This window comes from Trichosurus vulpecula, chromosome 3 (assembly GCF_011100635.1).
Source record: "Trichosurus vulpecula isolate mTriVul1 chromosome 3, mTriVul1.pri, whole genome shotgun sequence".
In the NCBI taxonomy this organism is placed as follows: domain Eukaryota; kingdom Metazoa; phylum Chordata; class Mammalia; order Diprotodontia; family Phalangeridae; genus Trichosurus; species Trichosurus vulpecula.
The window spans coordinates 334,468,614-334,756,971 of record NC_050575.1 but is presented as its reverse complement, the minus strand read 5'-3'; the positions used below and the strand labels follow the sequence as shown (position 1 = coordinate 334,756,971).

Sequence of the window (288,358 nt, the reverse complement as noted above, 5' to 3'; positions counted from 1 at the left end):
TCCATCATGAACTCTACTTCCTCCATAACTTCAGGCAACATAGAGCTCTCCTCTTCCTGAATGGCTTTACTGTCTACACTATACATTTTGGTACCTTATTATAGTTAATCATCTTATAACAGAAAGTAATACTAATAATAGCTCACATTTGAAAAGTTCTTTATGGATAACATTGCACCATAGTCAAAGCGAGACCTGGGAAAGACCTTAGCTTAAAAAGGCCAAGGTCTCCCACTACATCCTGGGCCATCTCCAGCCATCCTGATCTATATCTAGCCACTGGACTCAGATGGCTCAGGAGGAGGAAGTGAAGTTGGTGACCTTGCACAGCCCTCCTTCATTTAAATCCAATTCACTTGCAGGTCCTTACATCACCTCCCTGAGGTCATGGTCCTCTTTGAGAATGACAGACAAACAACAGTACCTTATATAATTTAATCATTTAATCTCCATAATACTGTAAGGTAAATATAATTACCCTCATTTTACAGATGAGGAAACTAAGGTAGAGAGGATTTAAATTCAGGTCTTCCTGACTCCAGATCCAGAGCCCTATCCACTACACCACGCTGCCTATTTTTTAATATATTTCAAGTGTGTAAAATCTTATCTCCTCAAAGAACCACCTAACAGCAAGCACCCACTCCTAACCCAAACACCTAGCCACAGGGCTAAACTCCTCACAGGGGTACAAATTTATTCTCATTTTTAACACTAAAGTACTAATAGAGAAGCTAAGCAACTGGTCTTCTGCAAAATTTAATGATCAAACAAATTTGGGAATGCAAACATCTTCATCTGATGCTCGAACCATTATTTACTCCAAAATTATATAAAGATTATCATCTGACAAGAATCGGGGTATGAGGCTAGTTCCTGAGAACGGTCTGAATAACTCCAAATAATCACAAGAGTTGTCAGGTTCAAACCTGTTGTGTTTTAATGGCATGATGGATTGTGATATCCTGAAATTCCTAATTTAACTTTGTAAATATTCCCAGTGAGCTATCCAGTAGCAGTAGTGGATTATGCCTAAATAACACCACCAAGTGGTTTAAACCAGCTCTTACCAAACAGGGGTAAAGTTAATTACTTCTCCTATAGAAAGGACTAAAAATCTCTGCTATCATTTTTCCAACTCCACACAAAACTTTAAAACCAGAACTATAGCATTGTACTCCATGCATTGCAGACTGGGTTGGAAACAGATATTTTGTTAAATACTACATCCCTGCCTCTCCGAGCTCCAGTCCCATGACTGGCAACACGGCTAAATGCACCAAGAAGGTTGGAATTGTTGGTAAATATGGAACACGTTATGGTGCATCCCTCAGAAAAATGGTGAAAAAAATTGAAATTAGCCAGCATGCCAAGTATACCTGCTCCTTCTGTGGCAAGACCAAAATGAAGAGATGGGCTGTGGGGATCTGGCATTGTGGATCCTGTATGAAAACCGTAGCTGCTGGTGCATGGACCTACAACACCACCTCTGCAGTCACAGTCAAATCTGCCATCAGAAGTCTGAAGGAATTGAAAGACCAGGAAAATCTTCTTATGAAATACCTGTAGTCCATAGTCCAACAATAAATGGGTTAATTTATGGAATAAAATAAATAAATAAATAAATGCTACATCCCTGCTGAAACCAATGGAACTGTCACTTTACTTATGGCCAGGGCCTATTTACCTAGATCAGGTCTCCTGCCCAAAATTATGTTCAGGTGCCACATTAGTCTAACATTCTATCAGAAATATGTTTTTTCTCTTTTTTTTAAATACTCCTAGAAAAGCAATTTATTGTATTAAAAATGGAGAGATGTGAACTAAATGATAATACAACTGTATACACTTGATACTAGTTGAATAGCCAGACTCAAAGTTATTTGTTTGATGTCAACCTGGAAAGGGATTTGTGCTTGGGTTGATACTATTTAATATTTTTATTAATGACTTAAAAGCATACATGGCATCTTTGTCAAATTGACAGATGATACAAAGCCAAGGGTAGCTAACACATTGGATGACAGAATCAAGATCCAAAAAGATCTTGATGGAACAGAACAATGCATTAAATAAGACAAAATTTAATGAATACTGATGCAAAATCTTACACTTCAGTTCAAAAAATTAATTTAAGTACAAGATGAGGACAGTATGGATAGATAGCAGTTCATCTGAAAAAGATAACAGTTTTATTGGTCTGAAATCTTAACATGAGTCAGCAGTACGACATGACAGCTGAAAAAGCTAATTCAATCTTGGGCTGCTTTAAGAAACATAGCTTCTAGAAATAGGAAAGTAAGAGTTCCTTTGCACTCTGCCCTGGCTAGACAACAGCTGAAATCTTTTACTCAGTTTTGGACATCACATTTGAGAAAGAACATTGAGCCGGAAATTAGCTACAAGAGAGTGAGGAGTTCTAGTCCATGCTGTACGAAGTACAGATGAAGGAAGTAAGATGCTTAACATCGAATAAATGCTTATTTATTGATTGCGAAGAGGAAGCTCAGTATACTTGGAAGGTTTATCTGTGGAAGATTGAAAGATCATTCTATTAATCAATTAATAAACATTTGCTAAGTGTCTACTATGTGCCAGGTACTATGCTAAGAAATGAGGATACAAAGAAAGGTAAGTGATCATCTCTACTCTTAAGGAGCTCACAATCTAATGGGTGGGATAATGTGCAAATGACTGGACAAACAAGTGACACACAAGAAAAATTGGAAATAATTTACACAGAGAAGGGAACAGAACTAAGACATGAAAGGGCTTCCTGAAGGAGGTAGGATTTTAGCTGAGAGTTGAAGGAGAAGCTAGGAGGCAAAGATGAAGAAGGAGATCATTCCAAAGAAAAGGCCTGTAAAAATGGTGGGAGTTGGTAGATAGAATGTCTTGTTCATGGAAAAGCAAGGAGGCCAATTTCATTGGACCAGAGACTATAATGGAGTAGGGGCATATGGTAAAAAGGGAGAGCGGACTTTGAATTACAAAGGATTTTACATTTGATCCTGTTGGTGAAAGGGAGACAGTAGAGGGATGTGCTTTACGAATACTACTTTGGTGGCTGGATGACAGATAGACTGGAGTGGAAAGAATCTTGAGGCAGACAAACCCACCAGCATGCTACTGCAATAGTCCAGGTCTGAGGTGATAAGGGAAGAGTTCATGCGGTAATGGGTTCATGGGGTTCGATATAACCATCTCCATTTTGTAGTTGTGGTCCAGTGGAATAGGTCATGTGAAATGCTAAGCTGAAGAACTATGAGGTTAGGGTGTCTGAGGGAGTACCAATACATATTTTGAAATCCCCTAGTATGAAAGTAGGAGTTGTGTAGGTGAAAAAGATTATGAGCCATGCAATGAACTCATTGAAGAAGGGGTGCATCCTGGAGGTCAGTAGACAGTAGCTACCAGAATTTTGACTGAGTAGGGTAAGGGAAATAGGCATTTATAGAGAACCTACTATGTGCCAGACACTATGCTAAGCAGTTCACAAATATTATCTCATTGGTCTTCACAACAACCCTGTAAGGTGCTACTATCCCCATTTTATACGTTTGAGGAAACTAAGGCAAACAGAGGTTAAGTGACTTGCCCAGGGCCACACAATTAGTCTGAGACCAAATTTGAACTCAGGCTATCTTGGCTCCAAGGTCAGCACTCTATCCGCTTCACCACCTAGCTAGTACACATGGATTGAGTGAACCTCAGAGGAGAAAAGGTTAAGGAGTGACGATGGTAGAGAAAGAACTCCGAAATGGCAATGGGGAGTAAGCATTATTTCAATTATCCCTTCCTCAACCAGCCAGGAGAGTTGGACTGGGTGAAACTTGCAACCAGTGCTGGAAAGGGTGTCCAGAAAGGCTGTGTCACCAGGAAGGAACCAAGTGTCAGTAAGAGCCAGAAGATGGAAAAAAAATGGGAAAGAAAAAAGTTTTAAGATGGATTAGATATGTTTTGCTTGGCTATGGAAAATAGCAACAGGAACGATGGATGGAAGTTGCAAAAAAGCAAACTTAGTCTTGATGTCAAGAAAAGCATTGTAACAATCAGAGCTATGGGGTCCCTTAATTGGAGATCTTCAAGCTGGGGCTAGATGACCACTTGGACATGTTGGAAAGCGAGTCTGGTTCAGTTATGGGTCAGACTAGATTAAGAAAGCCTTACTTCGAGTAATTTTTTCAAATTTGTGTTCAATTCACAGATAACAGAGAGAGGCAGCTAGGTGTCTCATAGCATACAGTGCTAGACTTGGGGTGAGGAAGACTTCAGTTCCAATCCTGCCTCAGACACCGGAAGTCATTTTCCCCTGGGTAAGTCACTTAACCTCTCTCAGCTTAGGTTTCCTCATCTGTAAAATAAGAATGTTAGCACCCACCCTGAAGGGTTATGGTGAGGATCAAATGTAAAAAAAAAAAAAAATTCAAGTAAAGCTGCACTATGGAAACGGTGGCTATTGTTAAAAGTAACACTGTCAAAGGAAGACGGAACAGAACTGCCTTCCCTTTCCCCAGTTTTAGAAGATGGTTCTAGTGTACTGCACCCGCTATTCCGTGCTAATTTGGGAGCCTAAAACTTGGGGGTGTTACAAGAAATGATATGTTAATTCACTTTAAGGTTTTATTGAGTTATCACACTTTTTTTTAAGGGGATTCTGGAGGTCAGGGGGCAATGCGTGGACGGGGAAGAGTTGCCGGACTGGAAAAGGCACAAAATGGAGAGCGCCCAGAGATTACTGAATTTTCTGATATTTCACAACGTTACCTAAGACCCACCCAGGGGAAATCTTTGCAAGCAGGGCTCTCTTCTACCCATTCCGACCCAGCTTCCCCGGTATTCCCGGGCCTCGGGGCACGCCTCACTCGGGCGGCGACCCCTTCCTCTTTCCCTCCCGATCCCCTCCTCCTCCTCCTCCAAATTCCGTTCCTCTACTTCTTTCTCCTTCCTTCTTTCCTCTTCTTCCTCTTGCCTTCTCCTCCTCTTCCTGCTTCTCCTCACCTCAGAACGGAGGCTCCGGGCACTGATCGCCAGTAACTGAAGGCGGAAGGAGTTCGTAACCTAGGATCCCAGATTGCTTGAACTGCATCGTGGGAAGAGTAGTTCGGACTGAAGAAACCACGGAAGGAAAACTACAATTCCCAGAATGCACCTCTCTCGAGACCTCCGGCCCTGGCGAAGGTCCTTCTCCTTCTGCCGGCTGCTTCTAAACCCCGTAAGGGTCCTTAATTATGATCATAGCTTTTGGAGATGTTTTCTTGATAGAAAAATTTTTTAAAGCTACCGAGTAAGAAAGTTCAGAAGATTTAGGTTAAAAAAAAAAGTGTGTCTGTGTGTCCGGAGTGGGTTAGTAAGGCTGGGTGGAGGGAATCACATTCCAGCATTTTAATCAGGCATTTAACAGCGCCACCTATATCTGAGGGTCCTTGGCTAGAGCAGTAGGAAACCCCGTGAGTTGGCGGGGCGGTCTCTCTTTCGGATCCGCCATCAGCGGGTGAGTGCGTGCACGCTTTGCGCTCCTTTGCGGAGCGTCCTTGCCTTCCCACCCGCTGCCTTTGACCATTCCTTTTACCTGTCCTCTGCCCTCAGGTGGACCTAGTGCCACGATGCAGATCTTCGTGAAGACTTTGACGGGGAAGACCATCACCCTTGAGGTACGGACCGCCTTGGCCTGAGGGGGTGGGGGCCCAGAAGGGAGGCAAGGATTTGGAACCTCGTTTTCTGCCCTGGGTCCGGGGTCTGAGCCTTGTTCTTGGACCCGGGGGTTTGGGGCCCCTTTCTCGAGGCCCGCTGTTAAGTCTGGGAGCCAGGCTTTTTTCTCGAGGGCTGAGACCGGGAGCCCCGGGTCTGGGTCTCCGACCTCGCCCGCCGGAACTCGGCTCCCTGGGCCTGGCGCGGGGACGGATCTCTTATCATAGGGACGCCGCGGCTCCGAGCACGTGGGACCGGCCGGTTCCGATCTCTGGCCGGACTGGGGCTGCGGGCGGGCGTTTTTCATGATCGGGGTCCTTGATAACCTGACAAACAGACAGACATAGTTAATGCAGTTCGGGTCTCTGCTTGTAGTGAGTGTTCATCGCCCGGAAGACCCGGAACGTTCAGAAGAGGGTGCCTATCTCCTGCGGGAAGTGGTCTAAACTAGAAAATTATTTTGTTTTTAGGTCGAGCCGTCCGATACTATTGAAAATGTCAAGGCCAAGATACAAGATAAGGAAGGCAAGTTGTCCATCCTTTTTTTGTGTTTGCATACAAGTCATCGAGCATTTTTTTTTGAGCTCCTAGTATGTACCATCCACTGTTTAAAGCTCTGGGAATACAAAAAAGGGACACAAAAAAGCCATGCTAATTTTAAGGAGCTTACAGTCTAAGGTGGGGAGAAAGGGCATAATTATGTATTTTAGCAAGGTAAAGACGAGATAAATTAGAAATAGTCCCAGAGGAATGCAGCAGTGTTAAGAGTGGTGACTAGGAAAGGCCTCTGCATTATTTGAAGTTTTATCTGGGATCTAAGGAAAGCCAGGAGGTAGAGAATTCCAAGAGGGGTCAAGATGGGACAACCAGTAAAAATGGCAGATAAAGTACCTTGTTTGACGAATAGCAAAAAAGCCAGTGTCACTGGATCAAAGGAGGGTAGGGGGCATGGCATTGGGGAGGTTAAGGTATAAGAGGATAGGAAAATTGGAAGGGGCTAGGTGGAAAAGGACTTTAAAGGACAGATTGTTTTGCTTTGGGGAGCATGTGGATGTAGTAAAGTCTGGGAGTGATAAAGGAAGGCAACAAAATTTTTTGGGATAAAAGTGATCAAAAGGCTTTTAATTTTTGTTCAAGTTGCTTTTTTAAAACATCAAGGAAATTTCTGGGCTTTCTTTATTAGGTATTCCCCCTGATCAACAAAGATTGATTTTTGCGGGCAAGCAACTGGAAGATGGGCGTACTTTGTCTGACTATAACATTCAGAAGGTAAAAATTAACAAATACATTCAATTGAAATTTTTTTTCTAGCGCTGGAATGCTAAATTGCTGGAAATCTAGGTAATTCATGTTTGTCAACATAATTATATCCATAATTGTACTGCGCTTTAGGGTTTATAAAATGTCAGGAATACTAAAAATGATCTGTAGTGAAGATGTGGCCACTTAACTGCTAGTGTACTTGTTCTCCTAAATAGGAGTCTACCCTTCATCTTGTTCTGAGACTTCGTGGTGGTGCCAAGAAGAGAAAGAAGAAGTCTTACACCACTCCCAAAAAGAACAAGCACAAGAGAAAGAAGGTTAAGCTTGCTGTTCTGAAGTACTATAAGGTAAATAAAAAGTTTCCAACTCAAAAGTCAAGAAGAAAACTTGTATTCCTAGAGAGAGTATATGGTTCTTTTTTGGCCAAATGAGTAACGTCTGCTTTTATTTTAAAACTTTAAGCCTGCTACATAGGAACTTTTGTCTTTTAGATTGGAAGTGCTGTTGCTCTTGGCCATTCATTTTAGCCACAATTTAAGAATTGGGTTTCTGAAGTGGGAAGCAAAAAAAATAAGCTTCACCATGACAGCATGGAATTTCTGAACTTTGGGGGTGGTATTTGCTATCATACATAAGTATGATAGCATAAAATCTTGTCAAGAGGAATAACAAAGAAAATTTGAGCAAAGTGAGCACAAGATTTTTTTCTTAATGTTAAAGATTTCTTATTTTTTCTCACTTTTGTAGGTTGATGAGAATGGCAAGATTAGCCGCCTTCGACGAGAGTGCCCTTCTGATGAATGTGGTGCTGGAGTCTTTATGGCTAGCCATTTTGACAGACATTATTGTGGCAAGTGCTGTCTAACCTACTGCTTCAACAAGCCAGAAGACAAGTAAATGTATATGTGTTAATAAAAAAAGTCAACTATTTTTCGAGTCATTAGGTTTATTCCATATTTGCATGTTAAATAGGTTCCTGTTCATTTAAACCATCCTAAGCATTATGCTTATGGCTCAACAGTTTCTTTACTGCTCTTATGTGCTTCACCTTTAGGGGAGGTGGTAGTAGTACTCTAATGAATCTGGGAACATGCTAAGGATAATATCATTGGCAAAAGACAGTTCTAGGGCCACATGGAAATTCTTAGTTTATTATAAAGTGGGCTCTCAAAAATATCCTTACACAGTAAAATCATCACAAATTTAAGCAGCGCTGTCCAAAACACAGGTCATGCGCCCCCATGCAGCCTGCCTGTGTCCGCCACAAGCACAGAAATCAACAAAAATGCATTTGTCAATCTCCATGGACATCATAAACACAGGCAGGCTGCATAAAATCGTACTTTAGACAGCCCCAGCCTGTGGTATTCACAATTCTAAATAAGTCTGTTAGGTTCCTGAAAGGTGAGCTTGGACATTTTCTGTACGGGGCCAATGCTTGTTTTGCTTAACTGCATATTTGTTAAGAGTTTGGAAGAATTTATTGTAGTGGAAGAAAGGCTCTGCGTCCACAATGAATTTATTTTCCTTATATGCCAGGTTTATGGTAAAGATATTTCATCTGAGGATACCCTTCAAAGAATGAATAATTAGATGGAGGTAGCACATTTAAGTGTCTTGAGAAGTACCAGAAGTATAGCACATAATATGATAGACAGCATGAGCTTTTCAGTTCTGAGGCAATGAGGTATGGTATGAAGTAATCAAGAGAAGTGATTCTTCTGCCTTTATCATTAAATGACTACTTGTCCCAGAGCTAACTAGTCTGGGACTATCTGTAAAATAAGGAGGCTTGGACTGTTTTCAATTGTGTTGTGACTGATAACCCCATTTAGGGTTTAGAGATTGAAGAACCAAGGCCAACAACCTTAAGTGACTTGCCCAGGGTCACACAACAAATCTGAGGCCAGATTTGAACTTGGGAAGATGAATCTTCTGCCTCCAGGCCCAGGGCTCTATCCACTGCATTTACCCAGTGATTTATAATGTCCTTCCATGTAAACTATACTAGGAATCAAATTATCTTCACCTTTCCCTCCCTTAAAATAAATGAGGCAGTGGATCTTGGGGTCAGGAAGAAGTATGAGATCTGTCTGACACAGATTGTGACCCTGGCCAAGTACCTTAACCTCTCAGTGCTTCAAGCCATTGTAAAGTTGCAGAGAAAGTGCCTGAGCCAGTCCAGTTCAGAACACAACAGCAACTAACAAAAGAAAAGATTGACTTCGACTTTTTAAGTTAACTTGTGCACCAAAGGATTTCCATAATGGTGCCCTTTATATTTGTACCTAGTCTCCCAGCATGTATAGTGTATCCTTAAAATTTTACACGAAACAGTAAAGCAATGTGAGAACTTTAGATAATAGTCTGGGTTTTGTCAAATCTTTTTCACTGAACTGACTGGTTCTTTTGAAAGTTATGTTTGTCCTCTGTCTTCAAAGAGGACCATGACATCAGGAAGATGACTTGTAGTTAACTTTGATTTATCAAAGTAAGGGAGGGCTATGCAAGGTCACAAGCCTCACTTTCTCCTCCAGACTTATCTGGGTCCAGTGGCCTGATACTCCTCAGGACAACTGGAGATGGCCTGAAAGTATCCAACAAATGTTAAACTACTTACACAGTAATTTCCAGCACTTTTTTTTCCAAAAGCATTAATATACATGAAAGTGCTCTATGATAAATAAAGCAAAGTATTAATAAGTTCAGTTACATTCTTTTAATGTAACAATTTAAAATCCTGGATCCCAAGAAGTCTTCCGTAAAACTTCTTTCTCTTCAAAGCAAATAATTTCATCTCCGGTCTTAAACTCAATATTTGATTCATCCAAACTTAGACCACAGTCCATTCCAGTTTTTATGACTGACACATCATCTTTATGATGCTTGAGTGAAGTTAACAATCCTAAAAGATAAAACATGCTGGCCATTAGAATTGATTTAAAACAGAATAACTGTTTAATGTTTTTTGGTTTTGTTTCTAAGGCACAGGATTAGGTAGATTTAACAGAACATTCAAGAAATCATCTTTGAACTCAATTTCAGACTTCAGTCTAGTCCCTATCTAAATCACGAGTGCTTCCCACCCCATCCCCAACTCTGTGTTCCACTTGAGTTTCAGTGAAAGGGAACTCATTACTTTCCAAGGCAACCCATCTGTCTCACTCATGGCTAGCAATTTTTGCTTACATTAAGCTTAAATTTGTTGCTTTGCCCAGAGCTCCTAAGGCCAAGTAGGATAAGTCTAATTCCTTTTTCACGAGATTGTTAGTAAATCAACAGACATTATATGTCAGACACTGCTCGACTCTGGGGATACACAATAAGGCAAAGAACAGTCCCTGTTCTCAAGCAGGCAGTTCATGGTCTAATGGGGGAGACAACATGCAAACAACTACAAACATATACAGGAAAGACAAGATAAGACCAGGAAGAAGGTTAAGATTAAGGTTTGGGAAATACTTGAATACAGCAATCAAAGCTATCATTTCTCCATAGTTTTTTTCTAGGCTTAAGTATCTTAGACTAAACATTAAGTTCTTTTAACCTGAAAAGGTTTCAGATCCCTTTTCAGTTTATCAAAAGTTCTTTGCCATGACTGAAAAGCTTTCACCAGTCACTATAATTCCCAAGTCCTTATCCATTTATCTCTCATTCCTATGCAGTTGAGTTTCTAAACTCAAGTATAAGACTTTATTCATCCCTATTAAATTTCATTCGATTCCTCAATTTGTTCCAATTTTGGGATTTTGAGGTTGTATTGTCAATGTATTTTTGCTTAATGGGAGTTGTTTAATGAGATCTTTCCCATCCATTAATAGGCGCATGTGACCTGCTTAAGTCACATGGAAGCCTAAGTCACATGAAGCCTGTGATGGGAGGAGCTTGCTGAATGGATGGAGCAGGAAAGGTGGGGCAGAGCTGAGAGGAAGGAAGTTGGTCAGAGCAGTTAGAGCTGAGAGAGAGAGGGGAAGCAGGCAGCTAGCTGTGAGTGTTCGTTTGTGGGAAGGCCTCAGCAGGGGGAGGCTTGGGAAAGGCAGTGCCCCCTGCATTGTTATTGTGTATAGCCTTTGTTGCTGTGATGGATTTGGCTTTCTGATGTTTGAATAAATGTTTTGGTTCTATCTTCCATATAGAGTCTGATATATTTTGCAATTCAGAACTATGCCAGCATGTTAATAGCTGCCGTAGGCACTTCGAATATCGATCACTTTGGCGCTACAGGGGGATCCCAATTTTATCCACTCTATTAACCAGTCTCTTTGCTCTGTCACCTACGTACTGAATAAGCATGCCACGTATGCTTTCATCCAGTTTGTTGATAAAGATAATGGATAGAATAGGGATAAGGATAGAATCGACTGATGACATCTCCTATAGTTGATAATGATAGTTGGTATCATTTAATCATTATACCTTTTAGAAAGCTGATCTTTTCAAAAACATCCTGGAGGATATATCTATGTCTTTAAATAACTGAAGTATAATAGAAACACTCATAATATAGAAGCCAGGAGAAGAATTTTAATACCTCTCAAGCTCCTGACCTGCTGTGTGACCTTTGGAAGTCTGTCATTTAACCTCTTAACTTAAACCTCTTAACTTAGATTACTTTACTATCAAGTGAGGATGATGACAAAACCCAAACAACCTAAGTACCAGTTGTCTTCTAATGGTGACAATAAAATTAATTTTGATATCTAATGAAAAGCACATTTCATACTAGAAACAGAAATTACAAAAGAAATAACTATCACAAGAAAAACTAACAAGATTTCCAAGTCCCAGGATTATGAGATTATTTAAGGTTAAGTCGAAGACTAAATTTTATCATGACCAAAAAAAAACAAAGTCAGGACCTTGAGGAGAGTTATTATAAGATGTAATCATGAGAGTGAGAAAAATAATCTGAATCCATCTTTAACATTTGGTTCTGTACCATTTCTGTTGAATATTACAATTCATCAAGAGGAAAAACTTACATGTAGATAAGGAAACTCAATTTTTACTTACCTTTCCAAATAACACATCCATTACGAATTAATTTAAATTTCATCTTTTTTTCTAATTGTCCCTTTTGGACTCTGCAGCCAGCTACAGGAACTTGTTTTTTCCCTACTGTCACAGAGAAAGTAGCTAGTACAGATGCTTCACCTTAAGGGAAAAAAAAAATTCAATGTACCAAAATCTAAAAGGGCTGATATGTTGGGTTTATTGCATACCGTCATTCTACTTGCTAATAATGTATATGAAGAATATTAACTAGTGCAAAAAACAAATAAATCTTAAGTTCTTAGGCTTCACTGATTTTTATAATAGACTAATAATGTGAGGATTAAATGATACCAAAGGATTCCTTGGATGCTCTTGGATGAAAAAGAACCATATTAAAATTATATGGATGTTAAAAAAAATACACTTCAATTTTTGCTTAAAGTCTAAAAATTATGAGTTTCCCTTTTTAACAGTAGTACCACTATGTCTTGTAATTTCAGATATTATAATGACAATTGCTACCTAGGTTTCATGGCTTTCTCTTCATTTAAGATTATCTGCCTTTTAATTTAAAAAAAATTCTTATTTTTATGTTTTTAAAATTTTATTAATGTTTTTTGGTTTTATATCTGTCATCTGTATTTACCCCTCCCTTTATCAGTACTCCTTTCCAACAATGAGCTTTCCTTTGCAACAAAGAAAACAACTAAGTAAAACCAATTGAAACAGCTTGAAATTTATTTTATAAACACACACACACACTCCTACACCTCTCCAAAAAAAAAATAATAAATTTTCTCATGTCTTCTCGAACTAAAATTGGTCATTATAATTACAGTGTTTAAAGTTTTTTGTTTGTTAATATTATTCTTTTTATACTGTTTACTTCACTCTACATCACTTCATACAAATCTTTCCATGCATCTCTAAGTTCTCCATATTGGCCACTTCTTACAACGCAATAATATCCTATTATATTCATCCACCACAATTTTTTAAATATTCCCCAAAGACCATTACCTACTTTATTTCCAGGTTTTTGCTGCGACGAAAAAGTACTTCTATGAATAACTAGGTAAACATATGACTTTTTTCCAATCTTTGGCTTTTATACGATATAGACCCAGTAGTGGAACCTCTGGGTGAAAAATAACAGCACAGTCACTTTTACCATAGCAACCTCAGTGTTGTTTTAATTTTTATTTTTCTTATTGTTAGTAATTTAGGACAATATTTCATATGGTTGTTGATAATTTGCAATTCTTTTAAGAATTATTTGTTCATATCCTTGGATGACTTACCTGTGGGGGGATCTGTCTTTTAATTTCTAACTTTTTTACTAAACCAGAACTTAAATCAGCTTACACTATTAATATTCTAAATAAGATTTAATAACTCACGTTTCCAATTTATTTAATATGCCAATGCAGATTAATCCTAAGAACTTGTGACATCTGTGACAAATGGAAGCAGTGTGGACCCTGGCTCTGCTACTTGCTGCCTATGGGATCCTGAGCAAGTAACCTCTCCAAACCTCGTTTCCTTTGTAAAATGTGGGGGCTTGACTCTAATTATCTCTGAGGTCCTTTCCAAGTCTTATCTATGCTATTATATAGTCTACAAAAGAGGCCTCTGTATAGCCAGATTTATGAGTTCAAGTGAGGACTACCACTTATTTATGAGTAAGGTCTAGAATGAATCGGTTTTCAAATGGTCTCAGAATCACTGAAAAAAATTCTTAACATAGTGTGAGCATCAAAAGGTCCTTGCTTTGCCCCAACTGTTTCTACTTTTATTTTTACTTCTGATCTCTATGAGAGAAAGGGTGGGAGAAGTGACAAGGACTTGAGCCAAGTAAGTAGAAGGAAATTGTGTAGATGACTTGGAGGGATTCAAAGTAGTGAAGTAGATGAGAGGTTGAACTTGGGAAGGGGAGAGAGAAGGGAGGAGAAATTAAGGAAAATCTAAAGAACAATCTTGAAACCCAGAATCTCAAGACAGCTCAAGGACGATAAAGAAGAATGTGAAAGTACTAAAGAGTATTAAGGAAAATGAGTAAGTAGAACATGAAGAGGTAAAATCAAGGAAAAAGAGAAAATAGCAAAAAAACACAAGTTACATAAGAAAAGATAAATAAGCAAAATGGAGAATAAATAAAAAAGGTTTTGCACAAACAAAGCCAACGCACCCAAGATTAGAAGGGAAGCAGAAAGCTGGCAGACAATTTTTACAGCCAGTATTTCTAATAAAGGCCTCATTTCCAAAGTATATAGAGAACTGGGTCAAATTTATAAAAATACAAGTCATTCTTCAATTGATAAATGGTCAAAGGATATGAACAGGCAGTTTTCAGAGGAAGAAATTAAAGCTATCTATAGTCATGAAAAAATGCTCTAAATCCCTACTGATTAGAGAAATGTAAATCAAAACAACTCAGGTACTACATCACACCTATCAGACTGGCTAACATGAAAAAACAGGAAAATGATAAATCCTGGAGAAGATGTGGGAAAAATGGAACACTATTGTATTGTTGGTGCAGTTGTAAACCGATCCAACCACTCTGGAGAGCAATTTGGAACTATGCCCAAAGGGCTATAAAACTGTGCATACCCTTTGATCCAGCAATACTACCTCTAGGGCTGTATTCCAAAGAGATCATAAAAATGGGAAAAGGACCCACACGTACACAAATATTTATAGCCGCTCTTTTTGTGTTGGCCAAGAATTAGAAATTGAGAGGATGTCCATCAATTGGGGAATGGCTGGACAAAATGTGGTATATGAATGTAATGGAATACTATTGTTCCATAAGAAATGATGAGCAGGTGGACTTCAGAAAACCTGGAAAGACTTGAATGAACTGATGCTGAGTGGAGTGAGCAGAACCAGGAGAACACTGTACACAGTAACAGCAAACTGCAATAACAACTTTGATAGACTTAGCCCTTCTCAGCAAGGCAATGATCTAAGACAATTCCAAAAGACTCATAATGGAAAATGCTATCCACAGCCAGAGAAAAAACTATGAAGTCTGAATGCAGATCAAAGCATACTACTGTTCCTTTTTTTTTTTCTGGTTTTTTCTTTCTTGTGGTTTTTCCCTTTGGTTCTAATTCTTTTTTATAGCATGATTAATATGGAAATATGTTTAATATGACTGTACATGTATGGCCTATATCAGATTGCACACCATCTTGGGGAGGGGGGAGGAAAAGAAGGGGGAGAAAATTTAAAACTCAAAATCTTATAAAAAGTCAATGTTGAAAACTAAGAATATTTTTTTAAAAAAAAGAAAAGGTAAAAAGAAAAAGGATGAAATCAAATTGATTGGATTGGTGAATGGGCAAACAGATTGATGTTCAGTAGTTTTTTTTTCAGTCATGTCTCATTTAGGGTTTTCTAGGCAAAGATACTAGAACAGCTTGCCATTTCCTTCTCCAGCTCATTTTACAAATGAGAAAACTGAGGGAAACAGGGTTAACTGACTTGACTAGGGTCACAGATTTCTTAAGTGTCTGAGGCCAGATCTGAATTCAGGAAGATGAGTCTTCCTGACTCCAGGCCCAGCACTCTATCCACTGTGCCACCTAGCTGCCCCCATTTACTTTTTGTTAATAATATTTTATTTTTACCCTAATAACATGTTAAAACAGTTTTGAACATTTTTTAAAAGGTTTTGAGTTCCAAATTCTCTCTCTTTGACCCTTCTATCCCACCCTCTGCCCTGACATGGTAAGCAATCCAATATAGGTTATACATGTGCAATCATATAAAACATTTCCATTAGTCATTTTGTGGAAGGAAGGAAGGAAGGAAGGAAGGAAGGAAGGAAGGAAGGAAGAAAAAAATAGTATGCTTCAGTCTGTGTTCAGACAATATCAGTTCTTTCTCTGGAGGTGGATAATATGCTTCATTATGAGTCCTTTGGGATTGTCTTGGATCATCTGACTGCTAAGAATAGTTAAGTCATTCAGAGTTCTTCATCATATAATACTGCTGCTACTGTGTACAATATTCTCCTGGTTCTGCTCTCTTTACTTTGCATCAGTTCATGTACATCTTTTCAGGTTTTTCTTCAATCATCTCATTTGTCAATTCTCATAGCACAATAATATTCCAAATCAACCACATACCACAACTTGTTCAGCAATTCCCCAATTGATTAGCATTCCTTTGATTTTCAATTCTTAGCAACCACAAAAAGAACTGCTACAAATTTTTTTTGTATGAATAGGTTCTTTTCCCTTTTTTAAAATCTCTTTGGGGATACAAACCTAGTAGTGGTATTTCTGGGTCAAAGACTATACTAATATACTCCTTAGTAATTAGGAGTATATGTTGACAGAGGGTGTGGATATAATGTGACTTTGATGGGATGATACTCAAAAAAACAAAATACAGGGTTGCAAAAGGAAATGTCACTGGAAGAAGGAGCGAGGAGACTGAATGGGGTAAATTATTCTACACAAAAGAGGCATGAAAAAGCTATTATAATAGAAAGGAAGGTGGGGGTGGGGGTGGCTAGCAAAGCTTAAACCTTACTCTCATCAAAACTGGTTCAAAGAGGGAATAACATACACACTCAGTTGGGTACAGAAATCTATCTTAACTTATAAGGAAGTAAAAAGGTGATATAAGAAGGGGGGTGAGGGGGGACTGACTTAAGGGAGGGTATAGGGGAAGGCAGTGATGAGAAGTAAAACACTTGTAAGGAGGGAAAGGGTAAAGGATAAGGGGGGTGAGGATAAAGATAAAACATGGGAAAAATAGCATGGAGGGAAATACACAGTCATCATAACTATAAATGTGAATGGGATGACTCACCAATAAAAAGGAAACAGAATGGATTAAAAATCAGAATTCAATAATACATTGTTTACAAGAAACACATCTGAAGCAAAGCGATACACACGGGATAAAGGTGAGGGGCTGGAGCAGAATCTATTATGCTTCAGCTGAAGCAAAAAAAAAAGCAGGAGTAACAATCATGATCTCAGACAAAGCAAGAGCAAAAATAGAACTAATTAAAAAAGAGAAGGAAGGAAACTATGCCTTCATGAAAGGCACTATAGACAATGAAGTCATATCACTACTAAACATATATGCACCAAATGGTATAGCATTTGAATATCTGAAGAAGCTGAACGAATTACAGGAGGAAATAGACAATGCCCTACTAACATGGTCAATTTTTGTGTAGGTGCCATGTATTGCTGAGGTAAAGGTATATTCCTTTCTATTCCCATTCAGTTTTCTCCAGAGATGTGTCATATTTAACTTTTCCAGAACTCTACTGACCAACTTAACTTCTTTCTTGTTTATTTTTTGGTTAGATTTATCTAGTTCTGAGAGGGGAAAGTTATAGTCCCCCACTAGTATGGTTTTATTGTCTATTTCCTCCTGTAATTCATTCAACTTCTTCAAAAATTTGGATGCTATACCATGTGGTGTTTCAGCTGAAGCATAATAGATTCTGCTCCAGCCCCTTACCTTTACCCTGTGTGTGTCTCTGCTTCAAATGTGTTTCTTGTAAACAACATATTGTTGGATTCCGGTTTTTTAATCCATCCTGCTAACTGATCCTTTTTATGGGTGAGTTCATCCCATTCACATTTATAGTTATGATAACTAACTGTGTATTTCCTTCCATTCTATTTTGAACTTGTTTATCCCCTTACTCTTTTTCTCTCACCTTCACCCTGCCCTTCCTCACAAGTGTTTTACTTCTGATCACCACCTCCCCCAATCCACCCTCCCTTCTATCAGTCCCTGCTTCCCTTCTCTTTTTAATTCATTATAGGGTAAGTTAGATTTCTGTATCTGAGTGTATGTGTTATTCCCTCTTTGAGCCAATTCTGATGAGTAAGGTTCAAGCTTTACATGCCATTCCCCCCACCACCATCTTCCCCTTCATTATAATAGCTCTTTCACACTTCTTTTATGTGAGATAATTGACCCTATTATATTTCTCCTCCCATTCTTTTCCCGATGCAATCTTCTTTTTCACCCCTTTATTTTGTTTGGGTTTTTTTTTGGTATCATACCATCAAAGTCACCTTATCAAAGTCCTTCTTAATTGCCCTTATAGTAATAAGGTTCTTAAGAGTTATAAATATTATCTTACCATATAGGAATATAAACAAGTTAACCTTATTGAATCTTATGTTTTCTCTTTCTTGTTTCTTTTTTTTACCTTTTTATGTTTCCCTTGAGTCCTGAATTTGAAGATCAAATTTTTTTATTCAGTTCTGGTCTTTTAATTAAGAATGCTTTAAAGTTCTATATTTTGTTAAATAGCAATTTTTCCCTTGAAAGATTATACCCAGTTTTGCTGGGTAGGTGATTCTTCATTATAATCCTAACTCCTTTGCCATCTATTCTTTAAAATGGAAGCTGCCAAATCCTGTGTAATCCTGACTGTAGCACCCCAATATCTGAATTGTTTCTTTTTGGCTGCTTGCACTACTTTATTCTTGATTGGGAGCTCTGGAATTTGGCTATGATGTTTCTGGGAGTTTTCATTTTGGGATCTCTTCCAGGTATTGATAGGTGAATTCTTTCAATTTCTATTTTGTCCTCTGGTTCTTGGATATCAGAGCAGTTTTCCTTGATAATTTCTTGAAAGATGTTGTTCAGACTTTTTTTTTTAATCACAGCTTTCAGGTAGCCCAATAATTCTTAAATTATCTTTCATGGGTCTATTTTCCAGGTCAGTTGTTTTTCCAATGAGAGATTTCACTTTTTTTCAATTTTTTTATTGTTTTGATTTTGTTTTATCATATCTTGATGTTTCATACAGTACTCAGCCTCCACTTACCCAATTCTAATTTTTAAGAAATATTTTTCCAGTGAGCTTTTGTACCTCCTTTTCCATTTGGCCAATTCTATTTTTTAAAGTTTTTCTTCAGTGAATTTTTGTATATGTTTCCATTTTTTATGTTTCTTTTACCAAGCTATTGACTCTTTTTTCATGATTCTCTTGCATTACTCTCATTTCTTTTCTGAATTTTTCTTCTACTTCTCTAATTTGCTTTTTTAAATCCTCTTTATGCTCTTGTAGTTCTTTTTGGGCCTGAGACCAAACTGCAATTTTCTTTGAGGCCTTATGTGTATCCTTTTTGACACTGTTGCCTTCTTTTAAGTTTTTGCCTTGATCCTTCCTTCAACATAGTAACTTTCTATAGTCAAGATGGTTTTTTTATTTTTTTTCTCATTTTTCTTGTGTGTGATTTGGTACTTTAATGTGATAGTTGGGCTCTGTGCCTGTACTTTCCCAAATTTCTTGTGCCAGGGCTCAGGGCCTTGCTGCTGTCTTTCACTGGGTCTCAGAGCCTAACTACTGGCTTGCACTGGGGGGCAGGGCCTCCCTGTTGGCCTCCCCTGGGTGTGGAATCTTGCTGCTGGACAGCCCCAGAGGCAGGGTCTCACTACGTGTCCTCAATGGGGGCAAGGCCCCACTGATGGTCTGAACTAGGGCTGGGGACACTGGAGTGGGGCCTTACTGTGTAGCACAGACTGCTAACTTTCCACCAGGGCTGTTGCTAGCTTGCTGGGGAGTTAGGCCTCTCTGGTAGATTGCCCCAAGGCTTGGAGCCTTGCTGTAGACCTCCTGCTGTGAGGCAGGTTGTTGTGCTCCCCTTTCCTAAGACCTTTCCTGCTGATCTGGTAAACTGCTCCTCACTCCTAAATAAATTCTGAGGTAATTTTCAAGTTATTTGGAGGGGGATTTGGGAGGGTTAACAAGCTTGTGAATTTAATCCTGTAGCTGGATGCATTTGAAAGAACTTAACATTTCAAATGCCCAAATCAAGATCCAAGTTGAAGGTGATGAGTCCCTCATTTCACTGTGTGACCTTTAACAAGTTTACTTCATCCCTCTACATGTTCGTTTCCTTATTGATCACCTGGGTACGAAAATATCTTCCTTACACATTTTACAGCATTGTTGTCAGCATTTAATAGGATAATTATGTAAACAGCAATGTATTTTACAAAAATATGAAATGGTGGTTATTGTTGTGAGTTTAAACTTTGCACACAAAAAAATCTGTGCAAAGACAGATTGCTTGTCTTTCTCTGATGATTTCACTGCTAAATGCATTAAGGTAGAAGTCAAACATCACATTTTGTACGTAGTGTGGAGGAGGAGAATCTGCAGCGGAGAAGGGGATATTGTCAGAACTTTAGGGATGGCTACATCTGGAGAACAAGCCCAAGGCTAAGTGAGTTCACGCCTGAGAATGTTTTCCTTTGACATTTACTTGAGATCTAACATAGCACTTCCCAAGACTTTTTTAAAAAGACGGCAGCTCACTACTTCTGGTGATTAATATAGGCACAAAAAGATACTTCCAGAAGGAACCTAAAGAATATTGCTAATAAAATACCAGGCAAGAAAATGAAGATCAAAGATGTGTTTTCCTCCTTGTTGCCCACTGAAGGCAAGGTATACAGATGAGAAAAATGAAACTGAGAAGTGAATAATTGGCTAAGAAGGTGGTGTCTGAAAATAAGATTCGGACTTTAGAACCAAAGCTTAAAATAAAGAAATGACAGATTTCTGGCCAGAGATAAAATCAACTAGAGAAAGGCTGGTGAACTAGTATCACAATTCTAATCAAAAGGGCTTTAAACTAAAAAGGATGAGGGAGAGAGGAGACTACCTATGTATATCCCCCAAGTTAAATACCACAAAGTATAGCTACGAGTAGCTGAAACCACCCAGAGACAAAAACCCAGGGAGCCAAAAGTATGACCTCAACTGTTTATATACAAATACCCAAAGTTTAGGCAACAAACAAGAGGAATGAGATTTTTAATGCAAGCATGAAAAATTGACCTCACCATCAGTGAGACTTGGTGAGATGAAACCTAGCCCAAAAGTATAGTAGTGATGAGGGATTTCAATTAGTGATGAGTGAGTTCAATTTTTCAACCATCTGTTGGAGTTCCTTCTTCCTCTCCTCTCTTCTTCTCCCCTCCCCTCCCCTCCTCTCCTCTCTCTCTCTGCCAAAAAAGCAGAGCAGCTCGAAATCTCTTGCTAAGTACTTAGTTGTAATTTCATCCTTCAAATTCCTATTTTGGGCACAGCCAAAATGGCAGAGTGAGAGGAAATATTAGAGTCTAGTTCTCTTCTCACACTTACTCAACAAAGGTCTACAGCATGTACCAGACTGACTTAAGGGGCTAATTCAGCAACTAGGGACTGAGAAAAAGCCAAGACAGAACAGAAAGAGATCCTGGGGGATCCCGAAGCATGTGCAAGAATGGGTGTCTTCTGCTATCCAGCACCCAGTGCTGGGTCATAGATCCAGGGCAGAGAGGAGCAGTCTTAAGGGGGTTTGCTTAGCATGAAGCAAGTTCTGAGAAGAACACAGGAGCCATGTGGCTTTGATACCCAGAGCAGAACATAGCATCCCAGATCAGAGGGGATCCTGAACATCCAGAGCCTCTTAGTAAATCAAAAGTGCCTGAGTCAAGCTGCAGTATAACAAAACTCGCAACAAGAAACAAGCCAACAGGCCCAAATCTGTGTCAGGAATTTGAAGAATTCAGACAAGGAGGGTTGTGAACAGACCCTGCCCTAGATCACAACATTCTGCAGACACCGAAAGCTTTCAGGACCCCAGCTATTACACTGAAAGCAGCAAAAGAACTTAAGGGGACAGAAGTTCAAGCCATACCACCCCCCAACCCCCAGAAGTGAACAGAGCCCAGCTCTAATTCAAAGTCCAAAGTCAAGAAGTAGCCTGAAAGAATGAGCAAACAAAAAAAGAGCCCAACAATAAAGAACTATTATTGCCACAGAGAAGGAAAAGAATGATTAAAAAGATCTATAAGCAAAGCCTCAAAGACAAATGCAGCCTGTATACAAGCCCAACAAGAATTCCTTGAAGAATTAAGGAGGGAGCTATTTTTTTTTAATCAAGTGAGAGTGGTAGAGGAAAGAATGGGAAAAGAGGCATGAGCCAAGGGAAAAAGACGGAAAAAAAAATTAACAGCCTAGAAAAAGAGGTACAAAACCTTACTGAAGAAAATAACTCCTTCAAAGTTAGAATAGGCTAAATGGAAGCTAATGACTCCATTACGCATCCAGAAATAACACAAAGTGAAAAGACTGAAAAAATAGAAGAAAACGTGAAATATCTCACAAATGACCTGGAAATCAGATTGTGGAGAGATCATTTAAGAATCACTAGACTACCTGAAAGTCATGAACAACAACAACAACAAAAAAGAGCCTAGACATCATCTCAAGAAATTTTTTTTTAAAAAAATAACCAGATATCTTAGAACCAGAGGGCAAAGTAGGAAAAGAAAGAATCTACCAGTCACCTCCTGCAAGAATCACAGAATGAAAACTCTTTGTAATATTATAGACAAAACCCAGGACTCCCAGGTCAAGGAAAAAATATTAAAAACAGTCAGAAAGAAAGAATTCAAGTACCAAGGAGTCACAATCAGTATCACACAAGATTTAGCAGCCACCACCATAAACGAGCAAAGAACTTGGAAAATGGTATCCTAGAAGGCAAAGAATCTAGGCTTACAATCACAAATAGTCTAATTAAAAAAAAAAAACTGAAAAAATGGGCCTTTAACAAAATAGAAGACTTCCAAACATTCCTGATGAAAAGAATAAGGCTGAACAGAAAGGTTAACACACAAACAAAAGAGTCAAGAGAATCATAAAAAGGTAAACATGAGTGAGAAATCATGAGGGACTAAACAAGGTTAAACTGTTTATATTCTTATATAAGAAGATGATACATGTAACCCCTCAGAACTTTATCATCACCAGAGATCATAAAGGGGGTCTAATCAGAGGGGTTTGAGGTTGATTCTGATAAATTTTTATGATCTCAAAAGAATAGAAAAGGTGGAGAAGAAGAATACACTCAGAGAGGGAGGGAGAGGAATGGGGAAAATTATCTCACATAAATAGGATGTGCAGAGTTTATACAACAAGGAGAGAGGGCATTGGAGGGAGGAAGGTAATACTTTCATCTGAAGTGGTTAAAAAAATGGTAGAATACACATTCACATATGTACAGTTGTATACAGAAATACACCTTAAACAACAAGGAAACAGGAAGAAAAGGGTTTAAGGGAAGGATGTGGGGGGGCAGTGAGGTAGAAAGGTGAAAGAGGGTAGATTAAGGGAGACTTCAGTCAGAAGTAAATTCTTATTTTCCTTTTATTTTTGTCTGCCAAGAGAATGACCCTTATACTAGAGGTGATAGAATATAAATGACTAAGAGGAAATCAACATGCAAGCTAAGTCAAGACAAAGGTAAAAGGGCACCTAGTTTCCTTTGATGAATGCAAGTTAGCCAGCTCAAATAAAGTACATCCTCTAGTACTGAAAGAACTAGCAGATGTGATTGCTGAGCTACATTCAATCATACCTCAAAAATCAAGAAAAATTGGAGAGTTACCACAAGGAAGGGAAAAGCATATATCTCGATTTTTTTTAAAGGAGGAAGAAAACAGTCTATAAACTATAGGTTATTGAGTTTGACAGATTTCTAGGTAATTCTAGGTCATTAAACAGACGGCTAGAGAACCTTTAGGAAAGGAAGAGGTGATTAGAAAGAGCCAACATGGCTTCATTAAGAACAGGACATGTCAGACTAACTTTATTTCTTCTTTTTTTGACATGATCACTAAACTAACAGATAAAGGGAATGCTGTGCATGTAGTTTAGCTAGATTTTGGCAAAATTTGCAATAAAGCATTTCATTATTGTTGTTAAGAATACGGAGAGATATGGATTAAACAAAAATATAATTATATAGTTTCAGAATTGGTTGGATGGCCAGACTCAAAAAGTAATTGTTACTGGTTCAAAAATCATTACGGCAAAAAGTCTCTAGTGATAGGTAAGCATGTCTAAGTGAACAAAGGGTTGACAAAGTGCTGGGCTGGAAACCAAGACAACCTGGGTTCAAGTCCTTCCTCTGATACACACTAGTCACCTAAACTCTCTGTGTTCTAGGCAAGTCTCTAAGCCTATAAGGTAGCAGAGAAGGTGACAACCTGCATTGAGAGAAGATCTCTCCCCCAGTACTTACTTATACAAATGAAATCACAGGTCCACTCCCTATCCCTATACCTATATGAATAGATATAGATGACACATTGATTAAATCTGCAAATAATACCAAACTGAAGGGGATAAGTAACATACCAAACAAGTCAGTATTAAAATGATTTTGATGCATAAGAACACTGAGCTGAAATGACTCTAATAAGATGAAATTCAATAGGAATAGATGTAAAGTCTTACATCTCAAAAATACAATACGGAAGAGATGGTTAGACAAGTTTTGCTCAAAAAAATTTAGAGGTTTAGGTGGACTGAAAGCTCAGTAAGAGTCCAAAATGCAAAACAGCAGCCAAGAGTTAATAACATCTTGGACCGCAATGAGAAAAGCACATCTCCTAAGAATAGAGAGAGGACAGTCATACATTCTGTGCCCTGTCAGACCTCATTTGGAATACTGTGTTTAGTTCCAGGTGCCACAGTTTAAGAAGTGTATTGATAAGCTGGATAATGTCCAAGAAGGCAACCAGGATGGTAAAGGTCTTGAACCTATGTTATATGAAGATTGGTTAATGGAACTGGAGATGTTTAATACTGGAGAAGACTCAGGAAAGTCACAATAGATGTCTTCAAATATCTGAAGGTCCATCATGTGAAGAAAGGTTCAAACTTGTTCTAGTTGTACCAAAGTATGGAACCAGAGGCAACAGCTGAAAGCTGCAATGAGAACAGTTTAGGCTTGATGTCAAGAAAGACTTCTTAAAAACTAACTGTTCAAAAATGAAATAGGCTATCTAGAGAGGTGGTGGGTTCACCCTCCAAGACAGTTGGTTGACTGTTGTCCTTCATTCTTGAAGAAGACCAAAATGACATCACTATGTTGGAGTTAAGGTGCCTGTGTCTAACTATGGTTGATCAGACCAATACAAGCTTGGAAGACTGGCACAAAGAGTCGACATGAACATTTTTAGTGGAGACTTCTCTAAATTTGTGCATCACAAGTTTCTTTTAAGCTACTACAATTCTGCTTCACTCATAAAGCACACAACACCTTCTTTGATGCAGACATGCCATACTGGGTGGTCCTTTGCCAATGTCTTTCATGTCATGAGATCAATTCCAAAGTTTTTCTGAGAGACCTTGAGAGTGTCCTTGTATCACTTCTTCTGACCTCCATATGAGCACCTGCCTTGTGTGAGTTCTCTGTAAATCTTTTAGGCAAACATATGTTTGGCATTTGAACAACACGGCCAGTCCACTGGAGTTGCGCTTTCTTCAGTAGAGTTTGAATGCCTGGCAGTTTAGCTCAAGAGAGGACCTCAATGTCTGGTACCTTATCTTGCCAAGTGATCTTCAGAATTCTCCTAAGACATTTCAAATTGAAACAGTCTAGTTTCCTGGTATGTTGCTGGTACAGTCCAGGTTTCACAGGCACACAAAAATGAGATCAGCACAACAGCTCTGCATATCTTCAGTTTGGTAGGCAGTCTAATACTTTTTCCCTCCCACACTTTCTTTCAGAGTCTCCCAAACACTGAGTATCTCTGGCAATGCATGTGTCAACTTCATCATTTATGTGGATATATCTGCAAAGTACACTGCCAAGGTAAGTGAACTTATCCACAGCATTCAAAATTTCTCCATTTGCTGTAACCAATGGTTCTACATGTGGATAATGTGGTGCTGGGTATTGAAGAACCTGTGGCTTTTTTTGGTTTTTGTTTTTGGTTTTTTTTGGGGGGGGGGTGTTAAGCCAAAACTAGCACAAACGGCAGAGAATTGATCCATATTTTGTGGTATCTCAGCCTCAGGGGCTATATCTGTGAACAAAAAGTCACGTACCAACTCTCCATCCACTTTACTCCTGGCTTGTAGCCTTTTCAAGTTAAATAATTCACCATTAATGCAATAGCTGACCTTGATGCCATTTTCATCCTTGTTAAAGGCATCTGACAAAACTGCTGAAAACATCACGCTAAAGAGCATGGGAGCAAGCACACAGCCTTGCTTCACTCCACTGCACTCTCTGGGAAAGTGCAACAGCATTTTCCATGCAAGCATGCCATCATGAAACCAATGTACAAAACCGATCAACTTCTCCAGGCAACCAAATTTTGCCACCATTTTCCACAATCCCTCACAATTGACAATATCAAAGCCCTTGGTCAGATCAACAAACACTGTATGCAGACCTCTCTTCTACTCCTGGCACTTCTACTCTCCATGTAGGTCTTTAAGCAGAAGCTAGACAATCTGCATTATACTGGAAATTTTTTTAGGGTATGAGTTCAATTAGAAGTTTACTGTAATCCCTTCAAAGATAAAATGGCTTAATGAGCCGGGAGTTTTCTAAAGAGTTCAAAAGTTTCTTGAAGTTAAACATTTCCTCCATACTTTTTTCCAAAGACCATATGATTGAGGTACACATAGCTATCATTAAATAAAGCCCTCTCATTTTTAATACTACCCAAACTCTCAAATTCCAGGACTGTAATATCTTCATAAAGTCTCTGTATGGCTTTTAAACAATTTAAGCTATGTATACAATAGGAAAAAAAAATCTGTAAACATCATTTGAAAACAAATAATAATAAATGCCATGGTAGCCATTTTTCATTTATCAATAGATAAAAAAGGGAATATTTTATAGCCTATAATGTAATACAATTGACCTAAATGCTAACAAATGTGCTATTTACAGATAATACAAAGTTGTGAAAATTTTTAAATGCCCAAAGATTTCATAAAGGCTCTGTATTCATAATTTTGTAAATAGTAAGTGATTATAGTTGAGTGGCATAGCAGATAGAAGTCAGGAAAACCTGAGTTCAAATTCAGCCTCAGACACTACTAGCTTTGTGACGTTGGGCAAATCACTTAACCTTTTTCTGCCTCAGTTCCCCTATCTGCAAAATTAAGGGACCTCTCACAGTTATTGTAAGGATAAAATGAGATAACATTTATAAAGCATTTTGCAAACCTGAAAGTGCTAATAAATGCTAACTATTCTAAATACTCACCTATTACATTTTCTTCCACAGAGGGAGGGAGTTTACTGCTCAGTTCTTCCTGCAAGTCTTCAACAAGTCGGTAAATAATGTTGTGAAGTTTAATTCTGACTCTTTTTTTCACAGCTAACTGCTGGATAACTTTGCTTGCATTCACACTGAAGCCATATACAACACCTGACAGGCAGAAATAGAATTTGATGATTAGCTGGCACAGATACTGGGACATTTGTTTGCCTTTCACACAGAAAATAAACTTCTAATCATGTTCTTGACTTCATATATGAACAAAAAGATGATGTCGAGAGATGAGAAATTCTGTAAAACTCCTTTTATGATAATTATCAAGTTCTCAAGTGATTGGAGACATTGATATGGTTCTAATATAAATTCTATTTCCTAGATACCCTGCTGAAGAAGGTCACCTGAAGTACCATAATGTGGGCCGTAGGCAAAACTTTACATTTGATGCTAGGAAATTAACAGAATGAAGTACCTTAGGGAAAGAAATGAATTACAAATGTTACTGTTGTGATTTCAGAAACATTAATTAATTAATTAATTGATTGATTGATACATTAAAATCTTCCTGCCCACCCCTTTAATAAGCTCTTGAATGTAAACCTGCCATAAAATACTCAAAGATGAAATGGCTTAATGAGCCAGGAGTTTTCTAAAGAGTTCAAAAGTTTCTTGAAGTTAAACATTTCCTCCATACTTTTTTCCAAAGACCATATGATCGAGGTACACATAGCTATCATTAAATAAAGCCCTCTCATTTTTAATACCACCCAAAGCACTTGTTTGTTTATAGTGCTATAGTGTTAGTATTGTACAAAGTGGACAAGGCAACCTCAAGGTAAATTTATGATATGCAGTATAGTTAACTTAAAAGGACAGATGGTCCTTGTTCTCTTGAAGTTAAAACTGTTCACACCACAGTGGTTGGCCATGAGTGAAAGATGGGGAAGTACAGCGTAGGTCATAAGGTAAAAGGAAAACTTTTACGATAATGAAAAAAGCACAACAGGCAATTGTTAAACTCAGGCCTTAATAATCAGGCAATTTGTAGCAGTGGAAATCATGTCTTCCCCCCCACCTCACCCCCAGACACCTGTGAGTCCTGGGAAGAGCTCTCCAGTAAGGACAACAAGAGAAAGTGAAATTGAGTCATGATTCTACTGAATGGATACCTGAGACTACCTTACTGTCTAGCAAGTAAGGTCTCAAATGGCAACAGAAAGACTGCAGCTAAAAACAAAAGCTGACAAAGGCTTATATATCAATTGTATATGTAAACAATTCATTCAGTGAAATAAAGATCACTTAAAAGATAGAAACTTTACCATTAAATGTTTCAGCAAGATTAATGTCATTTTCGTTAATATCACCTACTCCAAAATGTATTAACTCCAGTTTACATTCATCTGTAGCATCATAGGTATCGATAATGTTCAAAATAGCTTCAACTGAACCATCTACATCACCTGAAGAAAAGAAAAGTTTAGGACTACTGATGTTAAAAGGCTGAAACTCAAAAGTATTTAAATCAGAATAATCTAATTCAAAAAAGACGTTAAATGCCAGTTATAACTATATTCATTTTTCTTTACCTTGACTATACATAATACCCATTCAGCCTATAAAAACATAATGAATATCTGATTAAAAGTTTAAGTGTTCACTAAGTTGTATTTCATACCACAACTATAAATATAATATTTGTACTAGGAAAATCTTCATGAAAATTAAATATCATGAATACTCTGTGCGGTAAATAATAAACACGCACAGCTTCATACAGTGCCTGGAACATAGTAAGCACATAATAAACGTTTATTGAGTGATTGAAAAAAAGAGTTCAAAAGCAAAACATATTAACAAACTAGCACCTTTAATAATTATAGGAAGAATGTTCAAATCTTCTTGTGTTTTCTCTTTAGGTTTTATATTTTGTAGTTTTTTAATTTCTTGATACTTTCTATATTCTCTCTCTTTCCAAGTCAGAGATCCTAACTTCTCCCGGGTTCTACGATGTGAATCTTGGTGTTCCTTTCGTTTTGTTTCAATCACTTTAAAATCCTCTTTCATTTTCTCCTGTTCTTCAGCATACTTCCTCCAATCAACAACTTCACGCGCTCTTTGCTTTGCAAAAAAAGGATGGTGGTGTTAATTGCCAAGGTAGAAATCAGTGGCTGCTGTCTGAAAAACTGAAATGAGCCTTTTTTCATTATGAAAAACAGAATAGTGTCCCAGAAAGAGCACGAATGTCAGAAGACCTGTGTTTGAACCTCCTAGGATCAGAGATTCAGACCCAGTAGTGACATTAGTGATCATATAGTGTGACACCCCCCCCTCCATTTTATATATTAGAAAACACAGGCCTAGAGAAGTTAAGTGACTTGACCAAGGTAACATAGGTAGTAAAAAGAACAAATGTTTGAGCCCAATTTTATTAAAATCCAGGACTCATAAGGTTGCTATGAGGAAAGCACTTTATACACTGTGAAATTATATATAATAGTAGTAAACTTTTCCTACTATGAACCATGTAAAAGCTACTTCCTAATAGATTTTATAAAAATTCCTTTATAAAATTTGAATTTCAGGGGTTTGTGCATTGATACCTCAATGGAGCTAAAGGATAAAATTGGCCACAATGTCTTATCCATGCGGACACTCCCTTCACCGCCAGAGTTACCAACCTATCCATCCCTTCTCATTCTGTGCAATTCTTGCATGTTCTTCCACAAATCCTCCAAAGAAACTCTATCCAAATCTGGGCAACTTTCTTTTCTCTCATTTTCCTAACATTATCTGGTCAGGAGTACAGGACTCAGGTTGTCCAACTATCATCCTTCATTCCTGCCCTATCATTTTTTAATACTGGTGGGAATAAAAATACTTGCATATCTACTGAACAGTTTTACTGGGAAGAAAGCAAAGTAAAGAAAGTAAAACTTAAAGTACTCTGTAAATGTGAGTAATGATGAAAAGGAGCTGCTGGTTTATGGCATTTTAGTTGAACTTCTGAAAGAAACACTTACCCTCCTTCTGCAATATCAAAAAAGGCGTATTTAGGAATTAAAGTTAATATACCTCAGATTCTACTTCAAGAATTTCATCTCCCGCAGAAGGAAGGTCCTTCCAACCTATAATTTCCACTGGCATGCTAGGACAAGCATCATTGATTGTTTTTCCATTCTCATCAAACAGCAAACGGACTTTTGCCCAACTCTTTCCGGCGACCAGAATTGCGCCTTTTCTCAAAGTTCCTCTTTTAATTATAGCTGTAGTTACTGGACTAAAAGGAGAAAAAAGTGTTTTGTAAGGAAAACTCCTGCTGTCACAATCCATACATATTATAGACAAAACATTTTATTGTATCCTAAGATGATGCCATTATGATTGTATACATTTTGTTTCCATGATCTCAAAAAGCAAATTTCAAGATGTTCAACTACCATCAAGAGTTACTTCTAAATGAGTTTAAGGTTGTACATGGAGGTCCACTATTTTAACCCTACCTTTTTCACTATATTTCAAAACTATTTCGCATAAGGAACCACATCAGAATAATAAATAAAATTCCTTTAAAACTGTTGACAATTATGATTTTTTCTTAAAAAAATAGTCCCTGTCCAATAATCCAATGTTCCAGTTGTAAGCAGCACAGAAGCGAAATATATAACATGAGCAGTTGCTGTCATAAACTTCCTTGCTGACCTTAGACACAATATTGCTACAAATCACTAGGTTTGAAACATTTTCTCTCACTACTGCTATGGATTTCACACAGGTAAGAACAGGGGAATGGAAATTTAGTTGTTACAACTTTTGAAATAATAAGTGATAATCCTGAAGTGTTTAGGACTTTCCAAGGTTTCATTCCTGAATTTTTCCACAACGACATGACTACAAACACTAGGCCCCTCTCTCCCCCTGTACCAGAAAAGGGCAATTAATGAAAACATCTTGGTGTCAGAGAATATGGGTGAAGTGACTGAAATGGTTGGGAATGGGAAGAGAATTGGATGCAGAAGGAAAATCTCCATCTTTAGGAAGTAGTATCACAGAAAACTCGTATGATCAAAGACCAGCCAAGACAGCAGAATAGAAAGAAATAGTACATCCAAGCTCTTCGCCACAACTACTCCACATAAAATCCAGAACATACCAGACCAAGTCCTGATAAGGAAATCCAAGAAAAAAATCATGAGTGTTTTTTTGAGTTGGGATTGGCATAGGGAGTCTGGCCTGGGGCGTTCCCACAGGTGGGAACAGAGGAATAGAAAGATTACTTGTTATGGCTTTCGAGAATAGTGGCAATCCCAAGGTGTGGAGGATTTTCCAAGCCTCCATTTGCAGACACCGAGGATAGGATCTAGCCAGGAGCAGCAGCACAGGACCCAGCACTGGGACTAAACTGAACAAGGGCAGAGCAAGGAAGAGTCTCAGATCCAGCACAAAGATACATGACACTATGCATGGAACAGAAACTTTCAACTCCGTCACTGACTACCAGTTCTAGGTCACAGATGTATGGGTGGACCAAGAAGGAGACCTGAACTTTAAGAATGGCATGCCACGGCAGGCACAGTGGTTAGAGCACCAGGCCTGGACTCAGGAAGATCTGAGTTCAAATCCAGCCTGAGACACTTACTAGCTGTGTGTCCCTCAGCAAGTCAATTAGCCACTGTCTGCTTCAGTTTCTTCATCTGTAAAAATGAGGACAATAATAGCACCTACCTCCCAAGGCTGTTGTCAGAATCAAAGGAAGGGGGAGGGGAACAAAGAGAATAAGCATTTATATAGTGCCTACTATGCGCAGGCACTATGCTAAGGGCTTTATGAATATTATTTCACCCCAACAGCCCTGGGAGGTTGGTGCTGTTAACCTCATTTTTGCAGATGAGGAAACTGAGGTAGACTGAGATTAAGTGACTTGCCCAGAGCCACACAGCTAAAAGTCAAGGATGTATTCCTGATTCCAGACTGATATGCTGCCCACTGTTACCCAGGTGCCTCTATCAGAGGAGATACTACTTGTAAAGCTCTCAGTACAGTGCCTGATACATAGAAGGCTCGATGATGATGACGTAGTAGTACAGAAGCAAGTAGCAGCTGTGTGACTATGACCCTGGGACTGGACCAGGACCCAAGAGGACACAAACCAGGATCTAAGCTCACCTCAGACATACCCCCCCCGCCCCACCGATATCCGCAGAGTCCAGACTTAACGTGAAGTCATAAGTCAAGAAGTAGGCCGGAAGAATGAGAAAACAAAGATAGAATCCTATCATAAAGAGCTATTATTGTGACAGAGACACTTAAGACACAAACCCTGAAGAAGGGAATGACTCCAAAACATATATACAAGCAAAGCCTCAAAGAAAAACGCATCTTGTACATAATTTCAACCAGAATTCCCAGAAGAGATGAAACAAGAATTTAAAAATAAGCTAAAAATTATTTTATAAATAAAATGAGAGTACTAAAGGAAATGATGAGAAAAGAAACAGGTGCCTCCATTTGGGGGAGGGAGGAGGAATGGAAAAGAAATGAAAGAATTAAAGGATAATCAACAGCTTAACATAAGTAGTATAAAAACCATGAGAATGGACCAAATAGAAGTTAATAATTCCATGAGATAACAAGTAGTATTAAAACAAAAGACTTAAAAAAGAAGTATAAGATATCTCTTATCAGAAACACCAGACCTAGAAAAGAAATCAAGGAAAGATAATTTTAGAATCATTGGACTACCTATGAAGGAAGATGCTATCTACCTCCAGAGAAAGAAATGATAAATAGAAGTACACATAGTATAATTTTACATGTATTTATAAATTGGTATCAAATGGTGGCCTTCTCTAGTTTGGGGTGGGGAGGGAGGGAGACAGTTCGGAACTTAAAATGTAACAAAAAAAAATTAATTTTTTTAAAAAATGTATCACTGGACTACCTGAAAACTATAACAACAACAAAAAAAGAACCTAAACATTCTATTTCAAGACATCATTAAAAAAACCTACTTAGATCTCTGAGAAGTAAGGGGAAAAGTGAAAACAAAAAGAATCTACCAGTCACTTTCTGAAAGAAATCTCAAAACGAAAACTCCCAGAAACATTATAAACAAAATCCTGAGTTTCTAGGTCAAAGAAAAAATATTGCAAGCAGACAAAAAGAAAGAATTCAAGTGCTGAGGAGAGACAGAACACACAAAATTTGGCAGCCACCATTATAAAGAAGCTGAGAGCTTAAAATACAATATTCCTGCAGTGATCACTTATACTTAGTTTTTTTCCTCTTTCAAAATCAAAAACCATATGTCATATGGGATTGGTCTGGGGGGGAGGGGAAGGGGAAAGGATACATGGGATACTATGATGATGTAAGAAATAGAAAACATCAATAAAAATTATTTAAAACAAAATACAATATTCCAGGAGGCAAAGGATATAGGTTTATAACCAAGAATAACTTACCAGCAAAACTGAGCATAATCCTACAGGAGAAAAAAGTGGATCTTTAATGAAATAGAGGACTTTCTAAACACTCTTGGTGCAAAGCCCAGAGTTGAGTAGAAACTTTGAAATACAAACACAGAATAAAGGAGTCAAGCAAAACAAAAAGGTAAATATGAGCAAGAAATCATAAGGGACTAAACAAGGAGAAAATGTTTACATTATAATATGAGGCAAAAAGTAGAAGTCCATACAAATAAGGAGAAAGGGTTCAGGTGACAACCGAACCTTAATTTCATCGGAACTGATCAAAAGATGAAGAATGCATATACACACACAGGTGTCTGGGTATATAAATGCATTTCACTCAACTGGGAAGCAGGAGGGAAAGGCTGGAAAAGGGAAAGGGAAGACAAACTCAACTCTAATCCAAAAAGTGAATTGCAAAAAGGGAAGAAAAAAGGAAAGGAGAAAGGGCAGGAGGGAAGGAAGGTCAGTAACAGATAAATCTCATGTACACCAAAATATTGATAATAGCACTTTCTGCTGTAAGAATGAATTGGAGATAAAGTAGATGCCTATTTATTGAGGAATGTCTAAACAAACTGTACAAATAAATGTAATGCACTATTACTATTGCATAAGAAATAATGAATATGAAGAATTCAAAGAAAACATGGGAAGACTTATGAATCAAGCAAAATGAAGTAAACAAAACCAGCAAAGTCATATGCCCTACCATGTAAATGAAAAGACCAACAAAAACTACAAAGAAAAAAAACACCTGAAAGTTGTGTAACAGTAATAACCAAGGTTGGCTCCAAGTGAAGGGTTAAGAATATGTACCTTTGGGGCAGCTAGGTAGCACAGTGAGTAGAGTGCCGGCCCTGGAGTCAGGAGGACCTGAGTTCAAACCCAGCCTCAGACACTTCACACAAGTACTAGCTGTGTGACCTTGGGCAAGTCACTTAACCCCAATTGCTCTAACAAAAAAAAACCAACGACAACAAAAAAAGGATATGTACCCACCCTCTTTTGCAGAGATGGGAGATTATGAGAGTGCAACATTGCATATACTATTGGAATTGATTTTGGAGTATGAGGAATTGCTTTTTTTCTCCTTTTTATTTTTTGTTACAAAGGATAATTTGGTGACACAGGGATAAATTAAAAATTGAGGTGACATAAAAACCAAAGATACCAATAAATTTTTTATAGAGTAGAAATGTTTAGCCAAAAAAGGAAAATAGCACTATAATCAAATATAGTAATAGGAAATCTAGAATAGAAAAGTAGAGTTACATAATATAATTACTACCAAGTACTGGCTTAATCAGAAAGCATAACCAATAAACAGCAACATACATATATATGCATATGTATGTGTATATATATTAGCAATCCTACCCTCTTCCTTTATCTGTTCGAGACTCTACCACTATTGCTTCCACAAGACCAGTGGGATCTCCTTTCAGCTCCAAGATCTCTGCAAGAGCAACTGTTGCCTCTGCCAAAGCCATCAGATTGTCACCCTTCAAAAGCAAAAAAAGTATTACTAAAAATTATCTGTGATGCAATTACTCACTATATACCTGTACTTAAGACAGAAAGTACACTAATCTTTAGTATCTACATTATACTCTTTCCTCTTAAAGTGTATTCAATTAACTTTTAATTAATTATAAGATCCAATTAAAAAGAAAATTTCTAGAAAGATAAGTTAGCCCAAGGTCAAAAGTTCCAAAAGGAAGCAAGCAACCCATGCCACATTAGTCACTGTTGGTAGATCTCTATAACTCACCACCATACATCCCACCTTTTATTTTTCTCTATTTTTTTATCTTCCTCTCTTTAATCCTTCTTATTCTCCTAAATCTGCCCTCATTAATCTTCTTTTTGTTTTTATATTCCTAGTGCCTAACACTAAGTATGCATTTAATAAATGTGTTGAATTGTTGAATTTTCTTCCCTCATCATTTCTCCTAATAATGTTGTTTTACATCTGTATGGAATTTTATGCATTTCAAACTGGTTTTTTTTTAATTTTTTAAGCCAACAAAAATCTATCTCTTCCACCCTCCTCCAAGCCTTTGAATAAGAAAGAAAAACAAAACCCTTGTAAGAAATATGTATGATCGAGCCAAACCAAATCTTAGCATTGGCCATGCCAAAAATATGTCTCTATCTGCTCTCTGAGTCCATCAGCTATCTGTCAGGAAATGGGCTGCACGTTTCATGGTGGGTCTTCTGGAATTTGGTCATTGTATTGATCAGGGTCCTTAAGTCTTTCAAAGTTGTCAAACTTCTCACATACTTCTCATATGAATTTCACAACAATCATATGAGTTGGTAAAGGGACTAACATTATTATATTCATTTAATATATGAGGAAACTGAGGTTCAGAGAGATTAACTGGCTTACCCAAAGTCATGAATTAATATAGAACTATATAACAGGTTTCTTAATTCCTAATCAGGTACTACAGTACCTGACCACTGTGGGCAGGTAGGTGGCACACTGGATAGCACCCTGGACCTGGAGTCAGGAAGACCTGAATTCAAATTCAGCCTCAGACACTTCCTAACTATGTGACCCTGAACAAGTCACTTCACCCTGTTTGCCTCAGTTTCCTCATCTGTCAAATGAGCTGGAGAAGGAAAGAGCAAACCACTCCAGTATCTTTACCAAGAAAACCTAAATGGGGTCACAAAGAATCAGACATGAATGAAACATCTGAGCAACAACAAAACCTGCTCACAGTATGGGGAAATGACACTCAGGACTAATGAGACTGGTTATAAAAAATAACACCTCGGGCCAGCTAGGTGACGCAGTGAGTAGAGCACCAGCCCTGCAGTCAGGAGAACCTGAGTTCAAATCCAGCCACAGACACTGAACACACTTACTGGTGTGCAAGTCACTTAACCCCAACTGCCCCGCCTTCCCCCCTCAAAAAAAAATTTAAAAAAAGATAATAACTGGACAAGAACTACAGGCAAATGAAAGGTACTGTAGAAAGGCCCAAGTCCTTGGAACCAAAAGCCTGGCCCTGCCACTCCCTAGGTACGTGTTCTTATTCCAATTACTTTTCTTCGCTGGGCCTCGTTTTCTTCACATGTGAAATAGAGAGGCCAAGCTAGATGACGTCAAAGGGCCCCCAAAAAGACACTCTGATTCTTAGGATTTGATTAACTCCCATTCGATACACGCAGTAAAGGAAATACTTCTGTAAGCAGATGGGTAACTGTTACTTTTCTTCTAAAAAAGGGGGCTCTCTGCGGCTACACGCTACGGAAAAACCAAGTCTCACGGCCAGCCCTCGCTGGAAGTCACCACCGCCATTCCCTGGGTAGCTTCATACACCTGCTAGACTTATCTAACGTTATCAGAGAAAGGAAATCTTGTCTTTCCAGCTTCCCACGGCTTCAAAGTCTCATCTCACTATCACAAGCTGGACTGTTGTGCTTCATGCAGATCTAAAATGTAAATCAGGGAATGTAAGAGAAAATTAAAAAGATATGAGAGCTTCTGGAACAGACAGATGGTTTTAATATTAATATAAGAAATTATTTCTAGACACTTGAGATCCCAGCAAATTTTGGGCAAGTAAAGACAGAATGAGAATTTAACTGTAGGAATGTAACTCTGTGTGTATGTATAGGTGTGTGTGTGTTCAATGTTAGCTGATGATCAAAAAAAAACTGTTTGCTATGGGCATGCAGAGGGTCTTAGATGTGAATGAAGGAAATAGCTAATGTTACTTAAAAGCAGTATCTGATAGATGGAGGAACTATCCTTCACTGTATTTAAGGGGCAAGAAGGGACTAACTGGTCAAGTGAAAGGAAAACTATGGCATGCTCCAAACCTAACAGCTATAGTTACTAAAAGTCAATCAATAACTGATGAAGTTTAAGTCCATTATTTTCTCTGATTTGTTTCAATCTTCCTAGAATTTCATAAAATATATTTAGTCTGTTATTTCCCTGAACCCAATTTCACATGTTTATATCCTTCACTGAGCCATCATGATAACCCCTGAACAGGAGTCAGAAGACCTGGCCTTTAATCTTAGCTCCAGAATTAAGCAGTGTGACCTCAGGTATGTCATTTAATGTTTCTGAAGCTCAGTTTCCTCATCTGCAAAATGAGAAAATAAGATCACAGGATTACAGATTTAGCGCTGGAAGGGATCTCAGTGGCGATCAAATTCAAACCTTTTAAATATGAGGAAACTAAGGTTTAGAGAGATTAAGTGACCTGCCCTGGGTTGCCCAGCATTCTATCTACTGCTCCATGCCACCTCCACAAAACAATATCCACTTTGCCTATTTTACAGACTGGTTCTGAGAATCAAACAAGATAATATCTATGAAAGCATTTTCAAGGAAGGAAACCAACGCCTACTAAGCACCTATTATGTGCTGGACATTTATAAACATCATCTCATTTGATCGTCACAACAACCCTGGGACATAGATGCTATTATTATCCCCATTTACAGCTGAGGAAACTGAGTCAAATAGAGGCGAAGTGACTTGCCCAGGATCTGACAGCTAGTAGATCAAATTTGGACTCCAGATGGAGGGCTCTATCTACTGTGCTACCTAATTGCCTTTCAAAACCTGGAAAGGCTATACAAATTTAATGTATTATCATCACCTGAATATGGTTATCTCTTAGTTACTGACAACTTACCTTAAGTGCAGAAATATGTATTGCCTGAACATCACCCCCATACTCTTCACAAACCACATCATAAGTCAACAATTCTTTCTTCACTCTTTCAGGATCAGCCTCTGGTTTGTCACACTTGTTTATAGCAAGGATGATTGGAACTTTAAAAAAAATAGGTTTCAAAAAGGTGAAATGATAAGTGAGTTCACAATACAACTTCCTTCTCTGTCACTGAAGATGATAAGTCCTTATCCATACTGATTTTCCTTTATTCAGTGGCTTTACAACAATTCACTTTGGAGTCTAATGGTGATAGTAATTATAAAAGTGAGCAACTCTTTACTAACTTTAGCTACTATTTCTGTTATATTATACACAGCAAAGATGTAAACCTAGGCCTGTGTTTTCAGTAGGAAACCTAGTGAAAAAATAAGATATACCATTTGCAGGTCACTGATTTAACTTGGTCTCTGATTACTTCCCTGGAAATTTCCAGGAAATTTTGAGTATTTAGTAAAATGGCAAAGCATGCAAATGCTCTAATAAAAATAGAAAATCACTCAATTTTAGAGCCATGAGGATACCCCTAATTTTACAGATAAATAAACTGAGGCCCAGAAAGGTGAAGCAATTTGATCAAGGTCTTTTTTTTTTTTTGAGACCGGGTCTCTCCCTCTCTCAGACAGCCTCATCCACTCCTGGGTGGGTCCCAATGCTGATAGTGATGGAAACTCTGACCTGTTCCTAAATCAGTTTTTCCTCCATAGACAGCTTGTTGGCCCTTCACTCCCAGGGGCTCACCACATTAATGAAGAACTTAGTGTGGACACCCAATGGACACTACTCCTCCTGCAGTTCAGAACTGCAGGCTCACTCAGCCTCCCCAGGGATTAGGGGCATGCACCACCATTCCCACCCAGCTTGATCAAGGTCCTAGAGCTCCTAATGGACAGTCAGGACAAAAGTTCAAGTCTCATATTTCCTGGTCCAGTATATACTTTTTACCAAATAATGTAACCTCACAATGTGAGAATGGATATAATACTGAAAAGACTAAAACAGAGGCACATTTTTGGCAATTCGTCTAAGTACAACTGAGGAATTCCTTATATGTCTTTAAAAATTATTTCATACTTCTACCACTACTGTAAGACCCAATACAGGATCAAATAAGATAATCTATGAAGAAAAAATATTGTAAACTTTAAAGATCTACTTATATGTATTATTTATCATTATCTGAGAGCCATAGGAGTAAAAAACATATAAACATAAATGTGTGTGTATATGTAAATACAAAATACACACACACAAATGAAGATAATTAAGTTCACCTAGACTGAAGAATGTAAACATTTTTAAATGTTTTAGGCAACCATAATCAGAGACCTTTAAAAAGCTTCCATGGCTCTTGGTCAATCTCATCACTCCTACTTAGACTATGGACCTAAAGTATGTTGTAACTGCCCTCAAGAATCTTAATCCCATAGATTTCAGATTAGCAGACCAAAGGAAAAGAATCCATTCCTGTTTAGTTTATCCACTGTTTCAATGTTTATTTATTTACCATCATCAGTAATACCAGCACTCATTCTCATTTACCTGGCATAATGGATTCTCAATTACATTAATGGAGGGAAGCAGAAACTAAAATAATGTAAAACTGAATAACCCAAATATCTGGTGTTGAAATGTGTCTGAGGCCTTACATTTTAATATGCCTATGTCACATGTAAATTGCATCCTACTATAAAGGTCTGACAAGTAAAACTAGGTCTGATTATGTGGGACATATTTTCTTATATAAAGTAAACGCAGGGAGCTTAGTTGTCAATAAATCTATTAAATAGACTCAGAGATAAGAGTTAGCACTATGTGCCTGAGATGTAAACAAAGTAATCCATAAATACTAGAGAAAAGACTGTCCCTAAATTTGGAAGCAAGATTTGTGACTATACGGGGGATAAATTCCATTAGGGACAAAAAAGCAAGCACTGAGAATCAACATTGCTAGAGCACCTCCTCCTGGGAAGACTCTATAATACTTTCACATAACTAACTCTTTCTCAAAAGAGAGAAGTAGGTACCATCCCAATTTTACCAAGGGAGAAGGAGGTCAAGTTACTTCCTACACTCTGCAGTTAGTAGTAAGCGTTCTTTCTGATAAGGTATGAAAATTCCTTTTTGGGATTTAGAAGAACAGATTTGTGACTGGATCTGCTTTCTTAAATTGCGCTAGGTCCACGAACACTTCTATACTTAATCAAATACTAAAGCAAAAATGGTCAGTCATACAAAGTACCTTGAGCATTTTGGGCATGTTGAATAGATTCCACAGTTTGTTTCATTACTCCATCTTCTGCTGCCACAACTAATATGATAATATCAGTGAGATGAGCACCCCTGGACCTCATTGCTGAAAAGGCAGCATGTCCTGGAGTATCAAGAAAGGTTATCTTTTCCCCAGTAGGTAGAGAAACTATAAAAGCAGAATTCCAAAGAGACAAGAAATTTAAAATGTATCATCTTTAATTTAAACAAAGTGCCATTACTAAACGTAATCTACTCTGAAATAAGTAACGATTTGATTTGTTTTAGCAAAGAATTAGAATTCAGAGTAGAGATGATAAATTCACATTAAAAAAGATGATGAAACATCAATATCATCTTTAAACTGCACATGAAGTATCTTCTGTTATGTAGCAGTCTTTAAATTTCAAGCTTACCACAAAATTCAAAAACATGCCTATGTATATTCTGAAGAAAAAACCTGAATGATCAGGGATAAGAAAAAGAAGCTATGTTTTGCAAATGTATACCACTCCATTTTAGAAAAAAGAGAACAGTAGATACATCAATTCCCTGAGCAACACTGTTAACATCTAGGAAAGAAAGTTACAAATACATGATCCAACTAGAACTATGGAATGATTTTAAATTCAAAGTTTATTATACATTTCCCTAGACTAGAAAGAGCATTAGAACACTACATTTGCCTCTTACAAAATGTACCTATTTCATGAGCAGCTAGAGAAAGGGATGTCAAATGGACAATCCAAATACTGCACTGGTATGCAAATGATGATGAGGATGATAACAACTGTTGTTATTGTTGTTAGAGCAACACTTAAATCATGAAGGATTTAAGGAAAAATTTGGACAAGAGTCACTTAACAGAAGAAGGCATTAGAACAACAGTGTTCTGCAGTGATGAAGTGGGGAGGGGTGGGTGCCCATAGCAAAGAAATCATGGATTTATTAGAGTATCTAAGCATACTTCATCCAAATCAGTGGTAGGTTTGTGCTTCGGTCTTTCCTGTCCATACTTTTAAATTGAAACACTGCATTTCACATTACTGACGTACGAAAATTATGAATGGAATTCCTAAGCACATTAAAAGATAATCTATATTCATACCAAGGAAGGCACCAATATGTTGAGTTATGCCTCCAGCTTCCATTGCTGCTACTTGAGTTTTTCGCAGTTGGTCAAGTAAAGTTGTTTTCCCGTGATCAACATGACCCATTATGGTAACAACCGGGAACCTTGGGATTAAGAAAGCTGGATCTGCATCAGGCCTACAATTAATAACAAAGAATTTTCATTCCAAAAGTTTTAGAAACACTGTATATCCTGTGTACTGGTTCTCGGTTTGCTCTTTAAGTTTATAGTGTGTCGCAGCATAATCATCACTTACATAAACATCATTATACTTCCTCTGTTCTAGATATGAAATTACTCATGACCAAAATATGTATTAAACAGTTTTATTATTCAATTCATTCATTTTTAGTTAGCATCCTTACAACTCCCAACACAGTGGTAGATACCTAATAGGTATTCAATATATATTTGCTGAACCAAAATTTTTTATTCAAGAATTATCAATCATACATGGCAAACTGAGAGACACAATTCTCATTCATTTTTAACAATCAAATACATCTTCAAAGTGACAGTTGCTTTTAAATGCTTTGGATACTTCAAATAAGAAAAAATTTGCCTCAATACACTCACAGCATTTTCAAGACATAAAACAATTCCTAAAGCCTATGTTTTAAATAACCAAGCCTAGAATGCATTACCTCATCAACTCCAATTCTTAGAATATCTAGTTTCCTTCAAAAGTCAGCTCCAAGGCCATCTCCTACATATAGCTTCTCCTGATCCTCCCTCAACTGGCTAACACTTCCCACCAGAATCACCCTGTATTTGCTTTGTATATACTCCTCTATATACATAATGTCTCCCTGGGAACATGTAAGCTCCTTGAGAGAAGCAACTTTCCCTGTATCCCCAACATCTAGCACAGAAACCGATATACAGTAAGTGCTCAATAAATCTTTGGTGATTGACTGATCGGCGTTTCCATTTTTTAAAAATATTAAACTTGAGTTTTTACCTTCTCACAGCATCTTTGTTTTCTCTGACTTTATCTTGTTTTAGTTGGACTCTTTTGTACTTCTTCCCAGATTTTTTTAAAACTTCCTTAATCCAAACATCATCTAGGGGTGACTCGGGCTCAAGTAAGTCAATGTCAAGAGCAGTGTTCAACAGGGCCTCATATACATGATCTAGTGAAAGAGATGATACAGCTTTTAAGAAGAAAAATAGAGTACTGCTATGTTCAATTTCACCAATACTCACTTTAAAAGCCCACAGACAAAGGGGCATTGGGCTAGGCACTGGGGAGGAAGCAAAGTTTAAATATGACAAGGTCCCACTCACAAGAATCTTAAGGTTCAGAAGGGAGACAAGACACAAACACAAATTACTATAATACACAGAGCTATTTGATAAAGTCCATTAGAAAGATGCCCCCCAAAATGTTGTGTCTCTAGCAATAAATATAAGTAAAGGCTTTCTGGATGAGATGGCACTTGAGATGAGCCTTAAGGGATGGGCAGAGGAATTCAACAGTCAAGAAAGGAAAAAGATGAAAATTCCAGTCTTGAGAAACAACCTGAGCAAAAACACAGAGAAAAAGCTTGGAGTGTATTCAAGAGTTAGTGAGCATTCTGGTTTGACTGGAGCACAGAGTATGAAAAGGTGACTAATTTGAAATAAGGCTGGAAATCAAGATAGTGACAGATTGTGAAGGGTCTTGAATTCCTTGACAAAGAAATATGAACTTTACTTGGTAAGTGATAGAAACCCCTGCACATTTTGGGGCAGAAATTATATAATAAGATCTATGCATAAGGAAGATTCATCGGCTATATAGAGGATGGACTAACAAGAGGAAAGAGTAAAGGCAGGAAGATCTTTAAGGATGTTACTATAATAATTTGGTTAGGTGGTAAAGTGGACCTAGCCTGGGATGATGCCAAGGGGAATAGAGAGGAGAAGACAAATTTGAATGCTGTAGAGAAAATCTTGGCAGGATTGGGTAACTATCTAGAAATAAAAAGGAAAGAGTAAAAAACAATATCAAGGTTTTGAACATTATTGACTTGGGTGAATACTGGCAAGTGACAGAAATAGTGAAGTCATTAACGAAAATATGAAAAAGTTAAGCATCAGGGTTCTTTTGAAATACCTAAAAGCATACGGTATACAACAGCTAAATGTTACTAAACTTGGGTTACTCATGCAGGCTTTCAAAAGCACACTTTAAAAAAGGGGTGGACGTTCTGGAGAACAATTTGGAACTATGCCCAAAGGGCTATAAAACTGTGCATACCCTTTGATCCAGCAATACCACTGCTAGGTCTATATCCCAAAGACATGTAAAAAAAGCAAAAATGACCCATCTATACAAAAATATTTATAGCAGCTCTTTTTGTGGTGGCTAAGAATTGGAAATCAAAGGGATGTCCATCGATTGGGGAAATGCTAAACAAGCTGTGGTATATGATTGTAATGGAATATTATTGTGCAATAAGAAATGACAAACACGATGATTTCAGAAAAACCTGGAAAGACTTACATGAACTGATACGAAAAGAACGAGGAGAACGTTGTATACAGTAATAGCAATATTGCTCCATGAAGAACTGTGAATGACTTAGCTATTCTCAGCAATACAATGATCCAAGCCAATCCCAAACGACTAATGATGAAGCACACTACCTGCCTCCAGAGAAAGAAATACAGACTGAAGCATGCTATTTTTCACTTTTTTTCTTTCATTTTTCTTTCTTTTATTCAAATCTTCTTGTACAAAATGACTACTATGGAAATGTTTTACATAATTGCATATGTATAACCTAACTCTGATTGCTTATCATCTCACAGAAGGGGGAGGTAAGGGGGGAGGGATGAAATTTGGAACTCAAAACTTTAAATAAAAATGCTCAAAAAATTGGAAAAAAAATAAAATAAACCAAGTTTGAGATGATAATGTTCCATTGGGCTTAGAGAACCTCTCAGACCTGATCTACCAATACTAATTATAGGACCACTACAGATGTAGCTTTATTACAGACCATTCTACATATTTGTTGACTCTATGCATTTGCTTTCTCCATTAATGTAAGGTTTGCATGTAAAAAATTACAAAAACACCCTCAACTAAACATCTATAAACATGTTTAAAAATGCTGATTTTCTTTGTTTTTGTTTTTTTTTGGCAGGGCAATTGGGGTTAAGTGACTTGCCCAAGGTCACACAGCTAGTACCTATGTCAAGTGTCTGAGGCCGGATTTGAACTCAGGTCCTCCTGACTCCAGGACCGGTGCTCTACTCACTGTGCCACCTAGTTGCCCCAGTTATAAACTTTTAACCAAGAATAACCTACCTAACAAAACTGAATATAATCCTATAAGGCCTTTAATGAAACAGAAAACTTCTAAGCATCCCTAATGAAAAGAGCAGAGTAGAAACTTTGACATAAAAACAAAATAGTCAAGAGAAATAACAAAAGGTAAATACAAGTGAGCAACTGGAAGGGATTAAACAGGGAAGAAGTGTTTCACATTTTAAGAGGAGATAGGATGCAACTGGCCTCCCATAACCCTAATGTCTTTAAATAAGACAGCATGCCTTAGAATGGTTTGGTTATGTTTGATGATCTTAAAGAAGAAAGGAAAAGAAGGGGGAAAGGAATACTATAGAGAAAAAATGGGAATGATGGGTGGGAGAATTTATCCCATACAATTGGAATAAACAAACAATAAACTATACAAACAAGCAGTAAGGGCTAAGAGAAGCAGGTAACACTTGGACCTCACTTTCATCCAAAATGGTCACAAAAGGCACAACACAAACACACAAATACATACACGTACATACACACACACACACACACACACAGTTAGGTGCAAAAATACATTTAACTCAATAGATACACAGAAGGAAACAAGAAAGGGGCATAAGTATGTAGACTCAGGGAAGGGTTGATCATAAGTGTAACAAACTAATTTTGATGAAAAGAAGGAAATAGCAAGTGTGGTTTCAAAGGAAGTAGGATGAGGAAGAGGAGGAGTACCATTTTATATAGTACCTACATATATAGTATATGTACATGTAATATGTAATTATAGTAGTGTGGTTATAATTATGTATTATATGCAATAATATATTATAATAATTTGATTATAATTATATATTATGGGTAATAATATATAAAACATACACATATTATATATAGTATATATTGCCTATATAACAAGGCATTGTGATAAGCCCTTTACAAATATCATCTCATTTGATCCTTAGAAAAACTCTGGGATGGTGCTATTATTATCCCCACTTTACAGGTGAGGAAACTGAGTTAGAAGTTAAGTGACTTGCCCAGAGTCACACAGCTACTAAGTATCTGAGGCTGGATTTGAACTCTAGAAGATGAGTCTTCCTGACTCATGGTCTGGCACTCTATCCGCTGTTGCCATAGATAAAGAGTAAAACTACACTTTACTGAAGGGTAACAGAGATAATGAATTAATATCAACACTTAACATGAGTGCACCAAATAGTATAGCATTTAAATACTTAAAAGCAAACAAATATTTAACTTAAAAGAAATTCTAAATGAGTTACAGGGGAAAATATAAAATAAAACCATAATAGCAGGATATCTCAATGTACTCCTTTCAGACCTAGACAAATCAAACCCAAAACCAACCAACCAATCAATAAGAAAGAAGTTAAGGATCTAAATAGAATTTCAATAAAGTTAGATATGATAGATCTCTGGAAATTTCTGAATGGGAATAAAAAGGAAAGAGGAAAAGGAAGAGAGAGATTATTTACATACAGCATAAAAACCTCTCAAACAAATGCAAAAATCCAGAAATAATAAATGTATCTTTCCTGACCACATTATAATAAGAATTTTATTAAAAAAAAAACTATTAAGGACTAGGAGCAGCTAGGTGGCACAGTGAGTAGAGCACCGGCCCTGGAGTCAGGAGGACCTGAGTTCCAATCCAACCTCAGACACTTGACACACTTACTAGCTGTGTGACCTTGGGCAAGTCACGTAACCCCAACTGCCCTGCCTTCCCCCCTCAAAAAAAAAAAAAGACTAAAGATTAATTTGAGACTAACAATCCTAAAGAATTGGTGGGTCAAAGAACAAATCATAGAAACAAAAGATAATTTCATTAAATATAATGACAACAATGGGACAATATACCAAAATTATTGGGATGCAGCCAGGGCAGTCATTAGAGGAAAATTTATATCTCTAAACACTTTCATCAACAGGAGACAGAAAGAATAGATCAATAATTTGCCCATGCAACTTAAAAAACTAGAATATCAAATCTTAAAACCCTAATTCACCACCAAAATAGAAATTATAAAAATCAAAGAAAAGATGAACAAATCCAAAAACAAACAAAAAAAGCACTGAATTAGTAAATAAAATTAAGAACTTTTTTTTAAAACCATGTGCACTGAGATATGAAGCATTTCTAGAGCAGGGAACACACAACTCCATCTCTCTGCTTATTGCAACTCTACCAATTTCACTGTTAAACAAAATATTGGCTCACATTAAACTATTTTTATTAAAAAGCTGTTGTTTTAAGGTTTAGGTTTTGTTTCTTCCTATTTCAACAACCTGCATTATGAGTCATTGTTTTTATATAAAGAATTTAAGTCAGAAACATACCAGTGAAACAATTTACAATTTTATTTCCTAACTTATTTTATCATCCCTACTGGATGATTAAAATATTTTAATGAACATAATGACAGAAGAGGAAAAATTACAAAGCAAAATTCTTAACTGGGAATCTGTTCCAATGCTGCCAGGTGAAAGTGTTATTATAAATTTGTTCTGGCATTTCTAAAAACAAATCTCTTACTGTCTTACAGAAAGAAGTGTCCTTTTACCTTTCTAATGCCTAACTCCTCTCTTATGACCTGGATTTTATCTCTTCTTGCTACTCACAGGACTTGATCCAGCAATTATCTTCTCTGTCTCACTCTTCTCTAATCACTCCCTTCCTCTGCCTACAAATATCATCAAAAACCCTTCTTTTAAAAAAGAGTGAACTTTCCTTAAACTCTGCTACCCTATCTAACTACTATCCTCTTTCCTTTCTTTCACCGAGAAATGTCTTAATAGAGTAATCATCATTTCCTGGTCCTACATCCTCACTCCTCAATCCTTCCAAACCAACTTCTGTCCCAGATCCTCTGCTGAAATGGCTTTCTTAAAGGTCAATCACCTCATAACTGCCAAAGACAATGGCCTTTTCTCAGATCTTCCTTGACCCTTCTCTCACAAAGATTTGATACTGTTTAACACTGTTTCCTTCTTTGGCTTCCACTATACTACACAGTTTAAGTTCTCTTCCTCCTTCTCGGTCTTCTTTCCTACCTCTTCATCCCTAATTCCCTAAACAAGAGTATTGCACAATGGTCTGTCCTCAGCCCTCTACTTTTTCCTTTGGTGATCTCTGCCGCTATGATTTCAAAATTATTCTCTTTCAATTGACTTCCAAATACATAGCTTCATTCCTCACCTCCTGAGCACCAAGCTGCCTTCTCTATATCTCCAACTGGCCTGTCCTGCCACCACCTAAAATTCACCATTTCTACAACTAAACTTTTTATTTTATTCCACAAGCCAGCCTTTCTCTCAACTCCCCCATTTAGAATCTCACCATTTAAAGCCAGAAAAAACCTATTATTGCAGATATCACCATATTCCTAGGCATCTAGGCTTAAAACTAGTCATCTTTGATTCTTTCCTTTCCCTCCCTGTCAATTCTACCTCTGAAATATCCCCTTATGCATCCCTTCTTTTCCACTCACAATGCCACCACACTAAGGCAAGTTGTCATCTCCTGTGGCCTAGACTCATCCTTTGTGCAGTTGACAAAGTCATCTTTCAAATATGCAGATCTGGCCAACTACCTTCCTTGTTCAAAGACCTTCATTAGTGCCCTATTCTGGTAGCTGAGTCTTCAACCATTCAAGTTTTATTTCATATGAAGCCAAAAAAGAATAACCATTCCCATCCTGCTCTCTTCCACTTTCATATATTTTTGTGAAGGTAATCCTTCTACCTACACCTACACACATTCCATCTATATATTCCACATATTGAAATCTTTTTTTCCTCACGTCCCACCTTCTCCATGAAGCCCTCTCTGATCCTCCATCACTCTCATAAAGCAGTTACCCCTCTTTCCTCAATCTCTCATCGTTGTGCTCAATGAACTCCTATTATGTACTTAACATATCCTTAACTGTATTACACAGCTATTTGTGTAGACCCCTTACCCCCATACTATTAGCAACTTGAAGGAAAAGACTATGTCACCTTTTAACTTTTTATCCCCAAGCCCTAATACAGTTTATTGTACAAAGTAGGTGCTTAATAAATGTTTATGGAATGTTAAATCAATGAAGGAAAAAAAATGTATGAGAGAAAAAGCATATGGGAATATCAAAAACAGTCTTTGGCCTCATTCCAATAATCTACATCAATTTCTGAGAAAATGAGTAAAAGTATGTTTTTATTTTGCTAAAGACAGAAAACTGTATGTGGCGATCTGTCCCAGGATTAATTATGACCCATAACCTGAAGAAGGCTAGAAAACGCTTAAACACATTATTCTTTAAATGATATTCTATTCTGCATCCTTGATTGCCTCAATCTAATGCTAAATGAAACACTAACTCTTCAGTATTCTTGGGTTTCTTTTCCCTTCAAAAACATCTGGCTCACCTATGTCTTTATTCATAGATCTGGCAAGGTCTTCAACAGTCATTCCATTCCATACTTCTACCTCCTGCTGTTCCTTTTTAGAGTTCTTCCAAGGTAATCTAGAGTTCTGTGGTCTTTCTCCCTATAAAAAAATGCATATAGGAAGAAAGAAATCTAAGTCACACAATTAGATTATTTGTGGCTAATCTCTTTTATACAATAGCTACTAACTCCTTTTCAAATATATATTCCCACAAATAATTTGATCTTCAGGCTGAAAGTGACATGTCATATTAATAATTTAGGACAATATACAGCCTAGTAGCAAAGAGTGGTGGACTTGGAATCAGAAGAAACCTCCATTCAAATCCTGTTTTTGAAAATTACTGGCTGTGTAACGATGGGAAGATTAACTTTCTGAGGCCCATTATTCTCATATGCAAAAATGGGAATAATTCTAATAAAAGGTTATTGAGGGAATCAAATGAAATAATATATAATGCTTTGTAAACTTTAAAGCACTGTATTAATGCCAATTATTATCAGTATTTCTGGCCAACTGAAATTTCTCTTCTTCCCCGCACTCCCACCAAAAAAAGATTACCTAGTATGCAGCATTTAAAAAGTATTTAAATAACAAAATATTCAAAATTAATTTCTAAGAATGGCACTGGGTACTTTTATCTTAGTATTAACAATAAAGTGACTACTAAAAAGATGTTGAGTACCTTCTTTATACTTAAAAGCCTACACTGTGATAAAGCAACATTGATGAATGGGTCTGTTTGCCAGGACTGTGGTACACACAGGGTGGTACACACAGGGTAAGCGGAGGAGGGCACAAGCTTCCATTGTACCAAACAAACTCTTCTTCGACAAAGAATATGCAGCTGCCTGTAAGCACTGGGAAACAGCATCAGATTTTCCAACTTGAGCATTACTCCTATGTTCATTTTCCTCCTACAAAAAATATTTTAAAGATCTTTAACACCGAATATTTCAACTTAAAAAAAAGATGGTCAACACAGATCTGAAATATATATTAACGTAAACAAAAGACATTTCTCATATATCAATTACAGTAGATATTTATGCAGTTTCATTTTGAAAATACATTTCTAACAAATATCTTTTAATATGATGGCTCTGCACACTAAACAGATTTATTTTGGTAATTCATTTCTTTCTAGGCCCATTCCAAAACAATCACAAGTCACTACCCTGTTTACTTATGGATTTTTTTTAACACAGCAAAAATATTAGGTTTTCAAAAACTTCCCACGTTGGCCCCAACTCAGGAAACTAGCAAGAATTATCCTCCTTAGAAATAAAGCCACTAAGATTTAGATTCATTCAGTAAATATGTGAGAATATACAAACAAGAAAGAAGAACAAAATATGAATTACAGGCAAAATAATTAGGTAAGAACTGCATATGGAGGTACCAAAGAGCTGTGGGCATTTCAGAGTGCCAAGAGTAAGACAGAAGTAGTTGAGGAAGCCTTCTCTTAAAATGGTAAGTTTTAAGACAATTCTTGAACGAAGAAATTGTCACAGATTAGCAGAGAGAAAGAAGAAGGCACCTGAAGCAGGAAAAACGATATAATCCAAAATGCAGTTAGGAACTAGAAAACTGTTCTGGAATAATAATAGCTAACATTTACATAGGCTCTTTGTGCTTTACAACTATTATCTCATTTTGCCCTCGCACTGACATGGGGAGGTAAATGCTATTACTAGCTTCATCTTACAAATAACAAAATTGGGGCACACAGTGAGAAATGGTTTGCCCGAAGTCGGTCAACTACTAAGTGTCTGAGGTTGGATTTGCATTTAGGTCTTTGGGATTTCAGGTGCAAGGCTCAATAAACATTATAACATGGCTGTCACCACAGAAATTTATTGTTTGAAAGGCACTTGAGGAATCAACTAATCCAGGGGTTCTTTTTTTTCTTTCTAAAATTTTTATATTAAATCTTTTTAATTTTTATTTTCTGTTCCAAATTCTCTCTCTTTTCACTCCCCACCCCATCCATTAAGAAGACAAAAAATATGAAACCCAATATACATCAGAAGAAACAAAAGCAAGAAAAATAAAGAAAGTAAAAAGAAATACACTTCGATCTGCCTTCAGAGTTCACCAGTTCTTTCTCTGGAGGTGGACAGCATTTTTCATCGTGAGTCCTCTGGGATTGTGTAATCCAGGGGTTCCTTAATCTGGGGTCTTCAAACTTGGTTGCTGTTGATAACTGTATTTGAAAATAACTTTTCCACCGCAATCCTATGCGTTTTATTCGTTTGTTGTTGCTTTCTTTAAGTTATCCTGAGGTGTCCGTAGCCTTCACCAGGAGGCTTTTCGCACACAACTACGTTCGTTTAAAAGATAGCAGGGCAATTTGGTTGGAAGAACAGGAGCGGCAGAGCAGCGCGGGTTAGTGCTGGCCGTGGGAGTCAGGGAGTCCAAATCACGTGTGGGCAAGTCACCGCCTCTCCCAGCCTATCTCCCCGTCTGTAAAAAGCGGACAGTAATAGCACCTACTCCCCAGGGTTGTTGTGAGGACGGAATATGAGATAACACAGGTAAAGCGCCTCGCAAACCTTAAAGCGCTATGTAAATGCTACTGTTATTACGGCTGTTATTCCTAAAAACAACAGAGACCAGATGACAGAACGTTTGGGGCTTCGGCCCGAAGCATTTTCGTCTGACCTTATAGACCATGGGGAGCCCGTGCAATTTGGGATGTGTGTGGAGCCGTGTTACTCGGCACTGACGTCCAGGTTGGATCAGGGGCCCCTACAGGGACCGGGGTGCATGGCAAGGTGACAGTGATCGTGGGATCAAGTTCTCGGAGAGGCCAACAGACACAGGGGGCAGCTCGACGTCCAGGGATCTCACGAAATGACCATGGTGTCCAGCCAGCGCGGGAGAAGCCAAGCCGACCCTAATCGCAGAAACACGGAGCAGGACGGGAAGGAAGACGCTCCAGAGACCCCCTTCCGGCGCCTGAACAGGCTGCCAGTCCGTCCTTTATTGCGTCCCCAAGCTCTCTTCCGGCGGAAGCCGGTAGCTCCACCGCCCCAAGGCGAGATGTCTTTCTTCCTTGGGCCACAGGGGGCGGGCGCCACCCTGTGCCCGGCATGCGCATGCGCATGCACCGGCTGTCAGTCCGTGCCTTCTTAACATCCTTTTCCCTCCCCTCTCCTTCACCGCCCTTCTTTGTCCTGTCAGAATCCCAGTTTCCTTATTTGTAGCGTCTTCCGCGTTTGACTCTGAGCTCCTTGAGGGCAGGGAATGTCTTTTTTCCCTTTCTTGCATCCCCAAGATTTAGCACGCGGTAGGCATTTAATAAATGCTCATTGGCCGACTCTTGCAATTTCCACCTGACTCTGCTCCTGGGGCCAAATAGAGCCTCTAGTCCCGCTTCCAAGTGACGGGTCTTCAAAAAGAAAAAAAAAAAAAAGAAAAAAGAAAAATGGCTTCTCTCCTCCAGGTTGAATATCCCCAGTTCCTGGAACCAACTTTTATAATGCGTGATCTCTAGTTGCTTTATTCTGACTACCTTCCTCATGCCTCCACTTTATCGAAACTGGGTCATGAATAAGCTGGGGGGAATCTCAGAGATCCCCTCACTTCACTGATCAGAGAAATGGGACCCAGGGCGGTTAAGTGACGTGACCAGGTTATCAATGATCTTCCTATAGTATGACACCCAAAATTGAACCGAGTGCTCCAAATGTGGACTTCAAAGAGCAGAGTACAAAGGGATTATCATTTTGCAATATAGTGCAATCCATTTGACACCACTGCTCTTAAGAAATACTTGTCTACTGATTTTGTAGTTAGTGACATCTTGTTTGTTTACTAAAAATGTCCTTCAATTTTTTTTAACATTTATATCATAAATCCAGTTAAAATTTATTATGGCATACTGTGTGAAGTATACATCCAAACCATTTTGCCATACAACTTATCCAGTTTACCTAGTAGTTTTTATTGAAGAGTGATTTCATCCCTCATTATTTTTTAAAGTATATGTTTATCAACACTAATATTTTGTATTTTAGGTTCTATTAATGATTTTTTTATTTTGTTCTATTCGTTTACTTTCTATTTATTTTTCCAGCATCAAATTTTGTAATTTCTGCTTTATAGTACCGTAGCAAGAGTTGTCCTCCACTTGTAGCATGGGAGTGTTGTTGTGAATAGACATCCCTAGCCTCTTCTCCCTCCACCCTTCTCCAAAGGGAGACTTTAATTCCTGCCAGAAGGGGAAGCAGGAGATTGGGACCAGAAACTTGACCACTTTTCTCTCTTCAGAGAGAGAGTACACTAGGTTAGAATTATAGATATCTGCTTCCTTAATATTATTAGAAAAGGACATATAGTTTTCAGGTTCAAGCTAAACTTCTGATGGCTATTTCTTAATGAGTAGAGGAATACCCAAACTTTATGTCCACTGCTTCACTCCCTTCCCACCAAATACCAGTTCCACAATGAACACACGCAGCAAACATTTTGATACCTAATGGTGTTAGATATCTTCACTTGATTTCTTTTTCTTAGTATAGTTGTTTTCTTTTGTCTGTTTTTCCACGTGAATCTTATTATGACTTTACATACATCAATGAAATAACATTTTAACTGATATTATAACAAATCTATAAGTTAGTTTGGAATTGTTGCCATTTTGCTGTATTTGCCCAATCTAATATTGAGCAGGGATATTTCTCCATTTGTTCAGTTCCTCCTTGATTTTTGTCAGAATCATTTTAAAGTTGACTTTGTAGGGGATTACTATATGTTTAGATAAGTAACCCGTGTAACATTTTATCATTCCTAACGTTAAAGGAAAATATCAATATTCTCTGTTTAAGGCACATATCTGGCAGAAACAATTTCATTTAACATTTTATATCCATACCATTTCTAGCTTGAAGAGAAATGCCCAAACGGTTTAGTTATCCTCATGACCTTTGACATGACTCTCTACCCCAAGAAGATTTTGAAGGAATTTGTAGAAATTTTGAAGAAAAGATAATATGTTAAAATGCAATTTGGGGTTAACATCCCGAAGAAAACTACTTAGCTCTTCCACCGATCATTCCGCTAAAGAGTTCTCCCAGAGTGAATAAAAGGACCTTCTTCCCAAAACCAATACCTTAATCCTTTGTCAATCTGTACTACTGCTACTCATTGTTTCCCTTTGCTTGACCTTAGGAAGATCCATGTGATTTGTCCATTCTCACCCAAAGAACTCAAGACCAGAGTGGGCAGAGAAAAGCATTTTATTACGCATCTCAAGAGAGCAGGCACAGTGCTCATAGGAACATTCACACTAACACAGCTGCAGGAGCAGGGGTAACCATTCCTTCCACTCCTGCTAGAGTTATGGTTAGTTTACAATCTTTATTTTTTACATAGTTTTCCTAGGTTATAATTTATGCAGGTAGGATAATAAGGATACAGAAGCAAAAGTGAAGTTAATTAGATTTTCTTTGTCTTAGTTTAGGATTAAACTATATTCTTTTACTTCCCCTACTTTCCCTCTTTAACATATGCAAATTATGCAAATCAGTAGGCCGGCATTCTTGACCAAGACCAGACCCTAGATAAGCTTGAACTGGTTCAAGCTGTTTGGCCTCTCTAATTTCCCTGACTGCCTTCTCAAAAAGCATGCGCATGCTTACAAGCCTCTGACCTCTCACCTGACCAATCTTGAGGCCTGGCTTCTGCTAAAGTTGGGGTGGGGGAGGAGGGTGGAAAGTACACCTCTAATTCTGTGGAAACAAAACTCCTCCTCCCATTTCTTACAATATGTTCGCCACCTACACCAAAGCTTTTCCTAAGCTGGAGAACCCTGTCTTTTATAGCCACCTTGGTGAGTCCCTTCTGAATGTAGCCCCAGGTGAAGCACTCTCCCCATGGGTGAGGTTAATGAGCCTGTCCCACGTGGTGACTTTTATAGGGTCCTGAACAAAGAAAGTTTTTCCCGCCAGAGAGGGGAGACTCACTGCTAACTGTCCCGGATGTTCTCCGCCAGAGAGGGTAGCCACTCCCCTCGGGAGGGGAAGATCCTGTCAGTCATTTTGTTTTTGAGAACTGGCTAGATCCTCAAACAGCAGCTTCAGAAATACTTCCCGTTCTTTGTTCAGGACCTATCTGTCTCCTAGTGTCAGTGTTGTACCAGAAGCGAGTGAGACGCCACAGAGTATAAGTTTTAAATGGATAATTTATTAGCCGGCGGCCATCGGGGCGCTGCAACCCAAATCAATGGCCTCATGTTGGTGTGATGGCTTGACTTATATAGGACATGTGGGGACACAGTGATTAATTATCTCCTGGAACCTACAGGCCAGGTCACAGGGTGGGGAGAACAGGAACAAAGGTCCTCGCTGATCAAAAGATTCAGTCAGGTTATGGTAAAGTGGGATAATCTCATTGACATTCCTTGGTGGAGTCACAGGGCCCCAGGGATATCTGCTAGACAGAAAGGGTCTGCCAGGTTATCCTTCAGTGGGATGGTCCTATCTATTGATTTTCCTTAGAGGAGTTGCAGGGCCCCAGGGACATCTGCTAAGTTGGAAGAAATCTGAGTCCATTCTTTCTGGGGGTGCTTGTCAGTAGCTAGGGGTTTCTCAGGGGCTCCTAATTTTTCCAGTATTACAGAAGTGTATTCTATCCTTTGTTTGGGCCTATCAGTCATTCTTATTTGGGCTTCTCAGTCTCCCAGCCAGGAAAGAATGTCTGATTCTTTATTCCAAGCTGGAGCTGGGGGTGGTGAGGTGGGGAAGGGAGAGCCAGGCTTACACTATAATATGGAGGATCTTCTATAATGATTTATCATTCAGGTGACTGGGAGGTAACAGAGGAGGGATCTAGATGGAACTAAGGAGTGGTGAAATAGCCTAGGGTAGGGCCAGGTGCAGACATGGAGGGCCACAATGAAAAGAAAGTTAAAAGGATTTTACTGGGATGGGCAGAGTGCCTTGAGGTTCTTTTAGGACAGCCCTTCCCTCACTTAAATCCAATTCACTTGCAAGGTCACCTTCCTGACACCATAGTCCTCTTCAAAACGAAGGCCAAACCAACAACCTGTAGTAAGGGTTGCCTGATTCCTCCTGTGCAACTTAGGCTAGTTTTTCTTGGCATGTTTTTTATGATCATATTTTATTGTCTTCCTTGTCATATAATTTAAGGAAAATACTGTTCTGTATTGGATTTGGGAAATATCAGCTTTTACATAAAAATTTTAGGATCCTCGGTTTCTGATCCTGTATTTAACTAGCTAGGTGATATTCAGCAAGCTACTCAACACTTCAGGGCATTAGTTTTCTTTTTCTGTAATTTAACAGGAATGAACTAGATTAACTCGAAGGTCCCTCATATTTTTTCTACCTAATAAGCATTGACACAATCCTAAAATGTTTAGTTTTAAAACATAGGTCTACCTATACTCCATTATATATGGTAAATCTTTGTGCACTATGAGACCAATTATTTACAGCAGGGTTATCCAAAATGTGGCCAGCCTGAAGTTTGATTTATGGGGCCTGCCTACAAGCATAGAAATTTACATAAATGCTTTAGTAACGGAAGCCCTACTGAGCTACAATAGAGCTCTCACTAAAATGGCAAATTAAAATATATTGCCTATTGTTTCAATAAAAAACTAAGGTTGGACAGCCCTGATTTACAGTTGCAGCTGCTATTAAACTCAGCAATAATTCTCATAATTAAAAAAAAATGTTGTAAGCTAAATTCCAGGTGTAAAACATGAGATTAGTCACCATTGACCTACTGATAAGAAATATAGTGATACTCATTAAAGATATATCTGTGTTGGATTTTCATCAGCAATTACGTATATTTGTCTCTTTAGCATCTGGAAATTACATAAAGATTTTTAATGCTTCCTCTTGAATCTCATAAAATTATGCATTACTTCCAATTTCTCTATACAAGATTATATCTAGTTTTCACAGAGTGAAATGGGCACAGAGAAAATGCTTTCTGTATGTGATTTTATTAGTAGTTTTCAATGTATAAGCAATTACATGAGTCTCCTTGGTACAACCAACCAACATTTAATTCCTGTTGTGAGATTTTTTTTCTTACAATTTTAATACTTAGCTTCATAAAATGAGTCTTTTACTTGTTAGATCCTCATTAGATTGTCCACACCAGAGGTCTGGTCTGACAGAAACATGAAATAAACACTATATGATAATGCAGATTAAACCAAATTGGAAATTGCTGCCTTACTGGCTGAGAAATCCATCTTCTTTTCATTAATGTAACTCAGAGATAATTCTCTGAACACAACAAAGACCTTCTGCCTAAACCTCAGGATTCCACAAGGTGGAAACTTGTTCTGGGAAACAGCAAGAGATTTTGTTGTAAATTTTCATATTGCTGAGCTCAACAAAAAATGTTGGTCTGTGAGCCATATGAATTATTTAAATTGCACATCTGAATAAGAATGATTTGTTGGCTTAAAGAATGAGGGGGATAAAGGCAATCAGAAAAAAGCTTAAATTCATGATTTGAAACAAACTATATCCGTAAGAAGAATTTAAACTAAATGGATGTACTTAGTAATATAATATAACAATCAGTTCTAAAGATCTTTTACGTTAAAATGCTGTACGTATTTTTTAAGTATATGTAGCACCTGTGTTGTGAATGCTGCTATTGAGTAGATACTATCTCAGATTGAACCAATTTGGTGATATCTTTTTACCTTCCCTCTCACAGCCTGTTTTTTTGAGGCTTTTTGGAGAGAAACAGTGGTAGTATATTGGATGGAAAGCAAGCTTGGAAGCCCATGATAGACCTTGTTGAGGTTTAGGGGTGCTCAGGACCCCAAAATACCAACACACCGGGTCCTGTCCAAATGAATTTGACCCAAGCCTTCTTTCAGCCAAAAAAAAAAAAAAAACAAAACCAGTCTATTAAAGATTTGCCATATTGGATAGGCTCTTAAGGAATCTGAGCATTTGCGACACTTGTATTGACAAGTGGGCCAGAACAATCTGAGCCAGATTGAATCTGAGCACCTTCATGGCAGCAAGATGGATCTTATATACAGAAAGACTGTGGGCAGGATCTAGGGGGTGGTTCTGGGGTGATGGTAGGAGGGGTTTAGGGAAGGTCTTGGGGAGGAGTCTAAGGAGGATCTTCATGGGACTGAGGTGGCTAGAGGTCAAACTCCAGGAACCAAGAGAATGGGATTAAGGGTGGGAAATAGCTGAAGGCTACCAGGAGATAACAGACAACAGAGGGCTAGGCTAGGTTTAGGGTAACAGAATTTTGGGCCTAGAGATAATGGAAGGCTTATGGCCTCAGGCAAACACCAGATGAAGTCGAAAAATTCAAGGAGAGTTCAAGGGGGTTCCCAGAGCCTATACCCCATCAGACCTGATTCCAATTCTGTTTCTGGCACATTTATGTGTGACCCTGCTCAAGTCACTTAACCTTTGCTTTCCTCGGTTTTCTTATCTGTAAAATGGGGGATAATAATAGCACCTGTTTCCTAGGATTAGTTGTGAGGATAAAATGAGATATTTTTAAAGGATTTTGCAAATCTTAAAGAGCTATAGGAATGCTAGCATGAGGAGGAGAAGGAAGAGGAGGGGGAAGATCAGGATCATGTTGATAAGGAAGAGCTGGAGAAGGATAGCAGTGATTGGAATCCCGAGGACCATTACTTAGCTGCTAGGCTGAACCACAGCAGATACCCACAGGGCATAGTATCTCAGCTGGGTGGGTGGATTTACGAGACTCCCTCTGCTGAGCTGCTCAACCACTGCCACATGGGGCTGTTCCTCTGCTGGACTTCCTCTTCCATGGCAACTATCTTCTTCACTACTTCTGCTTCAGGCTCAGCATCTGCTGGGGTAGTGTTGGGCTCCTTCAGAAAGGGAGAAACCTCTCCAGTTCTGCTCCCAACTGGCAGCTCAGTACTTCCCCCTACCCCCCTCCCCACACCAACATCCCTAGCAGCAAGTAGCAGTACAGAGGGAGAATCCTTCTTTTTTCTTTTTATGCTAATCCTCACTTGTGTGATTAACCCTGGTTTGGGTTTAGAGATCTAGGAAAAGATTCTAATTGCTATAGAGAGTTGGGAAATCTATCCCCATTTTAGCACAGTTGAGGTGAATGCTGCTCCTATATGGAAATCTCTACAGAGATCTGCCAGGGAGTCCTGGATCTAGGCCACCTGCTTCCCAGCCTTTGTCTTTGCCCCCAAATACAGGGTGCCCTGGGTGAACCCAGGTCTAGCCACCTGTCTCATCCATCTTTCCTGAGACTTCCCAGGGAGTCTGAATTGCCTGACCATATCACAACCACTTTCCTTCTAACCCCCCTCCATTCAATTAACTCCAGTGGTTCCTTATTGCCTCCAGGATTGAATATAAATTCTCTATTTGGCTTTTAAAGTCCTTCATAACCTGGCCCATTCCTACCTGGCCATTCCTTACTTTCCCTCATATCCTCCATGACCCAGTGATTCTGGTCCCCTTGCTCACTCTAAATGTTCCATCTCTTGACTCCCAGCATTTTCACTGGCTGTCCCCTCATTCCTGGAGCTCTCTCCTTCCTCGTCTCTACCTCCTAACTTCCCTGGCTTCTGTTGTATCTCAGCTAAAATCATACCTTCCACAAGAAGCCTTTCCTGATCCTCCTTAATGCTACTGCCTTCCCTGTATTGATGATCTTCAATTTATCTTGTATTTACTGTACATAGTGGTTTGTATGTTGTCTCCCCCATTAGACTGTGAGCTCCTTGGAGAGCAAGGATTGTCTTTTATCTACTTTCTTATCGCCAGGGTTTAACAGTGCTTGGCATACAGTAGGTGCTTAATAAATGCCTATTGACTGACTCGTGAGAAACAGATGGAAGGAGTTTTGTTTGTTTCTACAGGATTAAAAGCATCACCACCACCCTCCTCAGCTTTAGCCAAATGTAAGTCAGGTAACTGGTTCTAATTAGAACTGTGATCTAGCTGAAACCAGACTTCAGATCCAGTAAAAGGTTAGAGACTTGTGTGCATGCTTAATAAGTTGTTTGAGGGAAGCATGACATCGGCAGTTCAGGGGGTTGCATCTGGCCAATGAAGAGATTCAAATTGGGAGTCAATAAAAGGACTGGCATTTGTCTGAATCCTTGTACTCTCCTGTACTCTGTTCAGAGACATACCCATTTATTCAAAAAGAATAAATGTAAAATATAATTAAAACCTTCCTGGCTTTCCAACAAGCATTGTTTATTCCTAGACTAAGTATGTTTCTAACAGACTGACCTGACTTACCTTAAATTACTAGCTCCTTCCTACTGCTGAGGTCAGGGAGCCATATGTTTTTAGGGGTGTTTGAGACCCCAAAATACCCACACTCTGGGTTCTGCTTGAATGAATTCAACTCAAGCCTTCTCACAGCCAAAGAGAGACAAAGTTTATTACAGATTCGCCATAATGGATTGTCTTAAGAAATCTCACCATTTGTGATGCTCACTTGTTTTCACAAGTGTTGCAACAATCTGCTAGCAGCTGCTGTAGGGGTGTAAGACCCACCAACAACCAGCACACAGAAAGCTGCCAGCACAGGTTCTTTTGATCTGCTTTACTAAAGAAAGTAACGTTAAGGGGTTAACAATGTTACTTTAATCCAACATGCAAATATCATTCACTTAGTTCAGGGGAAAAAGTCAGCACCCTGAACTTCAGAGCAAATACAGATTACAAACATCAACAGACAGACCTTGTTTGATTGAAATCTCAATGCATAGTTACCAGGGTTTAACAAAGTCTGAACATCCGGGTTTACAAGCTGGAGGGCTCTTAACTACAACTGCCCCGAGTCTCCACATCAGTACTCTGCCAAGAGTGAGGGCCCTAAGCAAATAGCTCTGTTCTCTCTTTTTATACACTCTTTAGTCCTTATCAAACGTCATCTGAGCCACCAGAACTTAGGCTCTTACTATTGGCTCTGGTCTTAGTAACTCCCCTTAGGACCCTGAGGGCCTCACGCCCACATAGGCTTAGCACCTAGTAGATAGGGGTTGGGGCCTGGGGTTTAGCACCTAGTAAGACTCAATCAAAGACACCCAACTTAACTGATATTACAACAAATGGGCTAGATTCCATCTGAGGTAGATGGAATCTAAGCACCTTCATGGATAGCATCAAGGTTAGGAACTAGCCAGACAAAGGAAGACTAGGCTAGGTTAAGAGTAACCCAGTCTAGAGATATGGCCTAGCAATAATGAAAAGCTTATGGCCTCAGACAAATGCCTCATCTAGTGGGAAGATTCAAGGGGAGTTCAAGGAGGCTCCCACAGTCTAAACCCCATCACTACTGTGAGACCTGAAGGAGACTTCCCTTCCTGAGGGCACTGATGAGGCCACAGTAGTCCTACATCATATGTTAGCCCATATGAAGGACAAGGGGTAGGAAAATCAACCCTAAGAAAATCTAGAGTCCAGCCTGTTGTAATGGCAAGCAAAGAGGCATTTTTGCTGGATTGAATGTGCATGAATTCAGCCAATCAGATGCTGGATAGAACTTTATATAGAGAGAGCCCAGGGAGAGAGGCAGCGTTGAGAAGAGACAAGAAGAATGAGCTGGGAGGAAACCTAAAAGAGCTGGGAGGAGACCCATAGAGCAGAGAGGAGATCTCCCAGATCAAGGAGACCTTTGATGGCAGAGACTTGCTGAAGGAGCTTCCAAACTTTGAAGGCGAGTGGAGCTTGTAGGGCAGAGACCTGCCCATGGGAAGGAGGCTTAGCTTAAGCCCCTTTTGAGAGCTGTTAAAGTGAACTGAGCTGCTAACACAGAGCCTCTGGACTTTGGAGGTGAATTGAGATGGTGGTGTTGGTGGTGTGTGTTGCTGCCCTGTTAAACTTCATTTTCCCAGAAACAGAAGCTGTGGGCAGGAACTCCTGGAGCCTGCTGTTGGGCTTCTCAGCGCTAAGGCAGTCAAGTACCTTTAATTGAGTCTTGCCTTTGATTGAATCAAGAGTCTTTGATGACCTGTTTAAGTAACAAGAAAGCCTAAGTTACATGAGTTCGAGTCACATGGTTGTGACGCCCTCTATGGGCTGACCCTGAAGAAATGTATAGATATACTCTGAGGTTAGCATTTTGCTTTGGGAGCTCACTCATTGGAAGAGGGTTGTGTGGAGACTGGGTAGTTGTTAAGGAGCCCCCCAACCTTTGAAAACCCGCATGTTGGTTCCTCTCTCTCTGGTAGCTATGTATGTATAGCTTTGGTTAGACAGCTAGAAGCCTGTCTGTTGATTTGCGTTATTTGCTCTGTTTATATTTTCTTTGTTTGTAATTTCTATTTGTATTTACTCTAAAGTTCAGGGTGCTGACTTTTTCCCTTGAACTAAGTGAATGATATATGTATGTTTAATTAAAGTGAGATTGTAAACCCCTTCAAGTTGCTTTCCTTAGAAAAGCATATCAAAGTACGTGTGCTAGCCGCCCTCCTGTGTGCTGGTGTTATTGGCCTTACACAGCTACAGTAGCTGTAAGTAATATTGTTACACCTGCTCAGTCAATTTTGGGGGAATACAGTAGGCAGAAAAATCCCATGGGATTCCAGGCAGTCTGGAATAAGCTACTGAGACTTGCTTCCCCACAATCTAAGGAAGCCCAAAGACTTATTGGACTCTTTAGTTTTTGGGAAACTCACATTTTTCACCTGGATATCTTGATGGCCCCTATGTACTGAGTCACCCATGAGTCTGTATCTTTCAAGAGGGGCCCAGAACAGGCTACTGCCCCGAAGGATGTAAAGCAGGCTATTCAGCAATCTCTGCCCTTGGGCCTTATGTCCTTGCAAGGTCCATCTTTATGCAGGTCTCTGTTCATAGAGACCAGGGTATGTGGAGCCTTTAGCAAGCACCAAGGAGTGATCAGAAAAAAAGTTAGGTATATGGAGCTCTGAACTCCCCAGAATAGCTACTGACTGCACTACTTTTGAAAAGTAGGTATTTATTTCTAACTAAGCCCTAATTGCTACTGCATAGATGACACAGGGTCATATAATCACCCTTTGTTCAGAGTTGCCTATTATGTATTTTCAGACCTTCCTCTGACTTCAGACCTTCCATTTTCTTTTTTTTTCTTTCTTTTTTTGGGGGGAAGGGGGAAAGTCAGGGCAATTGGGGTTAACCGACTTGCCCAAGGTCACACAGCTAGTGTGTCAAGTGTCTGAGGCTGCATTTTAACTCAGGTCCTCCTGACTCCAGGGCCAGTGCCACCGTGCCACCTAAGTGCCCCAGACCTTCCATTTTCTACTGTGCCTTTTTCCTGAGCAAAGTGATTAGGAGTTTGGCTTAGTGACTTCATTTGCCCCAAAGCAATTCCACTCCCACCCCCACCCTCTGCAGTCTCTGACTTTCCCCTGTGCTTCTGGATCTCAAGCCTCAGGTAAAAAAAGGAAATAGATTTTCCTCTGACCTTGCTTGGCTCTTACCCTCAGGCAATTCTTTCTCTCTCTCTCTCTCTCTCTCTCTCTCTCTCTCTCTCTCTCTCTCTCTCTTCTCTCTTCTCTCTTTCTCTGTCTCTCTCTCCTCTCTCTTTCTCTCTCTCCCCCCTCCTCTCTCTCCTCTCTGTCTGTCTCTCTCTCCTCTCTCTGTCTCTGTCTCTCTCCTTTCTCTCTCTCTCTTTCCCCCCTCTCTTTTCTCTCTCTCTCCCCCCACCCCTCTCTCTTTTTCTCTCCCCCCATCTCTCTGTCTCTCTCTCCTCTCCGTCTCTCTCTCCTCTCTCTTTCTCTCTCTCCTCTCTCTTTCTCTCTCTCTCTCTCTCTCTCTCTCTCTCACACACACACACACACACACACACCTTATCCTATTCCCTCTTTTTTTAAATTTCTGACTAGGAAGCAGAGTGTACTTGTTATTGAAGCCTGGGCAGATTTCTGTCATTTGAGGTTTGGATATCCGAGGCTATGAGAGGAAGGGAATGGTAGGTCTGGGGTAGAGGCTGAAATCTCCTTCAGGTCCAGGCATTTCCCTCTGTTCTTCCATTCTCCTACTGAGATCTTTTATCGACCACTCCTCCCCCACACCTCATGCCTCGAGCTTCAGTGTAACCCTGGGGAAACTCAAAAAGACCTGGCCTCAGCACACACCAGCTAGCTCCAGCTCAGCACCAGGTGAGCAGCAGCATTATACACATAGCTTTTAGCTGACAGCCAGAGGCTGTAGCACACAAAGCCAGTAACCAGGACCCTAGCTCCTGCCACAAGAGGCATGGGACAGAGCCCGCTGTGCCCCAGAGGCAGAGACCTACTTTAAAAGCCAGGAAAAAAGGCAACCACCATGAATAAGAGATCTTTTACAACACGAAATGGTGCCAAGATGCTGGCTTTCAAGGCCTCAGCAAATCTCATCACTTTCGAGCTTGTCTCTCCATAACACTGGAAAGAGGCAAGGGCTGGCAGGCAAGACTGTGGGACTAAGTCTATGGGTCCAGGAACGAGTGCAGAGAATGGTGGGTGCTGAGTGAGTGGGAGTTAAGCATTAATTCATAGAATTTTTACCTTTTTTTTGGTTGTTGGTGTCTTGGACCAGAGGTATCAAAATGTGCCCAACTAGCTGGCCACAAAAATAGATTAAAATGTAATTGGGACATATTTGACAAAATAAAGATACAGTCCAATATAGATGATGTTCATTTGTTGTCTTCTAAGTCAATATGCAATCTTCAAGGATCCCTTTCTATTTGTGTTTGAGTACAGACTCTGGAAACCCCCTTGAACTCTCCTTGCATCTTCCCACTTGATCTGGCATTTGTCTGAGGCTATAATCCCCTCAACTGGCCTTTCCTATGCCCAAGTCTCTGCTACCCTTAACTGAGCCCCGCTCTTCATTGTCTGTTACCTCTGAATTGCCTCCTGCTACTTCCTACCCTTGATCCTATCTAAACTCCATTCTCTTGGCTCCCGGCCTTGGACCCCTAGTCACCTCAGCCTACTAGCCGGGCCCATCAAAATTCTCCCCGGACTCCTCCTCCAATCACCCCAGACTACTTGGCCAACCCTAGATCCCTCCCACACTCTTTCTGTATATAAGATCCATCTTGTTTGCATGAAAGTGCTCAGATTCAACGTGGCCCACTTACATTAGTGTTACAAATGCCCAGATTCCCTTCGAGTCTGGTCAATATGAGGGATCTTTAATAAACCTTGTTTTCCTTTGGCTAAAAGAAGGCTGCGGTCAAATTTGGACCCGCATGTTGTTCTCTTGGGGTCCCAGAACCCCTAACCTTCAACAACACCACTATACTACACCATGGAGACGACTAAAGTTGCTTTAATTTAGTGTACAATTTCTGCTTTGGAAAGGTTCAAGAGTCACGATGATCAGAGAAACTGTCTAGTCTTTCATCTTTTTGATTAAGAACCTGGGAGTCACAGTTTGGGTTAGTTTTCAAGGGTGTGTAACCTTGTCTTAGTTCTAAACCTTCAGGATGTACTTGCTCTGGTGAAGTTGTCCTCTTAGAATTCTCATTTACCAGGAGGTTCATTTATTCACTAGACTCAAATTCTGAGTAGCGATAAGAAGATTTCATGACTAGTGGAGAACAGACTAGATTTTGTGGCAGTTGCCCTATGTGTTGGTAAGCAAAATGGGCTCTTAGCACTTAGTTCAACAAGTGCCCTTGAAAAGTTAGGTTTGTTTCCTTTGAGTAATTCAGTGTATTTCACTGAGCCTTACTAGGTGCTAAGCCCCAGGCCCAAACCCCTATTAGGTGTAAAACCTATGTGGGTGTGGATTGGTAACTAGTTTACAAATGAGTTTGGGTGATAGGTTTGGGACATCAGAGGCTCTTAGACCATGTGGGTTTAAGTCACCTCTTTGTGATGATTTTAGGTCACCCTGAAAAAGATATAAAACCAGGGGTTGGTTTCCTCTTCTTTGGAGCTCTTTCCCACAGCAGTGGTGGCTCGAGTGACTCTGGGCCAGCCCACATTATGAGCTCCCGGGCTGAACCTAGATGTTGGTAACTACGAATTGTATTGGGTCTGTCTGTTGATGTTTGTAATTTGTTTAGGGCTCTCACTCTTGGTGCTGATGCAGAGACTCTGGGCAGTTGTAGCTAGGGAGCCCTCTAGCTCATAAACCCGGATGCTGAGACTTTGTTGAACTCTGGTAACTATGTATTGGGATTTGAATCAGACAAGGTCTGTCTGTTGATGTTTGTACTTTGTTTGTATTTTGTTCTGAAGTTCAGGGTACTGGCTTTTTCCTCTGAACTAAGTGAATGGTATTTGTATTCAGAATTAAAGTAAGCTTGTCAACCCCTTCACCTTGCTTTCCTTAGTTAAGCAGATCAAAAGAACCTGTGCTTTTGCAGCATGCTGGTAGCATTCTTGTTGTTGGGCTTTCACCCCCACAACAGCTGCTAGCCGAATTGTTGAAACACCATAAAACAAATAATTTACAAAGGAATAAAAAACTATGATATAGTATAATGGGCCTGAATAAAAGCTCTGAACAAGGTAGTAAAAAAAAATGAGAGGCTGTTTTTCAAAGTTTAAACAAGGGTGTGTCATAAATTCTTGTTCAAGTCAGTTTCCACTTGATTAAGAATAGTTGGCAAGTCCATTGGTTTTGCTTTCAGGTTGTTGGTTTTTTTTTTTTTGTACAAAAAAGATATATATATGGAAATGGAGTTATCAAAAGAGAGAAGGTGCTAGAATTAAGGGGGATTTGGGAATGTTTCATGTAAAAGTTAGGATTTGAGCTGAGACTTGAAGGAAGCCAGTAGGCAAAGATGAGGAGGGAGAGAATTCTAGGCATGGGGGACAGTTAGGAGTCAGGAGATGTCTTGTGTGAAGATTAACAAGGAGTCCAGGCCTTCATCCCTCTCCAGGCTATAATGTAGAGTCATCTCCATAGGACTTTCTTTATCACATATGTTGATAATTGTTAAGTTCATAATAAAAAAAAGTTGAAATAATTACTAAAAAGCTTGGATAACTGAGTAAGAGAAAGGGGGATATATTCAGAAATGAAGATGATCTGAAAAATCAAAAGTAACAATAGAATATGTTTGATAAGGAAAAAAATTAGAATCTATTAAATTAAATGTAAGAAGAGATATTATGGTACCTTGTTTTGCTCCCACAGAAGTTATTGAGAGCTAATCAATAGGGGTGGGGAAGCTCACTTACTAAAGCAATGGCCATCCTGGCATCAGGGGGACTAGAAAGGCTAGGCTGGGACAACCAGTTCAAGTTTGAGGGGTCATGCCCAGTCACTACCATACTTACGTAATCTCCATAAGAAGGGAATGTAGGGAAAGGAAGAATGCAAAATAACCCTAACTCAGACAAAGAGGGCAGAACTGGTTAATCTCACTCCTGCTTCTGTATTGGCATGGGTGTTCCTAGTGAGCACCACACCCCCTTTTTAACAAGAAGTATAATAAATGCCTTCCTCTGCCTACACTATTTCTGAGTTCTTTCTGTGTTAAGGGGCAATCACATGGATCTTCCTAAGGGCATGCAACCAGGAAAGTAATGAGCTGTGGAAGAACATGCCCAGCTTGCTTCTTGACCCTGCCTAGGGAGTCCTGTGATCCTCACAGCTGTGGTTCTTACATTAAAGATAAAGCGTCAACTTAAAAATTACTACTCCAATATAACACAGTGGAGACATATTGGAATTTTTGGTTCAAATTAGAATATCCTCATCTCCACATTTTATTTATACCAATATTTCTAGTAATATTCAAGGATCCATTATAACGACTGGGGGGATTATTGCTTCAAGGAAAATGTTTAAAATGTTAATTATAGGTTTTGTTTTTGATCATAATCATTATTCTTGTTCATGTAGGATTGTAGCTTTACAATCTAACACGTTTCAAAAGATGTTTTTATCCTGTTATTCAAATCAGAGATTTTTAAAAATAGATAATTCCTAATCAACACTGAGTAGGGAATTGACATTACATGACTTCTGGTCTCATTCTTCAATTTTGATTAGGATTAATGCAAATTTATTCCACTTGCAAGTTAATTTCATGGAGGAAAATCATTCACAATCTCTATACTTAGCTAGCAAGACTATGGCAGAAATTCCATAATAGCTCTTCTATCCTAATCTATTCAGACTAATCATTTTGAAATGGTAAAACATAAAGAAAAGTAGCAGGAAGACATGGTTGTATTTTGCTTTCAAATGCACATTAACAGATCAAAGAAATCTAATATGCCAAGTTCTTTATATGGAAGTCTATTTTCTTAGGCTATTCCAAGAGCATCCTGCTAACAAGGTTCAACATTGGACACAAAGGCTCCATTCACTAATGCTGAGGTCTGGGACTCACCAAGGCAGGGATGGTTGCTCAGCAAGAATCACAGAGTATATTGAAAAGCAGCTCAGAACAAATTGCTGTTCGTCTCATTTTGCAGGGCAGCTTGTGATTCTAGTAAAGCCTGGACAAGAACATACTGGCGGTTGCCAGCTTATGAGTCCCTCCTCCAGTCCCCTTTCATTACTCATTCATTCTATAACACACAGCATTAAGACTTACAGGGAATGAGTTTAAAAACAATTGCTCAGATCAGGAAAAAGTTCCTTTGCTGACGTTTAATTTTGCATACTTGTTTTATATGAGTTAAAAAAGCAACAACAATCGAATACCCCCAAACGATGCACCCCAAACAATTACAAAAATAAATTTTTTATTTTGCTCATTTATTTCATTAAAAGAATGAAAAAAGTTTTTTTTTCTGTGACTTCTTGGGGCAATAATATCAGATTTTATGTGTTACCCATATTTTCCTTTGAGAGAAAACCACAGTGGCACCCAAGACATAAGTTAACATATATTATGCCTCAATTTGACATCAACTCTAGTTATACGGCCAGCCTTGTTAATCTCTTAATAATTAGCTTTTTTTTTTCCTTCATTTTTACCTAATGAAAATATCAAAATACCTTCATGAGCTCCGCCTGAATTGTGGAGATTTTGTTCAGGTTTCTTCTTTAGCTGGCATTACCAAAAAAAAAAAATCCACATTGAACTAAGCCAATTATACTTCAGAAACTATTTTAAGCGAATCAAAATGTTGATTGTGTACCACATGAAAGAGACCATTTCTTGTGGGAAACAGTCTCTATTCTGGAGGTGACAAGTATTCACTGTCCAAAAAAAAAAAAAAAAAAAAAAGTAAAATTGTAGGTTCAGATCTTAATAAAAAATCTTGAAGCTTAAGCAATTTGGAAGTATGCCTGGAGAAGACAGGCTCCATTATCACCGGAAACATTTCTGGTCTCTTTTCCAATTCTGACTTGGCAAGCAGAAGAGACTTTTTTAAGCTTTTCATCTCAGCCAAAATGGACAGATGCCTGGACCTGTTTAGACATCATTCAGGCTCTCTCAGCTATCTTCCAAGGTCTGCGATTTGGGTTGAAGCAAAGAATTAAAATCCAGTAACCCAGATCTACTCTTCTCACTGCACTAAGTAGTGTTTATTAGGTACTTATGTATATTATATTATGCTAGGTGATGGCCATTGTAAAAGTCACTCTATCAGAATCATAGAATCTCGAGTTGGAAGGGACCTCAGAAGGTATCTGTTACAACCTGTACCTGAAGAAAAATTCCCTCAATAAGTCAATGGAAGTACCTCTCCTGGGACTGTCTAGGACCCTCTTCTCTTCTCCTGATATACTGTCTCACTTGGTGATCTCATCACCTCAAATAGGTTTAATTATCATCTTTATGCAGATGATTCTCAGGTCTCTATTAACCGCCTTAGTCTCTCTCCTGAGCCATAGGCCCACATCACCAGTTGCCTCTCAGACTTTTGAACTGTATTATCCCATAAGCACCTCAAGTTCAGCAAGTCTAAAATAGAACTCATAATCTTCCTCCCACCTCCCACCCCAGTCTTCCACTCTTCCCAATTTTCCTATTACTGTTTGAGGCACCATGGTTTTACCAGTTACTCAGCCTTGCAACTTGGACATCTTTGACTCCCCACCCAAATAGCTCCTCCACACATGGACCACTTCAGCCTTCTGGATGGTTGTCCTGCCTCAAATATCTCCCCACTCTACTTCATCCTCCGCCCAGGTACTAAAGGGAGGAGGTAATAGTTCTACCAAGTTCTGCCTTCATCAGATCTTATCTGGAGTATTGTATTTAGTTCTGTGCGCTGCCCTGGAAGAACACTGATAAACTGGAGACTGTCCAGAGAAGGGCAACCCGAGAATGATAAAGACAGGGGTATGCTGATAAGTGCTTAACAACTGACTTCAAAAATTGTTCCAAATGCTTTTAAGGTTGAATCTACATTACGAACATTTTTCTCCATCAGTTTCTCAAATCTAGAAAAACAACAAAACAAATCAAGCCCTAATTGATAATGTTTGCCAATTTTCAAGGTATAAAATGCTCACACTGAAAATTTAACAATCAGCTCTCAAGAGCCAGTATGAGCTGGCTCTCACACATTCCTAGAGAACATAGGTTCTTGCCCTATGACAATTGAAGGAAGAAACTGGGGATGCTTCATAAATGGAAGAAAAGACTTGGAGGGGACATGTTAATTGTTTTCAAGTATCTGAAGACTTGTCCTGTCCAAGAAAGATTAGTCTTCTCCTGTTTGGTCCTAGAGGGTAGAATCAGGAATAATGAATGAAAGTTGCAAACAGGCAAATTAAGACTTTAAACTAGAGGCAGCTAGATGGCTAAGTGGAGTCAGGGCCTGGGCCTGGAGTCAGGAAGACCTAAATTCAAATATAGCTTCAGACACTTACTAGCTTAGCTATATGACCCTGGGCAACCCTGCTGGCCTCAGTTTCCTCAGCTGTAAAACGAAGAGAAGGAAACAGCAAACCACTCCAGTATCTTTGCCAAGAAAACCCCAAATGGGGTCATGAAGAGTTGGACATGACTGAAATGACAGAACAAAAACAAAATTTCCTAACAATGTACCCTGCCCTAAAGTCTAGAGAAATGTTCTGTAAACAAGGACATATTTTTAAAGTATGTTCTAGTATGGATTATTTTGTGTTATGAGTAAGACTCGGTGGCTACTGAGATCCCTTCCAGCTCTAAATTCTGTAATTCTGAGAAATGTCTGTTGATCGATTGAACTTTAGCCCCCTACCTCTGCAGCTCTCGGTGGAAAATCTAGGGGGAGGTGGTATCACCCCAAGTGGTCTTCCCCTTCCTCCAAGTTCCTAAATGAAAGACTTTTATGGAATTCCTAGATCAGAGTGGGCTTTGTCATTGTACCCAAGGCAAACCTAAGGTCAGGCAGTTTAGTTATCTCCAAATCAAAGGAAGGACAAATCCAGGATACTTGTGAATAACTAATACATGACATCATTAATAGACTTAAAGAGGAATAGAGATAGTAATTCACTGGAGACAAAAATCTAAGCAAAGTAATCAAAAGCCAGATGATAGCTCATCAGGTATGTTTCAAAGAATCTTTTTCTTCAGGTACAAGTTCAGCTCAGTTCAATTCATCAGGCATCTAGGCCCTAAGGAAACAAAGCCAAAAATTCAGCGGTCTCTTCCCTTAAGGAGCCTACCTATGCCTGAGAGAATATAATATGTACATAGATAGTAATTACAAAGTAAGTGTTTTGTTTATTTGTTTGGAGGGAATCCCTAACAACTGAGAAAATACAGAAAAGTCTAGGAGGTAGCACCCGAAGAAAGAAGAGGGATTCCAGAAAGGTGAGATGATGAGAAATGGCATTCCGAAGAGAGAGATAGAATATCATATGTGAGGAATGCCATGTTCACCAGTGTGACAACAATGTTGCTAGCAGCTGCTGTGGAGGTGAAAGACCAACAACAAGAGCACACAGGAGGGCTGCTAGCACAGGTCCTTCCATCTGCTTTTCTAAGTAAAGCAACTTTAAGGGGTTAACAATCTCACTTTAATTAAACATACATACACCATTCACTTAGTTCAGGGGGAAAATCCAGCACCCTGAACTTCAGAGCAAACACAAACAGAAATTACAAACAGATCAACAGAGAAGCTTTTATCTGTCTGACCAAATCACAATACATACATAGTTACCAGAGAGAAGCACCAACATCTGGGTTTTCAAAGCCAGGGGTGCTGCTTCAATGGCTACCCAAAGTCTTGTCACCAGTGCTCTTTCAATGAGTATGCTCCCAAAACAAACCACCAACCTCAGATCTTATATACACATCTCAGGGCCCTGGGGCACTTGATTACCTCAGTGCTGAAAAGCACTTAAAAAAAAAAGACATAAGGGTCCCACTTTACCTGCTCCATTCAAACAAAGGCAAGACTCATTAAAGGCACTTGATCGGCTTAGCAGTCCAAAAGAAAACAGCAAGTTCCACCCTAAAACCATAACAACCAGTTTGGCTAGAACAGAGTGTGACAGTGGGAATGATGGTGTATTGAGCTTGGAAAGATAGTCTGGAAACAGACTATAAAGGGCTTTAAACTGAAAATGATGGAGTTTTTATTTTATTGTACAGTCAATTAAGAGATGTTGAAGCTTTTAGATAAGTGACATTGACCTGTGCCTAAAGAAAACCAATTTGGAAGCTGAGTGTAGAATGAATTCAGAAGGATGGCCTGGAGGAAGGAAAAATATGGTTCTTTAAAAAAAAAGTTTATGTATTTTTGTAAATTCTGTACTTAACACCAGTGAGCTGGAGCATTTTTGCATTTTAAAAAACTGAAAAAAAGGAGAGGGGAGGGATTATATGTGAAGTCACTAATCTATATTACCAGCAGCTTGTTCCTTTTAAGATAATGAGTTCTGCTTTGGAAATTAATCTGGGTGTCTACGGGACATCCCAATGGAAATGTCCAGGACACATTTGTCGATTTGGGAATGGGGAGCAGAAAAGAGATGAGGATTGCATATGTAGATGAGGTCCCTTCAGCCCAAAATGATTGCAACTAGAAAATTCAGGGGGATAAATACATAGTAACCTTATAGGCAAACTTTAGCCAAGAAGTTGTTGGCCAGATTTAGAAAGTAGGGGGAAATTCACTTCATTTCTACTTAGTCATGCAGGAAGTAGTACCTTACACAGTCTGTAGAAGAAGATGTGAGAATGGGGATAATGTTTAACTTGCAATCTAATTTAGGAGAAGAGAACAATAGACAACTTGGATAAAGCAAACGATGAGGTTGTCAACCTAGAAAGCCCATGAGAAATGGACAAGGATGTTGAGGTGGAGGTGATTGGCAGGATCAGGCAAGAGAAGCTGGCTTCCACCTTTAGCTTCCATGATCTCTGTCTAAAAGAACGGTACCTGGAAAGAAAGGTGACTGCTGTAGGCGAACACCTGTAATAACACTAAGCTTCCTTCCTTTTGAGGGGGAAGTTGCTGCTGGTACCTATTTTTTAAAGGGAATTTAGATATTCAAAAATTCCATGGATGATTGAGCCTTCATTTCCTTGCTTACCTTATAAAACATATAAAAGCTAGCCTGGCCTAACAGAGCTTTTCTCAGAGTATCTGTTAATAGTCCAGACCAGCCCAAGGATGCTTTCCAGGAAAGTCTTCCAAAATCTCTTCAGATACATGGCATTGGTACACAAGGTCTCAGTGATCTTGGGTCTTGTCAACTCAGGGCTACCCTCGTACTTACATATTTTTTTATGTCTGCATGTTCCCCAACAGAATGTAAGCTCTTTCAGGGTAGTAGAATGTTTAATGTTTGTCTTTGTACCTCTGTTACCCAACTTAGTACCTGACTCATAGTAAGTACTTAATAAATGCTTTGAGACAATCCCAAAAGGGCTTATGATGTAAAACATCTGCCTCCAGAAAAAGAACCGATGGAGGCTGAATGTACTGACAGAAGCACATTATTTTTTTCACTTTCCTCTTTTTTTTTTTTTGGAGCGGGGTTCAAGTTTTCTTCCACAAAATGACCAATGTGGAAATATGTTTTACATGATGGGAGAGGAGGAAGGGAGGGATAGTTTGGAACTTAAAGCTTTTAAAAAAACCCGAAAATATTAAAAATAAAGGTTTGCTGATTGCAGAGTTGACCCCCGCCCCTCTTTTTTTCTTTTAGGAGTGATACAGAAAACGAGTGAAGAAAAAACAGAATGACAAAGAATTTCAGTGCATTCTATTGGACACTTCCTCCTCGGGAAAGTTGGCGCCTTAACTCATCTTAAGTAGTGGCCTCTGGCAGTTCCAGGGGCCGGCCTCTACTGTCAGAGGAGGGCGCTCCGAGCTCACACGTGCAGGGGCATCTTCTGCCAAGACGAGAGGGCGCAAAGGCAATCACGTGGTGGAGTGGAGGCAGATCCGGACCTCGTGGATGGTGGGGGCTTCCCTGCGCAATGTCGAATTCCTGGGGAGTGCAGGATTCAGTCTCACAGAGAAAGAAGAGGGGCGTTCCCGCGCACAGGGTTCCTTTTCTAGTAACTCCAAGCTGTAGATTAAATGGGCACTTACTCGGTGTGTTTTTTAATACGCCGGTGGTGCGGCAGGCACTGTGGGTAACGAATGGGCGCTGGCAGAGGGGCCTCGGACAAGGCGGCGCTTGAGACGCGCCTCGAAGACGAAGGGGACAAAGGTGATGAGGAAGAGCACTCTGGGCTGGGATGAGAGCTTGTACAAAGGCCCGGAGGTGGGAGATGGAATCTCCTGGACGAGCAACACGGCAAAAGTCTAAAACGAAGCGTGAAGAGAACCTGTGACGAGTCTAGAAAGAGGCCGCAGCTGACCGAGAAGGTCTTTAAATGCGTGAGAGGCCTCGGAGAGCCACTTTTTGAGAAGGGACAAGACGGACTGGAGGGAGCGCCGCGAGACTGGAAGCGAACGAGGAAGTTCCCGCAGCCTGGGGAGGGCGGGAGGAGGGCAGCCCCGCCCCGCCCCCCGGCCCCGCCCCCGGCGGAAGGCGCCATGGCCGGGCCCGAGCTCCGTGCCGCTCTGCAGGCGCTGCTCCGCGAGCTGGCCATCCCCACCGTGAGCGTGGAGCACCCCGAGGTGAGGACGCTGCGGCGGGGGCGGGCGGGGCTGGGGGGCCCGGGCGGGGAGGCGAACCTCCCCCGGGAGAGGTGGTTGTGCGGCTGGATCTTCCCCACGGCCTACCCGTCGGGGGTCGCAGCTGCTCCACTCTTTGGAGTCGCGGAGAAGTGCGGCCGAAGGGCGGGGCCGGCATCACTTTTATGGATTATCCTTCGGGCCTTTTACCAGCAGGGCCGACTGGCCGTGACCCAGTTTGGGGTTTTCTTGGCAAAGATACCGGAGTGATCGGCCATTTCCTCCTCCAGCTCATGTTACAGATGAGGAAACTGAGGTTAAGGGACTTGCCCAGGGTCACACGGGGTCTATTTGAGCCCCGGCTCTATCCGCTGCGCCACGCGGCTGCCCTTGTGTGAACACAGCAAAAAAGAAAAGGGCCCTTGTCAGTGCGAGGCCTTCAACTGGCACTGCGGTTACTCGGAGGAGGGCTGCAGTGTCCGGAGAAGGACGCTAATAATCTGGTACTAAACTGGACCCTTAAAGCCCCGCCCGGGAGGAGTGACGTGGAAGGGGACCTCCAGCAGCGAACTTCCACAGACCTCCGTTAGGAGCCTGCCGCGCTGAAGGGCGCTGGGCTGGGTGGAGCCCCGCCTTCCAGGGCCGCTTCTCGGCTGTAACGATCTTCAAGTTCGGTCCTAAATTACTCAGATTTGGTAAGAATACACACTTGTACTGTCACTTCAGTCGAATCTGGGCGTGAGCCCTATGGGCGGCTAAGTGGTATGGTGGATAGAGTGCTAGCCAGGAGTCGGGAAGATCCGAGTTAAAATCCAGCCTCAGACATTGACTAGCCTGTGTGACCCTGGGCAAGTCGCTCAAACCTGTTTGCCTCAGTTTGTCTGTGAAGTGAGCTGGAGAAGGAAATGGCAAACCACTCCAGTATCTTTGCTAAAAAAAAATCCCAGAGAGCAGATATTATCCCATAGAGAGCAAAATTAACACAAGCTGTGAGTTCTTGGTGAGGAGGTTGTGATAGTGATGCCGAAGAAAGGGTAAGAAGTGATAAGGACTGAATATGCCACTGTTTGAACTAGGGAAGCATAAAATTCATAGCATGAAGGATTCCTGTTATTGACTGGTTCTGCCCAGTAAGTAGAATGTTTTTATTTTTTTACCGAGCATAAGAGCATAATCTTCTGGTCATGTGATCATTTTATAGGTGTTTACAGTTGAAGAAATGATGCCTCATATCCAACACCTGAAAGGGGCACACAGCAAGAACCTATTTCTTAAAGATAAAAGGAAGAAGACTTACTGGCTGGTAACAGTCCTTCATGATAGGAAGATTAACTTGAATGATCTGGCCAAGCAACTTGGTGTTGGGAGTGGAAATCTGAGGTTTGCTGATGAAATGTCTATGCTAGAAAAACTGAAAGTTGGCCAGGGCTGTGCCACACCTCTGGCTCTCTTCTGTGACCAGGGAGATGTGAAATTTGTTCTGGACTCTGCTTTTCTGGAAGGTGGATACGAAAAGGTGTACTTCCATCCAATGACAAACACAGCCACGATGGGCTTGAGCCCCGATGACTTTCTCACGTTTGTGAAGAAGACTGGGCATGATCCTATAATATTAAAATTTGATTAAACTAATGGGCCAACATTTTGGATAAAATGTAACTTTGGAAGCTGTCAAGAATGCTTAAACTTCCTTTGTTTAAAATTTATCAAAACTGTTGAAAAATGAGTAGTATCCTTAGGCCCAATCGTAAGAAATCTTTGTGGTTTTTATACAACTTTTACAAGTTCATGTGAGACTTAAGAAGGAAACCCTTTTAGTCTAGTCTACAGGCATCACAAAATCCCAGAGTTGGAAGCTCATTTGCTTTTATTCATCATCATTTATTAAGCACTTCCTACATATAAGGCTTTAAACTAAACAGTGGATATAAAGGATTCCCCAAGGAACTTTCAGTTCAGTTTGGTGGGGGGGGGAACACTCATGTACACAAAGTATAGTAACTAGGTAGCATGTGATAGGGGCAAGACCTGAAGCGCTCTAGGGGAAATCTGAGGAGAGAATGCTTTTAGCTGGAAGAGATCAGAGCATACCAAAAAGATGTGGCACCTGAGCTCACTCTTGGGCAATGAAAATGCAAACCTGAGTTTAGGATATAACTAAAGATCAACTTTACCTGGCACATAGTATGTGAAGTGAAATAATGTTAAAAAAGACAAGAAAGGCACACTAACCAGCTGAGTGCCTTAAATGCTAAGCCAAGGCTTCAGTAGTCAGGAAGACTTAATGAAAATTAATTTTTAAGAGTTGTTAGAGCAGGTTGTCCAACCCATACCTGTATAAGACCACCCCCATGTGGCAAAGTGCAATGACTAGGGACTTAGGACACACCCCACTTGAAAAAGCCTCTTCAAAACTTAGAGGAATGGAAGGGTAGGGAGTTAACACAGACACACTTCTCTGAGCCTCAATTCCCTCAAAATAAGGGGTTAATATTATCTTTGGTACCTATTTCGTAGGCTTCTTGTGAAAGTGAAAAAAGTGTAAGTGTTCATTGTCAGGCTACCATGCCTAACAAATGATCATCCAACTTCTGCTGTGTGGTGCAGTGGAGTCAGGAAGCTCCAAGTTCAAATCCAGCTTACTAGTCCTGTGAACCTAGCCAATGTCACTTAATATGTATGCCTTGATTGCCTCAACTGTAAAATGAGGATAATAACAATCCCTACTTTTAAGGTTTTGAGAATCAAATGAGATAATATTTATAAAGTGCTTGGCACAATGCTTTGCACATAAGAGGTGCTATATAAATGCTTATTCCCTTCCCTGTTTGAAAATTTGCAAAAAATTAGAAACCAATTACCTTCAAAGGCAATCCATTTCACTTTTAGATAGCTCTGTCAGGAAGTTTTCTATCAAGCCTAAATTTGCCTCTACAAATTTTTACTGCCTGGTTTTGAATTTGGCAGGCACGCTCGGGTGTGGAGTAGAGAAACGAACAAATCAAATCTTTTCTATATCCCTTAAAATTAACTTAAAGACATCTAAGAATTAGAAAATTTCAGAGTACTTTGCTCTAAATCTTCTCTAGGCTAAACAATCACAGGTTCCTGCAACCAGTTTCTCATCTAGCATCCTGTCCTTTCCTAAAATCTAGGACAGATTCCCTCTGAATATAACTTTTCATTCTTGAAAAGATTGCTCTCCAGTTTTGCTTTACATGTTAATATCACTTCTAAAATAAACCACACTTGGATTTTTTCATCTTTTAAAAAACCGACCGTATATAATCCTCCCAGCCAAAACCCCTCTGTCCCACAGTAAAGAATAGCAACGTAAAAATTCATATTGTGTTTGTATCATTTTAAGTGTTAGTTTACTAACTTACTTGATTACCTTATCAGACTATGGTACTAAAACCTAAGCCAGAAAAACATGAAATTTTGGAGGATGAGGGTAGAGGGAACAGGGAATGAACAAAAAAGTATTTATTACATGTGTGCCTATGCACTGTGCTAAGTTCTGGGGATACAGATATTAAAAAATAGTCCTACGTCCTCAAGAAACATCTGTCCTCCTATTAGACAGCACATATATAGTAGTGGAGACCAGGAAAGGGAGTTTTGGTCTGTGAAGGAGTGGGGGAAGAGATGGTACAATGTTTGATGGTTTTTTTCTGTTAAGGTGGGAGGAGAGATGGTATGATGGACTAGTCAGGTAAGTGGTTTGCATGGGACATAAAGGTGAAGCAGGGTCTGGTATCTTGAGCCAGGAGTAGAGAAAGCGTACTAAATGGGCTAGTCTTCAATATATATCCAGTCCCTAGGTTTGGGACCTAGAGCTGGAACTCCAAAAACGAATGGATTAATTTCCCCTGAACCAATGGCCCTAGAGTCTGAAGAACCTGGGGTGGAGTGCCAGGTCTTTGCTCTGCTGTGGAAGATACTGTTCCTGGTAGAGAGAGATAGGTCGGTGGGGAAAACATTACCTTTTATTTCCCTATAAAAATGAGTTTCCTAGCCTTCTGGCCCAGATTGCCCTGGTTCCACATACTTCTACTCCAGCAAAAATACTAAATTAGTGCCAGATCAAATAAAGATTAAGAAAAAACTGTGGTAGGCAATTTCTTCCATCCCAGAATTGTGTACTAAACCAAGCCAGAATCTCATGGGCAACAAGAAAGGGGGCTGTCAACAAAGCCAGTGCTGGTGCAGGCAAATAACCAGCAGCTTTCCAGCCCGCAAATATATGTAGCTTGGAGGGCTCTTTGTCCAGAGGCAGGTCAGGATAGTGAGAAAGGTGGGGACCTTGAAAGACCTAGGGAGCAGCAGGGGTCAGTGGTATGGCAGCACTTGAAGGTCCCTTTGTCCTGATCCTGAGATGCCACTGAAGGCCCTGAAGATCTAGTACTCTGAACCTCAAAGATCAAAGTGGGCTTCATCTCAGGAACCAAGGAGGGTCAACTACCCCACCCAGTAGTTTAGCAGAAGATGAAGATTAGGCATAAAGTTCAGGAACTGAAGCTGTAGAGATAAGTAAATCAAAGAAAATATCTGCTAAAAAATTAATGATTCCATAATATAGCAAGAAATATTGGAACATCAAAAGATGGAAAAAATAGAAGAAAATTTAAGATATCTGATCTAAAAAGTAACTGACCTGAAAAGTAGGTTGAAGAAAGATAATTTAAAGATTACTGAACTTTCTGAAAAGCATGATGTTTTAGACCTAAGGTTCTTTAAAAAAAAAAAAAAGTGAAGACGGAACTCACTGACCACGTGCTCTAAGAAGCTCCAAAAGTACAAGTGAGGCATGTCACAACCCAAACCCACAGCTTCCACATCAAACAAACAAAACCAAAAAACAAGTATCCAGAAAGGAGGAGTCCAAGTACCAAGTAATCAGTCAGGTTCCTACAGCAGATAGGAGCTACTATTAAAAAAAATTAATAATTAAGTATTTGAGAGAATAACTTGGAATCTAACATTCCCAAAAGGCAAAAGATACGTGCTTACAACCAAGACTAATATCGTGCAAAGTTGAGTATCATCCTACAGATTCTTTAATGGAATAGAAAACTTCCAAACATTTCTGATAAAAAGACCGGAACTATGTAGGGATTTTAAAATATAAACGTAAGTCCAGAGAAACATAAAATTTATTTTTACAATGGAAGGGACTAAATGCTGCTGTAGTGTCAACATTCTAATAGCAGAAGAAGAACCAAGCGTTCTGTCAAAACCTTAATGTTTTCAAAGGGTACTGAAACAGCAGACCTAAGGATGGATTGATTTCTTCTAAAGGTTAGTCAATGAACATTCATTAATGTTTCAGGCACTGTGCAAAGCCCTGGAGATACAAAAAAAGGCAGCCTGCTGTCTAGAGGGAGAAGATATATATTAATGTATGTATACATACAAACAAGCTATAGGATAAATAGAAAATAATGAGTGGGAAGGCACTAGAATTAAGTGTTTGGAAAGGCTTAAGATTTGAAGAAAGTCTGGGAAGCTTCGACCAGGATGTTGGGATGAAGGGGAAAAGCATTCCAAAAAAGGGGAATAGCCAGAAAAAAAATGGTGGGAGTCAAGAGATGAAGAGTCTTGTTTGTAGAACAGCCCAGAAGCCAGTGTCACTGGATCAAATGAGTACCTGGTGGGAAGAAGGTAGAAGACTGGAAAGAAGTGAGGATGGGGGAGGTAAGTTATGAGGGGTTTTGAATAATAAATAGAAGATTTTATATTTGATTCATGAGGTGACAGAAAGCCACTGGAATTTTTATTGGAGGGTGACATAGTTGGACATGCATCTTTAAAAAAATCACTTTGGTGGTTTTAAGAGAGGAAAAGCAGAGTGGCTAATAAGAGGAATACACACTAGTATAGCATGTAGGAAGAATGGGGTAGAACTTGCTATTTCCCATAGATAGGGTACGTGACAAGAGATTTATATAGTGCTTTACTATGTACCTGGCATTGTGCTAAACGCTTTACAATCATCTCGTCTGGTCCTCACAACAACACTGGAAGGTAGGTGCTATTATTATCCCTATTTTAGAGATGAGGAAACTGAGCTACAGAAGTTAAGTGACTTGCCCAGGGTCACACAACTAGTAGGTAAGTGTCTGAGACTAGATTGGAACTCAGGTCTTCCTAATTCCAGGCTCACTGTTCCTCTCACTGAGCCACCTAACTGCCCCTTAATCAGTTTTGAAAGGAAAAATATATAGAATTAGTTTATATTTTCCTCCTTTCGTGCTCAGCTATATATGTAAAAATGCTTTTTTGGGTGTTTAAATGAAAAAAAAATTACCCAAAATGATGTTCTGAGACCAAATATAAAAATCTAATATTTTAAAACAATAGTACTAATGGTTAATAATTATATGAAAAATAGGCCAAACCAAAGACTAACAGTAGAGATGAGCCTATCTTCTGTTAACAAAGGTCCTCCAACCACCATACCCCTCCCAAACATAAACTTAAAAAAGCCTAGGATTAAAACTGCAGCATCAGAAGTCTTCTAATCCAACCCCTTAGAGTTATGACTTGTTTAAGTTAGTAAGAAACAGAACAAGGATTCAAAGGGTAGACCCCTTGATTCCAAGTCTACCACACATTCTGCTACCGTACTGGGTTAAGCGTGGCTCACAAACTGCTTTCTCATACATGAATTGTTTAAGGATTTGAACACCAAGTACACATTCCAATGTTAAAACCAGTGGTCCTGTGTCCATTTCCCTTTGACTGAATAATTGTACCACTAGCTAATCCCATCCCAAAACTTAATGCCGTAATACAGGGATTGAAAGCTGCAGCCTCAGAAACTTGCTAGGATTTATTTTGGCATACAAAGAAATCAGACATACAGAGCTAGCATGTTTTGCATGTTTTGATACTTGGGAATATAGAATATAGCCCTTCTAGTACCAGAAGCAAGATGAAGTGTCAAGTCTACCAAACTTGTTCAGAAGCAGTTGGAACTTGTAGCACATACTGTACAAATCACTAACAGCTGAGATTGGTACCACCTTATTGAAGAGCTCAAAGAACTTGAAACTAGCTGTAAAGGAAGCTTGAAGACAGCTGATGTCACTTGATTTCTTATGACTCCTATTTAATCTGAACCTTAGCCTAAGTGACTGATGAAGAATTCAGGGAGAAGCAGGAGGATGGTCTTAGATGTAGATAGTGTTATTAGTTCTTGAAATCTGTGGTTTCATGTTTTCTGGTTTTGCTATTAAAATCATATTCTAAAACAAGAGGTCTCCTGAGGGAACATTTAGCCATGAATATAAGATCTTGTCCCCATCACAAGGATATGTTAGGAGATTGGATGGGATCATTAATACAACTGATAGAGAGAATAAGGAAATTAAGGAATAATGGGGAAAAGACTTCTACCCTATCAGCTTTAATTTCATCTTGTTCAAATTGTGAAACACAGTAGCCACTCCTCAGACACCATCTTTTCTGTGGTGCTCTGGTCTATTTTCCCCTGAACTTTAGTAGGGAGAGGCAGTGTGGGCTAAGTGGAGAGAGCTAGACTCAGAGACTGAAAAATCTAGTTTAAGTTCCACCTATATATTGGCTATGTGACTACAAAAAAAAAATTCAATGATCTCTCAGTGCCTCAGGCAACTCTAACATTAAATTGAAAAACACCTGCCTATCTCCACTGGCACAGGGAATTTCCATACCAATTCTCCACACCAAGGAAATCAAAGACTGTTCCACACCCATGCCAATTTGTAGTAAGGTAGGTTTTTGGTTCACAGAATCCTCGATAGATCATTGCAGCCTAAATGGGCTGTATTATTAATTGCTCTGACTGCAATGGTAAAAATCACCACAGTGATTAATCAAAAGTGTTAACTGAAAGCTTACCAAGTACCTAGGTACCATGAAAGACCTGAATGACACCATCCCTGCCTTCAAGGAGGCAGCTCAGAGCAACAAAAAGTGTGTTGGATTTGGAGTCAGAGGACCCAGGCAAATCACTTAACCTCTTTGAAACTCAGTTGTCATGTATGTAAAATGTGAAGGTTATACCAGTAATCCCTTTTAGCTATAAATGATTCCAAGCCTTTAAAAAAAGCTGATGATGTATTAGGCTAGGGCAGCTAGGTGGTGCAGTGGATATAATGCTGGGTCTGACGTCAGGAAGGTTCATCTTTCTGTCAAATCTAACCTCAGATACTTACTAGCTATGTGAATCTGGGCAAGTCACTTAACCCTGTTTGCCTCAGTTTCCTCATCTGTAAAATGAGCTGGAGAAGGAAATGGCAAACCACTCCAGTACCTTTGCCAAGAAAACCCCAAATGGGGTCAAAAAGAGTTTGACTGAAAAACAACTGAACAACATATTAGGTTAGAGAAATAATTTTATGAAGCACCATTGATTAGATGGAGTACCTCCATAGGAAGATGATCAGTATCGTGAGGTGACTCAAAATCAGGCTATATGAATATTAGCTGAAGGACCTGGCTATTTAGGCTGAAGAAGAAAAAGACTTAAGGGTTACATAGCAACTCTTTTTAAGAATCTGAAAAGCTGTCATGTAGAAGGATTAGGCTTATTTTATTTGACTCCAGAGGGTGAGACTAGGAGCAATGGGTAGGAATTACAAAGAAGCTTCTGTAGACTAAGTATGACAATTAGAGTTATCCAAAATGAAGATTCTTTATCTCTGAAGACTTCTCCAATGGAGGCTGGATGACTTTTTTCTTAGGGATGTTGTAGAAAGGATTTTGGTTTTAAGTTGGACTAAATGACTGCTAAGATCCCTTCCAAAAATGAGAACTGAATGATATTCATAAACTAGAGATGGTGGTTTCTAACATAAGAAATTTTCAAAATCTTTCTTTAATCATGTTAAAAGCTATTGTTAGGTATTGAGGGATTCAAAGGGACATTTTTGTTGTTCCAAATTGCCACACAGCTAAATTAATTTTAGTTGTTTTAATGATGATCACTAGTTATAAAAAAAATCACTTATATCGTGAGTCTATTTAGTCAATATAGATAACAGAGAACTTCAAAATTAACAATCAAATTTTAAAAGAATACTTAGGTCAAAAAGTAAAATTTCAAGAAATGAATATAAAGAAAAATAAGAAACAGAACAGCAGGATTGATTTCCATAGTGTTCAGCCATCATCAAATGATCAGCTCATTTACCACAACCTCAAATTACCAACAGTGGGTTTTAAAGGAAATGTTACAGAATGTGTATTATTTGATTTGGTATTTAATAACAATTATAAGTACAATGGCAGACATTAAAAGAGAGCCCTTGATAAAGAAAAGACAATTTTAAATAAGAAAGTTTTGTTAAAAGTTGTTATAAGTGCCATTTTACCCATAAGCATTCCTTTTAAGGCATTTCCATTATTGTCAAACTATCTAAGCATGTACAGAAAGGTTTACATTTGACAATGGCCTCCTTTTTTGAACCTGCATTATTATTATTAGTTCCAAACAAAGATTAAAGAAAAGAAAAATACAATTTGGGATTAAATGTAGCCAGAAAAGAAACATCTTTTCATAAGAAGCAACATAAAAATCCTTAAGTCATTTATTACACATGCTCCCCAATGCATTTCCAGTTTGTTTTTTTTGCAACACATTTTTCACTCCTAACAAAGTATTAGCTAACAAAGTATGGGACATGAGAAGTGGCTGCAATTCAATAATGAGCATAATAAATTTTAAAGAGGGTTTTACCATGTCCTGGCATGAAAGGTGCTACATATAAACCTGTTTCATTTAACTCTTTGGTAATTACCAACCCAAAAACTTGGACCAAAAACTTCCACATAAGTGAAACACTATCCAGCAGAATCTTCTGTGGTTACCAGAAATGAGACTATTACCATACATGTTGAATTATTTGTTTTTTATAGGGACTGAGCTGTTGATTCAGGACAAGCAGGCTAGAGGGAAAAATGTCATTTCAGATTCTAGTAGAGCAGATTTGCAAATTGGCTGAGAAAGATTGTGTATGACAAAAAGTCATTTTAGGGAAAAAATGGGAAATTTTTGTGGCTGTTACCTCCATTGAATTTCACCTCCCCTTTTCTAAAGGGAACAAAGGGAGCATCAAGTGCACCAAGTAAAACTATTTAGGGATCATCTCGATGTTTCCCCTTGGTTTCTTCCTCCCAAGCTACTCTTTTAGGTTTAACTCCCAGCCTACTTAAATAGTACTATTTGGACTGCCCTTAAGCTCTTTCCACTTCTAAGGCTTAAGTAACTTAGAAGGATCCCTCTTTTAGACTATTAATGTTGCAGGAAGGTCATGTGATTAATGGACCCCTTTGTTGGGCCACCTCCAACTTATCACATGGCAAATTTCAATGATGGCCCCAGGACATGTGCTATTTGCCAAACAGATGCAATTTGATAGAAATCTAAGTTTCTTTTAATTGAATGTATTTAACTAAAATGTAACTTTTACTTTTATTTTCAAATCTATTACTTGTAATGAAATTTATGTATTTATTACATATAAGTTTCTTGAGATTGGGCTCATTTGCTCTTTCAGTCTAAGAAGCCATTAAAGATTTTGGTCATCTAATGATGTAAAAACAATTTTTTGAAAGCCCACAGAATAGTTTTGAAACACGTCTCTTGGACAGTTTCATGTTTTAGAACAATTCTTTATGTTTACATAGCACCTTTCATCCAAGGGCATCAGAGTTGTTTTAACTTTACAATATCATATAGTAGCAAATACGTTTGTTTTAGGAATGGAAAAATCAAAACCAAGTAAAAGTGGCATTAAGGACAGACCCAAGTTACCAAACATCACGCTGTCTCTCTATATTGGAATTTGGGTTTCTCTGAGAGTAAACAGTATGTAAGTACAATATCATTAGTGGCAGTCACACAACAAAAAAGAGACTTTTCGTATGACTGCTAGATTAGAAATGAAACAAACAGTTCAAAAACCACATAAATACATCAAATACGTAAATATCTCAAAAATGTCTTTGTAGCTGATACTGAGAGCCTAAGAAGTAAACTGCTAACATTAAAAAAAACTTACTTCCCATTTGAAACTTGTATGAATGTTAAGAAACTCTCTATAAATGTAGACTGAGGTTGAATAATCAATTCCCATTAATAGACATTTTCATTTCTGTATTAAGAAAATAAAATTGATATTAATATAAAATGGGAATTACTACAAAGTCCACATATATTTCCCTGGGTTAACTAAATTTATTCTTTTGTGCTTCCTGCAGATGTTTAGGGTAACAAATGCATACAAATATTTCAAAAGTACCAATAATAGTTATCAATTTTAATATAAGGTTACAAAGGACAAAAAAGTCTTATTAATAAATGATCTCAATAATTAAATGGGTTCCTGGCAAAATGCTGATCATATGAAATTATTTACATTGTCTTTTGCCATAAGAAAACCTCTTAAGCAATAGTCAGCTCTCATGTAAAAAGAACAAAAACCAAAAACCCTCAATATCAAAGAAAGAAAATGAGTTTAAATATTTAGAGTAAGACAGCTTTATCCTGGGAATGCCATTTGCTGGGGGGAGTAAGGGTATGGGGGAGAAGGAAGGGAAACCACCTTAAAAGTTCCAGAAAATCACTCATTAACTGGCTTACATCCACATCCACGTATGTTTGCTTAGTGTTCCTTAATGATGAATGGTGAACATGGAAAGCATATGAATTTCAGTGCTAATTTTTAATAACTCCTGTTTTATTATAGAGTTCTCAGACATGTCTTCTCATAAACAATTTTTCTCGTAGTATGCACCAAAATAATTGGAAGGATTTTTAAAAGAGTAACATCATGCAGTCTGCCAACCAAAAATAGGCAGTGACATGCCAATTTTTTTTTTGTACCTGGATATATAGTACAATCCACAAAATACAATAGCATTATTTCAGATTTACAGAACTAAATATAAACGGCTAGATTTGGGCTAATTAGCAGAAGCATTAAGCAATCAATGGCTAAATTCATGAACAAATGATGAAAGTAGATTGTTCTTGGAGTAATTTCTTGAAACAATAAAACACTTGGTTCTCGGGGAGAAGAGAACTGTCCTTTATTCAGTAGATCTTAATAGTTCAAAGTGCTATAAGTCCTAAGACCTTCTAAAAATTTTGGCAGTTGATTCCGGTAGTACTCCTTGATTCAAGGAAGGAAGAAAGGAAGGTTTGCATTTCTTGCCTGCTCTACTCACGAAGGATTGTTAAAAGTTCCCTTAAAGTTTTTTTTGTTTGTTTGTTTTAAATGACTTCTACAGTTGGCTGTCTTGTTACTTCAGAAATAAAGGCTTCATACTGAGATACTGAAGGACACTTTCTCTCTCTGTTTAGTTAAAAGGTAGAAAGAAGAAAGAAAATATGAGAAAAGCTTAAAGGTTTCAAGAGATCTACAATACAGAATAGGTACTGAAGAACTAGCAGCATGCACCAGACAAATTTTTATAAGGATAAGAAAGTGACAGAATACCAGACACAATTTTTCCTAGAAGAGCTTAAAAATATCAAACCTTTGAAATATATACTACTTTACCAAAATTACCAATGTGTTCTTCCAATAATTATACTTTGTTTTTGAAAACAAATTTCCCCCTCTGGTTGAAAGAAAAAGGCACTCAATTACAACTTTTTAGATATAAATATCTTTAAATTTTCAGAAGCTGATTTTTAAAAAATATAATTTAAGCAAAAAATTCTAGAAAGTTATTATATAGAAAGACTAAATTTATGTAGAGAAAATGTTATTTTGCAGACCATTCTCCCTTTCCTCCCCATCTCCATCCAAACAAGTATTTTAAAGGAAGGCTTTTTTTTCCTCCCTGCCCAGCTGGGCAAAACAAATGAGAGCAATACAGTATGACTTTAATAGTAAAGAGAGAAAACCAATTAATTAAGCAAGCAATATTTACATCTGTTAATGCAATGTGCACTTACTCTTACACTTAATGCTGTTAGTTTTATTTTTTTTAAAAAAATAAATGAGACTAATCTCATTTACATTTTGGGCAGGAAACTCACCACTTGGCCCACATCTCATCTAGTGGGGGTAATAGAATTAGGAGCTTTGTTGCTCCCTAGACCTGCTTTTTGAATTCCTGCTTTCTTGTATAGTGTCCACATCTGCAGGAAAAAAGCATTTCATGTTATTCAATTAGCCAAGGATTAAAACATATCACAGTTCATGGAAATGATAAACTAAAAGAAAATCCCGCTGAACAGGAAAAAGAAAAAAAATATATGTAACTACCTAGCAATTTTTTTGGGCAGTGTTAATTTGAATTAAGAGCTTTTTTAAAATGAAAAAGGATATAATTATTACCAAATAAAACTTACATTTTCAACTTTTTAATGTCTAGTAGGTTTAAGTATTACATTTATTCACTTGAATGGTTGTGTTGTTTGTAAAGCAGAAAATAATTCTTGCATGCAATAGATAAAACATGCACAATGCAATATTTTTATTCTTTACTAATAAAATTAGGAGTTCAAGAAAACCTTATAAGGGAAAAGTGTATTTGCTCATAGCAAACAATTTGCCTTGGAGCAAGAATGTTTACTACAATGAATGCAAGATCCTAAAAGGCTTGTGGAAATGATTTCTTAGAATCTGGGCCTCAAATGTTTTAGATGCATTAGTTTTTTCATCTGCAGATAGAAGAGGTAGAGCTCTAAAAATGTAACGGTTCTATAAGACAGAAAAATAGAGGTACAAAATTTTTAGTATTTTGGGGCAAGTATTTGATTGTCTTTACAGGGGATGATGGTCTCTGAGGGAAGTTTTGTCTTCAATTCTCAATTATTTCAAAAGGCTAATGGATACCATTGCCATTAATTATATATAATATTTGTTTTGCATGTATATTCTGAGAATAGTACGTATATATATACATACATGTATACATATATGCACACATATGCAAAGTACATACCTACAACTGTAAAAATAGCTCTTCAGAGATCTAAATGTGAGAAGTAAAATCTTTCAGAAAAACTTCTAAATTTTCTTAGTGGTGAAATATACATGCAATAATCCAGGAGTGCTCTCATAATTCAAACCTGAGTAGGCTAGTAAAGCCCTCCTTGAAAAGATGAATATTTAAATAGTGGCAAAAGACAATAGCTTAAGTGCGATTACTTTTTAAAGTGGACTACTGTGCATATTTTGATGCTATTACTTTTGAAATAGGACATTAAAGGAATAAAAGAGGCTAGTAAATGAATGCAAATGAATAAAGTCAGATTTATTTATGGAGATGTTGATTTCTTAATAGTTTAATTTGTCATTAACATAGTATATTCTTCGTGTTTTAAGTTAATGTCTTAAAACCTTTCAAGGTAAAGATTCTGAATAGACTCATTTTATCTAAAATAATATCAATTATGATAAAGCTACCAAAAAGGACACATTATAGTGCGTTTTTCATAAATTTAGAGACATCTACATCTATACGAGCATAGTTTCTACAAGTTGCATGGGCTGAATCTGCTTTTTTAGGTTATAGTACTAATAGCAATGAACACTGAAAATACTAAGATTGTGTTATACAAGTGGCAAGGAAAAATAGACTTATTCCTCATGTAGGGAATGTGTTTGGAAGGAAGATAAGATATGAGAGGTACTGATTATCCCTCTATATTACATCTGCAGCAAGAGGCTTTTTAGGGATAACTATGAAAGAGGCCAAAAAAACATGAGTGGGGATGGTCTAGCCCTTTCAGATACTGTCCTATAAGTATAGAAAGGCTAATATCCAAAACATGCTTTATCAAGCAAATGATCTTTTGTTTTTCATTTATTTTGCTCTGATAATTTTCCACTATTTAAAAAGTCTCACTTCAAGACATATTTTTCTGGGCTCCAGGTTAAACTGCTTTTGGCCATAATCAGGTAGAGTAAGAGGTTAAAAATAATGAAGAGGCAGATGTAAAGTCCAACTTGCTTTCTGGAAAGAACTGGATCAAAGTTACAATTTTATAATTTTAATATATACACATCATTGTCCATATATACAAAAAGAGTTATGCGATTACTTTTCAAAACAGCAAAAAAAAAAAATGGACAACAGCTCATCAGCTGGGAACTGTCTATGCAACCTGTGGTATTCGAATGCAGTGAGATAGTATTGTGCCCAAGAAATAGTGAATATGCAAAATTCAGGGAAACTTGGGAAAATTTATCTCAAGTGATGCTGAGTGAAGTAAGCAGAGACAAAGGAAACAATCTAAAAGATAACTACAATAACGTAAAAGGAAACAATCCTGAAAGATATCAATGACCAAATTTGACTTCAGAGGAAGTCTGACAAAGAGATGGTAGACTATAGATGTGGATAGAGGCATAGTTTGTCAGATGTGACCAAAATGTTGATCTGTTTTTTTTTTAACCTTTACATCTTTGTTATAAGACAGCATTCTATTCTGTCTGAAAGAAGTCATTGAGAAGTGACGGACATGTTGAAAAGACCAATAAAACACTTATCTATTGAAAAACAAGAGATAAAATTTGACTGGCTTTACTTTCAAGGACGTGCTGTACCTGAGTTGCTGAACTTAACAAGTAATTTTCCTCAAAGTTTTTCTAATAAAAAAAAAACCCAATCCCACAAAAACTTGTTAACATATACTTAAACAAATATAAGAAATCATACTGTGTACAAAGAAAGTAATTTTAAAAACTCTGAATTGTAATTTTAGAGGTTTAAGCATAAATATTGAAATTTTTTTCAAAATCTTCATTTTTTGCTAACAAATATTTTATTTCAAGTAGTGATCATAGAGCTAATAAGCTCTAAAGTCTTCTTATTCTCCATTTTCTAATTTAGATGGCTTTTAATATTAGTAAAAATAAGAATTCCACCACAATATTATGACTGTTTATTATCATTATTATACTAAAAAGGGAAAGTTATTGTACTATTTGATTCTATGGAAAAATTCATCTTAAATAGAAATAATAGTATTGAGTAATTCTATATACCAGAGAGGACTGAAAGTGCATGAAGAGAATTAAGGAAAAAGTTCCTAGTTACAATTAATTTTATTGAGCACTGAAAAAACTCATTCATGTTTGAGTGTTAACAATGCCTTACATTTGAACAATGTTTATAAATATGGATTCTGTTTCATATTTGCAATGCAAACTAGCTGTTTGAATTAACTATAATTTGCACAAAAAGCAAAATGACAAGACAAATACCATAAATAACTAGTAAAAGACTTGGAAATCTCCCTACACGTTTTTCTCATTAGTACTGTACATGTGCAAGATGAAATATGTATATTCTACAATAAAAGAGAAAATGAATCTTCTGACTTAGTTGTATAAAGTGTATATAGATAATGCAACAAAAAAGGAGAAGAACACAATTTAGAAGCAATTTCTTTTGCTGAAATTTAGTTCAGAGGTTCTTTCCTCATAGCATGGCATGCAATTTCTTTAACATGCTCTAGGTAAAACAAAGGTAACAAAATATTTTTGTCATATAACAAACAAAAATGTGAAACATTAAGCTTGAGTTGTTAAGGCTGGCAAAGGCATGCAAAAATATACAGTGCAATTAATATTTCATGCAAGCTTTGGTGTGGTTACAATTTTACATTCATACACATGCTGAGCACGATACCACCATTCAAAAATAAAACGTAAACCTAACCACAAAAGGCTTTTCAGTAGAAAGCTTCCTAAATTAGGTAACAGATCACACAAAGCACATGAGATGACATACATTTCAAATTTTGTGTTTATCATACACAACCATATTCATACCAAACAGTTTGATTATCTTCAGAGACCAATAATGGGGGTTCTGTCTCACCAGGATTTAGACATGAAAGAGTAGTAATTTCACTGCTATTTAGAGAAGGCTGTGGGTTACTATTAATAGACTTCTGGTTTTCAGAAGGCTGTTCATTATCTTTCTGTACAGCTTTAAGTGATGAGACAAATGTCTGATCATTAGTTTGGATGGCTGGTCTTTGGGGCAACCCACTTATGTTACTAACTAACTCTGTATTCAGGGATAAAAATGGCTGGGTTATGTGAGTAACAGAAAAGGGTCCTGCACTTTCACTAGCTGATATTCCCCCTGTATCACTACATACATTAATGGTTGCAAAGGTTTTGTCATGAAAATTTGACCTTTCAATTCTTGAATTTCTAGTCTGAGCAGAGGTAGAAACAACATAGGCTGAATGCACAGCTGTGATTAAATCACTTTGTGAATGGGAATCTATAGTATTTGTGGAACTGTGAACTAAACCAGGGGGCTGTTGGTGTACATAGTACTCACTAGATGTTGATGGGATGTTATCACCTGTAGCTGGTGATGGATCAATTGACACAGGCTGTCTACTGTCCTTGGACAAAAAGTCATGAATGCTTGTCCTTCGTGTAGTCCCCTCGGCTGTGGAGATCACACTGCTTGCACGAGGTAAAGTAGCATAAGGGTTATTATCTTTTGATTGTCGTTGTGATATAAAAGTTTCTTTTACTAACTTGACCTTTCCTTGAGTGCTTGATGTAGATTTTCCAGGAGAACTAATGAAGTAAGAATCTTCAGTCTTTCGAGGACTAGGCCTTACAAACTGTTCAGCCTTAGTTGATCGTCCATCTGAGAAGTCAGCTGTGGTTTTTCCACTTATTGACCTAACAAGACCACAGCTAACTGCCTTTTCTCTTCCCATAAAGTCAGGAGAGACAGATAAACTTTTCATTACTTCATCTAAAAGATTTTCTTGGCTTGAAGACTTCATCTGTAATAATATAACAACAATAAAATTAATACAGATCAATAGTTAACCATGTACTACTTTCTTGATATATTATGGCATTTAATTACAAATCAACATTTTCATTGATATTTTTATGTCAAATTTGTATTTATATATAAATACAAAGTGTGTGGGTGTCTTAAGTTTTGTATTTAATGTAAAAAGCAGAGGAGTAAAAGGCAGTGACATGAATTTTTAAGATCTGACTCCGCTACACATCTCTGATACTGACTGCTGCCTATGGGCAAATCACTTCACCTATCTAAACCTTATTTTCTGCATCTGTAAAATGGGGACAATGATATGTGTACTATCTACATCACAAAGTTGTTGTGAGGAAACTTCTTAAAAGGGTAAAGCAATTGATATATGCAAGTTATTCATATGAATGGACTTCTACTGCTTTCTATGAAAATGAGACACCTCTCTTTTGGCACACCTATGATGAATGGTAACAGCTAGAATATTATTATTATAAGACAAGCTGACAAAGCTTAGATTAGAGCTCAATGTCCTTAAAATGTGTTAAAAAAGAACATAATACCTCAGATGTAACCTAATAAATCTGACCGGAATTAACATAAACTTTGAATACAAGAATTAATAAGGCCTTATGGTAGAAATGTTTGAAAATAACTTTTAACACTGGCTTAATTCAGCTGAAAAATACGTAGAATTATTGCTGTATCAATATAGATTTGCTGGAAAACTAAAAACATATGTTCGTTTCTCCAAATTTGTACATTCTCAGACAATAGAAACCTCTTTTCCCATGGCCTTGATTTGATGAAGAATATTCTTGTAGAAGTATTAAGCTCACTTTACTAATCTGCCTTTGGGAAGAGGTTTAGAGATGCTATGTTCTATGAATGTATATTGTTACTTGTGTGGCAAGAAGGAAACTGTTAAGGGTTACTTAACCCCTAGGTATGGTTGGATAGCATGAAGACAGAATGCAATGCCACATCACAAAACTGCCTTCTGGAAATCCCCTCCTACATGTCAAATAGGCATCTAAAACTAAACAAGTCCAAAGTGAGATTATCATTTCCAAAGAGAGTTTATCTTTTCTTACCAAATCTACCCCTCATCCCAATTTCTCTTCCCTGTTTTTTATCTAATCAGTAGCAAATGGCTTTCAATTCTAGGTCTACAACATCTCTCAAATCAGTCTCCTCTCCTTTTATAAAACTACCACTCAAGTTAAACTCTCACTGAGTCTCCCCTGGACTACTATAATAGCCTCCTAAATGACCTCTCTGCCTCTAGTCTCACTCCTCTCCATTCTCTCCATAACGTGGCCAATTTTGATATTCCTAAACCAAAGGTCTAGTCATATCACTCCTTTGTTCCCTATTATAAAATACAAATTTCTGTCAAGAAGAACTGGATTCAAATCTTGTCTCTGACGCACACAAGCCACTTAAGCTATAGTACCTCAGACTTCAACTTACAACTTGCAGAGGAGCTGCCAATATGTCACTTATAAACTTCACTGATAATTTCATTCATGCTAATGAAATTAGAGGGCCAAGCTTTATTAGCCTTATTAAAAGATGGTGGTTAGCCGCTTCTCAGTTTTCATTCCAGTTTTGTCACTACTTGCGCCATCATGATGTACCCTCAGGTACAGCGACATAAAATGAGCAGCATGATGCCTAAACATGTCTTATATTGACATCTTTTGCATTATGAGGTTCATATGCATTAGCATAAACCATTTTTGTTCACAATTAAACCCATACCCTCCTCACAAAAAGGTTTACATGCATATACTCATACATGAACACACAAATATGTAATATACACACATGTATATAGAATTGGCTGTGAAATTCCAAAAATTCCTTTCCACTGCTCAACTACAGAATGGAATAGAAAATCTTCAATTATAAAAACAGCTACGCCCCTTCAAAAGTAAGTTTGTTGTTTTTTTTTTTCCTATAATAACATAACAAAATTGTTAACATCCTTAAAAATTTTTTCTTTGTACCTTACCTGTATTGAGGTAAGCTTGTTGCTTTCTTCTAAAAATTGCTGTAGGGTAACCACTTCACTCCCAGGGGAACCAGTTTTCATCTTGTGATGTGCTCGGCTATCTAGTGTTTCAGGAATTTTATGCTGCAGCACAGGACTTGATCTGGTATATCGTTTCAAGTACTGGATTGGACTGCTGCTACTACTGGACCACGCCTCATGTTCTTGAAGCAGGCTAAATTCTCCACTGCTGTGGCTTTGTGGTCTGCTTTGACTATTAACTGCACCTGCTTTTAGAGCAAACGGCATTAAAAGTTCAGAAATATGGGGCAGGTAGGTGGTGCAATGGGGCAGCTAGGTGGCGCAATGAGTAGAGCACTAGCCCTGGAGTCAGGAGGACCTGAGTTCAAATCCAACCTCAGACACTTGACACATGTACTAGCTGTGTGACCTTGGGCAAGTCACTTAACTTCAATTGCCCTGCCTTCCCCCCTCCAAAAAAAAAGTTCAGAAATAAGACAGAAACCATTCAAATGTTATTTGTCTGGGTCCTCATTTTAACCAAAGCTATACTCACCCTCAAACTTTATTTCAGAAATGGTTCTGAAAACATGCTACCGACATTTTAAAGATGTCACTAGCCTCCGGTTTTATTATTTTAATAAAAATGGTTTACACAAATAATTTTAAAATAGTTCATAATTTAGCCCACACAGGAAAAATTCTAAGCTTCACTCACTAGAATTTATGAATAAATCACAGAAAAAGCATTCAGTAAGGAATTACTATGTGCAAAGCACTGTTAAGTTCTGGGGACACAAATAGAAAAGTAGGAAAAAATACTTAAAATGTTCTGAGGAATATTAGATGCCAATTCTAATTGCTGACAATTCTAGTTGCTAACATTTCATTTTCATTTTGTGCACTTAAATAAAATTCTTTTTTCTCCTATGAAAGCTGACAGGTTCATCTTTTTATTCAGTGAAGTTCTTCTGTTTATACAAACTATGTTGTTGCTCAGTCATGTCCCAGTCTTTGTGACCCTGTTTGGGATTTTTTTTTTTAGCAAAGATACTGGAGTGGTTTGCCATTTCCTTCCCCAGCTCACTTTAAAGATGAAGAAACTGAGATAAACAGGGTCAAGTGACTTGCCCAGGATCACACAGCCAACAGATGTCTGAGGCTGGATTTGAACTCAGGTATTCCTGACTCCAGGCCCAGCACTCTCCACTCTGCCATCTAGAAAATAAAAATCTAAGCAGTATATTTATAAAGCAAAATAAAATGCAGAATTGATGTCACCAATAATTAAAGAGAAAAAATCTGGGTTCTGATACCAATTTTGCCCTTTAATTAGATGTGTGACCCAGTACAAGTAACTAAGGTCTCCTGAAACTTGTTTCCTGCTATGCAAAGATGAGAATGTGGGAATAATAACATCTGCTTTATCTACTTTGTAGGGTTTTCCATATTGATATTATATGAAAATACTTTGTAGGCTATAAAATTTTATACAAATATGAAGTGGTATGAGATTTCAAAAGAAAAAAGTTTACTTTAAAAAAGTAAAAGTACTTTTAAAAATTGGCTTTTATTATAGGTAATTGATTTAGTTCTGTATTGTTGTGCAGATATTTAACTGCAATAACTGAAATGAGGTTGAGCAACCCTACAAGCTCTAAATTGTTAATCAATATGATAATTCTTAGGTCAAATACTTTTGGAAACTGTTGGTTCTTATCGGACTGCATATTTCTAAGACTGGACTAAAAAAAGTAGACACTACTTCCAAAATGGATAATGGAAAATAAATCTAGTTCAAACTGAGTAAAATCTTATATAAATTAGTTGAAAAGGTGGAGTTTTTAAAAATAGATAACCTGGGCAAATAAAGACCACTAAATACAATTCATAGAAACTCAGTTCATTTGTAAAAAAGACTTTTAAAATATTGCATAAATAACAAGGCTCATTTCATATTAGTGTGATGTACAAGCTCCAAGAAAAAAAGTTCAAGTCAGACTTTGCTAACCCTTTCTGTGAAATGAGCTGTGACTCTCAAATGAACACCAAAATTTAGGAGAAGGAAGCTTCAACATATTCTTTTTTCATGCAATATTACATTTTCATGTAATTTCACCGCAATATTATTTCATTTAAAAGTATTCATGTAATTTACACTTTTACACTTACATTTCCACATACAGACATACAATGTTCTTTCCAAATTAAAAGATATTTTACTATTTATCCATTAAAGAAAAGAGCCAAGTGTTTTGATTAACTAGTATTCTTTAGGATGTTCAAAATTTTATAATATTAAGCTATTAATTCAATTACTCAAATGTACTTTTAGAAATTACTTCATATACTTTAATAATGAGATTTTAATACACTAACAATATACACTAACCATTAAAAATCAGATGAAGACCAAGCCTAGTGTTTATCTAAAAACCTATACAAATATTTCTACTACAAACCTGACGATTCCGTGAAGATAAAAAATGGAAATTAAAATTCCAACTGACTCCCCTTTTACGTATGCCTATAAATTTTGAAAAGTCATACATTTGTAAGTGTGTAAAAAGTCATTATACATTTCTTATAACACCCAAAGTAAAAAATATTTTCAATAGAAGACTTCACACACAGCTTCGTCATTTCATCCTATCAAACATATCCCTCTAAATCCCATTCAAATAAAAGGAATAGATGGAGCACATTAATATCATTTCCCTACATCATACCTTTGACATCATGGAGTGAAGCATTATTATTGCTATTACTAGTGGATGTTCTACCACTATCAAGGCTGGCTGGCCTGGAAGCTAAATGAAAAAAAAAAATCAGGAGACAACATAAGATGTCCAATCCAGAAGATGTTCCTGAATGCTCTTAGGTAGAAATCATGCATGATTTCACAGGCTTGAGCATGCCCGAGGTAACTAAAGATCGATTCTCTCAGATTAGAAAGAGGAGGAATTTCCAAGCTATTCAAGAGTACGCACTTCAGAATAGAACAGTACTAGAAAAGTAGGATTTAAGGAAAAGGAAAATAGAAAATGCATGTTAAAAGTGAAAATGGTGAGACAGAAACCAAGTTTGCATTAGTTGAACAGAATGGCATGCAGAAAAATGCTGGTAATTATGTCACTTACAACAGATTTGACAAGGAACCCTGCACATTGTAGCGATGCCACGAACAGGAGGAGTATGAGCGTCTGCACAGTTAACGTCCAGTACTCCTATCCAATATAAGGGAAACAATTGTATTAAATGTCCTATGCTATTTTATATGAATAATGATAAATGTCTTTCAATTAATCTGATTCATAAAATGAAATTTGCCTATTCTAAAATGATTTATTTTGTAAAAAAAAAAACAGTTTCCAATAACTTTTTTGAAATAGAAACTGGAACTTTAAAAAAAATAGTAAAACATATAACTTTATCCCAATACTGGTGAAACTCGCCAAATTCCCCCACCTCCATTTTTGGATCCTGTTCAGGCACACCTCATAAATGAAGATGATTAAAAATAGAGAACATTTAGATGAAGCAATATCTTTTAGAAAGAAGTGTTAGAACTGGAGAAGTTACAAGAGCAGTCGAGAAATATTGAAGTTATATAAGCACATGCTTTCTTGAAATGCTGTCATTCACCTACATTATGCAACATTCTTAACATTCCCATTCTGCATTCACTATTCATTAACTAAAAGTCCACTTCTTACCATGAACTCTTGATCCCGTACTAGAATCATCACTAATACCTTGTGGACTTACATCTTCAAATGATGTGGTATCTACACATAAAATAGTAAAAAGGACAAAACATTTTTTATCACAAAAAAATTTCATTAGAAGTCTTCATTCACAAAGCGTGTAGAAATCCTCTTTCATTCTAGTACCTTGTTCATTATGTAAGATATTTCATTGAATAAGTTGCAGTACTATAGTGAGTTTTGTATTTTTAAAAAGGAAAAGCTAGGGCTAAGGGGAAGAAAATAGGTAGTTTTAGTGGAAATAGAATGTCTTAGGGAAAGGCCTTTAAAGTACCATGAGTATCTCCCTATGATCTTAGAAAGCAAATGTCTTGATAGTTCTATTGGCTCCTCTTGTCTGAAGTTAATGCCTCTTACTCTTCCCAAGTTGCACTGTTTCTTTCACTGACTTCCCCCACTCCTTTCGTTTCCATGTTGTTTTGGGATTTTTGCAGGTTATTAATGAAAATTGTTTTGGTACAGTTCCATACCTTATTTATTCAATGCCTTGAGCTCTCTGAAATGCTTTATACAGCTTAAAAAAATTTATCAGATAAGTTTGTAGAAATTTAGTTAGGCCAAGAAAATAGTATAAAAGAAAGCAACTAAGAATAAATTCTTGTAGCCAACAAAGTCACACCATAGTTCAAACAGACTGCCTATACCTTTATTATTAACCAATTGCTTGGATCTGAAGCCTGTAGAAGAGTTGACAGCTGCAAAGTTGATAGCTGTAGTAGAGAAGGCCATAGCTCCCAATTCTTTTCTCCTTTTACCCGTAGAAATATCATCAGGAACCTCCAAATTCTCAGAACTACCTGTCCATTGTCCTCCTGCTAGGACCATGGATTGCACCAGGTCATTCATGGCTGGGATGCAAATGAAAGCAAATGAATAAGCATGATTTAATGAATTTGTTCTTAATCCTATTTTGTATCTTAAACTGTGTGAATCAGTCTATGCATCAATGTAACTGTACATAAATGCTTTAGAACCATAAGGTCATTCACATTAAGACATGCATTCAGCTGAATGAAAAGGGTTACAGAGGCCAAAGGCTGAATTTTTAGTGAATGTATACTTTTACTTTTTAACTTTTCCTTTGGCAGTTAAGGTATTTGTTTATATACTACTGTCATGCTTTTGCTGTAATGATATGCAATAGAGTTAGAAGCCTAGGTATGTTTGTTTTGCAATGACAAAATGGAATGATTAAAGGTAAGATGGATAGAGGTTGGTTCTAATATATTAAAATTGAAAATGGTAAGGGGTCCTTGTTCATTGTAGGTTACTGAAGGAATAAATTATTTGTATATCAAACAAACATTAAATTTGGGAAGACAAACTGGAAAACAATAGTATCCAAAGCCATATACCTTCAATAAAATTAGCCAATTACCCATTTCTACTTTTTTTAGACCAAACAGAAAGTGTTAAAAAAGAAGGAATGACAAACATTTTCAAGGGTCACAGACCTTTTTATTTTTCTTGCACCAGATTATTTTAGAAAACCAATGTCTCAAGCTAATAATTTAGATACACTTTTTTTAAAAAAAAATAAAACTTGTTAAGGAATTCCCTGTGTTATATCAAATCCAGGTTTGGAGGGGTTTTCCCCTCATATTTGAATTGCACTAGAAACTTAGATAACATGTATGTACTAAACAGGTACACATATGTATATATGCATTAACAAACATGCATATAGTATAATTTCAGTGCCAGGTTGAAAAAAAAAATAATGCTCCAGCTCCTTGTATTGAAGACTGCACTTTGCAAAGTATGAAAATTAGTGCAGTCCAAGGAAAAAGGTTAGTGAAAAATTAGTAATGGAAGCCAGTATAGCCATTTGAAAGAAGCTGAACTGTCATAAAGTCTTACACATGGAGCGACGGTAGCAGGCCTTCATTTTGTCTTTATCCTTCGGTCTGTTCCTCAAAAAGGGCAGTCTTTTCAGTGCAACCACTTTAATGTCAGAGCATGAGGAAAAACGGAAACAGGGAAATGAAAGAAAAAAAGGAAGAAGAACAGATGGGAGTTAAATGTTGAAACTAAGGACAGGAATGAATATGTTTGAGTTTCAGCTACGTACACTATTCTAAATCTATTATTCTCATGCTTCTTGAGTGATAATGATCGTGAAATCTGTACCATGAAATCTAAATATACTTGGAATAGCACTGAAGACAATGGTGAGGAACATACACTTGGAGTTTGATTATTTCTATAACACAGGAATTGCTGAGAATTATATATGATAGAAATTCTCCTAGAAAAAGGCAATATACACCTGTAATTAAACACATGGTACTACTTAGTAACATATGAAACCTCACAACCTTTTCCAATTTTCTATTTTCCCTCTAATGTTTATATTAGAGCTTCAAAGATAAAACTTCATTTTGAAGGAAAGGGATAAAAATTAAAGTGGTTATCAAAGTAAGGTGTATATTTTATGAGTGTGTATCAATTTTAATTGTGGAGGTGGGTAAAATTTAAAAGAACTTCTCAAAAACATATACAAATATTTCACAATTCCCTCAAGCTATTATATAGAGAAAAGGGAATTAATTTCTCAGTTTAAATTAAATTTTAGGATAGTAATTCTCAGCATTAGCGCTATAATAATATGCTGTTCTCCTCTAGGAGAACCTTTGTTATGGAGAAACAAACAATAATATGCATAGTTTATAAAGTAGGAATTAGACATAGGAAGAGAGGAAAGAGTATTCTGATAGAAGCACTGTATTAGAATTAAGCTTTGGCAAAGATCAAAGGAAGTGGAGATATTATATATGCAAGCAGGCATAACAGGAAACATTACTCATGTATCTTAAAATCTCCACAATACTTTTTAAAAGATATTTTAGAAAGTCCAAGATCTCACTTTGCAGTAACATTTTATGGCTAAAAGGTAAATTTTTTTTATTAGAGTAGAGGAATATCTAGAGCACTGTAACTGCTGGTGTCTAGAGACGTAGGCCCTTTTCCCAACTATTTATGAGAATATGTCCCAAATATAAATTTTTGGAATGTTATATACCAAAATATTATTTTATTACTTCATTGGTATATACATCTGTTTAATTTAAGTACTTAGGAATTTTAAAAATTGTACACTATGCTTTCTTTTAAAATTTTACCTTTTCTCTTAGTTATTATCACCATATAATTATTATCCTTTTGACTAAGAACTCTTCGCTAAAATGGAGTTAAAGATGATAGTAAATTTGTGAAATTTATACTTACTGATAAGTTAGAAAGTAGGCACAATCGTGACATAGGCAAAGAGTTTATTTGAACTATTTTTTTTCTAGTTTGGCAAACATAGATATTTTCAATGACTAAAAAGAAAAGAACTAAAAGTAACGTGAAAATGGACACTGGCCAAAACAAATTTGAATGGCAGTGGCATGCATATGTGTTATTTTATCTAAAGCAAATTTATTTCAACTGTTTGCTGGCCACATTAACAAAAAAAAAAACCCAAAACATTTCTGAATTTAACAGAAAGGGAAGAATGTGATCCCTTTACTAAGATGTACTCATAAAAATATGTGGCCATTTTCCACCATGTGGCCATACTACTGGAACAAAAACATGCAAATTTTTATAGGTACTAAATTTTTTTTGGATCCTCAAATTTTAAACTGCAGAGAGTATTTCCTTTGGATCCTCATGCAAAACACTTTTAGCAGAGGCAGTAGCTCAATCAATTTCTATTAAAAGAATTGGGTCCAGAACAGATTGCACTACCTTTTCATGCACCTAGGTTCTATGTATACCCATCCATCATTAAAGTTTCTCTATCCAACATAATGAATAAAGCTTCATCTTTGTTCCTTTTCTTTAATTGCACACCTGATATTTTATATTTGAAGATCTACAAGTTTGTGTAATATCTGTTAATGGAATAATTTGATTGTCATCACCTTTCAATAACTAAGAAATTTAGTGTACATTTCGATAAAAACTAAAATTTAAGCTCTGGAAGCTTAATTAAATTCTGCAAGACTCATATAAAAATATAATACAGAATTAAATACTTTTCCCAAGACTTGCAAAATACAATATTTGAATTTAAAGACTTATTCATTAGGTTGCTACAGCTTAAATTCTACAGTACAATGTATTATTTATTCATTCTTCTTTGGCCCCAACTACTGTATCTATTTTTGAAAGAATGAGTAGTAACTTCCATAGTTTTTTTTATTTAGTAATTCCAGAACCTATTATAGGATTTAAATTTCTGGATGTACTCGTCAATTACTTGTATCTTCCTCTTAAAAAATCAGTCTTTCTAGAATTATTTTGGGTCAAGTACACGTAACTAGACATATCCCTAATGCAAAGGTACCCTAGAACTTCCAGTATTAAGTGTGCTCTAGGGTACATCAACATTTATTGCTTTGATACAGTACTTTTGCAATTATTGTTAAAAATCAATTATTTTAAAACTGGAACTTCATATCCAACATGTAAACTTTGTATATGCTTCCTTTGCTAATTATCATGTGTAAATCACAAAAATAAATTCTTTTATTTCTTAGAACCTAAAACTATCTAAAAAATATTTACGTACAGTAAAATCACCATTCATCAGATAGGCTTACAAAGAATGCCATCTAACATCTGTATAGTATTTCAGAGTGCATTCATTTTCCTTACCTCAGGTGATCCTCACAAAAAACTTCTGAGATACTAGGGCTGATATTTTATCTATTTCCCACAGGAAAGAAGCTAAGGTTCAGAATGGTTATGGAAATTGTCCATCAGTGACAGAGATGGGCCAGAACCTAGATTTAAGTCTTCAGCGTTCTCGTCATTCTACCATGAGGCTTCCATGGTCAAACTGTGTCCCCTCTATGTTCATACGAATGTTTTGCACATAATACAGAAAAATTCAATGATGTGATGATGTTAAGCTTGTATCCCAACACTGAAGTTCTATCATAATAATACTTAACAGAGAAACTATGTGGAATTTAAAAGTAAACACAGCTAATCACACCACATCACAAAGGCAGTCTACTTAGCTTAATCAAGCAAATATTATGTAAATCAATGAAGGTCACAATTTAGATACCAGAGGGAAAGAAAGATGTGAGTGAAAGAGAAAAAACTCAAGGGAGAAGAATAAAAAGGAGAAATAGATATATAAAGAATGTGTTGAAAGTAACCAGTGTGAAAGAATATTTTTTTCCTTCTACCTGATGCATGAATAGTCAATTCCTTTAACTATCTTCCATAATTCCTTTTATACTTACACTTAGGAACATGAAATATAGGGCATTTTTCTTTTATAAGTAACTTGGAAATTTGTTAACATGCCTGGAAGATACTGAGGTTAAGTCAACATTTCTAACAAAAATTAAAACTTTTAAAAGCACTCACTGCTGCTTTTCTTGGTCCCCAAGGTTTGCCCATCTTCTAGAGAATTTGAACCCACTGATGAACTATCTTGACTGTCTTGATGGGGCAGCTGAAGAAATCCTTCACTGGATTCTGAACGTGTGGGTGTTAACGTTAGAGACTTCATACGTTCCCGATTAACATCTTTCTTAGACTTTATAAGTTTCCTCATTTTTAAAGTAATCCAGTTGCCTCTCCTAATAGAATAATTGTTATTGAGAAAATAACTCATTAAAAATTAAACATGAAATATTTTAGTCTTCTATAAAATTATAAAACTTTAAGAGATTCTATAGGTACTGTTAATTTAATATTTTTGCTAATGAATGTTCATAAAATGTATGACAATACCTTCTGGGAGGTGATGGGTCATAAAATTTGTACTGATCCATAATCTTTTCTTCTAATTTTTCTTTTTGTCTTCTTAATTCATTTAATTTATCACTAAAATAAGGGGAAAATACATTTTAGAACTTTACAAAGCTATTCATAAGATTAAATTATTTTTCTTTAGAAATTTGGTCTTAATCTCCTTAGAAAAAGGAGAATAGCTAGGTTTCTCTTTTAAATTTATAACATATACTCAGTAATAAACTGAAAAACAATATTGATGGATTCAATTAAATAAAGATCAAGGCTCCCTCCATCCCTTTGGGTAGCACGCCCTACCAATCTATTACATGTCACATCGTAAAGAAACTAATAAAGGTCTCTAGAACAATGCTATTTTATGTTTTCTTTCTCCACTGTACTGCCATTCCTTTTTCTTTTTTTCAAGTGGACCTATGATTTCACTAGTGTATCAAATGAGACAGGGTTTTACAAACTTTAAAGCTCCATATAATTCTCGCAATTATAATAATAATAATTATTATTGGCAACTTCCAATGAGGAAACTTCCTCTACCAATGCAGATCAGCAATTGCTATGCAACTTAACACCTTAGAAATTTGCCCAGGGGCATGGAGAGTCACAAATCCAGAACATCAGAGGCAAAACCCCGGTTTTGCTGCCTCTATAGCTGGCTCTCTGGACTGATGCATTTACCAGTGGTATCATAGTGATCTTTAACTTTACATGAGAAAGAAATTTAATAGCAAGATTTTACTTTTTGTATTTCAATGTGGTTAGTATCCAAGATATATGTGTGTGTGTGTGTGTGTATTTGTATGATTAGTGGAGACATTTATAAAAAAAAATCATACATGAAATTGTATGACAGTATACAAATTCTTTTCTTTAAAGTTTAATTAAAATATCAAATGTGATATTCACCGTGTATTTAATCAAAAATTCACTATACAAATATTAACTGAAGACCTATAATGAACAAGACCTAGGCACTGTGGGGTACGAAATATCCTGTCCTTAAATGGCTTATAATTTCTACCTACTGGGGAGGTAACATACATACAAGAAACAAAAGACAGCAATATTATGCCTGAAAGTTAAAAAATGCAAAAGGAATTTCCCTTCAAAAAAGGAATCACTTTTAGTTGGAGAAATTCAGAGAAAACCTGATAGAAGAGATGACAAGCTAGGTCTTGAAGGATAGAGAGCATTTTAAAAGACAGACTAACAGAATAAAGAATGGCAATGCAGATGGAAAAAAATAACAAGATGTAGGAAAGTGCAGGTTATCTTGAGGGAATGGTGAAAACACAAGTTTAGCTGGAATATACACTGTATATATTAGAGAGAGATACAGTGTGTCATGACAATATGGCCAAAACTAAACTTATTATTCCCCTTACCCCTAAACCTTTAACTCTATGTCTCACTAATCTTCAATCTTCCCTAGTCTACTGGCTGCTTCCCTACAGCCTATGGACATACAACTGTGTCTTGCCCCATCCTCAAAAAACTCTTCCTTGTTCCGTCCATCCCCATTAGTTATCATCTTATCTTTCCTTCTTTTTGTGGATAAATTCCTAGAGAAGGCCATCTATAATGGGGCCCCATTTTCTTTCCTTGTACTTTGCAATTGGGGTTAAGTGACTTGCTTGGGATCACACCACAAGTGTCAAGTATCTGAGGCCACATTTGAACTCAGGTCCTCCTGACTCCAGGGCTGATGCCCTGTCCACTGATCCACTTAGTTGCATCCCATTCCCTTTTTAACCAACTCTGCAGTCTGGCTTTTGATTTCAACACATAACTGAAATCACTCTCTTCAGAGAAACCAGCGATCTCTTATTCTTGACTTTTCTGCACCCTTTAACACTATCGCTCACCCTCTTCTTGATGTTCTTGCTCTGGCTTTCCTCCTATCTGACAGCTCTTTTCAGTCTTCTTTGCTAGATTATCTTTATCTAGGTCTGGCCCACTAAAGGTGGGTGTTACCAAGGGCTCTGTTCTGGGTTCTCTTTTCTTGTCCTCCCTCTATACTATTGTGCTTGGTGAGTTCATCAGCTTCCATCGATTTAACTGTCATCTCTATGCAGATGATTCTCAGATCTATTTGTCAAACCTTAACCTCTGTCCTGGCCTCCTGTTTTACATCTCCAACTGCCAAATGGACATCTCAGAGAGGATGTCTTAGGCTAAACATGTCTAAAACTGAAGTAATTAACTTACCACCAAACCTTCTCTCCCTTCCAAACTTTTCTATTACTTTCCAGAGTACCACCACAGCCCCAGCCAGGGGTCATCCTTGACTCTCCATTCTCTTTTGCGACCCCCCATCTGTTGCCAAGGCTTATAGTTTTGACTTTTGTAATATCTCTCTTATATGCACCGTTCTCTCCTCCGACACTGCAACTACCTTGGCTTATGTCAACTTACACCTAAATTACTGCAGTAGCCTTCTGGTTGGTCTCCCTGCCTGTAGCCTCTCCCCACTCTAGTCTATCCTCTTCTCAGCTACCAAATTGATCTTCCTAAAATACATCTGACCATGTTACACACATACTGCACTCCCCCATTCCCCAATCAGTTCCAGTAGCTAAGTATTACCCTCCAGGATAAAAGATAAAATCTCTGCTTGGCTTTTAAAGCCCTTCATAACCTGGTAACTTCCTACACATTTTCAATTTTCTCATAGCTTACTCCCCCTTCAAGTAGTCTGGGAACCATTGACACTAGACCCCTTGCTTTTCCTCTGGGCATTTTCTACTGGCTGTCCCCATGCCTGGAATAAGAATCTTTCCTTCCTTAGCTCTACCTTCCGGCTTCCTTCAAGATGCAGTTAAAATACCACCTTCTGCAAGAAGCCTTTCCAGGTCTTCCATGTTAGTGCTATCCTTCTGAGTTTATCTTCAATTTATCCTATATTTGTGTTCTTTTTACATGTTTTTGCATGTTGTCTCTACCATTAAATTGTGAGCTCCTTGTGCCTGGCACATAGTAGGTGCTTAATAAATGCTTGTTGATTTGACTTGATATAGTGAATAGAAAGATTACCTCGGAGTCAGGAAAACCACAGTTAAAGTCTTATTTCTGATATACTAGAAAAGTCACTTGACCTCTCAATGCCCCAGTTAACTCTCTACAACAATAACAGCTTCTAATCTGCTTTGGTAGAGGGAGCTACCTCATCAGGATTTCTCTATACTAACGAAATAACTTTAAGGCCCCTCTCCCAAAAAGTGGGTATTAAGGCAGAAAAGACAGGCTGGGCCAGATCTTGGAGGGCCTTAAATACTGGATTGTATTTAGGGAATGCTTATTAAATAATGAGGTATCATTAAAGGAAATTACAAGATAAATGCATCAGAATATCTAGCCATGGTTTAAAAGATGCACTGGAGTAGAGAAACTAGTCAGTACGCAACAGGATGTCTGGATAAGAAATAACGGCAGCCTGAAATAAAGTAGTGTAAGTGGAAAAGGAAAAGTGACACATGAAATCTACGGTAGGGGAAGAATCAATATGACTCAAAAAATTCTTTGTATATAGGAGGAAGGAAGAAGGAAAAATGAGTAAAAAAGTGACTCTGAGATTTCAAAATGACGAGAAGAAAGACGATACCAATCACTGACATAAGGAAGGATGGGTTAGGAAGCTGTTTGCGACAAGGGGTAGAAGTTGGGAGAAAGGAGAAATGAGGGATGTAAATAAGGTGACTTTAGTTTTAGGCATGTTGAATTTGACACGCCAAAGAAATTACTTAGTAGGTGAATGGAGATGTATGGCTAGAGCTTAGAAGAAAAAGAAAGGATAAAGATACAAATATGAGAACTGTTCACATAAAAGTGACAGATGGAAGCTGTGGCACATCATATATCACAGTGGGAGAAAGGAAATAGAAACGAGGAGAAAACTGGGAAATGTCTTTATTTAAGAGGATAGGTGGAAGATAAAGTATCAAGGAATGAAAAAGAGGAAGAACTATCGGAATGATGAGGGAATCTAATCAGAGTTATAGGTACCACCGCAGGAGAGTTTTAAGAAGGGGGACCATGCTAAACGGGTAAGAGAGGTCAAGGAAGATCAGGAATGAGAAAAAGCCACTGGATTCATTAATTAGTGTTATTGGTAACCTCTGAGAAAGTAAACAGTACACAACAGTTCATAATTATTTGGTACCTACATGTACTGTCTTTGTTCAACATGAAAAAGATCCTTGCTTTCCATATTCTGTTCCAATAGTGTTCTATTTTGGAGCATTAATGTCTGAATTTGATCTAGTAGATGTCTGTTTTCTTCTTCTAAGTTTCCTTTAAGCTGGCTAAGTAACTGATAAAGAAAATGAAATTTTAAGAGAAATCAATATTCACATTATAAATAATAGAAAAAACCGATTAAATATATAAAATACTTTCCAAGTCTTTTGTAAGACCCCTAACATTTGAACAATAATGGCTTCATTCTGAACAAAAGAATTATCACTGTTTAAAAAATGCATATGGTATATACAAAATAGCAAAAATTGTCAAATTCATAAAAATCTTACTTTTTATTTTTCATGTGATTTCCTGTTTTAAATTACCATAATTTTTTTCCCTTAAAACTGCTAAATTCCACTTTCAGGGACAACATATGATTTTTAGGAAGACTATCACAGTCGATTATAGTTTTTTGGTTAGGTACTGCTTGACATGGCTTTGTCGCAAAGGAAAAAAAAAAGAGACCTCGACAGTTGTGAAAGCAGCTGTTATCTTTGCTATAATTGCTCTCATGTGTCATTTAAAATTTTCTCCTTAAGTATTCCTTATGGCTACTTTTTAAGTCTTTAAAGCTTTGGTTTTATTTTCAATTTTTTTTCAGCAAAAGTATTGTTCAAACGACCTTCCTTTATAAAGGCTGACATTAGTCATATTCCCCTACTGTGTTTAAAAGAGTTCACCGAGCATGAACCAATCTATGCCACTAGGCTAAACACGAGCAAAGAAAATTAATATATAATCATCACAAATTCAAATGACCTGGGTTTCCTACAAAGATTATTCCAACAAGAGAGATGAGAAAAGAATATCTCATCCAAGAAAAAAAAAAGACGACATAACTTCCAAGGGAAAATTTTTACAAAAGATTGATGTTTATCCTGCTCAGGAACAAAAATACATATCTGAATACATCCACAGGTAGAACTATATTAATAACCTCAAAATTTATGCACCAAAGTTCTCGAGAATAACTAATTTATCAAGAAAATGGTAAATGAGCATTCAATTCAACACAAAACAGAAATAACACTTAAACATGAACTTTTTTTGTCCTGACCTGTGATTTCCTCACTGCAGGGAATTCTAGGAGAGGATACTTTCTCTACCAATTCATATCTGCAATCTGTAGCCTGGTGCACTGAGAAGTAAAGTAACAAAGCCTAAAACTTAGACTGTTGCCTGAGTGAAACAGATTCTGTGATATTTACACATCGTCTTTCAAGTAAGACTAAAGTATAAATTACTGGACCAGTCCTGCTAATGTATAAACTAAATTTACAGGGATGAAAATCCAATTCAATAATAACGTATTTAGCATCTACTACTATATGCCAGGTTCTGTGCTAAGACTAGAAAGACAAAAGTGAAACAGTCCTTACCTGTTCTCAAGTATCTTATATTCTACTAGGGGAGAGAGGGGGAATAAAACAAAGGTTTAGGACTGGAAGGGAACTTAAAAGGCCATCTAAATTTAACACCTTCATTTTACAAAAGCGGAAACTGAGGCCTGAAGAAGTCAGCATTACACACTAAAAAGAAGGGGAATGGCATAATGAGAATATTACTAAACAATTCTGGTCAAATGACTGCTAAGATGATTCATGCCCATAGTAACAAAAATGCAAGCAACAAAAATGGTCTTTAGTAGCAATCTTCTAAAAAAGCTCCCAAGGCATTTTTAGAGCATGAAGTTATAGTTTTGTCTTTTTACTTTTTAAATATCTAATTTTTTTTTTTTTGCAGGGGGGAAGGCAGGGCAATTGGAGTTAAATGACTTGCCCAAGGTCACACAGCTAATAAGTGTGTCAAGTGTCTGAGGCCACATTTGAACCCAGGTCCTCCTGACTTCAGAGCCAGTGCTCTACTCACTGTGCCACCTAGCTGCCCCTAAATATCTAATCTTTAAATTCTGAACTTAACTGCCAAAAAGGGCATTTCTTTATACATAAAAGATAAAAAGAGTATTCTTTATAAGAGGAAGGGAAAAAGAATAAACATTTATATAGCTCCTAATATATGCAAAGCACTGTGCTTCTACAAATATTACCTCATTTGATCATCATATCAATCCTGTGATGTAGGTACTATTATGAGCCCCATTTAACAGATGGAGAAACAGAAGTAAACAGAGGTAAGCGACTTGCTCGGGGTCTTACAACTACTAAGTGGCTGAGTTCAGTTGAACAACTCAGGCCTTCCTGACTACAGGCCCAGCACTACAACCGCTGTACCACCAGTTGCCTCCAATATAAAACCACGAATTTCCATTTCATTCTGCTCATTTTTAATAAGCATATAATAACTTCTATTGCATTTTCAAAACTGTCTTGCTTGCCTGTTTCCTTTTGACTTTTCTTCTGTTCTCTTTTCTGCATTTAAAAAATATTTCAAGAGACCCCTTTTTGGCATTAGTATTGCTATCCTTCCCTCTTATATAGAAACTCCTCCCAAATTAAAAAAGGAGGGGAGGAAATCCTTGTTTATCACATATCATTAAAGTTCCTATGGATACATATTTAGTCATTGTTTTGATTAGAGCTCTTAAATCTCTCAGAATTGTTTTTCTTTATAACACTGCTATCCTTGAATGAATTTTTCACTCTGTTCTTCTCACTTTACTCTGCATTAGTACATATCACTCAAGATTCTTTGAGAACATCTCTCTTGTCATTTCTTTGGGTTCCATAACATTCCAATATGATTATATAACCACAATTTGTTCAGCATTCCCAAATCTAAGAGGCAATTTATCTTCCCTTCAGGATAGCCAAATTTTGCTTTCTTTGAAGCTGCTCTTTCCCCAGTAACATCTTCCCTTTAAGGGGCCCCAGGCCCCATCCTTATTTGTTTCCTTTTTAAAAAATTTAATGTAGTTTTTCTACCAAACTGTCAACAGTCGTTTGTGTATTTCACAGAAAAATGAGATTCATCTAATGCCTGCTCCCCTTACCTTCTTTCATGGTTGTGGAGTCTTTTTTTCACAAACCAATTTTGAGAAATATTTAAGTTCCCCTTCTTCCTTCTTTCCTTTCTACACTAGTGTATAGTCTTCATTTTAACTTCTCTTCTCTTTCTCCTCTTAAAACCCTCAGAAGAGAACCAGTCCAACCCCACGTCTAATGTTTTTCTTAACTCCTTCAATATAATTTGAAGACTTAAAGTTTCTGAAGAGATGCTTGTTTCTCCTCCTCTTATTAGAATGATACTACAATCAGTTCTGGTCTTTTCATTAGAAATGTTTGAAAGTCCTCTATTACTTGAAAAATCGATTTTTTACCCTATAGGTTAATACTCAGTTTTGTTGGGTTATTTTCTTGGTTGTAAGTCCATATCTTTCGCCTTTTGGAATACTGAATTCCAAACTCAGATTTATGGTAGAAACTGTCAGATATTGTGTAAACCGGGCTCCTGTTCCTTGGTACCTGAACTCCTTTCAGCATGCTTATAGTACTTTTTCCTTTGATGTGGGAGCTCTGGGTTTTGGCTATGATATTCCTCACTCTTTTACTTTTGGGGCTTCCTTTTGTAGGTGATAGAACATGCTTATCTGGGCCCTTTGCATTAATGATTTCTTGAAATGTAATTTTCAGGAGGTTAAAAAAAAAACCGCAACAAACCAAGGTTTTCAGAAAGTTGAATGATTTTTAAATTCTCTCTCCTTGACTTGTTTTCCTCGTCAGTTGTTTTTGGTAACAAGTATCATATATTTTTCTTCTATTTTTTCCATCTTTTGACTTTGCTCTAATACTCCTTCTTACTATCTTATGGAGTCACTAATTTGTTTCCCTGATTCTAGTTTTCATCTGTTACTTCAGTAAGGTTTACTACTTTTTCTTCGAAACTATTCTCCTTCCAATTCTTTTTTCCAGAGTTTTCATTTTTTATCACCTTCTTTTCTTCTACGTGTTTATGTAAATCTTATGGAAAACCCATTTTTTCCTTTGAGTCACTTGACTTGAAGTTATTACAGATTTTGTAACTTTGTGGCACTGTGGATAGAGTGCTAGGCCTGGAGTCATGAAGACCTGAGTTCAAATATGACCTCAGACATTTACTGGCTCTGTGACCCTGGGCAAGTCACTTAGCCTGTTTGCCTCAGTTTCCTTATCTGTAAAATGTGTGAGAGAAGGAAATGGCAAACCACTGTAATAACTCTGCCAAGAAAACCGCGAAAGGGGTCACAAAGAATCAGACATGTCTGGAAAACAACCAAACAATGACTAGCATTATACTAATTTTCTTTATACTTGGCAATATTTTCTTTGATTTACTTATCTCTCCATTTTCAGACCTTGAACTGGCGCTTTATGCCAGGGTGAGCCTCATCCCTTGTTGAATTTCTGGGTGAGGTATGGGACCCTGCTTGGTCTTAAGTAAGCTCCTACACTGACTTCCATTTCCCAGGGTTTAGCCCTTTATCTGTGAGATTCAGAGCCCTTGATCTTTAGGGGACTGCATTAAGTACTTCAGAGCCCTTAGACCTGGGTGTCTGAATGTTCCTTTGCTGCACTGCTCCCTGTTGCATGCTGTTTTCCACAGGCTCCCAAGCTTCCCTCCTTTGTGTTTCCTGACTGCTCTGGGGTTTTCTTGGGTGATCCTTCCACTCCTGAACAGAACCTTGAAGGCTGTAAGTGTCTCTAGTCACTGTGGGAGACTACTACGTTCTGAAACAGACTTTGCAAGCGGCCTCCTTTCCTGATTCTGGATCGATGTTTATATAGTTCTGGGATGAAAGAAGTTACTGCAATTTCTCATTGGATTTGTTGATTATTAATCAATATGAAATAAACATCAGTGTTTTGCTGCAGTTAGTATATGTAAACTATGTGGTATGACTCTGTGCAGGTAGCCATTTTAGTTGGAAATTTAGGATTTCTTCTTATGTGAAAAATAGGATATAGTAAATGCCCCTATTATAAAATGAGATTTTATAAATTCTTGAAGTTTAATACCTCATTTAATGATTTAGGTTTTAAAACCTAAATTCTTGCAGTTTAATAATTTAGAATGGCTTAATTTTTAAAATACTGTAAATGAATCAGATTAATACCAAAACACTAGTAATATGTGGATTTGATTTAATGAGCACTGATAGCAGGTGACTTTTTTGATTGAAGACTTTAGACAAGATGCAAAGTATAAATCTTCAAGCTTCTATCAATGTCACAAGCAACCCATTTAAAGGTTCACTGATTGCTAGTTTCTAAGAATTATCTACACGATGAGAAACTAGGCTTTAATATACACCGTAGGTCATAATTATTCAGAGGCTGATTATTTTGGACCTTAATTTTTCCTTTTCTGCTACCACTTTGGATTTGTTTACTAATAGCTCCACCATGATGCATGAACTGAAATTCATCTAATTAACTAATTCTTGGAAAACCTGAGACTACTAAAGATTTGAAAGATTTGAATGGTAAATGAGATTGAAATTGATGATAAAAATAGTCTAGGAAGTCACTTTAAAATGTCTCTGGCCTGGCCCTTATTAACACACATAAATGGTGTTAGTAGATATCAAAATAGACCCCACTTTTTCTTATTGGCAGATTCCAATTTCTTATGCCTCAACGCTCCAACTGTAATTCCAACGAGTCAGTTTTTAGTGATGGCATAGTGTTTCACCCAAAAAGAGCACTGCAGTTACGAACTTATTAATAAGAAACAAAATCATGGGAGCTTACCTCACATTGGTTATTCAGTTTAGTAGACGTAATATCCAGCTGTTGATACTGTTCCTTTAGCTTTGAAAATTCAGCTTCTAATCTTGTCTGCTCCAATTTGGAATTGTTTAATAGGCTCTTTAAATTCTTGTGGTCAGTTTGTAAAATTTCAGTCTCTCTCAGTAGTTGATTATATGTGTGACTCAACCTTTAATTAGAAAATCAGCAAAGATACATAAGATTTTCATATTGTGTAACATTTTATTTTTAATTTGTAATGCTATGCTAATGTCTAGACTCACTAAGCTAGGTATAACAGTACTGAGAAAGGCAAAGTTTTCTTGGATACAATTTTATATTAAAAAACTTAAAACAGAGAGGGATTAAATAGGATCATTACTGATTAAATTATAGACATTTCTTTTTACTTGAAAATAAACATTACCATTACACAAAATTTATATTCAACAATTTATCATAAAGTGCCATCACCTTCCTTAGAAGTGATTAAATGTAAGAAAAGTTTTAAAATACAAAATAGAAAATGAATATTCAATTTTTATTTCACATAAAATTATATGGATTTTAACATTCAGTGCAAAGTAGACAGATTGAATAAAGAAATTATATCTGTTCAACTTACTACTGAATACTAGGATAGGCAGCTTATTCTTTAATTATTGATTTGAGAATATACAGGGATGACAACTAAATGAAATCATTTATACAATTAAATTCAATATTTCTACAAACATTTACTTAAGTACCTACTCTGTGAATAAATAAATGGTCTCTTAATCTAAAAATTCTCAGTCCAGAGCTGGGATTATAGTCATGGAGAGGACTGTGACAAGCAAATTTAATTTAGAATTAAAGAAAATATAGGGCTGGATATCTTTAGTCATTACCTATCATTTTCACCTCGAAGTATCTTGTATTCTGCAGCTACAGTTTCATGTTTCTTATTTTCTTGCATCATTTTCTCTTGCTCAACTTTGAGCATTTTTTCCAATTCTTCCAACTGTCCTTTCTGTTTCAGTAACTGGTTATAGCTGGCAGGAGGGTGGGGTGGGGTGGGGAGCGAGGTAGGGGGGAGGCAGGGAGGGAAAGTTAAAGATTCAACTTAAAATGTCCTTTTAGCAATAAATAAATAAGAACAGAATTAGAAAAGATACAGTAAAATGGGGGAAAGGCTCTGCATGAAATATCACTGATTAAGGCCTGATATCGAAAACCAAAGGTAACTGATGTAAATTTATATCACCAAGAGCTATTCTCTAATAAGTAGTTAGAAAATAGGAAGTTTTATTAAAAAAACCCCATGAACTATAAATAAAAGATAAACCACATAAAAACCTGTTCCAACTCATTAAGAGAAACGTAAATTAAAACAAATGAAGTTTTACTTCACACCATGCAAACTGAAAGAGATAGTAAAAGTTGAGAAAAGCCAATGGAAGAATAGTTGGGTAGTCAAGCATACTGACACACAGCTGGTAGAACTGTTAATTGGTCTAAAAGTTAAATATTTCAATTCGGAATTATGCAAGAAAAATAACTAAATTAGGCATAATGATACTGACGATAACAAAGTATTCAATGTTGAAGATATACCCCCAAAGGAAGTTGAAGACGGAAAGAAATGGGAAAGACTTGGCAAAATATTCATAGCAACATTATTTGTAGAATTGGAAGCAAAGTGGGTACCCAGCAATTGGAGAAGAAATGAAAAAACTATGGTTTATGAACAGTGGGATAATACTGTGTCAAAAGACATTTTGAATATGAAGAATTCAGAAAAATATGTGAATACTTATGAATTACTGCAAAGCAAAATAAAAAGAACCAAGAAAATAACATACACAGTGACTACAAAAATATAAACTAAAAGTTATTAATGGAAATAAAATTCTGAGTAACTGGAAAACCAGTGAAGGTCCTGGGTTACTGGTAATGAAACACACATAGAGAGGGGTAGGACTACATAAGGACAGATTATTTTATACATTGTTAGATATGGTTTATCACATATTTTTAATTAACTGTTTTTCCTTTGTCAGAAGGAAGGGTTCAATCTGGAAGAAAAGAGGGGAAATGACTTTTGTAAAGAAGAAAGGTATCAATAAAAATATTTTTTAAATACTTAAGAGTTGAAGAAAAAGCGATTATTTTACAAAGTATTTTTTTGATGTTTACTTATTGTAGAAAATTCATTAAGCTAATTTGGAAAAACTCTTTAGATATTTTATAAATAAGAAAAAACCGAAAATTACCGATCTTCGAGGTCCTTATGTTCCACCTCAAGATTTTTGTGTATAGACTTTAGTGTTCCATGTTTGGCAATGAGTGACTCATACTCAGAAGCCTGACGTTCATGAAGATTTTCCAGTTTTTCATGGTCTTTGACCAGCGCATCATAGAGAGATTTAAGCTCTTCTCTTTCTTTGACTATAGATTCATTTTCATTTTCCAAGGCAGACTGCTGAATTAATAATTGAGCATTCTGGTTCATAAGTGAGGTATTTTGGGAGTTAAGAGTAGAGTTTTCCACCTGTAATAATATTCATAACATAATTATCAGATGATTAAAAATCTAATATTGATTTAGCAAAAAGTGAGTAAAAAGGATTTTGGAACATGATTCTCACAACAGGAATTCTTATAAACTAAGAAACCATAAATCTGTTCATACCCACTATAAACTTTTTAAAAAATTTTTTTTAAAATCAAAATTTTTGCTAGAAATAGCTAAAGTTATAGTGATAATATGTTTCTAACAACAGCCAGATAAAGAGAAGGAAACCTCATCTTTATTCCTTTCAGAGGTTTCTAGATGACATTTTTTTTTTTTTACTGTTCTTAAATGACAGACCTAACTCTTCCCTTCTCAAGCTATGGTAGGATTTAGGTTTTTGGAAGCGATTGTTTTGTTTTTTTCTTTATGCTCCCTGTGCCTTGCACATATTAGCCACTTAGATTAATGAGACCAAGAACACAGGCAAGTCTTAGAGTCCAAAAATTATTTAAAAAGTCTGACCTGTATATCTCTTTTTCTAGTAACTGACTCAAATAAAGATCTGGAAAAAGGAAACCAGGGTTCACATACTATAGCCATATATACTCTGAAACAATATCCACTACAACTTCGACTCTTTTAAAAGTTCTAAAATTTATTTTATATTTTACATTAACATACCCCATTTACTCTTATTTTGCTTATTTTTTATTTAGAAGCCTAATAATCTTGATATAAATACTCTAACCAAAGTACTATAAATATTTTAATTCATCCATGGTTAAGTTTTTAAACCAAGAAATCAGTATCAAGTATTTGGCAAGACTGGTAATTGACACCAAAGTTTTCCGTTCATAAAAGAATTTCTACTTTTGATAAAACCCTCTCACCAAAAGTTTTATATAAAAATTACCTGAAGCTTAGCATTCTGAGTCTGAAGGGTAGTATTTTGTTCCTGTAAAGAAACGGTCTGCCGCTGAAGTGCAAGAATCTGGGCCTGCAGATTACTGTTTTGTGTCTCTAGTTGCTTCAATTGAGTTTTCAACGCTTGTTTCTCTGCTTGCAGGGTAGCATTCTTAGTAAAGAAACAACATAAATTAAAAAAAAAATACAAACTCAAGCCTATGATCTATTTGCTGAATAAAACATAAGTATCTAAAATAATTACAGATTAAGACAAGGATTTTTGGAAACCTTAGTCAGAAAGTGTTTTACATGATAATTTTAAACTCAAAGGAATTAACTGTAATTTTGTCAGCCTGGCGAACTTCTATTAAGTATGTAAGTAAGTGAATCTGCAACCAGCAGATTGCCACCTATGATGCAGTAAATAAGTCCTAGGGAGATGCCTGAGGTACATTTAAGTTAAATAATTTTTCCAAAGTCAAATATTTAATAATGCCAGAGGTAGGAAATGAACCAAGATATTCCTAATTCTAAACCCAGCATTCTACATCACTGTATCACACTCACTCTTATTAAACTTAAATTTTCAGTGGAAATCCAAGGAAGAAAAGGCATTTCCAATAACAATAACAGATTTTTGCAAATTTCTTTACAATGACAAAGGACTTAACTTGTTATTTAATTCAACCCTCATCACAACCTTGTAAAGTAGGCAAAGCCTACCTGAGGTTTTATACTTATTTTTCATATGAATGGAAGGAAGGTCAAAGAGGTTAAATAACTTGCTGAATATTATCAAGAATTAATCAATAAGAGACTCAAACCCAAGTCTTCTGAAGCCAATCCAATACAATTTAATTATAACTATTGTATCGAGGTTTGATTCTATCTACTATGCAATACTAGAAAAATAGTATGCTACACTATGAACACTGGCACACAGAGCTGGAATGGAACAGCAGTAAACTTTTAGTACCTCACAAATAATGCAAACTAACGAGCAAATAAGTCAATAAGACCAATTTAAATAGTCTTTTCTGAAAACTTGGTCCATGATACTTAATGGACCTGTTCTATAATTATTTCATGTATTTACAGTATAAAATTTCACTAAAATTATATTTTGTCTGCACTTCTTAAACAAGGTACAATAGAAAAGATTTTCAATTATTACATTATGGCTTTTAACAAGACAAGTTTCAATATTATTTACTCTGAATATATCTAGAATTTTTAGTATCAGAATTTAACACCTCATAATTTATACATCTGCATCACAAAACATAGACATCATTAAAAAATAGAAGAAAATGGCAGGACCTGTCCTAAAAATATAAAATATAGGGAAAAATTAGGATTGAATTTCAATAGAATGCTCTTTACCAATCCAAATGTCAAAAATCAAGAATAACATAAGTTTTATAGGGCTTCTATGCCACATTAAAGTTTTATGGGTTGTTGTCCTTCATTCTTGAAGAGGACCAAAATGACATCACTATGCTTGAGTCAAGAAGATTCAATGTGTTTCAATGTGTTCGACTGTGGCTGATCAGGCCCATACGAGCTCGGAATGCTCCACCACGTTGGGCACAAATAGTCCGTGTGAACATTTGGGGTGGATACTCCAAACTTGCACATCCTGCATTTCCTTTAGCTGTTTCAATTCTGCCTTGCTCATAGAGCACAGCACCTTCTCTGATGTGGGAACACCATGCTGGGCCCTGTGCCAATGTCTCCCATTCAATAATGAAGTCAGCAAAATGGCTCTGTAGACCTTCAATTTGGTAGGCAGTAAACTAATATTTCTCTCCCATACTTTCCTTCGGCGCCTCCCAAACACAGAGCTAGCTCTGGCAATGCGTGCATCCACCTCATTATCAATGTGTGCATGCCTGGAAAGTACACTACCAAGGTAAGTGAACTTATCCACAGCATTCAAAACTTTTCCATTTGCTGTAACTGATAATTCCACACAGGGATGGTGTGGTGGTGGCTGATGGAGCACTTGTGTTTTCTTAGTGTTAATTGTTAGGCCAAAATTAGCGCAAGCAGCAGAGAATTGATTGTTTTATACTAAATATAAAGTTAAACATAAATATAAAATTTTATACTATATATCACTTTATACTAAGGGAACATAGTTTTTACTAGTTAAAATCTGGGTAAGTAAAATGTTAAGATGGAGTTGCTAAGAAGTTAAAATCTGGATAAGTGCTGGATAAGTAAAAATGTTATTTTAAAAATAGTATTTTACAATTGTTTGAAGCATTTTTATAAATAGCTACTTGCTTACTTTATCAGAATAAATAATTTATACTATGCATATTATTTTACTTTTATTTTGTGTGTTTTCTGTAAGGAAAAGTAAAGAACCTACACCTGAAACCATTCCTAGAACAGTGGTTCTCAAAACGTGGTCCACAGACACATAAGGGTTTCTGAGAGAGTAAACTCAGTGATTTTTAAAAGCATGAAGGGATAATTAAACAAAGAAGGTTGAGAATCACTTCCCTTAGAAGAACTTCTGCCCTGGAAACTCCCATATGCCTCCTTCATTGTTGACTGCCTCTCCTGGACCATGATTTCAGGGAAGTCCCACTCATGAGTTTCACTTCACTCCCTAATCTGAGGTCATCTTCTCCTTAGCCTAAACAACCATCTCGACGTCCCCCTCCCATCAGAGAAACTGCCAGTATTCTTGGATAGGATTTACCAATCTATTCCTGTAGGGCCCCACTCACCACTCCTATAACTTTCAGGGCCAATGGGTTGCTCTTTGGCTACCATTCCCCTGTGTGTACTGTCTTCCTCTGTTAAAATGTAAGTTTCTTTAGGGCAAGGACTCTGATTTTCTATTCTTATCTATACTCCTTTAATTCCAGCATATAACACCAGAGTACATATTTTGTAGGTAGGCTACGCTCTAACAGGCTTCTCAAGTGTAGTACCAGGACAAGCTGAGAGGGGCTCAGAGAGGCTCAGTACCACTACTGTCAGTCACACAGTAAATCAGCATTAGTGCCAAAGTATCAGAGACTAAGGAGCACTAGGGATACAAAGACAGAGCAAATAGTTTAACATGCAAACAACTGCATCCTGAAATGATTATTAATAACGAATGATTTGGGGAGATTCAGAGTTCGCCCCCTTAAAGTCCTCACGTCAAGGCTCAGCCTCAGAAAGACAGAACTGATGACAGCAGATAGTACTAACATTCTCCTCAGTCCAGGTGTTGCTACCCCAGCCAACCTTCCACGGAATTTACTCTACGATGAAACTCTCAGCCCACTGTTCTGCTCAGGTTTGGTTGGGGGATATAAATTCTTCGATTAGATTGCTCAAGGCTGGTGGGCAATTTAGAAGTAAATGACAATCAAAGTTATGTCCCTTAGTCCCTCATTAGAAGAAGTTCACCTCTCATCATAATATTGATTCTCTCATTAATTGTTAACCAATCAGAGTTGATTGTCATCCTTGGGAACACCCATTTTCCAAGGAAATATAAACTATGAGACCACCAACACGATGTCTTTGGCATCTGAGGATGCCGCTGACCCATTTTACGGGTAATATGCTAGAATTATTAATAAAATGATTAATTACCCAGAAATTATGTCTTTTTAAATACCATAGTACAAACAATATATATATACACAGGATAAATTGTGTATAGTCTCAGAGGGTGGGCACTGAGGGTAAGAAAGGGGCTGGGAAAGGGTTTTTACAAAAGATGGGGCTTTAGCTGAGACCTTGAAGAAGTCAGGAATCAGAAACGGAGCATCGTGTGTGAGGTAACAGGAGGCCAGTGTTACTAGGTCCCAAAGTACTTGGAGAGAAGTAAGGAATAAGAGGAGAGGTAAGTAAGTGTTTTAAAAATGAGATTTTGTATGTGATCCTGGAGGTGACAAAGAATGACTGCAGTTGAATGAATGGGGGGGAGGGATGCCATGGTCATGCCTGCACTTTAGGAAGCTCACTCTGGCAGCGAAGAGGAAGATATATTGGAATAGAGAAAGATTTGAGGCAAGGAGACCAACCATTATGCTACTGCAATAGTATAAGGGCCTGTACTAGGACAGTGGCAATGTAGAAGGAGAGAAGAGGGTTACAAAGGTAGAAATGGTAGGAGTTAACAAATGATTGGATGGGGAGTGAGAGAGTAAGGAGTCCAGGACCCCTAAGTTGTGAGTCAGAGGGAGTACCCTCTACAGTAATAGCAAATTTAGGAAGAGGAGAAGGGTTGGGGTAAGAACAAGTTATGTTTTAGACATGTTGAGTTTCAGATATCTACCGGACATACAGTTCAAGATGTTCAATAGGCAACTGGTGATATGAGACTAGAGGTCACCAGAAAGGTTAGGGCTTGAGAAACAGCTCAAAGAGTTATTTGCATAGGAATGATAACTACAAACAATGGGAGATGATGAGATCACTAAATGAGATAATATAAAGGGAGAAGAACCTAGGACAGAACTTCCGGAGACACCCAGGGATTAGCTGGTGTGATGTGGATGAAGATCCAGCAAAGGAAGCAAAAAAAAAACCAAAACAAAACAAAAAAAAACTATCAGACATGTAGGAAGAAAACAAGGAGAGAACGGTGTCATGAAAACCTAGAGAAAAAAGAAGTGGGTGGTAAACAGTGTCAAAGCTCTCCGAGTAGTGAAGGTTGAAGAATGGGAAAAGGCCATTAGATCTGGCAATTAAAAGATTATTAGTAACTTTGGAGAGAGCAGCTTCAGTGCAATTATAAGTTGGAAGGTAGATTTTAAAGGGTTAAGAAGAGAATGAGATTGAAACCAAGTGAAGGCCCTATTGTAGATAACCTTTTCAAGGAGTTTAGATCATTAGTAACTTTGGAGAAAGGTCAGAAGCAGATGATGAAGTAATAAAGAGAGGAAAGGAACTGGAGATGTTTACTATAAACAGCCTTCTGAAGGATTTTAAACAAAAAAGAGAGGATAGATATTAGACATAGCAGAAATAGATAGATCAAGTGAGGATTTTTGGAGGATGAGGGAGACACAGGCATGTCTATGAGGCAGTATCCAGTGGATAGGGAAATAAAGATTAGTGACAGTAGGTATGAGAGATGGGGCAATTTGTGGGAGAAGGGATGGAATGAGATCATTTAAAAGTATATCCTCTTCAATATGGAACAGGAGTGAAGGATGGCATGATGGAGGAAGTGATCTGAGATGAGGAGGAGAGAAAAGAAAGTTCTTAGTGACTGGCTTCAGTTTTTTCAGTGAAGGAAGAGTCAAGTTTCTTAAATGAGAGAATTGGAGAAGAAAAGGTATGGGATGTATGAGGAAGAAGAAAAAGATTTCAAAAAACTACTCTGGTAAATGGGAAAGTGGATCTCTCAGTGAGGTATAAAAGGATTGCATTGCCTTCCCACAATGAGAGTCTGGTTATATACCATAAACTTATAGTGGACCCAGTCAGTATAACTTCATTTAGCAACATTTGAGTAGGAACAAAGACAGGGGATGGTGGGAATAATCCAAAACTTGAGTTTTGAAGGCAAGATCTCAGACAGGATAAGAATATAACAAAGAGAAGAAAACATTGTAGATGTTTAGACCAGTAGAACACAGCATTAAAAGCTCTTTTCCAACCAAGTGTTTCCAATGAGTTTTAAGACTACAGAAGATGCCTTAAAAGAAGCAACTCCAGAGATAAACTTCTTTTAAAAATCCTAATTAACAATATGAAACCAAATAGAAAATGTTGAGACTCGGGCTCAAGTGTTTCAAATAATAAAGTAACGGAAATGTTCATAATTTTAGATCCAGAGGTTCTACACACACACACACACACACACACACACAACAATGGAGTCACTGCTAAAAAGCCCCCAAATACACCAAAATATTTATACTAGCACTTTTTGTACTACCAAACAATTGAAAACTAAATAGATGCCCATTAACTGTGTGTGTGTGGGGTGTGTGTGTGTCGCTAAACATATTTTGGTATGTGAATGTAATGGAATATTACTGTATTATAAGAAATAAAGAAAATAAATGACCACATGGAAGCATGAAAAGACTTATATTGACAGATGTAGAGTAAGGTAAGCAGACCAAGAAAACAATACACACAACGACTGCAACAATGTAAATGGAAAGATCAAACACTAAATGATGAAAAGGGAATGTTGCAAATTAAGAAAGAACAAACATGGACTCAAAGAAGAGATATACAAAAATACTCCTAACCTACTAATTTGCAGACAATAGTGGTTGGTTGGTTGTTGTCTTTTCTTCTCAAAGAGGACCAAAATGATATATATCACCATGCTAGAGCCAAGAAAGGAGGTCCATGGCTGTAGAACACTGCCCATATTTTCTGATTTCTTTGATGTACTGACAAAAAAGTTTTGGTTTTTTTTTCTTTTTTAAATTTATAGTTTTCTGCATTGATTTTCACAAAAGTTTGAACTACGAATTTTCTCCCCATTTCTACCCTCCCCCCACTCCAAGATGGCATATATTCTGGTTGCCTCATTCCCCAGTCAGCCCTCCCTTCTGTCACCCCACTCCCCTACCATCCCCTTTTCCCTTCCTTTCTTGTAGGGCAAGATAAATTTCTATGCCCCATTGCCTGTGTATCTTACTTCCTAGTTGCATGCAAAACTTTTTTTGGTGTTTTTGAACATCTGTTTTTAAAACTTTGAGTTCCAGATTATCTCCCCTCTTCCCTTCCCACCCACCCTCCCTAAGAAGGCAAGCAATTCAACATAGGCCACATGCATATCATTATATAAAACCCTTCCACAATACTCATGTTGCTCCTTCCTAACCTATCTCCCTTTATTGAATTTTCTCCCTTGACCCTGTCCCTTTTCGAAAGTGTCTGTTTTTGATTACCTCCTCCCCCATCTGCCCTCGCTTCTATCATCCCTCCCTTTTTTATCTTCTTCCTCCTCCTTTCCTGGGGGTTAAGGTACCCAATAGAGTGTGTATGGTATTCCCTCCTAAGGTCAAATCCAATGAGAGCAAGATTCACTCATTCCCCTTCCCTGCCCCCACTTCCCATCCTACAAAATTGCTTTTTCTTGCCACTTCTATGCATGATAATTTACCCCATTCTATTTCTCCCTTTCTCCCTCTCTCAATATATTCCTCTCTCATCCTTTAATTTGACATTATTTTTTTGGATATCATCCCTTCATATTCAACTCACCCTGTGCCTTCCGTCTATATATACACACATACATATATACATATATACATATATACATATATACATATACACATATATACATATTCCCTTCAGCTACCCTAATACTGAGGTCTCATGAATCATACACATCATCTTTCCATGTAGGAACATAAACAAAACAGTTCAACTTTAGGAAGTCCCTTGTGATTTCTTTTTCTCGTTTACCTTTTCATGCTTCTTTTGATTCTTGTGTTTGAAAGTCAAATTTTCTATTCAGCTCTGGTTTTTTCACTGAGAAAGCTTGAAAGTCCTCTATTTTATTGAAAGTCCATATTTTGCCTTGGAGCATGATACTCAGTTTTGCCAGGTAGGTGGTTCTTGGTTTTAATCCTAGCTCCACTGACCTCTGGAATATTGTATTCCAAGCCCTTCGATCCCTTAATGTAGAAGCTGCTAGATCTTGTGTTATTCTGATTGTATTTCCACAATACTCAAATTGTTTCTTTCTGGCTGCTTGCAGTATTTTCTCCTTGATCTGAGAGCTCTGGAATTTGGCGACAATATTCCTAAGAGTTTTCTTTTTGGGATCTTTTTGAGGAGGTGATCTGTGGATTCTTTCAATTTTTATTTTACCCTCTGGCTCTAGAATATCAGGGCAGTTCTCCTTGATAATTTCTTGAAAGATGATATCTAGGCTCTTTTTTTGATCATGGCTTTCAGGTAGTCCAATAATTTTTAAGTTATCTCTCCTGGATCTATTTTCCAGGTCAGTGGTTTTTCCAGTGAGATAGTTCACATTGTCATCCATTTTTTCATTCCTTTGATTCTGTTTTATATCATCTTGATTTCTCATAAAGTCACTAGCTTCCACTTGCTCCAATCTCATTTTTAAGGTAGTACTTTCTTCAGTGGTCTTTTGGAGCTCCTTTTCCATTTGGCTAATTCTGCCTTTCAAGGCATTCTTCTCCTCATTGGCTTTTTGGAGATCTTTTGCCATTTGAGTTGGTCTATTTTTTAAGGTGTTATTTTCTTCAGTATTTTTTTGGGTCTCCTTTAGCAAGTCATTGACTTGTTTTTCATGGTTTTCTCGCATCCTTCTCATTTCTCTTCCCAATTTTTCCTCTACTTCTCCAAATCCTTTTTGCATTCTTCCATGGCCTGAGTCCAATTCATATTTTTCTTGGAGGTTTCTGACGTAGGATCTTTGACTTTGTTGACTTCTTCTGGCTTTACGTTTTGATCTTCTTTGTCATCGAAGAAAGATTCTAGAGTCTGAGTATGAGTCTGTGTCCTTTTTCACTGCCTGGCCATGTTCCCAGCCAACTACTTGACCTTTGAGCTTTTTGTCAGGGTATGACTGCTTGTAGAGACTGCTTTGTCCCAAGCTTTAGGGGCCTTGTGCTGCTGTTTTCAGAGCTACTTCTACACAGCAAGCTCTGCCACACCAGTGCTCCTCCTCCCCCAAGAACTGCCAACCAGGACCACCACCCAGATCCAAACAGGGCAAAGCAGGCTCTGCATTCCCACTCTGATCCACCGCTTAATTCCTCACATGAGGTGGGCCTGTGACTGGAAGCAACCCCAGCTGGAGCTCTGGAAGCAGGCACAGCACTGCACCACCTCTGCTGCTCCCAAGGCTGGGGCCTACCACGCACTCCTCTCACTCCAGCAGTCTGTCCACTAACCTGCTCTGTTGTCTTTGGTGTTTGCGGGTTGAGAAGTCTGGTAACTGCCACAGCTCAACGATTCAGGGCCCTATGGCCTGTTCCACCCGGCTCCAGGTCTGGTTGGTCCTGGCATCCCACGCTGGGCTGCACTCCGCTCCCAGCACCATGCGATAGACCCCAGCGACCATCCACGCTGTCCTGGGCTGGAGCCCTGCTTCCCTCTGCTATTTCATGTGTTCTGCAGCTCTAGTATTTGTGCCGAACCATTTTTACAGGTGTTTGTGTTATGCCCTACCCCCCTTTTCAGTTTCTCCATCCCGCCTCAGCTTGTCCTACTGTTTGTGTCCCCATCTCCACGGAAATCTAATTGTGTTCTTTCCCTTTAAATACTCTTTCTCTTCCTTTGCTCAGGGCTGTTCGATCTGAGTAATTACTCCGAACAGTTGTGCGCTTCAATAAATCCACACCTAAATTTATATCCGGGTCTCGCTCGCTTTTTTTCGGCACAACATTTGGAGGGACCTGGAGAAGAGCTTAGGTGAGTCCCTGCTTTCCAGCTGCCACCTTGGCTCGGCCTCTGACAAGCTTACTTTTGTATTGGCACCTAGCACATGTGGTGCATGTTACAAAAATGTGGTCACTTGATAAATGCTTTTTGATTGATACTACAAATGATAACTTACATACAAGTAGTAGTAAAAAAAGACTTCATGTAGGAAATAGATGTGGTTAAGTTTAAGAGAAATATTGAAGGATAACAAATGCGAAGTCGCAATATAGGGCAGCTTTAAACTTGACTACCTTTAAACTACACTAAGACTTTTCTGATACTCTGTATTCTATAAAACCTAGACTAAAGCTTTGAATCAATTGGGTGGATGCTCTACGAAGGATTTATAGAAGAACATGGATACAAGTTACACAAGATAAGAAGGCATGGATAGGTGTCAAATTAGAAAATTGAGGGCCTACAACCATAAAGAGTCTTCAAAGGGCATCTTGTCTGATGAAATTATAATTCATCAAAATATAGAACTGAAATTTTCTGTATGCCTTTGCAAATCTGGTTTAAATAGGTTAAAGACAAGTTATTCAATTCTAATGTTTAATATTTATTTTTCTTTTAGACTGTATTTAATCTAAACACAGCAACTATGAACAAAAAATTCCATATTTACAAAGCAAAAGAATTTGTTCCTCACAGTGAAACTGTCAATTCCATTATTTATCATTTGTTTTAAAATATGTATATTAACTTCAACAAGACAACAAGTTCTGTTTTGTTTACTCCCCATTCTCAACATTTTGTCTATTTAAACTACATTATTTAAACTTTGAGGTAACTTCAGTTGTCAAACCTCCTCCAATATGAATTCTTCTGTAATACCTGTATGTTATCTACCTTTCACTGAGGTTATGTAACATGAACTAAAATGTATCAGTGTGATATATAAAGACATGCAAGGGTTTCCTGACTTTTAAGTGCAATGTACGGTAATCCAACTGACAAAATAGGGAAATAATTTGCTTTATAAAACCTGAAGTAACAATGTATTTTTTATATTAGAGTACATGTTATTTTATACTGTGGTGTTTACTGGCAAAGTATAATATTGTAATCCAAAACCTCTGAAACTATGTTGAAACCATTTTGTAAGCAATGGATAAGGAATTAGGTAATTTAGAATTCATGAGAATTCTATGGTTAATGTCAAAAGAGCAAAGATTTGGAAAGAATGTGGCTTGCAAGATTCATTGGTTGATGGTGAGGGGGCTTGAAGACATACTATCTGAGGTTTAGTTCGAAGAAAAACTTTAGCATAGGGACAAGAATACTCAGAAGGGACATGCAGGATACTTCTGTCTTAGAATATCTGAAAGGCTGTCACCTTGAAGATTTGTTCTGTTTTGCCCCAGGGGGAAAAACTAGGAAGAATTGATGGGAGTTGCAGAGAAGAAGATTTAGGCTTAGAGGAATAACTTCCCTACAATCAGAGCTTATAGTCAAAACATAATCAGGGCTGTTAAAAATGGAATAGAATGCCTCAGGAAATAGTACAGTTCCTTTTCATTGGAGGTTTTTAAGCAGAAGCTAGCCTCTTTGGAATTCCTGTTTAGATACAGATGAGAAAAGCTACTAAATTCTCTTCTAGTTCTTAAGATTAGGTGGTTCTGGCACTCCCATAGCTGACAACGATTATAGTTTCTCTGGCTTAGTAGTAAATGGTCTCACGAGTTGCAGTGGCTGAACAATTCATTACCTTGTGTTCAACCTGGTGACGAACTTCTCCCAAACCTTGCTTGACAAAGCCTTGGAATAAAAATATAGACTATCCATCATTGCACCCATATCCCCAATACCTCCCACACTACAATGAGTCATTAGAGTAGGGCTTTCTTGGATTTCTTTTTCAGGGAGAAAGGACTGGCAATTGGGGTTAAGTGACTTCCCAAGGTCACACAGCCAGTAAGTGTGTCAAGTGTCCGAGGCCAGATTTGAACTCAGGTCCTCCTGGGCCAGTGCTCTACTCACTGCGCCACTTAGCTGCCCCACTTTTTTGGATTTTTAATAGCACTTTTCTTTTTTAAATTTTTTTTCTTAATTTATTTTTAGTTTTGAACAGGGTATATGTACTGGAAGGTTAGAGTTTTACTTTTGGGGGCACATTCATGAAAAGGGTGACAAAACTCTGGGCAAGCAATTGAAATAACCCTCCCCCCTCCCCCAGCTTTGAAAAAACCCAGATGTTGGTGCTTCTCTGGTAACTATGTACTGAGATGTGGTACAGAAAGCTAGAAGCCTATCTACTGGTTTGTGCTATTTGATTTGTTGATATTTTCTTTTGTAATTTCTGTTTGTATTTGTCCTAAAGTTCAGGGGGCTGCTCTTTTCCCCCAAACTAAGTGAATGATATATGTATGTTTAATTAAAATGAGACTGTTAACCCCTTAAAGTTGCTTTCCTTAGAAAAGCAGATCAAAGAACCTGTGTTGGCAGCCTTCCTGTGTGCTGTTGTTATTGGTCTTACATGGCCACAGTAGCTGCTAGCAATATTGTTGTTATGTTTGGATATCATCCTGTAATGTTGAGCAGGGCAGGACTTTCTGTTTTGTTTTGTTTTTTTACTGTTTTATCTTTTGGAATGCTGAGATAATCAGGTACCTTTGATGAGTCTTGCCTTTCAAATGTAATGGCAAGCAAAGTGAGACTTTTTGCTGTTTTTTGTTTGAGTGCTTCTCAACACTGAGGTGATTTGATGAGTCTTGCCCTTGTTTCACAGTCTTGAATCAAGAGTCTTTGATGACCTGCTTAAGAAACAAGAAAGCCCCTGGGCCCACACCCTTTTGCTAAGTAGGAAGTAAGCATAAGGGCCCATATATGATCTGAGATTGGTGTTTGTTTTGGGACTCTCAGTCACTGGAAGTGTGATTTGACCAGATTAGACTCTGGGTAGCTGTCATGGAGCACCCCACCCCCCACCCCAGCTTTGAAAACACAGATGTTGATGCTCCTCTCTCTGTTAACTGTATGTATTGCTATAGTTAGATGGTTAGAAGCCTGTCTACTGGTTTGTGTTTATTTGCTCTGTTTATATAATGTATGCTTGCAATTTGTTTGTATACTCTCTAAAGTTCAGGGTGCTGGCTTTCCCCCCTGAACTAAATGAATGATATATGTATGTTTAATTACAGTATGATTGTAAACCCCTTAATGTTGCTTTCCTTAGAAAAGCAGATCAAAGAACCTGTGCTAGCAGCCCTCCTGTGTGCTGCTGTTGTTGGTCTTACACAACCATAGTAGCAGCAAGCAGCCTTGTTGTTACACAAACCTTCATATTCAACTCAGCCTGTCTATATATGTATATTCTCTCCAACTACCCTAATACTGAGAAAGGTCTCATGAGTTACAAATATCATCTTTCCATGTAGCAATGCAAACAGTTAAAATTTAACAAATCCCTTACGATTTCTCTTTCCTCTTTACCTTTTCATGCTCTCTTGATTCTTGTATTTGAAAGTGAAAATTTCTATTCAGCGCTAGTCTTTTCATCAAGAATGCTTGGAGGTCCCCTATTTCATTGAATGTCCATTTTTTTCCACTCATGGATTATACCCAGTTTTGCTAGGTATAATCTTTGCTAGGTAATTTTTCTTCTACCTCTCTTACTGATTTTCCAAATGGCCTGAGACCAATCCATATTTTTCTTGGAGGCTTCTGATGTAGAAGCTTAGTTTTGTTGTATTCTTCTGGTTGTATGTTTTGATCTTCCTTGTCACAAAAGAAAGATTTTATAGTCAGAGTTTTTTTCCTCTGTTTGCTCACTTTCCTAGTTGATCACTTGACTTTTTAACCTTTGTTAAGGTAGATCTCTGCTTCCAATGTGGAGGGTGTACTATCCCAAGATTCAGGGGTTTTGTGCAGCTGTTTTCAGAGATACTTCTAGGGACCTCTAAATTTTCAGTTCTTCCAAGTTGGAATGATCAAAGGAGAGGTGTTTACTCCTCTCCTGGCCTTTGCTCTGGTCTGAGAGTGACCACAATCACTCTTTTCCGCCTTGGAACTGTGAGTAGTCCCTCTCCACCACTGCCAGAAGCTCTGCCACACCAGAGCTCCTCCTTGCCCGAGGACCACCACCCAGATCCAAGTGTGGACAAAGCAAGAGAATCCTGCCTCAGCACCAGCAAAGAGATCCCTGCAATCCCCCTCAGATTAGCCACTTGATCCCCCCACTGTCTGTGGGCTGAGAGCTCTGGAAGCAGCCGCCACTGCCACTGCTCCAGGGCTGGGGCCAGTCCACGATCCTCTCTCACCCAAGTCCAACAGACCTTTCCTTCTGACCTTCTAAGTTGTCTTTTGCATTTGTGGTTTTAGATGTCTGGAATGCACCACAGCTGCCAGTGATTCAGTCCCCTGAGGCCTGTTCTGAGTTTGCTGGGGCCCAGTCAGTATGTGGGTTTTGCAATAGACTGTTCTACTCTCCCAGCCTGGTGCAATAGACCTTTCCTGTCAACCTTCAAGGTTGTGTTGGGCTGAAAATTTGTTTCATTTTGTCATTTTGTGGGTTCTGCTGCTCTAGAATTTGTTTAGAATCATTTTTTACAGGTATTTGGAGTGGGGAGGTGTGGGGGAGAGCTCAAGCAAGCCCCTGCTTTCACTCCACCATCCTGACTCTGCCCCAGTTTCTTTGGAAAGTTTGCACTTTTCTAATAAATGCATTGAGTGACTTGGAAGAAAAGTTAATATATGAAAATAATAACTATTGTCCTCATGAAATATGTCATTCACTTTGCTGTTTTGACAAAAAGTTTTTTTAAAGTAAATCCTTAAGAATATTGAGACTATTTGGTAAATCTTGTAATGGATATTTTAAAAATGAAGTAGTAAAGAAGAAAAATTAGGTAAACCTCCTGATTTATACTTTAAGAAATCTTTAACTTTTAAACAGCTTAATTTAATAAATTCTAATAAAATAAAAATATACTTACATTCCTCTCCACCTCAATTAACCTGTCTTTAACCTTCAAAAGTTCTCTAGTTGTCTCTTGACTCTCTCTTTCCCATTTAGTATCATCACCAGATCTTGGAGGAGAATTCTGCAGCATTCTTTCTTCCTCTTGCCTTTGTTTAAGAGCTTCGTAATTCTTCTTCACCTAAAATATCATCAAAATATTTTAAATGGAAAAAATTACCAATTATTTCCCTTATTGTTGACTCAAATGAATATATTTATCATGTACTCTGCTACAGCCAGAGGTTCCCAAAATGGGCAGTGCCACCCACTGGCAGTGCCAGAATGATCCAGGGAGGGGATAGTAGCCTTGGATGCAATCTGTGAGTCTGAATAAATATAAGGAGGCAGTGGAAGCATAAGGAAAGATAAGAAAATTCCGAAAAGCTGTGCATGTTTAATCTACTGGATAACAGAGCTAAAAGTTGTAGTTATTACATTATTTTCTAACAAACACAGAAAATGCAAGTAATCACCCATCAGTGGTCAAGCCCACCGACAGGCCTTAACAGACAGTGCTGGTAGGTGAGCATGTTGCGCATCATCGGAAAGTTCAGCATACATCGGCAAGTAAACGTGCATATAATGACTTCTTTACAATATGATACTATGTGGTTACATGACACTATTGTGTCATCAAAATTTCAATGCAGGAAAAATTCTACAAATTTATAATAAATTATTAAATTTAAGACACGTCATTAGAAAACTTTTAAAAAAATATTTTTTGGAAATGATGCAAATTTCAAAAAAGAAAAGACTTAAAAAGTTAAAGAAAGGAGATTCCTCAGGGGGCACTTAGTAATTTTTTTTTTTTAAAAGAGGGCAGTAAACTAAGTTTGGGAACCTTTGGGTTAGTTAGGTTAGTATTTATTAGGTCAGGATCTATTCAGTCTTGTCTGACTCTTCATGATACTACTTTCGGTTTTCTTGGGAGAGATACTGGACTGTTTTGTCATTTCCTTCTCTAGCTTCTTTTCCAAACGAGAAAATTGAAGCAAAGAGTTAAGTGACTTGCCCAAAGTTACACAGCTACTAAGTGTCTTAGGCTGGAACTGAACTCTGAAGATGAGTCTTCCTGACTCCAGAGCAGGCACTCTACGCATTAGCATGCCCCCAGTTGCCCTCAGGTCTGTGTAGGAGGAAAGAAAGCTATGTTGGGCTCAGATTCAGGAGGCCTACGCTCTAGTCCTAGGTCTGCTCAGTGTCTTGGATAAGTGACTCACTTCTTTGGGGCACCAGTTTTCCTCAAAGAAAGGGGCAGACTAAACCATCTCTGAGATCCTTTCCGCCTGGACCCTCCATGGCTGAGCCAACAGGAGTTTGGGAAAGAAGGCCAGTGTCTCCTTCAGGTGTCACTGAGTCCATTTTGCCTGATGAGTATTCTGAGGCCCACAGAGCTTTAAAAAGCTTTTTCCAAGGTGACTCCACAAATACAGAACAGAGTCAGTATTTGAAGTCTAAATTTGGAATTCTACCCCTGGACCACACTGCCTTCCCAAAGAGAGGTGCTGTGTGATCTTGCAGCCTAGAGAGCTGGACTTCTGGATCAGGATGACCAAGGTTCTAATCCTTCTTCATACCAGGTCAAGTTTTCTCATCTGCAAAAATAATGGTAACAACAGACCCCTAAATCACTGGGTTGTTGTGAGGATAAATGAAACACCGTATATAAAGCAATTTGTAAGACCTTAAAAGCTATACAATATTCTTTTAAATTTGAAACTGTAAGAATGCTAGTCATCATGCTAATCATCATTTGAAAGCAGTTGTGATTTCATTGCCGTAAGAAACACCTAGTGAGGGAACTCCTTTTACCAATTTAAATTAGTTCCTGCTTTGCCAATTATTGATTTAGTAGGTTCACTGAGACACTGAGAGGGTAAATTCAGCATCACTCAAGTCGGTATGAACCAGGTCTTCCTGATTCCAAAGGCAGCTCCATCCACTGTACCACACAGCCTCTCATTGCTATTACATATTGATTGTTGTTAGCGCCATAATGTACCTCTGCCCTCAATCTGACCATTGCTCTCCCCTCTATTTTATCCCTATGGATTTTTTTTTACCTCTTTCCTTTGATTACAGCATTCTATCAGCCCAGGCCAGGAGTGGGGAGCCTGTGGCCTTGAGGCCACATGTGGCCTTCTAGGTCCTTGGGTGCAGCCTTTTGACTGAGTCCAAGTTTTACAGAACAAATCCTTTTATTAAGGGAATTTGTTCTGGTGAAGTTTAGATTCAGTCAAAGCGCTGCACTCGAGGACCCAGAGAGCCACATGCGGCCCCAAGGCCACAGGCTCCCCACCCCTGGCCTAAACAATGGTGATACAAAGCTAAAACGAAAACTTTCCCGCTAACAAAATTACATCTTTAAAACTTATTTCCTACATGTACTATTCTATGTATTCTATGTATGCTTGCCTACAAGGCTATTTTATAGAGAACTCACATAGGGGAAGTGCTCACAATGTAGTCAGAAGAAGCAATACAAAGACACGTTCAAGGTCTCTCTTAAGAACTCTGGAACTGATAGTGTAACATGGGAGACACTGGCACAGGACCACCCAGCGTGTCCTCATCAGAGAAGGTACAAAGCAGAACTGAAGTAGCTCAAAAGAAATGTGAGATGGGCAGATTTAGAGAATCCACCCCAAATGTTCACATGGACTATTTGTGACCCACCTGTGGTAGAGTATTCTGAGCTTGTATTGGTCTGATTAGCCACAGTCAGACACACTGTAACTTGACTCTAGCACAGAGATGTCGTTTTGGTCTTCTTAGAGAATGAAGGACAGCAACCCCATTCTATGTATTATTCTTTCACTTGTCCAATAGATTTTTAAAAAATAATTAATTTTGTCCAATAGATTTGAATTTTTTCATTATAAAAGACATACATGTAAAATTAATTATACCGAAAGCTCTGATTTAAAATAATCCAAATCAGACTGTGCTAAAGTTGGAAACTTTCTTTTCTTGGGACCTATTGAGTACCTTGTTAATGTACTGAGTTCTAATGTATTTCAATCAATAACCATTTATTAAGTACCTACTGTGTGCTAAGCACTTGAGATACAAAAAGGCAAAAGACTGGAATCCAATGAGCTCACAATCTGATTTCCTATAATTTAAAATAATAGTTGGTAAATAACCTCACACCACCCTCCTCAAAAGTGATGTCTATCTGCTCAAATTCTTCTATAAAAAGTGCCTAATAAATATTTGCCAAAGCAATCCCTTTCATACTGCCCCAATCAACTCACTATGGCAGGTTTTCCAAACCTTTTCACCCCTTTTCAAATCTTCCATACTTTTTACCCTCTCACAGTTGAGAATCATTCCTCCTAATTCACTGAAAAAAGTGAAATCAATCCTTAAGAATTCCCACTTCTTCCCTCCTCCTCTCACATCACTTAGATGCCTTCTGCCTCTATCTCCTCCTTTATCCCTATTACATATGGAGAAGAGGCCCATTTCTTTGTCAAGGCAAACCCTTCTACTTGAACAAGTGATCATATTCCAATCTCCAGCAAATTACCCTCTTTCTCATCCCCACTATCTCATTCATCTTCAGTCTCTCCCTGTCTACTAGTTCCTGCCCTACTGTCTACAAATATGGCCATGTCTCCCCCATCCTAAAAAACCCTATTTGACTGGTCCACTCCATAACTACTGCTCTGTATCTTTTCCCTCCTTTGTGGCTAAACTCCTTGAGAAGACTGATGACAACATGTATTTCCACTTTCTTTCCTCTTCCTCTGTTAACTCTGTGTCATCCGGCTGTAGGTATCTCCTAACACTCTATCCTGAGCCTTTTTCCCCTTTCTCTCTATATTATATCATTTGATGATTTCATCACCACTCATAGATTCTTACACCCACTTATCCTGTCAGTCACTAAACATTAAGGCCTACTATGTGTCACTGTGCTAAGTGTTGTGGATACAAAGAAACACAAAAGACCACTGCTGCTCTCATGGAGCTCACAATGTAATGGAGAAGATGACATGCAAACAACTACGTACACATAACCTATACACAGGATAAACTGGAAATAATCAAGAGAAGGAAGGTGCTAGAAATAAGGAGGATGGGTAAAAGCTTTCTGAAGAAGGTAAGATTTTGGTCAGAAATTGAAGGAAGCCAGAGAAGCCTAAAGATGAGGAGGGAGAGCATTCTAGGCATTGGAGACAGCCAGTGAAAATGCATGGAATCAGGAAATAGAATGTCTTGGAGTTGGAACAAGGAAGCAAGTGTCACTGGATCACAGAATACATGTGGTGAATCTGTAAAGTGTAAGAAGACTGGAAAGGTGTATGCGTGTACGTTGAGGGGACAGCAAGAGGAGGGAGTTAAGTTATGAAGGGTTTTGAATTCCAAAAAGATTCTTATATTTGACACCAGCGTGACAAGGAACCACTAGAGTTTACATACAGGGGGCGTGTGTGTGTGTGTGTGTGTGTGTGTGTGTGTGTGTAACTTTGGTGCACAGCAGCAAGCTATTAGCCTATCTACTCCACAGGTTTGTTTCCAATGGAGTGGTTCTGCAACTGCAAAGATCTACAACAAAGAAATTAAGTGCATGTTAAACATTTAAGTGTTTACTATGTGGCAAGGCACTGTGTGATGTACTGGAGATACACAGTTAAAAAATGACACAGTCCCTGCCCTTAAGACGCTTACATTTCAATGGAGACACATGAAGATATATAAATATAAACAAGGTAAAGTGTAGTAAGAATTTGTAAATAAGAGATTAAAAGCACTCTTGGAAAACCTAAAGAAGGTTACAGTACTTTCAGTTGAGAGGGATGGAGAAAGATTTATGGAAGAACTATCACCTAAGTTGAACCCTGGAGCAAAAGTAGAATTTTAACAGAGAGAGACAATACATAGGATTATATTCCAGTGAACTATTATTTTGGTTAAATTATCAGTTTTCAACAATTTATACTTTCCTTAGAATAGCAACTATTCCAAGCACCAATAGCAATATTTAAGAATAGGGATTGTCATTTATTTCCCCAGAAAATATTTATTTCAAGTTTCTCAATGTGTGTTAAGATTTACAGGGAGCCAAGTATGAAAATGTTTAACATGTTTCAATATATAGTGCAGGATTAAAAAACAGCTTATGTAGAGTACTGTAATGAGGTGAGAAGGATGACAAAATAGAAATGGAATTTTAATATTAAACTACTAGGTTGGTGGTCTGATAGATGTTCTGAGATCCTGACTTTTCCAAATTTCTTGCTTTTATTATTAGAATGCCAAGAGAAGGCTGCCTTAATTTCCTTCCCCTTTTGGTAACTATATTTTATGGTAATTTATCCCCCAGTCTCCTAACTTTATTAGATTTGAAATGGTTTCTGTATTTCAAGAATCAAATTGTATTTGTATGTGAAAGGCAATAAATGTGTACATTCTCAGAAGAATTTTTGAGTTGGAAAAATTCATTCCTTGCTTCTTCTTTATTGATACTTTGACCATGTATCTCCTCTTCATTAGTAGCTGTCTAGCCCCTATTTCTTTTCTTACACATATTCTTAATGTCTACTGAACTTCAATAGTTTCTTTACCTTCTAATATTATGACACTGCTTTCACTTTCTTAATTGTGAGACTCTGCCTAGCATACTCTACATAAAGTTTAAAGGAATTTTTTTGGTTCCTTTTCCATAAATAGTATCAATCGTAGTCTCTGGTTTAGATGTACAATTAATACTGTAAATATTAAAGTGATTAAATTATACTCAAAAATAATGTTTTACTTCAGTCTAAATCTTCCATAATCTCATCTATTTATTTAGTTTGTTACAAAAATACTACAAAATGTACATCTCTTATTCTTAATAAAACTATTCTAGATCTTCTATTTTTCTACTTTAACAGGCTTCAGTAAAGTCAATGTTAATTTAAGTATTTTAAAAATAGTTTTAACACCTCTTCTTGGCTTTGGTAAAAGACAATTATTTAGATTTTTGTGCTTCATTTTTAAACTTATATAAAATATCCTAAGTCTAAATAAAAAACTTAAATGCTGCACTTACCGTTTTAAGTTCTTGACGCAGTTGCTGGTTAAAATTAGTTGATTCTTCTAATCGAGCTTCCAAAGCAGCAATTTTTTCTTCCTTTATTTCCAGGGATTTCTTTAGTGTGGACTCTAATTTTGACTCCAAAAGCTTGTACCTGCTATTCACAACAGAAAAACAAGTCATTTAACCAGCAGATCAGTTATCAGTCTTTCAAAATACACTAACTCCTTCTAAACTGTCATTGGGCTTGAGGTAAGAGCATAAAAAGCATGTAGTTCTACTTCAGAGTTTTTACCATCATGCTGATTTGAGAAACTGTACTCTACAAAGACAAACTTCTTAGTACACTGTTCTTTTTAGCTAGTAAGAAGAAAGTCAAAAGGGACTTTTGTGGTAAAAAGATTTAGTCCTGCACACAGTAGGTACTTAATAAATTGTTGTTTTATTTCAATATACCGCATTTGCAAAAACATGTAACAGTGGGCATGCTTATACAAGATAAACAGATACTACCTTGTATTATTATAAGTACATTAAAACATAGGCTCTCTTCTTTATTAGGGCATGCTTCTCCCAATGAACAGGTGGCGAATCAGATTACACAGGCTTAGACTGAAACTAATCCAGAGCTCAGTATTACTTGGCTTCCCTTTTAATGTGATCTATGTTTTAACTCTGGGGGAGCACAACCACACTATTAGGGACCAAAACAAACAAGCTGGAGGACACATACTTATCATTCAGGCTCCTGGCCACCTCCTCCCCAACAAAATCAAGAAGCTAACTACACAGAAATACAGACACAAAGGGAAAATACTGAGACTGAGAACATGGCCCTGGTGCCACTGAAAGAGCCTCACTGGTCTCTATTACTACACTGTAACTAAACAAAAACCTCTTAATCACCATATACTAACTAGTTTAATTACTATAACAGCACTTTCTCAAATACTATTTTCAATGAACTACATGCAAAAACTCTTGAGGCCGTCTCTAGCACTCATTCTACCTGCATATATTTCATCCCCTCGCCCCATATTCATTGCATGAACAATACTAGATTGAAATTCCTTGAAGATAGAGACTGTACCAAACCCCATGATAGCTAGCATGGCTCCTCAGATTTAGTTTGTGCTCACTGACAATTAACCTAATACTAAAAGAAAATTTATGTTAAAAAAGTAAAGTAATAAAAAGGAAGGCTTCTGCGAATAGTATAAAACGGCAAACAGTATTTAATTTTTTTAATAGGATCAATACCAAATCTATCACCAATTACTCAGATAAACAAGGACAAAAAAATTTCACCCGAAATAGCTAAATAATGGGTGCAGAAACAGTTATTTGGTTTGAAATATCTAAATTACTGCTTTAATTCATTTTACTATTATAGACTATCTAGAAAAGTATCATAAATAAGTATTCTGAGATCTTAACATATTCTAACAATGACCCAAACAAAATTCTACTGATCAAACTTTAATTCATCCCATGAATATTCATGTATTTACTAGCAATAGTACTGTGCATGTGTAATTTATGAAAATTATTTTATATTTAGCTTACTTAAAATTTTATGTTTTTTTAACAACAGCAATTTTTTGGCAAATGTGTATATACACATATATATACACACTCACACAATTCTTTTGATGTCAAAATATTTTTTTCTTACAAAACTTTCTGCTGTGGGAAGAAAAAGAGACAAGCAGGGAGTAAAGACCGTTTGTATTCCTTAATGTATACACCAGGTAATACATTGTATGGGAAGTACAATTTATAGAAACAAGGAGACCACAGTTCTAGTCCAAACGTGAGGCAATTCACTTGACTTTTGTTTCCTCATCATTTGTAAGTGAAGGGAGTGGGAACGAGATGATCTCTAGGAACCTTCTGGATCTAAAAATTACATTATTCTATGCTTCCTATCTCCAGGAAAGATATACCTTTCCCCCTCCACTCTCGACCCTCAAAGTTTTGTTAAAGTAAAGTGGCTATTTTAAATTATATTTTTGATGAAAATGTTAAATTTAACTTTTCTGTCATTATGACTCACCTGTCATCAGTACTTTGTTCATCACTCAAGAGACGTTCTTTATTTAACCCTATCTTTTCAAGTTCATGAGTGAGTTTTTCTAAATCATTATTCATTTGTTGAGTCTTCAATTTTTCACTCACCAAATCCTTATCCAAAAAGAAATTTAAAATAATTAAGTTAAAAAACAATGCAAGTAGCAAGTACACAAAATTTTGAAGCAATCAAAACCTCTATCTACTCCCACTGAAGATACCTACAAATGCTCAAAAGAAAAAAGGAAGTCTTGAAGACCTTTTTCTTCCATATCATTAGTATATATTTAATGAAAAAAAAATAGTAGTCTTAAATTGAAGTAGAAAATCTTAATTACTTTCTACCTCTCTTTTAGCAAGACATCTCTCTTTCTCTCAATGTTAAAATCAAAACTAAAGCACAAATGAGATTTGTACAATTAATCTAGGTTTGAAAATTATCACAAGAATATTTATTCACTATTCAATAACATGGCAGAAATTGTGGTTTAATCTCTGGGAATATATTACACAATTTCTTTCTAGGTAGTAGAAAAGAGGGTCTAAAAGCCATAGATCTCGACATGAGGAAAGCGGTTAACACATGCTTTGAGCATAGTAAGAAAACTCAAAGAACACCTTTGGAAATTCCAATCTCTGTAGAAGAGATGGCAAGGAACAGTCTCAGTTCTTTTTTATCAAGAAGGCTCCAAGAGAACACATCTGTAAGAAAACCTAATACAGATTTTTCAACCACTTTTTACTCTTTGGCAATAATAGTGTGCTATTTGGTGAACTGATATAGTTACTTAGTAATTTACTAAATAGGAAAAGTCAACACTAATTCCTATTACAACATTTGGAATAATCTAAAAATTCGGGCCAACACATTACTATTTTTAAATGCAGGCTATGAATTACCAATTAAGGTATAGGCAGCTATATAAAAACTTCATTAAGATTTTTATTTAGCATTTTAATGAAACTACTTTCTCAGTTTGATTTTTTAAAGCAAACAATTTGGGAAAGCTTGCTAGCAAATTCTATGAGTTTACACTTTACAGATTAATCAATATTTAAAACAATGGCTGCTTCTAAAAGTCAAAGTGTATGTATGATATTAAATTTTAAGGAATATAATAAATGCATACATGTAGCTCAACTTATATTTGCAGCTGGGAACTAAAAAGAATTACCTCACGTAAGGTAATAAGAGTTTTTTTGTCAATAGTTGCTCTTTTTACAAGTTCTTTATTTTCCTTCTCTAGCTCTTTGAGACGGATACAGGATTCTTTAAATACAGCTATTTCTTTGAAAAGACTTTTGTTCTCCTTTTCAAGATTTCCAATTTTAATATTATTTTCTTCCAACGTGATATCTTTAATTTCTGCCTGTTGTCGGAGTCTCTTATTCTCTTTTTCCAGTTGTTTTTTATCTTTTTCTAGTTGAGAAGTCTCTTGCTCTAGTAGCTTGTTTTCCTTTTCTAATTGTTCTAACCGTTTACTAGATATTTTTAACTCTTCAAGATTTTTTTGCAGTGTCTGATTCTCTGTTTCTAACTCTTGTAGTTCACTTTCTAATTGCTGAATTTTTTTATTACTATTCTCTAGAGCTTTCTGCAGTCTTTGGTTTTCAGTATCTAAACCCTGGTAGCTAACTTCTAAACGTTCTGTTTTCTTGCAAGAAGCTTTCATGAGCTCTAAACTCTTCTTAAGTTGTTCTTTTTCACTTTCCAGTTCTTTATTTTCTAACTGTAGCTGAGCCATTTTCATGCTTGCACATTTCAAAGATTCCACTGTCCTCCTTAATTCCAAGTTTTCTTCGTCTAGTTGAGAATTTTCTTTCTCCAAGGATTCTAGTTGAAAAGTAAGGTTTTTTAAGCTATCTAATGTCTTTTTCAACTTTCTGTTTTCTACTTCCAGTTCAGAATTTTCTAGCTCTAAGGTCTCAATTTTATCGCAGGTAATTTTTAAATTAGTTATCTTTTTCTGTAATGATTCATTTTCCTTTTCAAGATGATGCAACTCATTCTCAAGTTCTTCTGCTCTTTCTCCTCTTTCTTTGTAGTGTTCCAATTCTTTTTTAATTTGTCTCTTTTCAAATTCAATCTTGTTTAATTTACTGCTTGTTTCTTTAATAGATTCATGTAGGATTTTATTTTCTTTCTCAATGTCTTTCACCCTTGCTTCAGCACTTATTTGTGATCGTTGCCTTAGGGATGCTACAGTTTGATTCAAATGTTCATTTTCTTGTTCCAATATTTTAATCTAATTAAGAAAAAAATAAAAATTGTCAGTGCTACAACAACTAAGAATTAATTTTAATCCTGAATGAGTAAAAGGAGGAGTGGTAAATGTAAGGCCCCACTATGCCTTGATTTATTTAACTGATTATTTATTGAGACTATATGCACAGAGTACTAGAGGTTGTAAAAACTCATCTTTGTCCTCAAAAAGCTCACAATGTAATCAATGGAACATAAAAGAATGATATTTAATGTTTTTTTAAAAAGACTTTCAGATCTATTTATTGTTGTATATTATAAAGATCAATCAAATATATGTTGAAAATAAAAGATATATACATATATAGAGATATGCCTCACAAATATAAATTTATACAAATATATATTTGTTGGTAATTTATTTACAAATTCTTTGAGAAAGAATCCACAATAAGATTTCTAGTATGATTAAGAAAAAAATTTTATTTTTAACACTGTGCAATGCAGTTTACTGGAATGGGAGTCAGAAAACCTGAGGTCTATCTTGGCTTTGCTACTAATTAGCTTTGTGACCTAAAGCAAGCTACCAAACCTCGGTGGACTTAAGCTTCCTCATCTACAAAATAAAGACGTCAGCCTAGGCAATGGGCACCCAACCCATAGATCAACATCTACCCATCATTTCTAAGTCTAGACAGAAAACTAAGCTGATACCTGCAACAAAACTTATCTGTCCACATTCTGCCCTCCCCTTCTTCGTATTTTGTCCACAACTGAACCTTGCTCCAAAGGGCAATCTTAAGGCTTTGAGGAATAAAAAACTGCTCTTTGTCCAAATAATGTTATAAAGCCTCTGGACTAGATAATCCCTAAGATTTCTTCCCTTCACTCTTTGAAGAACTGATGTACTCCATAAAAGAACATGCATAAACTCATAACTACCCTTATAATTCTAAAGTTACTTTAAAAAATGTAACATAAAGAAATTTAATGGCTTATTAATATTTATTTCATATAGGCTTTAAAAGACTTTTCATAAGAAAGCTAAAAGTACTTAGTCTACTTAAATACTAGAAAATTGATGGACCTGTCTTTCTGAATTTTCTCGAAGTGTTTCAAGGGTCTTTTCCAGCTGTGCTTTCTCCTTCATTAGATCCTTGCTCAGATTTTGACAATTTTGAAGACTTTGCTTTTCTTGAGTAAGTTCATTCTCAAGACCTTCCAGCTAGGCAAAAAAAACCGTAAGAGAGTATTAAATATTTTCATAGTTTCTAAACTGTGATAAAAAACAACACTGTCTCAACAATAAAGTGATAAACATTTAAATATTCAAAATGAAGTTCAGAGATTGTATTAAAAACATTTATGTATGGTTATCTTCAAACCCTCTTCATGGTTAAAGATTCAATTCTAAGTATAATGGGAAAATTCAAGCTGAATGTGTGGTGGTTATATGGTAATGGATACAAAAAATCATTATCAAAGCTGAAACAATTGCCATTCTGTGTTCTTGGCTTGACATGATTTTTTGGAGTCAAGACAACATTTACATCTTAAGAAATAACAATAGAATGAAAGGAAGGAAGCAAGGGAGAAAAAAAGTGGGGAAAGACTGGAAAGAAATGGTGAAATGTGTTAAGGGTCAAAGAAGAAATAAGAATGAAGTGAAAATGGAAAATGGAAATAAGAGAAAGGGAGGAAAATGTTAGAAAAGGAAAAAAGGTTTGGATCCAATTCTAGCAAGTCTAAGTTTGGTTTCAGTCTGTTTTCAGTTACGGTTTAACATATACGTGTATATATACATATTTATCATATATTTATATGTTTAACATATATGCATATAGCAAGATATGCTAGCTCAAAGTAGGCTATATTAGAGATTTAGAGAAGTAATTTTTCTAAGTATATGCCAATCATTGAACATATTTAAGAGAGGCAAAAATTCTAATAGGTTTAAAATTATACAAATACCTCCAGTCAGTAGTAAAAAACACTAAATTTAAAAATTTATTCTTGAAGTCATTTGGGTCATCCACTTCACTTTTAATAATATTCATAATAAAAGTTTATTATACTCCAAAGGTAACAGCAGTTTCAAATCACAAATCAAATCCAATAATATGAATACAAATTTCATTTTATTTTCAGGTTGGTCCGATATTTCTTTAAAAACCTAATTAACCCAATTCTACTATTACAGTAAATATTGAAATCTATGCATAACATTTGTTAAACCAGGTGTCATTTGTTGCTGCATACTAAAAGGTTAAAACAATTTGGGAAATGGACCCAAGTAAGCAATTAAGATTAAATGTTCAAGTTTATAAGAAATAATTCTTTGAGGTTTATTTAATTAAACAGATTTCAAAGCCATTTCAAAATGATATTTGATCTGTGTGTAGACCAGACTACAATGAAATACTATTCAAAATTCTAAATGGCTCCAAAAATGACAATTTCAAGCACTTACTATATTTGAATGCAACATTAAATTTCAAAACTTGTTACCATTAATTACTTTATTAAATTTTCCAGTACTGGAATATTTCTGCATTACTCAAATCTAGTTAAAATTCAAGTCACATAAAAGGCTAAAAAGTACTGGTTTTTCTAATATCACAGTAGTATATGTACATATATGTATATGTGTACATACACACATACATATAAATGTTATTACCTTCTTACTAAGTCTTTGGTTTTCTTTTTCAATTTTCAGAATTTTGGAATTACTGCTTTCTACAGAATCCACGGCACTTCGAAGTTCTTCTATTGTCTTCACCAAACTCTGATTTTCCATTTCCAACTTTAATAACCTACTCGATGTTAATTCATTCACCTCATGGCCCAGAGATTTTTGTGGAGCTATAAAATTCAAAAATGTAACATTAGTAGGGGCCATATGTATGTATGTTTCTCTCCTTACCATTAGGTAAATGTTACTGAATTACTTGCCATAGGGTCCCTATTTTGAATCTATGGAATTTGATGAAAGCTGAATGGAGGATAAAGATGAAAAACATCTAGGAATTGTGGATTTTGTGATTTTCACATGATGATGACGATGACGATGATGATGATGATGATGTGCAATCCAGTAGAAAAGACAGAAGTCAAGAGATCTGGGTTCTAGCACAAGTCAATCTTGATGAGTCTTAGTTTTCTCATAAATAAAATGGGAATAGTAGCACATTTCCTTATCTACCTGAAAGCCCTCAAGCAAAACAATATACGTAAAAACCTCACTCGAAAAAAAATCATAACAGAAATATAGTGAAGGAAAGAAAATCAGCAATAGTATCTAATGCCACTTTGAGGAAGATTTTCAAATTCCTCAGAAGGCAAACTAAATGATTAACAGTACAATAAAAACCTCAACTTTTCAATGAATTTTGTTGTGGTGAATTTATTCTGAAGCTAATATTGTAAAAATTCATTAAGCACATATAATCAAGCTTGGCAAGTTAAGGCAGCATGGTAAAAAATGAAATGGACTTAGATGGGATTGAATGCTATTTCTCTACATGGCTAGCTAGGTGGACCACAGGTAAGCCACATTAATTTCTAAATTAAATTTCCTAAACTCTAGGATGGGAATAATGATGCCAGCAGTGGCTACTCTGGAGGGTTATCATGAAGATCAAGTGAAGTATTGCATCTAAATCAGTTTGTAAAACTTAAAAGCCACAAATAAATATTAGCTTTCATTGTTTTTTCTTTATATTCACAGCTTGGCAAAGGGTCTCTGCACATGGTAAAGTCCTTAATCGACGTCTGTTAAGAGTGGAGCCAAGATCACAGAAGTAGCAGGAAAGAGTACAGCCAAGCTCTTCCAACATAACTCCTCCACAAAAAATCTAGAAAATACACCAGAGTCCTGATTCAGAAATCTAAGAAGAAAAAATTACAGTAAGTCATTTTTTTCCCAGGCCAAAATAGCATGGAGAGGCAGAGAAAGAGGTCTGTTGACATTGGGGATGGCATCTGGGCAGGGACAAAGAGCATTGACCATTTCATGGAACTAAAAAAGGACTGAGAATATATACCATAACAAGAAGAGGTCGAAGACTCATATGGACAAGGGGCTGGGGGGCAGGAAAGAAAATGAGGAACACTGTACAGTGTGTGGCAACAACTGCCAAATGGTAGCTGTCATTCACTAAGCCAGTTCTGGGTCATACATGCAAGGCAGACCAAAGAGGGGACATGTCTGAGGTGGCATTCTGTAGTAATGTTATATAATGAGCTATGAACAAGTTCAGAAGCAAATAATAGCTCTATGGTTCTGACTTTAGCAGCTGAGTTTCAGTTTCTGCCTCTAGCCTGGACTGAAGACTGCAGTGGAATAACCAGAGCAGGAATCCCAGACCAAAGGGGAGTTCACAGTTCTATCACTTTGAACCAGGCCTCCTTGCCAGCTAACTGACAGTAGCTGAATCCAGCAGTCTACGGGAATGACCAACCAGAGACAATCCGAACAAAATCAAACCCAGGTCAGGAACTTATAAAATACAGAAAGGAGTTTACTGATTAGACTTCAGCCTGGATAACACCACTTTGGGAAGACTAAAAAGCTTGTAGGCCCCTAGCATGAGCTGATCCTGAGTTCTCAGATTATGCAGTAATCACCCAAAGAAAGCAGCAGAAGGACCCAAGAAAACAAAGACTCAGCTTGGACATTCACAAAAGTGAACCAAGCCTAACATAAAGTCTGAAGTCAAGAAGTAGGCTGAAAGAATGAACAAAGGAAAAAAAAAACATTAAGAGCCATTCGGGTGACAAAGATACATAAGATACAAACCCATTGGAAGAGAATGACTTCAAAACATCTACAAGCAAAGGCTGAAAGAAAAAACATTGCTTAGGTACAAATTCAGTTTGAATTCCTAAATGAGATATAGCAATTTTTTAAAAACTAAAAATTATTTTTATAAAACAAATGAGAGCACAAAAAAAATGGGGAAAGAAACAAGAGATATTGAAGAATAAATTAGAAAGAAAACCACTTAGTGCAGGAGGTAGAAAACTGTGCCCAAGGAAGAGACTACCTAAAAATAAGAATAGACAAACTGAATGACTCCATGAGGCAATAAAAAAATACTAAAATAAAACTGAGATTATAAAAAAAGAAAAATGTATGGTATTACATAAGAAAAAACTGACTTGGAAAACAAGTCAAGAAGGGATAACTTAAGAATCATTGCACTACCTGAAAGCCATAACTTTTTTTTTTTTTAAGAAGAGCCTCGACATATTTAAAGAAATCATAAAAGATCACCTAGAACTCTTAAAATGAAAGGGTTATTGTGAAGATTGAATGAGATGATAATTGTAAAGCATTTAGCACAGTACCTATAATGTATTAGGTGTTATATAAATGTTAGTTATTAGCTAACATTAGCTATTAATAAAGAAAAAAATACTGCAACGAGTCAGAAGAATTCAAATACTGAGGAGGTATAATCAGGATCACACATAATTTAGCAGCCACAACTATAAAGAAGCAAAAAGCCTAGAAGATAATATTTGAGAAGGCAAAAATACAGTCGTATATAACCAAGAATAGCTTATCTAGCAAAACTGAATATAATCTTATAGAGGAGAAAAGTAGACCTTTAATGAAAAAAAGACTTCCAAGTATTCACGATAAAAGCCCAGAACTAAATAAAAATTCTGAAATACAAATACTGGAGTCAAGCAAAACAAAAAGATAAACATGAGTGAGCAACCATAAGGGATTAAACAAGGAGAATTTGCTTATCTGATATGGAGAGATGATAGAACTCTATCGTCATCATGGGTCACACAGGGAATCTATTATGCAGAGGACCTGGGAATGTTTCTCTTATGTTTTGATGACCTTAAATGTAGAAAGAGAGTGGAGGAAGAAGCAGGCTGCAAATGGAGTGAGGGAAGGAGTGGAGGGTGGAGCAATTTATCTCACATAATTGTAGTATGCAAGTAGAAGGAGTAAAGGATTGTGGAGGAGTAGGTAACACTTGAACCTCATTCTCATTTGAACTGTTCAAAGGAAAAAAAGAATGCATATATCCACAGAGTTGGGTACAGAAATGGGAAGAGAAAGAGGTATATAAAAAGTGTGTGTGTATGTATGTGTGTGTGCATATGTATTTCACAGGTTTCCATGGCACCTTCACAAAAACAGATAACATATTAAGGCACAAAAAAACTCAGAAACACTGGTATAGAAAAACAAAAATAGCAAAGATCTTTTATGGGCTACAATGCATTGAAAATTAATTAAATTAAAAATTTAACCCTAAAGAATGGGTGGGTCCAAGAACAAATCACAGGAACATTTAATAAGTTCATTAAAGATGATGACACCAATGAGGCAAAATACCAAAAGTTTGGAGATGCAGCAAAATTTAATCAATACAAGGTCAATGACTTGAACATGCATTTAAAAAACCTGGAAAAAAAAATCAACAAATCCCACTCCCTTCATTAAATGCTAAAATAGTAATCCTAAAAAACCAAAGAAGAGATTAATAAATTTGAAAGGAAAAAATTCCAAATAAATCTAGGAACTTTTTTTAAAAAGCACAATAAAATAAACTAGAAGCTAATTTGATTTTAAAAAAGAAAGAGGAAAACCAAATTATCAGTATTAAAAATGAAAAAGTTAATTAATAACCAATGCAGAAATATAAAAAATTCTTAAAAACAATTTCACCCAATTAAATGCCAGCAAAATGATAATCTAAGTAAAATGGATAAAAATTTACAAAAAATCAAATACTCAGATTGAGAACAAGCAATAAATAATTTAAATAACCCATTCTTAGAAAAATAAACAAGCCATTGATGAACCCAAAGAAAAACTATAGGCCCAAATGGACTTAAAACTAAATCAAACACCTAAAGCAATTAATTCAAATACTTCATAAATGATTTTTTAAAACAGGAAAAGGGGTTATAACGAATTCCTCTTCAACTAGAAATACAGTCAATAACTATACTAGGAAGAGTGAAAAGCTATAGATCAATATGTCCAAGGAATTTAAAATAAAATATTAGGAAGGAGACTACAGCAACATATAATAAAACAATATACTATGACAAGGCTGGTTTTATACCAGGAATGCAGATCTGGATTAACATAAGAAGAATTATAAACATAACTGACAACATTAATAACCAGAAAAACAACTATCTTATCATCCTATTAGATGCAAAAAAAAAAAAAAAAGCTTCTGACAGGACATAATACTCATTTTTGTTTTTAAAAAAAAAAAAGCACTAGGGGGGCGGAGCCAAGATGTCAGCTGGTAAGCAGGGAATAGTGTGAGCTCCCTACCAAGTCTCTCCAAAAATCTAAAAAAAATGGCTCTGAACCAATTCTAGAACGGCAGAACCCACAAAACAGCAGAGGGAAGCAGGGCTCCAGCCCAGGACAGCCTGGATGGTCTCTGGGTGAGGTCTATCCCACACGGAGCTGGGAGCTGGGAACGGAGTGCAGCAGAGCCCAGCCTGAGCGGCGTGGACCAACAAGACCAGAAGCCGGGCGGAGGGGGCCCTAGCACCCTGAATCAATGAGCTGCAGCAGTTACGAGACTTCTCAACCCACAAACACCAAAGACTGCTCAGAAGGTTAGTGGGAAAAGATGCGGGAGTGGAAGGAGTTCGTGGTTCGGCTTCCAGCCCCGGGGGCAGCAGAGGTGGGGCACCTACGGCTGTTGCTGCTTCCTGCTCCAGGCCCACCTGGTGGGAGGAATTAAGTGGCGGATCAGAGCAGGGGTGCACAGCCTGCTGAAGATCTAAGCCCAGTACGGGTTGGGGGTTCTTGGGGAAGGAGCAGTGCTGGTGTGGCAGAGCTGGCACCTCCCCCCCAAACGTGGAACATAGAACTCTGTGATCTACAAGCAGTCATACCCCACTGAAAAACTCAAAGGCTGGGAATATGGCCAGGCAGCGAAAACGCACCCAGATTCAGTCTCAGACTTTGCATTCTTTCTTTGCTGACAAAGAAGACCAAAACATATAGCCTAAAGAAGTCAATAAAGTGCAAGAGCCTACACCAACAGCCTCCAAGAAAAACATGAACTGGTCCCAGGCCATGGAAGAGCTCAAAAAGGATTTGGAAAAGCAAGTTAGAGAAGTAGAGGAAAAACTGGGAAGAGAAATGAGAAGGATGCGAGAAAACCATGAAAAACAAGTCAATGACTTGCTAAAGGAGACCCAAAAAAATACTGAAAAATACACTGAAGAAAACGACACCTTAAAAAACAGACTAACTCAAATGGCAAAAGAGCTCCAAAAAGCCAATGAGGAGAAGAATGCCTTGAAAGGCAGAATTAGCCAAATGGAAAAGGAGGTCCAAAAGACCACTGAAGAAAATACTACCTTAAAAATGAGATTGGAGCAAGTGGAAGCTAGTGATTTTATGAGAAATCAAGATATTATAAAACAGAACCAAAGGAATGAAAAAATGGAAGACAATGTCAAATATCTCATTGGAAAAACCACTGACCTGGAAAATAGATCCAGGAGACATAATTTAAAAATTACTGGACTACCTGAAAGCCATGATCAAAAAAAGAGCCTAGATACCATCTTTCAAGAAATTCTCAAGGAGAACTGCCCTGATATTCTAGAGCCACAGGGCAAAATAGAAATTGAAAGAATCCATCGATCGCCTCCTCAAATAGATCCCAAAAAGAAATCTCCCAGGAATATTGTCGCCAAATTCCAGAGCTCCCAGATCAAGGAGAAAATACTGCAAGCAGCCAGAAAGAAACAACTTGAGTATTGTGGAAACCCAATCAGAATAACCCAAGATCTGGCAGCCTCTACATTAAGAGATCGAAGGGCTTGGAATACGATATTCCGGAGGTCAATGGAGCTAGGATTAAAACCTAGAATCACCTACCCAGCAAAACTGAGCATCATGCTCCAAGGCAAAATATGGATTTTCAATAAAATAGAGGACTTTCAAGCTTTCTCAGTGAAAAGACCACAACTGAATAGAAAATCTGACTTTCAAACATAAGAATCAAGACAAGCATGAAAAGGTAATCAAGAAAAAGAACAAGAAAAAGAAATTGCAAGGAACTTACTAAAGGTGAACTGTTTTGTTGACATTCCTACATGGAAAGATGACGAGTATGATTCATGAGACCTCAGTATTAGGGTAGCTGAAGGGAATATGCATACATATATGTTTATGTATATATATGGGTGAATGTGTAGGTATGTATATATCTATGTGTATATATACATATACATATATATATAGAGAGAGAGAGAGAGATAGAGAGAGAGAGAGAGAGACAGAGAGACAGAGAGAGAGAGGACACAGGGTGAGTTGAAGATGAAGGGAAGATATCTAAAAGAAATAAAATCAAATTAAGGGATGAGAGAGGAACACTTCTGAGAGAGGGAGATAAGGAGAGATAGAATGGGGTGGATTATCTCGCATAAAGGAGGCAAGAGCAAGCAGTTCTGTGGGAGGAGGGGAGAGGGCGGATGAGGGGGGGGAATGAGTGAACATTGCTCTCATCAGATTTGGCCTAAGGAGGGAATATTATACATACCCAATTGGGAATCTTACCCTACAGGAAAGAAAAGGGAAGAAGATAAAAATAAATGGGGGGGATGATGGAGGGGAGGGCTGATGGGGGTGGAGGTAGCCAAAAACAAATACTTTCAAAAGGGGACAGGGTCAAGGGAGAAAATTCAATAAAGGGTGATGGGTTGGGAAGGAGCAAAATATAGTTAGTCTTTCACAACATGAGTATAATGATACACATGTGGCCTATGTTGAATTGCTTGACTTCTTAGGGAGGGTGGGTGGGAAGGGAAGAGGGGAGAGAATTTGGAACTCAAAGTTTTAAAAACAGATGTTCAAAAACAAACAAAAATGTTTTTGCATGCAACAAGAAAATAAGATACACAGACAATGGGGTGTAGAAATTTATCTTGCCCTACAAGAAAGGAAGGGAAAAGGGGATGGGAGGGGAGTGGAGTGACAGAGGGGAGCGCTGACTGGGGAACAGGGCAACAAGAATATACGCCATCTTGGAGTGGGTGGGAGGGTAGAAATAGGGAGAAAATTTGTAATTCAAGCTATTGTGAAAATCAATGCTGAAAAATAAATATGTTAAATTTAAAAAAAAGCACTAGGAAACATAGGAATAAACAGATGACAGCTATCTCAAAACAAAGCACCAACATCATAATGGGGATAAACTAGAGTCTTTTCCAACAAGATCAGAGCAAGGATGTTCATTATCACTATTTCTATCCAATAAGACAAGAAAAAAATTTGAGAGAATAAGCACAAAGAGGAAGCAAAATTATTTGTTGCAGATGATGTGATGACTTAGAAAATCCTAAAGAATCAACTAAAAAACTAACTGAAATATATATATATATGTATATACATATATATATATATATATATATAGAGAGAGAGAGAGAGAGAGAGAAATGTTTATTGTTCATGGGTGAATGATTCAATATAATAAAAATGACACTACTAACTTAATTTACTTATTCAGTTTATACCAAACAACTAGCTAATTACTTTGTAGCACTAGGAAAAAAAATAACAAAATTCATGTGGAAGAACAAAAGGTCAAGAATTTCAAGGGAATTAATGAAGAAAATGATAATGAAGGAGAAATTGATATTCTGGAATAACTTTCAACTATCACTTGTAGGTGATTAGTAACTACAATCCTTCAGCCAATTAGTCTTACTCAAGTCTTTTTGGGGAAAAATAAGCATATATAAAAATACTTATGTGATCCCCTTAATATTTCTGTGGCTCGAAGTCCTCAATATGTATAAGCTGGTAATGTTTAGTCCAAAGAAGTAAAGACTTAATGAAAATTCGATTATATTTTTAGTTCTGAATTCTCTCTCTCTCCCTCCTCCCCACCCATTGAGAAGGCAAGAAAAACAAAATCTATTACCAATATGTACAGTCTTTCAAAACAAATTCCTGCAGTTTGTTCCTTCAGTTATAGCACAACAATAGAGTAAGGTGTACACACCTGGCCTTGGAATCAGGAAAGGCCTGGGTTCAAATTCCACCTCTGACAATTATCAGCTAAGTAAACTACACTTCTCTGGGCTGCAGTTTTTTACTTTTAATTCTTAATTATAATTTTACTTTTTTTCTTTTAAACATCACATTCATTCCTGAATAAGCCATTTCTCTTCCCCTCCTCTTGTAACAAAGATGAATCTGACTCACTGAAGGAGATAGAAACACCCTGTAGCCAATGAAAGGAGGGATGTATATTTTCTCATTTCCTCACCAGGAAATTCAGTTTCTTAGTCTGTATCATGGGGGTAATAACTGTAGTACTAACCTTACAGAACTGTTATGAGGATCAAATAATAATCTATGTGAAGCACTTTGAAAACCTTATTGTTTTTTGTGTCTGTATACCCAGCATTCTGCATAGAGATTTGTACACAGCAGGTACTAAATAAAATACTTGTTAAAATTAAGTATTTTAATTACTCATGGAAGAGAGGGATTAAACTTAGTTCCTTTTTGTCTGAAGGGAAGAATATGGGCAATGGGTTGAAGAGAGGCATATTTAAGTTTAGGATAAATTTCCTAAGAATTTTAACTATTTAAAAGTAGAATGGGTTATCACTGGATGTAGTAGGCTCCAACTCACCAGAAGCCTTCAAGAAGGATGGATAAGCTACTTATCATATATGGCGTAAAAAGTTCTTTTTCTAGGTATGGATTACACTAGATGGCCACCGAGGTCCCTTCTAAATATGAAATTCAGTGACTTAATCTGAGGAAATACACTGTATTTCATAATTACAATGTTACTACTGAACTTTGACTATATACTAGCATACCTTCTGAGAGTTCACTAGTTCTTGATATCTGTTCCAATTCCCAGCCAAGATGTAATGATTCATCCATACTTTGTTTCTGGGCCATTTCCAAACTCATATTTTCTTCCATTAGTTCTTCAATCTTTTTCCTATCCATATCACGTTCCTTGGAGAAAAGAGAATTATCCTTTAGATTAATATAAATATAAATTATCTATAAATACTAAGTTATACTAACTAGCTACTATTTCACTAGTTAAAATTTTATTTTTTCAAAAAACTATTACTTGAAATTATAAAACACAAGAAATTAACTCTACAAAAGTGTGATCTTTAAAAACGTAAGATTTTGGATACGTGTTTTTTGTTTTTATTAAATATACACTAAGCCCCCTTTAAAGGCCATCTAGGCTCAAAGCATATAGTTTAGTGATACTATATGAGATTTCTGGATAGCTTTACGAAAAGCTATACTTTTGTATCTTATCACAAAAATGTATTGATTATGGCCTTCCGAATTAGAAAATGAAACAGTAAACAACATAAAGCCTTGTATAGTATTTCCTGTTTCATTCGGGCAAAGAATATGTCAATGAATTTTTGAAGGATCCCTTAATAATTTAAGATTGATTTTTTTTAAACTATTGCTTTTGTTTTACCTTCAGGTTATAATTTCCTGTCCCATCTCTCCTACTTTAATCTGCCTAAATCTGTTCCTGCTATGATTTATAATCCCTCCATTTCTCCTTTTTCTGACAATCCAGGGATCTTGTTCTAGCCTTACCTATACCTTTCCTAGACTTTTAAATTTTTTGTTGTTAAAATGTAACCTGGATTCCAACCCATCAATGAACGGAAACTATTCCTTACAAAGATACAGCTATCTTTTTTTTCTTTTAAAAAATGTTTTTTATTATGAACTTAATCACTACCAACAAATAGAAGCATATCAATATGCGAAATGTACCAAAAAGGAGGGGATTGTATGAAACCATAAACTATAAATGTTACATGATTTATCTTTTTCCCTTACTATGTAGAGTAATAAAAATAATAAAGTGTAATTCAATTTTAATATGGCAATTCCAACATCATTACCTACTTGCTAAATGCAATAGCTTTTCTTAGTTCTCCTCATACTATGTTCTTCTTTTCAAAATCTTTTGCGGCTATTGTATGTAAAATAAAAATCAAACTTCTCATTTCAGCATTTAAAGTCTTCCATAATCTGACGCCCATTTACCTTTTCAGACTTATTAACAGTATTATTATAATTAACATTAATCTTCATATTTGTCCTTCTTGCACTTTACATTTTAAATAAACTTTCTTTCTAGCTGTTTCCCAAACTCTCTTACCTCCATGTACCTTATCCAAGTATTCCCTCAGGCCTAGAACATACTCCCTTCCCAGTTCCACCTCTACCATTCCTGACTCAGCTCAGGAGCCACTTTCCACTAAATGTCTTTTCTGATCTTTCCAGTTCGAATTATTTTGTGTTTGCTTCTATACTGCATCTTTCTTATAGAATACAAGCTCCTTGAGGAGTAGAGTCTGTTTCATTTTTGTCTTTGTATCCTCAGCACCTGGAAGAATCTGGCACATAAGTAGGTGCTTAATATTTTTTGAGATTTAATTGTTTCTCTCTCCCTTCCCCAAATCTATTTCCTCATTAATCCTCTCCTTACTTCTAGTCTCAAGGGATTAGGCAATCCTTTTTGCCAAGGCTGACCTCATGATCCCTATCTCTTCCCATTTCCACCATGAACTTGTATTTATCGGTCATCATCCTTTTCCTTGACCTATAAATAACCACAATTTAGTCTCCCTTATTCTAAAAAGCCCTCACTTGACCCTGTTACGACCTCTCAATCGATCTTGTGGTTTTTTTCCTCAAACTTTTCCACTAAAAAATCTCTAGGAAGTATACTTCATACTTTCTTACCTCCTACTTTATGCTTTTTTACCTCCTACTCACTCATCAACCTCTTGCAATCTAGCAGCCAACCCAGCATGCTGCTGAAATAGATCTTTTCCAAGGTCATTCATGACCTTTTTTCAATCATCAATACCCTCTGACTTGCCTAGCATCTGACTCTGAAGCTACCTTCCTCCTTCTTTCTACTTTTCCTAGCTTTCAAAATAATGATTACCCAACTCCCTCACTCCCTTCTGTCTTCTGATGGCTCAGGTCAGCCAGGATACCCCCTAAAGTTTGGCATTTATGCTTTTATATTCTCTCCTTCCACTTGCTCCTATGTTGAGCTAACTCACACCCAGGATTTGAATGAACACTTCTATGCAAATAGCTTGAAATTACCACATGACCAAACCTCACACTCCACGTGTCCAAAATGGAATTCATTATTTCCATCTACTTGTCTGCCTAAAATCTGCTTCTGCCCTGATTTCTTTATTATGAGTCAATGGCACCAGTTTCTTCCTGGCAATCTTTGTTTTTTCTCTTCTCCATGACTACTTCATAGAGCTAGTTGCCAAGCTTTTCCCCCTTCTTTCCATCTCCACAAGTTGCCTTCTTTCCATACCCAAACTACTGTAATACCCTCTTTTCTGGTCTTCCTGCATCTAGGTTCACCCTCCTCCAATCACACTGCATATTTTCCTACTATGTTACTTTGAATAAGCTTCCAATCAGGTAAAATTTAAACTATTTCATCTTGACACAAGGTTTTCCACAACCACACTCCAATAAAATTTACATTCTTAGACGTACTACTTCCCCTTTCAGGTACTTTACTTTCTAGTCAACCCGTACAACTTATACTCTCCTCATCTCATCCTCCATCATTCCTTCATGACTGAAATGGATTCTTTTCCCTCCCCTGCCCACTCTCATTTCAGTCCTCATCTCCTCTTTTTTAGGACCTAAATCAAGTGCCACCCCCTCCGTGAAGTCTTCTTTCCCTGATCCTTCCAATGAGTATGGCTTCTGCCTTCTTATATTTACATACTATTTCTTAAAATTTCTTTTACACTTGTCACACTATGCAATTACAAATAAGTACAAGTTCCATCCTAATAAGTCTGTAAGTTCCTTAAGAATAGAGACTACGTCTTATTTCAACTCTCTATCTCTAGTACCTACCAGAATGTCCTGAAGGTGCTTAAGAAATGTATGCTAAATTAAATTTAAAATGAACCATTCCTATACCACTCATTCCCCTTCATTGAAAAGAAATAAGTTGCTTTATATTTTCCCCCAAAACCTATATGTTCTATCAAGTTTATATTCTTACCATCTCCATATCATGTAGTTTGGCCTTCAGTTGTAAATTTTCTTTTTCTAATTCATGTAATTTATCAGAACGAGTGCGAGTTCCTTCTAGTTGGTCTTCTAACATACTTTTTGTTTCCAATAATACTTGATTGTCTTCTTTTAATTCCTACAAACATTTTAAATAAGGCTTAATCATCACAATAAATATTACTATTTGTACATGTTAAAGAATTCAAAAGAACGAAATGCTGTATTTTAGTAGTAAAACAATAAAATGAATATAATTTCTCTCCCTCTCTGAAGTAATTAGAAACTATATATGCCTTTTCAAAACTCTAATGGGTAATCAGGGTTCTTTTTTCTGAGCTCCAAGTCTATGCTTAAAAATAATAAAACCTAGATCTCAACCTCTGAGATCTCTGTGTGGTAATAGTGTCATTTAGCAGTAATCACCTATCAAAACAACCAACGGATAATAATTTTCCTGTATCACAGTAAAACAATAAAATGATTCTATACTTTGATGGATCTAAGATCTCACGAATATGAATACTGCTTTCACTGGTTCATGTTGCATGCAAATCACTGGAGGATTTCCTCAGAGATCTTTTAATAGTTTGTGGATACCAGAAAATAATCATAACACAGATCTGCACAACATCTTAAGGTATACAAAATGCTTTACAATTATATCTCATTTGCACCTCACAAGCACCTTGTGTGGTAGGCCTGTTTTCACAGATGAGGAAACTGAAGTTCAAAGATGTTAAATGACTTGTCCACAATAATAACACTAGTAAATTTTGGAATCAGGATTTGACTCTAGGTCTTCCTATCCAAGTTCAGCAATCTAACCATTACACTACAGTGAAATGTTTGAAATGTCAATATCATTCTTTACTCTGGATACATGACCTGCCTACCTTCTTTTCCAGTTAAGCCTACCCTTGATAACATCTTTCGGGCCACTTCTTGTGCACCTGAATATGTTATGGCTTACCTAAACCTGCTATGCACATCTGTCCATTAGAGTTTAGGTTCCCAGGATTTTGATTCTTCTGAGACTGTGGTACTACTTGATATTAAATGACATAAAGTATCACCAAGAAGTTGCACTTCAATACAAAGGATCTATAATTTTGTCAGTGGGAATAATTCTTTTCACCTACAAAGATCACCACAAACCTTCAAACTGGTCTTTCAAAGTTCAGTAGCCAAAAAATTTTTCTGTTCAAAGTTAGCTAGGCTGGTCCTTAAGCCACAGTTATACAGTCCCCCAATGGCACTGCACTCAAGGAAAAAAAACTGAGGTTGAAAGGATGGGTGGTTTTGGTGACAGGTATCAGTTTCATATAAGTAAAAGTACTATGTAATATTCAAATGCAAGTCTGGTTATTCTATTTCACATATTCAATTCTGGGTTCAACTCATTTTCTATTTATACTGCCTATCCAAAATATGGATTAAATCAGTGGGATGCCTAACCTGAATAACATGCATTCATCATCCACATATAAAGCTTTTTACCTAATAGAGGAAACTGACTATACAACTGTTACACAGTAAGAGTTCTTTGTTAGACTATATGTTGTTTCATTCTTTGTATTGGTATAGTTAGCCAAAAAGTATCACAAGTCCACGCAATATTATTACAAGAAAGGTGAACATGACTATGGAACCCAAAGCTAGAGCAAAGAGTTCACACTCCATACAGAAGTTTGCACATTTATGACAGTACAACAAAAGAAGGAGAAAACAGAAATTTCCTCCTAAAGGGGAGTGGTGTTAGAGGGGGAAAGGTACAGTAAAGGTGGGAAAAGGACAAAACCCCTCCCAAAGGGGAGGAACAAGGTGATGGCAAAAGTCACACTCTTTTCCCTTGGGAACTGCTAGACCATGAAGATAGGAGGATCTGCTTATCTACAAGTGTCCCAGATGCACAAGCAGTTTCTCAGTCTGGTACAGACTGACTGGTGCCTGTCTTGACTCCCAAGGACAAAGAGAAATCCAGCTTGGGCTGGAAATAACAAATTATGTCAGCTGGGGTGCGGGGGCTTCATCCATGACACATTCAGGGCCTCCTATATACTCTGGGTCCAGTGTTTCTGGAAAATATGGCAACTCAAAAAGACAACTTCAGGAGACCCCTTAACATTCTTTAATAGTATACATGGTTGGCACACACATCTGATTTGACTGTGTAGAATTACTGGCAAAGAGCAGCACTACATAGACTCTCTCTTCCATTTGGATTTTAAACAAGACATTCCCTAGGGCAGCAGTGAATATGTATGATGATACAAATCAACATTTATATGGCAAGCATGTCTGTTTTATGCCTGCTTTCATACTGATACTCGGGATCAATTTAAAAAAAAACTATCTTTGTTGCTGAATTTACAAAATAATCTTGTATGATGTCAACATACTTTTTGTGGAAGTAAAAAACTGGAAACAGAACGGGTACCCATAACGTGAGCATGGTTAAACAAATTAAAGTATATTAGCATAATGGAAAATTATTGTGCCATAAGAAACAAAAAACAACAAATGAGAAATTCAAAGAAACACAGAAAAAACTGTATTAAAAAATGCAGAGTGAAGACAAAAGGACCAACAATATACAAAATGACAACACTGTAAATAAAACCAACACGGAGACACAGAAATAAATGTACATGTATATGCAAATAACAAATGACATCAGAAGTAATACTGAATACACAATGATAAATTTTGATTCCCACCAAAAGGAGGTAAACAGTTTATGCATTGGTGGGAGAAATAGCTATACTTGCAAAATTGCAGAATTTCAAGTACTAGAAGTTCTAATGGACCTCTTCTACATGCATCCTTTCCTGATCTGCTAGTGTCTTACTCCAAAATTACCTGTTATATGCTGTATCAATCAGTCAACAATCATTTTTATGTACTTCTACTTCATTTTCTTATTTTTCCCCAGAGCCTAACAGAGTGTTGAGGACATAGAATTTAAGAGGAGGGCCAGATGTCAAAATACTGGAAAAGTTCAAATATGGTATTATCATAAAAGGCAATTTGATAAGACATCAAGTAACTGCTTATCCATATGGTACTTCCTTTGCTCTATAAAATCTTTAAATACCCTAACCAGATGTAAAGGGTATGTCTTTGATGAAAATATGAGAATAACAATAACTCCCATTAAATAATGTTTAAAGGTTTACAAAATGATTTCCTCACACCAACCCCATGAGGTAGGTAGTGCTAGTATAACTACTTCTATTTTAAAGATGAGCAAAGCAAAGCTTCAAAAAAGTCAAGTGATTTACTCATGGTCACAGAACCAGTAAGTATTTGGGACAGAATGTGAACCAAAGTCCCATGACGTTTAGTCCAATACTCTTTCCACTACAACAGGCTGCCTCACAGGCAGGCTTCTGCAGATGAATTCTCTACAGAGGACAACTTTAGTTACATAATTGCCTGAGAGGGATGGAGAATACAAGGACCCAGTGAATGTACTAGGTTGAGTATTAAAACAAAACAAAACCCAAAACATTTTACCTAACAAAATAAATTTGATTTCATAGGAAAATATATAGTTCTACACTAAGCCAAAGGCATTCACCAATAATACATAAAATCAATAACATAATTGTTTATAAATAGATTTTTAAAAGGATATTCTAAATAGCTACCTTGAAAATAATTATTACTCAAGACCTCAAATAAGGATGAGCATATACCATTATTTTAAATGAAATCATGGGCAAAAATTCAAATTATTAATGAGGATGAGGAAGTAGGATTATATCTTCTGGCTAACAGAAACAACAAATAATAAAACATGCAGAGCAGATTGCCTGAAAAGGTATTCAAAGCCTCCTCATCACTTAAGATTTTAAATTTGCAGAGAGAGACTATTAGTCATTACAGCATACTAAGTAATTACAATCAAAAACTGAACCAGGATTTCAGAAATTTATGTGATATACTTATCTCAGACTTCCATTAATATAATTTGATATATCCCAGAACATGAAATTAACCTTGGATTCTCAAAGGCAAAGTACAAGCTCTGTAAGATCCTACCAAAGATTTAGGAGCTCAAAGACATCTATATTCTAAGGACCAACCTAGACAAGTCTAGAGAGATTCATAACCAAGATAACCACAAAATAATGAAGTTTTCAACCACAGTAATTTTCAGAGACTATCTGCTGAGTCAGAGAGCAGTTCCAACTTACATCAGTGTTGAAAAAATACCTAACAGCAGCAAAATAGAATCTTCAAGTATAAGAAATTCTAAAGAGGCAGTTTCTACATAAGTGTTCTCCTAATTCCCTCAGTTGCTAGTGCCACCCTCTCCCATCTTCCTACTTACCTGGTATATCACATCTGACAGACTGTAAGCTCCCTAAGGGGAGGGACTATTTCATTTTGTCCTTGTGCCCCAGGGCAGGTTCTTATTTTTTTATTTATTTTTTATTATTAATTTACAACACTCAGTTCCACAAGTTCTTGAGTTCCAAATTTTCTCCCTCTCCATGTCCTCCTCCCTCCTCCTCAAGACAGCATGTAATCAGATATAGATTCTACATATGCCTTCACATTAAACCTATTTATACAATAGTCAAGTTGTAAAGAATAATTATAACAAGTGGAATGAATCATGAGAAAGAAGAAACCAAACCAAAAACAAAGGGGAAAAAAAAGAGATCAAATAGTTTGCCTCCACCTGCATTCAGATTGAAACTCTCTCTGGATGTGTACAGCTTTTCTCATCATGAGGCTTTTGGAGCTGTCTTAGAACCTTGCATTGCTGAGAAAAGCCAATTCTATCAAAGTTAGTCATCCGAAATACTGTGTGTCTGTAATAGTGTACAGCATCAGATCAGGTAAGTCTTTGCAGGTTATTAGGTAGTCCATCTGCTCCTCATTTGACTTTATGTTAGTATACAGTGTAAGATACTGGTCTATGCTCAGTTTCTGCCATACTGTTTTCCAGTTTTCCCAGAAGTTTTGGTGAAATAGTGAGTGCTAAACATAGAAGCTGGACACTTTGGGTTTATCCAAGAATAGACTGCTATAGTCATCAACTACTGCATCTTGTTTATCTAACCTATTCCACTGATTCACCACTCTATTTCTTAGCCAGTACCAAATAGTTTTGATGACTGATGATTTATTTTTATTTTTTTTGGAGGGGGGAAGGCAGGGCAATTGGGGTTAAGTGACTTGCCCAAGGTCACACGGCTAATAAGTGTGTCAAGTGTCTGAGGTCAGATTGGAACTCAGGTTCTCCTGACTCCAGGGCTGGTGCTCTACTCACTGTGCCACCTAGCTGCCCCTAGTCCTTTTCTTAACAGTTCTTTTTCGAATAAAATTCTTATTAAAATGCGGTCAGGAAAGATACATTTATTATTTCTGGATTTTTGCATTTGTTGGAGAGGTTTTTATGTTGCTTTATAATACAATTTAATATCTAGTATGGCTAAGCCACCTTCCCAAGCATTTCTTTTCATTAATTCCCCTGATATTCTGGACCTTTTGTTCTTCCAGATGAAGTTTGTTATTATTTTATCCAGCTCTATTAAATAATTTTTTTGGCAGTTTCACTGGTATGGCACTGAATAAGTAAACTAATTAAAGTGAAATAGTCATTTTTATTTTATTAGCTTGGCCTAACCACAAGCAACTGATGTTTTTCCATTTATTTAGATCTGACTTTATTTATGTGTTTTGTAATTGTGTTCATATAGGTACAGAACAGGTTCTTAATAAATACCTGACTAAGTATACATTTTACCTTAGCAACCCGACAAGAGTTTTAAGTTTTCAAACTTCAAATTCCCTAAAATCAAACAGATAATCATTATTTTAAATCTATCTCCATTGAAATTTGTCTACAGGCTCAATCTTCAAAAACATAAAATTTATTGGAACAAATTTAGCACCCCATGATAATACATACAAATCCACAGAGAGAAGGATAAGGCATAAGCAACAAGCAACTCTATTAGTTCATATTCCCTTAGTCTATAGTCAGGCTTAAACTAGCAGAGAAAATTGGGTAATGGAAGCAATTATTCAAATAGATAGCTTTTATCACAATTATGCTGTATTTAAAATAAAAGTGGTCATTCTGCTTAAATTACCTAAATTAACTATATTTCCCTTCCCCAATTTCACTAAACTTGGTTAAATATGACCTAAAGTAGAATATCACCAGAAGTGAAAAAGGAAGCTATTTTAATTTATAAGGCAGATTTCTTTTCAGTTGCATACAAGCATAGAATTTTGGAGTCACAAAGTATCTATAGGAGCCATCAAGTTCAGACTGCTTACTTTAACATGAGGAAAACAGTATTAGGTAATTCAAATAGAGGGTATAGAATAAGTAGTGGTAGACCGAACATCAGAACCCAATTGCCCCAAAGTACCGGTGCAGCATTTCATGTTTAGTACACCATTGGGAGTGAAGGTGGAAGGTGGGTCAGGACCTATGATTTCACTGATATAAAGAGCTTCTAGTACAGAAACTCTCTCTGCTAATGCAAATCAGTAACTCATTTGTAACTTACAGCCTTAAAGAGTGGCCATGCTGCCTATTAATGAATAAAATGACAAAAATTACAAAAAGCAGTGGGAACAAAAAATTATAAAATGACAAAAGGAAATAAGAGTAAAGTAAAAATGACAATTAATTAATGACTCAAGATCAAATATTGCCCAGGAAATTTAAAGGGATTATTAGGATTAATATCATCTCATATCTAAATAAAACTTTACACCTTAAAAAGTACTTTCCTTGAAATAGTCCTGTAAACTGGGTTTCATTAAATTCAACACACATTTAATAAGTACTCGTTATGTGAGAGGAAAAATGCTAGGGCCCACGGACACAAAGGTATAAAAATAACAGAATTCTGTGCCCTGTTAGAATGTAAGAAATGTTACACTCTACAGGGGGAGAGTAGACTATAACAAGTACATTTTTAAAAATTTAAAGTAAATACAAAATAATGTCACAGTGAGAAAAGACGCCACAAAGGGAATAAGGGTTATTACAGAATAAGGCTTCTAAAACATTTAAAGTGAGTTCTGAAGAGAGCCAGGAATTTCAACAGGCAGGAAGGCAGCTTCTGAAAAGGCATGTAGCAAGATAAGAATTATTGTATAAAGGGAAGAGGCAAACAGGTCAATGAGCAGATAAGAAAGAATAATTTAAGTCTGGAAAGATAAATCTGGAGCCAGATTGTGAAAGCTTTTAAACAGCAGAATCTATATCTATTTAATCCTAGAGGAAACATGAAGCCACTGAAGCTTCTTGAGCAGAGGAGTGACATTAACAGATTCATTTATTAGGAATATAAAGAGGTAACAGTCTCTATAAAGGTTCATTCCAAAGAGAACTCTGCCAAGTCCCCTAGGTAACACCTAGCAGAGAAAAAATAATTCCTTTCACCTGCTGAATATTAGTTGGATACAGCTATTTAAGGGGAGAGAGTTATTTAGGACAGTACAAATTTTATCCAGAAAGAAATTTTAATACAATCAGGTTAGAAATCATACACAGTATAAGGGGAATGAACATAATTTTTGAAAGCATGTATCTTCTGCCAAACAATTACCTGCACCATCCATCCAATCAATCCTACTAAATACTATTGGTCATGAAGCCCTGGTACCATATTATTTCAGCTTGATGAAAACTCAGGTCAAATCAAACTGGAACTTTTTCAAGATTTAAATGCCAGAAAATAAGCAGAAAAACTCCTCAGTTGTTTTTTTTTTTCACCTGTAAGACTTTAATGATCTGACAAGAAAATTTAAGTTCACTAATTATAGTTGAGATTGTAACTAAGGATATTCTTTTGTTTTCTCTGTGGAAGGCATGCTTGGTAACATGACAAATGCATTTATAGGTAGCAGGGGAGAATGTTATAAGATTATCACTGGGCTAAGACAGGAAATAGCTATGGTAAATGATGCCAAGAGGTCACCAAAACCATTAGTGAGAGGTGTAAGATTCTATTCCACCACTATATCATAAAATAACACTGTCACTCTAACAGGTTCCATACTATTATCAAAGGTTATAAATTATATTAAAGCATTTGTCTGTTCAATAGGATTCTAACACCTTATTGCATTTATGGGAAAAAATTAAAGTTATTAGTTCAAACACCACAAAATTTTGAAGAAAAAAAATTACCACAATCAGTTTAAGAATGACATAGCCTACCTCAACTCTTGCTTTATAAAATTCAATATCATGTAGCCTCTCTTTATATCTACTGACTTCACTTTCAAGTTTGTCAACTCTGATTGCTTTTTCTCGAAGTGCATCCAATTCATCTCGGTAAACTCTGGCTGAGCGAGCATCCGAGAGCAAATTCATATTCTAATAAAGGAGATATGTAATACATAAAGTTAGTATTTTTTCATTTTGCATTCCTAGATTCACAATTAAGATAATATCCCTAAAAGGGTAAAGGATTCTTAATAAACTATCTTTTCAAAGGAAAATAAAAAGCAAAAATTAATCATTTCTTTCTTACCAATGTTACATTTTGCAATTATAAAATCAATGTGAAACTGTTTCAATAGGAAAAATAGCAACTGTGTCATAATAATATAAATTCAATTAGAAATTTGACATAGTAGTTAGGGAAAATGCTTTGGAGTTAGGGAGACTTAGATTCAAGTCTTGCCTCTGATACTGTCTCTATATGACAGCAGTTTTGCACCAGGAGGCCCCATATACTAATGAAGTCATATATACGCTCACATATGTATGTAATAAGAACATATGTATGTGCATGCATTATATATATATATATATATATATATAATTTTTATATATGAACACTCAACTTCAAAGTACTGAGTATTACTGTTTTCATGAATAATTTATCATTTAGGGATAAGATAGGAACTTGACCTATAATTTCACAAATATAGATAGATGAGGAAACTTTCTTTACCAATTCAGGTCAGGATCTTCTCTTTAATGTTTAGCCTAAAAACTTGCATACTGTGTTAAGAGATTAAATGCCTTGCCCAGGTCATACCACTAGGATGTGTCAGATGAGATAAGCATAGAACTTGAATCCAAATCATTCCAACTCCAAGGCCAACTATATATCCACTATATTGCATTGCTTCTCATGTTATAATATACATATCTATGCAAGTATGAAGATAATCAACCAGACTAGTATGATATTAGAGGAGATTGTAAAGTAGAATGGTGGCCACAGTATAGCTAGTAGCAACATGAGTCATTAATGACAATGGCTACCATTTGGAAGGCTACACGCTGGGGCTGTGTGATAGCAAAGGTACATGGAGTGGAATAATTTTTCCTTGCCCTGGGTTCTTACACTGTACAGATACTCCATAGCACAGTATTATAAATTTCCCTGAGGTGCTCAATTAAAAAAAGAAAAAAATTACATTGTAGTTGAAATCAATTAGAGTAAACAACTTGAGAACAAAGAATAAAATAAATTGAAAGCTGGAGGGTTTTTTGTTAAAAGAAAATTACAAAGAATTTAAAAGGAACTATAGTGTGGTAAAGAAAAGGTTATGAGTTTTGCCAGAAAACAGTTCTGAATTAACTTAGGGACAAATAGAGTGAGGTTAGTAAATGATTTTACAAAAACCAAAACTATTTCAAGAATAAAAAGATAAATGGTCTTTCCCATCTAATCATTATGATAAAATTTGATGCCTAAAAGACATATCCAACATGGGTGCTTTGTAACATAACATTAATATCTTCACTTGATGAAAAATTTTAGAATTTCAGAGATTTCCTGTTTTGTAAACCAAAAACTATCTTGTGCACAAGGTGCACTCCTAATTCAATGCGTCATAGAGGTGACTTGAGGTCTCAAAGACTATGACAGTAGGATGAAATTTTGTCAGATTTATCAACATGAAAAGGATTTGTTGAAGAGCTGGCAAATGACTATGTCTATTTTGTGAGGAACAATCCAACTAAAGGTAGAGTTTTATAACCATAAGGCAGGTCACCAAGCAATACATTCTTTGATTACAGCAATCCATGAATAAATACAGCCTACTAAAGAATAGTTGGAAAGATGAAAGATGTACCTATACCTTTATTTATTTAAATTTTTTTTTTAGAGGGGGGAGGCAATCAGGATTAAATGACTTGCCCAGGGTCACACAGCTACTAAGTGTCTGAGACTGGATTTGAACTCAAGTCCTCCTGCCTCCAGAGTTGGTGCTCTACCCACTGTGTCGCATAGCTAACCCTATACCTTTAAAATATATATCCCTGAACACAGTAGATTGCCGAATATTTGTAGAGGATAACTAATGAAGAGTTAAAAAAATAACAATCCAGTTAAGTATTGAGAAGATTCTGAAAAACAGGAAATAGTATTAATGTAAAATGTTAAGCAAATGAAAGAGAATGTTAATAAATTGATGATATGAAGATTTAATAATGTTAAGTATTATTAGTGGCAAAATCAAATATCCAGGCACAAACCTCTTGTTGAAGCCTCTTTAGTTCTGTCTCCATCTGTTCAAGCTCCTGTTTACAGTCTAACAACTGTTCTGTCTTTTCCTCCCTTAAATTGAGGGGAAAAAAGCTATTCAATTTAACATTTATTGTAAAAGGCAGTGTGCAAGGCACTGAGGAAACAAAGATAAAAAACAAAACAATTCTGTCCTCAAGAAGCTTATAGTTTACTTTATAGATACAATGTATATATGAACAAGCAAAAGCAATAAAAAATTGTAAAGTGGGGGTGGGTGAGAATCTCTATTCAAGCAGGAACAATATGGCAACCTCATTTGTGTTATATTGGTTCCTAATCTCAGTACTGAATGCAGAAGATGGTAGCCAAAAGTCACTGCTATAGGAGTAATGGTAGATTTCTACATTTAAAAGTAAAATGAAGATCCAAAATATCTGAAATTCCAATTCTCCTGTCAACTTCACGGATTCTCAAAATACAGTACCAATACCTGGGGGTAGATGGAGTTCACTTTAGTTTGTGTTTTCTAAGGAGTAACAAACTTATTTCTTTAATATCTAAAATGTGCATTGGGCCTTTATTTGGTATGCTTAAAGATTGTAATGAACAACATACTAAGTATGATATTCAATCTATAATATCTACTCACCCTAATTATTGATATATTTACATGCTCTGAGAAATTTACTGACATTTTATAATGTAGATTTAGGAAATGTAATATTTTAGCAAGTGTGCCTTTTCCACTAGGCATAACATACTCAGACTGATTGTCTTAATCATTGCAAATCCATTTTGTACTACATCTTTGTTTCCTTTTTTTGAAAATATCCTGCAAAGAGAATGTTATAAATGTGCAAAAGGAATTTCACAAGAAAATGGGATACTAGTGACTAATTTGTGCTTTAAGTAATATACCTGGAATACTTTTTATCCTCAGCATAATTCTGACTCAAAAAACTTACCACCTTACATTTTTATGATTTTGATGTAATCAAACATTACACAAAATTCTCCAGGATTTTAACATACCCCTATGGTCAAGTAAAATTTACTTACAAATTAAATTTGAATGTGGTGCAAAATGTTAAACTATTCATAGTCATCATTACAGTCCTAATTGCATGCTTTATCTAAAGACTTGAGAGGACTCTACTAAATTATACAGGACATACCAGTGTTCAATGTTTAGGCTATCTATTAACTGCCAGTCAAACTAATAACTGCAATCTTTTCACAATTTTCCCAGCACAGCTGTTTGTAGAATATCCTGGGCGTGTCTAATTCAAGAGACACGTAATAATGCAGATATCCACAAATGAAAGCTGCAGCTTTCTGTTTTCTAATTTTCCTACAGACCATGATAGGATTTTCTCTGCATGATTCTACGAAATACTTAATTCAGTCAGTTTTAGACACATTAAGATAATTTGTAGACTGGTCTACAGATTTCAATTCAAGTCCCTCCAATACAAATTATAGGAGAAAAAAAAACTCAACTGTAAAATGAACAGAGCTGCAGTGGAAGAGGAGCCTTTCTCCTTTTGTGGTGCCCCTTAAAAAGCAGAATATGTTTGTGTGGTCTTTACACAAAAATCTCCAGAGTCTATACACTGTAAAGGTTTCTACTCTTTTAAGGATTTAACATACTTTGCGTATACTGAGTGAATTTTTGCCTTTTCTTCATTTATTAGTAATTATACTACTAGTCTGAATTAAAATTCAAACAATTATACAACACCTGACGATTATATAACACTTCAGGTTTTGCAAAGTGCTTTACACAAATTATCTATCTTATCCTCACAATAACCCAATAAGGTAAGTACTAGGAGTGTTATTATAAACAAACCGAGGCTTAGAAAGGGGAAGTGATGTGTCCACGTTGACAGAATCATTTAATGTCAAAAGCAAGATTTAAACTCAGGTTTCTCCTGACTCCAATTTAGCTCTCTTTTCATAACAAATACACTTCTCATTTATTAAGTCATACATACCCACATACAGAGTTCAATTTTTACAATAATAATGCCAATAAAACCTGTTAACATACTGATTTTGTAACACGAAACTATAAAATAATTGATCTATATTTCATGAACTTAAGAATTTCTAAGCCACAGAAAGGTCACTTAAAATCATTGTGAACTTACAACTCCTGCCTAAGCCTTCTTATCTTTGCCTTGGCGTCTGCCAGTTCTACTGATAAATGTTGTCTACTTTCAGTCCGTTTCATGCCTGGGGAACCACAAGGTGACTGTGCTGATGAGGCGTGAGGTAGAAAATGAATACCATCTCGCTCCTCAGAGAGTTCTATAATGGTCTAAAAAATTAAAAGAAAAGATGCATGATCATTTTTGGCATGTATACATCAGAGAATTGAAAACAAAGCCCAAATATACAACAGCCTTTAAGTCAAACATTACTAGAATATACCAAAAAGAATTCAAAATTGAATACAATCGTAATTTCCCCATTTAACAAACATTTTGAAAAGATTCTATTGAAAAATGCATAAAATATATGCTAGTAATATAACACTAATTAATGGTCTTTTAATTTTTTGTCATTCAATTATTATCCCCCCAAATTAAATATGATCCAATTAACCAATTCAAGAAGCAGCAACCATGACAGAAAGGTACTGAGGGAAAAAATACATACAAGATTACTTAAAAAAAACAAAACAAAACCAGATGCAATCGAATCACCAAGCCTCAATGATATTCATTTAAAGTTCAAAAGGTTTCAGAAGTCATCACAAATGGAAGTCATTTAAGGAAAAATACCTTCTACAAGCTCTGCCAAAAACTCACTATGCATAATTTTAGACAAGTAATTGAACTCTGTGAATCGATCAATCTACAAGTTTTTATTAAGTGCTTCCCATGTACTGTTGGTACCTAGTACCAATGCTAAGGGAGGAGAATACAAAGAAAAAGCGAAGCAGTCCCTCTCCTCAAGGACCTTATATTCTTTAGGGACAGATTAAGTGAAAATAACTAAGTACATATAAGATATATAAAGAGCAGATGCAAAGTAATCTTATTGGCGAAGGCACCAGGCATTGTGGGGATTGAAGAAAAGAAAAAAAAAACCCAATGGAAAGGTACGATTTAAGTCTTGAAGGAAGCCAAGGAAACTAAAAGACAGAATTGAGGAGAGAGAGCATTCCAGGCAAGAGGCACAACCACCGCCAAGGAAAGAAGGCAGATGCAGTGTCCTGAATGTATGGAAAGAATAGAATATAAGAAGGTTAGAAAAGTATAAAGGCAACAGCTTGTGAATAAATACCTTTAAACACAATGGCATCAGAATGATAGATAGCATTTATATAATGCTTTAAGACTGACAAATATTATCTCATTTTATCTTCACAGGTGCTTTTCTCACCATTTTATAGATGAGAAAACTGGGGTTGAGAAAGATTAAATGACTTGCCCAGAGTCACACAGCTAGTTAAGTGTCTGAAGCCAAATCTGAACTCAAGATTTTGAACTCAAGGCCAGCACTTTCTATCCACACCACCTAGCAGCCAAATGGAAGATTTTATATTTCAATCTGAAGATTCATTTTCCTTTAAAAAATTTTGGGAAGTCAAAAATAAATCACAGGTGTAAAAATACTGTGAAGAAATTAAACATAAGATGCTGTTACCTTAATATATTATCCTTGAGAACACATTAAGACCAACTAGATAATTAGCTATACCTCACACACCCTCCAGTTCTTCCATATCTCATAGTACCTCTGCACATACTCTTCTCTTAAATTACAATGCCCACGTATGCTCTCAGAATCCACTTGCTAAAATTCTGCCTATCCATTAAAAGTTAGAACATATTTCTCTATTGTTAGATGAATTCCTTAGAATCTTTGATTTCTGTCATACCTCAGGTCAACCACTACCTTCTACGAAATCTTTCCTGATGGCCACATAATTGTTAGTGCCTCCTCTCAAAATTCTACTGTATTTATATTACATAAGCACATAGTACCTCCCCTGAAAGAATATGGACTTCTTGAAGGAAGAGACTGTTTCATTTTTCTTCATACTTCCAGTAGCTAATAGTACCTTTCATACGGTAGGCATTTAGTAAATGTTTTTGAGTTCCTGTAGCAACTAGCTCAAAAAACCGGTGTGTTTGTTCTGTGTGTATAAATATACACACACACATTTAGAATTGCTTCCCCTGATTGAAGCTACTTGAGGGCAGAGATTTTTTTACCTTTGTTAAAAGCTTGACCCTAGCACAATTCCTGGCATATAATAAATGTTTAAAAATGCTTACTGATGGGTGTGTTCTTTCCGTCCTCTAACCTCCTAGAACACTCTGTACCTTTCTTATGTGGTTATGTTCCTATTTGTATCATATTTCTTTGTGCATCTGCTTTTACTAGATAATATATCCTGTGAAGGCTTGTTTATCACTGTAACTCTTCAGTGCCTAACAGAAAAGTTGTGCACATAGTGGGAACTTGATAATGAATTGCATTTATTTAAAAAGTAATTTTAAAAATTATACTATAAATTAAGATTCATTTTAATTCAATTTAAAAAACATTTATTATACACCTATAACGTGCAAGGGCAACGAGGTGAAACAGTGGATAAAATGTCAAGCTTGGATTCAGGAAAACTCATCTTCATGAATTCAAATCTGGCCCCAGACATCTCTAACTGTGTGACCCTGGGCAAGTCAATGTTTGCCTCAGTTTCCTCATCTGTAAAATAAGCTGGAAAACAGAATGGAAACCACTCCAGTATCTTTGACAAGAAAACCTCAAATGGGGTCGTCACAAAGCGTCGGACACGACTGAAAAACAACAATATAATGAACAAGGAATAGTACTTCTATAGTGCTTGTATAAATTTTATGAAGTATTATATAGTATTGTATAAATATAAATCTTAAAAGGCTGTATTATCATTGTTGGTGGGGGCAATGACAACAATAATAATGATGATAATAATGCCCTTATTATAGCTAGCGCAAGAGTCTACACGTATATACAAATTAACTTTAGTTTCTTTTTTTTAATTTATTTTTTATTTTTAGTTTACAACACTCAGTCCCACAAGTTTTTGAATTCCAAATTTTCCTTCCCTCCCTTTCCTCCCCACTCCAAAACAGCACGTAATCCAATGTATGTTCTACATATACCTCCACGTTGAACTTATTTATATAATAGTCCAGTTGTAAAGAAGGATTATAACCAATGGAATGAATCATGAGAAAGAAGAAACAAAACCAAAAAAGAAGGGGAAAAAAAAGCAAATAGTTTGCTTCAATCTGCATTCAGACTCCATAACTCTTTCTCTGGATGTGTATGGCTTTTTCCATCATGAGTCTCTTGGAGCTGTCTTTGAACCTTGCATTGATGAGAAGAGCCAAGTCTATCAAAGTTAGTCCTTACAGATACCATGTGTCTGCAATTGTGTAGAATGATCTCCTGGGTCTGCTCCCCTCACTCAGCATCAGTTCATGTAAGTCTTTTTTCCAGGTTACAACGAAATCTATCTTGCTCCTATTTCTTATAGCACAATAGTATTCCATTCCATTCATATACCACAATTTATTTAGCCATTCCCCAATTGATGGTCATCCCCTTGATTTCCAATTCTTCGCTACCACAAAAAAGAGGTATTATAAATATTTTTGTACATACTGGTCCATTTCCCACTTCTGTGATCTCTTTGGGATACAGCCCTAGAAGTGGTATCACCGGGTCAAAGGGTATGCACATTTTTATAGCCCCTTGGGCATAGTTCCAAATTGGTCTCCAGAATGGCTGGATCGGTTCACAACTCCACCAACAATGTAACAATGTTCCAATTTTCCCACCTCCTCTCTCCAGTATTTATCATTTTCCTGTTTTGTCATGTTAGCCAATCTGACAAGAGAGATGTGGTACCCAAGAGTTGCTTTGATTTGCATCTCTATTCAACAGTGATTTAGAGCATTTTTTCGTATGACTATAGATATCTTTAATTTCTTCCTCCGAGAACTGCCTGTTCATATCCTTTGACCATTTCTCAACTGGGGAGTGACTTGTATTCCTATAAATTTGACTCAGTTCCCTGTATATTTTAGAGATGAGGCCTTTATCAGAGATACTTGTTGTAAAGATTCTTTTCCAAGTTTATGCTTCCCTCCTAATCTTTGTTGCATTAACTTTGTGCAAAAACTTTTCAATTTAATATAATCAAATTTTTTTTTTTTGCATTTTATAATGCTCTCTATCCCTTGTTTGGTCATGAATTCTTCCCCTTCCCAAAAATCTGACAGGTAAACTATTCCTTACTCTCCCAAACTGCTTAGAGTATCAGCCTTTATTCCTAAGTCACAAACCCATTTTGACTTTATATTGGTATGCAGTGTAAGACACTGGTCTATGCCCAGTTTCTGTCATACTATTTTCCAGTTTTCCCAGCAGTTTTTGTCAAATAGTGAATTCTTAAACCAGAAGCTGGATTCTTTGGGTTTATCAAAGAATAGATTGCTATAGTTGTTGACTACTGTATCTTGTGTACCTAACCTATTCAACTGATCCACCACTCTGTTTCTTAGCCAGTACCAGATAGTTTTGATGACTGTTGTTTTATAGTACAGTTTAATATCTGGTATGGCTAGGCCACCTTCCCTAGCATTTCTTTTCAATTCCCCTGATATTCTGGACCTTTTGTTTTTCCAGATGAATTTTGTTATTATTTTATCCAGCTCTGTAAAATGATTTTTGGTAGTTTGATTGGTATGGCACTGAATAAGTAAATTAATTTAGGTAAAATTGTCATTTTTATTATATTAGCTCAGCCTAACCACGAGCAACTGATATTTTTCCATTTACTTAGATCAGGCTTTATTTGTGTGAAAAGTGTTTTGTAACTGTGTTCATATAGGTCCTGAGTTTGCCTTGGCAGGTAGACTCCCAAATATTTTATAGTGTCTATAGTAACTTTAAATGAAACTTCTCTTTCTATCTCTTGCTGTTGAGCTTTGTTAGTAATATGTGGGAATCCTGAGGATTTATATAGGTTTATTTTATATCCTGCAACTTTGCTAAAGTTATTTATTATTTCAAGGAGTTTGTTATTTGATTCTCTAGGATTCTTCAAGTAAATCACCTTATCATCTGCAAAGAGGGATAATTTAGTTTCTTTTTGACCTATTCTAATTCCTTCAATTTCTTTTTCTTCTCTTATTGCTAAAGTTAACATTTCCAGTACCAAATTGAATAATAAGGGGTGATAATGGACATCCTTGTTTCACCCCCGATCTTACTGGAAATGCATCTAGCTTATCCCCATTATATATAATGCTTGCTGATGGTTTTAGGTAGATACTACTTATAATTTTAAGGAGGACTCTGTTTATTCCTATGCTTTCTAGTGTTTTTAACAGGAATGGGTGTTCTACTTTGTCAAAAGCTTTTTCTTCATCTATTGAGATAATCATACGGTTTCTGCTAGTTTTGTTGTTATGATCAATTATGCTGACAGTTATCCTAATATTGAACCAGCCTGGCATTTCTGGAATAAATCCTACCTGGTTGTAATGTATCATTCTCATGATAAGTGCTGAGATCTTTTTGCTAATATTTTATTTAAAAATTTTGCTTCAAAATTCATTAAGGAAATTGGTTTATAATTTTCTTTCTCTGTTTTGACTCTCCCTGGTTAAAGTATTAGTACCATATTGTGTCATAAAAAGAATTTGCCTATTTCCCCAAATAATCTATAAAGTTTAGGAATTAATTGTTCTTTAAATGTTTGATAGAATTCACATGTAAATCCATCTGGCCCTGGAGATTTTTTCCTAGGGAGTTCACTGATGGCTTGCTCAATTTCTTTTTCTGAGATGGAGTTATTTAGGTATTTTACTTCCTCTTCTGTTGACCTCGGCAGTTTTATTTTTTGTAAATATCCATCCATCCATTTCCCTAAGATTGTCAAATTTATGGGCATACAATTGAGCAAAATAATTCCTAATTATTGTTTTAGTTTCCTCTTCATTGGAGGTGAATTCACCCTTTTCATTTTTGATACTGGTAATTTGTTTTTTTTTTAATCGAATTGACCAAAGGTTCATCAATTTTATTGGTTTTTTCATAAAAGCAGCTCTTAGTTCAATAGTTTTCTTGATTTCAATTTTACTAATCTCTCCTTTGGTTTTCAGTATTTCTAATTTGGTATTTAATTAGAGATTTTCAGTTTCTTCTTTTTCTACCTTTTTCAGTTGCATGCCCAATTCACTGATCTCCTCTTTATTTTATTCATGTAAGCATTTAGAGATATAAAGCTTCCCCTAAGAAGTGCTTTTGCTGCATCCTATAAGTTACGGTATGTTGTCTCATTATTGTCATTCTCTTGAATGAAGTTATTGTTTCTATGATTTGTTCTTTGACCCACTCATTCTTTAGGATTAGATTAGTTTCCAATTAACTTTCAGTTTATCTTTCTGTGGTCCTTTATTACAAATAATTTTTATTGCATCATGATCTGAATGCATTTCTAATGCATTTATTTAATTCAGTGAGTATTTATTGGGCAAATACTTTTTGCAATGGGTTGTGCTATGTGCTGGGAGCATGAAGTTAAAAATTAAGCAGTCTCTGCTCTCAAATAGCTTACGTTGTAGTTGGGGATGATGTACAGGCACACAAGGAAAAAAAATGTTTTATATTTTTATCTGAGTAAATACAGAACATATACAAAAAAAGATACAGCATAAATTTTAAGAGCTAGAGAACATTAATGAGAGATGGGAGATTGGAAAAGGTCATCTGTAGACTGTGGCACCTGAAGTGTGCTTTGAAGGAAGCAAGATATTCCAAGAGGCAGAGATGAAAGGGGAATATGCTCCAAAACTGATTTTCTTGTATTCCTCCCTTATTAAAATATAAGTTCTTTGAGGGCAAAGTCTGTCTTCATGTTCATACTTGTATCACCAGTGCCTAATACATAAAAGTTTTCTGACTACTTGAAATATGGCCCTCTTATCTACTATACCATACTGCCTTTTCCAGGTTCATTTATATCATTAAAACAGGCAAGTAGGCATTAAATAATTGATCTTTAATTCATTCATTTAATTCAAACATGGGGTGATCTGTGCAAAAGTATAGAGGGAAGCAATGAAGTGTTATATAAAAATCACTAGTAGGCTAGTTTGACTAGAACTAAGAAAATGTGGAAGGATGTAATAAGAAATAAGATGGAAAAGCCAGGTGATTATAGAGGACTTCAAATACCAGAATGAGAATTTTGTCTTAAGTAACTGAGAATTTCTGAATAAGGTAACATGGTCAGATTGTCTTCCAGGCATATCAACTTGGCAGCTGTGGAGAAGATGGACTGGAGATGGGAATTGGAAACTGGGAGAACAATTAAAGGATATTTCAACAGTCTAGTATGTATCCTCTTTGTATATAGATGTTTTCATGTTGCTTCCCCCACTAGACTACGATCTCCTTGACAGCAAGGGCTGTCTTTTGCCTTTCTTTGTATCCCCCCATACTGAGCACACAGTGCATGGAACAAAGGAGGCACTTAAATGTTTACTGACTGAATTAGGGTAGAGGTTATAGAAATGGAGAGGGATAGATGAGAAAGATTGGGTAGAACTGACAAGACTTTACAAATGAAGGAACATGTGTTAAATATGGTGGGAGAAGTGATTCTCAGGTTGCGAGCCAGAGTGACTAGAAAAATGGTGGCACCCTTAATAGAAATAAGGAAGTAAGGAGAAGCGATAAGAATTTGGGAGGAAATATAATTATTTCAAATTTGGATATACTGAGGTATACTACTTTCCCAAAACATTGCCCCCACCCTGACACATACATATTCAATTTTGATTATTTTATTACAAGCTATGTAAGTCTGAGCTGAAACAATTTGTATATGTGAATTTGTCAAGGAGAAACAAAAGCATGACGAACATTACAGCAGGGCCTCATTATAGTAGGAACCATGTAGATGATTTATTTAAACTTTTCAAAAATAACAAATATAGAACAAAGGACTTGGCAAAAAGAGAAAGCAAAGAAAGTATGACAGAGAAGGTAACAGAATAGTATCCAATTTGGGAAAGGGATTGAAACAGAAAGCAAATGGGAGAATCAAATATAATTAGGATACATATTTTTGAGGCATGTTTCCCCAAAGACTCTCTCTTCTTAGTCTCTCTTAACTGCACTGATTCTTTTAAAATTTGGTCTAAGCTCTAAAATTACTGTTTATTCCCCACCCATAACATTTCTTCTTTTGGTGCCTGGAAATAATGGAAAAGAAACTTTAGAAGTGAACTTGTATGCATAATATGTTCACAAATGCGAGTGTGAATTTTTCCCTTATGGTGTTTTTCCCCATCACAAGATCAACTACAGAAATCAATAATAGTCTGAGTTGTGTGGTTCGGCTGCTAAAAAATTATATTTGCCAACCACATGCATTTTTCTAGTCTTCAAAATGGCCAAATGCCTTCACATGACAGAGAGAGAGAGTTAAGTATATTTTCTCTCATGCTGGAAAACAAAGTCTGCCTAAAGTCATTTTTTGGCACAATTCTGCTAGAATTTGAGAACTTTTGAGACAGATATTTTATCCAAAACACCTGCTATTCTCTTTGACCTTATTTTTCCACTCTTTAAATATGGCAATAAAACCAAGAAATTAACTTTAAGCATGTCCTTACACTGCTAGTCCATTTTTTTTTCACTTGCATAAATACATTTTCAGTCTCACACTTCTGTATTGAGCCAGAGCCATGAGGATAAGACTTAAAAAAGCCATACAGGAATAGTAAGAATTTTTTTAAAAAGAAAATTTAACATCTACAATTCATTTTTTTTAAGTTGGGACTTCTATATTGCTCTAGAATAGTTCCTGTGCCCCACATAAATGTGGAAATATAATACTTTAAGGATAGCTCCTCAGAAGAAGAATATTTTTAAAACCATGTGAATTATTAGGACTGTTTTACCTTTAAGTTAAAAACAAGTTAACAAACACAACAACAAAAAATAAAACACATACCTCTGTGTGTTCATCTCTCTCATCTATAAGTCTTTTTAAATGTAATGCCATATTTTTCAAGAGTGGCTCAAGATCCTCCTGAGAAATATCAGTCACTTCCATCCACTGGAGATCGAATACGTTTTCCTGATTATGTGTTACCTTTTCAAAGCAAAAAATAATCTTAAAATGTAGTATTTAATATTAAGCTCTTGAATAAGAAAACCGGATAAATGTACCAAGCACCAAAGATCAGAAATCAAAAGGAGAAAAAATTGGGCAAACTTTTTAAATTTAATTACTTATTTCAAATTCAGATTTTCCTTCCATGTATCAACTGACAACAAAATAGCTAATACAAAAGAATCAATTTAATTTTGCTACAGTATTAGCTCAATTATCAAACAACTAGTTTAATAAACATAAAATTAGCAAATCTAGTGGACCTGAACATATTTGAAATGCATATGTGAAAACATCTCTATAAGGAGACGATTTCAATTGAATGTTCTTAAGATGAATTTCTAAGGATTTACTTTACAAATTAACATTCATAACATCTCTGTCGAAAGTGATCACACCAATATTCAAAAGTAAAAAGTTGCAAATCTACAATAAATGATGTTATTCCATTTGAAAAGCTAGACTTTTATGAAAAGCATAAAGAACCCTAAAGAACTTATTTTTTTTTTTTGAATCAGAGATTTCCTTGGTATAGGGAATTCCTGATGAAGAAACTCCTAGAAATGTTCATTGGCTCTTGAAACTTGAGAGTTCCAGAAAGCCACAGGAGTAACTGAGAGGTTAGTATGAACTATTTGAGACCAGGGCCTATGTTGCCTATTTGTGAATTCAAAATCTAGCACGCTTAGCACAAGGCTTTGCACACAGTGAGCTCTTGTTAAAATGCTTTTTCATTCATTCAGTCATTCATTTCACTCATGTTAGAATCAAACCCAGTATATAGAAGGTGGGACTAGAACCCAGATTTCCCTGAGTCAGAGGCCAGGACCTATCAACTACACCATGATGTTTCTCATCACTTGCATTTTTAAAAAATGAAACCTTAATCAAAATCTGTAACATCAACCAGTTTCACTTTGGGAAAATGAAAATAAGAGGTATACAGGATGGTAAAACACAAAGACCTGATGACCTGGTGTTTTAGAGTTCAGTTTTGTCAGCAAAATTTGCCATCTTTACTTTTCACAATTCTCAACAAAAGATCATAATAAAGGAATATGTGATTTTTACATTTTCTGGAAAATACATACTAATTTTAACTGTCATTTTTATATACATATATACAGCACATTATCACACGGCTGAGAAATTTAGGAGTTGCTTTTATACTCATCAATAAATACCAGGTAGGTATGGAATACTCATTATTTTTAAAAAACTGTCTCCATTTTAGTATAGTGGTTCAAATTTAGGAACGCCCCCCCCCCCAATTAGACAAAGTATAAACTATTTTCTTGCTGTTAGTACTACCAAAGGTAGAGAAGTTAAGATGCGAAATGCCTCAGAAATTTTAGGTTGCAATTTTCAGAAAATAATCACCCACCATCCTTACCAAGTGGTACTGCTCAAATTATTCATTATGAAATATTCAGATTAAATGTGTACTTTAAATCATAAAAATACAGCAGTCGAGGGTTAAGACAAAAAATTTTGAAACAGCAGTTGAAAAGTTGAAAAGCAATAAATCAATAATCTATGAACTATACTTATGTATAGGGAGGCAGGAAAAATTAATGTTGATGAAAATGACATGTTAGTAATTAGATGAATGCCATCAGAATGCCATTTCCATGTTAAAAGTATTTTAGTCTATTGACATCATGAGGTTGTTGAGTGTGTATCTTCATTTGTAAAACAAATAGAAATACCTGGTATTTGAGAAGCCATTCAACTTAAAGCCTAAAAAAACTCAATTGAGTTAAAAGCAAACATGGAGTACATTAAAGGAAGCATTGGCTGGTACTAAATATCTGTGTGAACAATTCTAATTTAGAATTGATATACATAAGAAATGTACTATGGCTATATTGTTTATACTGTTACTTTCTTATACTTAGATATTACCAGAAATTACTAAATTAGTGGATAAAGGCAAACAAAAAGTAAAAACAGCATTAAACAGGCAGTGTTGAAAAGGAAACGAGTGAAAAATGCCTATAATTCAAAGTTATACACATTATGTGTTTGTATTGTTATTTCACATGCTTTTAAAATCAAAGAGAAGGCAGAATTCTTATTAAAACTACAGAAATCAGCATGAATGCTCTTAACATTATGGACAAATAGCTGAATTTTAATTTGTGAAATACACTGAAACACATGGCATAATGACTTTGTTGAAACTGACTTCCAAAAGCTATTTATAAATTGTTCACAGGCATACCTGCGACCTCACACTTTCCCATGGTAACTCAACATTGGAAGTGTTGAGAAAATTATTCTTTGCTCTTTTTAATCATGGATGTTCCACTACAGTGTTTAACCTATCTTCTTAGCTGCATCGTATTTTTCTCTGTTAATGTTTAAGTAGCTTAGTGTACATGATATTAAAATTTTTCTTTTCCTGTAGATAAATTGAAGAGAATAATGTATTGATCAACTGATATACCCCTCGAAATATGAATTTCTTTTATTTTAACATTTTTTCTAATTCTTTTGTTTTTTGAGGGGGGAAAGCAGGGCAATTGGGGTTAAGTGACTTGCCCAAAAATCGCACAGCTAGTAAGTGTGTCAAGTGTCTGAGGCCGCATTTGAACTCATGTCCTCCTAGCTTCAGGGCTGGTGCTCTACTTACTGTGCCACCTAGGTGCCCCTTAAATTTTTCTTTATTTTCTTAATTACCATCCACAGAAGTCAGCACTCTTGTAAAAAACAGTATCATCAAAAGTAAATATTAAAATGTATAAAACTATATGTCCTATTACTAAATATTTCCTGTATGTGTTTGCTTGCTTTCGCTAACTTTTTATGATTAACAGAACATTTTCAATAATCACTGATATTTTGGAAAATATTTAAATTTGAGTTGTGTATAATAAAAGCTGTAACTGAAAATCAAAACAGTAAAAAAAAAAAAGACAAGCAAGTAGGATTCAAGTGTGTGTCACAGATACTAATTATCCTTCTACTGCTATGAAGTTCTTAAGATCAAAAGTGCTCCATTATGGTTAACGTTGCTGTGAAAAGAATTTTTTTCATTTCTCATGGTCTTGAAAAGTACAGATTCCTTTCCTTTCTCTTTCATGGCTCTTAGTGTTCAGCATACTGAAAAAATAGGCATCTCATCCACATACCTGACCTTGCTAAACTAAGATAGTAATTGTGATTTTTCCCAAAAGTCAAGAAAATTCTACAAATTTCATGTTAAAATGACGTCATTCAACAAGATAAACTGCACAAAGAAATAAGTAACTAAGCTAATTACCTCTTGAATGTGTGCGGCAACTGCTGCTTTTGTGTCAAAATCTAAACCTTGGATTCGTTCAATGAATTCTTCTTTCTTCTGACACTAAAATAAACGAATAAATTTACACCTTTAAAGTATTCTTCAATGTCATTATAAACTAAGCACTAGGAAATTTAATTTGATTTGTCTCACTAAATATTGATGAATGCTTTGGTATACTTACCTAATAAAGAAGCATTTAGAAATGCAGTAGTTTATAAAAGTACAGGGTATAAAAATATAGAGGAAAAAAAAAAACAGAAACACACACAACTTTCATTAGGAAAATTCCAAAGTGGGCAGTCTTTACACAACCCTTTTGGTGAGGTCAGTATATTATTATCCTAACTTTGCAAACAGAAAAGTAGAGACACAAGAACTTGTTTCAGAGCAGAGAAATTACTTGCCAAAAAACACACAGTGAGTCAGTGGCAGAGCTCGGAAAAGAGCCAAGATGCCTGACTTTCAGTCGCTGGCTATAACCAACAATGTAGCTTTTCTTCTCAGAATTTTTTTTTAAATCTTCACTTCAGGCCTATAATCCACAGTAATATTTTAAGTTACCACATTTTATCCTTATCAGAAAGAAATCACATACCTACCTGGAGCATAGCTTAATATTAACATAGTTAACAAAATTAATGCTACCTTATTTCATAACACCAATAAATGACTGAAGGTAAATATTTTAAAATTGAGCTTCATTTTAAAGTCCACATTTTCTTCCTCATGCCTCCTCCTTTGCTCACCCCAAAAGGAAAAACAAAAGTCATTATAAACATGTGTAGCTAACAGAAAAAAAAAATCCTGCACTGCTCATGTTCATTTCATTTTGTATCAGTTCATACAAGAATTCCTGTTTCTACGAAAACATCTTCATCATTTCCTAGATTATAATATATACCAGAACTATCAATAAGTCACTCCCCAATTGATGGACACTCCAGAGCTTCTAATTCTTTGTTGCTGAAAAAAGGGCTAAGAAAATTTTTATATGTGGGTCCTTTTCCTTTTTTGTTCTCTATGTGGGTGTAGACCTAGTAGCAGTATTGCTGGATCAAAGAGTATGCACAGTTTAATAGTTCTGGGGGACATAGTTCAAAACTGCTTTCCAGAATAACTGGACTAGATCATAGTTCTACCAACAACGTACCATATTTTTCCACAATATTTTCAGCATTCTGCATTTTCCCTTTTTGCCATCTGAGCCAATTGATGGGTGTGAAGTGGAGTTTTTTTGGTGAGTATTTCTCTAAAACATCCCTAACCTATGCCTTTGTGGAGGTGGGAGATCCACAGGTCCACAATACACATTTTCAGATTTTTTTCAATGTACTGATCAGTTATGCTACTTTCTTTTTCCTCTCTAAAAAATACTATTTGTCATATAGAGTGGCTCTCTGGGAGCAAATAGTATGGCAATGTAATAAATAGAAAATATCAATAAAAATGTATTTTTAAAAACGTGCATTTCATTATGAACGACTTAGAACATTTTATATGGCTACTGATAGCTTGGATTTCTTCTTATGAAAACTATCTGTTTGTATCCTTAGACCTTTTATTTGGGTAATGGCTTTTATTCTTAGAAATTTGAATCAGCTCCCTCTATATCTCAGAAATGACACCTTTATTAGAGAAACTTGATGCAAAGATTTTCCCCTCAGTCTCCAACTTATCTTCTAATATCAGTTGCATTGGTTTTGCTTCTGCAAAACTCTGAAAGTTTTATTTGGTAATGAACTCTTCCCTGTCCATAGATTTGACAAAAAACTTCTTTTACGCTCTTCTAATTTGTTTAATGTTATGCTGTCTAAATCACATACCTATTTTGGAGCGTGTCTTGGTATACAGTATGAGAAGTTGGTTACTATCCATTTTCTGCCAGACTACTTTCCAGTTTTCCCAAAAGTTTTCGTTGGGCAGTTAGTTCTTACTCTAACAGCTGGGATCTTTTGTTTTTATCAAGCACTAGGCTACTTTGTTTGTGTATATATATATTGTCCCTATCTGGTTCTGTTGACCAAATGCTCTTTTTCTTAACCAGTACCAAATTATTTTGACAATTAAGGCTTTGTAGTTTGAGATCTGGTCCTTCACATTTTTTCCCATTAATTTCCTATTATTCTTGACATACTGTTCCACCAGATGAATTGTTATTTTTTTTTCTAGTTCTGTAAAGTAATTCTTTGGTAGTTTGGTGTGGCACTGAATAAGGAAATTAACTTAGGAAGATGTATTTTTATTATATTAGCTCAGCCTATCAATGACCAATTGATATGTTTCCAATTACCTAGATCTGTCTTTTTAGAAAGACTATTGTAATTATGCCAATCAGTCAGATTGAAAGTTTGGTGTCATTCCTGATTCCTCATGCTCTCTCACCACCAACCCCATATCCAACTTGTTGCCAAAACTTGTCAACTATACTTTTGTAACATCTCTTGCATATGCTCCCTTCTCTCTTCTGCCACTGCCACCATCCTGGTGCAGGCTGTCATCATCTCATACCTGGACTATTATGGTCCTATAATATGATAGCAGCCTATAAAACTATAATAGCCTACTTGTTGGTCTCCCTGACACAAATCTCTCCCCACTCTAGTCCATCCTCCATTCCTCTGTCAAAGTGATCTTCCTAAAACACACATCTGGCTGTATCACCCCTTTGCTCGATAAACCGTGGCGGCTCCCTATCATCTCTAAGATCAAATATAAAATTCTCTATCAAATCCTGTGTTTGGAGTTCAAGGTCCTTCATAGTCTCAACTCCATCTCCTACCTTTCCAGTTTTCTTATTCTTTACTTTTCCCTCACTCCCTACTTCCCATCATCTGTGATCCAATGACACTGGCCTCCCTGCCAAAACTCCATCTCCCAGCTCTTGACAATTTCACTGAAATGTCTCTCCCATGTATGGAATGTTCTCCTTCCTCATCTACAACTCCCAAATTCTCTGATCTCTCTTCGGTAACAGCTAAAATCCTAGCTTCTCCATGAAACCCTTCCTAATCCCTTCCAACTGAAGTTCTTTCCCTCTTAGTTATTTCAATTTATCCTGTGCATAACTTGTTTGTACTCAATTGTTTGCATGTTGTCTTCATTAGACTATGGGCTCCTGGAAAGCAAAGCCTGCTTTTACCTTTTTTTTTGTATCCCCATTGCTCAGCACAATACCTGGAACAAAGTAGGAGCTTAATAAATGTTTAAAGATGGACTGACACAGTTCTTATGTGTGTGTTGGTGGGTAGACTCCCAAATATTTTGTACTATATGTAGTTATTTTAAATGGAATTTCTCTTTCTAGCTCTTCCGGATGGATTTTTTGGTGATATAGATTCTCTAAGTAAACCATTCTTTTATCTGCAAAACGTGGTAATTCTATTTCCTCTTTGCCTACCCTTAGTCCCTCTGAGGGTAAATATGTATATTCAGTGAATATGAGTATATATACATATGTATACTCAGTGAATTAGACACATCTAATCCTGGAAAGAAAAATGGATTTAGAGTCATGGTACCTCAGTGAAAAAAAAAGCTTGGCTAGTAATCTGTGGGGCCTAAATCAAATCACGTAAGCTTGCTAGGCCTTGGTTTTTATCCTTGTGTATGATGTGCCTCTTTTACACTTTAAGCAAATTGTAGAACATAAAGGCCACGACAAAAACAATGAGATCTAAGTATCTGAAGTATTCCACACCACTAGCAGATGAGGTCCTCTGTGTAACTCAACTGCACACGCAAAAGCCAAAAAAGGGAAGAAAAGTAGAGGCTATATAACTTGCCCACTTCTTGCCTGAGAGATGTCAAACCTCAGAATCAAGAACCTACAGCAGAACCCTACAGATGTAAACCCCAGGGCAAGAGGCTCTTTCCTTTCTGAAAGAGGCCAGTAGCACCCAGTACAGTAACTGTCATCCAAATCAGAGGCTAGAAGTTGTAGAGACTACAGCTGCCCATCGAAGTGAGCCCAGGAAGTCTAGCATATAAACTAATCTTGCAGAGATGTCATGCCTTTCATGGAACCATTCTGGCTAGCCAGGTGAGGGACCCATCCATCACCAATGCCATACCTTGCAATGAATTTAAGAACTCTCTAGAAGTCGGGTACAGAGATTACAATTATATAAGAGAGTCCTTGGTTTTCCTGATTAGTGAGAGCCTCTTACATCAAGCTGTTCCCAGATCCGGCCATGCTTTTTCCTCCCAGCTATTTTCCATCCTGCACCTGAGAATATATCCTCCTATCCTCTTTTCATCCCTTGATTTGGGAAATGCAATCACACTATCATTGGTTCCAAATTACCATATTCCGTTAACTGCCCTATATTCCATTAACCACAGAATCCTGCTTTTGTATTTGCACCCCTATGCTTATTAGCATAATATCTGGCACACAGTAAGCACTTAATAAATGTCTTCTCATTTATCTGTTTATTATCTGAACTAGATAACCTCTTGAGTAGTTAGGTGATGAAGTGGATAGAGTGTCAGGCCTGGCATCATGAAGAGATGAGTTCAAATCTGGTCTCAGATACTTCCTAGGTGTGTGACCCTCAGCAAGTCACTTAATCCTGTTTGCCTCAGTTTCCTCAACTGTAAATTGAACTGAAAAAGGAAATGGCAAACCACTCTAGTATCTTTGCCAAGAAAACCCTGGATGGAATCACAAAGAGTTGGACAAGACTGAAATGAACAAACAACAACAAAAAATAACTGCTAAGTTCCTATCAGTAGTATATAAATTACCTGATACAAAGAGAAATAATTAAATTGACTGACACAAAATAAACTTTATAACTTTTTACATCTTAAAAAACATTTGCTTTGGAATACATCGTTTGCTTGTTTGACAGAATTTGGCACTGAGTTCACAAGACTGACAATACTGCATATTCATATTGTGAAATCACACTTCTAGGCCACTGAAGCAGGTTGATCTTAATTCTTAGATAAGCTTCTTAATCTTTGAGTTGCATGATACAAGATTATGTTGCAATATTCCATCTCAATTTGGCCATTTCTATAATTCTGCTTCTAAGGAAAATGATATATTTATCAGAGTTCATCATTCCCTTAAATGGGACAAGACTTGCAGGCCTACTGGAATGAAGAAGCTCCTGGACACTTTTTAGCACGGAAGTTTTACAGTCTGAAGATGTCCAGATGTTATAGGCTCAGAGACTTTTCCTGAAAATGGTCTGGAAATAGCCTGAATGAAAGTGAAGTAAAAGCTGCATTTTTCTAATCTTCAGCCCTCTAGTCTTTACAATCTTGGCCATGAAAAATATTTTTTATTCATAGCATTTTTTCTTCTTAGTATTTTTTCAAAAATCGGTCCTGTTGATGTCCTTCCAGTAACAGCAAGTGTACAATACACTGCAGGAGAAATGGTAACAACTTCTCTAGCTGCCACACATGTCTGAAGGACTTTGTTTTCTGAGGACTAATTAGGCTGTTTTACAGCAACTGTTTGTCAGTTCTTAATGTTTTTTTCCATTTTCAACCACACATTTCATTGCAGGTCAGTATGACTAATCCTGTTTTATTATAGACTTGAATGACTGACTTGAAGCAGGTGACTTCCCCATACTAATAATCACAGCAGTATCTATGATAGTTATTGAAATATGCTCTCTAAGACGTACCACTTCTGTACATTTCCTTGGAAACATGTCATTCTTAAAACCAAGAATTGAAAACAGAATAAAAGAAAAATGAAGCACATGTACATGGCATAAAACCCAGCACTCAGTTGACAGAGATACATTCTGTTTCAAAGTAAAATGTTCTGAGTCAGTGTAGAACACAAACAAGACCACTGCTGTCACGAAATGAAACCATACCAAAATAATTGCTCGTCCCAAGTAATTCACACATTATATACACATCTAAGATACTGTAAGAGTATCTAGGTACTTTTATGGCTTCCTAAATACAGCAAGATCAATCTAAAAAGTCTGGTTTATCAGCAAATCTAATTTTGCAAAACCATAAATTCCACTTCTAGGAATTCAGTAGACTGAATTACTAATTGTTCCATTTTTAAAAAAGAAAATAAAAGATTCTCAAGGGAAATACTGAAGAAAGTAAATAGGAAGGGAGCTCAAACAGATCACAAGCAATACTAGAAAGTAGTAACAATCAAAACCATTCGGTACTACGCAAAAAATAGAAAAGGTTACCAGTGGAACAGATTATACAACATACATAAGGAAACTAACATAATACAGTGTTCAATATACTCAAAGATCCCAACTACTTGGGCAATGGCTAACAAAAAATACTAGGAAAACAAAAAGGCAACTGTCTGAAAGAAATTAGGCTTAAACAAAGATTTCATGCTATATGCTACACTAAGCTTCATATGAACACATGACCAAAATATAAAAAAAATCACATTATGAAGCCAATAAAAGGAGCAAGGAAGAAAATACTTTTCAAACCTACGGATAGAGTTCATGTCCAGACAAGAGATAGGAAGGCTCACAGAAGTAAGATAGGCAGTATTGAATATATAAAATTGTGAAATTTTGCACAAACAAAAGCAACACAGTTAAATCAGAAAGGAAGCAGACAACTGGGAAGAAAATTTTCGTAGCAAAATTCTTTGATATCCAAAATACATAAGGAACTGAATTAAAATAGTTGATAATAACAGCCTTCTCTAAGAGATAAAATCAAATGATTTGAACAGGCAGTCATCAAAGGAAGAAGTCTAGACTATCACCTATAAGAAAAAATACTAATAATCAGATAAATGTAAATTGATCATCCATGCATATGCTTTGATCCATCGATGCTATTACTATGCCCAAAACATAGAGATTTGAAGAAAAAGACCCATGTGGAAAAAAATATTTATAGTAGCATTTTTTTTGTTATAGAAAAGAACTTACAGATTCATTCACTGTAGATAAATGAAATGGAACATTACTGCAGGACAAAAAAATGACAAAAGAGATGGATTCAGACAAACCTGAGAAGAACTTAAAGCAAAGGAATTTGTATAAAGTGATGCAAAGTTGTTCCCCTAGGGAATTGTTTAGCTGGGGAGGAAGTGGGAGAAAGAATGTCTGTTAATTGAAAAAAATTAATTTAATTTTTAAAAATATAGGTGTTACTGGCTCTATAAGAATCAGGAGACATAAACTAGTATCCACATTTACATTATATATGTACATGGCATCTATAATGGCAAAAAGCCATCTAGGCTATGATTTAAATTGTCTATTGTCTATTGTCACTTCAGTTTTTTGACAAAATTTCAACTGGTACAGAAACTTGGGACAAGTATAAATGATCAACTTTGGTAGCTAGGTGGCAAGGTATAGAGCACTGGGCTAGAGTCAGGAAGATCTAAGTTCAACTCTGGCTTCTGACCCTTACTTATGGGACCCTGGTCAAGTTGTTTCAACTGCAAAATGGGAATAATAATAATAGCGCTTAGCTGGCAGGGTTGTTCAAATGATATAATATTTATAAAACACTTAGCACAGTGCCCAGCTCACAGTGGGTGCTATATTAATGCTCACTCTCGTCGCTTCACCAAAGTACATACTAACCGAGATCTGGACATGATCTCTGGCATAAGCCCTAACAAATCAGCTTGTATACTTGTTATCTGATACTAAGCTTATCTAAATTTGTCACCAGAATGTTGCTTACCAGCTATTAATTATTTTGGCAATAGCAACTCAACAAGCTGTATACTAAACCATGACAATGATTATGGTGATGATAACAGCTGAGATTTATATAGAAGTTTACAAAGCATTTCATATAAATCATCTCATTTGATGAGCCTTGTGAAGTAGGTGCTCTTACACTCATTTTGCAGATAGGGAATCTATCTAAAGTAAGTGACTTGCTCAAAATTACAGCTAATAAGCATGTGAAGTCAGAAGTGAATGCGGATCTTCTTGATTATTAAATCTACTGCTCTCTCCACTAAACCATGATACTCCCCCATGGTGTGAATGAAGTTCTGATCCGCATAATAAGCAGAATGACACAAATGAAAAAAGAATTTTTTTCAAGTATTTGATGTACATTAAAAAATGTATTTCTAAAAAAAAAAAGTCACCAAAAAAATGGTCCAAACTTATATCATTTGGAGATTGAAAAATCACTATATATTTTTTAAAATTTGGTTTTGGGGACTATATTAACTAGAAATACTTATTTACCAAAATGAAAACATTAAGAAATATTTTAACTCACCTGAACAGCACAACCAAGTAAAAGTAACAGTAGCTTTTTAATTTCTTCTGTACCTTGTTCTAAAATTAAAAAAAAAAAGTTATGAGATACATTAAAGTATTTTCACATACTTTCAACTGGATTTATGTCTAAATAAGTTCCAGATCCAGATTATAATTCCTATACTAAGGGAAATTTCCAGGCTTCTATTGCCTTTCCTCTGTCCCATGCAACATTTTCACTTTAAAAGATCTTTTGTGAACTTTAAACAAAAGTAGTAAAGGACAATCTAAGGTAAAGAAATGCTACGAAAATCCTAGAATTTCTAGATGAAAGGGATCTAAGAGGTCATTTATTCCAACTGCCTCATTTACTTATGGTAAGCTGACTTGAAGGAACTGTGAACTGATCCAACTATTTGAGAGTAATTTGGAACTATGCCCAAAGGGCTAAAAAAACTGTGCATGCCCTTTGACCCAGCAATACCACTACTGTACCCAAAGAGATCAAAGAAAAGGAAAAGGACCTGTATGTTCAAAAATATTTATATCAACTCTCTTTGTGATGGCAAAGAATCGGAAATTGAGGGGATATCTATCAATTAGGACATGGCTAAACAAGTTATGGTATGTGGTTGTGATATGATAGTACTGTGATGTAAGAAATAACAAGGTGAATAACTTCAGAAAAACCTGGGAAGACTTACATGAACTGATGCAAAGTGAAAGAGGAAAATATTGTACACAGTAACAACAACATTGTAGCAAGGATCAACAATGAAAGACAGCTACTCTGATCAATACAATGATCCAAGACAATTCTAAAGAATTCATAAAAAAAATGCTATCTACCTCCAGAGAAAACTGATGAAATCTGAGTGCAGACTGAAGCATCTTGTTTTTCACTTTCTTTGTTTTTGTTGCCTTTTTTTGCAACATGGCTAATGTGGAAATATATTTTGCATGACTTCACATGTCTGATGGTTATGATACTGTTTGCCTTCTCAATGGATAGGGGAGGGACTAGAGAGAGAGAGGGAATTTGGAACTCAAAATTTTGAAAATGAATGTGAAAAATAAATTTTAAAAAGATTATACCTCTTTCAGTAGTGCTCTACAGTTAAGTGATGCTTATTAATTTAATGCAAGTTTGAAGAACAATAACACCTCACTTATGAGAACAAAGGTGAGGAGGAGTGGAGTCAGATTTCCAGGAGATTCATCCAGAATGAAGCCATGAATATAGTCAAGGAAAAAAAGGATCTCTCAGTAACAAACAGCTCTCCCTAGTTCCTCCTTAGCATTTTATTCTCTAGGAGAGCAATCATCACATTCAGGCAATCACCAGGCATCTGTGTTTAAATTGCAGATCACGGCAGAAGAACCTACTGATAGTGAGAAATGACAGGCTAATAGTAGATGTAGGAGACAGCACCAAACAACAGCAAAGTACAGCAACCTTAAGACCATTTAAAGATTGTCTGCCTTAGCATTATGGGCTAAAGAAGATGAAGACTTGCATCAACAATGATTCAAATAATTTAGACAATCATTTATTAAACACATACTGTATCGTCTTAAAACAATGGCCATGTGAAGATAAAAAAAGATCCTACCCTCAAGAAACCTGCATTCTACTTGTGGGAATACTTAAGTATGATAAAAGTTAGAGTGTGAGAAAAGTAAATAAGAAATTTCAAGAAAATACCTCAGCAAAATTTGAAAGGGAAAAGATCACTTTCATGGGGAAAATATTTGTCAGAGAAGGTTTCATGGAGCAAGTGGAACCTGAATAGAGCCTTAAAGAATTAATCAGTTGTCTTCCCCCATTATCTCCTTCACCTGTCTCATTAGGAGAGTGGCCCTCCTCCTTGCCAAAGACAACCCCTTCAGATGCCTTCTTGATCTGTATCCCATCTTTTTCATCCCATCCTGACTTCTCCAACAGACTGGATTTCTTCTCTAATCTTCCATATCTGTCTTCTTTATTTTAAAGATGAAAGTCAGAATACAAGGATGAATTAAATGCAGAACAGCATTTTAATTCCAAATAGTGAAGCTCTTTTTCCATTCACATTCTCTTTCAATGCTCATAGTACTTTTAAAGTTTAGGCTATATTTACTTTCATTCTAATCAGTCCATTTGCAAACACATCACTCCTCCACACTTCTCTATTTCTTTTGAGGGCACCACTGTCGTTCCACTCACCAAGACTGACAAACTCAGACTCATTCCACTCTCACAAGCTTCATATGATATTAAATGGTATTAGTCAAATAAGTTAGTTGACAGGTGTTTATTAAGCACCTACCATGTGCTAGGCACTATGCTAAGTGCTGGAGTTACAATGAAAGGCAAAAGACAGTCTCTGCTCCCAAAAAGCCCACTGTCCAATGGGGCAGACTGAATGCAAAGAACTACACACAAACAAGTGATTTACAGCATATGCTAGAAGTAAACAACAGAGCGAAAGCATTAGCATTAAGTAGGATTGGGAGACTTCCTGAAGAAGGTTGTACTTTAGCTGGGATTTGAAGGAATCCAAGAAGTGGGGATAAGGAGAAAAGAGAATTCCAAGCATGAGAAACAGTTGGTGAAAAGGCAGCTTTCACTGTCAGTGTCACTAGAATGAAAAGTACAGTTTGTGGTGGCGAATCAGATAGGAGACTAGAAAGGAGGGAGAAAAGATTTTGTAGGGCTCTATACAACAAACTGAGGACTTTATACTTGATCCTGAAAGTGAGTTTGAGCCACTGGAATTTATAGGATTACCACACGTCCATTCTACCTCAACAATTTTCACATCCATCCCTTCTCTCCAATCACAAAGTCATTATCCCTAGTTCAAGCCCTCAAAGATGGACTGTTATAATAAGCTTCTTAAATGGGCTACCTTCTTCAAGTGTCTCCCCTTCCTTTTCAATACTCCACACAGCTGTTTAATTAATGTCTGACACAGAACTCACTATATGTCACTCCCTTGCTGAAAAATCTTAAGGGCTCCCAATTGCCTCTAAGATGAATACTATTTCCTCTAGTTGGTATTTAAACACCCCCCACCCCAAATGATTCCTACCTGCCTTTAGGATATTTCATATTACCCCACTTCACACACTGGTCTACTAACTGTTCCCAGATCTCCACATGACAACTCTCAACTCTGAGCCTCTTCATTAGCTGTCCTACAACCCCAGAATGCATTCTTCTTGATTTAACTCAATTAAAACCCTACCATGACTCAACTCAATTTAATGTAAGTTAATTCAAGTATTCATCATTTAAAAATAAGTTTATCAATGCCTTGTATATTTACATTAAATTTATTTCAACCCCCTGGCCTCACCAGATTAAACAAAGTAAAACAGGCAAAATTACTGCATTTGACAATGTATAATATTGTCCTAGTGCTGTCCCCTACCTTTTTTTCTTTTCTATAATGTCAATTTGATCTTTCATCTAACTTCAAGGAAATATGCAATAACACCCAGAATAATAAGTAAACATATATTCTGCACACAGAATAATGCTACATACATACAATGTTATTTGAAAATGTATATAGCTATTACTTTAAACATTTGTTAAGTACCTATTATTATAAGACCCTGAAGTACAAAGATTCTGATGAGTCTAATTGTCTGCCTTTCTCATCAAACATGTTTCTAAGCACTGATACTCTTACCTGCTTCTTCAACGGCTAATATATTCCCATGCCATTATGATCTTCTCCATACCAGCGCTATTGAACCCCCAGCTACCAATGAATACTGTTCCCCTACCCCAACTATCTTCTTCACTCTCATCTACTTTAACCGTATTCCCTCAACTTTCTTCTCTAGATCTACTCTCTCCTTCCAGCGTGCCCTCCAGAATTCCTGCTCCATAATTAACAAACTTCTTTTATCTTAAACCTATTCTCCTTTCTCACTCTAACTTGGGTCTTTCATTGTTACTAGGCTTCCTTCAGAATCCTCTCCAGTACTTTTCTATCACATTGGTTGTACCAAGACAATAATCCTTAGTCTCTACTACCACTTTTAGATTTTCCCTTTAACAACATCACTCAGAAACGTCTCCTTTGAAGTTTTCTCTACCCAAACGTAGCACCTATGCTGTTACCTATCACCCCCAGGAAATTCTACAAACTTCCTCCCTCCTCAATGAGTTCAGTGCCTGGCTGAGTACCTTATCTCCACCTCAATTCCTGCCCTATTAATTTGGCACTTCAACATACATATTAATGTTCCCTCAAATACCCTAACTTACCAGTTCTTCAATCCACTTAGTCCCCATGACCTTAGTCCTCTATCCAACCTTAGCTATGCTTACATATAGTCATACTCCAAATGTTCTACTTCTGTGGCGAGAAATTCTGGAAAAAAAATATTCTTTATCTGACAATATTTTATCATTCCATCTTCCCCTTGGCATTCCAACTCCTAACCCCATTCTCTGTCCTCGCTCTACCTTAAACTTTGTACTTTGCAATCATTCTACTTCCAAATTCTCTTCCAGGCATTGGCTATACTCTCCTACTTTTCCAATATTGATCCCTTGGTAAACCAATTATCTACATTATCCTCTACCTTCAAATCCTTCACTCTATTATCTACTGCCAACTTCATCTTGTCAAACCCCAATTCTGGTTTACTCCTTATGGGATCAGAGCTCAAGCCTCAGGTGCCTTCCCTTCTCCTGGCAGGAATGGCTACTTCTTACACACGGTTGGCAGGGCACATATAATGGCATAAAGTAGTTCTGGTTCTCTTTCTTTTTGCTTTTTCATTGTGTCTTGTTCCCTGAGCACAAGTGAGCAATCCTGAGCTAATATTCCCAGCCTTAGTGGCAGCTTTGTGAATTTGAGATGTCAGGAGCTCCTGGGTCCCTCAGGGGGGCCAACTAGCAGCAGAAGCAATTTCCTGCATTGGAAAAGATGACTACAGACATGAAGAGAGAACTTAGTCTTGGTGTGATCAAGGAGAATCCTTTGGAGTTGCCTGAGCTATGTATGTAGCAGGTTTATCATCTCATCAACTGTGGAATACTAGCCAGAATGACACTCTGGCCTATAGCACCAAACTGGCAAAGGGGGGGAGGGAGGGAGGAAGGGAGACAGGGGGAAACAGGGAGAGACAGGGAGAGAGATGGGGAGGGGGAGAGGGGGAGAGGGACAGGGAGAAAGAGGGGGAGGGGGAGAGGGGGAGAGTGAATGCAAAGGGTAGCAATGTTGGGAAGTGGTGAATGTGCCTATCCATTCTACACAGAAGAGAGGAGCAAGACTGGAGAGGCCTCTCAAAGGGTCAAAGATAGGATACTCCCCTCCCTGGGAGTCTTGGGGAAGGGGAGGTCTTGACTGGTAGGTCAGGTTACATTCAAGAGGATAATAACCTCTTAGATAACCTACTCCATGTGATATTTAACCCACGAAAACGACTGATGACTGTGCAGGAAGTACCATCATCTTTGCTGTAGCTCTGATATTTCTCATTTTTCCTTTAATCATAAAGTCAACTCTTTACATCAGGGGAGATGTTATGAAGTACAAAGATAAAGAATTACCCACCACATAGGACAAACAATGTAGACTCACTTCTTAGAAGTAAATTTTGGAATTTTCTGGTCTTCATTCTTCCAAACTCAGTCACTTATTTAGAAGGCCATTACATTGTTGTCTTCTGATTTGTTTTATTTCTCCTATTTTTCTGGTTTAATTTTTCTCCCTCTAATACTGCCTATGTTAGGTTCTCATATCTCTAAGACTGGGGCTGTCCAATAAAAGCCTTAAGGTCATTTAGTTGGGAGAAAGTTCTCTAAGACCTCTAGGACCTTCACAACAAGGGGTAAAATACGCCGTGAAGAATATTTACTTTTTATGCTTTATCTTTCTAACTATAAGAAATTGAAGCAATGGTACTGTTTATAGAATAAGGTAGCCAATATAACAAAGAGAAAGAAATCTTTTTGTTTCACCATCTTTTTTGGTGGTGAGCAAGGGAGGCAAGTAACACAAGAAAGCGTATTTTACTTATTGTACCTAATATAACCTCAATATAATGACTTTTTGGCTGAAAATACATTTTATTCTATGTTGGTTTTATATAATTGTTTTATGTTATTATCAATACTTTTCAGTCTCCTAAAACTAGCTCATGCAGTTCACATATGGTAGTTCTATGTACCATCACTAATGGGAAAAAATCCACTTCATATTGTTTCAAAATCTAGACACCTTTGACAATTAAAATGACAAGACAGAGTAACCCAAATTGAGATACATTACTAAAGATATTTTAAAAATCAAAATATTTGTTATAAAATATATAAATACATAATCCAAAATATGTGTTTGATATCAAAATACAAAAAAGTGAAAAATTAAAAATATAAAATTAAAAATTAAATAAAAATTAAAATATAAAATTCAAAGCATAAATAATATAGAAAATATATATTTGAAAATTGGACAAGATAAGGAAGCAGAGATGATGTTTAGAGGGAAGAAGTTAGACAAGAATACTAATGATTACTTTGATCTTCAGTGGCCAAAGGAAATGATCCTTAATAAGACTTCCTCCTTTTTCATTTCCCATCACCATCACCAGAGCACAAGCTATCAGTTTTCTTTCAAGGGACTGCTGCTGTTGTTGTTCAATCAGTCCAACTCTTTGTGACCTCATGGGCCATATTACCCATGGAATTTTTGTTTATGGGAAAGATAGTGGAGTGGTTTGCAGTTTTCTTCTCATTTTACAGATGTGGAACTGAGGCAAATAGAGGTTAAGTAACTTGCCCAGGATCCACATACCTATTAAGTATGTGAGGTCTTCCTGACTCCAGACCCAGTACTCTACCCACTGATACATCTAGCTGCCTCAAAATATCAGTGAATAATAGAATACTTGCCTTCTCTGTACTTTTCTGGAGAAGGGGAAGAAGAAAGATAGGACTGCTTGGAACTTTTTATCTTCCAAGTTTTTAAATATGGCTATTTAATCAGGCACATCCACGGTGGGGATGGATGTGATGAAGTAGAAAGAAAGCAGGCTGCAAAATCAGAAGACTTAGGTAGAAGTCCTACTTCTGACACACACTGGCTGAGCGACCTACTATAACAAGTCCTTAATTTCTCAGAATTCAAAGCAATTCTTCAAGAAAATAAGTTGCAGAGAAGTGGCTTAGACATAGTTTGGAATTCCCAAAACCAATGGAAACACAGTGAAATTGATCCCTATCCCTATCTCAAAGACATTTGCTCGAACTTGAAAGTCTTGGGACGTTATTTATCAGATACCACTACTCTTCTCTAAAGGATGGTTTGGGGGCAATTTTTTTAAAAAGGGGGATGACAAATACAGGTTAAAGTCACAAGTCAAATACTATTGCTTGTGAGGATAATAATTTTATCCATTTATTCATTTGAGAAGTGGTTAGAACAAATGAATCCAATAATCATCCACATTCAAAAGAAATAAAGGAAGTTGATAACTTTTCAAGTACCCAAAGATTAAAACTGATACTTCAAATTTAACAAATGCTAAAACTTTATCATTCCCAGCACCTATGGCAACAGCTGATGTGGCACATAACAGATATTTAATAAAATGCTTACTAATCCTCTTAAAAAAATAATGAAAACTACATAAAGAGCTTTTTCTTCACCATTTTGTACAAAAGATTAAGAGACAAGTCAAAACTTTTGACTAAATAATATTTTAGAATCAGACATTAAAAAATCTGGAAGCTGCATCTCTCTTCAACAATAATTTTCCAAGACATGTCTTATTGACCTACTCTGCTATCATTCCTGAATTTACAATGACAAATTAAGAAATCACAACATTAAGTTAATTTTAACACTTACCAGAAAAGGGATTCTTGCCAATGGTTAAGACATTTGGCAAAGACATCATGATCAACTGCTGCAAAGTCTCCTGTAAAAAGAAGATAATCAGGGTCTTAAATTCAGATATATAACTATGAATCTTAAATTACAACAACCGAGCTTTACTTTAGTCAATAAGGTACTAGTAGTCACAAACTAATACAGAACAAGTTGAGATGTTCTATAAGTTATTATCGAATAATTTTAAATTTATAAGGTTAAATTTTTTAATGAAAGGTCATGTTTATAATAGTTTGTTTTTTCTTCTCCTGAAAAAAATGCTAAAACTAGATTTTAAAGTTAATGAAAACTAGGAAAAATTCCCTTTGAAAGAATGATCTTTTTTATTGGCACCTTCTGTTTTTTAGATCACATTCATTTCCAAATACATTATTTGTTCTCCTATTCTATCAAACCTTCCTTAGTTAAAAAAAAAAGTTAAAAAAAACTCCACCCCAACATTGTTCAGCAAAACTAATACATCAACTACATTTTACAGTATATGTGAATATACAGGAATATTAGCTCATGAACATCCTCATAAAAATGAGCTCTTCAACAAATCACATTTCTCATCTCTAAAGTGTTATTTAACTTCATTTCAACAATTTTCACAAAATCAAAATAAGACTATGCTTACATTCTGATACTATTTCCTAATGTGATGAGGAAACAAACAAATACGAAATTTCAACTTGCCGTGTTCTTTAAGAACTGCATGATCTATGTATTTTTGGGCATAGCGAATGTGAGAATTTTTTTTGATTGACTGTACTTGTTACAAGGATTTTTTTTCTCTAATGGGTGACAAAGCATATGGGGGAAGAAAAATGCTTGTTAACTGAAAAAAAAAATTAAAAACCTTAAAAGACTACATTGTCTAATACTACTGAAGTAAGATTCCCATGGTCACTTACCACAAAACACTAAATTCTCTATTAGTTCCAATCTTTAATCTATAATTTTATATGCAACAGGGAGCAATTTCCAAAATAAAAGATTTCTTAAACAGTCAGTTTATTAAGATTCCATTACACTATAATCTACTTATTAAGCATAATAAGAATATTAATAAACACTCAAAAGATGCTAAAACTGTCACCTGTTTTTTAAAAACCAGTACTGAATTTGCATATTAAATAAAGACATTAAATAAATGAATTCCTAATATCTAAAAGAAATTTTACAATAAAATAATTACAGCTAAATATTTCTATAAGTGACCTTGAATGAATAAATTCACAACTCTTCCTGACTTTTATGAGGAAAACTATCAAAGTTGTCACTGTACTTTCTTCAAAAGTGAAACAAAACAGATGGAGGAAAAGGGCAATATTTTGTCTAACAAAGTCCCTGATGGAAGAAAACACATGAGAAAGCAAAAGACCCTTTTTCCTAAAAGTAGTCAAGTTTCCAAAGACCCTGAATTTGTGGGAAGTATTACCTAAAAAGAGGCTTAAATTTTGCAGTGATGGGTCAAAATCATGCCTACAATAAAACATCAACTTAAATTTCCAAGTCTCTATTATCTGGATCAGGGGCGGGGAACTTGTAGCCTTAAGGCCACATGTGGCCTTCTAGTTCCTTAAGTGTGGCCTTTTGACTGAATCCAAATCTTACAGAACAAATTCTTTTATTTTTATTCATATCTTCTATTTTTATTTTTTAAATGAATGTATTCAAAATACCAAAGAATAAAATAAGTTTCAATGAAATAATCCTCCCAGATTGACAGCACAATTAGAATATTACTAAGCCATAAGGGCTAAATTGACAGCTGCTATGCTCATTATTTAGTTCTAACTTCCACCACCTAACTGATGCCACTACTGCACAAGGCTGGTTGGTGAGAGTTTATGGGGGACAAGTACTCCAGTATGTTATCAACAACTGTGCATTGTGTTTCTGTTTGAAGGGGAATTTGTGAATAGTTGCACAGATTGACAATACTTTTAAAATTTTGTCTGCTTAACAGCCCATCATGTCAAAGAAGACCAAGAGAATGCTGAAGGAAGAAAACAAATTTTTTAATGAAGATTGGGAATTACAACATTCATCTTGTTTCTGCTAGAGATACAACGATTTCCTTGCTTTGTGATAGTGCAATATCAACATTAAAGAAATTCAATGCTCATCAGCATTATAACACTCATAAGGACCACAAATATTTTAAATTAGAGGGAGAGGCATGAAAGGTTGTATTGCAGAAAATAAAAGATGACAAGCAAAAGCAAAGACAATTTTTCCAAGCATCAATAAGACCTGGAAATAATGCCAGTGAAAAGTGGCTTACATACTCAAGAAAAAAGGGAAGCAATTCAGTGATGCAGAAATCGTGAAAGAACACATTGCCTAAGTTGTAGGATGCTTATACCTTGGTAACATGTCAAAGTACAAACAACTGCCTCTTTCAAGGAGAACCATAACTGATCAGCAGCATGCATTACCCTTCAACTTAACAGAACAATTTCATATAAGACTTCAAAAGAAAAATATGTATTATTTAATCTCTTTGGATGAATCAACTGATACTACTGTCTTGGCACAGGTTTTATACTTCATTTGGGTCATAACAGAAGATTTTTTTGTTACAAAGAGTTACTTTGGGCACTCTTGTGAACACAGCACAGGGAATAAATATCTTCGACAACTTTTTTTCATTTATTTTTTATTAATCAATTTATTTTTAGCTTTCAACATTCACTTATCTAAGTTTTAAATTTTCTCTCCCTCCCTCCACCCTCCATGCCCCCAAGATGGCCTGCAATCTGATATAGGCTCTACATATACACTTCTATTAAACACATTAGTCATGTTGTTTAGAGGAATTACAATGAATGGGAGAAACCATGAGAAAGATACAAAACAAAACAAAAAAAAGAATAGTCTGCTTCGCTCTACATTCAGACTCTATAGTTCTTCCTCTGGATGTGGATGGCACTTTCCATCATGAGTCCTTTGGAACTGTTTTAAGTCTCTGCATTGCTGAAAAGGGCTAATTAAGTCTATCAAAATCAGTCATCGTACTCTGTGGCTGTTACTGTGTACAATGTTCTCCTGGTTCTGCTGACCTCACTCAGCATCAATTCATATAAGTCTTTCCCAGGTTTTTCTGAAGTCCATGTTCATCATTTCTTGTAGCACAATAGTATTCCATGACATTCATATACCACAACTTGTTCAGCCATTTCCCAATTGATGGGCATCCCCTCAATTTCCAGCTCTTGTCCACTACAAAGAAAGCTGCTATAAGTATTTTTGTACATGTGGGTCCTTTTTCCATTTTTACTATTTCTTTGAGATACAGCCCTAGAAGTGGTATTGCTAGGTCAAAGGGTATGCACATTTTTATAGCCCTTTGTTCCAAACTGCTCTCCAGAATGATTGGATCAGCTCACAGCTTCACCAATGATGAATTAGTGTTCCAACTTTCCCACATCTTTCCCAACATTTATCATTTTCCTGTTTTGTCATGTTAGCCAATCTGATAGGTGTGATGTGGTACCTCAGTGCTTTTTTGATTTACCTCTCTCTAATCAATAGTGATTTAGAGCATTTTTTCATATGACTATAACTTTAATTTCTTCCTCTGAAAATGGCCTGTTCATATCCTTTGACCATTTAACTGGGGAATGATTTGTATTCTGGTAAATTTGACTCATTTCTCTATATATTTTAGAAATGAGGCCTTTATCAGAGACACTGGTTGTAAAAATTCTTTCCCAGTTTTCTGCTTCCTTCCTAATCTTGGTTGCATTGGCTTTGTTTGTACAAAACCTTTTCAATTTAATGTAATCAAAATTATCCATTTTGCATTTCATAATGTTCCCTATCTCTTATTTGGCCACAATTCCTCTGTTCTCCAGAAATCAGACAGATAAACTATTCCACAGATAAAAAAGTATTAGTAGATCCAGATGCTCTCGTATCTATTCATCGTATCTTGCATCAGCAAAATCTCTATGCTAAAGCTACTAGTTTAAGTGACACTTTGCAACAAGTTATAAGTATTGTTAACTATATTCACGCAAATGGAACATGGCATCATCAGTTTCATAACATGCTAAAGTTGAATGATGAGGTATTCAGTGTGGATTTGCCATATCATTCTAAAGTGTATTGGCTATTGCAGGGACAGGTGTTAGCCAAAATTTTAATCTCTGCAAGAACAGATAGTTAAAATTTTATGAAGAACAGAATCAGCTATGTGATTACTGAAAGATTTCTATAGGAATGCTGCATTTCTGTGTGATATGCCATATCAAAATAACTTGAATATTTCTTTGTAAGGTAAAACTAAATCTCACACAAAACTAAATACACACACACACACACACACACACACGGCAAGAAATCCAAACATTTCAAAAAAGCTCTCTTTTTTCAAAATACTTCTTCAAAAGGAAATTTTGGACAAACATTTTCTCCAGGTGGCAAAAGTCACTGATGAGCTGGATGACATATGCAAATCATTTGAAGAATACACAGCTGTTATAGACTTATTAATTGGAGAATACAATGAAAGGTTCACTACCTTTGGGCATCATATCACACTCAAATGAGCATTTCAACCTCACCTATCACCAAGGCACCTAAAGAACTACAGAGGGAACTGATAGAACTCCCAGTAGATGACATTTTTAAGTCATTGTTTGATGCTAAGAAAGATCCAAATGAAATATGGAAAAATGCAGTGGAATACACACACCTTTGGCAACATGGTCAAAAAATGCTTTCTTGCTTTTCAACCACTTATTGCTGCAGATCTACATTCTCCTGCCTAACCTAAATCAAGAGGCCCTTAAGGTCACAAATGACTGACACCTATCTAGAGAAGACCAACTGAGATGGCAGACCCCCATGCTGCAACTAAATATTCAAATACTTTCTAACAAAAAGCAGACACAACAAAGTCATTAAATAGTTAATTTTAAAATTAACAAATAGTTTTCATTTTTTAAAATTATTAAGTACATAGTAGCTAGAACTTTACAAAATAATGTACACTTTAAAGTATATCTAATTGAAGTTTCTTGAATGCGGGCCTTATTTGATTACAGCTAAATATTAATGCGGCCTTCCAAGATGAAAAAGTCCCACCCCCCTCCCCCATCTGGATATTGCAAGTGATTAGTTCAAATTCTACATGAAAATGAAGTAGGCAAAAAGTTTGTCAGCTGAGTCCATTACTCCTAAGAGGGAAAAATGGTATGATAAACCAATCCATGAGAGGTTAGAGATGAAGATGTTATAAAGTTGCCCACCATATGCCACATTATTATATAACTAGGAGATATCCAAATAATACATATTCCTATTAACTGTAATGCAAAAAATATCCTTCAACGGCAATATTCAATAAACCACCAACATTTACATAGTAGCTAGGCCATATATTTTGGATGCCATTTGGTAACAGCAAAATAAATTTTACATGACACTAAATCATGGTGATTATTTATTACTTGGTAATATTCACTCATTCATGTGTTCCACAAACATTTAATAAGTGCCCATCATAAACTAAATAGTTGAGATAAGAAAACAAAACTAAACAAACTCTGTCCTGCCCTCAAGAACCTTATATTCATGTAGACCAAAAAAGTACAAAATATACACAAAATAATTTCAGAGGTAGGGAACACTACCAACTGGGGAGCAGGATATGTCAAAATAGGCCTGGCTGAGAAAGTGATACTGTTGAACCTTGAAGGAAAATATAAGTTCAAAGATGCTAAAGTGAAGAGAAAGTACATTCCACATACAGGGGCTACCCTGGGCAAAGGCATGGTGACAAGAGTTTGAAGGAGGTTGGAAAAAAGGTGAGTTCAGTTTTAGACATGTTGAATTTAAGATGTCTAAAGGGCATACAGTTCAAGATATTTAACAGGTAGTTGGGAGATGTAAGCCTGAAAGTCAGCAGAGAGGTTTGGGATAGATAACTAGGTAGGGATTGTTTCATTCTTTGTACTTTTTACCTAGCACACAGTAGGCATTTAATACTTGATTAACAAAGAAAAGGTTTGGAAATGGAAACAAGTAGTATGCCTATGCCTTCTACTGGTCTAGGATTTTAGGGAAATAAGTAAAGGTAGTCAGAAATTCTCTTGAATGCTTATAGAGTGTTCATTTGCTACCAGGTCATACCTGGTGACAATAGCACTAGATTTGGTTGAGTTACTAGAAGCAAAAATGCTTGATGTGTGAGGCTCTGATGCTAGTTAAGAGTCCTGGGGGTGAAGACTGTTGTCTCAAGGTCTAGCCCTAGGCCAGGTCATAGTGGCCAAGAGTCCTGGTATCTAGGCATTCAATGATTACGTAGGTCAGAAATGTTGTTTTTTCTCATGATCCATGAAGAAAGAAAGAGTACACAATGACTCTCTGAATTATAGTAGGTTGAGGCTTTTCAAACTAGTCCCTGGGTACTGTGAGGTAAGGAAGGATTAGAGAGCAAATGAAACCACCACCTGGTTCTAGTGGTTCATGCTCAACAGCATCATCACAACCTGCAGGCACTGCAGCTTATCTTAGCAAGAAACCTTTTAAATCTAGCTTTGCACAGAGGCCAAGATAGGAACCTCATCCTCCTAGGTCCAACGATAGACAACCAAAACCACAAGAGGTACAGAGAAATGATAATTGGTCCTAGTGGAGGCCATACCTTCCTGTTCACTGGCACTTGGTGGTGATGTCATTAATGCTCAGTAATTCCAGGCAGAGTAGCTAGGGTCACAGGGTAAGAGGTTCACATCAGGGAAGAAGTGCTACAAATGTTTTCCCTCACTGAGTTGAAACTGGGAAAACCACCTTCATCAATCAAGCAACAACAGCTTTGCTCCATACTTTTTATTTAGTAATCCACAGTTAGAATATTGATTGTTGCAAGGACCTTGGAACAGAACAACTATCACAGTGAAGGGTAGGAGGTCTGGGTAGGGAAGGGAATACACTCTCACTCACCAGACCTATTTGCCCCAGATTTGGATCTCAGGATTGTGGTTTCCCTGGAGCTGTGCTCTTTTGCCTCCAGAAATGTAACTAATTTGTGTGTCAGCATCATAATAGCAATATCTGTACAATTCTTTACTGTCACAAAAACAATATCCTCACAGAAACTCTGGTAAACAGGACAATTATTATTATTTCCATTTTACAAATAGGGAAAAATAAGTCTCAGAGAGACTAATGAATGTGTCCTTGCTTTGACCTTGTCTTATTTCGTTTTTTTAAATTGTATTTTATTGAGGTTTTCATTATGTTCAATTCTGAAAATATCTCTTTGCATCCACTACACAGCTTTTAACAAAGCCAACAACCACCACCACCACAAAGAAAGAAAAATAAAAAATAGAAACAAGCCAAGGCATCAATCATACCTGACAAGATATGGCAATATTTCAACACCCAGTCTGCCATTTCTTCAAAGGAAGGAAGGTACATTTTCTTAACTCTTTTCCAGTGCCAAACTTGGTTTTTAAATTACAGTGCTCAGCTTCATTTTTTTGTTCTTTTTATTTATATTTTCGTGGTCATGTGTATATGTTTTCCTGGTTCTACTTACTTCACTCTGATACAGACACCAATTCTGAGACTTCTTGAGTTTCTCTCCATTTTTCACATTTATACATATTCTTGTAATATAGCAATACTTCATTATATTTATGTACTATAAATTGCTTATTCTTCAATCAACAGGCATCATTGTTTCAAAGTTTTTGCTACCATAAAAAGTGCTACTATGAATGTTTGGCATAGATAGACTCTTTCGAGGCCTTAGGCCCTCTTCTTTTATCACTAAGTGACCTCTTCAGGTCACATGGGTCCAATTATTATCTCTAATCAGACCTATATATCTAGCTATTGTCTTTCTCCTGAGTTCTAGTCTCACAGCTGCCTATTAATATTTTGAACTAGATATCCCACAGACATTTTAAACTCAACAATGCCCAATGCAGACTTCATTAATTTTCCCAGGGAATCCACACCTTTTCCAAACAACTGTTTATGTCAAGGGTATCATCACACTTCTAGTTTTCTAAAATGAAAATTACCCCTCCTATATTCACAATGGGCTTTAAAAATTGACATTTAGGATCTATTCCTTTACTCATGGTATATAATAGCTATAAATAATTCAAGTTACGAACTCTAAAAATTAGCTTAAGTGTTCCAAAAGAGAATAACATCAAGGCAGAAATCTTAAATTCAACTTCTTCTTTCAAAAAATTATGAATCCTAAGAGATGCTGTATAATATCCTACTGATTTGAACACTTTCCAGAGCAGGAAGTTCTTGAGGATATTTATTCACTTAATCACTACAGATTACTGAAAAGCACCGTGGGTCTAGCATTCATAAACACTAGTTAATGAAAAGTAAAACTCTGGAACACAATCCTTAAAAGCTTTTTTACAATATTGTCCCATGAAGATACTATACACACTTTAATATTGCAGTATTATCATTTCCTTGGAAAGCAAAACATCATTATAGTATAATCACAAACCAAAATGAAAATGTGAAAAACATGGTGGCACTATTAAATTTTAGCATTAAATTGGAAAACTTATCTTTTGCTTTATTTTCAATGACTAATTACGAGTTTTTATTAACACAAGAAGTGCTAATATTGAATAGTAAAAGCTAAAAGTATACAAAAAAGAGATTGAAAATGAAGTACTGTAGGTCCTGTATTTACCTTCAATACTAAAATGCACTCTGTAAGATGCTATAGCCAGCAGTTCAAAAGCTAAAAACTGCAGAGCAGTAGATGGTGCAGTGGATAGAGCACTGGGCCTAGAGTGAGGAAGACCTGAGTTAAAATCCAGCCTCAGATACTTACTAGTTATGTGACCCTAGACAAGTCATTTGACCCCGTCTAGTGGAAGTCTAGTAGGAAGTCTAGACTTCCTACCCCCTACTGCTATGGTTTTTCTGTTCTAAGTCCCTTGCAACAATCAATATTCTAGCTGTGGCTTACTACTGAATTACTACTGAAGATGTTTCCTCACTTTCAAAACGAGCTGGAGAAGGAAATGGTTTGCCACTCTAGCATCACTGCCAAGAAAACCCCAACAGGGGTCACGGAGAGTCAGACATGACTGAAACAATTCAACAGCACCACAATACAGAACTTATACTGGGCCCAGGAAGCTCTGTTATGAAAACAGATGGGCAATGCTAAGCCCCTAGCCTATCACCCTCTCTCAGACCAACGCTTTCCTATATACATACACACCCAAAGTCAGTCAACGAGTATTTATTAAGCACTGATGTGTCAGGCATATTGCTAAGCTCAGGACACAAAGAATGGCAAAAACAGTCCCTATTGTCAAGTTCACATCTCCGTGTCTCCAGGCTTGACCCAGTTCTCTGCCTGTACTCCTCCTGTGTAGTAAACAACCAAGAATGGGGAGAATATACAAAGAAGACCAAAAGGAATTTGGATTGAATGACATAAGGAAGATAATTTAGTAAATTTCAACGAATGTTTGTAAAGCAGCAAAGCACTGTGCTAGGGGTTAATAAAAAATACATCCCTAAATTAATTTACTTATTTGGTGCCATACCAACCAAACTACCAAAAATTATTTCATAGAGCTAGATAAAATAATAACTAAATTCATCTGGAAAAACAAAAGATCCAGAATATCAAGGGAATTAATGAAAAGAAATGCTAGGGAAGGAGGCCTAGCCATACCAGATATTAAACTGTATTATAAAGCAGCAATTATCAAAACTACTTGGTACTGGCTAATAGAGTGGTGGATCAGTGGAATAGGTTAGGTACACAAGAAGCAGTAGTCAATGACTATAGTAATCTACTCCTTGATAAACCCAAAGAGTCCAGCTTCTGGGAGAAGAACTCACTATTTCACAAAAACTGCCAGGAAACTGGAAAATAGTATGGCAGAAATTGGGCATAGACCAATATCTTACTCCATATACCAAAATTAAGTCAAAATGGGTTCACAACTTAGATTTAAACACTGATACTATAAGCAATTTGGGAGAGAAGGGAATAGTTTACCTTCCCTTTTTGGGAAAGGGAAGAATTCATGACCAAACAAGGGATAGAGAGCATTACGAAATGCAAAATGGGTAATTTTGATTACATTAAATTGAAAAGGTTTTGTACAAACAAAGCCAATTCAACCAAGATTAGGAGGGAAGCAGAAAATTGGGAAAGAATTTTTACAACCAGTGTCTCTGACAAAGGCCTCATCTCTAAAATATACAAGAAACTGAGTCAAATGTATAAGAACACAAGCCATTCCGCAACTGAGAAATGGTCAAAGGATATGAACTGGCAGTTTTCAGAAGAAGAAATTAAAGATATCTATAGTCATATGAAAAAATGCTCTAAATCACTATTGATTAGAGAAATGCAAGTCAAAACAACTCTGAGGTACCGTATCTCTCCTATCAGAATTGTTAACATGTCAAAATAGGAAAATGATAAATGCTGGAGAAGGTGTAGGAAAATTGGAACATTACTGCATTGTTGGTGAAGTTGTAAACTGATCTAACCATTCTGGAGAGCAATTTGGAACTATGCCCAAAGGGCTATGAAAATGTGCACATGCTTTGACCCAGCAAAATCACTTCTAGGGCTGTATCTTAAAGAGATCATATAAGGGCAAAAAGGACCCATATGTACAAAATTATTTATAGCGCCTCTTTTTGTGATAGCAAGGAATTAGAAACCAAGGGGACACCCATCAACTGGGGAATGGCTAAACAAATTGTCGTATATGAATGCAATGGAATACTATTGTACTATAAGAAATGAGGAGCAGATGGACTTCATAAGAACATGGAGAATCTTTTGATCACATGAGTGAAGCGAGCAGAATCAGGAGAACGTTGTACACGACCACAGACACATTGCTTCTGTGATGACTTTGATAGACTTGGCTCATCTCAACAATGCAAGGTTCTAAGACACCTCCAAAAGACTCATGATGGAAAAAGCTAACCACATCCAGAGAAAGAATTACGGAATGTGAATGCAGACTGAAGGAAACTATTTGCGCTCTCTTTTTTCTTTTTTTTCCTGGTTTTGTTATATCTTTCTAATGGTTCATTTCATTGGTTATAATTCTTCTTTACAACTTGATTATTGGGAAAATAAGTTTAATGGGAAGGTATATGTAGAACCTACATCAGATTACATGCCATCTTGGGGGAGAAAATTTGGAACTCAAAAACTTGTGTAACTGAGTGCTGTAAACTAAAACAAAAATTAATTAAAAAATACAAAACCAAAACATAGTCCCTACCCTGAAGAAACTTAAATTCTACTGAGGAATCATGCAAATACCAGCTAATTTGAGGTTAAAGAGAGCAATATAGGGTAATCTAGAAAGTCTTCCCATGAGAGATGGTACATGAGTGGAGTCTTGAAGAAGGCTAAGTAGACAGCAAAGGAAAGTGCATTTTAGACATGCTAGACTTAATGTAAAAGCACAGAAGTAGGAAATGGAAATGTTTTGAACGAGCCAGTAGGCCAATTTGGCTGAAATGTTTATGTGGTCAACTCATTTCCCTAGAAAGAGAAAATTTCACCAATACAACTCTGAAAAAGAAGAGAAGATAAAAAGAGAAGACTAAATTGTGCCAACACAGATTTGATGTCATCAGGACCAGATATAACACTAAATACTACTGAACAACTGTCCCTGCTTCTTAAAAGGTTAAAAATTAGGGGCAACTGGGTGGCGCAGTGAGTACAGCACCAGCCCTGGAGTCAGGAGGACCTGAGTTCAAATCCGGCCTCAGACACTTGACACACTTACTAGCAGCTAGTGTGACCTTGGGCAAGTCATTTAACCCGAAATTGCCCAGCCTTCCCCCCTCCAAAAAAAAAAATTAATCTAAAACAAATAAATTATAATGGAGGAACGGTGGATAAAACACTGGACTTGCAGACAGGAAGACAATTAGATGTCCCAGACAATTAGACATGTAACTCTAGACAAATCACGTCACCTCTCTCAGCCTCAGTTTCTTATTCTGTAAAAATAAAGAAATAATAAGAGAACCTACTTTACAAGATTTTTATGAAGTTCAAATGAGATTAACATAGGTAATGACTTTTACAGTCTTAAAGCACTACATAAATGCTAGTTGTAAATAGGCATGGACAAGGGCAATCAAATCACTATTTTTATAACATATTAGCAAAATGAAGAAATAAAAATTAAGTGAATAATGTGGAAGAGACTGCACTGATGAAAGTGCCCAAAACATAAAACAATATACAGTATTTGCAATGTAATAACATAAGGATTTGGTTTCATGGGGAATTTAATTCTAGTAGTACTTTAAATTTTGATGGTTCCAATATCATAAATGTGAAAATCTACCCTTTTTCTCTATCAACTGAGCTAAACTAAAGGACTGTGCCTTTGTTTTTAATATTAGTGACTTCTTATCATACAGACTCCCTAATGAATATTTATATTGCCTAATTATAAATGATTTCTTCTTCATGAGACCAGCTATTTTTTCCAGCTGAATGAGGAACTTAAGTTCTCAATAGGCTCAACTGATGAAGACTATTATTATTTTAATTATGTAAAGCAGATGTCGTTAAAGGAGTACATTTTTCTTTCTAACAATGACTTAGCATTTAGTCAATCTTTCCACACGAAATACTAGTTTTCACTGAGCTGTTAATATTGACTAAAGTATTTTTACCTAAAAAGAGAATTTATCGGTTAAATACATCACCTCTAGACAAAACCTTGGGTTGCCTTTACCAAATGACAGACAAGAACAAAAATATAGTATTCAAAAATCATATGGCCTGGATAAATTTCTACTATACAATATGATTTACTAACTCTAATCTCGTAAATAAATATGGCAAAAGTTACTTTCCTTAAACAAATATCTGAAAGCAATTTCAGCAAAATATTTCTTACACAGAAATACCAATTCAATGAAAAACTGGTGACAGACTAGAATGCCTGTAAGAGTTGTGTGTAATTAAGGATTATGTGTAATTGAAGAAAAACAAGCATTTTTAAAACTTAAAATCATTTTTCAAATAAAATAGATTTCTATTCCAATAACTGTCTTAAGGCATAATATAAATCTCCATTTTTCTAAAAAACTGTTTTTATAGAATGACCTTAGACTCTGACCCATTCTATGAAAGAGACATTAATTTCAAAGTTTAAATCCAAACGATTCAAAACTGACTCTGAAGAGTCAAAACAAAAGATTTTTGGAATCTTAACAGAAACTTGTAGAAAATTCATCTATCCATCAAAAGTATAGTTAAATTTTAACATCATATAAAGTCTTGCTAATTTGAACAACTATAATTTGAAATCTGGCAAGGTTCAGAAATGGTCTTAACAAGCTTATCTTTGCATTAATTATAAAAAAAGAATTTAAGTCAATTAGTAATGTAAATAAGATTATAAAGGAAATGCTTAAATTACTTCTGAGAATTGTTTTTCCCCAATAGGGCTGCTCTATTTTGAGTCTTAATCACCTTTTACTTGGGCTACTACAACATTTCTGACTGCATTTTTTCCATTTTCAGTCCATCCTTTACATAGCTACCAAACAAATATCCCTAAAACACAGATTTGACCACCTCACTCCCCTAACTCAGAAGTCTTCAATGATTCTCCACTGACCTATGGTTAGTACTCCACAAACTAGGTCTCTACTAATTTCCCCATCTTTTTTCATATTACGCCTCTTCAAATTTTCCACTCCAGTCCAAGCAGCTTATGTGCTATTTATACCCTACTTGCTGTTCAGTTGTGTCTCACTCTTGGTGGCCTTGTTTGGGGTTTTCTTGGCAAAGATACTGGAGTGATTGCCATTTCCTTCTCTAGCTCACTACAGATGAGGAAACTGAGTCAAAAACGGCTAAGTGACTTTTCTAGGGTCACACAGCTATAGTAAGTATCTGAGGCTAGATTTTAACTCAGGTCCTCCTGACTCCAGGCCCAATGCTCTATCCACTGTGCCACCTAGCTGCCCCATATACACAGTTTAATCTTTTGCTTCTGTGCTTTTGCACAAATGGTCCCATGTCGGGAACACATTCGCTCCCTCACACACCCCTATCTCCTGGAATCTCTATTTTCTTTCAAACTGCAGCTCAAGGGCCACCTAGCTGAGGTCTATCTTGATCCCTCCAGTTATAAATAACACTCTATACTTCTTGAAATTACTTAAATATCCTTTGTAGGTACTTATTATTTATGCACAAGCAGGCATTATGATACAGAAGATATTAACTCTGGATTTGGAATTAGAATACATGAGTGAATCTTACTTCTGCATCTTACTACCTATGTGTCTTTGTTTAAATTACTTCATATCACTGGGCCTCAGTTTCTTTATTTGTAAACTAGAGGGACAGGATCAGATGACTTCAAAGGTTAGCTATAATTGGTCTCTTCTAACACCCAAACTTATGATCAACATGACCCCTAAATTATATCCCCAAGTAGACTATAAACCTGATGTTTTGTTTTTGTATCTCCAGTCTAACACAGTGCCTTGTGTTGTTGTTCAGCTGTGTTTGATTCTTCGTGACCCCATTTGGGTTTTCTTGGAAAAGAAACTGGAGTAGTTTGCCATTTCCTTCTCCAGTGGATTAAGGAAAACAAAGATTTAGTGACTTGCCCACAGACAAAAAGCTAGTGAAAGTCTGAGGTCACATTTGAATTCAGGTCTTCTTGACTCCAGGCCTAGCATTCTATCCCCTGAACCACCTAATGTGTCTTGCACATTAGCTCCCATAAACTTAATAAACATCTTAAACATCTCTATGCTAATGATTCTCAAATCTACCTATCTTGCCTGAAACTCTCTGCTTATTTCTAATCTTGCATCTTTCAGATAACCTAAAACTAAAAGTCTGGTAAACCTCTTAAATTCAGTATGTCCAAAGTTGAACTCATTATATTTCCCCTTAAACCCACTTCCCTCCTACCTATCCGGTTACTATAGAGGGTAATGTTATCCTCCCAAGCCCTCAGGCTTGCAACCTAGAAGTTGTCCTGGACTCTTGACTACCTCTGAGCCCCCATATCCAATCTGTGGCCAGCCAAGATCTATGGATTTCACCTTTGTAACATCTCTGGAAATACAACCCCTACTCTCTTCTGACACACTAACACTTGCTTGTACTGTTCACATAAGTTAAAAATATTTCTTAATGTTTTCATTTTGTTAAATATGTACTTCTAGTTAATCTAGTACCAAAAACCAATTAAAAAAAATTATCGTGATTTTTCAATCTCAAAATGATCCAAGATTCGACTATTTGTTTTTTGGTGATTTCTTTTTGAAACATATTTTTAAATGTACAATTGTATATGTCAAATACTTTCCTAATACTCAACCAGGCAGGCTGCATTCCTGGTATATATTCCATCTAGTGACAGTATATTTGTGATATATTGCTGTAATATGCCTGCTAGTATTTTATTTAAAATTTTTGCATCACTTTTCATTATGGAAATTAGTCTATAGTTTTCTTTTTATATTTTTGCTCTTCCTGGTTTAGGTATCAGCATCATATTTATGATATATATGGAAGTGGTAGGACTCCTTCTTTACCTATTTTTCCAAATAGTTTTTATAATATTAGAATTGTTCTTTAAATGTTTAGTAGAATTCACTTGTGAATCCATCTGGTCCTGGGGATTTTTCTTAGGGAGCTCTTTTATAGCTTAATTCAATTTCTTTTTCTAAGACAGGGTTATTTAAATATTCTATTTCTTCTTCTGTTAATTTGGGCAATTTACACTTTTTGTAAATATTCATCTATTTTACTTAGATTGTCAGTTCTACCAGCACATAAGTGGCTAAAATAACTCCTAATAATTGCTTTAATTTCATCTTCATTGGTGTGTATTCACTCTTTTCATTTTTTAAGACTGGTAATGTTTTTAAATCAGATTAACCAATGGTTTGTCTATTTTATTGATATTTTTCATAAAACCAGCCCCTAGTTTTATTATATTAGTTCAATGATTTTCTTACTTTCAATTTTATTAATTCCTCTTTCGATTTTCAGGATTTCCAATTTGGTATTTAATTAGGGATTTTAAATTTGTTCTTTTTCTAGCTTTTTTAGTTGCATGCCCAATTTACTCATCTGCTTTGTCTATTTTACTGATGTTAGCATTTAGAGATTAATTCTTAATCTATGTTTCCATGGCCCTTTACTGAATATAATTTTTACTGTACTATGTCTTGCAAAGGATTCATTTAATAGTTCTGCATTTGCACATTTGGTTGTGAGGCTTTTATGCCCTAATATACAGTCAATTTTTGTAAAGGTGCCATGTATAGCAGAGAAAAAGGTATATTCCTTTCTATTTCCATTCAATTTACTCCAGAGGTCTATCATATTTAACTTTTCTAAGATTCTGTTCATCTCCTTAACATCTTTCTTACTTATTTTATGGTTAGATTTAACTAATTCTTAGAGGAGAAAGTTGAGGTCCCCCATTAGTATAGTTTAACTGTCTATTTCCTCCTATAACTAATTTAACTTTTCCTTTAACAATTTGTATGCTAAGAATCTAAAACAACTCCAAAAGACTCACTATGGAAAATCCTATCCACATCCAGAAAAAGAACTTTGGAGTCTAAATGCAGAAGGAAGCATACCATGTCCTCTCTTTTTCTTTTGTTGTTTTGTTTTGTTTCTTCTTTCTTGTGGCTCCTCCCATTGGTTCTAATTCTTTTTTACAGCATAGCTAACGTGAAAATGTTTAAATATGAAGAGCCTGTATCAGGTTGCACACCATCTTGGGAAGGGGAGGAGGAGGGGGAGAAATTTAAAACTCAAAATCTTGTGGAAGTGAATGCTGAAAACTAAAAATAAATTATTTTAAAAAAAGAATTTATATGCTATGCCATTTGGTACATATGTTTAGTATTGATATTACTTCATTATCTATGGTACCTTGTAGTTTCCCTGTTTATCTCTTTTAATTAGGTCTATTTTTGCTTTTGTTTTGTCTGAGATCATAATTGCTATCCTTGCTTTTTTTTTTTTAACATTAGCTGAGGCATCACAGATTTGTTCCAGCCCCATGCTTTTACTCTGTGTGTATCTCTCTGTTTCAAGCATGTTTCTTGTAAACACCACATTGTTGGATTCTGCTATCTGCTTTCATTTCATGGGTGAGTTTATCCTATTCACATTCACAGTTATGATTTTTAACTGTGTTATTTCCCTCCATCTTATTTTTTTGGTTTATCCTTTTCTCTTTCTACCCTGTCCCTCCCTCCTCAAAAGTCTGTTTTGCTTCTGATCACTAGCTCCCTTAATCTGCCCTCCCTTCTATCAGCCCCTCTTCCCTTCTTTTCTCTCCTCCTCCTATTTCCCTGTAGGGTAAGATAAATTTCTATGCCCAAGTGAGTATGTTATTCCCTTTTTGAATCAATCCTGATGAGAGCAAGGTTCAAATGTTGCCTGCCACTCACCCCTCATCTAATTCATAAGCCTCTCTCTGAGCCTGTCATGCTTCTTGGTGTTTCAGTCTATGAAGACAACTGTAATTGCTCTTCCTCTAATGCATAATTCCTTTCTGGGGGGAAGTTTTTCCAGAGCTAGACTGGAAAAAATGTCTGGTGCTCCATCTTTTTGATCACATTACCCAGAAGCCGTCCAGACCACTGCAATGCCTTTTAATTGGTTTCCCATTTTCCTACCTCTCTCCTCTCTGTTACAGTCTCCACACAGCTGCCAAAATAATGTTCCTAAAGAAAAGATCTAACCATGTCACAAATATCCCCCCCATACAATAAATCCTAGTGGCTCCCCCATGACTCTAAAATCAAATATTATTTCACCTTTATCTCATCCTTTTTTAATGCGTATTTTTATAAAATACATTATTACCAGTACATTAAGTACAAGTAAATAATTTAGAAATAAGTAAATATATATGCAAATGTGTTGCCATTTTTTTTTTTACTGTTATGGGTATTCAGTTGAGAAAACTTGGAGACCACTGATCTAAATAACCATTCAACCAACTGCTGCCATAATTTTTTCCCTGCTTTCAAACTGTCTCTTGGCTATGAGAAAAAGAAAAAGGAGAATATCAGAGATAAACATTATAAGTCTTAGGCAGTATGTTCATATGTTTGTCTACCACACACACATACACACACACACACACACATTTTAAAAAATCATTTAATGGAAACTTTTGTAGAAAAATCCAGAGAAACGTCAAGTGATCCTCTTAGGAATATTTAAGAGTTTTGCAAAGAAATAATATTACATTATTTTCAAGGTTATATAATTCATCTGAATATATTTCCAAAAAAGCATTACATTACAATAAACCCTGAAGTATTATTTGAATAAATATAAGCAGAACATTTAATCATTTAAATAGAAATAGGGGTATGATTATGGATTAGCCCCTTGATTTCATTGGTATAGAGAACTCTTAGGCAAGGGAACACCAATTCAGGTCTGCACTTTCTCTGTAACTTCAGTCTCAAACAGAAAACTGCCCAGGGTCACAAAGCTAGGATGTGTCTGAGGTAGGACCTAAAACCAGACCCTCCTGGCTTAGAGGTCAGCTTTATCTACATAGCTGTATCTAAAATGACAATAACAACAACATATTGTACACATTTGCATATTTTAAATGCAAAGAGAATAATTTAAAATATTTTATTCTCTTAAGTATTTCAAACATTCTCCCCTTATACTTAACAGTCAATAAAGGAAACTTTCATAGATTTCTATTCAATAATCTCCTATCTTCCAGGCACTATGCTAAGCAGTGGGAATAGAAATAAGAAATAGGAGAGTCCCTAAAATATAATATATTTTATTATATTATTACTATATCAATATAAGATTGATAGTACATATTATCAATACAAAATACAAAACATTTAAAATTAAGCTTATGACATAATTTGAACATGTTTAAATTCATCTATTAAAATTGGGTTTTTGTTTTAAATAGCCAAAAAGAGTTGCTTACCTGGTAATAAGATTTGATTTGTCTCACCAAAATGGATAAATTTTGAATTCTAAGTGAGGCATCATTGTTGACTTTTTTATTTACTCGCTGACTCTCCGATTTTGGATTACTGTAAGAAACAAACAGATACTTTAGCTTAAAAACCAGAAAATGAATAATGTTTGCATATTTTTATAAAGAGGAGGACTTTATCACTAATACCCCCATAATACATTCTAAATATAGCTGTTATCAAATCTTCAATAGCTATATAAATACAAAAGGGAATAACAGCAAAAAAAAAATCCATAAATCACTTGTCTTTGAAATACATTTTTTAATTTTCCTTTTAATGTATCCAGTGTTACCAAAACAAAACCTTTTATACACTTGGAATCCAATTCTAAGGATTTCCAAAGGGAAGCGGATAAACTTTTATATAGTATGTATTATATGTCATGCACCACACTAAGCACTTTTACAAATATCTCATCTAATCCCCACAACAACCCAGAGTGGTATGTGCTATTATTATTCACATTTTACACATGAGGAAACTGAGGTTGAGGTTAAGTGACTTGCCCAGGATGACACAGCTAGTGAATATATGAGGCCACATTTGAACTCAGATCTTCCTGACTCCAGGCCCAGAGCTCTATCAACTATGCCACCTAGCTGCCCTGAAGGAAAGAGGGGGAATGGGTTTCATCCTCACCTCCATTGAAGCTGTTTTACCTGATCGTTTTTAATCTTTAAACAAAGTCTGTGCCCTAACCCTTTATCTGACCAAATACCAATTTGAGTGAATCAAGAAATCAGAAACAAACTAACAATGTTCCAAAGGATTTTCCATATCCAAATGTGGAAGACCTAGAGGCTGTCATGGTCCCTAGGCAGTTGTGAAAAAGACCCTAGCGACTTTATTAGAAAGTAGCAATAATTGCTGGGATTACAATGACAAAAGCGAAACATTCTTTGCCCTTGAGGAACTTATGGTCTATTCAGGGGAAAACAATATATGCATCCATAGGTATGTACAAAAAAAAGGGGTAGGAGAGAGGAATTAGCAGCTGGGGAACCAGGGAAAAGCTTAACATAGTGTGGTATTTGAGCTGAGTCTTAAGCTGATACCTGAATGAACTAGGTATTTTAAGAGGCAGAGGTGTGCCTTCCTCTTGGTTGGTTTGTTAACCAATGAAAGTGTATCCCATATGTATACAAAGGGAATTATCGCTCATCTTTTTATTTGCTTAATGTTGTTTAGGTATTTTTCTGAACTGTCTATTGTAATATTTCCTCTGTCCCGAGAAAGTAAACCTATGAGTGGTTCTCAGTGAGTGTTGGCCTAAAAAGCACCTTGAATTTGGTGATAGTTTTTTGAGGGAGAAAAGAATTCCAGAAATAACTACAGATCTTTTCAATTTTTATCTGCTCTTTGTCCTTCTTCCAGTTTCACCAACCACTATGACATCAAAAGGATGTCACTATTTAGCTGTCAATCTTGTCAATCTCTCCATAAACTGTTTTTTTCCTCTCCACTGTTTCAGGCTGTTTTAGAGCCTAAACCTCCGACTACCTTTCCCTGTAATAGTTTTTGTGACTTCCAGGTCACATGAGCAAAGAGATTGCAGGCTAGTCATTGTCTCCGATCCCCACAACCTCTCCAAAACAGAAATTATGCACCAAAGATAAAGTAATTTCAGCTGTTTCCATGATCTAGGACATCCTGAATCCAAAAAACTAAAAAAAAAAAATCCAAAACAAAGCCTGAGCTCACTCACTACCCCATCTCCACCTCCCACACTACAGTTTAGTGATGCTATACTGGGAGACCCAAGGACAACACATAAGCTTACATTAAAACCCATCCCTGTACCCTGATTCCCATTCACTCTTTCCAGTGCTGTAGAATCCCAGCTCTAGACTGTAGAAGTTTTCTTAGGCCATAGCAGCCAATCTGACCAAAGCCCTTCAGAAGCAAAAGCCTGCTGGAGGCTGAAACCTGGAAACACCAAAGCTAGGGAAAGCAGCTTCTGTAGATGCTAAGGGGAAAACAGTTTCTGAACTGTCAGTGCTGGGAACCAAGGAACAGACAAACTGGGACAGGTCACTAGGACAGGACACTGCGTATGGGCAGCGCTGTAGCACTCCACTAGGCCTGTGGGAAGAGCACAGCATCAAGTGGGGCCCAGTTCCAACCACCCAAAAGTCAGACAGGGAAGAGACCTAGGCTGATGAACTTGTGAACTGCTCAATGTGAGAAAAGGCTGAGCAGATTTGACATTCAGCCCTCAAAGAAAACCACTAACGGGGTGAGGGGCGGGGTGGGGGAAAGAAGGGGAGGAATAAGGAAAAAAAGGTAGGGAGGGAGGAGATTAAAAGTACCAAAGATTCCTAAGACGCAATCTCAAAGACCTTGAACATAAATAGATTAACCCACAAGAAAAACACTAACAACAGAAGGAAATACAGCCCTCCAGAGCCAGTAGGGAAGTTCAAGCATCTATAAATAAATACTGAAAATAAGGAATATGACCCAACATTTCATGAGGCAGAGGATCTATGGAATTTGAGGAAACGGAGGAAAGGAAGACGACTCTACTTTGACGGTGGGAGAGAGTTCTACCAATGAATGCTCCTATGGGTGAAAGGAGATGAGGACCTTACTCTGGGTGAGGCCTAGAAGATCTGGTGCTTGAAAAGTCTACCTGTCCAAAGAGGAAGGGAGTTGAGAACTCCTGGAGACAACCGACACCTGGAGGAATAGGAGAGCATGGAGACAGGTAAATTTCCAGGCAAATGTAGTGGGGGGAAAAGTCGACAAGAAAGAGTACAGATCAAGGAGGGGAGTTCTCCTACTATAGGGCAGTCCTTTCCGATGCCTACAATAATGGGCATTGTTCTGAGAGTAATGCACAATGGAAAAGGGGAATCCACGCAGTAAATCCTACAAGGCATTGGCAGAAAGCTTGTACAGGACACAGCCCAGAATGGATACCACTGAAGCTTTGACCGCATGAAGAATACAAAGAAAAGTGAGAGACCAGATGATTATAGGGGTCTTGAATTAGAGAATTAAGGTCTAGAGTAAACAGAAAGAGAAGATGGATAACGGATTAAAAGAGTGAAAGGAAATCCTTCTGGAAAGATGCACAAAAAATAAAATGTAAAAAAGTTTGTGAAAATGATCTCTTTCTCTAAACTAGTGTTGCCCCTGGCTGCCATAACTCTTCACTTGGAAAAGAAATCAAATATTGCTGGTTCAGTTCATCTTCCTTATTCTGGTGACTGATTTCAATTGGTTAGAATTCTTGAAGAAATAATCATATTTTTTGTCCATGCCTTGTTTTTTTTTTAAATGTCATTTCCCATTTTTCAGAATTAACAGCTTAAATAGTTTAGGTTAGAATTACCTCAATAAGGTACAACCATCCTTTCATTTCTAGTACTACTTCAAGCTATGTGCTGATTTTGAGCTCTACTCTGACAAATTGGTGGTCTGATTGTACAGAGCTAATGCAGGAATGATCTCCATGTCAGAAATTACTCTGACACTTGCCACATTCAGGATTTCCTGAACTCTTTTTTTAAAATAGTTATAAAGTAAAGGTGTGAAGTTTCTGTATAATATATCTTACTGTGTCTGCATACTTATATAATAATATTGTCAAATATTATTACATAGCACTTACCACCAGAAAGTAGTTGTTAGCTACCTCCCTCTTCTCTCTCCTTTTACACATCTGAAAGAGCTCACTTTGTGCTTTCTCTCCCCTCCCCAAAACAAATATTGGGCTACCAAGATGGGAAAAATATATCTACTGTATTTTATCCCCCTTTCCTGCTTACAGTTCTTTTGATCTCTACTCATTCCTTCACAAGCATACAACCTTTAGTAACAAGGCAAAAGAATGAGATTATAGGCATAAAGAGCCAAAACCATTCCTTTTTCCAGACAATATGTTGCTTTACTTAGAAAACCCCAGAGAATCTGGAAAGAAATAGATAATAGCTCTTCAACAAATTAACAAGATACAAAATAATCCACAAACATCACTAAATGCCAGAAAAGAGAAATGTCACTCAAAATAATTCCAAAAGGTACAAAATATTGGGGTGTTAAATTACCAAGAGATACAAGACTTATTTAAAAAAAACACACAAAACATTTTTATAGAAATAAAGGAAGATTAAAATAATTTAAAACAACCATGGGTGAGACATGCCAATATGCTAAAAGTGATGACACTATGTAAATTAATCTACATATCTATACCAACCAAGCTACCCCCCCAAGGGGTTACTTTTATAAACCTAGACAAGTCAATAAAAATTATTTGGAGGAGTGAAAAGTTAAGTGTTTCAGGGGAAACAAAGAAAAAAAAATAAGTCGGAATGAATGAAATCTGATTTTGCAATCTAGATGGCAAATTGTATTATTATAAAGCAGTAACTACGAAAACTACTTGACACTGACCAAAAAAACCACCAAAAAACACATCAGTAGTAGACAAGACAGACCGAGAAGCAAAGGAACATAGTAAGGCAGCACTGAGCTGTTAAGTCCAAGAACTGAAGCTACTCCATAAACAACAGTAACAACCTGGGGGGCAGAGGGGGAAGCAATCTGACAGAAAATGGGTTTAAACCAAAATCTTTTCTGAATTTTTTTTAAATTGTTATTTTTACAAAAAAAAGATTAGAATCCAATTTTTTTTGGTTTTATTAGACTTTTGAAAATGAGCACGCTTTACTTTTTTAATGAGTTTGTGCATTCTCTACCTCTCCATACTATCAAAACTTCTCTACATTTGCCCAATCTTTCCTCTTCTGCTAAAATCTCAGAGGCTGAGTTGGTTTTACTTTCAAAGGCCAATCTATATGTGTCCTTGACCCCATATCTTCCCTTTTGCTCTCAATTTTCAGTCTCTCCATATCTACTGGCTACTTCTTAGATGCCTAACAGACATGCTCAGATCTCTTCTGCATTAAAAAGCTCCACCTTAGGGGCAGTTAGGTAATGCACTGGATAGAGTACTGGTCCTGGAGTCAACAGGGCTTGAATTCAAATTTGGTCTTTAATACTTACTAGCTGTGTGACCCTGGGCTTAACCCCAACTGCCTCCAAAAAAAAAAAAACAAAAAACCCTTCACCTTTTAAGGAATCATGCAAAATTAAGTAAGCAGAACCAGGAAAATATTTTACACAAAGATCATAATAATGTAAAGGAAAACAACACTGACAGGCTTCAGAACTCTGATCAATACAATGATTAATCATGAATTTAGAGGCAATGGTTCCTACCACTGGGCAGAAAGGGTGTAAACTATAAATGCAAAGTGAGGCCTACACATTTTCTAAATACAGCCAAGTATTTATTTCACTCCAACAATTTCTTAAGAGAGGACTTTATTTGGAAGAGTCACTAGGAAACAAAAGTAATGTTTAAAACATCATTAAAGCTTTTTTCTTTAAAATAACCCTTCCCTTTTGCTATTGTTGTTCAGTAGTTTTCAGTTGTGTCCAATTCTTCATGACCCTATTTGGGGTTTTCTTGGCAAATATACTAAGGCAGTTTGCCATTTCCTTCTCCTGTCCCTCTTCCCAATCACACTAATTAAACTTCTTAGAGTAGCCTGCATTTGCTATTTCCACTTCCTTAATCATTCTTCAATCCTTTTTTATGTTAACTTAATCTTAATAATCAATTACACTGTTCTCTCAAAGGTCATCAATGGCTTTTTAATTAAGCCCAATGGCCTTTTCTCAGTTGTTAACACTGTAAACTCTAAAGCAACATAAAGTTTGATAACTACTAATCAACAATCTTCCCTTGGATATTCTCTCCTTCCTTAGTTTCCTTGACACTGCTTTGCTCTGGCAAATCCTTTCCAGAAGGATTTCCTTTCACTCTTTTAATCCGTTACCCATCTTCTCTTTCTGTTTACTCTAGACCTTAATTCTCTAATTCAAGACCCCTATAATCATCTGGTCTCTCACTTTTCTTTGTATTCTTCATGCGGTCAAAGCTTCAGTGGTATCCATTCTGGGCTGTGTCCTGTACAAGCTTTCTGCCAATGCCTTGTAGGATTTACTGCGTGGATTCCCTTTTTCCATGGGTCCTCATCCTTGCCCATCTCCTTAAAGCTATATCTTAGTCACTTCTTTCTAAGTGATCTCAATACCTAACAATCAGCATCTAGGCACAATGCCTAGCACTTACTGCAGGCATTTAATAAATGTTCATTTATTGATTTAATCTACTTCTAGGGGTTCAACTGTAACAGATATATTTATATATATATATGAGATTACCAAATCATTGTCAATGTTTTTTATTTTTATATCTCAGCTCCCTGAAATAGTCATTTACATGCATCAGGCACTTAATGTTTGAATTAAAGTAATTTCATTTGCAGAAAAGACTTTTTCTCCTACAGTATAAGGTGAACTGTTGAATGATACATATGTATATATTGTATGTGTAGATCAAAGGCTACTCAAATACATCTTTTTAAAAAATGAATTCAAATACTCTAAAAATTTAATTTTACAAAGCAGAAAATGAAAATAAACCATTGGCAAATAGCCTACTAATATAGGACAAATCTGTCTAGAAGTCAATAAGCAACACTGCACTAAAATATGGCCTCAAGCAATTTTGCATTTAGTAGCAACCTACTTATGACAAGTTACATTAATGTCAACTGAGACAAAAATAAAAAATTGAATTGTCTACTACAATAATCACTTATTAAAAATTAGCCTAAAAAAATTGAGAGACTGGGTTGAAAAGTATAAATTGGTTGTTTTAAAACATTAATATTTTGTATTTTATTTTTGTGCAACTAAAAATCACATCTCTTTATTCAATGACTAGAATGTATCAGAAATAGAAATCTGATACCTTTAATGGTTATTTTAATCTATTTAAATCTAAATCGCCTGAAAACCAATTATGCAACCTTTTATACCATCTGTTCACCACTATCACTTAAAAACTATGCACTGTGTTCATAAGGTTAACACCATTAAAATTTTAAGACTAATTGTGTAATTGTTTTGATTTTGTTCTATGAAAACATATTCAAGCTATTCTGTATAGTAATATGTAAATGTACATTATAAAACCGGAAATAAGCCTTTATTTCAGCCAATATTAGTATTAATAGAATATGTGGTTTACAAAAAAATCAAATTTTAAAATCCAATTACTTTTTGGGGCAAAACCTCACAGAACAAAGTGATACAGAGTAGCAATATACTTTCTATAAATAGCTTAGACAAACTTCACATATACCATTCATCTAATACAATTGCCATAGAACCAAAAAATGCTGATATATAAATCAAAGTAATATAGAACATAAGAGCAGTGTTTTCAATATTTACATTACAGCATTCTTTCTTATTAACTATTTCTGCTCTGTATACAGAAAAAAAATATAATTAAGGGAACCAGAATAAGATATACATAAAACTCAAATCAAAAACATTTATAAATTCTGACAGAGATTTCTGACAAAGAGAATCACAAGATGGCTGAGTGAGTGGGAGCAAAACAACCTAGCTCTCTCACAACTATTCCAGAAGCCTGTGCACAAATACAGAAAGGGACTTTAGCCAGAAAAATAAGACCCAAGTGCATAGCTCAGGGAATTCTTTTAGTTTGAGGACCAGAGGTGACCCTGGAAATCCTTAAGGATGGAGCTGTGAACTCAATGAAGGTAGAAAATGAGACTTATCCAAGATCTAGCCAGGGAGGCCTGGAGCCTACAGTTGTGGTGCTTCGACTCCAGTGTCTAGGGCTTAAGAGTCTATGGGAAAAATAGAAGAGAACAGAATCGAGGGAAATAAGACAATTAACAATCATTACCATGTAAATGTGAATGGAATAAATTTACCTATAAAAGTGGAGAGAACTGTGAAATAGAACAATATTTCATCTACAAGAAGCACATAAAGCAAAAAGATTCACAAAAATTTTAAGTAAGATGCTGGAGGCAAAATCTACTATGCTTCAAATAAACTCAAAAAATCAACAGTAGCAATTATGATCTCAGAAAAGGTAAAGGTTAAAAATAGACACAATTAAAAGATATAAACAATAAACTCCATTATACTTTAAAGGGATATACCATTATATCAGTACTAATATTTAACATACATGAACCAAATGGCTTATTCAATAACACTAGAGGTAAAGTAAGAATATCTATCATCATCCTTTGATATAGTTCTATAAATACTAACTATAATAAGACAATAAGGAAATAAGCATAGGCAATGGCTGCAGAAGTCAAGAAGGATGAGAATTAGGAAAAGGCCACTGGATTTGGCAATTAGAGATCACTGGTAACTTTGAAGAGAACAGCTCTGAATGATGAAGTTGCAAGTGAGATTGTGAAGATCTGAGAAGGGGACTTGGAAGCACCAATTGAAGACATCAGCCTTCTTGAGTTAGTCAAAAGGCAGGAGAGATATGGGATGATAAGCAGAGATGGAAGGATCAACTGAAAGTTTCTTGAGAATTAGGGAGACATGGACATGTTTTTAGACTACAGGAAAATAGCCAGTAGACAGGGAGACACTGAAGATCAACGATGGCAGGGGGGCAGTTTACTGGAGGAGCTGGGATGAAATGGGATCACTTGTGCAGGTATAGGGGTTTGCATTGGCAAGGACAAAAGCTACCTACGAGATAGGGGTGAAAGAGGAAATAGTGGCAAAAGGCATCTAAGCAATACGAGGTGAGTCAGGAGAAAAGGAATTCTGTAAAATGGTCTCAATTTCTTTCTGTAAAATGTGAAACAAGGTTATTGGCTTGGGGGTGGGAGAGAGGAGGGAGAGCCATGAGAGTTTTGAGGAGGGATGAAAAGGTTTGGAATAGCAGCTATAGTGAATGGGAGAGTGGTTGTCAGCATGTATTTTTTGCCTTTTGGAATATCATATTCCAAGATCTCCTCTTTAAAAAGTTGCCAGGGCTTCACTATCCCAGCTGAGGTCTGTTTGGGTCTTGGCACTACTTGCATCATGGCCACCGTTTGCCCCATGCTTCAGCACTTAGGAAATGACAGGGGTCTGAAGCCTTGTTAGTCTCAGTTTCCTGTCCGAGGCAGTCTCTTCCCTCCCCTATTCCCTCTATCTCGCCCCACCCCCTCCCCTGCACAGAGACCCAGCTGTATGTAGAGTCTCTGTATAAGAGCCATTTGAGACTCTTTGCTAATTTATCACTAGCTGCTGAACGTTCCCTTTTGATATCTTTGTCCGATCTGCATAACCTCCATAGACTTTCACCCTGGGAATCAAGAGTTCTAGATATCTATGTAGAGCAAGACTGCACAACCTGCAGCCCACAAGCACACCAAACGATTTTGGGTGGCCTGCAAAAAACGTAGAGGATGTTTTCCTCTACACTTTTCACAAGCCGCCCAAACTCCTTTGGCGGGCCACAGGTTATGCAGACCTGATCTAGAGAGACACCTGGATCATAGTCTTTCATGGCATCATGCAGAGAGCCAGATGTGCCTGCCATTGAGCACAGTAAGTAGAATGCATCATCAGGCATTCAATTATGATGATGTCCTTGAGGATCCCACACCAACGATTACTTCTTTATCTGACATATGCAGTAAGGTTCTGTGGAAAAAGTTGGTCATCCCAGATCGGAAGTACCAACAGCTTTTCAAAGTTGAGGAAAGAGAAAACAGTTTATCCATAACCCCCTCAGCTTCCAGGGGCCAAATGAACAAGGTCTCAATGGTGAAGTGTACACACATCATCATGAATTCTCTAATTACAAAGCAGACAAAAGAGAGCATCCAGCACTTTGAGGAGAACTGACATACATGGGATACACACCCCATAAAGGCCTCACCACAGAAGAAGCCAAGTATCACTGTTTGGCAGAGGCAGTCCATAAATTTAAGTTACAAAATGGAGAAATGACAAAATAAGACTGCTTCAGCCCAATTCATTCCAAGTAGTACACCCCATTCTTCTCCCAAGCAAAAGCCCAGAAGTTGGTCTACTCACAAATCTTCGACTTTCTTCCCTGGCCTAGAGGTCAGCAGCATGGACTCTGGAAATGGAGATAGAGACAAACCCTCATCTGAAAAATGGAGCTTTTTTGGATCAAGAACTCTTCAGAAATCTGACTTGGGTTTCAGTATCCAGTTCTACAAAGGTACTCAGAATCCATCACCAATGGAGCTCATTTGGGTTCAAGCTACTAGAGCTGCAGAAGACCCAGCAGCCTTCAAGCCACCTAACATGGACCTTCCAGTAACGGAAGGAAAGAAACAACCTCCACAGACCCATAACCTCAAACTCAAAGTGTTGACTCCTACAGGGTTCTAAAGCTCCCATTTCACGTGAGCAAAGTTGCTTCCCTGGTGAACTACTGTTATGTAGAAAGAGCATTTTAGACTTTTCTTTCTTCCCATCCACCTTATGCTTGACATAGTAAAGACGTCATCCATTTACAATTCTATTGAGAATAATATTCCAGGGAAGGAGGTGATTGTTTCTTTAAATACTTCTGGCAAAACCTGAATCTTTCTGATGTAGGAAGACCTATTCTATAATGTTCTAAAGTTGATCTGAATAACTTCTCAAAGTACAGTTGACCACAGCCAATTATTGGTCTACAGAACTAGATTGCAAGGGGCAAAAGAAATGATTAAAATCTAGTAGACTTTGTTCTGCATACTTATCAAAAAAAAAATGTTGCTAGGCCTTGTGTGATCATTCCTATAATTCCTTAGTACCTGACTTGATTTTCCCCCTATATTCTTGCAGCAGTTTTCTTTGATGTAGGAGCTCCAGATTTTGGCTATGACATACCTGAAAAGATTCCTTTTAGGTTTCTTTTCAGGAGGTTCTCAGTGGATTCTATCTTCACTTGGCCCTAAGAGATCTGGGCCATTTTCATTTATGATTTTTTGAAACAGATTCTAAATTTAGTTATTGTTATAAAATTATGGTTTTGGGGGAGTCCAATGATTTTTAAATTACCTTCTTTTATCTGTCTTCCAGGTGAGTTGTTTTTCTTTTTTTTATTATTCCATATTTTATTATTTAAATAGTTTTTAGTTTTCAGCATTGATTTCCACAAGATTTTGAGTCACAAATTTTCTCCCCATTTCTACCCTCCCCCCCATTCCAAGATGGCATATATTCTGATTACCCCATTACCCTGTCAGCCCTCCCTTCTGTCACCCTCCTCCCCATCATCCCCTTTCCCCTTACTTTCTTGTAGGGCAAGATAGATTGCTATGCCCCACTGCCTGTATATCTTATTTCCCAGTTGCATGCAAAAAACCTTTTTTTTTTTTGAGCATCTGCTTTTAAAACTTTGAGTTCCAAATTCTCTCCCCTCTTCGCTCCCCACCCACCCTCCCTAAGAAGGCAAGCAGTTCAACATAGGCTACACCTGTATCATTATGCAAAATACTTCCACAATACTCATGTTGTGAAAGACTAACTTATTTCCCTCCATCCTATCCTGTGCCCCTTTATTCAGTTTTCTCCCTTGACCCTGTCCCTTTTCAAAAGTGTTGGCTTTTGCCCTCCTCCCCCAATCTGCCCTCCCTTCTATCATGGGGTGGGACACCCAATTGAGTGTGTATGTTATTCCCTACTCAAGTAAAACGATGAGAGCAAGATTCACTCATTGCCCCTCAACTGCCCCCCTCTTCCCTCCCAACAGAACTGCTTTTTCTTGCCATTTTTATGTGAGATAATTTACCCCATTCTACCTCTCCCTTTTTCCCTCTCTCAATGTTTCTCTCCCATCCCTTTATTTTGTAGATATCTTCCCTTCAGAATATTCAACTCACCCTGTGCCGTCTATATATACGTGTGTGTGTGTGTGTGTGTGTGTGTGTGTGTGTGTGTATTCCCTTTAGCTACCCTAATACTGAGGTCTCATGAATTATATACATCATCTTTCCGTGTAGGAATGTAAACAAAACAGTTCAACTTTAGTAAGTTCCTTATGATTTCACTTTCTTGTTTGCCTTCCCATGCTTCTCTTGATTCTTGTATTTGAAAATCAAATTTTCTAGTCCGCTCTGGTCTTCTCTTTGAGAAAGCTTTAAAGTCCTCTATTTTATTGAAAATCCATATTTTGCCTTGGAGCATTATACTCAGTTTTCCTGGGTAGGTGATTCTTGGTTTTAATCCCAGCTCCTTGGACCTCTGGAATATCATATTCCAAGCCCTTCGATCCCTTAACGTAGAAGCTGCTAGATCTTGTATTATCCTGATTGTGTTTCCACAGTACTCAAATTGTTTCTTTCTGGCTGCTCGCAGTATTTTCTCCTTGACCTGGGAACTCCAGAATTTAGCTACAATATTCCTAGTTTTCTTTCTGGGATCTTTTTCAAGAGGCAATCTTTCAATTTCTGTTTTACCCTCTGGTTAGGTCAGTTGTTTTTCATACAAGATACTTTGTATCTTCTTTTTCCAATCTTTTGATTTGTTCTACTATTTCTTGCTGCCTCATGGAATAATTGATTTGTTTGCACTATTCTAGTTTTCAAGGAGTCCATTATTGGTTACAGTTTATCACTTTCTTTGCTAAGCAATGTACGCTCCTTTTAATGGTTCCTCAATAGCCTTTATTTCATCTTTTAACTCATGCTTCAATTCTTATAGATATTAATGTAGTCCTTGTGGAAAAGCCTTTTTTTTTTCCTTTGAGTCTCTAGGTGTTGTTATATAATTGGATTTGTCTGCGTAAAAGCAGAGTACTGACTTTTTAGAGCAAAGATCACCACTAGTAATAAAGCTAAAGGAATAATGATGAGAAAAGTACAAGGCACGTAGTTAAAACAACTGAATCCTGACATAGTTTAATGAGTTAATCGGAATGAAAATAGGTAGCAGACAGTAAAATTGATATCAATTATTATAATTTACCACAAAATTTAATCTAAACAAACTGCCATTACAAGGAGAAAAAAGAGCCTTTAACAGAACCTTAGTCAGCAAATAGCTAATTGACTTGCCAAGCAGAAAAAGATGGCATAGAAAGGAAATGCTGGTTTAGAACATAAACTTATTTGTAAAATCTTATGAAGAACAACAATTATGAACAATACTGCCTAATAAAAACAGAATCAACAGGGGATCAAACCATTTTAAATAAAGCTTGAGGTCTGCCTGCTCCTCATCACCCCCCCCTTCCCCCTCCCCTCTTCCCTCAAGCCCTTCCCTCCTTTACCACCCTCTCTTCACCTCCCCATGCATGGAATGCACTCTCTCCTTGTCTCCACTTCATATAATCCCTTACCACTTCCTTCAAAATACAGTTCAAGCACAATTTTCTTTATGATGTTGCTTTCTCTGATTCTAGCAAATGCTAAAGTTTCCCTTGCACTAAGTAACTTGTGTTTAACTAATATTTATTTCATATTTTCTGCATGTACTTATTTCTACATGCTTATATATGTGCATGTTGTCTTCCTGACAGAACCTAAGCTTCTTGAGAACAGGGACTATTTTATTTTACATCCTTAGGACACAGGACAGGACTAGGCATATACTAGGTGCCTAATAAATATTTGTTGAAATGGTTAGTGATCAGCAGGAATGGGAAACAGTAAATATAAAGAGCCAGCATAACTTCATCAAGAACAAATCATGCCAAAACGTTCCCTTTTGTGGTAGTGTTTTTAAACAAATAAAAGGAATACTGTAGATACACTTTACCTAGATTTTAGCAATGCTTTTGATAAAGTATCTTGTAATATATTTGTGGAGAAGATGGAGTGATATTGACTAGATGATGGTCAATATTCCTGTAAGAAATTCCTACATATTCCTATAAGAAACTAGTAAGGAAACAATTATCTACTCTAAGATTACTTTCAATCCTGGTTTAAGTGGAGAGGACATATACTAGGGAGTAACAAGAGGTAAAGTTGGAAGAATACCAAGAATAATAATTTGGTATTCAGATGGATTCAGAACTGTTTAGATGCCTGGTTGTTAATAAGCCAATGTCAATGTGGACAGAGGTCACCAGTGAAGAACCCCAGCCAGGAATCTGTTCTTGGCCCTGTGCTCAAGATTTTTAACAATGACTAAAAGAGGAAGCAGAGCCAAGACAGGAGAGTAGCAGGAAGAAGTACAAGAAAAATTATAACTTCCCATGTTCCATGTTGAAAGGCATTATGGTATGGCATATACGACACTGGACTTGGGAATCAGGCCGGCCTTGCCTTAAATCTCATCTAAGACATTTAAGAGCTATGCTATCCTGGTCAACTGGCTAAGCTCAGATCCCACCTTCTTAAAAAAAAGGCCTTTCAGTCTAACACTTTCCTCCCCCTCCCACTCACATTACCTCTCATTTTCCCTGGATGTATCTTGTGCATAAATATTTGCATGTTGTTTCCCCTATTAGAGTGTAAACTCCTTGAGGGAAAGAACTTTGTGACGCAAAACCAGAAGAACAGAATAACTCCAAAATAAACATCTACAAGCAAAACCTCAAAGAAAAACACTGCTTGTGCACACGTTCAACTAGAATTCCTGGAAGAGACCAAAAAGAAAAGTTCAGACATATTCCAAGAAATAATAAAAGAAAACTGCCAAGAACACTTAGAATCAGAGGACAAAGTGAAAATGAAATCTCCCAGTAACCTCTTAAAAGAAACCCCCAAAATAAAAACTCCCAAGAACATCATAACCAAAATCTAGAGCTTTTAGATAAAAAAAAAAAAATACGGCAAAGATTCAGAAAGAGATCAACTACTGAGGTACTATGGTCAGAATCATACATAACTGTGCAGCCACCACTATAAAGGAGCAGAAAGTTTGGAATATGACATAAGCAAATGATGCAGACTGACAACCAAGAATAACTCACCCAGCAAAATTGAGTATAATCTTACAGGGGAAAAAAATGGATCTTTAATGAATAAGAGGACTTCTAAGCACTGAAAAGCCCAGAGCTTAGCAGAAACTTTAAAATACTAACAAAGAAATCAAGAGAGACATAAAAAGGCAAATGTGAGCAACCCATCTTAAGGGACTAAAAAGAGATGAGATATTCGCAGTATAATATGGATGACGTCCTCTCATCACCATCAAGGGTCACAGCAGAAATCGAATAAAAAGAGGGCCTGGAGGTGATCTTGTGATGACCTTAAAAGAATGGAAAGGGAGTAGAAGAGGAATATGTGGGAGGTAGAGAGAGAAAGGAAAGGAGAAGAAAAATGGGAAAATTATCTCACATGATTAGAGTGTGTGAATAAAAGACTATAGAAAGAGGAAGGGTTGGGGAGATCAGGCAATACCTGAACCTCACTTTCATCTGAACTGGTCAAAGAACACACACACATACACAGAGCTGGGTACAGAAATATATTTCACTCAATAGGGAAACAGAAAAGAAAGATGAGAAGGGAGAGGGGATGGATGAGAAGCGGTAGATTAAAAGAGTAATTAGTCCTCGGCAAAATAAACCCTAAAGAGGGTGGATCTCAAAAAGGAGTATAAGTGAAAAGGAGGAAGAAAAATATCGAGGTGGTATTAATAAGGAAGTCTGTTAAAGAAGTGATAGAAGTGATACAACTTATCAAGAGGTCACCTCTTTGACAGCTTCTACTATCCAGAATACAACTGAGAATATACAAGTAAGCCACAAAAGTCTCTAAGCATTCAAAATATATGTCATAAAATCCATGTGTTGAAGCTTTATTTATATGAAAAATCCCTAAGACTGGTTGCCTGGAGATAATTTACTCTGACTTTACACATAATTTTAGCAATTTTTTTAATCTATTTTTCCAAATTTTGGTGTCATAATAACTCCAAAAAATCTGTCAAAATGCCCTAGTCATCTGATAATATCCTGAAGGCTTCACTGAATTTCAGTTCAGTACAATTATTGATGTTCATAATAAAGACCCTGGATCATAAAGGAAAAGTCAAATTACATTCCCTATAATTTGTTGTAAGAAGCAGAGAAATAAAATTGATAAAAATAATGGTTCCCATTTTTTAAAAGTTTGCTTAAAAGGCCTCAGTATCTTGAAAATATACTTAAGTGAAATACCTCATTTCCTAACAAAAATGGAAAAATAAGGGATTACTAGTGATTAAGAAAGAGGAATGAGGAGTATAACCTAGACAAGGGGGGAAATGCAAGAAATCAATGCTGTATGGTAGAAAGCACATTGGATTTTGAGTTAAAAGACTTCAGCCTGAATCCTAGCTCTTCCACTTACTATCTGTGTTATACCTTGGGCAAACAATTTCTCTGAACTTTAGTTTCCTCAACTGTAAAAAAGAAGAGATTATGTCATTAGTCCATCTAAAATTGTCCATTCAGATTCTAAATATTATGATTCCTATGAGAAATTCCTACATATTCCTGTAAGAAACTAGTAAGGAAACAATTATCTTCTCTAAGATTGCTTTCAATCCTGGTTCAAGTGGAGAGGATATATACTAGGGAATAACAAGAGGTAAAGTTGGAAGAATACCAAGAATAGTGAAAGGAAAGGCCTTAAATAATAGGGTAATGAATTTTGTTGTGATTCAGGAAGTGATTCAGGAAGGCTGATGATACAAAGGATTTACATGATGAAAACCAGAACAAATAGTTCTGTATATTTTACGTACAAAGAAAGCACTTGTACAATAAATAAAACAATTCTTGAGAAATATTATCCCGGCAGGTATATAAAGAATGGAGCTGGAATAGATAAATCGATTGTAGTTAACCAGGCATGAGTTTGGGGTCTAGACTAAGGTTGTAGTTTTAGAGTTTAGAGAAATTTCTAATTCAAGTGAAATGTGGAAGAAAAAAATCAACATGATTCAATGACCAAATGGATATGGAAGTATTAAATTTTTAAAAAATCAAAGCAAAGTTGCAAACTAGAGGAAAATGGGAGTATAATGCTGCCAGTAGCAATAATAAGGATTTGGAGAAAGCCAATTTTAGCGATAATGAACTCGGTTTTAGTATACCAAGTTTTGGCAGTACAGTTACACAATTGGAAAATCATAGGAATTCAATCATAACTGCAAAGGAGTTTCCCTACCCCAAACCATACCTGAACAAGAGTTGCCCCCTATAGCATAGCCTACATGTGGTCATCCAGCCTTTGCTTGAAAACCACTAGTTAGGTCCTAGTATACTCACCGTTACTCTCTACCACAACACAAGGCAAAAACAATTCGATTTTGAATAGTTATTTTCAGAAACTTTTTTCCTAAACTGAATTAGATCTGCTTTTCTGTAACATCTACTCTTTTGCTCCCTGTTCTGCCCTCTGTGGCCAAGAAAACAAATCTAATTCCTCCTTCCATACGACAAGCCTTCAAATACACAAAGACATAACCAACATGTAACATGTTATCTTCTCCTCCAATATTTGCTTCTCCAGGCTAAACACCTCTAGTTTCTTTCCTGGTTCCCCTAAATGCTAGTGCCCTCTCTCCCAAACAGCCTCATATTTAACTGCTTTGAATACATTTCTATTTATTCATTTTATGTTCTTCATGTACTTGTCTCCCCATTAGAACATAAGCTTCTTGGAAGGAGAGACTATTTCATTCTTTGTACTCTTATCTCCAGAGCCTATGTACCTGGCATAGAGGGGACGTTTAATAAATACTTGTTGATCAATTAAACCAAACCTCATAAAGCTTTGAATCAAGTCACTTAAGCTTCTTAGTTCTTCTCTAATTTACCAATGTCCTTCCTCCAAAGTAGCATCCAGAAGTAAACACAATACTCAAAATGCAACTTGACCAAGACAGAATATAGCAAGGACATACACCTTTCTGGACCTGGGCATTATACTTCTCAATAAATCATAATATGGATTTAGGTTTTTTTAATGCCAATTAAGATCTAATAAGAAGCTGGAGATAAAACAATGAAAAAAAGAGTTGTTAGAGATGTAGATTTCAGAATCACTCAAAGCACAAGAAACTCTCTGGTTGCTCAAACTATTTTTATAACATTTTGAGGAAGTTAATGCCTTTTAAAAATGACTAGCTTGATCTGAGAAATCAGAGACAGAAAAATGTCACAGGCAAGGAACTAAAATGCAGAAATGACCAAATACGTTTATGAACACAAATTTGTAGAGGTAGGGAAATTTCAAAAAGTAATCCTCAAAATGAATCAAGATAAAAACAAGATATTACGCCAAAATGAATGATTAATAATAATAAGTATTATGTACAAGCACTAAATAATATAACAAATAAATTAAAAAGCTAATAACAGAAAGTGAATTATTTAATTTTAATTTAACTAAAATTATTTGTAATCAAGAATAAAGGTCAAAACATCAGAATATGATTCAACAGTGATTTGCCTAACAAGCTACATAGGAAAAAAAAATAGATGAAGAGGGCCCATTGCCCAGAAATATCACAAGCAAATGATGAATTAGTCTATCAGTGTATACACCTCAGACATTACAGCTGGACAATGAGCTGGGCCTAAATTTAAAGAGTAGAAAGAATCCAGGCTAGATTGCATTTAGGGAGCTGTGAAGCATTTTCAATGATGTTAATACTCATCTATGAGATAAAAACTCATTTTAATACCAATACTCTCCCAATTTGAACAAATTAACAAATAAGTAGTAGATAATAGTAAAAGGCAGTACATGTGCAATATTTTTTGAAAATGACCATATTACTTGAACTAAAAGACAACTTAGTCAAGGCTTAAAGAGAAATTTTATATACTGTATTCTCAGCCTACTTTGAAATAAAAATTTCAAACAAACAATAATAAAAAAAAAAATTCTGGGTTTAAGAAGACATTATAAAAATGAACAGCAGATTTTTTTGAGTTAGAATTTATAAAATTTTTAAAACTGCCTATGTCAGCTTCATCAATATGATGAAGCCAAAGTTATTCTGAAAGACAAACTTAAGAGTGCTTACCACAGGCAAAGGGGAAAAAAAGTAATTAAATGCAAATATGAAAAAACAAGAAAAGAAACAAAGAAATGAGCCAAAGCAAAACAAAAAAAGGAGGTGAAATTAACAAAATGTAAAAGCAATGAAAATGACAAAACAGAGCTAGTTTTTAAAAATGCCAATAAAACTGAAACCATTAGCAAATTGAATAAAAGGAGAAGCAAGCTCACGTGACCAAAATTAGAACTGAAAAAAGGCAATTATAATGAATGCAAAAGAAATAAGAAAAGTGATCAAAATTATGCAACCTATATATTAATAAACATAATTTTAAAAAAGAATATATGCAAAAATACTACCATGACTAACAATCCAGGAAATAAATAATTTAACCAAGATCAATCTCAGAATAAGAGATCAGTCAAGTTGCTGTCAGATTACCCAATAAAAAAGGAAAAGGACCAGATGGCTTCATAAACAAATTTCAAAAACCTCCAAGGATCAATCCCTATGGTACCAAAACTATTGATATGCTACAGAGACAGAATGCTATTCAATTATTTTTATGAGCCAAGTATGGTTTTGACACCCAAACCTAGTAAGGAAAAAGAATTATAAATTAATCTCATTAATGAACAGGAAGAGAAAAGGCAAATATCCAGGCAACCAATGCTCCTTGCATGCAATTCTAGTACTGATGTTGATGCATTGATTAAGCTGAACATTAAGACTTGACAGGCCAATTTGGAATTATGGTGAAAAAAAAATTGGCAATAACATCCACACCCTTTGTCCCAGAGAGCCCACTGCTAGGCCTACACCTCGAAGTGATCACGGGCAAAAAGAAAGGTACCATAAACACCAAAATAGTCACAGCAACATTTTTTGTAAAGCAAAAAACTGGAAACAAAGTTATTGGGAGATGGGTTAAACAAATTCATGAATGTGATGAAATATTATTGTTCCATAAGAATATGAAGAATTAAAAAAAAGAGGGAAAGATTTATATGAACTGATACAAAGTAAAGTCAAAGGAACCAGAGAAATAATATATACAAGACCATAACAATGTAAATTAAAAGAATGATAAAAACTAAACTGCAATTGGGATGCAACACCATTTGTCAAATCATGGTTCAACTGCAACCACAGGTTAGCTATAAATATAAATATTTGGAAAAAAATCAACAAAAGCATTCTATGAAAAATGATCAGCTCTACGGAATTTACAATAGAGTTTTGTATAGCTTATTGTTATTTATAACCACGTGTATACATCTTTTATATCAGTAAAATTTATAATAAACTCACATATGCTAAAAAAAAAAAAACCTGCCATCTAATTATGACCAAGCTTGGCCTGAGAAAGTAGATGAGAAAATGTACATCCTCTACAGAGGTGATAGGGATCAAGATTCAGAGCTACACAGTTTTAAAAGCTATCTAGTAAAATCTCATTTTATAGATGAGGAAAATGAGGCCAAAGGAGGTTAAGTCGTTTGTCTGAGGTTACAAGAACCAACCAGTCCTAGGACAATGAGCCCCAATCTTCACACCACTGTGAGTGCACTCCTCTCTCCAGCTTATCAATGCCCTTCCTTAAATGCATCACCCAAAACTGAACTTAATACTCCAAATACAGTTTTAACAGGGTACAAAAAGGTTATCACCTCCCTTCATTCTAGTCATAATGTACCTGTTAACATGACCTGAGATCATATAAGCATAGAAACCGCCTTAGGCTGCAAGCACTAGGCCTCCTTACTAGGTAGCACCAACTCATTTATAAAGCACTACAGTGGAAGATAACAGAAGATTATAAACAATATTAACTCATAAAATAGGAAAAAAGCAGAAGGGAAAATAAATCTACAGAAAGCTTGCTGTCAGACCCAAATGACCCACATGACTCCAAGGTTAAAAATTAAACTGACAAAGGACAACAAATAAACTGAAAATTAGACATCAACATTTCTATAATTCTAAATACTCTTCTTCATTATCTTTGACATTTTATCTGTTGTCTCCAATGTACTAAATGAAGAACTAAGAAAGGTCTCATGAAGACAAAGGCAGGAAGGGCAGCTGGACCAGACCAACAATACATCAAGATCTACCCTGGAGGGAACACAATCTTGAAAATATTGAGGGATCATTTAAAAAATTCCAATTAATAACCATTTATTAAGTGCTAACTATGTGCCAGGTACTGTATGAGAAGGAAGTATCAAAAAAAATTGGAAAAATCACATTCAATATTATCATCTCAAAAAAGGGACTAGAAAGGGCAAAAACCACACACACACACACACACACACACACACACACACACACACACCCCTTTCTCCTCTTTGTAAAAATTTCTATGAGAATGATCTATATCGTATTGATAATGAAAATATTAAAAGAGAAAAGGCAAGCTTTGCAATTTTCTACAATAGACTATATTATTTCAGTTAAACTACTAACTGAAAGGTCCACAAAAAACAAAATCTTGCTATGTTTTTTAATGTCAATTGCAAAAAAGCATTTGATTAGGCCAAGGGTTCTTAACCTTTTCTTTTGTATCATGGACCCTCTTTGGCAGTCTGGTGAAGTCTATGGACCCCTTTCTCAGACTAATGTTTTTAACTGCATAAAATAAAATATAAATGATTACAAAGGAAACCAATTATATTGAAATAATTATCAAAATATTTAAAAAACAAGTTCACGGACCCCAGATTAAAAACTACTGGACTTATCCGGGCTAACTTTGAAACAGGTCAGCCTTTAATGCTCTCCTCAACAGAGTTTTTCACACACACATGAAAGATTCACTCAGAGAAGCAACCAGAGTTTAAGAAATACCGTATTAAATTATTTACTTGAGTCTAAAATTAAGATCTCTTAAGCAGCATTGAGGAAAAAACCTCGAAACTCTTTATAGTTAATATAAACACACTATCAAGTAACCTTCCTAGTTATGATATAGTACATTTAAATATTATAATAGTATTATTATTTACTATGGTTGCATCATATGACCAAATTTTTGTCCTGCTAATTTATTTTCTCCCCCAATTATTTAACCAACATTTTATTAAGCTGCACCAAGTTACCTCCTAAGAGAAAAAAATCTTCATAGGTTCACCCTAGATTGAGAGCTGGAAGGGACCTCCTAGGTGATCTTGTTCAATCCTCTCATTTTACAGAGGAAGAAACGAAGGTTTAGTGGCATTAAATGGCTTACCCAAAGTCACAAAGGTAGTCAAATTTGAACCCAAGTCATCTTACTCCAATGGCACTGTTCTTTCTTCAGTACCAGCAGGACATATGTACAATATACTGATATTCACAATGCACACTATTAGTACATGAAAGATACTTAGAGAGGGAGTTCTACTAATTTCATTAGTGTTCAAAGTCCAAAAAAAACAAAAAGAAGTAAACAAAATTCCTTAATTTTACAACTCAAATCAGCTGTTCAGGTAATGTGGCTAACCATTCACTCTGCTTCATGATGCATAAAACAACATGTATGCTCACCAAAGGTGTTCACAATTATCACAGGCACATCTTGAACAGAGTCCAAATCAAATAATTCCCTATAAATGGCAAAGTTTCCAATATTCTCTTGTTTGTGAATAACATTTATGCTGTTTCAATCAAGATCCAGAAAAAGCCTCCTAAATAAGGATCATAACTATTCAACAGTGATTTGCCTAACAAGCTACATAGGAAAAAAAATAGATGAAGAGGGCCCATTGCCCAGACTATCACAAGCAAATGATGAATTAGTCCATCAGTGTACACACCTTAGACATTACAGCTGGACAATGAGCTGGGCCTAAATTTAAAGAGTAGAAAGAATCCAGGCTAGATTGCATTTAGGGAGCTGTGAAGCATTTTCAATGATGTTAATACTCATCTATGAGATAAAAACTCATTTTAATACCAATACTCTCCCAGGGATGATACAAGTTTGTGAATTAGGGAGCACCACCGTCTTCAAGTAAAAACTCTTGAGTGATCCAAAGACTAATCACACAGAATCACAGAAGCTCAGATTTGGAAACCTCGTTTTACAGATAAGGAAACTAACGTCCAGAAAATTTACAAGATTTAGTTAAGTAGTACAGCCCAAACCTGAATAAGAATCTCCTCTATGACAAACTCAAGAGGTGGCTTTTGTCATGTCTTTATGGGTCCAGACCCTAGAACCTTGCTTAGAAACTTAATAAATGCTTACTGATTGGCAGGTAATGTCTCCTCAAGGCAGTCCATTCCATTTTCGTGAGCGTTTTATTAAGAGGTTCTTTCTCATATCCAGCCTAAATATGTCTTTTGGCAAGTTTAACTCACTTTTCCTAGTTCTTCCCACAAAAGTCATAGAGAAGACTGTCACAGGACAATCCTTCAAATTTTGAAGACAATTATTACATCCCATCTCTTCCCTCCTACCCCCCAAGGGTTCTCTAGGCCAATGGAAGCACCATCACAATGCCAGATGTGACCTGGACACACAAAGCAATGTAAAAGATACCATCAAAATAACACGATAGAAATAGTAGGCTGATCATGTCACAATAAAAGATGTGACATAAAAGCCTCAACAATGGACTGGTACCCAGAGAATGTTAAAATACCTATTTTAAATCATCCAGCATGACGTAGGTATTAAATTAAAAATTAAACAAAACCAGAAGGTGTACATGGGTTGAAGTCAGTACAATTAGAGGGAATACCCACATTAATGAGATCCCAGATCCACTAAAGCAGAAATCTTGTACAAAGATGATTAAACGTCCAACAGGATGATGATGATGATGATGATTTTCTATTTAGGATCATTGTCATATTTATTTGTTGAAAAACACTGAAGAAAAACCAATCACTTAGTTATAAGAGTAGGAAAATGCCTCCGCAACATGTAGTTAGCTAATCACTCCAGTTCTCCCAGTAGCTTCCAAGTAGAGGAAAATTCAGGCCACATCACAAGCTCTCACCGGGTTTCATTTGATTTAAGAAACTACTAAATAAATTCCATGATTCACCTGTGCACTTGTTATAATTCTACGTGAAGAGAGAATCCTAAGTAATGAAGGCAATCAACCATATGGATCACCATATCCAGTTAAAAGTTCCCTCAAGAAATTCATCTTTTTGCTCTTAATATGTTGTTAAAAAAAAAAAACAGCACCCCGAGTCATTGATTTTTACCAGTATACTTAATGCCATTTAACACATGTGTAACATAAAGGTAGTTGTTAAAATATTATGGCATATTTCTTAGGGCGGAGCCAAGATGGCAGCTGGAAAGCAGGGACTTGCCTAAAGCTCTCCCCCAGGACCCTCCAAACACCTATAAAAATGGCTCTGAACAAATTCTAGAACTGCAGAACCCACAGAATAGCAGAGGGAAACAGGGCTCCAGCCCAGGACAACCTGGATGGTCTCTGGGTAAGGTCTACAGACCAACCTGACCGGGAGCAGGGCAGAACAGGCCGTAGCCGCCTGAATCAGTGAGCTGTGGCAGTTACCAAACTTCTCAACCCACAAACACCAAAGACAACAGAGAAGGTTGGCAGGAAAAAACTGTGGGGACAGAGTAAAAGGAGTTCACAGCAGTGGAGGTGGTGCAGCTCTGAGGACAGAACTACAGCTGCAGTTGCTTCCAGCCCCAGGCCCACCTGGTGGGAGGAATTAAGTGGCAGATCAGAGCAGGAATGCAGAGCCTGCTGAGATCTGAGTCACAATCCAGGTTGGTGGTTCTTGGGGGAGGAGAAGCGCTAGTGTGGCAGAACTTGTGTAGAAATAGCCCTGAAAACAACAGCGCAGCCCCTCAAGCTTGGGACAAAGTACTCTATACTCTACAAGCAGTCATACCCCAACGGAAAACTCAAGGATCAAGTAGTTGGCTGGGAACACAGTCAGGCAGAAAAAACAGACTCAGATTCAGACTCAGACTCTGGAATCTTTCTTTGGTGACAAAGAAGACCAAAACATACAGCCAGAAGAAATCAACAAAGTCAAAGAGCCTACATCAAAAGCCTCCAAGAAAAACATGAACTGGTCTCAGGCCATGGAAGAACTCGAAAAACATTTGGAAAAGCAAGTAAAAGAAGTAGAGGAAAAACTGGGAAGAGAAATGACAGTGATGCAAGAAAATCATGAAAAACAAGTCAATGACTTGCTAAAGGAGACCCAAAAAAATACTGAAAAAAATATTGAAGAAAACAACACTTTAAAAAATAGACTAACTCAAATGGCAAAAGAGCTCCAAAAAGCCAATGAGAAGAATGCCTTGAAAGGCAGAACTAGCCAAATGGAAAAGGAGGTCCAAAAGACCACTGAAGAAAATACTACCTTAAAAATATTTCTCAAATTGCACTAGCATATGTATGTAGGTCATAGACGGCAAATACTAATGACAATCATTAAAATAGGTACTACAAAACTACTTGTTAAAGGTAACAAAAGAAATTTTAAAAGGCTGTAACTAAAATGTTATCTGGAGATTAAGCTGACAGATTTGGCTTAGGTTCCTTTATAAAGAATAATATCTAAAATTTCAACAGATTAATACTCAATTCAATATGTTAATCAGATCCTCAAAAAACAAAAGAGAAGACAAAAAAAATTAATTTACAAAGTAAATGAGTTAAACTAATGACCAAAACAAATTTTACATGGTTTGCCAGTAAATCCTAGGGAAAAAAAGTAGAACTTCCTCTTTTTTGCATTTTCTTCGTGTATTTTTTAAATTAACAGACTAGATTTTTTAAAACAACATCCTTATAAGAGTTACTCAGAGCAGAGTTTAACACAATCTAGAAGCTTTACGTAGGGAGAATATTTAGAGAAACTGAGAGGTGGAACTGAAAACACAGAAGCAGATTTGAACAAACTGAGGTTTTAGGAACAAGCTAATCTCCAAAAAAGACTACCAGACACTATTTTGAAACACCATCCATTTAAAGGCAGGAACAAACAATACAAAAACTATGCTCAAAAGTAAAAATAATCTCCAGTGTCTCTTGACACTGCAGCTAGATTCAGCTATGTGTGAAATGCTTTTTAACAGAAGAGAATTTAAAGTAGAAAAAAAAAAGTTGTATTTTAAAATCTAATAGAAGTAACCTGCTTTAAGTTTGTATCTTTCTTGGTTTTAAAACACACAATTTTCTTGAACACAACAATCATGTTTTAGTTTCCAATGCGAGAGTTCAAAATATTACTCTTTTAAACCGTGTGAATGAAGCAACAGAAGGGGAACAAATTCTGAGTATCTTTTGTCATAGCCACCCTTCCTGTCATGTGTTGAACTTAATACAGAACTGTATTTTAGCTATCCTAACAATTTGCTTAATAGTTAAATATTAGGAAAGTTTGTAATTTTGGAAGAAGTCCTGTCAAAAAGATTACCACAGACCAGATAGAAACTTAAGTAAAAAAACTTTGGAAAAAAAATACATAGATGAAAAACATATCCATTCACAGTTGCTTATAGCTATTTTATCTTCTATCAGGCAACCTTGAAAATGTGTTTAATTCAACTGCTTTTTATTTGATTCTCAACATCTTAAGAGTTTCAGAACTAAATATTTTTCAAGCACCTATCTTTCTATAAAGTTTCTATCTCCAGTTCCTACAAGTGTGCCTGGCATTTTTTTTCTTTTTTTTTTAACCAGATCTGTTATTTCATTGATATAGGGAACTCCCAGTTAGGAAACTCATTTTATCAATGCATATTAGCACTGCGTCTGCAATTTATAGAGTTACTTGGCACAAAGTAGGCCTTTAATAAACACTTGGTTGAAATGGTTACAATGTTTAATGAGTCAATTTTTTAAATGGTATTCACTATCTTATTAGTAAATTATGTAAAAATTTTAAATTTTGCAAATAAGCAACTTGAGAAAACATTAAGCAGTCCATTAGCTTTATGGCTAGAGATATGAAAAACAGCATGAAAATTATTTTAGAGGAGGGGTTCTTAACCTAGGGTTCACAAACCCCTTAGGGATCAGTGGAGAGATTTCAGGGGGTGTGTAAACTTGAACAGGACAAAAGTACATCTTTATTTCAAAACATAACTAACTTCCTTTGTAATCCTATGCATTTTATTTTATGCAATTAAAAATATCATTCTCTGAAAAGTCTATGGGCTTCACTAGACTGCAAAAGGAGTCCATGACACAAAAAAAGGTTGATCACTGAATAAGAACATATCCATCAAATACACTTAAAAGTTAACAGCATAATAATTTGCAGATATGATCTGCATTATTTTACAGACATAAGCAAACTAAAAAAATATCCAAGTTGTCATTCTTTGGGAAATGTCTCTAAAAACAAATGTTTATTCCAGTAATGCACTAAATTCCTATGAATCAAAAATGCTAAATGTCTTGATGTCAAATGCTCCAACTGTCATGTGCTAATTAATACTGGTAGAATGATATTACACTTTGGCCAAAACTTAAAACATTTTCATTTTTGGCAACCTCTATTAAAAGACAAAGTATACAGGTATGATTTACTGATGAAAATAAGTGTTATTTTTCTTTTAATCAGTTAAAAATGAGATTTCAATAATCAGCTTCCACTACAGCAACACACTTCACTGCTTAATACAATATACTATGAGCATAAGAAACAAAGAGTTTGTAAACTATTAAGTCATATCTAGTTCAATTCAAACACGTAATAAGCACCTATTGCACTTGCAAGGCATTCTGCCTGGCAGTGTGGACATAAAAATGAAAAACTACAGGGTCTCTCTTCTCCAAGAGTTGTGTCTGCTGAAGAACTTAGAATCTACTGGCTGTCATTTAAGGAAAAAAAAAAGGCTTTTTGCATCTAAACCTTCAATATTCTCCAAAAATGTATCCTCTCAACAAATCTGGCAAGAGTTCACAGATTTTATAAGCTTCTTAAAAACTTTTAGAATCACACCAATAGTCCTCAACAATCTATTGTCTGAAATTCTATCTTCTGCAATCTGTTCTTACTTTACCAGATTCAAAATCTGAGTAATTTCTTTTTAGTCGTAAAGGTTCAAAAGAAATCTCCATTGACCAAATTCATGTACTTTACTTAAGACCTGTTTTTTTTTTTTGTCCTACTGGATACATTCCATCTTTCCAGAAAGTGGAATTTATTTTGTAAGGGTGGGAAGTGTAGTAGCTACATTATGATATAGTTTGGATTTGATTTTCAACATTTAAAATAAACGCGGAGCAATACGTTCTGTTTGCTAAATGAAAATTTTCGAAAATACCGATATTCTATTTCACCTCACAATTATTAAAAATCATGCCAACAAATACAGCTAGCATGCGACCATTTCCTTCAAAGACCAATGCTTGGCCACATGGACCTACCTGGACAAAAAAAACTGTTTCGAAGCCTCATATTACTTCAAACCAAAAAGCTAGAAGTTCCACAACGGTTTTGTTTGTTTTGTTTTTAACCAAAAAAGAAATGCCCGGTAAAAAAGGAAAAGACACTTACATTTGTAGCATGACCTGATTCAAGAATACACCATCCACCAGGGCTACATATTCATCCAGATTGGTCCCACTTCCTGCAGCCAGAGGTCCAAATGTTTTAACCTAAAATATAATAGCCTTCATCATTAAACAAACCCCGACCTCCATCTCTGCGGCAAGATACATCCCCTCGCCCACAAAACGAAATGTGCCCACGGGGAAGCACCACTTACCCAAGTGACCAGGGGACTGGACATGAACTGTTCCAGTAGTGGAGTAAAAATCTCATTCTCCATCTTACAGATGTGTGTGTGTCGTTTTTTTGTTTGTTTGTTTTGTTTTTTAAAGAACTAAGCCCAATTTGGGGGAAAACAAAAAGACTATTCCGAGGGAACTGATGGAAGGTCGCTAATTCTTTTTTTTTTCTTTCCCCAAATGAGCAGGAATCAATGAAAGCACATTTCCGCAGAGGAGCAGAATCTCATGGTGGAGAGGGAAGCCCCGTCCCCGCTCGAAGAATCAGGGAGAACCGATCGCGGACCCCGGGGGTCTGGCTTCAGCAGCAGCCAGCAGCAGCAGCCGCCGCCGCCGCCAATGTCTCTACGAGGCGAGGAGGGGCAGAGAAAAGGCATCTGGAGGGGGCTGGGGCTGAGCAGACAAAAAGCCCCGCGAGCTTCCCCGGCTCCGGGGGAAACTCCCCTCCCCAAAAAGAGTCGGCTCTCGACGTGAGTAAGCGCCGACGCAGATGCCCCGCCGTCCGCGAGGGTTTCGGCCCCGACTCGCACTGCCGAGCACCGAAGGAGACCGCAGCAGGGAGGGGAGGGGGCGTCTAGGACTGCCGAGCCTCCCGAGCCGCCGCCGCCGCGCACCAGTCAAAGGCGCCGCTCTCTCCCTTCCTCCTCCACAGATACCATGTCTCCTCCTGGAGCCCCAAAACCTCGTCCGCCGCCCCTCTTCCCCTCCCAAGGGGTGGGGGATCGACTGCGCTGTCCTAACCCCAGGCCCTCTTCGAGTCTCCCCGAACCCAAGCCTAGCCAGGCTCGGAAGCCCAGGGACTAAATCACAGCCGTGCCCACCCCCCAACCACCACCACAGCCGCCGCCGCCGCCGCCTCCTCTCCTCCTTCAGGAGGAGTCAGAGTAACGGCTCCCGAACCGCAGAGCCGCATCACACTGAAACTGCTTCGCACACACACCCCCCAGCCTCCCTCCCGTGAAAAAGAACGCGCTGGTTCCCTCCGCCCTCGATATCCTTCCGCCTACTTTCCTCTCTTTCCACCCCTCCCCGCGCCTAAGCCTCTGGATTGTGGGAGAAGAAAACCGCTGCATGAGCGCGCTCCCGGAGCTAGGCGCGCTCCCCCGGTTGCCGCCGCCCAGATCCAAGGGAGAGGCCGGGGGAGCGCGCGTGCGCGCGCGCACGCTGCAGCTGCTGCAGTCCGCTCGCCGCCTCAGTCAAAGGAGGTGCCTGGGGGGATAGGGGGAAGGGGGAAAGGGGGGAAGGGGAAGGAGACGAGAAGGAAAGGATTTTCTCTTTCTCATCACCGTGATTTGTCCACTCTCTCTGACTGACTTCCTCGAATTGTGAAAGAGATGAACCCGATTTTTATTTTTATTTTTTTTTAAATGAGAGATGCTCTGTGTGGCTATAGGTTAATTTGATTTCATGTGTTCGTAGTTCTCCCTCCCGCCCCCCACGAAATGGATATAATAAGGCTCTTCAGTGTAGTATATACCAAAGTGATTAGAGCCACGACCCTGTTATTTCTATCCAGCCCGCATAGGATAAATTTTCTTAAAAATTACAAGCAAAGAAACAGAGCTCAGATAGTCAAAACCGTGCTTTAACACCGTAGTAATTCCCTCTCAGGCTCCCTGTAACACCATGGAAATGAGGGATCGGTCATTCTTTGTGCAGACTATTTTCTCATTAAAAAAAAAAATAAAAACCAAACCAAGCACCACTGAGAGGAAACATTTGAGAATAGTCCAAGTTGGGTGATAAAAAAAACGGTGGATTACATTTTTAGTCAGAAATCTAGTTCCCACCTAAACTACTGAGAAACAGTCATAATCTCTTAACAAAAACTGTTTCTTCTCCTTACTTAGACTCAAGGATAAGGTAGACAATTTCTGGGAAATGTTTTTGGGGGGAAAAGAGATAAAATGAAAGATAGCATGGTTGGTTTCAAATCCTGTCTTGGGTATTCACTACCTGGGTTACCTGTTACATATAGCAAAGCACAACTTCCCTGGGCATCAGTTTTCTCACCTGTAAATGAATCACAAACATCTATTAAGCCTTTACTGTGTGCCAGGTGCTGTACTAACCACCGGAGATATAAAGAAAAACAAAAAATGCAGACCTTCAGGGAGCTTACATACCAATGTAGGAGATATGTAAATAAAGAGCTAAATGCAAGATACACAGAATATATGGAAGTTAACCTTGGAGAGGAAGGTACTAGCAGCTGAGGGGTCAGGGAAAAGCCTCCTGCAGAAAAGGGTGATTTGAGCTGTCTTGAAGAAAGCCAGGGATTCTAATAGATATCAGGGAAGAGGAAGGACATTTCAGGCATGAGAAAGAGCCATCCAAAAGACCTAGAGGCTTAAGATGGAGTTTCATGTAAGAGGAACAGCAAATAGGCCAGTATAGCTGGATCATAGTATGCTCAGGGGAGTAAAATGTAAGACTGACTACAAAGGCAGGAAAGGACCAGGTTGTGAAGAGCAATGGAGGACTTTATGTTTGATCCAGGAGTCCACCAGTTTTCGTGTGTAGAGAAGTGACTTGGTCAGAGAAGATTCAGTGAAGAGTCCCTATCAAGGAAGGATTCCCAGTAGATGGTGGGGTCCTCCTTTTTGCACATGACATTGTGCTGATTGCATGAAGCCTCAAGAGATGAGCCTCTTGGAAAAGATCTGTAATCACTCAAAGAAGTTTGCCTTTTCTACCCACACAGGAAAGACCAAATGAATGAAGAATGTCTACTGCCCAGATTTTGACATGCACGTGAATGAATACCCAATAGAGTTTGTCCAATAGCATGTATATCTGGAATAGACAAACAGATGGACAATGAGCTGGGCCCAGAATTGAAAGGGAAGAGAGGCTTGCAGAGCTTTCAGGAAATTGCAATGCATATTTGTTGACTCTCAAGCTTGCCATAACAGTAAAAGCCCATCTTTTTAATACAAACATTTTCAGGAAAACCTGAAACACCACTCCCTCCAAAAAACTAAAGACAAGCATTACCAAAAAAGGCAATGGAAAGATTCGAGGTGGGTATTAACAGGCTGCAACGTAAAAGCAAAAGACCAGTTGTAAAAGATGCCAGCAAAGAATTCTATGAAAGAAAGAGAAGATGGACTTTTCATATGTCCTGGGTGAGAGGTAGATGACCAGTGTGCTCCACTGGCACCATTGCAATGTTTAGATTCAAGGAAGACCTATTCAGCATATTGGATAGATTGCTGGAGGTAAAATTTTGGGAGGAAGAGGACCAGTGTTACACCGGATGGGCATCACTGGAAAAAAACTGCCAAAATAACTGGATCACAGATCCATTCAAACGTACTTAAAATGATCCATGATTTCATCAACATGGACACTTTCTCAATCAGTGACTTCTCTGTACCTTAGTGAACAGCCTTCATGATCGCTTGTGCAACACCTACACCCCTATCCCCACCCCAACCTACCATAAAACTCAAGACAGAGCATACCGTTTGTTTCAGCAAACAGTATAAAGTATAATTACAAATAAAGTCTAAGTTCTGCTTTCTAGTAGTGTCACTACAAGCAAATCACTTAACTTCTTGGAACTTCAGTCTTCTTCATTTCAATAACTGAGATAACAAACATGTTATAGTAGCACAGATTTATTGTGAGAATCAAGCAAGATTATTTGAAACTTTGGAAAGCCTTAAAGTATTATATAAAATGCCAGGATGACTTTATTATTTATTATTGCTAATAACAAATGAATTTTTAAACTAATGGTTAGTGAAGGGAGAGTTATAGAAGTTGCATTAGTTACATTAACCAGCCAACACTCAAAGACATTTGGGTTCCCCCAAAATAACCAGGCAACCTAGGTCTTTTCTAATCTACCCTTGGTTTTTCTCTTTCAAAAAATGAGAAAAAGAAACAAATTTGTTGAAAACCAGGAAGCTTTAGACCACAATAAGGCCTGGCGATGAGTATGTAAACACTCCACAATTCACAATTAGCCTCTGTTTAGCAATAATGTAAAAAAAAAAGTTTTTTTAAAAAATAAAATCCTAAAATATCCAACCAGGTAATATTTCTAAGTCTGACCAAGAAATTACTATACATTTGTGATCTGAGTGCCTCAGAGATACAGATATGTTCATGATTAGAGTTGAAGTTCTGCAGGTCATAACTGATTCCTGGGATTGCTATCCAAATTGAGACCATGACTGGGGAGAGGGAGATGAGCAGGAGGGTTCTCAGAGTTGTGTTTTCAGAAACAACAAGCTAGTGGCTGCTGTAGAGTGCCTATTGAAGAGAGAAAAGCCCTTTAGGCATTTTTGATTTGAGGTCAGAAACTAACTTCTAAGCATTGCAGATTAGGTTCTCCTCAGGCCTTTTCCCTCTAGAGCCAAGCACACTAATAGAGAAATCTGGAACAGACTGACATTGCTGTTGGTGGTTTCTTCTTGCAATCAATGAGAGCGTAGGGAAGACAGCTCCTTTTCCCTGGATTGCTTTCCACATGATTTTTCCCTATTTTTTAAAAAGCTATTTCTGATTTTTGACTTTTAGTTTCCTATAAACTCTATCAGTTGACTATAAGTGATCTGTGACTCATATTTCATAATTAATTGCATGCAGGGGGAGTGCAATGTACTATGCAGTGACTGGAATAGTACACACAGAACTACCTCTGTCCAAAATTCTAGAGTTTCTGTATGTGAGGGCTGAATTGACAGTGAAAGAATGCTATGGTTTTGATTTTTTAAGTAACTTTTACACGTTCCAAAATTTCAATGCTTGACAAACCTAGTTACTTGAGACTAAGTACCCCCTACATTAACTAACAATGAACAAGATTGAGGTGTCTCAGCAGGCACCTGAATAGAGGTATGAACCAAGGGAAAGTTGTATTTCCTGGGCTGCCCAATGGAAGGAGAAAGATGTCTGTTAAGAACCTGCCCTGTCCTTATTCCTACAGTGGGAGGGAGCCACAGAATGAGTGCCTCTTCCTTTAGTTTTTGCTTTCCACTATAAACCTCCAAACTTGGTAGATAGCAACACCTGATGGTTCACATTACAAATAATCTTAGCGTCTTGATATCTCTACATCCTGTGTAATATGATAGTTTCCAATCTTTCTTTAGCGCAAAAAGATTTTTGCATCTGGGTTTTTTCAAGCTAAGGTAGCCATGCTTTTTAAGAAACCATTAAACCATATACTTATCTTTTAAAAAAAAACCTGTCACTTTTGCAATATTGTATTTAGAGATGGAGCATCTTTGCCGAAATCATAATGAGGACAGGATCCAAGAGGTTTCTTTACCTTTCTTAAGTGGAAGAGTAGGTTACCGTCCTAGATCTTTGGCAGAAGCTCTCCTTGCTCTAACTGCTGCTACTAACTATAGTTGGTGACTATTTCAGTGAGACAGGGTGAGTCACTTAGGATGAGTCCGCATGGGTGGGTTGTAATCAGATCTTACCACATTATCTTCCCCTGCATACCCGCCCTTCTTCAGAACTTCCCTATTTCTGACATGGAATCAATGGGTTCAAAACTTTGGTGTCATCCTTTACCACCGACTCCCACTCACTCCTCATATCCACTCAGTTGACAAATGTTATCATTTCTATTTCCACATCATCTCTCAAATCTCTCTCCATCTCACTATTCACACAATCACCCTGATTCAGGCGTTCATCACCTCTGGCCTGCTATTGCAATATTCTCCTGGTCAGTCTCCCTGTTGCAAGTCTTTCCACACAACTGCCATAGTGATTTTCCTAAAATGCAAGTCTGACTATATTATTTCCTACTCAGTAACAATGATGATCATAATAACAGCTAACACCAATATATGCTGTAAAGTTTGCAGAGAGCTTTACATAGAGTATTTCAATAAATGCCAGTGGCTCTCAGTGACTTTAGGATAAAATATTATTTCATTTTATCTTGTCCTTTTGAAATTTATATTTTGTGTTTTATCATATACATGATTATTATGTATGTTTGTACATGCATATAACTTAGCGAATACACATATGTGCTCAAAATGTTTTTTCTAATGGGAAGCAATAAAATGAGGTAAAAAGAAATTTGAAGACCACTGCTGTAGAGAAGCCTTCTTTGCCTGCCCAGCCACAATTTTAAAGCACTCTGAACCAATTTGCATTCCTTTAAAATCAATCAACATGCTTTTATTAAGTGCCTGACACGTGCCAGGCACTGTGCTAAGCAATAGAGATGCAACAAAAAAGTTAAAACACTCCCTACTCTCAAGGAGCTTACATTCTAAAGGGGCTGACAACATGTAAATATGTAAGTACATACATGATACATGCAAAGTGAATACAAATTAACCTTAGAGGGGAAAGCACTCAAAACCAGGGGAACCAGGAAAGGCTTCTTATAGAAAGTAGTGTGTGAGTTAAGTGTTGAAGGAAGCCCAGAGTTCCATCCAAGAGGTGGAAATAAGGAGGGAGTACTTTCCAGGCAAGGATGAAAGAGTTTTATGTGAAAGGAGAAGTAAATAGAACAGTATAGCTGGATCATATAATATAAGGAGGGGGAGTAAATGCAGTGTTAATGTGATCAAAGATCTTCCCCACCCATTCAAAAGGCCTCAGATGGGCCTAGGTGGGAAAGCTTGAATGCTTAGGCCTACTTACAAACAAAGATATATTCAAGCTTTCCCACCTAGGCCCACCTGAGGCCTATTGAATGGGTGGGGAAGATCCCCTTAATACTACACACCCTGACTAATTAAATTTTGAGGTAGGTAATTCCCAGGACCCAATGTACCAGGGTACATACACATTGGGGGAGGTATTCCAGAGGAAGTGCTTAGACAAGTATGGTTCAACATTAGAGAAAACAATTAGAATAATTTTTCATATAAATGACAAAGATAACCAAAACCACGTGATTACTTCAATAGATGTGAAAAAGTCTTTGATAAAATATATTCATTTGTGTTAAAATGTAAAAACAAAAACACCACGGCTATACAGGCCAAATATACTTTATTGAATGCAATTGAACTTTATGATGGCCGGAGAGCATCATTATGAATGTCAGGAATTTCCATAGACTTGCTTGTTTGTGTTATGTTTGTCCCTGTTAAACACTACAAGACTTCTGGCTCCTACAGTCTTTTATGTCTTCTTTTGATATGAAACTGGCAACCTCATTTTGGCCGGGGGGGGGGAGGGGACGGTGCTGATGTCCAGATGTCCATTTCCAGTAGTATCCCCTTTCCCTTATGCCATTATATTTCATTTGTTGTTTCTGATCTATGGATTCCTCAGAACCAAGTTTATTAGGGCTTAAAGTCAGAGTAAATAGACTTTGAGTAAGAGCCTCAGGGATTTCCAATGAATTAAGAGCATGGATTTTACTTCAAGGACTCTGAGACATCTATTTTGGTTAATAACAGAGGCCTATTTCTCAATTCCTCACCATATTCCAGGGAGAGAGTGATAGATAAATCACCTCAGGGTAAGTGGATTGTTCCTGTAATTCTTTTTATGGTTTTGCTATACTATGACAAGTAACTATTAACCTATGTTGAATTTTCAGACAATTGTAGAGAACTGGTTTTATATCATATCAGATTTGTGCTATTTCTCCTATTTTTCCTAAAAACTGCAAAAGCTGATGATTCATATTTTTTCTTAAAATATTTTTATTCCTAGCTTTTATTTGTGCATTACCTTCATTTCCAAATATATCTCTTCCCCTTCCCTTCCCCCAGAGAACTATCCCTTATAATAGAGAAGAAAAAAAAGCAGTTCAGCAAAATCACTTGACATATAATTAAATCTGATAATATATGCAATGTTTCACACCCATAGTCCCCCACCTGTGCAAAGGGAAAAGGTGCATTTTGTTCTTCTTCAGGTCAAGTTTGATTATCATAATTACATGATGTTCAGTTTGATTTTTTTTTTTTTGTGGTGGTGGCATTCTCAGTGATTCATACTTAATTGCAGGGCTGCTGGTGGAAGGATACTTAACTAATGGAAGTCTGAGAGAAAGAAAAGAAAGCAAAGCCTCTACAGAAAGAGTAAGAAAATAATGAAATAAATAGCAAGGAAAAAATCAATATGCTGTTTGTGAAATCTCCCCTTTCTATCTGTTTTACAAGCCTAGTACATTCTGGGTATTAAGAGATGTTACAAATACCCAGTAAAAAAAAATTCACCCTTTACCAAAAATAAATACAAGAAGAGATGATATAGCAATAATAAATACAAGCAAAATTAATATATTGTTCGTTTACCTCAGTAATCATCACAAAAATGTGAATTTCTACACCTGCACTGTAGTAAGATATAAAAACTTAGAACCTTCTAAACACAGAGCTGGTACTGGATATCCTTGCATGTAACTGAAGCATCTGCAGAACAGGGATTGAGTTAGTCACAGTACACCCTTTCAAGTCAATAAAGCAAACAGATTTCAGATTACTGAAAATGAATGTGAGCAAAGAAAAAAAAATCAAAGACTTCTCATTCTACTGGTCAAAAGATATAGATCTGTTTCCATCCTGAGAAGTGTAAATTACAAAGGACAGTAAACTCATGTTACAAATGAAATGATCTGGAAAGACCTTTCATTTCCTCCTGCTAGCTTGTCACTAGGGAGATATGTGTTGAAATATATAGTACTATATATCTTCTAATCTAAAGTTTGAGGAGTTGAATCCCATTAGATTTAAATCTGTCTCTGTTTCTTCAATTTCATTTTATGTGTTTATGGCAAGTAAGATTATTTCTTAAATTCGATTTGGACAGGGAGCACAGAAAATTTATATTCAGTTTTATCAAATGAATTTATGAATTAGAGAACTATATTTCTTTATGAATCTAAGATAGCAATATACAGTTCTCTGTTATTTGGAGTTAAACATTTTATGGCATTCAAGTATTATGTTCATATTCATAAAGACATTAAAATGACCATTATAAAGAAATAAAAATTATTCTCCACTTGAACAAACTCATAAATTTTTCTGAAATATAGTTATAATCATAATCATCCCATTTATCAGCTTAGAAAATATAAGGCAAAAAACTCCCACAACCATATCTGAAATGAAGTTATTAAATATTTAATAGAATAAGAATATTTTCACTGGGTTTTCTAGCCATATATGTCAGAACTATCATCTTCATTAATCAGCATTTATTGAGCTACCATATGTTGAAGATACTGTGTGAGGTATATAGAAAACAAAGGAAGTTATAAGTACATAAGGCCAAAAAAACATTTTTAAGTTTAAAAAAAAAGGAAATAGGCATCCAGATGTTATCTACAACAGTGGTCTCCAAAGTAGGGTATACTGGACCAAGGGGTATTCAAGAAAATGCATTACAACTTCTATTTGTATTTGTTTATGTCTAAAAAACAAAATTAAGCTTTACTAATACTTAACATATGGACTGACACTTGTGCCCTCACTTGCTCCATATGTTAGACAGTCATGGGTACATATGATATTCAAGATGGCCCGAGGGAAGTGAGAACTCTACAATACAGATGGATGGACAATAGTATCCTCACTTGTTCATTTACACTCAGCAAACTGAAAAATATCACAACTTACATTTACCAGGCTAAATGGATTTATGGACTTCATCCTCTAGTTTTAACTAAGCTAAATCTTCACAAAATGCACAAATGGTTTAAAAAGTTTTTTGCAAGGAAAATGCAGATTGAAGATCATTATGTAAGCTCAAGAAAATAGCAAAGCTGACTGTTACTTTAGTCCTAGTAAAATATCACCCATATGACAAGGCAAATAACAATGACAGTCTAATCAGAAAAGAAGTAGGCCAAATCAATTATCAAGAGGATTATTTGAAATACAGATTTAAATCCACTATTGTTAATGCTGATCTAAGCATATATTATGCCTTACATTTTTAGCTAATGATATTGTAACAGGGTATTCAGACTCTCCCATGGGATATCATGTCAGAAATAGTTTAAACCTCAAGGACCCCGGACCTTGTAGTTTTGGGGTTTTTTTCTTCCCTAGCCTGGGAAGAGACAGAGTATCATGGGACTTGGATTGAACTAGGCAGATTTACGGTGGCCTAGCCTTAGAGTTGTACTGAGACTGTAACAGAGCTGGGAAGCTAAGCTGCAACAGGGAAGGCCATAGCACTAATATGGTAACTCAGACTGGACTGAGTCTAAAGGCTGCTGGCTTTGGCAGGTCAGCCTCTGCCTTACCAAAAAAAAAAGAACTCGGGCTGCATTTTGCCATAAGGTGACTTAAGGTAACTATCCCTCTTTAAGAACTGTGAGAAAGCTTCAGAAAAGTTTTCTCTTACCGACTTCTGCCTCCCTGGTTATCCTTAGGTGATTTGTAGCATTTTCTTTAGTTGTGACTTTATCCTGATTTTTGCTTTCCCTTTGCATAAAATCTGTGTTTGACCCTGAAAATTGTGTAATGAATGCTTGGTTGAGGACATGGAGGTTAATAGGAGTCGCCAACGGTTAGGTGAAATTTACGTATAAATTTCAGGCATAAAAGGCATAACAAAAGAAGTCAGGAGATTCAATCCAGTTCTAGTCCTGTCCACTTAGATCTCAGGTCTGGTGTGGAGAGAATTATGAGCTGTTATGGATTTTTTTAATAAATAATTTTATAAAATGCCCAACAAACCGAGTTTTAACTGAAGTTGAGTTAAAAAAAAACAATTATTTTTACCCGTGGTTTAGAAAACCTACTTCTTTAATAAGGTGTGGTGGTAGCTAGTGGCTGGTTACCTCTTTAGACTCTACGTGTGTAGGGAGAAGGGAGAGGTGATGGTGGAAGGGAAGGGAAGGAAAGGTTTGCTCCCTCCCCACAAGGTCTCTATCCTTTAATAAGAACTGGGACTAAAGAGAAAGCAGTGATGAAAAGTGAAAGTTACACCCAAAGCCAAGCTTCATGGGCGAAAACAGGTGTGGTTTGGGCAAATTCAGCTCTACTGTTTTCCAGAAGAGAGGAGGAAGTAGATTTCCACAGCAATGAACAAAACATGCTTCCTTGTATAGCACTTTGCTCTCATCACAGAGTCAACAAAACAATTCATAATAAAAACATCTATTTTAATGGCTGCACCTGCAGCATCTCTAAGAATCAGGCTGCCCCTAGATGGAATATAGATTGTTCCAAATCAAGTCCTAGGAAAGGCACAATCAATTGGCCTCCCCTCCTTCACACAAACACACCCTCCCCCTAAGCCATGCCTTCTTAGAGTGAGCAGAGTTTAGACAATACAACATAGTTCCTAGGTGAGCTCCACTAAGGATATCAAGTAGAGCCAATTATTAGGTAAAAACTTGGGACTCAAGACTCACGCTTTTCTCTTGGTACAGGATGTGGTCTTGTGATCCCAGGCTTTTCTATCAATGGCAGGGCTCTCTGACCATGTCCCAGCATAGTTAACTTATTGTTCATGAAACAGGGTCTAGGCAAGGGCAGGGACAATTCAGAAAAAAACTCTCCCTGCCCTGGCTACCATCATACTTCTTCTCTAGTCCCCCTTTTCCTTGATGCTTTTCCCTTGGTGCCTTGTTTTATCTTGCTTCCTTAATTGGTGGGGGTAGAGTGGGGAATAGGAGGTGGAAATGAGAGAATTTGGGTCTGAAAATAAAATAAAGTTGAATTTTTTAAAAAAATAACTTGTAATTTAGCAGAAAATACCATCTAAATTTTAAAGTTTAAAAATCATTCTCCTTTCAAAATCCCTTTAAAATAGGTGGTACATGTGCTATCTCTATATTACAGATTCAGAACCGAGATTCCCAGAGGAGAAATGACCTAACCATGGTCACACAGAAAATGTTAGAGATGGGATTTGAACACAGGACTCTCTTGACTCTAGGCCTAAGTGTCTTTCCACTAAACCATGTTGTCTTTATAGAAGGAGTCAATATGTTTCCATTTTTTGAAGTAAAATGACTGGCTGTGGAACACAAGTACAATAGTTCTCTGAACAGTTTCTCACTCAGTAACAGCATCTATTTCCATAACCTCTATTCATAGGCCAAATTTCACTGAAATATAGTAAATATTGCAGAAAATATGCTCATTTGAAAACATCAAGTGCTATTTTATATCAAGAAAGCAGAATGAATAATATCTTTAAGCGCTTTCATTTTGTGCTGGAGTTGGTCTAAATCAAATAGATAGACAATGCAAAACATGGAGTATTGTTAAAAGAGACTTCACTTTATCCAGCATCAAAAATAAACTCAATAAGGCATATAATAGGTCCAAAACTATACCCTCAACCTCTTCTCTTCCAGACTCTGGTCCTGCGTCTTTAATAGCAGACCAGACATCTCTATCTGGATGTCCTACTATTATCTTTAACTCAAAATATTCAAAACTAAATTCATCATCTTGCCTTCTTCCCCCCTCAAAAAATCCCCCAGTTTTTCTTCTTGATTTCTGAATTATTTTTGTCACCAGTCATTCATTTATCCAATTACTCAGGCTGCAAATCTTGGAGTCAACTGTGATTATTCTCTCTTCCTAGCCTCTTATATCCAATGAGTTGTCTTTAATATATCTCACATTCATTCCCTCCATTGCTTCCCTACCTTTCTAAATTAGGACCTTATTACCTTCTACTTGGAGTATTTCATCATCATCATCCTAACTGCTTCTACCAGGGGTGGGGAACCTGCAGCCTCAAGGTCACATGTGGCCCTCTAGGTCCTCAAGTACAGCCCTTTGACTGAATCTAAATGTCATAGAACAAATTCCCTTAATAAAAGGATTTGTTCTTGTAAAATTTGGACTCAGTCAAAAGGCCGCACTTGAGGACCTACCAGGCCACATGTAGCCTTGAGGCTGCAGGTTCCCCACCCCTGTAGGCTCTACCTGCTTCAATTCACCCTATATACTCAGGACAAATTAATCATCCTGAAGCTCTAGGAAGAGTTAAAAGAGGGGCAGCTAGGTGGTGCAATGAATAGAGCACCAGCACTGGAGTCAGGAGGACCAGAGTTCAAATCCGGCCTCAGATACTTGACACACTTCCTAGCTGTGTGACCTTGCCCAATTGCCCTGCCTTTCCCCCTCAAAAAAAAAATAGTTAAAAGAATGTCAGTAGGTTAGTCAAAATCCTTCAGTGTCTACCCATTTATTGAAATCGTATTCATGACCCTCCATAACATGTCTTCCATGTATTTCCAGATAAGATATACTCAAATATTCCAGCCAAACTAAACTATACCTCCAGATACAGCCTATGTTTTCTTAGCTCTATGACTGTGTTCATGTTATTTTCTCTCCCTATAATGCCTATCTCCTAATCTCTCCCTCTTGAAATTTTTTAGAACCTTGAAAGCCCACCTCCTTTCCATGATGGGGTTGGAGGGGACTGGCCAGTGAAGATCCAGTCCTTAGAGCAGATGCACTATGCTCTTTCTGGCATGATCCCATGTGGTGAGCCTGGGTCTGGAAATGTGTAATGACTGGGGTATGATCATGTATTTCTAGATACAGGCTCACCAAGCCTCCACATAGGTTGATACCAGCCAGATGATATTGTGTATGTTCTGCGAGCTGGACCTTCATTGGCCAGCCCTTATGCTCAGAAAGTTTCTTTTGAATCTGCTGCTCTAGCAAGGTGAGATCTCTCCCTCCTCTAAACCCCCATGCCAGTGTTTATACTCTCATGGCACTTGCAATAATTACCCTTAGAGAGAAGTTATTTGTGTACTTTTGTTTTCTTTCTCCACTAGATAAGCTCCTTGAGGACAACAAGCATCAACACATTTGTGTATCCCCTCCATCACCAAGTATAATGCCTTTCACACAGTGAGTACAGAAAAGACAGGAGCTGAGCTGCCTGACAGAATTTCCATCTTTCTGAGTACTGACTTGTCCCAATCACCACCTCTTAACTTGCAGACCAATGTCCAATCCCTCCCCATATTCTCCTATGTATGTGTTCCCCTTCCCCCATTAGAATGTAAACTACTTGAGGATGGGCACTATCTTTGTTTTTATATTTGTATGCCTGCTTAGCACAATACTTGGTACATAGTGAAGGCTTAATAAATGTTTTTTCATTAATTCATTCAATACATATTTATTGGACTGAATAGGATAACACAGAGTACTAAGTAAACATTTGTTAGTAATAATATACCTAGCATTTATATATTTTTATATTTATATATCTGGGGCCAGCTAGGTGGCTTAGTAGATAGAGTCCTGGGCCTGGAATCAGGAAGGCTCATGTTCGTGAGTTCAAATCTGACCTCAGACACTTACCAGCTGTATGACCCTGGTTTGTACTGACCCTGTATTAAAGCTGTTTGGCTCAATTTCTTCATCTGTAAAATGAGCTGGAGAAGGAAATGGCAAACCACTCCACTCTCTTTGCCAGGAAAACTCCAAATGGGGTCACCAAAAGTTGGACATGACTGAAAAATGACTGAATGACAAAAAGTATTTATGTAGCTCTTTAAGGTTTGCAAGATGCTTTCTTTATGTTATCTCATTTGGCAACCCTGTGAAGTAGGTTCTATTATTATCCTTATTTTACGGATGAGGAAACTGAGGCTGAGGTTAAATGACTTTGCCTAGGGTCATGCAGCTGGTCAGGTATCTGAGAGGGATTCGTGTTCCTGACTCTAGGTCCAACTGGGTCACCTAGCTGCCAAAGTAGGAAATAGCTTTGAATTAACAAGCTGCTACCTCGCTTACCTTTCAAAGCAGAATTATTTTAATGATGTGGGAAATGTGGTTCTAAATTAGGAAGGAATATTTCATTTGGGATTTTGGTTTCTTTCCAAACACATTTCACAGAGAGAGACAAAAGGACCTTCTCAGGTATCTTGAACCTTTCATTATTTAATACTTTTGTTTGAAAAAGGGCCTTAGGGATTGACCACTTCCCTTACTTTTCCACCTTCCTTAAAAAAAAAAAAAAAGATATGGCCTTTATGTCTAAATTATGTTGCAGCTACAAAGACTTTTAAAATTTTACAGGCAGCAGTGATGTGATACTTATCCCATTGGTGATGAACATTCAATTTTCTCATTTGTGTGGTGTTTTCCATTCTACCTCCTCATAATAGCGCCTTATTCTTGGATACAATGAATATTCCTTTTTCAGGGGTCATCGGGACAATGGTCACATTTTTCCGGCAACACAATAGGACAAGCATTTTTGTTTTGTTTTGTTTTGAAACACCTTTTAGATTTCATGGTAATGGCAAAATGTCAACACAAGCCAGTGTGAAGTTCAAATGCTGTCAACCTATTCCTGTTTCCTCTTTTGGCCAGTAAAAATTATGATAGATGAGAAAGAATTGATTGGATCACCTTTAATTACATAAGATCTTAGATCCTATTATCCCTGATTACTTATCTTATGATTACTTGTGATCGATCAGTAGTTAGGTATGTTATGCCTATTCCTTTGTGGGTGAGGTTTACCATTTTGAAGTTGATGTTGTGAAAACAGTGTCTCCCTTTTTACTTCTCCTCCTGCTTATTTATTATAGCAGAAAAGAGAAAAAAAATAAGTTTTGACCACAGTGGCTATAGGCGTATGATTAATCCTGATCTGGAAAACTCCAGAGGCTCTCCAGGGAAAAATGAAAGACAAATTCCACTTTTACCCTATAGAAATTTATCCTCACTGTGGAGGGGAGGTAGGAAGGTTCCTTTAGACTAGAGGTATCAAACCATGAGGGTGGTTGGAACTAGATTAAAATAAAGTTAGAAAATATTTATCAAAATAAATAAAAATATTAAAACATAGACAATATTGCATTTAAAAAGTATGCAGCCCTGTTTCTATGTGAGTTGGACCACTGCTTAGTAGTCTCCAAAGTGGAGGCTATAAACTGACCCCAAGGGCTCTGTGGTATGAACCCAAGAAGATGTGTGATAACCAATCATCAGATGGGAAGATGGGTCACGCTTACCTTACCCATTCTAGCCAAGAGTCTCCAAGACAACCACAGTTACTCTTTCATTAGTCCTAACAGTCCCTCATCTTATCCCCTCCCATCTCCTGAGTTGGGCATCAGCCCCTCAGGGCAGTTATAACCTAACCAAATGCCCAAAGTAGAAGCTGCACAAGTCCCTCTGGAAAATCACTCTCCCTCATACTCACCCCCTCTCCACTTTCTGGCTGCAGAAGATACCCCTGAGAAGGCAATGGGCTCTGGACTCAAAGATAGTGAGCAGGGAGAAAAAATAGTTTTAATGAATGCAAAAAAGTTTTTGTTATTCAGTCATTTTTCAGGTGAGTCAGACTTTTCATAACCCCTTTGGGGGTAATAGAGTCTTCCAGACTCTAGGCCCGGCATTCCATCTGCTATGCCACTTCAGGGCCTGCAAAAATTTTTACTTAACCTTAATAAATAAAAATTTCAAAAATTTAAATATTTTTGTTTCATTTTTATCTCATCCTTTTATAATGTCTACTTTACATATGTTTTATAAAGCACATATTGTATTAGTACAGTAATATATAATTTATAATATATATTGGGTATGTGCAACAGAATTTTATTACTGATGGGGTACATGATCAAAAAAGTTTGGAGTCTGCAGCATTATAGTATAGAAATGACCTAGGTACCCTGAACAACTTATGCACTAGACTTGAGAACTGGCCTGGTTCCCGGGAGTTGGTGAGTATACTACAATTCCCCAGGGTAACCAAAGTTCCTATAAAATGTAGGCCTTAAATAATAACAGTGGCTTGTGCTTGCTAAGCTAATCACTATGTGCACCCACCTATCTCTCTTAGCTACAAGAGCAACCTAACATTTTGCCTAAGCAGCTTTAATATTGCTGCTTCCCAGTTTCTGACACTTAGGTTTCATTGCTTCTAATTGTGCTTCAGCAGCATTGTCCTTAAACGTGTTTGTTTTGTCTGGCTAATGTTTTATACTCTTTTTCCCAGTGGGAAATAGAGGAAGCTATTAACCTCTGGTTATTCCTTTAGCCTAGCCAATTCCTGTGACCGGCTGCTTGCTGGCCTCTACTGGCCGGAAAGGGAAGACGCTCATCCTGGTAGGGATTTCCACACTTGTTCTGATGGCAGATGTTTCAAAAGCCCAGATAACAGAACTACAGTCTGTATCATAGAATAAAACATATCCCATCATTATTTTAATGTTAGATAATACTTCTCAGATTTTGTGACATACTTTCTGTGTTATCATGGGTTACTATACATTTCTCAATCTTGTTCTCCCTTAGTATATTTTTAGAAAGCAGTTTTTTAAAAAAAATTGGTAAGTTTTTAACATCAAAGGCATTTCCTGATACAGCCAACCCCATTGAACATTCCCTGGCAACAACCACAACAACAAAAAACAGTTAAGTAAAACTGTCTGACGAAGAGGCATGTCTACCAGTGTAGGGAACATTCAGAACCCATAGTTCCTCATTTCTCCAGTCTTTATTATATTTTGAAGAGAAAACAAGCCAGAAAAACTAATGCAATGGTTACAAATTTCAATTTACAAAGTAAAAAAAGACACAAAACCAAAACAAAAAGCTTCATAGTAATATCAACCAAATCAATACACATTGTGAATTTTAATTTTATGTACCTAAACTCATAGAATAAACTAACACCCGCTAGATAACATTTTAACAAAATGATAACTTTTGAAAATAGACTTGCAAAACTTTTAAATGAAATAGGTCTCAAATTTCAAACAAGTCTGAACATTTTGAAGTTTAAGGTCATTCATGTGATTTAAACTGCTGGGGAAAAATTTTTGACTTCTACTTCAGATTCTTGGGCAAGTCATTTAACCTCTCTGAGCCTTAGTTTATCTGTAAAATGGAGATAACATGCCTATAATACCTACCTCATAGGGCTATTGTGAGGCTCAAATACAATAATGCAGGGTTCTTTACAAACCTTAATAATAATCATAGCTAGAATTTATGTAATGCTTTAAAGTTTGCCAGGGACAGCTAGGTGGTGCAGTGGTCAGGAAGACCCATCTTTCTGAGTTTAGATCCAGTCTCAAACACGCCCTGGCTGTGTGACCCTGGGCAAATCACTTGACCACTCAACCTTGTTTGCCTCAGTTTCCTCATCTGAAAAATGAGCTGGAGAAGGAACTGTCAAACCACTCCACTATGTTGGCCAAGAAAACCCCAAATGGGGTCACAGAGAGCCGGACATGACTGAAAAACGACTGGATGCACACAAAGTTTGCAAACTGCTTTACAAATATTATCTCATTTGTAACTCACAGCAACCTTGTGAGGTTGATACTATTAATATTCTCATTTCGTGATGAGGAAACTGAGGCAAGAGGTTAGGTGATTTGCCCATGGTCACCTAGATAATAAATGTCTGAGAGAAGATCTAAACTCAAGGTTTCCTGACTCCCAGTCCAGCATTTTGCAATGTCCATTGCACAAGCTAAAAGAGCTTTTTATAAATATTGGCTATTATCATTCTATACTATTTGTTGTTGTTGTTGTGACTGGCTCTTTGTGAACAAATTTGGGGTTTTCTTGGCAAAGAAATGGAGTGTTTTGCCATTTTCTTTTCTAGTTCAACTTACGGATAAGGAAACTGAAGCAAATAAGGTTAAGTGACTTGTACAGGGTCACACAGCTGCTAAGTGTCTGAGGCCAGATTTGAACTTAGGTCTTCCCAGCTCCAGGCCTGATGCTCTGTCTATCCACTCTGCCACCTAACTGCCCATTTTATACTATACAACCATTAAAAAAAACCCAAACTCAAACAACAAAAACAATCAACACCTAAATCCAGTTAGCACATCAAAGTTTTAGTTTTGGCTTTTAACTTATTGATCAATTAAATTATAACTTTAACAGGCTTTGTTGATGTCTTCATCATTTTAGAATGCTGTGGCATCAATCAACAAGCATTTCTCAAGCACCTACTATAATTGTATTATATCGTACAGCAGTGGTATCAAACTCAAATAGAAACCAAACGCTATGGGCTGCTTATTAACTTAGAACACCAAAAATTAACATTATTTCTATTATAGTGGACTTTTATTTACTTTGTTAAACATTTCTCAATTATTTTTATTTGATTCAGGCCCACTTGCTGCCCTCGAGATGAGTCTGACATATCTACACAGGCATGTATACATAGTACAAATTAATAAGTGACATGATCTCTGCCCTCAAGGAACTTATCTTCTTCTGGGGGATACAACATAATCACATGTAAATGAATACACAATGTACACAAAACAAATACACAGTGATTTGGGAGGATCATTAACATTTGGGGGAATTAGAAAAAGCATCTTGAAGAAAATGGTACTTGAGCTAAGTCTTGAAGGGAGTTAGAGGTTCCAGGAGGTAGGGATGAGTAGGGGAAAGATTTCAGGCATAAGGAACAGCCTGTGTAAAGGTGAGAGAGAGAGAATGTCATGTGCAGCTACCAGCAAGTAACAGCAAGTAGACCGGTTTGATTGTAGTGAAGAACTAGAGTAACATGTAATCAGTCTGGAAAAATAGGCTAGAACTATATTGTAAAGGAAAGGGACAGGGAAAGGGAAGCACTTATTAAGTGCTACGTGCCAGGTATTATTCTAAGCACTTTATAAATATTCTCTTGTTTGATCCTTACAACAATCCTGGAAGGTAAGTACCATTATTATTCCCATTTACAGTTGTGGAAACTGAGGCAGACAGCAATTAAATGGCCTGCCCAAGATCATGCAACTAGCAAGTGTCTGAGGCCAGATTTGATCTTAGGTCTTCCTGACTCCAGGCCCGGCACTCTATCCATGGTTCTAGTTAGCTTTGAAGGGCTTTAAATGCTGAAGAGAAATGATTCTGTTCTATCCTAAAACTTCTTGAGTGGAAGAGTGATGGGCTCAGACCTGTGCATTAGGAATATCAGTTTGGCAGTTGAATGGATTGGAGAGGAAAGAGTCTAGATGAAGGAAAACCAATTAAGAGGTTATTGTAATAGTACAGGTGAGATGTGAGTAAGGCTTGGATTATGGCGTTTGTAGTATGAGTAAAGACAATGGCATAGATGTGAAAGGTTTTGATTCTATCTCCTTAACAAGTCTTGGCAGCTGCCTGAATATGGAGGGTGAGAGAAAGTGAAGAGTCAAAGACTTGTAGGTTGTAAACCTATAGAATTTTCTTGGCAGGAAGCAAAATGGCATTTATATTAGAACCTATAAATGATTTTTAAATGTTCTTCTTTGCCAGTGGCAATCGCTGCTATGAGGAAAGCTAAGGCTGGTAGGTTGATTGCTTGAGCTTAGGAGTTTTGAGCTGTACTAAAACTAAAGCTGTTCCCATGTCCAAACTAATTGTGACCCCAATATAGCGAGCCTGTGATTTCAGAGGGGCTACTCAGCTGTCTATAGGAACCTTCTTTATGGGCTGCCCCAGGTCAGAAAAAAATGGAGCAGATGAAAGCTTCTGTGTTGGGGTGATCAGTGATGGGGTCAGTGAGTGGCTGTTGAACTTCCAGCCTGGGTAAGATAGGGAGACCCAGACTCAAAAAGAAAAAAAAACACAAACCTTTCTCTCTGTTGCTGTGGGTAGTCATGGAAAAGTACACCATAGGTCTACGGGGAATATTTTATTGCTTCTTTTCTCTCTATGCTATGTAATTTCATTCATATTTCGTATTTCATTCATGCCTTTGCTTTGAACTAATTGTGTCATCTGGCTGACTAGTAAAAGTAAACACATCAGTAGGGGTTTGTGAGCTATGGCTTTGAGTGGATACAAACCTGGAATGCTTTGAACCTAGGATAGCTAAAAGAGAGCTAAAAGAGACCCTGCATCTGAAAGGGGGAGTAACCCAGGTGATCCCACACTGGGAGTAGGAAAAGTGGACACACCTAGAGTATAACAAGAGAGAGGTACATACTCAGGGAACATGTGTGATTAGGGCACAGGATGGAGGGGTGACTCATACTTCTGGTGCTACAAACTTAAATATATTTTCTGGTGATGTCATCGTGCTGCTCTCCCCTTGTCTTGCAGGGTTCATAGTCTCTGCCAGGAGTAGAGTCTCTGCTAGGGATGTGGGAATGATGTGTAGGACCTGCTGCGTGTTGCTGCCTGCTGATCTTCCATGGCCACAGATTGACTGTGCTCCACTGGTTCCATGTGGCTGCTGAGCATGGTCTTACTGGGCACACAGTTGTGAAGCTTGTTTCAGTTTGTAGCTTCAAGCTTCAGCTAGAGTCCTCACCTGAGGTACTACTTTTTTTCTCCTAAAACAGGTGCTCTTAGCCTTTTTGTGTGTCATATGTCCCTTTGCAAGTCTAAAAAAGCCTATGGAGCCTTTTCCAGAATGTCTTCAAATGCATAAAATAAAATACTTTAGAGTACAAAGGAAATCAACTATATTGAAATATAGTCATCAAAACATTTAAAAAAAACAAGTTGACAGACCCAAGGTTAAGAACCCCTATCCTAGCAGAAGAGGAGTAGGCTTTGTTTTATCTTTTTGTTTAAGGGACTGAAGCTTAAACTTCAGCTGTCTTAGAAAGGCTCAACCCTTACTCATACTGTATCTGATGAGGGGGAAAAAACCCTTAGCTGCTTTTTTCCTCCAATGGATAGTCTATCAATTGTGAGAACTCCATGAAAGGCTTTCCTTATCCAAAAGGAGAACTTGCTTTTAGGGTCCAAGCCCTTGGAATACAAAGTAGCTTGTCAATTAAGTAGAGCCCACTGGTATTAACTGTATTTTTTTTTTAACCTCAACTTCCTGCTCACCAAGCTCAGCGTCTTTGCTCCAATCTTCTGTCAGACTCAGGGCTACAAAATGTTTATAATGCCCACTTGATGTTCAAGGAACAAACTATAGCTTCATTTGGGGGGAGGGGTACCTTTCAACCAACTGCCATGGGTGGTATGCAGCTGGGACCACCTGGTTTTCTTAACCTCAAGATTCTTTTGGACTTCCATGCAAATAAATGGGTTGGGGGGGGGGGAAGCCAAGGAACAAAAATTCCTAAGTGGAATTGCTTGAAGGCATCGTCTTCCAGTCATTCATCTCCACCTTCTGTTCCAGATTTCTGCTTTTATTATGCATGTGTCAGCCAACAAGCTGTAACAACTGGCTTTGAGCCTCACTCTACCTATAAATACAATACCACGAATATTATTTCATTTCTATGTTACAATTTTACCAAATCTTAAGAGAGATGGGAATCTCTGATGTTCCTAATATTTTCCTTTCTCCTGTTGGCTTTCTGGAGCTGAGAGGGCAGGGAGGTATTAATTTCTCTGTTTCATGTGGTCAGTGCTTGTTATGTCTGACAGAAACAATGGGGAGTGCTCTGTTATAAACAATCTGTTCACTCCATCTTCCAGGAGGTAAAGCAGATACAAAGTGTTCCAATTAGGTGACAGGTCTCCATGAGAGCTAACTGCAACATATGGCTTTTTTGGAATCTGTTTCTTGTCTGCATGCCTAGGATATATTCATCAGGTCTATCATTCATCTGGATAAGGAATTTTACTACGTAGGCAATACAAAATTATAGAAAAGGGGATTCCTATTATTCTCAATGTCAAATTCAACACAATCTTATATAGATGCTTACATCCCGGTTCTCATTGACATGGGTACTCCCTCAATAAGCCGGACAGGTGCAGAATACAATCCTTTCATCCTTTCCATCCTGAATGATTCTTATCAATGTTCATCCCTAAATCCTCCTCCTTATGGGGAAGAATCCGCTCACCATTCTGGAGAGCTTCCTCAGGCTTGTTTTTGGTTTGTTTTTATATTTTGAGTTTACTAATACTTTGACCTCTTCTGAATCTTACTGGATAACTATCCGAACTTTTTTTTTATCACTATATGTTGGTGAATTCTTTTCTGCCACTTCTTATCATCAGCATAACTATCTATATAATCACCCTCAATCAAAAAAAAGTCTTGTATTTTTCTATTTTAGACTTAAATACTAAAACTTAAATACACAATAAAAAAGAAAAAATTATAAATTTAAATACAAAATAAGAAAAGAAAAAAAAAGCATGTCATGTGCACAGCAGAATGTAAGAGAGGATTCAAAATATATAGCAATAAATTTCCATTTCAAGAAAGCCTACGTAATAAATACTATGCATTGTATTGAGAGCTGCCCATTTTTTCATTTTATTCTCTGCTGTGCACTTCTTACTTTGTTCTTTTTTCCCTCTCCCCACCCACCCCTGCCCCCACCAAAAGGCTACAATTAAGAGTGGATATATTTATATAGAGATATACATATACAAATATACACAGACATACATATATCGACTTCCCTTAACAAATTCTACTCCTGATCCTTATTTTTATGTTTGTGCATATCCCTTATTTCCTATCCCTCTTGATTCCTCAACTGTACTTCCACCTGCTACCTTGCCATCCGATTACTTAACCTACCCCACTCCAAGGATCCCTCCCTTATCTACCCATTACCATAAATCTAAATACCCTTTTATACCCCCCTTTAACCTATTCCTTCATCCTCCCCTCTAGAGATCCCTCCCTTATCCTCTCCCCCTCTCCCTATCCCATTAGTGTTTTATTTCTTTCTGAATTTAGAAGACTTTTATATTCATATATATGTATATCTATGTATGTATACACACACACACACACACACACACACACACACACACACACACAAAGAGTTCCCTTTTGAACCCATTCCTGATGAAAGTAGGTTTCCAGAATTAACACCTATCTAATTCCTCTGTGTCAGTTCTTCCTTTCACACCTCATTTGTATAAGATAATTACTCTTTTTAGCTGTTCCTAAATGGTTTTACTTTTTAAAGTCCTATCATACTCAGGTCTCCCTCAATCTTTCTTACGAACTACCCAATCATTAATAACAATCTTAGACATGCATTTAACATCTTACATATGAAAGGTAAACAGTCTGTCCTTATTGAGTCCCTTGTGATTAGTCTTTGGTATGTACCTTATATTTCTCTTGACTTTTATATTTTTTTTAAAAAACAAATATTTATTGTACACCAAATACATCCAAAATGTCATTCTGGGCATTGGGTGCTAAAGACATGACTAAAACATGGTTGAGAGGGTGATCATCAATTGAGAAACGGCTGAGCAAACTGTGTTATATAAATGTGACAGACTACTATAAGAAATGATGAAAAGGATGGTTTCAGTGAATCTGGAGGAGACACATGAATTGATGCAAAGTGAAACAGACAGAACCAGGAGAACAATTTATACTATAACAACAACATTGTAAAACCAAACAATTTTGGAAGTCTTAAAAACTCTGATCAATGCAGTGAGCAAACATAATTTTAGAGGACAAATAATGAAGAATGCTGCCCCACTTCCTTATGGAAAGGTGATGGACTAAGTATGCAGAATTAGATACGCATTTTGGATTTGGCCAACATGGGAATTTATTTTGTTTGACTGTGCATATTCATTACAGGGGTTCTGTTTTTATTCTAGTAGAGGGAGGAAGTGGGAGGGAGAAAAATTAAATGCTTAATAATTGAAAAAAATCAAAACTTAATCAAGAAAAAAAATATGTGGCTGAGAGACAGCTGCAGTAGTTGATAGAGAGCTGTCCTCAGAGCCAGAAAGTTCTGGGTTCAAGTACTACCCATGACACATATACTGACTCTATAACCCCATGCAAATCACTTAACCTCTAGACTATAAATTACAGAGACCGTCACTGGAATATCAATCATATACAGGCCCAGTGAAAAATAAAGAAGAAAGATACAGAAGGAAGGAAGACATTGTCCCAGGATTGCTCTTTATTCATCTATGAGCTGAGCAGGAAAATTCACTAACCTCCCCCCACTGCAGCCCCAGATACTACTGCTGGTCACTCTCATTAGCTTTCTAGTGGGAAACAGCCTTGGAGTTAGGAAGATCAGGGTTCCAAATATGTTCTAGATATATACTGGCTGTGTAATCTTGGGTGATACACTTAATCTCTCAGTGGTTAAGTAATCAACTTTAACTCTATAAAGTATAGAACAGTTGCTCATCAACATTGGTAGAGGGAGTTTCCTTACTGGTAGGTCTACCTACAATAATGTGATTGCAGGTCCAGAAAAATAAAGGGAGGCATAAGACATATTACAAATACCATGAAAAATAGAGCAAGCACATGAGGAGTATAACAAAAGTGCTGTGAGTGTATCATTATAATTAAACTGTGGGACCACCATCAGGGGCACTGTTATGATCAGATGGGCAAACTGTTTCCTCAGATAAGTTCCTCAGGGCAACTAATAAGTCATCACTCTTTAGAATTCTGCTCCCTGCATATTCTAGTTCTGATAGAGGTCTGGTATTTGTATATCTATCAATCAAATCACTTAGCTCCTGCCCCATCCACTGTCTTTTCTGTCTCACAGCTGTCAATCAAAAGCCTGTCTACTCAGCAGCTTTATCTTAGTAAGAAGTTTAACTAAATTAAATTAATAAGGTAAAAGTATTATTTCTAAGCAACATAGATATTGCATTCTATAAGTTCTCCAGCCTTAGGAATATTTCCTGGACTGGATTTGTCTCCTTTTGTCATCTAGAATGAGGTATTCAGGAAGTTTAGTGTCTAATTTTTTTAGGTTTCCTGTCTCCCTGTGAAATGTAGTAAGGTAAATACATTCAACTCACAGCTAGTTTAGAAAGTGCTGTAGATACTTCAAGAATTCTCAAAGATCAGAGATTTATGTACAAACTGGACAGCAAAAAGCCATCATTAGGGTCTCAGGAATGTCCCAGGATTGGTCTTTATTCATCTATGAACTGAGCAGGAAAATTCAGCACCCCACCCCTGCCCAGATACTACTGCAGTTCACTCTCACTAGCTTTTGCAGCCGGGACAGTGGGTAAAGCATTTGTGCCTGGGGCTGTAGGATAAGGCCCAGCAAGAAAACTTCCTTGTTTTCAAACATACTTCTGTGCCTGTCTTTGTCCCTTATTTTTCCACTTTTAAAGTACAATAGATCTATGTGCCTTCTGTCTCAGTTCCAAAAGTTACCACAACTGGATCCAAATACACATTGTGGAAGCATCATTGATTGCCCTATCTCTGAATCTTTTATCATCCATGGGTGCGCTCCAACTCTAGTCATGCTCATCACCAGGATGGGCAGTAAGATCCCCTTCCCTTCTCCCTACAAGTGTGTTATATATAGAGAGAAAGCAGAACTATTATCTTCTTACTTTGCTTCTGACTTTTTTAATCAAGAAAAATGATCTTCAGATTAATAAATATAGAACAAAAACGGATAACAGGAAATAGAAAGCCAAAATAAGTGGGGAAATGGTCAGAGAGCACTAGATTGTGGTCTGTAAAAGCAAGCAGGTCTATCTTACTCTCTCAATGACTTTGTCTTTGAATTTTTTTCTTGTGCCTTCTGAAGTGAGACAAGACACAGAAAATTTCTCCTACCACTCACCTTGCTCAGCAGAGTATTTCATGGTGATTTGTGACAGAAATATATAGGAGTGAGAGATGTGAGCTTTACTTACACATGGTCTGAAATATTCTGAGAGGGGACATTCACAACTTAAAAGAACAGAGGAAAAAAGAGGTTTTCTGCACTAGTGAATTGTATAACCTCCGGGGAGTGGAGCCAAGATGATAGAGTAGAAAAGCACTCAGCTAAGTTCTCCCAACACTTTCCTCCATGTCACTTTGTGTGGGATGAAAGACCCTCACCAATTAAAGTTAATAAGGAGCCATCTCAGGGTGAACAGAAATAAATTTTATTCAATTCTCGAGAATTGGACATCCTCTGCTAGCACAGAGCAGAACCAGCAAAGGAGGTGCTTTACAAGGGGCAAAGCACCAATAATTATACCTAACACGAGAGAATTCCCACCCACCTCTGACCCTTCTCACCATTGGCTGGGAGGTGGGCTTACAATCTGAGCATGAAAACTAAACAAAGAACCAGGAAATTGAGGCACAGAAACTCCAATTCCCATTCCCTTAGTTAATGGTTACAACTGAGGTGACATCTATAAATCTAAAGAAGGAGAATAGGATAAGGGGAGGGGGAGACCCTCTCCATTCTCTTACAGTACTTTTACTGTAAAGGAAAGCAGGTCACAGTGACCCTATTCTTACTGAGCAAATCTTTAAAGCAGAACCAGAAGAAAGAACAAAAAAGTTTCAGGGTAAACTTTCCCAGAGGCTGAGCCATTGGACTCACAGCCTCAGAATTTTTCCACTTCCCTATTTCTTGATTTTTAAACATTTCTCAGTATAAATACACACACACACACACACACACACACACACACACACACACACACACACATATATCTTCCCTGTGAAGTCTTCACATTTTATTTATCTCACACAACTTTAAAATAACACCTGAAATCATATTCTGGAGTGGAGAGCCAACAAAAGGTCAGAGCAAGATATTTGTCTAGCCTAATACAACATAGGAGGTAAGAAAGAGGGATCTGTGACACAGGGGAGGAAGCTGGCCTGGACCCCATTGTGGATGAAACACCAGTGGTGGGACTAGGTGGTGGTGACACCAGCAACAACAGTTTGGGGAGCTCTCAAGCCAGAGATGGTAAGGACATCCAGAAACTGGTCAGAAAGAGATTCTAGGGTACCCCTGTTGTGCTTGCACTGGACTTAAGACCAGACACTGTTTGGCAACTCCATATGACTTCTGGGTCACAGGGCAGAAAGGAGCACTTCTGGACAAGAGGGAGAAGAAATCCTGAGTGGCAGTATCACCTCAGTTCCCAAGGGATTAGGGCCTCTGAGCAGCAGTAGTGTTTCTGGTTCCAAGGGAAGAGGGGCCCTGAGGAGCAATATTGGCTGCAATCTCAAGGGATCAGAGGACCTTCCTGAGTAAGAAAAAGAGTGCAGATCAAGAGTAGTGATGACCACACCTCTCCCCAGATCACACCCCCCTGGAAATACCAAAAACTTCCAAAACCCCAAACAAGCTCTGAAAGTAGCAGTGTAAAAAAGCCTGAAGCTTGAGATAGTATTCCTACCCTGACCCCCACCAGAAACAGAGCCCACAATTAGCATAAAGTTCCAAATCAAAAAATACAGTGGAAAAATGAAACAACAACAACAACAAAACAATAACCACAAAAAGTCACTATGGTGACAGGGAAGATCGACACAAACTCAGAAGAAGACAATGAAGTTAAAGTAACTACAAACAAAGCCTCAAAGAAAAGTGTAAATCAGACACAAGCTCAACAAGAATTCCTGGAAGAACTAAAAATTATTTTCAAACTCAAATAAGAATGGCAGAGGAAAATTAGGTAAAGAAAATGAAAGAAAATTATGAAAAGACAATTAACAGCTTGGTAAAAGAAGAACAAAAATACTGAAGAAAATAACATCTTAAAAAACAGAATTGCCAAATGGAAAAAAGAGGTACAAAAGCTCACTGAAAAAAATAATTCTTTAAAAATTACAATTGCTCAAGTGAGACCTGATTCTTCCATGAGACAAGAAACAAAAAAACAAAGTCAAAAGAATGAAAAGAAATAGAAGACAAAAAAAAGAAGAAAATCGAATTACTAGTATCAAAAATGAAAAGTGTGAATGTACCACCAATGAAGATGAAATTAAAGCAATTATTAGGAGTTATTTTGCCCAATTATATGCCAGTAGAACTAATGATCTAAGTGAGATGGATGAATATTTACAAAAATATAAACTGCCCAGGTTGACAGAAGAGGAAGTAGAATACTTAAATAGTACTGTCTTAGAAAAAGACATTTAATAAGCCATCAATGACTTTCCTAAGAAAAAATCCCCAGGACCACATAGAATTATAAGTGATTTCTACTGAATATTTAAGAAACAATTGATTCCAATATAATATAAACTATCTTTTTTAAATAGGTAAAGAAGTCCTACCAAATTCCTTTTATGACACAAATATGGTTCTGATACCAAAACCATGGAAAGCAAAAACAGAGAAAAAAAACTTATAGACCAATTTCCTTAATGAATATCATTGCAAAAAATTTAAATAAAATGCTAGCAGGGAGCTCACAGAAATATATGACAAAAATCACACCCTATGACCTGGTATGATTTATACCAGGAATGCAGGGCTGGTTCAATATTAGGAAAACTATCTCCAGAACTGGCCATATCAACACTAAAAAAAATAAAAATTATATGATTTTTATCAATAGTTTCAGAAAAAACATGGATAAAATAGAACACCCACTCTTATTAAAAAACACTGGAGAGCATAGGAATAAATGGAGTCTTTGCTAAAATGATAAGCATATACCAAAATAAAATAAAATTTGATAAATGATTTCGACATAAAGGGTGATATCATAAGTAAATTGGGGGAGCATAGAAAAATTTACCTGTCATATCTATGGATGAGGGAAAAGTTTATGACCAAACAAGAGATAGGGAGATCACAGAAGTTAAATAGATAATTTTGATTACATGAAATTAAAAAAACTTTCACACAAACAAAACTAATGTAGCCAAAATTAGAAGGAAAACAGGAAACTGGTAGGAAAAAATTTATATCAAGTTTCTCTGATAAAGGTCTTATTTCTCAAATATATAGGGAACCGAGCCAAATTTATAAAAATAAGAGCCATTCCCCTTTGATAAATGATCAAAGGATATAAATAGGCAGTTTTCAGAAGAAGAAATCAAAGCTATCAATAGTTACATGAAAAAAATGTTCTAAATCACTACTGATTAGATAAATGCAAATTAAAACATCTCTGAGATACCATCTCATACCATCTGATTGGCTAGCATGACAGAAAAGTACATGACAAATGCTGGAGAGGATGTGCATAGGGACAGTAATGCATTGTTGGTGGAGTTGTGAATTGATCCAACAATTCTGAATTCAGACTGAAGCACACTTATTTAAACTTTCTTTATTTTTATTGTTTTATTTTGTTTGTGTTTTCTTTTGCAACATGGCTAATATGGAAATATGCTTTGCATGACTTCACATGTATAATTGATATCAAATTGCTTGCCTTCTCAAGGGGAGGGGAAAGGCAGTAGGGAGGGAGAGAATTTGGAACTCAAAAATTTTAAAAATTGTTAAATTCTTTTGCATGTAATTGGGAAATGTTTAACAAAATAAATAAAAATCATCTAAAGCACAGGGGGAAAAATGTGCATTGTCCAAACAAAGATGTCTATGCCTACTTGTCCTAAGAGGGAAGTCCTAGTTTTTCAAGTTGCTTTGTGGGTAAGAATTCAAGAGTCTCTAAGTTCAAGTGTTCAGGTACCCTGGAATTCTATGTGGAATATCTTCTTATTTCTCCAAGGCCCATACTGTATCATTAAATTTCTCTAGCTTAAGCAGTGGGTTGCAGTCTCATATGTGGTCACCTAGGTGAATGTGGGGGTCATGAAAAATTTGGCAACAGTAAAAGGTTTCTGAATGTGCAACAACCAAAATTCTTTAATAAATGATAAAATTGTGTGAATACCAAAGAATTGTTTTAAAATAAATTTCTTTATGATTTATTATCAGTAAATGTTTGATTTTTATACCTATTTTATATACCTATATACCCAGGGTTGTGAGTGGAAGAAGTTTAAGAAGCACTGCTCTAGAAGGCCTGGGAAATAAATTCAGAATTGCTAGTTGGGCAACTCCCTGAAATTCCTAAAGGTCTTTTTCATCCAAGAGAACCATATAGGGATCTAACCTCATGGTATTACCCCTGTATCTGCAGAGTTCCATAGAAGGAAACAAATTTGGGGTTGTTAGAGCATCAATTCCCTTCCCATGTGATCCACCATACTTTAATATCTCCTAACTCTATCTGATGGTTAAATTCATGTACCTTGTTCCTCTCATATCATGGCTGTAGTCCTTTGCCACTCTTAGCTTTGGAGCCATGCATGTGGTCCTCCTCTTCTCAAGAGTCTGGGACTGCCAAAGAGAATCTCCTTCTTTGAAAGAAGACTAGAATCCAGGATTCTTGAAACTGGGGTTTTAGAAAGGCTGCCACTCACATAGGAAAACTCATCTCTTTCCAGAAAGCTAGAGTCCAGGATTATACAGCTAAGGAAATTCTTCACTTCTTTATTCAGGAAGTTAGGGTCCAGGAATTCTGGACACTTCCAGAATGCTAGAGTTCAGGAATTCCTACCCCTTCAGACCATGATATTCCCATCTCCAACACTGCCCTGTTACTGAGAGGTTATATCATTGATATTGTGAGCCTGGGGCCAAAACTTGGGGTCCAGAAATACTTCTCTTGAATCATATGCATGAGAGCATGTCTCTTTCTTCCATGTGTCTCTGAACCAAGGTAGCTATTCATAGCTTTTTATTATGTAAGAATGCCCCACCCCAGGATCCAATCTTAGCTCTTTTGTTCTTTCAGGATCTCTGGTGGGAAAAAAGTAGGAGGAGGGAAGTAGAATGCCACAGGATATTTTGGTTCCCTTTGATAGATCAGCACAAAGGGGTAAATTCTCCCATATGGTCTGTCCCATCACAGTGAGAGTTGACTAGTTCATTTTGACAAGCGTCTGAAGTCACTGAGAAGTAATTAGGAGATGTACTGGTCTGCTTAAGGTGGTGCCAGTGGGTGTATTCATATTTGCCATTAGGAGGTGGTTTCAAAAGTAACAGAGAAAGGTTTACTTCCTTATAAGTTCTTAACGTTGATCAGGGACTGCATTGGTAATTAAGATGGACTTCTAACACTTATTCAATCAAGTGCCCTTGAAGAGTTTGGCCTTTGTTTCCTTGATTAAATTAGGAGTCCTTGATGACCTCCTTGCCTCAAGGGAAAGCCTAGTTTACATGGGTTTGAGTGACATGTTTGTGACATCAGAGGCTTTTAGACCACATGAATCTAAGTTGCATTTTTGTGATGCTTTTAGGTCATGTGGGTGAGTCACATGTGTGAATCACCTTTGACCCCGAACAAGATATATCAACCCAGAGGCTGGCATTCTCCCTTGGAGCTCTGAGTCACAGGAGGAGTGGCTTGTGACTCTGGGCCAGCTGTTGTTGAGCTCCCCGGCTCATGAACTCAGATGTTGATGCTTTTTGGTAACTATGAATTGTGATTTGGTCTGTTTCTAATGTATGTTTGTATTTGTGTTTGCTCTGAAGTTCAGGTTGCTGCCTTTTCCTCCTGAACTAAGTGAGTTTATATGTATATGTTGGATTAAAATAAGATTGTTAACCCCTTAACGTTACTTTCCTTAGTAAAGCAGATCAAAAGAACCTATGCTGGCAGTGTTCTTGTTGTTGGGCTTGTGTTGGTCTTTCACCCCCACAACAGCTGCTAGCTGAATTGTTGCAATAGGGACCTCCCTTGATTACTCCTCTACAATGACTTGGGGAAGGTATGTTAATAGTCTTCAAATATTTGAAGGATTGTCATGCAGAATATTGATTAGGCTTACCCTACTGGTTCCTAAAAGGACAGAAACAAGGCAGAACCAAGGGCACTGTGAGAAAAATGAAGAGAGGCAGATTTAAGCTCAATGTAAGGAATTACTTTCTAATAATTAGAACTATTCAAAAGTGAACTAGGTTGCATTCATATGTAGTGGTTTCTCAATTACTAGCATTCTTCAAGAAGAGGCTAGATGGCCATTTGCAAGAGACACTTTAGAGGTCATTAGAAGTCATTCTTACTAAGATATAAGTTAAACTAGATGTCCCTGGAGGTTCCTACTAATTTTAAAGTTATGTAATTCTCTGAAAATTAATCTACAGTGAACTATTTATAATATATTCAATCCAATAGTGATCCCTGGAGGACATATTTTAATCAACTGTATATGTGAGGTTTTGTTTACTTTAGGCAGGTATAGTTATAAACTGTGACAATTTTTCCCTCATCCATTTTGATTGCCTACATAGCCTGTAATAAAATAAAGCTGATCACAAAGAAAATAAACCAGGGACCAAATTCTATGAAACATTCAAAGAAAAATTAATTCATAAATTATTTGCAAAAAAAAAAGAAAAGACAGGATCTTATAAAATTCCTTCTATGATACAAATGTCATCTTGACAGATTCAAAGCAGAGAAAGAAAACTACAGACCAAAAACCCTAATAAATATTCACATAAACATTTTGATAAAATATTACCAAAGCAGCTATAGTAACATATACTAATACCAGGTTGGTTTTATACCAGAAATATATGAATTGGTTCAATATTAGTAAAACTATTAATGTAATAGACCACATTACTGTCAAGAACAACAGAAATTATATGATTAAATCAATAGTCACAGATATAACTTCTGACAAAAAATTTCACCCATTTTGGTTAAAAACACTAGGAAACATAGGAATAAGTGGACCTTTCTGTGAATATAGTAAGTAGTATCTATCTAAAAGCAATAGCCTGTAATATATGTAATAAAAATAAACTAAAGGCCTTTCCAATAAGATCAGGGAGAAAGCAAGGATGTCAATTATCACCATTAATATTTAATACCCTGCTACAATGTTACCTATAGAAATAAGACAAGAAAAAGAAATTCAGGGAATAAACATAAGCAAAGAGAAAAAAATTACTTTTTGAAGATGATACGATATTTACTTAGAGAATCTTTGAAAGTCAAGTAAAAACTAATAGAAATGATGACTTCATCAAAGTGGCAGGATGAAATTAATCCGCATAAATCATTAGCATTTTTATATACTACCAACAAAATCCAGCAGGAATTGATAGAAAAAAGAAATTCCATTTAAAATATTTAATATTTTAATTTAAAATCTTATAAAATTTATATAATACATATCTATAAATAAACACAATATAATATATAGATATTAGACATGATAAAATATTTAGTTTAAAATACTTGGGAGTCTACCTACAAAGACACACATGAAAATCATATGAATATAACTATAAAACACTTAATGGAAAGAGACTTAAATAATTAGAAGAATATTAATTGCTCTTAAGTAGGTTAAGCCAATATAATAAAAATGACTATATCAGCCAAATTAATTTACTTATTCAGTGCCATGCCAATTAAACTATCAAAGGATTACTTTATAAAACTAGAAAAAATAATAGTAAAATTCATTTGGAAGAGCAAAAAGTAAAAAAAATTTCCAGGAACATAATAAAAAGAAGTGGGAAAAAAGGAGATCTATCAGTATCAGATCTCAAAATAAATTACAAAGCAGTAATCATTCAAATGACTTGGTACTTGGGGCAGTTAGTTGGCTCAGTGAGAAGAGCACTGGCCCTGGAGTCAGGAGGACCTGAGTTCAAATTGGGGCTCAGACACTTGTCACACTTACTAGCTATGTGACCTTGGGCAAATCACTTAACTCCAATTGCCCTACTTTCCTCCCTCCAAAAAAAAAATGACTTGGTAGTGGTTAAAAATAGAGAAATCAATCAATGGAACAGATATGTACATAATATACCAAATGAAACACATTAGCCTAGTAGCCTAGTGTTTAATAAACTCAATGATTCAAGCTATTTGAGTAAAGACTCACTATCTGACAAAAAATTACTGGGAAAACTAAAAAACAGTTCATATGAAATTCAGTTTAAAACAATAATTCACACCATATACCAACCTTAGCTCCAAATAGACTTCTGATTTAGATATAAAGGGTCATATCATACACAATTTAGAGGAACAATGAAGAAATTTCCATTAAGCTTTATGATGGGGAAAGAGTTCATGACTAAACAAGTGTTAGAGAAGATTGCAGAAGAAAAAATGGACAATTTTGAATATATAAAATTTAAAAATTTTTGCATAAATAAACCAAATACAGCTAAAATTAGAAGAAAACCAGATGACTGACAAAAAAAATTCTTTGAAATAAGTTTCTCTGATAAAGGCCTCATTTCTAAGATAATAAGGAACTGATTTAAGTTTATAAGAATAAGAGCCATTTCTCAATTTATAAATAATCAACGTACATGAATGGATAGTTCTCAAAGGAAGATATACGAGCTATCAGTAGCCATATGAAAAAAACTTTCCATATTATTAATAATTAGAAAAATGTAAATTAAAGCTGTGATGTTGTACCTTATATTCATCATGTTGGCAAAGATGGAAAAAAAGATAATGGCAAAAGTTGGAGAGATTTTGGGAAAAGTTGTATTAATGCACTATTGGTAGAGCTATGAATTCATCCAGCCATTCTGGAAAGCAATTTGGAATTATGTCCCAAGAGTCACTAAACTGTGACTAATCCTTGACCTAGTGATACTCCTAACAGGCTTATATCCTAAAGAGATCAAAGAAAGAGGAAAAGAATAAACACATACAAAAATATCTGTAGTAGATTTTTGTAGTGACAAAGAACTGGAAACTCAGGAACCATCTACCAATTGGTGAATTGGCTGAAAAAATTATGGCATATGAATGTAGTGAAATACTACTGCACCATAAGAAATGACAAAAGGGAGATATCTTGGAAGATTCATATAAATTGGTGCAGAGTGAAGTGAGTAAAACCAGGAAAACAATATATGTAATAACAACATTTTAAAGACATAAAACTTTGAAAGATGTAAGAACTCTTATTAATGCAATAACCAGCCATGATTTTAGGGAGCTGACAATGATTTGTGTTGCCTACTTCCTGACAGAGAGGTTGATGGATTCAAGATGCAGAATGAGACATACATTTTTGTACATGGACAATGTGGACATTTCTTTTGCTTGACTATGCACATTTGTTATAAAGATTTTATTTTTATTTTTTTCTCTCTTAATTTGGAATATGGAAGTGAGAAGGAAAAAAAATAAATGCTTACTCATTGAAAAACAAAAATTTTAAAAAGAAAAGCAGGGAGCAAAATTTAGGTGCAGCTATCTTATTGACCAACTGATTTGTGGAGTGCAATGAATTAAAGTGCTTCTCATGGAGCTGCCCCAACCACTTGGCCAGCCAAGTACACTAGTTCACCACTGGACACAAAAGCTTTAGCATAACAAATCCATCTTCTTAGTTGTTCTTTGGTCCCATGAACGAGGCAGGTGGTGTCTGCACCAAGAAGTTTGGCCAATAAACCCTTCTGTGGCTTATTCAGTAGACAATGAAGAGACTGATCCCACTGCGCAGCTTTCTCTTACTCTTTGTAGATCATATCCAGGATCTTTGAGTTTTTCCCTGAAGAAGTACAGGGGAGGATTGGTACCTTTCCCTATCCCAATAGTTTCAAGCCCATGATAAAGGGCATATATCCTGTCTAGGTGAGCCTGTTAGAGTATTGGGTTGTCTCCTCTCTTTTGTTTTCTTCTCTTCAGTCAGTGACCAAATATCAATCTTGAGATGCATCTATCAAGCCTTGAAAGCTGCCTTGTAAATACTAAGTGAGAGAAACTAAATTGCTTAGCCAGAGCTCATTGGAAGCAGGAAAAGTTGCCGTATCAAAGAGGTTGACTACTGGCAGGAAGATGAGCCCATCTCTTGTCTTGGCTTGCTAGAGGATCGAGAGAATTTGTTTGGAAAGAGGAGAGATAAAGGGAAGGTAAAATGCTAGTCCAGTAGCCCCACAAAATGCTTGATGTTTTAAGTATCAACTTCCCGGGAGACTATAACAGTAGTTCTAAGTTATTATTGCTTCTTGTTTAAGTCTTTTTTTAAATAAAAATGTGTGTTTGTTCTCTTGTGTAAGTATATATTTTGTATGTAAGACATAAATAACAATCTTATACATCTGAGTTGCATTGTATATTGAGTACCTTTCTTCTCCCATGCTTTTTGGGAATACCTTAGACATGGGACAAATCTTAGTTTAGGTGATTCTCCTTGGGGCTCTTATCTGATTTTCTCTCTGGGGCTCTTTCTTTTTAAAGAACACAGCAAATATAAAAAGTGAATACACTGTTTAGAAATAAGAAATGGCATATACAGGCTAAGCCAGAGTCAAAGTGAGGTAACAGATAAGGAAATAGAGTTTCACCACTGTCATTCTCAGCAAATAGGGACGGGGTCTACTCCTCTTCTCCTCCTCTCTCTTCCTATTTTATAAAGTGATTCCTAATATTTCTTATTGACTTATAGAATCATTGAGTTCTGATTGCTTTGTTTTGTTTTTCAAGGAGTCCACTATTTGGGTGAGAACCACAGAGTGTGAGAAAAAGATCCTGACTCCTGTCTCTAGAGGTTAAATTCCCTTACGACTGACGTTAGTACACATTTCGGTATGGTGCTTAGAGGTGCCCTTAGTGGAAGGAGGTGGAGCAAGCTCCCAAGTCCCATTGGGCATAGCATCTTTTATTATTTTATAGTTTTGAAACAAAATGTCTCATGCACTTGCATCCCAAGGAAAACAAACCAAAATATTCAGAGCTGTATTTTTTGTAGTAGCAAAAAACCAGAAATGTCTATTGATTGAGGAATGATTGAACAATTTGTGATATATTAAAAATGCAATGGGATATTATTATATAAGATAAGAAATGAGAATTGCGAGGAATTGAGAAAGCCAGGAAGATTGATATACGAACTGATGTAGAGCAAAATAAGCAGAATTCTAAGGATAACATACACAATTACTATAATAATGTAAATGAAAACAATGTAAAAGGCGACTCACCTCAGAACAAAAGCAATTAAAAACATTGAATCCAGAGGTCAGATAACTATGGTTATCAACCTTGGCAGATTCAGTCTTTGTATTGGTTGGTTTTCTCTGAAAATTTTTATTTGTTATGAAGGAAGGGGATGGAGAGGAGGGGCATATAAGAAAATGAGTGGGATGAGAAAAATAGAAAAAATATTTATTTTAAAAAAAGATGAGTTCTCCTGCAACAAGAGCTGTTCGTCTTTCAGGTCTACTGGATTTTGTGTTGTTTATAAGTGTGCACACATTCCATGTGCCAATGGTGAGTGCAATCATCTTTGCAGACTTTTTGTACATTTCTTTGTGTTTCAACCGCAGAGTGAGATTCTCTGCTTGCCGTGATAATCAGGCCGGGGTTGGGTATACAGACGATTTTTAGGGCACTATTTCTAGCCCCTTCCTCACACCAGGAGGTGAGCAATGCGATCCTTAAAAGGCTGCTCAGACACCCAGGTGGTTGCAGAATCCCACTCCTGTTTCCAGTGAGAAACGACCATATGGCCTGGGCCACCTGTGTGCAGGATTGTGACTACAGCTCCCAGTGTATCCGCACCTGCTGCTTCGTCACTGTCACCACAAGACTTTGAGACAGGTATAATGGTCAAATGGTATGGGTGATGTCTTTTAATCTGTGCGTAAACTGGATTTAAGTGAGACAGGTTGCACGAAGTCATTGGTCTCACTGTCTCCTCCAGAGTCATCACAGTCCAGGGTCAGGACAGAATCAAGGCAACTGGTGATGGGTCAAGATGCAATTGATGACCTTGGCGTCTTCAATGTCTAACCAAGCTATAAGCCCTCCACAGTGGCTGCTTCAGCTGCCTTCATGGCCATTGGAACAAACTGTTCTCATCTGCCCATTCTACCAGGGAAAGTCTTCTCATGCTTGGGGTAAACACCCCCTTAACTCCCCAATGGGTTTGAGACCCCTTGGTTACCCTCAACCTGGTTCAGCCCGTCTGCCCAGATGGTTTACTGGGGTGTGGCCTCTGCACATGCCACAGCTTCTTGGAGCCACAGGTGAGAGTTGGGTGGAACAGGTGAACACCAAAGGTGGAAAGCAGACCTGAAAAGAGCTCAGCAGCCCTCACACCAGCCCTACCAGTCCTCCCTGAACACATCCTACACTTAATACAGCACAGGTCTTGTGTAGGTAAATCCTGCCTAAAACACTTTATAACCCTGGGCAAGTAATTTAACCTCTGTTTGCTTCAGTTTCCTCATCTGTAAAAATGGAGTAATAATAGCCCTTACCTCTCAGGGTTGTTGTGAGGATCAAATAAGATGTTTGTAAGGCACCTTGCAATCCTTAAAGTGCTATATAAGTACGGGCTATTATATTGTTATTATTATCACTGTCATTTCTATTATTACCATACTCTTTCCTTCCACTATACTACATTGTTGGTTCATTTGTGCTTAAGAGAATTCAGGATGGATCACAGGATCTCTCCCTTCAGGGAATTTAATAATATACCATCAACAAAAAAACTCTTTGGTTCCTCTTCAGCTCACAGCTAGTAGAAATCCCATCGTTTGGAAAGAGAAAATTCTTGTCTGTCTCTGTTTCTAGGCAACCGTAGCCTCCCGCTTAGCTGTTTTTACTTTTTCCCCAAGGACACACATGCACTCAGTGAATATCTTAGAGAAATTGGTTTCTTTTTAGAGAACACATAGCAAAGATAAAAAGGGAACATGCACTTTAGAAATGAGAAATGGCATATATTGACTTAGAAAGAGTCAAAGTGAGGCAACAGATGGGGAAGTAGGGTTTCACCATTGTTATTCCCAGCAAATAGGGACAGAGTCTACTCCTCTCATCCTCTCTCTTTCTATTTTGTAAAGTAATTCCTAATATTTCTTTCTGACTTATAGAATCATTGAATTTTGATTGCTTAATTCTGTTTTTCAAGGAATCCATTATTTGGATAAGGTTTTCTACCTATGCTATTTATTTTCCTTCCATCTTTTTCCTCCAGAGCTCATATTTTAATCCTAATTTTTTTTTTTTACCTTTTACTTCATTGGAAGGTTGTTGTTTAAACACTCACAAGTGGTTAAAAGAAACAAGAATGAAAATCTCAACTATTATGCAAATTGGGGGAAATGGTGCAGTGACTTGTATTGAAGGTGTGATGTTTGTATTTCTGCCAAAGTGAAGTGACTATCAATTATGTTTTAAGTGTAGGTTTATTTTCTTCTTCTAGGAGACGGTAAAAAGTCTCTTTACACTCCAAGTGGTTAGGAAGAATGAAGAGTTCCTAAAGGAAACAGTAGCAAGGTTACAATATGAAATAAAATGGATTTGAGGTGGAAGAGGGGAGACTTGAGACTTGTCAGAGTGATGAAGAAGGGATGAGTATTAAACTGAAGAGGAGAAAATAGCTTTACATAGCAGAGCTTAAGAAAATTTAACTGCATTATGCTTAAAGGCATGAATGAAATAATATCAATACTTAACACATGGACTCCAAAAGACATAGCATCTATGTATTTACAGGAAAAATTAACCAAATTACAGGGGAAAATTAAAAGCAAACCTATAATAATTGAGGACCTCAAGATGGCCCTTTCAGAATTAGACAAATCTAACAAGATAAATAGCAAAGAAGTTAAGAACTTGAATAGAATTATGGAAAAGTTAGATATGGTAAATCTCTGGTGATTATTAAATGGGAATTAAAAGGAGTAGACATATTTTCAGCTTTATATGGCATCATTTAGTAGGGTATAAAGACTTCATAAACAGATATAGAAAAGCAGAAATATTAAACATATCCTTTACTGACCACAATACAAAATTCATAATCATTAAAAAAGAACTTAAGGAAAGAAATCAGATTGAAATGGAAACTAGAGAATTTAATTCTAAAAAACAGTAGGTCAAAGAATAAATAATAGGAACAACAAATCATTTTATGAAGGATAATAACAACAATGAAACCATATACCAAAATTTTGGGGATATAACTGTAAGAAATGGGAGGAGGAGTTTTGTTTCCACGGAACTAAAGGTGTGCTTCCCCGCCCTCCCCCACCCCAGGTTTAGCAGAGACCAGGCCTCAAGGTCCATCAGGTGAGAGGTCAGAGGCTTGTATGCATGCCTGTGCTTTTTGAGAAGGCAGTCAGGGGAATTAGAGAACCAGTTCAAGCTTATCTAGGGTCTGGTCTTGGTCAAGAATCCAGGCCTACTGATTTGCATAATTTGCATATGTTAAAGAGGGAAAGTAGGGGAAGTAAAAGAATATAGTTTAATCCTAAACTAAGACAAGGAAAATCTAATTAACTTCACTTTTGCTTCTGTATCCTTATTATCCTACCTGTATAAACTGTATAACCTAGGAAAACTATGTAAAAATAAAGATTGTAAACTAACCATAACTCTAGCAGGAGTGGAGGGAATGGTTACCCCTGCTCCTGTAGCTGTATCGGTGTGAGTGTTCCAATGAGCACTACACCTGCTCTCTCGAGGAGTGTAATAAAATGCCTTCCTCTGCCCACTCTGGTCTTGAGTTCTTTGGGTGAGAATGGACAAATCACATGGATCTTCCTAAGGTCAAGTGAAGGGAAGCAATAGGCAGTGGAAGCTTGCCGGGCTTACTCCCGGATCTTGTCTTGGGGTGTCCTGTGATTCCCCACTGTGGTGTTAAGAGGGCTACCACTCTGGATTCCCTTGGGGAACCCTGTGGTCTGCACAGCCTTCTTAAGGGGACATCACTTGGGACTTCCAGCCCTGTCTCGGGAGCCTTGTGATCTTACTGCCATCCTACTTGGGTCCTCCTTAGGGTCTGATCCCTAGGAGGCCCTGTGATCCCCACAGATTAAGGAGTGGCTATCACTTGGTCTTCCTCTGGGAGTCCTGTGGTCTGTACAGCCTTCCCTAGGGATTATCACAGGGTTCTTCCTCAGGACTTTGGCCCTGCCTAGGGAGTCCAATGATCCCCAAAGCCGCGTGTTTGTCCAGTGATGCCCAAAACCACATTTCTCACATAACCAAAGCAGTCCTTAATAGTAAATTTATATCTCCAAATATTTTCATTAGTAAAAGAAAGAAGAGATTAATGAATTGAGTATAAAATTTTTTTAAAAACTAGAAACTAAATATAAACTAAAAGTAGTATAAAATAGCATAAAATAAAAGTAGCAATTTTTAAAATAAAAAAGACACAAAAATTTTAAATAAAAAATTGAATTTTTAGTAAAAAACTAGGCACTTGGGTTTTTAAGGGGGGAACCCTAACAAAATAGACATTAACTAATTTGATTTACAAAAAGGGGGGAAAATCAAATTAATATTATCAAAATTAAAAAGGAAAACTCACAGATGTTCATATGGACTATTTGTGCCTGATCTGTGGTAGAGTCTCTGAGCTCCTACTGATCCAATCAACTGTAATCAGACACACTGTATGTTGACCCTGACATCATGATGTCATTTTGATCCTTTTTGAGTACAAAGGACAACAATGAATGAAGGAAGAAATATTAGATATAGTAATCAAACAAGAAAATGAATTCAGTTT

General features: G+C 36.8%; 5 protein-coding genes and 1 pseudogene across 15 annotated transcripts; 4 read left to right on the top strand and 2 right to left on the bottom strand.

Moving 5' to 3' along the window:
- The first annotated feature begins 1,254 nt into the window (after positions 1 to 1,254).
- LOC118842568 (60S ribosomal protein L37a-like) lies at positions 1,255 to 1,569 on the top strand. The gene has a single exon (XM_036750019.1). It carries the CDS (start codon positions 1,255 to 1,257, stop codon positions 1,567 to 1,569), a length of 315 nt encoding a protein of 104 aa, XP_036605914.1.
- Positions 1,570 to 5,473: 3,904 nt separating this feature from the next.
- On the top strand, positions 5,474 to 7,884 carry RPS27A (ribosomal protein S27a). Its single transcript, XM_036748999.1, has 6 exons — positions 5,474 to 5,494; positions 5,590 to 5,654; positions 6,162 to 6,216; positions 6,875 to 6,960; positions 7,170 to 7,301; positions 7,702 to 7,884. The coding sequence occupies exons 2-6, from the start codon at positions 5,607 to 5,609 to the stop codon at positions 7,849 to 7,851; spliced, it is 471 nt and encodes a 156-aa protein (XP_036604894.1). The 5' UTR covers positions 5,474 to 5,494; positions 5,590 to 5,606; the 3' UTR covers positions 7,852 to 7,884.
- A 1,770-nt stretch (positions 7,885 to 9,654) lies between these two features.
- MTIF2 (mitochondrial translational initiation factor 2) lies at positions 9,655 to 52,320 on the bottom strand. Of its 3 annotated transcripts, none has more exons than XM_036748997.1 (14): positions 51,965 to 52,320; positions 49,986 to 50,217; positions 49,279 to 49,399; positions 42,553 to 42,724; positions 41,568 to 41,728; positions 40,452 to 40,628; positions 38,171 to 38,310; positions 34,881 to 35,005; positions 30,106 to 30,310; positions 28,899 to 29,151; positions 28,353 to 28,493; positions 27,019 to 27,183; positions 11,968 to 12,108; positions 9,655 to 9,859 (listed from the first exon to the last, which is right to left on the bottom strand). In XM_036748997.1, exons 2-14 carry the CDS (start codon positions 50,208 to 50,210, stop codon positions 9,687 to 9,689), a joined length of 2,199 nt encoding a protein of 732 aa, XP_036604892.1. In that variant the 5' UTR covers positions 50,211 to 50,217; positions 51,965 to 52,320; the 3' UTR covers positions 9,655 to 9,686. The 3 variants fall into 3 exon arrangements, with proteins under 3 accessions (XP_036604892.1, XP_036604893.1, XP_036604891.1); XM_036748998.1 differs by having other exon boundaries at positions 50,079 to 50,217; positions 51,374 to 52,280; XM_036748996.1 differs by having other exon boundaries at positions 51,376 to 52,259.
- A 22,832-nt stretch (positions 52,321 to 75,152) lies between these two features.
- LOC118840910 (prolyl-tRNA synthetase associated domain-containing protein 1) lies at positions 75,153 to 78,592 on the top strand. Its single transcript, XM_036748284.1, has 2 exons — positions 75,153 to 75,251; positions 76,450 to 78,592. Exons 1-2 carry the CDS (start codon positions 75,168 to 75,170, stop codon positions 76,873 to 76,875), a joined length of 510 nt encoding a protein of 169 aa, XP_036604179.1. The 5' UTR covers positions 75,153 to 75,167; the 3' UTR covers positions 76,876 to 78,592.
- Positions 78,593 to 84,188: 5,596 nt separating this feature from the next.
- On the bottom strand, positions 84,189 to 247,257 carry CCDC88A (coiled-coil domain containing 88A). 9 transcript variants are annotated; one of them, XM_036748447.1, is made up of 34 exons: positions 246,283 to 247,257; positions 246,072 to 246,172; positions 217,688 to 217,796; positions 198,663 to 198,732; positions 190,823 to 190,881; positions 182,579 to 182,662; positions 179,152 to 179,292; positions 170,267 to 170,436; positions 168,122 to 168,203; positions 165,842 to 166,000; positions 157,631 to 157,777; positions 154,395 to 154,539; positions 145,222 to 145,406; positions 143,629 to 143,766; positions 141,514 to 142,584; positions 140,325 to 140,452; positions 138,284 to 138,425; positions 132,212 to 132,376; positions 117,895 to 118,056; positions 116,740 to 117,017; positions 115,375 to 115,518; positions 114,488 to 114,674; positions 108,725 to 108,870; positions 104,544 to 104,636; positions 104,175 to 104,389; positions 100,662 to 100,745; positions 99,446 to 99,649; positions 98,751 to 98,822; positions 98,175 to 98,261; positions 97,764 to 97,844; positions 95,035 to 95,303; positions 92,556 to 93,018; positions 88,285 to 88,386; positions 84,189 to 87,592 (listed from the first exon to the last, which is right to left on the bottom strand). In XM_036748447.1, exons 1-33 carry the CDS (start codon positions 246,343 to 246,345, stop codon positions 88,322 to 88,324), a joined length of 5,709 nt encoding a protein of 1,902 aa, XP_036604342.1. In that variant the 5' UTR covers positions 246,346 to 247,257; the 3' UTR covers positions 84,189 to 87,592; positions 88,285 to 88,321. The 9 variants fall into 9 exon arrangements, with proteins under 9 accessions (XP_036604342.1, XP_036604343.1, XP_036604344.1 ...); XM_036748448.1 differs by having other exon boundaries at positions 92,580 to 93,018; XM_036748449.1 differs by lacking the exon at positions 98,175 to 98,261.
- LOC118841035 lies at positions 227,220 to 228,026 on the top strand (annotated as a pseudogene).
- Positions 247,258 to 288,358: the final 41,101 nt, after the last annotated feature.

What these genes read in the sequence shown, in the direction of transcription:
- LOC118842568 (XM_036750019.1), top strand. Translation starts at nt 1,255, where the DNA reads ATGACTGGCAACACGGCTAAATGCACCAAGAAGGTTGGAATTGTTGGT.
- RPS27A (XM_036748999.1), top strand. Translation starts at nt 5,607, where the DNA reads ATGCAGATCTTCGTGAAGACTTTGACGGGGAAGACCATCACCCTTGAG. An exon ending in CAAGATACAAGATAAGGAAG is followed by an intron (nt 6,217 to 6,874) that starts GCAAGTTGTCCA and finishes TTTCTTTATTAG; the next exon opens with GTATTCCCCCTGATCAACAA. An exon ending in CTGTTCTGAAGTACTATAAG is followed by an intron (nt 7,302 to 7,701) that starts GTAAATAAAAAG and finishes TCACTTTTGTAG; the next exon opens with GTTGATGAGAATGGCAAGAT.
- MTIF2 (XM_036748997.1), bottom strand. Translation starts at nt 50,210, where the DNA reads ATGAACATAGGAGTAATGCTCAAGTTGGAAAATCTGATGCTGTTTCCC. An exon ending in GGCTTTTAAGTATAAAGAAG is followed by an intron (nt 49,400 to 49,985) that starts GTACTCAACATC and finishes ATTTTTTTATAG; the next exon opens with GGAGAAAGACCACAGAACTC. An exon ending in TCTTCCTATAATTATTAAAG is followed by an intron (nt 28,494 to 28,898) that starts GTGCTAGTTTGT and finishes TCTTTTCTTCAG; the next exon opens with GTGATGTAGATGGTTCAGTT.
- LOC118840910 (XM_036748284.1), top strand. Translation starts at nt 75,168, where the DNA reads ATGGCCGGGCCCGAGCTCCGTGCCGCTCTGCAGGCGCTGCTCCGCGAG. An exon ending in TGAGCGTGGAGCACCCCGAG is followed by an intron (nt 75,252 to 76,449) that starts GTGAGGACGCTG and finishes ATCATTTTATAG; the next exon opens with GTGTTTACAGTTGAAGAAAT.
- CCDC88A (XM_036748442.1), bottom strand. Translation starts at nt 246,345, where the DNA reads ATGGAGAATGAGATTTTTACTCCACTACTGGAACAGTTCATGTCCAGT. An exon ending in CATAAGGACCTCGAAGATCG is followed by an intron (nt 115,519 to 116,739) that starts GTAATTTTCGGT and finishes CCCTCCTGCCAG; the next exon opens with CTATAACCAGTTACTGAAAC. An exon ending in GCAATTGGTTAATAATAAAG is followed by an intron (nt 98,823 to 99,445) that starts GTATAGGCAGTC and finishes TTTTATGTGTAG; the next exon opens with ATACCACATCATTTGAAGAT.